The sequence below is a fragment of the Camelus dromedarius genome, chromosome 4, assembly GCF_036321535.1.
Source record: "Camelus dromedarius isolate mCamDro1 chromosome 4, mCamDro1.pat, whole genome shotgun sequence".
NCBI classification, from domain to species: domain Eukaryota; kingdom Metazoa; phylum Chordata; class Mammalia; order Artiodactyla; family Camelidae; genus Camelus; species Camelus dromedarius.
Window position 1 is genome coordinate 34,144,408 of NC_087439.1, and position 288,358 is coordinate 34,432,765.

The 288,358-nt window shown below is 34.8% G+C and overlaps 1 protein-coding gene and 1 long non-coding RNA gene across 2 annotated transcripts; both read right to left on the bottom strand.

Moving 5' to 3' along the window:
* Positions 1-8,418: 8,418 nt before the first annotated feature.
* On the bottom strand, positions 8,419-229,723 carry LOC135321210 (uncharacterized). Its single transcript, XR_010380775.1, has 3 exons — positions 229,644-229,723; positions 218,026-218,212; positions 8,419-8,505 (listed from the first exon to the last, which is right to left on the bottom strand). It is a non-coding gene; the product is annotated as an uncharacterized LOC135321210 (long non-coding RNA).
* A 53,877-nt stretch (positions 229,724-283,600) lies between these two features.
* Positions 283,601-285,351, bottom strand: LOC105093716 (elongation factor 1-alpha 1-like). The gene is given in 3 exon segments (XM_064484787.1): positions 283,601-284,672; positions 284,675-285,076; positions 285,079-285,351. Coding segments are annotated over 3 exon segments (1,239 nt in total). The 5' UTR covers positions 285,149-285,351; the 3' UTR covers positions 283,601-283,905.
* Positions 285,352-288,358: the final 3,007 nt, after the last annotated feature.

Here is a 288,358-nt window from a genome sequence, read left to right on the forward strand (position 1 = left end):
CTCACAGTTTTTATGGTATCCCACATTACTAACTGATGTCTCAACATACATTTTGAGTTCTTAGACACATGAGAAAATAAACTCAAGGCCTATTGTTTGCTCTGGTTATTAGAAGAGTTAAATCAAATATATTTCTCTAACCAAACAAAAGCAAATTCTTTTTAATCATCAAAAAATATTGCTATTTAATATCCTTGAGCATACGGATTCACAGAGCACACTCACTTTTTTTTGAGTAAGGTCTTTAAAAGCTAAAATGATCTACATCAGAAAAAAAGTTGTATTTCAGTCCATTACAGACCTTGAATATACAATTAAAAATCAAAGATTTTATTATAATGACTCATTATGTTTCCCTTTTTCCAACCTCTTCCTATTGCCACGTTTTTGTACTCTATATCCTACCCCCTTCCTCCAGCTTTACCCTAGATGGGATGGCTATACATTCCAACGTGATTGAGAGATTTCCTGTTTATGCCTTTTGCCCCAACACCTCCCTTTCATTCTTATAAATCATCCAGGTTGGACAATAAATTATAGACATCTTATCTACAGTGACCCTGGAGTTTATTGTTCATTCAATTCCATTTATATTCTTGTCAATAAATTAAACTATTTAAATACAGATAAAGATAAGGAAGATATTTCTATCAGATTAAATCTCTTCAAATGTAGGTCTGGCTCTGTAAATTCCAAGTGCAAAAATTACCATTAGCATTCCACTGCCATATAACATAGTTCAATATAAGACTCCCTGTATCTTATCTCAACCTAGAAATACTATATTGTCTCTCTTATCTAATCTATTCACTGCTTCCCCACTTGGCTTTTCATCATACTCTCATCCTTCCCATTCCAGGCAGCTTTAAATGAAATATTGTGCACATTCCAGGCCCACCACGAGAGCCAAATCTTATGAGTTGGCCTATCATGTCAGCATCCTAAGCAGATCTTTCTCTGCCTCCTTCTCTCCCTGCTATGCCACATGGCTTCATTTTTCTCTCCCAACATTAATAACTTGCCTGGTAGGTAGACAGCACAGACATCCATCTACATAGCTATTTCAGAAATTTACTTGAGTCCGAAATGTGTCCTCTTCTACCTCCTGAAATATTGCCAGAGCTTCACTCACTGTAAAGAGGATCAGATAGTGAGGTACTGATTTCCTGTAGTGTTAAGTCATCCTGTAAATACAGTGGGAGATAAATAGCCCTGTATTTCCAGCTTCAGCTCAGATAAGATGAGACTAAAATGGGAGGCAGAAATGTACAACGTGAAGAAAATTATGGGAAATTGAGAGCCTCATTCTTTACTTTCTTCTGGCAACATAAGGAAGACATCCAAGAGGATCTATAGCAATTGTGGTAGACCACAGGAAAAATATTAGTGAGTCCCATATCCAGGAGGACATTTGCCATGGACGAACCTGATGCTGTCATGAGCTAGACAAATGAGTCTGGATCCTTTTCAGTTTGCTAGTCCCATCCTTTGCCTTTATCAAGAGACCTCCGCCCTCATGGAACGCCTCTCCATCTGACTAGCCATCTTGACATTTCCTTGAGATCTAGTCTCAAAACACAGAGTGTTTAGCTTAGTGAACTCACTGAATTGCACTGACTTTCTCCCTGGATGCTTCTGGAAGGATGTTTTGATAGACTGCCACTGGATTTTACAGCCACTTAATCTGTGGTGAATGTAAGAGGAATGCATAATAGAAGTGGACATTGGCTCCCAGGCACCAGAGTCATAAGACTCTGCTGTAGGTAGGTGTGCCATATGAATCCAAGGGTAGCCCAATGGTGGGTGACTTGCTGAATGGGCACCACCATCTGCACATCCAGAGAGATGCTTGACACGTATTGCCCTCGAATTCCTGTGAAGTTGACTGCAGCACAGCAGGTGCCATGGAATAGCTTGTGCTCCTTAAATTCATAGTGTGTTCAATGTTCAAGGAGTTAATTAAAAAATACTCTCCAGATTTACACATTTTCTCAGAGTAGATCAAAAGAGGGTTTGGAAATACAAGTCTAAAGTAAATAAGACCAACTGCTGATTTTTCAATTAGGTTATGTTTCAGGGATACAAAATTACATATTCCTTTCCTATGCACGTCCCCTGCACTTTTTAAACACAGAGCAACCCATTATTAAGCTATTAATCACCTCTTCCAATTAATTGCTAGAAAAATGACCCAGGTTTTAGTAGTAGAGTTGCAATTGAAAAGCTCTTTGATGTTTGGCAAGGTAAAGTTACAGGCAGTTGTAATTTGAGACAGTGAGGCTATTAGCTGCTGTTTAGAATCTCAATTACTCTAAAGATAGATAATTACAAATAAAACAAACTTGTTCTCCTACATTAGTAAGTGCTCCTTTTTGCTTTACAAAATTTATGAGTGATTTTTTTTCAGCCACTAAATATAATTTCCACGTGAAAAATTGACCTTAGCAGTATGAAGTATGGCTACAAGTAAAAGCTGTGTTTTCATCGAAAAGAATAAATGCATTTGCTGAACTCTGGCTGTTAAAGCTAATTGATTTATTGGCTCTCTATATAGTGTACTATTGTCTTTATGCTCTGGGGACACGGAAGCTCTTCAGAAAAGAGCTAAATTCTGCCACATCAATATGACAGTTGAAGCATATCTTCCCTTTTTTCAAGTGCAGGGTTTCTTGGAGCTTAAAAATAAGAAAGAGAAAGAAAATCCTTTTGCAGGATTTGTTGGAGTTAACTGAACGCTGCTGCATCCCTTGGCTTATGGAGTGTGTACTTTTACTGCTTTAATGTTCCTGAGAAGTTAATAGTGTGAGGGTTCTTGTCTTTTTAATCATATTCCTTTCATAGTAAAATATTTATTCAAGCAAATGTAAAGTACTTGTCAAAATATAAGAATATGAAATTCCCATTTTTAGGTTTCTTAAACACAGCAGTGATACAAAATAAAAAGTGATGCATTTTCCCCCAGGGCTAGTTTTTAAATTCATGAAATTACCAAATATGTTTTTGTTTTATTTCCCTTTTACCTTTTGGTTGCTATACAAATTAGTAAATATAACGAGAGAAATTTCTCAGCTGCAGTTGATGTCAACGTTGTACAATCATCTTCGTAAAAACCTATTAAAAAAAGGTGAAAAACCCAAATACTGAAATGATTCTATCTAGATTTTTCCCTTAACATGAGGTACAGTCAACAGATTTGATGATGCCTTTAAGATGAACTTCAGTTCAGAAACCAAAACAAGACAACATTTTACAGCTTGTGTGCACATATCAGACTGACATCAAATGGAAGAGAATATGGATGAAGTTATTCCAGGTTCAAGGTATCTTATGCAGCCTCCAGTTCTTGGATGAGAAATTCTCATCTTTCTTTGTTCCAACCCTACCCTTTATATAGCTGTTGATTTGGGTTGGTTGGAAAGATAGTATGGTGAATTTTATTTTTTTCTTAAAAGTTTCTTTACCTCCAAGAAAATATACACAATAGTATTCTGTATAAAGATATGTGCATAAGGCACATTTTTTCCCTCAAAGTAAGAGCCTTAGTCTGTGATTTGCCAATATCATCTTCCCATTTGGTCCAAGTGTCTGTTAACTTCAGGTGCTGACTGCAGTCAAAAACAGAGAAAGAGGAGCTTAGGTGTTTTGAAAGGAAATTAGTAAGATAAATTTCTCTTGCATATCCAGAAGTTCTGAATAATATCTGGAAAAGAAGGTAGTTGGTGTGAGGAAATAGGATTTCTCCTTTTTCAGACACTTTCGTTGTTCAAGTTATTTTGCTGTTCTCTCTCACCAGAATTTATTACCCCATCAATTTTCCTAGATAAACTCTTCCATATATGTAATTGTTGCCTCTTTCATAGCAGCACACCTTTAAAGCAAAGCAGCAGAATGCTGCTTCCAAGTTTTAAAAAGAGATACTACTAAGTGATTCACAAATTAAAATTGTCTTTCTCAGTACAAAAAAAATCTGTAGTCTTCATGTGAAAACAACAGTTTTGAAATAGAGAAAGTTTGATTTTCCAAGTAAATTTAACTTTGTGAGTTCGAATAATGGCATGACAAAAGTTCATTCTGAAATAGGTAGTTTTCATTAACAGGATCCAAATGTTTTCTGAATGATCACTAGAAAGAGTACAGGCACATGAGGTACCATTTAAGAATGAGCATGTTCCCTATATTCAAAGTGTTTAGGATTTAACACTGAATAATAAACAGAGGAATTGGCAATCTGTAATACCATATATCTATGCAACCACTTCTGAAGAGCATGTCGTGGTGAATGGGTCAGAATTTGACAGAGCAGCTGAACAGGGAAAGCCTACAGGCAGACGTTCTGTACTCACAGATGTTCTGTATTCTCTGCCTATGTTGGGTCACATGAACAAGTAGTCCCATCTCTAAATAGCCGTCGTAATGCTGGCTCAGAAAGTCAGAGACCAAGTGAGAGACCTGCCAGTGATGAGTAATATTCAACTCTGACTTTTCGGTGTTTCCACATTTATTGACCCTACTGTTCTACTGCATCTGATATACCTTTGCATTTGTTTTAATTTGAACGGTGTCCTACACACTGTAGTAACTACGTAAATAGTCAGTGGCTGAGTGAATGGAAGAATGAGTAAGTAAATTTGCATTTCCTTCTGATGAAATGAAGCCCTGAGCACAAACGGGGAGAGATTACAGATATTTCTGAGACTATGCCTTTTGTCCACGAGGGGACTTTCTGCTTCATCCACATTTGAAGATACATCTTCAGAGACTGCAGAGTCTCTCACCCTCTTGACTCTGCATGTGTGTGTGTGTGTGTGTGTGTACGTAAATACACGATAAAGAGCATCAACGTTTGTAGAGAAAAAGCAGCCACTATCCTGGGATTAGAATTCTCTGGGTTTTCCTGGTTCCATAATGTTCATGCTAATTGTCTGACATCAGGGATCTATACACCTTGTATTTACCACATCCTGCGTTCCTAGCACAGGACTTGGCTCTGGATAAAACTCCATATTTCAGTATCTGTCAGATCATTTATTTTTCCGACTTTGAAGCTCTATTTCTGATCTCTCCTAGTCATCTATACACTGTTCCTTCATATCTTGCAGGTCGGTAATTAAGTTTGTCAGTGGAACAAGGTAAACTGATCATAGTTCATCACTATGTTGGGGTTTGTATCAATTAGACTGATTATTTGAACAAAATTATACTACTTTCTCTTTAAATATGCAGTAAACTAATCTGATCACCAGAAGCCTAAGCTTGACTGCCTTCATATCTCCACAAATAATATGAGACATAAACATTTTAAATTATGGTTGGTAGTAGAGTATGTAAACTGTTACCCTCCATTGAGAAATGCATGAGGAGGCATGGAACAAAGGTTCCATGGTGTACCTATGGCAAGCCCAACTTAAACAACTCCACTTCCAATGTTACTTTGCTTTTTTCAGTAACTGTCCATTTTTGGTGGGACAAACACTTCAGAGCATATGCAAATCCAAAATGATAATAGGTACTAAGCAGCACACAGAAGCCTGAAGATTAAGAGAAAAAAAACGATATGGCCAAGCAGATATGAAATCTCCCAAAACAATATTTAACGTTCGTACCTAATCATACATGGCCAAGATTTATGTTAACCTAATAACTGTCAACTGAAGTAAAATCACACAAGGTGAGAGTTGTGAGTTAAGTTTTACTTAGGGCAAATGAAGACTATAGCCCAGGGGGACAGCATTTCAGATGGTTCTGAGCAACTGCTCAGAAGAGGCAGGGGGGAACTCAATATTATATATGATTTTAGTGAAGGGGGTACATGCAGTCAAGCACACATTTAGGCAGAAGCTTGCTGCCAGTCACAAGGAGTAGATGTCACCATTCATGATTTTAGTGCTTTTCTAGATATGAGGAGACTCAAGAATTTGGGGTCATAAAAACTTCTGAAAATATGTATCTGTAGGCCTGTTCAGCCAGTTTTCCCAGAGCACAGGGCACCTCATTGCTGATCTCCACCCTGAACTCCTTTCAGGGAATGTTGGAGGTCAGCGGCTGCAGCAGTTTGTCATTTAATCCACGCAGAGGTAGATGGCAAGTGCCAGTGTGAGTCAATCTTTGTAGAGGCAGGTGGCAAGTGCCAATTTTCAGTTGGCATAACGTATAATAATATGCAAGTTCTTTTGTAAACATACATAATCAAGGCCTCCTCTGATTAAAAAAAAAATTCATTACTCAGGATATGCCTAGACAGTAAGTACAATTTTTGGGAAAATATTGACTAAGGATAAAGAATATTAATTGTACTAGTTTGAGTAATGGTGACTCCTTACTACCCATTTTTGTCAGATTTTTTAAAACAAATCTTAAAAACTGTCATGTAGATACAGGGAGCCTGTTACTTGCCTGCTTCTCCCATCCATCCTCCATTAGCTAGGGAAGGCAGCTTTGCCCATTGGTTCGTAGAGAGTGACCTGTTCAGCAGTGTGAATCTGAAAAGATGTTCCATGAGCCTGAGAAGCTTCAGAATGGGTGTCCCAAAGAAGTGCTTATTTCCTAGTCCCTTAAATGATTTTCACCTTTTTATCTTGTTAGGGAAACTGGAACTTGCGTGAATAGCCACATTTTGTAGAAGAAAAAGAGGAAGAGCCAAGTGCAAAGTATTAGCATCTTACATAGGAAAAGACCACCAATCACCCTGACTGAATAGTGGGTCTGTGCATGTCATCCGTTGTCCTATCCATTCTTCCGCTCAGGCCATGTGGTTTTAAAACCCAACCTTATAACAGTTTTTCAAATGCAAAATTAGAAAACATAGAAATGTCATAAAAATATTTTTTTTTATTTCACCAAGTTTTACATTTTTTAAGAGTGTTGAGTGAGGATGGATAAAAGGGAGTTCTGGCAATTCTATTTCATTTGTCTGCTCCTTCAGTGCAAAGGGAAATAGCAATCTCATGCATAAATGGCTACTCCTGCCTTCCTAGCATTCTTATGTTATAAAGCCCTTTATAATATCGGATGCCCAACTGAGTACTTCCTTTTACCATTAACTCCTCAAACCATGAATATTTAACGAAAACAAAGTTTAAACCCCTGACTCTTTCACAGTTAGTATCTATAATCCTTTTTTCCAGACTAGGTATTTTTAAATCGTGTTAAATCTTTCATCTTCCTTCTGGTCAATTTCAAGGTTTTTATTGAATCAAATGCAATTTTTTTATACCAGCGTTCCTTTTGCTTTTAGACATTTCTACTGGCTTAGCAAGAGCTGTTCAAATTAGGTGATCATCCTATATGTGGTACATTGAATTAAGCATTCCTTACTTTTAGGCAATGACCTCTGAGTGAATCATTTATTTATCTATTTATTTTTAATGCATGGGATAATTAAAATTGGTCCTGAAAAATTGAGGTGATTTTCTTTTTTGTAGACTTTGAAAAAAGTTTGATTTTTTTTTATTTTAACAAACATCCCAATAATCTACTTTCAATAACCCTAAAAGAAATATTAATAAACAAATCTCTGATTAGGTATTACATTTTCTTCCAATAAATTACTAGAGGAATACACTAAAAACAATATGGTTGAACTATAAGTGCAAGTGATTCCATAATAAGGTTTTTTCCCCACCTTAAATGATTATTTCCTGTGAAGTTATAAAAGATTGTCTTTATTATTTATTCCCCTTAAATCATAAAACCAAAGAAAAGGTAAAGAGGGGGAACAGTTAACCTCTGGTGACCAAAGGTGCGCTGGATCTGTTATTTTGTATTCTATACTCTTCAAAAGAGCAATATAAACAGAATTATTTATGCCCAGCAAAATGTTGCTTAATTACTTATGCACCACTGTTTGCTTGTATTTTAAGCTCTCTCTACCACCCACAGGCAGACGTTAAACAGCTGCTAAAAGCTAGCTTTAGTCTTGCCTGTTTGAAATTAGCATTCTTGAGCTTTGAAAAAACTTTGTTACCAATTTACATATGCATAGAGACTGATATTTAGACTCACCATATGATATGTCCCTCAAGAGCTTTTCTTATTGCCTCCATCCTCAGGTCTCAACCTAGAGACTGTAAATCTAGCAGGTGATTAATTCTATACCCTTGAGAAACTAGCAATTAGCACTTGCAACCAGTAAAAAATTGTCATTTCAAAACCCTGTTTACTATGCCCATGTATTTTCTATGAACTCACAGTTAACTCTAAATAGATGTGTATGGCAATAGATCTGCAGACATTTCTGTCTCTTTATGTAAAATATAATATTGCTACCAGCTAATCAACCTATTAAATATATATAATTGACATTCCTTTTTTAATATAAAATAGCAAGATGTAGCAAGCATGGAAACACTCTACATGATGTTTTATGTTACTAAACCTTAATCAGTTCATTTCAACATGATGACTTTGTAGGGTTTACCTGTTCTGTGTCAATTCTTATCTCTGATAGCTGAAATTACCGTACTTCCAGATGTTCTTATGCATTATTGAGGTCTTCTGCAGTAGATGCTGGAAAAGGTAAGATAAGGTTTTATTTCTTTGTAGTAGTCACAACACTGAGATCAAAGACGCTAAAGTGCAGTGCTTAGTATTGAAAACTATGATGAACCTAACATTTATTTTCAAGTCGCAAACCTATCATAAAAATTGCTCATTAATCTTCAGTTAACCATTTTATGTGTAATCTGTGAGTCAAGGAAGGAAATGTTTTGAAAGGTTTAAAAATGCATATTTGACCACACACAATAAACTAGTGCTAATTATGTATGTGCATAGGACAAGGTTTACATGGAAAATATATGTTGGAAGCTCTATCCTGTAAGACAAGTGATGAAAGATGTTAAAATTGTTTTATAGAATAACTTGCATGGAACAATGTATGTTGGTCAGATTTAAGAATCTCTTAAAAAAGAATTTATACATACACACACATACGTATTTTTAAAAAATGGTTTCTGATAAAATCTGCCAGAGCTCTGGAGAGTGCTAACTGACATGAAAACAGAGTAATTCCATTTTCTGAAATGTTTTTCAGTTCAGTTCAAGGGAAAGAAGACAGGTGAACGTAGCTAACATGCACACTACCCACAGTGTGTTAATTTACTATAACCAAAACATTTCATTTTGAATTATATGTTACACATTTTTATGATTACAAGAGTAAAAGAAAAAATGCCATGTAGAGTATCTTGATTCTTAACGTCAATGATCAGTTAACAGACAGCTTACTTTACAAATAGACATTAAAAATCCAGAAAACACACGCAGGAACAATTTAGTTCCCAGTATTAGGAAACCAAGGGCAGCAGATCTCCTTCATTCAGAAATGCAAAGTGAGGAGCAAATACAGATGATCTTGTAGAAAAGTGGACTTTATTTTCTCCAGATGCACAGTCATTAGATGGTCTGCTATAAAAAAGCCTGCTAGACTTTTGACTAATTACATCATCGAATCATCATACTGTTAAAATCAGTTGCAGGGCACTTGTACACAACTAAATCCCTGCTTCTAATTACTATTTTAGTCTCTTTTTCCTTGTGACATGTTGGTGATAGATCATTATTTTTTCAGCAATTTGTTCGCATTTATATGCAATATAATTGGATCTGATTAATTATTATGATTAATTACTGCAGAATTTCCTTGCAAAGCTATTAATACTGGTAGTATCAAATGAAAGACATGGACAAATGAAAGCCAATGGATTCCTGTTGCTCGTACTTGCAGTGTCTGGGCTGAAGTAACCCTTTGCTGTTCCCCAGCAAACAGAAAGGGATTGCAAAAGAGAGTTCTTCAAATGGCTATCAGAAGCTCATAACGTATGAAGTGTTTAGAATGTTTTTTTAGCTTATTTAGGTGCATTGTAAATGAGAAATCTAGCAGGTCTCTGTTGAAAAAGAGCATGTCAAGTTATTGATCTAAAGTAGTAAGGAACGTGTAGCATTCAAAATATGTAGAAAGCTATTAAGAAATAATTGTCTTGAAGGATATTTATAATTTCTCCATTTTCCTCAATAAGCATGATATAAGGCACTTAGTTAACTTCTATTAAATGTCAGATTATGAAATTTCCAAAGGACATATTTATGCAGAGTGTGTTTTGTATTTTAAATTATATTCTGGCTTAGAAGTAGGATATTACATGTAAAAAAAGCAAACAATGACTGAGTAGCTTAGGGGATCGACTTCCTGTTACCTCTGGGACCTGACTTTAAATCTGGCTTTGAGCAAACTGAAGAAAAATCATTTCAATCTAATGGCAGCAGCAAATAAAAAAATCAGATAATTTGAGTTCCTTGAAGGTGGCAGCAAGCTTTTTGCTTTATGAAGTGTCCAGAATTCTGAGCTTTTAAAAAAAGAACTGAATTTGAAGGATGCATGCCTGATTATAAATTGTAAAATACAAAAGATGTTGAGTATAATTTGCATCTGTCATAAACAGTACCAGCCCTGCTCATAGCATGAGTCTTAACAGGGGGGCATGAAGTCTTGAATCTTGCTGAGAAAATGGATTCATCTGTCTCACCCAGAATTGGTAGTGGTGCCTGCATTAATGTCAAGATTCTAAGAAATTATTTTAAAGCTTTTGGGTTAGAAGTGGATGAAGGTATCTGAAAATGTTCAACAGGAAATATGAACAATTAATTTTTTTTAAAAAACGAAACTGCTGCATAACCAAGCCAATGTACAAATAGAAGAGATGAATTTGCTTTATACACAGATGCAATTTTTCTTCGATGGTTCATATTAAATTAAGTTCACCAAAAGGAAAAAGAAGGTAGACTAAAGAAATCATTGTATTCAGGTGAAGAGCAAAACAGTTAAATCACACATGACTCCTAGTCCTTTTAGTTTCAACAGATAGTGAATTCCAGTGAAGCTTTCACATGTTTATTGATATTGGCATGTAAAATTCTTCACAAAATTCATACATTTAACAAGATATTTGGGTCAGGTCTGTATTTCTTATGGAAATGACTGAAACAAATGCAAGAACATCATTAAAAATCTTCTAGCCCCTACCAGAATACGCAATTTGGCCTATCAGACTTCTTAGATAAGCCACCAGCGCCACCCGACTCCCCTGCCAATGGCTTCATATAAATTATTTATATAAGGATAATGCTAGTTTTTCTTCTGAGAGTAAGAAAAATGGGATTAATGTGAGGATCAACACTGAAGCCATTTTCATGGACTCCTTGTATGTATAAACTATGTTCATGGCAATCATGTTAGAAATTAGAACTGGCCTGCACCCCAGGTGACAGTAGGAGTTGTGGTGAAAGGCAGGAAGCCTGCTCAAGGATTTCATTTCTATTCCTAAGTAAGCATCACCGCCCAGGAGACAGAGGGCACTCACATACCCAATAAATAATGTTGGGTGTTCACAGTTGCTAATACGAGAAAGGTAATGAAACAATTAGTAACAGAATGATTAGTGACATTATTAAATACACCGTGTATGAACTGCCATTAAGAAAACTGGTTATGAAGTACATTTTGTTGGGAAATGCAACATAAAGCAAATAAAACCCCACACCATCCAAGGCATAAATAAGAATAGTTATGAGCACAGAGCATTTACAATTAGAGTAGATGACCTATCTGCCACTGCAAGAGAACTTCTTTTAGCTCATGTCTTAGCTCAATTTCAGGCACTCACTTTAGATTCAATGGGAAAAATATCATAATACATTAATAACTGTGCTGCCTTGTAGCAACAGGCATCTAAGCATTTTACACATTTTTTTGAGAATCTTTAGACTTAACATTTTTACTGTCATTACCAAGACACAAAGACCATGGAGTTGTGATATGTGTGACTAAAGGGCTCCCAAAAAGAAGCTCATTTTTATTTTAATCAAAATGAATAACAGAATGATCAAAATCAATTATCCCCATGTTATCATTTTAGAAAACTAACTTAAATTTATCAGTTCTTTCTTTAACTTTTCGACAGAGCCAAAAGTAAATCATCTAGCAAACTAGTAGAAGAAGCCAAATACTAGTAAATACTAGTGTCCTTGAATCAGCCGGTGCCACTGACACATTCTCTAGAAGCTGCTCCTTGGCATGCTACAGTCTAAGCAATTCAATTCTAACGCTAAGGATCTAGAGAGACAAGAATGGCGGTGAGAAAATCTGATCGATCCAAGACCGACCACGATGAGAAACTCTCCCACCCAAAACTGAATTAAGCTGCTGTGTCAGAGAATAGGACAACCCTCCTAGGAATATAGTCTAGATTCTCCCACAGACATCTGTAGTGTAGAGCGCAGGACAAAAACTGGCTAAAATACAGGAATGCAAAGGGGTATAAATTTTGGTTATTCTTCAGTTGATGCACCATTAATCCCATCAGCCTTTTCTACCACAAAATAAGAATCTAAGATGATGGAGGACTGCTTATTTTTCTCTGAAATCCTCACCTCACCTAGTGAGTGATGGGTGCATAACATTTTACAATAGCAACATAGAATCTTCCTTTTCAAGTTCTTAGACTTTTTAATGACCGTGGAGTTCACATTATTTATTTCGAAGACAGGAAAACAAGGCTCACAGAAGTGAGATAGTTTGCCCAATGCCATGCAGTTAGTAAGTGACAGGGTTTGAAAGAGACCAAGATTCCTCCGATCCAAATCGATCAGTCCTTTCCAATATGCTATGCAGTTGCTAACTGACACAAAAATCTAACATTTAGATCACTATTTTTCTATTCTGACTTAGAATTCCTTAGGAGATTAGTATTTCTCATCTGAATAACTAATACTCTGGTTCATACTTGAAGCACATCTTTTGCAACTATTCCCTTAGAAATTGCATTAAAATTGGAAACAACCTAAACATCCACCTGTAGGTACTTAATTCAATAAATGATGACATATTCATACCATAAAATGCTGTTAGGCCACTGAAAGAATTAGGTAACTCTTCATGGACTGGCATGAAAAGATATTCTTAAATATTTAAACAGAAAGCAGTAGAAAAATACTGCTGTGTTGAATGAGGTATGGAATGACCTCACTTCAAAATTCTATATTTGCTTATATGAGGAAAGAAGTCTGACATAATACACACCAAATGTTTACTAGTGGGTATCGCTGGGAATAGATTTAGAGGGACTGGAAGGGACCCTTCCATAATGTGTCATATATTTCTGAGTTACTTGATTTTATTTCAACAACAAGGATATACTTGCCTTTGTAGTTAAATATTAAAAGGTAACATTAAAGTAATTGCATAAAATCAAATCCTAAGTTTTATAGACTTATTGATATTTATGAAAATCAGTTTTAAAAGGGCTTATTTTTTCAAATTCTTATCACATTTCTGAAGTGCAGACAATTTTGGTAAACAAAAGGTTTAGTAATTTTTTTTAGTATCTCATTAAATATTTGCTACTTTTTATTTAATATGGATATAAATAATAAATAGTCATAAAATAAGTTATGGAGTTTTACACTTTTATCAAATAAGAAGACATTACTCTATTTTATTGTAATTAATATAGTGCTATTTTTAAGCAGGAAAACGAGAAGAACCAATTGAGGGCTTTTCTCCCCCACAATTCTTTAATATCACTTCCAAGAATGCTGGTGCACATATCTTGGGTAAAACGATTCAAAAGACAAAGCAATTTAGCTTTTTGGCAACTATCACTCTGCTATGCGATTTCAACATATAATATTTCAGCTCCTCAACTTTCCACATATACAGCATATTCTTGGAGAAAAAAAAAGATGCAACCTCATGTGGAGCTAGTAAAATCATATTTGTTGGGAATTTGGAACTCCTCAAAAGAAGACATTCTATAAATATTACATTTGAAGAACCCCAGAATTGCCTGACTATTTAGCGTGCAAAACAGAGTTTATCAGAGCATCAATTTGTAAACTCCTTTCTCATCCAAACGTCTGTTTTAGCTAAAATTTTTGGAAAATGTTAATATTAGTCATATTACTTTTGCTAAAATCTCTATTTAACAACAAGAGAAGATTCTCAAATTGCAATTCAGAATACACATTACAATTTTAAAACATAAAAATTTTCGAAGTAAAATATATATTTATATATTTCTACATGATGAATACATCACTTCTTTTCTCAATGCTGAATGAAGATGTGTTTACACTTATTCTTGGAAAAAGTGCAACAATTTTTAATTTAACAATTCCATTTTAGCAACTCATTTCTGCTTGAGTATTGAGGTCCTGTATAAGAACTATTTAAACGAAAGGACAGTTTCGTTTCATTTCTGACGAAACAATGTACAAAGAGGGTCAGTTGCTCCCCCAAATCATAAAACAAGAAATAGAAACCTAAGTCAAGAACCAAAGAACAGCCAGTGCTTTGCTGTTCTCCAATACTCATATATTGATGGAAGGGTACATATCTTCTGATCAAATTTTTCACAATAAAATATTTCATAGAAATTGTGAAAAGAACACAGTTGTTCTTTTCAAATATTGATAATGGTACATTACAAAACTATGAATCAGATCAGCAGCAATATTAACAGCCAGAAATGTGTTGCTACATATTCCTGTTTCTCATTTTTTTAATCCCAGAAGTAAGCATATACAGAATAACAAATACACATTAGAAATTGAAGTTTGTAGATCAAATGTAAAGGATTCAAGAATTTGAGCTTCAAAAAAAAAAAAAAGAAAAAGATCAAAAGGCACACTACTGTAAAAGTGTAAAAGAGATCTGCCAACCACTAACTATGTTTAATCACACATTAAGATGTGATCGATGCAGTTCACTAATGGTCATCTCTAGTGGTATTATGGCTTTGCAAGCACCCTGCTTGCATTTATATTCAGGAAAATAACAGTGATTTAACAATTTACTGCCAGGAGTTGCCTTGGATTCCAGTTCTAATGCCGTGGAAATACTTCTTAAAGCTGTTTCACAGTAACAGGAAGGCTACTCATCTTCTATTGTTCAGCTGAGACACTCACATTTGTTCTGTTAGATCGAAAACAGCAGAGATCAGTTTATTTACTAATGCCAGGAAGCATCATTGCAAAGAAATCAGAAAACAAAAAAGAAGGTTAAGTGAAGGAAGCTGTGAAACACAGTGGCTGAGGAAGTAGAGAGTAAGAGTAGGTTAATAATATCTAGCTGAATAAAAAAGAAAATATTTTAATAATAGAAGGTCCAGGAATGAGAATTGTGTGATAACTCAGTGAGAAACAATACAATTTGCTCCTGCAATTGTCAATCCTTGTCAAATGACATCATACAGTTTTTGATCAGGAAGTACATTAACACACGTCCCTTTTTTTTTTCCTAATGATATACATGAAATCTGTAGAATCAGAGGATAAGAATTTTTAAAACATGTCCGTACTTTTTTGGTGAATGATTTACCTATTTGCTAAATCAAGAATCGGGTCATTCTGATCAGAATTCACAGCAAAAATGTCCCCAAAGTTAATGCATGATTAGCTAAGTGCAAAGAAATGCCTGTTATCTTTTAAAGAAGAGTAGAAGAATTAAGACTAAGTGCTGATTTCTAGAGAGATAGAAACTAAGCTTAATATACTCATCTGCTTAGCTGAATCTGTGTATGAAAAACACAGGCTCCTACAACTAAGAGTCATTGGTGAAACAAGGACCAGAAATACACTGGCAAGGTCATGCTGTGACATTCCATGACTGCACTGACTGTCGTTTTGGTGCCAAACTGTTCTTAGGCAAAGACCCTGTATCAGTTTATCACATATATCAGTTTGTTAGGGCTGCCATAACAAAGCACCACAGGCTACGGCCTAAACAACAGTAATTTATTTCTCATGGTTCTGGAGGTTGAAGTCAGTATGAACTGGCTCCAAGCACACCACTGTCAGTTACGTTGGTGGTTTCAAGGGTTCAAACTCACTTTATTAGAACAATGCTCCTTTTTATTTGTTTTATATTTTTGATATTCATTTTTTAAGTGGTTGGATTGACTCCACAAAAAAAGGTTAAAAGTTTCTGATTACCTAGTCTCCGAGATTTTCTAACACTGTAAAACTTTCACCCTTGATTTTAGTATATTGAGTTTCCATTTTATTTTTGATGGATTCTAAAAATCTTTTTTAAAAAATAGAATATTGTTTTTTATTGCCTCCTTGACTTGAGATGTGTGGTTCTTAAAATTCTCCTTGAAATTTTTTTGCAAATTGTTTTTTACAGCCTTTATCTAAAAGATACCAAAACAATTGATCAATGTCCCAAAATTAGTCCATTTAGTTATTAGTCTTTAATTCCTGTAAAGCTGTGATAGCCACTTGTCAGAGGTTGTTCAGGTTTTTTGAAAACATAGCATTTAATGTAAAATAGCTTTGAGAAGAATGAGGCAACTATTAAATAAATTTCTCTCTTCTAATTTAGTAGTCCTTTTCCTATGCTCCTACTAATCTCTGAAGTATCTTCATTAAAGCAACAGTTGTTTTGATCATTAAGTATGATTGCATTTCTATCTTTTCATTAACACTCAGAGAAAGTTTCATATTTTGTCTTTATGTCTGTAATAACTAGAATTTATTACACACATTATAAGTATTAGTTGATTAAAAATTATTAATTAGTAGAAAATTAATAATTTATATTCAGAAAAATGAATTCTTATTCATAATAAATAATACATGATGTGCTACATTCAGGAAAAATAAAGGGTTAAAATGATCTTTTTTTTAATTAAGAGAATTTTCAGACTGGAAGACTTTCTGTATTTATATTAACATGTGCTATTTTTAACTTTTGAAGAAATTTTTAGCAAATCTTCCCTAGGAAAATTCTTACAACAGGTAAATAGTTTATGACTTTAATTAGCTTCCTGAAAATGTTTTAATGAACAAAGACTGCTGGGTAATTTCAAGAAAAGCATGGAATAACTAATGAACAAATTCTAAATTTAACTAGAGAATAATTTGTATTATTAAATATAATAAATTTTGAATAATCATTAAAAAAGGGACTGTAATATTTGCAATAATGTCCCTAAATCTAAATTTATCACTTTTAGAATTTGAAAATATTAGAGTTATTGGCCATTATGATATTTTCTTGGTTCAACAATATTCTATTCTGAGGTCCCAAAATGTATACAGAATATAACTCAGAAATCCTATACAATAATTTAGTCTCAAAAATCAGCCCCTCCTTATGTATTTCTCAAATGTATGCAATAAACCACATATATTAACACTGCTATTCACACTGCCTTATTGATCTCTGAATCTCACTGACTTCAGTGTACAAATACAGAAAAACGACCATAAAGAAACACACACATGCACTTACATTAAATCAAGGAGGCCATATAAAAGACATAGTTTGGATAGCCACCGTGCCCTATAACTTACATGGCCGGATCTAACTATTTCACTCTAAAATTAATCACTAATCATCTGTAATTGATTATCTAAGGTTTTTTTTTCTCTTTTTCCTTATTTTCTAGGTCAAAAGAGCATCTGCTAAAGAGAAGCTACTTTTAAAAAATGTAGTTGGGTGAGCCTATTGTATTTCTAGAAATGTAAAGAGCAAATGTTTAAAATCTCCACAGTCACACAATGTATCTCCAACCACAGGATTCCAGGTAAAGCAAACAAACCAAGCAACATTTAAAAACTATGCAAAAGAATCTTTTTTTTTCCTAATAAGAGGTAGCAAGTTTCCATATTTTTACATTTGTTAGCCGCCTTCAGATACATCACTTGTCAATCAACTTCTGTGTATTTATGTAATTGTCTCATCCTCCCGTCAAATGTATAAAGTATATCTGTGGAAAACTTGATCTGAAATGGCCAAATAGGGTTAAAAAATAAAACTGAAGATCAAACTAACATTTTACATGGCATCAAAAGGTAATCTCCCCCCCAAAATATATGTAAAGCAGTGTTTATTTCTTCCCCTTTTGAATGGGCACACTGTGATACTGCACCTTTCTGTCAATGGGATGGCATATTTCTTTCAGGAGAAAAAAGCAGAGAAGTGTATATTTAAAACTTTGAAATTATGTGGGATTCCATTAATAGCTTAGAGAAAAATAGCATTTTTGGAAACTAAAGTTAAACTGACCCAAAGGAGGTGGTCATTAAACATCATGGCACTAGCATAATAAAGGAATTAGGATGTATGATTTAATAGAAATTGCTTACCAGGTCTAAATTGTATTCAGTATAAATGTTCAATCGGCTTAAAGGTCACCTAACACTTAAGAATAAGAAAATGCCTACCAACCTGTGGGAAACCTAAGAAAATCCACATCACTCTTTTTGAAACAACAGTATGCAAGAATTGTAACCTAAAAGTAGTAAAATGAGTGATACTCTCCTAAAATATTCTACCTTCCTTTGGTGTGACTTTTTATAGGACACCAGTGCATTATATCTGTTCCCTTAAACTAGATTTTCTTCCTCAAATGACTATAAATTTAGGGAAAAAATGTTTGATACTTAAACATATGTATAAATGACTGTGTGTCAGGAGGTGGGAGGGATCCTATATCCTTAAATCAAAGAAGTTTGAAGTACTGTTTTATTTACCTTTCTAAAATTTTTTAATGGAGTTTCTTTATAATTAAGGCAAATTCTGTAAATGAGAGATCAGTGAAGACATCAGTTTGAAAATGTAATTTAAAAGGTACTAGAAGGAAAAGCAAGAATGAGGTTCATAATCTGTTAGTGCCTTGCATTGTATTAGCGAAATACCATATCATCAATCTCCTTTCTTTTTCTGTGTCTGACTCTGCCACCTTCTTGACTTGCACACCCGGAGGAGCATAATTATAGGCATGTAACATATGCATTGTGACTTTGAAGGTATGGAATTTAAATTACTTCAGTACATAAATCACCCTTAGCCTATAAGTCCATATTACTGTGCAAATGAGGGAAACCTAGTGTTTGTTTACCATACTTTGGAAAACTTAAAAAAAAAAAAAACCTAGTACATTGCATAATTATTGGATTTGTAAAAACATGCTTTGATCAAATGAAATGAGCATTTAGGTTGTTCAAAGCTACTTTTCATAATCCATTACACAGCATAAATTTCATATAACTGCTCACATAGCAACTTATAAATATACTCATATATTTTTCTTTACTTTAGCATTAAAGAAAAAAGTGATTAAAGATCTAGCATGCAAATCTCTTTTACTTACAGCTTTTCATTTGAGTTAAAAATCTAAAACTATAATAATTAACCCAATAAGCCTGCAGCAAATACACATATCTGACACTATTTCTCTCCTGTTTTGCAAGTGTTTCATGATAAGAGACAAAACATTTGGGTGGCTGGTAAAAACTACAAATTTAACTACACATAAATATATTATAGCATCCTTCCAAAACCTGAAGTAGACATCCATTTTATTACAAAAATCAAACACAAACAGAAGCCCAAACCTTGATCTTATCCTAAATTAAGATAAGGGAAGCTTGCAGAACATCATTTTGGCTTTAATTATTATTTTCTGAAAAGCAGTGCAGTGTTCTCTGGGGCATGAACAACTAAGGAAGATTAGAGTTCAGTGAGAGGTTCCACTTATTTTTTTTCTACCAATTTAAGACAGAAAAATGTATAAGAGTTCTAAGAAAGGGAAAATAACCCAAACCAATTAATATCTGCTCTTGTTTTTCATACTGTTCTGATGGAGCTAGTCTCAGACATACTTTAGATACCAGATTCTGAAGCCTTTTTATTTTCAATCTCAAGATGACTATGGAAATACTAAGTAGCTGATGCTAAAATGAATTCCTCTATGAAATTCATATTACACTTGAGAATAACACTCCTTCCCTACCCAAAAAGTGTCAGATCTTCTGGTTGAAATGTGAATTCTGCTTCTATAAAATTCTCCCAAAGATCTATAAATTTTTAACTATTTAAAAATTTCTACATATTTCCCAAGAAGAAATAAGATAAAAATGTAATAAAAATAAAATGAAAATAAAAGATCAAGATCATACAGAGTAGCACTGGTCAGCGGAAATATAACAAAAACCACAAATGTAATCTTAAATTTTCTAGGAGCCACATTCGAAAAGTAAATAGACACAGTGAAATTAATTTAAAATATATTGTTTAGCCCAATACATCCAAAATATTATCATTTGATCATATAATGTATATTAAGACACCCTTAATGAGCTATTTTATATTTTTGTACTAAATCTTGTAAATCCATTGTGTATTTTACACCTAGCCATGTCTTGATTTGGACACTAAATTTTCATTGGAAATTCCTGGTCTGTATTTAGATTTCACACAATTTACAGTTGGAAAAAGTAGATTTATATAGCCAAATTTTCCAAACTAACTAAATTCCAAATTTCAAAATTTTCCCAATAACTAAATTAAATATGTTTTCAAATTTAATTAAAAGAAAAGAAAAACTTATTTCTATGGTCAGGTTAGCATAGTTCAATTGTTTCATATCCACACATGTCTAGTGGCTGCCATAATGGACCTTGCATAGTAGAGAAATAATAAGGATAATTAAAACCTTAAGAAAGACTAATGGCTTTATTACCTAATTAAATATCTAATACCACTATCCTATCAATTTCTGACATATTTGAAAGAATATAAGCTATTGTCTGTTAGTGAAATTGCTATATATGTAAACATTATATAAAGTCATTCATATTTTAAGTCTCCAATTGGTAGACACAGTATTTTCTACCCTATATTTAGATGAATGCACTTTAAAGTTTGGGAAAGTGTTTCACATGATTGCCATTGAAAACATCTGAATAAGGTGTCTTGGATGAGATTAGGAAGGATTTTAAGGATGTCATACCATCTTCCAACTATGTATGTTCATGGGTTACATTTATTTTTAATAGTCTTTTATTGAAAGTCTATTTTTAATTCACCAAACATGGCCAGGTTCATGTTTACTACAAAATTATTATGCCAAATAATGAAGTAGCTTTAATCAATTGTGAATATTACATTCTTCATATTTCTTGCTGTCAGCTGGGGATTGCTTTCCACTCCTAAAAGCTTCCTTAGGTCCTAGCCACATGGCTCTCTTGCAGGTAAGCAGCTTATTTCCTCAAGGCCAGCAAGAGAATCTCTCCCCAACCTACTAAAATGAAGTCTTTTGTAAAGTAATACACATATCACTCTTGCTCATATAATGTAACCTCATAAAGGGAATAGATGTCCCACCATATTCATAAGTTCCTTCAACACTCAAGTGAGGGGGTCTTTATGCAGGATATGTAAACCAGGGGCAGGAAACTAGGGAGCTATCTTAGAATTTTGCCTACCAAAAGTAGGTATACTAAATGAATGAAAAAAATTAGAGAGCTATTAATATTAATTCGGAGCAAGTTAAAATTCAAGAAAAATATAGTAGGTCCACCCATGTGGAAAATTTCTATCAATAAAAATTGTAATTTGCATAGAATATAAAAGTCTTGATGATTTATACACTAAAAATCATAGCATCAAAATATTTAAACGGTAACTGTTAGAAATAGGAGAAATTAATGAACTTTTAAACATAGCTTAGATGTTTCCCATAATTTGACAGAAAAGGTAGAAAACATAAAAAAGGAGACGGAAAACTTAAATAGGATAAGTAATGAATTTGTTTGGTGAATACACACTACTTTGTGTTATAACCCAAATTTAAACAGACTTGAATTTCATAGTAAAAAAAATTAAGACCATTTTTAAAATATTCAAAGAATATGAACAAAATCAATCATAAAATGTCAAATTATTTCAAAAGCTTAAAATATTGCAAGCTGTATACTCTAAAGGTAAATTGTCAATTAGCAAACATAAGTTAATGTAAAATATTAAAAATAGGAGAATAATAGCAATAAAGATTAAAGCAGAATACAATACCTTCCCTCCACATACAAATAGTAAAATTAATCAATCAAACCAGAAACTATTTATCAGGGATATTTGCCTGAAGTTTTCTTTTCTTATACCGTTCTTATCTGCCTTTGATATCAGGGTAATGTTGGTCTTGTAAAATGAGTTTGGTAGTATTCTCTCCTCTGTGTATTTCTGGAAGAGTTTGAGAAAGATTGGACTAATTCTAATTCTTTAGATGTTTGGTAGAATTCACCAGTGAAACCATCTGGTCTTGGGCAGTTCTTTGTTAGGAGTTTTTTGATTACTTATTAAATTTCCTTAGTCATTCTTGGTCTGCTTAAATTTGCTTTTTCTTCATCATTCAGATTTGGGAAATTTAATGTTTCCAGGAATTTATCCATTTCTTCTAAGTTGTCCAGTTTGCTAACAGAGTAGATGATAAGTTTTCACCACACGCATGCATGCACGTGCACACACACACACACACATACACACAAAATTAACTATGTGAGGTGCTGGATGTATTAACTAACATTGCGGTAATCATTTTGCAAATATATACATACATCAAATATTACATTGTATTCCTTAAAGTGACACATGTTATACGTCATTTATATCAATAAAGCTGTAAAAATTTTTTTTAAAAAAACCAAAAGCTGGTGTTACTAAAGAAAATTTAAAAAAACAACATAATTTAAAGTTCAGAATACTAAATATTGAAGGTTATAAATGGAAAAAGACACTTAATCACAGATGCAGAGAATTTCAAAAATTTAAAAGATAATTTTATCGTAACTAATAAAATCTAAATGAAAGCGGCTATATTTTCTAGGAAAATTTAAACAACAAAATTGACTTAGGTTGTGATAGAAATTTGAATAATAAATAAACATAAAAGAAATGAAACTTACAAGCTTCCACACAGCAAAGAAAACCATAAGTAAAACAAGAAGAAAACCTACGGAATGGGAGAAAATTTTTGCGAATGATGGAACCAACAAAGGCTTGATCTCCAGAATATATAAGCAGTTCATATGACATAATAAGAAAAAAACAAACAACCCAATCCAAAAATGGGCAGAAGACCTAAACAAGCAATTCTCCAAGGAAGACATACAAATGATCAATAGGCACAAAAAAAATGCTCAGTATCACTAATTATCAGAGAAATGCAAATCAAAACTACGATGAGGTATCACCTCACACCAGTCAGAATGGCCATCATTCAAAAGTCCACAAATGACAAATGATGGAGAGGCTGTGGGGAAAAGGGAACCCTCCTACACTGCTGGTGGGAATGCAGTCTGGTGCAGCCACTGTGGAAAACAGAATGCAAATTCCTCAAAAGACTAGGAATAGACTTACCATATGACTCCAGGAATCCCACGCCTGGGCATATATCCAGAAGGAACCCTATTTCAAAAAGACACCTGCACTCCAGTGTTCATAGCAACACTATTTACAATAGCCAAGATATGGAAACAGCCTAAATGTTCATCAACAGATGACTGGATAAAGAAGGTGTGGCATATTTATACAATGGAATACTATTCAGCTATAAAAAACGACAACATAACGCCATTTGCAGCAACATGGTTGTTCCTGGAGAATGTCATTCTAAGTGAAGTAAGCAAGAAAGAGAAATATCACATGAGATCGCTCATATGTGGAATCTAAAAAAATTTTTTAAAATGAACATAAATACAAACAACTCATAGACACAGAATACAAACATGTGGTTGCCAAGGTGGCTGGGGGTGGGAAGGGACAGACTGGGATTTCAGAATTTGTAGATACTGACAGGCATATGCAGAATAGATAAATACAATTATACTGCATAGCACAGGGAAATATATACAAGATCTTGTGGTAGGTAGTTCACAGCAAAAAAAAATGTGACAATGAAAATATGTATGTTCATATACACTTGAAAAATTGTGCTCTACACTGGAATTTGACACAACATTGTAAAATGACTATAACTCAATAAAAAATGTTTAAAAAAAAGGAATAAACATAAAAGAAATGGAAATGATTGTCAATTATCTAAATTAAAATTTCATTAGCATAGAAGAGTATTTTAGGAGAGTTTTATATAATTTTCTAAGAGCAAATATTTTGGTTTTGTAATCAATTCTAACACTTCTCCCCCATTTCTAAAACCAGATAATGAACTCTGGTTTTCAATCTTGGACTCTCATTAATTCTGCAGCTTCTTTATCTTTCTATTCATCAACACATAGCCTTTTACTCAATTTATTTACTTGCTTTTAGGCATCTCTTTCTCATCTCATTTGTTTTCTGATACAATTTTTTACTTTTTTTGTTTATGTATTTTCTTTTACATATATTTTTATTGAAGTATAGTCATTTTACAATGTGTCAATTTCTGGTGTACAGCATGATGCTTCAGTCATACATGAACATACATATATTCTTTTTCATGATAAGTTACTACAAGATATTGAATATATTTCCCTGTGTTATACAGTATGAACTTGCTGTTTATCTATCCTGCAATCCCACTACTGGGCATATGTCCAGAGGGAATTGTAATTCAAAAAGTTAGATGTACCCCAGTGTTCATAGCAGCACTATTATAATAGCCAAGACATGGAAACAACCTAAATGTCCATCAACAGATGACTGGATAAAGAAGTTGTGGTGTATTTGTACAATGGAATACTACTCAGCCATAAAAAATAATAAAATAATGCCATTTGCAACAACATGGATGGACCTGGAGAATGTCATTCTAAGTGAAGTAAGCCAGAAAGAGAAAGAAAAATACCATATAATACCATTTATATGTGAAATCTTAAAAAAAAAAAAAAGACAAAACTTATTTACAAAACAGAAACAGACTCACAAACTAACTTATGGTTACCAGTGGGGGGAAGTGGGTAGGGAGGGATAAAAATTGGGAGTTCAAAATTTGCAGATACTAATTTATACAAAATAGATAAACAACAAGTTCATATTATTTATGTATTTTCTTTATTTTTTAAATTGAGGTATGACTTGCATACAATTACTCAGTAATTTTAAGTGTGTAGGTCAAAGAGTGTTGACAAATATAGGTTTATATAACTACCACCATAATTATAATGTAAAACATATCCAGCTTCCCAAATAATTCTCTCATGCCCTGTGAAGTTAATCATTTTTCCCATTCTGGTCACTATTAATCACTACTTCATATTTTGTCACTATAATTCTTTCTTTCCTGGAATTTCATGTGAATAGAATCAGGCAATATGTAGTCTTGTGTGTCTACCTTTTTTTATTTAGCATAATCCTTTTGAGACTCATTCCTGTTGTTGTATGAATGTATATTTTGCTCCTTTAAACTGCTGAATAGAATTCCATAGTACACAGGTACCATAATTAGTTTATCCATTCTTCTGCTGACATGCATTTGGGTTATTTCCAGTTTTTAGCTCTTCTGAATAAACTGTGATGAACAACTGCATCAATTTGTGAAAAGTACTTAGTTCTCTTGGATAAACATCAGGGGGTAAGAGTGCTGGGTAGTATGGTAAGTGTATGTTTAATTTATAAGAGATTAACCACTTTCCAAAGTATTGTATTATTTTGCATTCCCACAAGCTATAATGGGCGTTTCAGTTGTCCCACATCCTCACTGATACTGGGTATTGTCACTTTTACTTTTTAGTTTTAGCCATTTTAGTAAGAATGTAGTGATAAATCATTTTGGTTTTAATTTGCATTTCCCCAATGAGTGCTGATGTTGAGCATCTTTCCATGTGCTTTTTTATCATTTTTATTTCTTTAGTGAAGTATGCGTTGAAATATTTTTGGCAATTTTTAATGAAGTTGTTTATCATGTTACATGTTTATCATATTATCTAAAAATGTTATTATTATGCCTTCATTTTTTACAGATTTTTGAGGTAAAATAGATGTAGCAAAAACTTCACACATTTTAAAAATATAACTTGACAAGTTTTTACACGCTTTTATGCATGTGTGTGTATGTGTGTGTGTTTCATGAAGGCGCTCTCTCTCTCTCTCTCTCTCTCTATATATATATATATATCTCATTTTATATATATATGAAAATCAGTAGATCAAGACAATAAGCATTTTTATCACTTCCAAAAGTTTCCTTGTGCTTCCTGTATAGCCCTCCATCCACTCCTGTTCTCAGGCAACCACTGATCTGCTTTCTGCCACTATAGATTAGTTTGCATTTTATAGAATTTTATTATAATTAGAATCACACAATCATCTTTATTTATGAAGGATAACTTCACTGGATTTAGAAATCTTGGTTGCCTTTTTTGTTCCTTCAGAATTTTGAAAATGTCAAGCCAATGTCTTTTGGCTTCCATAATTTTTAATGATAAGCAAGCTGTTAAAGTTATTATCTTCCTTCATTGTTGTTTTCAAAATTTCCTTTTTGTCTAGCAATCTGTATTTTACCTACATGTGTCTCAAACTGGGTTTCTTTATTTTCATTTAGCTTAGGGTCCAGTGAGTATTTGAATCTTTAACTTAATATTTTCTAGCAAATTTGAAAAGTTTTTTTTTCAAATCATTTTTCTGTCACTTTCTTTTGCTTTTCTCCTCCTAGGATTTCAATTACATGCATGTTGGGCTGCTTCATATATAACCACAGATCTCTGAGATTCTGCTCATGTTTCTTCACTCTTTTCCCATCTGGGCTTTGGATTGAGCAATTTATATTGATCTACATTCAAATCACTGCTTCTGTCTTTTGTCATCTCCAACATGCTGTTGTGTTCACCCTCTTATTTCGGAATTGTAATTCTCAATTCTAGAACTTCTATTTTTTTTAATAGTTTGCATTTCCCTGTTGAGATTGCTCATCTCTTCAATTATTGATGTCATATTTGCCTTCAAATATTTGAATATATTCTAATTTAATTCTTTGAACATATTTAGAGTGGCTGCTTTGAAATTTTCCTCTGCTCACTTTAATATCTGACCTATTAGGAATAGGATTCTATTATTGCTTCTTTTAAATTTTTAAATTTTTTTTATCTATGGGCTGCACTTTTTTGTTTCTTTGCATGTCTGGTGGTTTGGTTGTTATTTGCCCATTTTTATAATTTATCCTGGTGACAATGGACAATGTTCTCCTGATGATTATCAAATTTTTGTTCTAGTTGATAGTTAAGCTGCCCAGAATCAAATCACAAACTATTTCTACTCCAAGTTATGCAGCTACGTACATCTGCCTTGTCCTTATGTTTTCCCACTGCTGCATTTTTATTTAAACTAATCCCTGTGGGACTTCCTTTTATGTACAAAATTTGGCAGGTTTCCTTGCTTTTCAGGATATCCTTAATTCCAGCTATTCTCCTGGCTTTTGGCTTTGTAATCTTACCCTTGAGGACTTCTGCACCCAAAGATATTTACAACTGGAGAATGCACTTGTTTAAATTCACATTTCTGGCTCCCTGTTGCTCTGTTTCAAGAGTATTTTTCTCTCTGGTCTCTGCCTTTCTTTTTGGTGTGCCCTTTCTGATGTCTCTTACACATGCATAACATAACTGTCAACCAGGGACTCAGACAATTTATGTTCTGAAGGGGTCTAATCTTTTGCTTTTTTGCAGTTAGGGATTGCCCCTTTGAGTTTCTCAGTGTTTCCAGACCTGAATGCTAATCTCCAGTAACTTTAGTTGATCAGTTTGTTGTTTTTCCACTATAATCTCTGTTTCTCCAGTGCCATCTCTTCAGCAGGAATCTTAGGAAGCTGGGCAGCACACTTGGGCCTGGAAGCTGCAAATTCTTTTCTAGTTTTGTCATTGGCTACTTTCTAGTATCTTTAAATACATAAATATTATTTTATCTGTATTTTATAATTGTTGATATGTTGGAGGTTTATGGGACCATTTCACATCTCTGCCTCATCGGTAGCTGAGTCTCTGAAGCAATTATTTTTTATAATTCATGGAGTTAGACTTAGAGGTTCTAACACTGGTCTCAGTGATCATGAAGTTTAAACTAAAAAACAATGGTGTTCCACAGGTAATGTAAATATTTTTTTAGTATGAGGAATATAAAACATATTTGTGACTTTTTAAAAACTTGTGATGTCTTTGATGTTTAAAAAAAATAATAATCCTTTTATGATAATGTGCTTGTTTGTTTGTTATTGTACTAGAGAGAGTTGTAAGGTGAATGAAACCCACAGAGAAGAGTAAAAAAATTTAAATCAACTTTAGATTTAGTTACTAATCTATACACTCATACATCAACATTTTTAAAGCATTTATTTCCTCTTAGAACCTGTAGAAGCAAAACATCAGGCACAGGGAATCCCCAGAGAACTCAACATTTTGAGGAAAAATTTCACCACTTCTTTGTGGGATTTTGTATTGCAAATCAACATAAAATTCTATGAAAAACTTGCCAAAACAGAAAAATATAACAAAATAAGAAACTATACGTTTTTTCTTAACAGAGACATGGGGCTTCCGCACCGCTGATCATGAATAAGTGGATTGATTCCTATTCTCCCATATGTGAAACATGAGCTCCATGGAAAAGTCACATTTAAGGAGTATTGTGAAATTATATTACGGAGTTCACATAAAGATAAAAAAATATGAATTAGTTTTGTGTTTTAAGTCCAGAGGAAAACAATATAAAATGATTTTTCAGTGCATATAAAGAATTAAAAATGATTTAATTCTCATACCATGATAATAAAAAGATGTTTTTAAATTCTTAAAATATTTTTCTGTAGGCCTGTGTAAGTGACCTTTTTTTTTTTTTTTTTTTTAACTATAGACATGTTCTCCAGGGGTTTGTTTTACATTCAACACTTTTGATATTTTCACACCATTTTAATTTCAAGTTGGCATAAGTAGTGATGCTGTCACACCATTCTATCTTAGAACTGGAAGTTCATAAAATAAAAAAAAATCTACAGACTTCCTGTTTTTCTAAAGTAAAAAAAAAAGACGGTGATGTGGTAAGCAGATGTTAAGACTATGGATGGAAAGGAAACTGTATCCATATATTTAAACAAGATTTAAATAAGATTATTAACTTCTCCCTGGGCATGATAATCTCAATGTATTTCTTAATAAATTCCCATGTATGGAGTGGATAGAAGACTTATGTGCCCATTCACATAATAACAAAACATCATAACTGGTGGCAAACTCAATAGCACATGATGACATCAGGCCTAGGAAGATCCCAGAGTCAGGAAGGCAAAATCACTGTGATTGTAGGTAGAGAAACCATACAATTTATTATCCAAACCAGGACACTTTTAAGAGAGAAACACTATTAATAATTACACTAGCCAAATGAATCCAAGACTCTTACTGTGCCAGGGAAACCATATGTATAGTCTTCTTAGCAATAGGCAATCAGAGAGAAGAAAGATAAATAAAGGAGTCAGAATTGCAATTCACCAAGTTAGAGTACTCAAGAAGAGCTGCTTACAGCAACAAAGAGTATTTCCTTAAAGATAGTGCTCTACTTTGAGATCTGACTAAAATCTCAAATATTCTGTAACTCATCCTTTCAAGTCAGCTAGTAAGGTACTTGCTAGGGCTTAAAGAGCCTGAACCAAAAGTGGCATTGTCATGGGAGAACTAGATATAATTTTTCAATCCGTATTTTGTGTCTTTTAGGTCTAAAAGAAGAATCACATCTTCTAAATGAGCTTTTCCTCAAGTAAATCCTGGGAAACACTAGAAACAAGAGGTATAACATGTTACCATAGAAAAAAAAATTCCATTGTTTAAAAATATTTGGAAAATTATGTTTTAAAGGAAATTAATAATATTTGTGACTGTAGAACATCACAACCTTTAACATGCAAAGTTCACTGACTCTCCAGGAGAAGGCAGTAATAATAAGTAATAAGCAGTTTTTCCCCCAAATGTATTTGTCTTAAGTCAGATTTCTCAGTAGCAGAGAATGAGATAGGCATTCTAACACAAGTAATTTACTGACAAAGTGCTTACAGGAACAAAATACAATTTCAGCTGGAGATTAGCTTCAGTTTCATCCTCCCGGATAGCACAAATTGAACCACAAAATTAGTCCCACTTTGTGTCAAGGTGGCTAGCCCTTTTGTATCCCTTCAGCAGTCAATCACTGGCTATGCATTGCCTGGTTGTGGGTGTAGAGCAGATGCTACTATTAAACAAGAAAATTCAAGGTGACTGGATAAAGAAGATGTGGTATATTTATACAATGGAATACTACTCAGCCATAAAAACCGACAACATAATGCCATTTGCAGCAACATGGATGCTCCTGGAGAATGTCATTCTAAGTGAAGTAAGCCAGAAAGAGAAACAAAAATACCATATGAGATCGCTCATATGTGGAATCTAAAAAACAAAAACAAAAACAAACAAACAAACAAAAACAAAGCGTAAATAAAGGACAGAAATAGACTCACAGACAGAGAATACAGACTTGTGGTTACCAGGGGGGTGGAGGGTGGGAAGGGATAGACTGGGATTTCAAAATTGTAGAATAGACTACACTGTATAGCACAGGGAAATATACACAAAATGTTATGATAACTCACAGAGAAAAAAATGTGACAATGAGTGTGTATATGTCCATGAATAACTGAAAAATTGTGCTGAACACTGGAATTTGACACAACATTGTAAAATGATTATAAATCAATAAAAAATGTTAAAAAAAAAAAAAGAAAATTCAACTGAGTAAATTTAAAGATCTAATTGGCTTTATTCAACAGTTCATGAGTAGAGCAGCATCCCATCAAGCAACCATAAAGGATCTCCAAAGAGTTATAGAAAAGGAAATGTTTATAAGAGTAGAGAATGGAAGGGACAAGGAAGTTGCAAATGAAAAAAAAAGAATTATTTTGAGTAAGATCACCTTCCTTTGGAGAACAAAATGGTCTAATAGGCAGATTACTTCACTGGTGCTGACCAGGAAATTCCAGACTGACTAGTTAAGATTACATTCCTAGGGAAAATTGAAATTGCAGTTGGGTTAGGTTAATCCTGGTTTGGTAAGTGGACTTAGCCCAAGTGACTCCATTTAAGTCCTGTTGTTTCTGTCTTTTGACATTACCTTCTATGTCAGACAGCTGGTTTTAATAAAAGGGTAATTCTCTGGGGAAAAAAAAAGCGTAGTGGTGAGCTATGAATAGCCAGTCTTCATAGCAGCTGGGAGATGACTGCACCTGACACTAAAGGTGATGTGAGCAAGTTAGCCTTCCTCTGACCAGGTAACTGTGGTTTTTCACAAAGTATCTAATGAAAAAAGTGTTCTACTAACACATTGAAAAGAACACCTTTCAGAAGATTATGCATCACCAGTTTCCGTATCTATTTTTCACTCTGTTATGGTAAGCTCTGGGAAATCCACTCACATTCCAGCAGGGGGATCTCAAACTTTTCATCGTCATATAGTCTTCCAATAAATAAAACCACAAGCACCTAGGGCAGAAATCTCAATGTCTGAAATGCCGATGACAAATTCATATTGGAAACTAACATTAATTTGTAAAAGCCAAATTTTCAGGTATTACAGAATCATCAGTATTTGGATTTTTTTTGAAAGAGGATAGAGAAATCTCAAAAATTCTTGGGCAACTTTTCATTTGAAACATTTAAGGAGACACAATGTCTCATAGTTTGAATATATGAGTAATCAGAAGTAGTGTTTGCAAAGAAAATTCATTCTCAAAAAGGAGAATGTGTGTGAGCTGGTCATGAGATGAGTTAAGGCCATGGGACCCAAGGCCATGATCAGAGCATGTTTGTAGTATGCAGTAAATAATTGCTCCACACATGAGTCAATTATACAAGATTTAGAACAAAGAAAATAGAAGCACACATGTGCTAGAGATATTCTGTAAACCTAATGAACAAAGAAACTCAGATTGCACACGTGCTCGCAGAAAACAGATAAAAGCAGGACAGGTGCATTATAGGCGCACCTCCCTGTGGCAATAAAGTGTTGTTAACCCCATTGTGTCTCCGGCTGAAGTCTGTCCGGCGGTATGGCAACTCCTTGTGCATTTTTTTGTTTGGGCCGCTCACCTCCTAGAACCCCACATCAGCCTCCCTCGGCTGACAATGTGTTTATGAAATATTAAGAAATATTTCCAGTTTTAATGCAATTCACAACTTAATAGTATTTTTTTCAACTAAAAAGTTCAAAATAGTATTTCAATTTTTAATTATATCCATAATACCCAGAATTTAAAGACCAGTATTGAACTGCACAATTTCTAGAAGACAGAAGTGATTAATTGTATCAGAGGATCTTAAATTGTCAAATGAAACTCAGGATTTCATTATTATTAAGTCAGTTGTATAAATAGTAATAAAATAATTTTCAGTATATATAAGCACAATTTTATAATTGTTTAAAGTACTACATTCTTCCACACTACCTACCTAGATAAATTCACTTGAGAACATCAAAATTAAGGGTTATCAAAGATACTAAATATTTTCTTCTCTAGTTAAACATAGTGTGTTCCAGTCCATAAAAATTTTTTTGATAAATTGGACTTTAGATTAAGTACTTGAGCTTCAGAAATATATAAGATAAGAAAACAATAAAACAAATTGGGAGAAAATATTTACATATATACCTGATAAAACTGGGAGAAAATATGTTCATATCACATATCTGATAAAATAGATTATTCAGAATATATAAAGAACTCTTAAAAACACAATAGTTTAAAAAACAACTTAATGTACAAATAGGAAAACAATTTGAACAGATATTTTACTGAAATACATAGCACAAACGTATAAAAAGATGCTCAAGATCATCACTCATTCAAGAATTGCCATTTAAAACCATAATGAAATGCCATTCCACATCTATTATAATGGCTAACATTTTAATAATATTAATAGTAATAACAATAATAACTAACAAGACCAAGAGCTGGTGAGAATGTGGACCTGGTGAGAATATGGAGCAACTGGAACTTTCATACATTATTGGTGGGAATGCAAAATGTTACTGCACCTTTGGGGAACAATGGTAATTTTTTACAAAGTTAAATACACTTATGGCAAAACCCAGCCATCTGATTTTTAAGAATTAATCCAGTAAAATAAGAACTTATGTTCACGTAAAAACTCAAATGCAAGTATTTGTAATGGCTTTCCTTATAATCACCAAAAAGTAGGAAGGAAAAACACTCAAAAAGAGAGTAGATGAATAATATATGATGGAATATTATTCAACAATGACAAGGTAAAAATTGCTGATAAACACAGTAACATGGATGAATCTCAAATGCACTATGCTAAGTGAAAAAAAAAACACAATCAAAAGGCTACATACTGTATGATTCCATCTATATGAAATTCTTGAGAAGGCAAAACTTGTGAGATAGAAAACCCATCAATGGTTGAGTGAAAAACTGACTAAATGAAGCATGGAGAAGTTTGTGGGGTGATAAAATTTCTATAGCTTGATGTGTTTATGATTATAAAATTGTACATGTTTATCAACACTCAGAGAATAGTCACTGCAAGGGATGAATTTTACTGTATGTAAATTGTGCCTTAATCAAAAATAGGGAAAGAGTAACGTCAATCTATTTAATAAAGTGATTTTTCTTATCAGAATATCGTGGTGGTCTAATTAATATTATTTTGATGCTCTAGCTTGAATGGAAACTATACACCACTTGCTATACTATTTCATTCATGAGAAAACATACCATCTTCTTCAGATAAGTTAAGGATGACTCTTTCAAACCAATATTGTTTTGGTTAGCCCGTTTGTGAAACTTTAGAAGCTCAGTCAATTTTGAAGAATGTACCTCAATCTAAATGTTTCTACTAATTTGTGAATTTGTTTTTTTTTTTTTAACAAAACCATGATACAGTTGATTCTAATAGCTGAATATAATGTAGAATATCTTGTCATATTTAAATGATTTTCCTTGCTAAAAAGTTTTCTTTTAATTAAAAAAAATGCTGTTGAGCTTTGTTCATTAAGAAATGAATCTGTCTCCATTGGAAGACTCTTAAAAATAATAAATATTTATACCAAGTATTCTTGTACAAATTAACATTAAATCTAAATAAATAGAATCTACTTAATTTTCAGTTTTCATGAAGCTCATCAAGATCTAGTTGCAAAGAAAAAGACCCACGATAATTACTTCTAAAAAATTCAGCTTGAGCAATCACAAACTCCTTTATCAATCAGACTCCATGTGAAGGAGAAAATCTGTATGGTTCATGGCCCTCTAGTATTCTGTTCTAGTTTTATAAATGAGAAATCTTCTCATCTTATCATAGAGTCCCAGAAAATTGTAGCAAACTTTATCTGCTAAGTGAACCTTAATAACCCCAACTTTAACTTCAAGAAAATTACCCTTGGAAACAATTCAGAGTCCTGCAGGTTTCTAAGGATATAAATTATTTTCCCTCTCCAAGAATTATTAACCCTCACAACAGATTCCCTGAGACCTTAACAGTAGCAGTTCAAAAACATTCAATTATAATAATCATATTTTATATTTCTCTTATAAAACTATTTCCTCCAGATTTTACATAGCAAAACAAACTCAGGTCAAAAGCATTAACAATTTATTCACTTTGCAAGCTGCCTGGTTCTTAACATGCAATTGCTACTTTATTGACACTGCAGAGTACACATCAACCCTCAGGAAATATTCTACAGGGTACACTTCAGATTTTTTAAAAATGTAATTCTTAAAATGTTCTCAGAATATCATGAAGTCATACAGAAATAATGGAAGAAATGCTTATCTGGAAGGCTAGAGCTCTTCTTTAAAACCAGTTCCCCTCAAATTGCTTTTATTAGTTGTTTTTTTTTTTATTTTAAGTTTAAAATTTGGGAGTCTATTCTGGAAACCTATATACTAAGAAGGAGCAACAACCAGTCTTGGCAATTACTCCATCTAACTTCCAAAATGCTGAAGCAAATTATATGATTTTAGAAAATTCAGGACATACTCATCCAATATCCACAAGCATAATGAAATTCAGACTGGTAACTCTAATATCAGTTGCACCATTCCAACATTTCTTTCAATGAATTACCTGCAACCAGTAATCCAAGTAACTGAGAAACTTCCCTTTCACACATCTTGCTTTGCCATCTCTATGCCTTTGCTCAGACAATTCATTTACTTTGAATGTCCTCCCTTCTTATCTCAGCATGTCCATACCCTACTCATTCTGCAGAAGTCATGTCAAATGCACATTTCTCCCTGAAGCTTTCCTTGACCACCCAACATTCATTAATCAAATCCCTCCTTCATTAGAACTTCTATACCTAAGGACACTTAATTGCTTTACATTATAATAGACAATTAGTAGCCATGTTATGTATTTATTATTCAGTTGCAATATCTTTAAAGGTCACAAAAATTTTCTAATTTGTTTTTAATTCTCTCCCCCAGTTATGCCATGCTTAGCATATATCAAACTCTCAATAAGTATCTGACCAAATGAAAAAATAACAAATAACATCAGAACATTTCTAGTTCAAACAAAAATCAGCTTGAGAACTATGTATGTTCTGAATAGCTATTTGAAAAATTCTTCCTCCTACCATTTCAAAAAAAAAAAAAAGTATCTATCCTCAAGAGAACAAGGAGATAATTAAAGAAGTGGGACAAAGAAAGTATCATTTCTGATAACACTGACTCTCTCTGTATATTGATGCTCATAAATACTCTAATTTATACAGCACCCCCAACTCCTGTGTTGTTCAAGAGTGAACTGTAGACCATTTTCTTATACCATATACAAAAAATAAATTTAAAATGGATTAATAACTTAAATGTAAAACATGAAACCAAAAAACTCCTACAAGAAAACATAGGCAGTATGCTCCTTGATATCAATCATAGCAATACTTTTTGGATATATCTCCCTAGGCAAGGGAAACAAAAGCAAAAATCAAAAAATGGGACCAATTCAAACTAAAAAGCTTTTGTACAATGAAGAAACTATCCACAAAACAAAAAGGCAACCTCCTGAATGGGAGAAGGTTTTGCAAGTAATATGTTTGATAAGGGTTAACAGCCAAAATATATAAAGAACTCGTATATCTCAATATCAAAAAAACACAACAAACAATCCAATATACAAACAGGTAGAGGACCTGAATAGATCTATTTTTCTGAAGAAGACATAGCGATGGCTAACAGGCACATAAAGATATTCAATGTCATTAATCATCAGGAAAATGCTAATTAACCACGGTATCACCTCACACCTGTCAGAATGGTTATTATCAAAATGATGACAAATAAGTCCTGGTGAAGATGTGGAGAAAAGAGAACTCTTTGCACTGATGGTAGGAATGTAAATTAGTACAGCTCCTATGGAAAACAGTATGGAAGTTACTCAAAAAAATTAAAAATAGAACCATCATATGATTCAGCAATCCTGCTTCTGGGTATTTATTGAAAGAAAATGAAAATGCTAATTTGAGAAGATGTATGTACCCCAATGTTTATTGCAACATTATTTATAACAGTCAACATATGGAAGCAACCTAAGTGTCCATCATCAGATGAATGGATAAAAGATGAATGGATCTTCCATGCAAATGGAAAAGCCAAAAAAGCAGGTGTTGCAGTACTGATTTCAGACAAAATAGACTTTAAAACAAAGGCCATAAAGAAAGATAAAGAAGGACATTTTATAATGATTAAAGGAGTGATACAAGATGAGGATATTACACTCGTTAATATATATGCACCCAATATAGGAGCACCTAAGTACATACAAGAATTACTAACAGAGATAAAGGGGGATATTGATGGGAATACAATCATAGTTGGAGATTTTAACACTGCATTAACATCACTAGACAGATCTTCCAGACAGAAAATAAACAAGGCAACAGAGAAATTAAATACTACAATAGAAAAACTAGATTTGGTGGATATTTTCAGAGCATTACACCCCCAAAAAATTGGATATACATTCTTTTCAAGTGCACATGGAACATTTTCCAGGATTGATCATGTACTTGGGCACAAAAGAAACCTCAACAATTTTAAGAAGATAGAAATTATCTCAAGCATCTTTACTGACCACAATGCCATGAAACTGGAAATCAACAACAGAGAAACAAAGGAGAAAAATAGGAAAGCATGGAGATTAAACAATATGTTACTGAGAAAACAATGGATCAATGAGGAAATCAAAGCTGAAATTAAAAAATACCTTGAGACAAATGATAATGAAAGCACAACCACTCAAAACCTATGGGACACAGCAAAGGCAGTGCTAAGAGGGAAGTTTATAGCGATACAGGCCTTCCTAAAAAAAGAAGAACAATCTCAAATAAACAATTTAACCCACCACCTGAATGAATTAGAAAAAGAAGAACAAAAAGCCCCAAAAAGCAGCAGAAGGAAGGAAATAATAAAGATCAGAGGGGAATTAAATACAATAGAGATTAACAAGACCACAGAAAAAATCAACCAAACCAAAAGCTGGTTTTTTGAAAAAGTAAATAAAATCGACAAACCTCTGGCCAAACTCACAAAGAAGAAAAAAGAGAGAGCACAAATTAGCAAAATAAGAAAGGAAAACGGAGAAATTACAACAAACAAAATAGAAATACAGAATATCATACGAGAATATTATGAAAAACTATATGGAACCAAACTGGATAACCTAGAGGAGATGGACAAGTTTCTGGAAACATACTGTCCACCAAAACTGAATCAAGAAGAATCTGAACACTTGAACAATCCGATCACTAGAAAGGAAATAGAAATAGCAATTAAAAACCTCCCTACAAATAAAAGTCCAGGGCCGGACGGCTTCACCGGGAAATTCTACCAAACATACAAAGAAGAACTCATACCAGTCCTTCTCAAACTCTTCCAGACGATTGAAAAGGAGGGAATACTCCCAAACTCATTCTATGAAGCCACCATCACCCTGATACCAAAACCAGGCAAAGACACTACAAAAAAAGAGAATTATAGGCCAATATCACTGATGAACATAGACGCCAAAATCCTCACCAAAATTTTAGCAAATAGAATCCAACAACACATAAAAAAGATTATACATCATGACCAAGTGGGGTTCATCCCAGGGACACAAGGCTGGTTCAACATATGCAAATCAATCAATGTAATACATCACATCAACAAGAAAAAGGACAAAAACCACATGATCATCTCAATAGATGCAGAAAAAGCATTTGATAAAATTCAACACCCATTTATGATAAAAACTCTCACCACAGTGGGTATAGAGGGAACATATCTCAACATAATAAAAGCTATATATGACAAACCTACAGCCAGCATAGTACTCAATGGTGAAAAACTCAAAAGCTTCCCACTAAAATCTGGGACAAGACAAGGATGCCCACTATCACCACTCCTATTCAACATAGTCCTGGAAGTCCTAGCCACAGCAGTCAGGCAAGAGAAAGAAATAAAAGGGATCCAAATTGGAAAAGAAGAGGTAAAAGTGTCATTATATGCTGATGACATGTTACTATATATAGAAAACCCTAAAAGGTCCACGCAAAAGCTACTAGAGCTGATTGAAGAATTCAGCAAGGTAGCAGATTACAAAATTAACATTCAAAAATCAGTTGCATTTCTTTACACTAACGATAAATCAACAGAAGAAGAAAGTAAAGAAACAATCCCCTTTAAAATAGCACCCAAAGTAATAAAATATCTGGGAATAAATCTAACCAAGGAGGTGAAAGAATTATACACAGAAAACTATAAACCATTGATGAAGGAAATTAAAGAAGACTTTAAAAAATGGAAAGATATTCCACGCTCTTGGATTGGAAGAATCAATATTGTTAAAATGGTCACACTGCCCAAGGCAATCTACAGATTTAATGCAATCCCTATCCAATTACCCAGGACATATTTCACAGAACTAGAACAAATCATAATAAAATTTATATGGAACCATCAAAGACCTAGAATTGCCAAAGCATTACTGAAGAGAAAGAAAGAGGCTGGAGGAATAACTCTCCCAGACTTCAGACTATACTATAGAGCTACAGTCATCAAGACAGCATGGTATTGGTACCAAAACAGACATATAGACCAATGGAACAGAATAGAGAGCCCAGAAATGAACCCACAAACTTTTGGTCAACTCATCTTCGACAAAGGAGGCAAGAATATACAATGGAATAAAGACAGTCTCTTCAGCAAATGGTGTTGGGAAAACTGGACAGCAGCATGTAAAACAATGAAGCTAGAACACTCCCTTACACCATATACAAAAATCAACTCAAAATGGATTAAAGACTTTAACATAAGACAAGATACAATAAACCTCCTAGAGGAAAACATAGGCAAAACATTATCTGACATACATTTCAAAAATTTTCTCCTAGAAGCAATAAAAGCAAGAATAAACAAATGGGACCTAATGAAACTTACAAGCTTCTGCACAGCAAAGGAAACCAGAAGTAAAACAAGAAGAAAACCTACGGAATGGGAGAAAATTTTTGCAAGTGAAACCGACAAAGGCTTGATCTCCAGTATATATAAGCAGCTCATACGACTCAATAAGAAAGAAATAAACAACCCAATCCAAAAATGGGCAGAAGACCTAAACAAGCAATTCTCCAAGGAAGACATACAAATGATCAAAAAGCACATGAAAAAATGCTCAATATCACTAATTATCAGAGAAATGCAAATCAAAACTACAATGAGGTATCACCTCACACCAGTCAGAATGGCCGTCATTCAAACATCCACAAATGACAAATGCTGGAGAGGCTGTGGAGAAAGGGGAACCCTCCTACACTGCTGGTGGGAATGCAGTTTGGTGCAGCCACTATGGAAAACAGTGTGGAGATTCCTCAAAAGACTAGGAATAGACTTACCATATGACCCAGGAATCCCACTCCTGGGCTTGTATCCAGAAGGAAATCTACTTCAGGATGACGCCTGCACCCCAATGTTCATAGCAGCACTATTTACAATAGCCAAGACATGGAAACAGCCTAAATGTCCATCAACAGGTGACTGGATAAAGAAGATGTGGTATATTTATACAATGGAATACTACTCAGCCATAAAAACCGACAACATAATGCCATTTGCAGCAACATGGATGCTCCTGGAGAATGTCATCTTAAGTGAAGTAAGCCAGAAAGAGAAAGAAAAATACCATATGAGATCGCTCATATGTGGAATCTAAAAAACAAAAACAAACAAACAAACAAAAACAAAGTGTAAATACAGGACAGAAACAGACTCACAGAGAATACAGACTTGTGGTTACCAGGGGGGTGGAGGGTGGGAAGGGATAGACTGGGATTTCAAAATTGTAGAATAGATAAACAAGATTACACTGTATAGCACAGGGAAATATACACAAAATGTTATGATAACTCACAGAGAAAAAAATGTGACAATGAGTGTGTATATGTCCATGAATGACTGAAAAATTGTGCTGAACACTGGAATTTGACACAACATTGTAAAATGGTTATAAAGCAATAAAAAATGTTAAAAAAAAGAGTATGTGAGATATATATATTATATATTATGTATAATGGAATTATTACTCAGCCATAAAAAGAATGAAATCTTGCCATTTGTGACAACATAGATAAATCTAGAGGGTATTATGCTAAGTGAAATAAGTCAGACAGCAAAAGAGAGATAATGTATTATTTCACTTATATGTGGAATCTAAAAAACAAATGAACAAACATAACAAAACAGAAACAGACTCACAGATATGGAAAAGAAACCAGTGGTTACCAAAGAGGAAGTGGATGAAGAGACGTGCAAAACAGATGAAGAGGATTAAGAGGTCCAACTGTTCAGTTATAAAATAAATGTCAAAGGGATATAATGCACAGCACATGGACTGTAGTTAATAATATTGTAATAACTTTGGTGACATAGTAACTATATTCATAGTGGTGATTATTTTACAATGTATAAAAATATCAAATCACTATGTTATATACCTGAAACTAACATAATATTATAAGTTAATTCTCTCTAATAAAACAAACAAACAAACAAATAAATAAATAAAGTAGTTTCGGTTCTCAAGACGCTTCTATCCTCAAGACAAGACACAAAATTTATAGATTTGTTAAAACTTGGATGTCAGAAAGTTAATAATAAAATAATATGATATAATAAGAACTATGCTAGGCATAAGCACAAGGTTTTTGAAAACACAGAAGGGTATCACAACTTTGAGTGACAAAGATATCTCCCAACAAAGAGGAAATATAATTCGTGCCCTCAAAATAAGAATACATTTCCCAGGCAAAAACTGAGAGTAAGGACAATGCTATGTAAGTTACAAACATGCAGAAGTGAGATGGAGTATGACTCCTTCAGAGTCTGCAAGTATTTCTGCCTAGAGAGAGGCACTAAAGACAGTGGAGAAATTATCTGAAACAGCCTAGTACCATTTGAAAATTATCTGACCTAGACTTTATGGTATTCAGCTTGTGGTCTATTTTGATGGAAATTCTATATGCTTGTGCATTCTACATGGTTAGATACAGTGTCTATAAATGTTAATTAGTTCAATTTGGTTAATATTGTTCACATTTTCTACAATTTCTGTAACTGATCATTTGTATGCTTATTCTCAAAATTACTGAAAGAGGTGTTATATTTTCAAGTATGATTGTGGATTTTTCTATTTCTCCTTTTGTGTTTATTTTTCCTCTTTTGCTTTCATATATTTTGTAGGTACGTAATTAGTTGCATAAACATTTAGCATTGTTTGGTCTTCCTGCTGAACTGATGCATTTGCCACTTTGAAATGTCCCTCATCATCTCTGATAATTCTCTTTGACTTAAAATCTACTTTGTCCAATATTAATATAGTTGAAATACAGTTTTTTCCATCCATTTACCCTGATGTAGGTAAATAAATATCAGACTTTGGTCTTATTTTATACTGACTGAACTGTGGGTTTCATCAAAACTTGATATTATAACTTGTTGAGTAAATATAGTCTACTATTTTTTTTTTCTGTTTGCCCATTTTTTCTTAGCTTCTTTCTTCTTTCCTTGCTTTCTTTTGGATTAACCAAGAATTTGGGGAGAAATCCATTTCGCATCTTCTTCTGGCTTTTTAGTTATAACTTTTTGCATTTTTAATTGGCTACTCTAGAGATTGCAATATGTATCTTTAATTAGAGTCTACATGAATTTAGTATGTTATCATTTCATGAATAATGTAAGAACCCAGCAACAGAATGTTTCTATTTTTTTTAAATTGAAGTATAGTCAGTTTACAATGTTGTGTCATTTCTGGTGTACAGCATAATGTTTCAGTCACGCATATACATACATATATTCCTTTTCACATTCTCTTCTTTGTAAGTCATTATAAGAGATTGAATATATTTCCTTGTGCTATACAGTAGAAACTTATTGTTTATCTATTTCATATATAGTAGTTAGTATCTGCAAATCTTAAACTCCCAATTTATCCCTTACCATCCCCTTTCCCCCTTGGTAACCATAACTTTGTTTTCTATGTCTGTGAGTCTGAGAATATTTCTGTTTATTTTCTCCTCTTTCATTTTGTGTTGTTGGGTTCTGTATTTTACCTCTGTTAATATTATACACCACACAATACATCATTATTTATGTTGTTCTATATAATTAATTTATTTTAAAAGCTTTAAAAATATTTGTATATTTCCCCAAATATTTACTCTATTTCTTCCTGCAGTCCTATGCTTTTATCTAAAATGTTTCCTTTCAATCTGAAAACTTTCCTTTACTATTTCCTATAATTCGGGTCTTTGGCAATGAGTTCTCTCATTTTAATCTTTTTAAATATGTCTTTATTTGGTTTCACTTTTCAGTGATGTCTTCAATAAACACAGAATTCTAATTTGTAGTTATTTGTCCTGGAAATTTAGAGTTGGTATTCCATTGTTATTTTGGCCTTCATAGTTTGTATTTAGAAATCAGCTTTAAATCTTATGGTTGCTCCCTGAACATATTATGTCTTCTTTCTCTGGCTGCTTTTAAGATTTTCTTTTCATCTCTAATTTTTAGCAATTTGACTGATGTGCCTAGATGTGGCTTCCTTTATGTTTACCTTACTTGGGGTTTACTGAACTTCTTGAAAATGTGTATTGAATTTTTATTATTGGTTTCAAAGAACTCTTGGTAGTAATCTCATCAAAATGTCTCCTGACTTGTTCTTTAATCGCCTCTTTTGAGCCTCTAATTATCCATATGTTTGGTGACTTGACAGTGTTCTCTCACATTCTGTTCTGTTGTTTTTTAGTTCTTTGTTTTCTCTCTATACTTTGGATTGAATACTTTCTGTATTTCACTGAGCATTTCTTCCACTGCTTTCAGTCGTTATAGCCTGACTGATTCATCATTTCAGATGTTGTAGTCATCTCTTCTAGAATATCCACGGTTCTTTTTTTTTAAATTTTGATACTCTGTTGAATTTTTCCATCATTCCTCCATTTTTCCATCTTTTAATTTTCTATAACATCTTTATGATAGTTATTTCAAATTACTTTTCTGCTTATTACATTTGTATCATGCATGTTTCTGTGCCATTAAGTTATTTTTCTCTCCATTATATGGGTTACATTTTTCTGTGACTTTTCATATTTCATAATTTTGAATATATGGCACAAATTCTATATTTTAAAATGTTAGGTAATTTGATATGTATTTTCCCAAGAGAAGGCATGTCTTTTTCTCATGAAACAGGTAGTAGGAGGGGATGATTACTTAGATTTAATTGGGAACTGAGCTGTGTTGAGGCTGTTTTGTGGCTTTGTTTAGCATCTCTTTACTTCATGTTAAAATGTCTTGAGGATAAGAACATTCTTGTGTATATCATTTGTTCTTTTTGCCAGAAGAACTCTTTCCTAAGCATTATGATTCTGTGGGAGAGTTTCATCTGCCTTTCTAGCCTAGGCCCTCAGGTTCTTAAGCCAGCAAAGTACTTAAGGGGATACCGATGGTAAGTCAGGGCATTAGGGAACCTAGGATTCCTGATGTTCCAGTAGGTCAAACTGGCCTGCATGCTCATTAAAAGCTTTCTACATTCTAAACTGAAGTGGATCTAGTTTACTTGCAATCAAAATATAATTTTAATGGTTTAAAATGAATAAACGTATTTAAAGAGTATGTGTATATACATGTATGTGTATGTGTGTGTATGTATTCCTGCCCTAATCTACCCATCTACCTCAGAGACTCATAAAAGATTAATGTTACTTACTTAGAAAATATGACAAAAATAGCAATTAATTGAATGGCTATTGTAAATAAAAATTTGTTCACCAAATCCTAGACAAATCCTTAAAATTTATAAATGTAAATTTCTTTACATTGTTTAGGATGTTCATTACTGTGCCCTTTCTACCTCCTTAAATAATAAAGAAAAATAATAAGTAACAAACTCTTAATGGGTTATAGGAAATAATGTGGTTTCAGCTACATTCCTAACTTTTGAAGTTGTGATCATGGATAACCAGGTTCTCTTACACATGTCTGCTTGGTGCAATGGTCAGAAACAAGACACTGCACTGGACCACAGCTTTCGAGCCAGGAATCAGCATGGCAATACTCTCCCTCCATGCTATGGCACCAAGTAGTATATTTATGTCTCTAGGTCTTTTTCTGGAAAACGGAAATGATCATATTCATCACAAGTCAATGCAGCAGCATTTTCACCACTATAAAAAAATAAAGACCTATTTAAAAAAATTTTTTAAACAATCAAACAACTCTACAGTTTCAAAGTATGGATACCAACATTTTTTTTACTAGGTTGTTCCAAGTAAGTCAAGAATATTTTATCAGATGCACAAAGGGATAAAGGGAAATTTCTAAATCTACTATAGTAAAGAGGACTTCTTGAACAGCTATTGACTTAAGGACACTGACAGATAAAATTTCAGAATTATTTTAAGTAAAATTCTAACTTTCTTTTAAAACTGGAAAAATTGTATTATATTTACTTTCTTCTAGGATTTCTGTGTGTATATGTCTGTGTCTATGTGTACACATGCACATATATTTTCAAGAGAACTCTGTTTCCTCAAAGAACTAACTTAGTGCTGATCACTTTCATTAGAGTCAGACTAGGGCATTTCTTTTCTAAGCACAAGACTTTCATTCTTTGCCCTCAATTCTAAAGAACAAAATCTTTTTCTGTATAACAGAAATTCTATTTTTAATTTTATTTAAAAAGTAAAATTTTCCTTTAAATCTTCATTAAGTTAAATTCAATTTCCAGAAAAGTTAGAGTTAAGGCAGAAGTTTAATATTCCTTCTCTTTTTCAGGGGAGAATTATACAAGTTGCCTTTTTCATTCAGAAATTTTAAATAGCCATTTTCAGCAAAGTTTTTAAAACTCCTCAGTTTGTTTGGATAGGAGCTCTGTACAAAATACAATGCAAAAATAACCCATTTCTAAATGTGCATTAGAGGATCTGGCTAGGGAAAAGATTCCTTTATTTAATTTAACATCCTGGCAACTGAAAAATGAAACATATGACTCAAAACAGAAAAATTCTTCTGAAATACCCTTTGGTTTAAATTCCTATTATTTCCCATGAATCATTTTGGAGAATACAAATATTAACTTAGTACTTGAAAGATAATAAAATAATAATGGTTGGTTGTCAAATATGATACAACAAAATGAGATGAAGAAAAAGTTCACAATTTGATCTGTTGAATAAGTTCACTTTTTGTCACAAATGAGTTCACAATTTGATCTGACTATATTGATTGTCAATATAGTATCTCTGGACTGTATCAAAAATCATATTAAATAATGGCTTGTAAAATATTCACTTTTTACACTGTATTTTTATACTTCATATTTATATATAAACTGACTCTATGAAAATTAACAAGAATACTGACTTGTTGACCAAAAAAAAAGTACATTCCACTCCTGCTTCTTAATCCAAAGGATTAAGGTTGCATTGCAAAAAAAGACATCAAGATATTTCACATTTTAAAGTCTAAGACATGATTCTCAAAATGTAACTACAGTCATTTAATGATGATAATATGCCACTAAGTAGATACTTTAACTCAGAATTTTAAAGGTGATCTTAGAGAGAAATTATGTCTTTTCTTCATAACTCACAGAGAACCTTGGCTTTATTATTTAATGTTTCAAAACTTTTAAATATATGGCACAGTAAGTGAACACTTTTTCTTGTATAAAGTAATCAAAGTGTCATAAGAATCCAAAAATATCATACCACTGGTCAGTACATACAAAATATTTTTCTCTGATGATGATTCAGGAAAAATTCCTTCTTAATGTCTAAATACTTCCCATGATGTTAACCTCCTTAAATAAATTGTGGAACTGTGTTGCCCAAAACTGTGCTGCCAATTATATATAATTTTATACATAATTTGACCTCAGACCTTCTGCACCATATGGTTTAATTCTATACCATTTCTTAACATTACAAGCTTATAATCATCCTATGCATGTAGTAGAGTGGAAATTACACTAACTACACTAACAAGTAACTAGTTATGTCACTTAACTTCCTAATGTGTTTTTCACTATCTGAAAATAAGAAGGCTTCTTGGACTAAAAAAAAATCTTTAAGAATGGGACCTTCTAGCTTTACCTGTAGACATTTGTATGTAATCCTACTATTGGCTGAGGTTTCCATCCAGAAAACAATTTGTTACTTTTGGTCCAACTCCCAGTGCCATGGTTTCTCCCTAGTTAAGTATTTCCATATTTGCATAAACTATTATACATTTGTCTGAAGACAAGCTTTTCACTGAGCCACACTTCAAAATCCTCTCCCACCAAATATTTAGTGATGTTAGTAGGTTCTACTGACTTTGGGAGGAAGGGCCTACAGCATAGTCATCCTGCCCCTCTTTTTAACAATCACATTTTCCCGCTGGCTCCCTCCCCAAAGAAACAAACACATCCTCTCCCTCCCCACTAGTCTCCACCCCTCAACCCTGATAGATATCTCATCAACCATTTCTCCCTTTATCTGAGGCCCTCTGTTTTACTTTCCACTCTAAGGGCTTATATTAAAGCATTTATTTCCAAAAAGAATGCAGCTCCCTACCTAAGAAGAATTATAGCAATAAACATTTTTTCTATTTTATGATTGTTTGTTTTGACATAAAACATCCTTCCAAAAGAACTCTAGTTTTAATTTTCAGGAATTTTGTAAACTAGTAATAATAATAAGCTATTCCTTTTTACACTGATGATTTTGTTAAAATCTGATCATTGCTCCCCTCAAGTCTTAATTTTTCCAACCTCTATGTTTTCCTTATATGATTAAGAAAATGCCTTATTGCTCTTTTTTCAGGATTGAAGTTTTATTAAATCATTTTTGTTATGCAGTTATGAGAACCTAACACAGCATTTGATCACCATGGTTCCTGTTGCTTTAGAGAATATAAACTCCAAAGTCCTTCCTGAATATGATCAATATCAATAAATAAAAATAGGAAGATATCATCTACATTAACCAGGACTTAGAAGAAAATACGACCTAAAAACAGTACCTTTCCAGGTCACTTCTGTGAAGCAAATATTTTACAATATTAAAATCAGGTTACTAATCATTCAAGATTTGCAAACTTAGACTAATAAGATATTTCACAGCCTATCTAGCATATTTTATTTTTGCAAATAATTTTTGAGCACCTAAGACTGGCCAGGAAAAATTATTTAATGAAATGAATTTGTATTTGAAAATAAAACATGCAATAAAGTTCACTTTGAACAGAATATAATCTAGAAAGAATGTATATTGAAATATAAACTATTGGATGGTATTAAGACAACCACAGTTCATTGTGTTGGGCAAAGATGGGTTAAGGTTTGCAATATGCACACTTGAGATTATCATACAAATACAATGCCTCCCCTCTTTTTTTTGCTCAGAAACAAGCAGGTATAAATCCATGGTATGAAGACTGCACAGGCATCTATAAAAGCTTTTAAACTATTCTTTCAAAGCTGTCCTACTAGATATAGATTGAAAGAATTCATTATTAAAAGGGAGATCAAAACAGGCTGCAATTATGCCCAGTTAATCCCCTCAAAACAGTGTGGTATTTCTTTACTAAAGTAATTATTTGCACAGGAGAGAAAATAACAACCATATAGAACAAATTAAAACTTTACCTTCAGATGCTACCTCAATTGTTATGCAGATTTCACTCTGTGCAATCAGTGAACAGCAAGAGAACCAAATAACAAGATTTTTCTTCTCTAAGAAAATTATTTTAATATTATTTATTCCCCAAATAGTTGAAAATGGTTATAAATGTCACATATTTCCTATTTTATATTACCGTATACATTTGAGCACACTCGAAAAGATGTCTTTAAATACCCATGTATTGAAAAGGTGAGCAAATACATCAAGCATTCTTAGAATTTCTGTAGGCTGCACCTGAATGCATGTGCAAACACACATCAAATGACCACTGCCGTGTACAAACTGCTTGTTTAGGCTTTTTAAATACGACGATCACATGTTTAAATGTCATGCTGGGATTTAGTTAACTAAGGTGGCAGGTTCTTAAGATGGAGAATTTATTATGTTGAAATTTTCCTAATGCAAGACTGAAAACGAAAAAAATATGTCAGCTTTTATTTATCTCCTATATAAATACAGGCAATTTAGTTCTTCCCCAAAATACAGGCGGATTAGATGAGTTAGACAGTAGTCAATTCATTTTGCATAGGAATGGCTCATTAAAAAAAAAAAAGGGCCCTGCATTTGTATTAAGCTCTGATTGGACAGAGCACAAAATGAATTTACAGTGTCACTCAGAGATGTAGCAGGACTAATGAGGGAGGAATGGTGCAGTGCAGGGTGGGTAAATCTGCAGTGTGTTCATTCATTCCTTCAGCTGGTACCGCTCATGAAACTGAGGTGTACCTCATTATGCATGTGTCCCAGGGGCATTCTTTAATATTTTAATAAATAACAACATCAGCCCAACAAGAAATTAATGAATAGTATCATTAATAATGAGCTGGAGTCTTGTAGTGATAGGACAGATATTAAATTGAACCACTGTGGTGCTATCTCTAGAGACTTGGGATATTTCCAGTGGCAAACAAGGCGTCTGAATGAAGCAACCACTGCTCTGTGCCAACAGCTTTTACAACAGGTTGGGAGTAATAAAAGAGGATTTTCTGCACGATAAAGTTAAGCCCTAGAAAATCTGCTGGTGTAGATCGGTGTGAAAAGTACTGCCAAACGTGATCCTTAATTAAACTTTAATTAAGATAAAGCTTTTATTTTTTTTCTCTTCCAAGAAAAGTAACAGCCAAATGGGCCCTGGCTATTTTCTACCAAAATCTAACCTAAAATCATTTTGTAATATACCACAAAAATTATGCTCAAATAATATTAAGGTGTTGACTTAAATCCAGCCAAATGAGAATTTTATTAGGAATAGCTGAAATGGCATAATTTCCCACCAGTAAGTAAGAACATATGTGCATATCTGGAGTTGTATGAACAATGAAGGGGTTCCCTGTCTCAATTCCTCACTTTCTATTATTTTCATATTTAAACCAACTTTAAAATTCTTCAGTTTTTTCTCACAACGTTGAGAATATTTTTACATTTAAAACAATATGTATTATATAACTTTTCAATTAATCTTGAGTCTGATTATATTCAGATTATATTAAATTGCTCAAAAATTTAATAATTCTCATCAGTTTAAAAAACTGCTTCTGACACTGAAAAAACTCTTAACTTCAGTTTTTATTCCTCTAATTGTATGACATACTGTTGCTAGTTTTATTCATGTTAATAATTTTCTTCATGTACTTTTGTAAACAGGTTGTATAATTTGGTTCTTGCTTCTCAGCAAAACTGTGCAGAGAGATGTGTTATACTGACAATCAAATATAATATTCTGAAAACCAATAAGTATTTTATTCTAATATTTTACATATAGCATTGAATGTTATTATTGTGAAGTTCCTATTTTCTACCTTCTTAATTTTTCCCACCTTGTAAAATATTAAAACATATGATTTCAAAATTATTTTTAATGGAACTTTAAAATTCCTTTTTAATGCAAAAAATCAACTTTTGATATTTTAAGAGTAGAAAAGGTGGTTGCAAACTGTATACATTGCTGCAACGCTCTATGCTTTTTATTCATATGCAATTATATGCTTTGTTACATGGTGACAGATTTTAAACAGTTTGCCTCTTTAGCAGACAATTTCCAGATTTATAAGAATTCTGATATTAAGTGGTTTGAATATAAAGTATGTTAGTTTTATTATGTCTTTGTAGTTTATCTCTGAATTTTTACACAATATAAAAATGATAGCTACCACTTATTTAAGAAATGTTTTCCAGATATCATAAAGCCCAATCCTATAACTAGGAACAAGACTAATTCTATATAACTAGGATATCAATAAAGGGTATCAAGTATTTAACCACCATATGGGTTCACATAGTCATGGAGCAATCTAAAAACCAATGCCAACCTGCCCCTAAGAAATCTTTGTAAAGCAGATCCATATTTTTGTTTTTATCACCATTTTCATTTTTCTCCTTTTTGGTACTATGTCCAGACAGTTTCTATAGTAAAGTTTAGGAAACAAACAAAATAAACAACCCTCCAGTTCTGAACAGTGGCAATTAGATAGGATAAAGTAACTAATTATCTCTAAGGAGAGCTATAATTTTATGGTAAGTATTATGTCATTAAAAATAGTCTCAGACTGATGGAGCAGTTCTGTCCACTTTTGGACAAGAAAAATGGCTATATGGCTCAAGGTATTAATTAAGTAGAGTACTTTGTTGGTTCTCTCTGATAGGCTTGTAAATAGTGACAAGGTGTTGTTGAGAGGAAGGTGAGTCAATGAGATGAGATGAGATGAAGAGTTAGGGCTCTTACACTCAGCAAAAAAGACTTTTATCCACGGCCCTATGTATCCCACTTTATTTGATTCTGAATCAAGTTAATTATTCCTCCGTTTTACAACATGCATACACAGATCTTAAGTCAGATAAACATTTAAATTAGTTCTACTCTAGACAACTTTGAAACATTTCCAACTCACAAATTATATGATTTCTGCTTGAGGAAGCTTAGCATTTCAAATGGAGTTCCAGCAAATGTTGTGTTGATAAGACTTTTTGACCTCAGAACTAAATTAATCTATAGTTTATTATAGGCAAAAAATTACAACTGCATTGTATTATAAGTCATCATGGTTGCAATAGCATAGCGTCACTGTTGTTATAACAACTGACAAAAGCATATTCGAACTATGCAGTTGAATCAATTATATCACATATACTCATAGAACATAATCTTAGCATATATGTATTATTTGTAGCCTCCATCTTGATTCTAGTCCATATGGATCATAATAGGATCTCCCTACACATGAAAAACTAAGTACAAAGATGTTCACCAGAAAATTATTTATAATAGAAGAAAATTGGGATTATCCACAAATTACAACAACAAGGAGCTATTAAATAAAATATGCAGTAGACTATTGGATAGTAATTTAATTGTAAAAAAATAAAAACTGATTTAATAAGATGATAAATGGATGTGTTACGAGATAAAGTTTTAAAATTAAATTTAAAATTATTAGAAATAAAGACAGAAAAGACATGTGTAAGATCATGGAAGCATTGTTCACAATAGCTTAAACTTAGAAGAAGTCTAAATGTTCATCAGAGAATAGATACATAAATTTGCTTATTCCCATATTAGAATACATATAGAAGTCAAAATGACTTAACTAGAGTGGTATGAAACAATATAGTTGAATCCGAACCCCTATTAAATAAGAAATGAAGGTTTAATTAGGTTTGTATGATTCTAAAAATAGCACAAACATACCACATCACACAAATGCAACAAACATATAAAAAAGGAAAGTAAAGTACTTATAAATATGGGATTCAGGGTAATAGGATGAGGGAGAGCTTATAGGTAAGGATTTTTTTAATTCCAAGCTGGTGATATATTCATGGTTTTTTATTACTTAATGCAGATAGATTGATGATGAAGATAGATAAAAGTAGATAGATGATATATAGATACATACATAGATACATAGATAGAAAAATAGGAGGGCTAAATTAACAGGGTATCATCACTGAAGATTATGATTCATCCATTTCTATGTACCTAAATCTGAGACACAGAGTAAAGGTGAAAACGGTATTGTAGTTCAGTGGTTAGGAGCATAAAAATTTCAACCAGACAGACTTAGGTTTGAGTCTCAACCTAACCACTTACTGGTTTTTGAACAGAAGAAGAATTATATAAACTCTTTAAGCCTCAGACTCCTCATATGTAAACTAACAGTGGCCTTCTCACTGCTGTACAGCATATCATTTATAAAGCCCTTATCAAAATGCCTAGCACATAGTGCATCCTCACAATAAATGTCATGATCATTGAACACACATGTATAATCAAATAATTAAATATATATTATACATAAAGTTTTACATACATATTATATATATTACCTAAAATTATATACATATAACTTAAATAAAACAAGCATAGATGACTACAATAAAATATTTCAAATCTTGACTTTGTCTGTTTCTAAACAGTATGACAATAAATTAGTTTTTTTCCCCTGCTCAATATATGCTCATTTTTCTATAATGAATATGCACTATAGAAGCCTAAAAACAGAGCCTCACTTTCAGGAGGACTACATATAGGACATGAGGACGGAGTAGGGCATTAGAAGGTAGTGATGCCAATAGTCAAATGGGTGGGGAAAACAGTCATACTACAGCCTTCAGAGTGGTGGATGCTGATGTTGTTGATGATGATGATGATGCGGCTGGTGGTAGTACATGAAAATGATGGTGGTCATGGTCAAAGATGATATAATAATAAAAAATAAGAAGAGGAAGAGCTAACATTTATTAAGCAGTGAGAGGATATCTGGTGTTCCACAATTATTAACTCATTTGATTTTTTACAACAATTTTACGGTATTAGTTTCCCTATTTTATGAATAAGGAAACTGGCACAATTTCTTCTAAAATATTCTAAAATGTATCTAAAATTTTAAAGTTATGAAAGAAGCAAAGAAGAATCAAACTCAGATATTCTGACTCTAAATGATAGAATATTATAAAGCAATGAAAAATGAGATTTACAAGGAAATTGTGGTCATGTGAGAAAGCACTTAAAATGTGAAGTGAAACTACATTCTATAAAATTAGGTATACACAAATATGAATTTAAGTTTTAGCAACATTTTGAATTGAGCCTATGTAGGTTTCTCTCCAAGTACAGAGAAACACAGGCTATTTATTAAGAATACCTTAAAAATTAGTAGAAAGAGAAATTCCTGGGTGCCAAAGAGAAAATGAAGCTTAAAGCAGATTGGTACTATTACTGGTCAATGTTGCAAGAGCCTAGGTAAAACTGCTCTAAAGTTTAGGACCTATAAATTAGGGAATGCAGTTTTAATCATCCATAAACTTTGAGAAACAAACAAAAATAGAAGCAAAAACTCTACCAGGTCAGGAAAGACTCAGGCCTTATCTATGTGCAAAACTTCTAGGTAGAAAAATAAAAAGCCATCTATGAGGAGAAATCAAAAACACAAGCTTGCAATAAGTATAAATGTGGTGTTAAAATTCTACCCGCATTTATTCATTCAACAAATATTTATAATGTAAAAAAAGCAATAATAATAATAATAATAATAACAACTCACATTTGGTGGAATTAAAAGTAAGATGAAACTAAAATACAAGACAATAGTATAATATAAATGAAAATGTGAGGGAGAGGTTTTAGTTAAAGTATGCTGATTATTATACAGTATCTAGAGGACAGACATGTCAATGGATTTATTGGGTAAAAGGTATGCTGGTTAAAATGCAAAGGTAACCACTAAAAGGGAAAAAACAGAATGAAATAATAACTTCCAAAACAATGAAGGGAAAAGACTTGGGGGTGGGGTGGCAAAAAAAAGTCAATAATGCAATAAAAGGCAATAGAGGAGAAATATGTAAAGAAAAGATATTACAAATAAAACTCATAAAAACCACAATTCATATATATGAGTTATCCTAATAAACATAAAAAGAAAAAAAATTTCTTTTTAAGGCAAAGTTTCTAAGGTCGGATTTTTAAAAAATCTGTCCACATACTTTTTATAAGAGAGACAACTAAAACCAGGCATACAAACCCAATCAAAGCAGCAGGTATGGCAAAATTAGTATCAGACAAATTAGGCTTTAAGGGAAACGTAATTTAGAGGAAAAGGGAAGTCATTCAACTATAATAAAAAAGAATAGCAATTCATCTGAAGATATAATAATACTAAAACTGTTTGAGCCTAAAAACATAACCTCTTACATAAATACTTGTAGAAAAAAGCATTAAAAGAATTTGAAACACATATAATCAATCATAGTGAGAGATTTTAACTTACTACTTTCAGGAACCCATTGGATGAGCAGAAAAAAATATATGTGAAATTTTGCACATTAGATAAGTTATCACTAAAAAGGAGACTAGTGAGTGTGCCAGAATTCTGGAAATATCACATATTTTTTGACGAGGCATTGGGATAGAGCTCAGAACTTTGCCCTGTCAAAGTAGTAACGTCTCAATGACTGTACCTTCCATGTAGCTAATGCATTTGGTCCTTAGGTTAACTAATAGTTCACCGGATGGCTCTCAGGTAAGTTTATAGACTGGAAGCACATCTGCAGATGTTTCATTAATTTGGGTTGTAAAATATTAAAAATAAGGATAAAGTAATGAAACTTTTATGACTCAATTTAACTTTACTAAGTGTATCATAAATTTCCTTGTTAAAGCAAGAAAAAAATAATATTACATACTATTGCTTTTTAAGTAATCGCGTGTATGTATGCATACACTTTTAAAATAGACACATTTTTTTAAAGCATGTTGATGCATATGGTAGTAAATATAGTGGTGTTTATATGCACTTACATGTGTATGGATTATCTCTAGAATAATATACAAGAAAGCAGCAGGAGCGACTACTCTTGGGAGGACACTAGCTGGCTGGGAGATAGACTTAAGAAGGAGGTTGATGTTCACATCACACCTTGTGTTTATTTTGAACCACATGCATGTTTTATAAAATTTACTTTAAAATATACTTATTAAGATGAAATGTTAGTGACATCAAATAATTTGGGTAGCCTAATATTCTTTTAAAAAATACCAATGCATATACAGCAGGATGTCAATAATGTAAAAATTATACATAAAAAGGAATTTATGCAAACATATTAACAGTAGTATACTTGGTGATAAAATACTGAATTTTATTACTCATTTTTTTTTCTGAATGTTTAAGTATTTCCCATTGAACATGTAATTTATTAAGAATCAAGGATAAGAACTTTTACAATACTATTATAACAATGAGCTTGTGTATTAATAGTGAAACAGGAGAAGAAAAGACACATAGGAAAGTTTTAAAATAAGTCTAAATAGGACTTTTTAACTGATTGGATATTGGCAGGCAAGAAAAAAGAAAAAAAAAAAAAAAGAGTTTGAGGAATCTGAAGTTTGGCCTGACAAAATAGTAGTTATTAACAGATACAGGGAATTTAAAGAGAAGACAGTTGGGCTTAAACTGATGACAAGACATGAAGTAGAAATGTCCAGCAATCTTTACAAAGTTTTAAGAATGAATTTTTAAATAGAACCTCCTAGAAGGTTAATGAGCTGTTGTTTGGATTTCTAAGCCTTTTGTTAACTGGCACTACCCAACTTCTACAGGCTGAAATCCAAGACAACAATAATGTATCAACAGCAAAAATACTGAAATAAATGGCAAGTTACAAACCGATTTATTACATGTTATATCATTCACACTATAAAGAAGAAAAGATAGTTAGTATAAGATCTATTTTACCAATGAGGAAAAAAGACATGCAAATTAAAACCACAATGAGGTATCACCTCACACCTTGGAATGGTTATCATCAAAAAGACCACAAATAGCAAATGCTGGTGAGGATGTGGAGGAAAGGGAACCCTTGTGCACTGTTGGTGAGAATGTAAATTGGTGTAGCTGCTGTGGAAAAGGGTATGGAGGTGCCTCAAAAAATTAAAAATAGAACTACCAGATGATCCAGCAATTCCACTCCTGGGTATATATCCAAAGAAAATGAAAATGCTAATTTGAAAAGATACATGCACCCCTGCTCATTTTTTATTTACAATAGCCAAGATATGGAAGCAACCTAAGTGCCCATCAAAATGGATAAAGAAGATGTGATATATATTATATATATTTTTATATACATATATATATATATATATACTGAAATAAGTCAGACAGAGAAAGACAAGTACTGTATGTAATCACTTACATGTAGAATCTAAAAAATAAAACTAGTAAACATAACAAAAATGAAACAGTCTCTTAGATACAGGGAACAAACTAGTGGTTACCAGTGGGGAAGTGGGGAGGGGCAATAATAGAGTAGAGGATTAAGAGATACAAATTACTATGTATAAAATAAATAAGCTACAAGGTTATATTATACAGTACAGGGAATATAGCCAATATTTTATAATAATTATAAATGGAGTATAATTTATAAAAATTTTGTATCACTATGTGATACACCTGAAACTAATATAATATTATAAATCAACTACACCTCAATTAAAATGAATGAATGAATGAATGAATAAATAAATAAATAAATAAATAAAGTAAAAATATGGGGCATTTAGAAGGCAAACCTCATTATTTTTATGTTTTATTATCTTGTAAATTATTGCCATGAGCATAATATCTACATTCTTGAAATAGAATAATTAACTTACATATGAGTCTTTCACAGTAGCAAAATTGAATTAATGTGGAGTAGGAGGTATATAGTTTTGTGCATATTATATGTTTTCTCTTTCCTCTATTTCTGACATTAGTATTTAACAGTCATGATCTGTTTATAATGCTGCAGAATGCAAACATAAAATGGAGGCCAACACCATTATTTCTAAAAAAGGTTAAGACAAAAAAGTACATTTTATAAACAACAACAAAGCCTCTCAGCATCCTCAATGGACAGGGAGTCTTGTGGCCAGCTCTCCTTGTGTTAACAGATCAGTTGAAGTGGCAACATTCAAAAAGCAACGAATGGTTTTGATTATAGCCCATTGTCACAGGGGTCTCTGAAGTCTCTCCTTAGTTATACAGGTGGTGAAAAGGCAGCAAATACACAAACAAAACACCCAGTTTAGAGAGTTCACAGTCTTATCATTTGAGTGACTATGACATCTTTGAACTTTGTTATAATCTCCTACTTTCTGCTATGGTCTGAATGTTTGTGTTTCCCCACAAAACTCCCACGTTGAAATCTTAACCCTCAGTATGATGGTATTAGGAGATGGAGCCTTTGTGAAGTGACTAAGTCATGAGAGATTGCAATCAGTGCCCTTATAAAAGAGATTCCAGAGAGCTACCTAGTCCCTTCCACCATGTGAGGACACAGTGAGAAAGTGCCATCAAAGAACCAGAGAGTGGGCCCTCACTAGACACAGAACCTGCCAGCACCTTAATCTTAGACTTATCAGTCATTAAAACTATAAGAAATAAATTTCTGTTGTTTATAAATCACCCAGTCTCTGGCATTTGTTACTGCAGCCCAAACAGACTGAGACACCCCTTATAGGCAGGAGTAGCATTAGTTTTGCCTTCTCGAATCAGTTTTTGCTTCTGGGCATGATTATTTGTGCCTTCTGAATTCACAGACTGGCTAAAGAAGAGTTTGTTCGCACAGACAGCTAGATTTTGAAAGAGGTTTCCACGAGACCTTTGACTTGTGCTGTTCGTGCCAAGTTCTGCACCCAGAACTGTGTGTGGGCACTAACTGCACCAAGGATATAGAAATTGTGAGCACTTATAATTTCAAAGTGAGGTCAGATGGCTAATTGTGCTGGCAACCAGTCATCCATTGGCATTACTACCTAACTCCAGCACAGTTATTTGTATTCATGATTTGAAGTTCAAACTAATTGAAGCAGCAACAACTATAGAGATTGGAGAAAGGGGATCATTGCTTTTAGATTTGACTCTCTATCTCTTCTTCTGTCAATTAAACAGCCTCCCTGTCCTCTCGCAAATAGGATGCTTATTTTATTCTGGCAATAACTATTAGGCAAGATATTCAAAATACTGGTAAATTATGGAGAAAAGACATTATTTTTATTGAAGTGTATTATTAATTAGGGCATAATGAAATAGTTAGGTGGCCTTTTCAACTGACAGCTAGGAGTTAAAATTCAAAAGAGCTGTTTATTACAGAGTACAAATGGCATCAAGATTCCAAAGTAGAGTATGAGGAAGGTACGCCTCTACACACTAAGTGCTCTCATTTGTGGTGACTCTATCGTGCAGCTATGATGCACAAGCCACCAGGTGTTTGTTGATAGCTTTCTTTTAGCTTTTCATTTCTGTGTGGGGTAAAGATAGTGGGCATTCTTCCATTTTTCTGATAGAAGTCAGTCTACACTAGAGTCATACAACAAAACTATAGCAGTGATCTATCTAAAAAGTCACACTTTGCCTAAATGATAATAACTTATTTATGCTTCAACCTCAAAAATTAAGCCTAAAAATGGGAATTGATTCACATATTTTTAAATTGTTTAATGAATATATTAAGACAGTATAGCAAGAGGTATATATATAGCATTATATACCATGCTACACCAATATTATACCTATATTTCTGTGCACGTAACTTCTATACCTATATCCACTTAAAGATGTGTGTACCTGAGATTCTGTGTGTATATACACAATGGAGAATGCTGTTTAGGTCTCTAAATGATTTCTCCCTACCCTTAATCTGTATTTAATCAGAAAACCATTCTGTAATGAGAAAACTGTTCATTTTAGTCTTTTATGTTTGCGATCCCAAGGTTCCTCCTTAGTGATTACATTTAGTAACTCCCTTTCGCTGTCTGAAAGCACAGGCAGTTTTTCCATAATAAAAACTGGATTAGCATGTATCAGGAAGAGACACCACCAGCTGTCACTTTGAAATCAGACCACTCAACCCCATTTGAGATGACAATGGATAAAATGGTAAGTGACAAGTAGTTTCCCTATATTTATCCAGTAAGTGGTTAATATAGGCTAACATTTTCTTAATAAAGCTATAAAAAGGGTCAAAGCAAAAGAAAGTTCCATTTAAATATGATAAACATTGTTGCAGAGAAAAATTCACTACAGGGCATTGTTTTATTTCATTTATTCAGCTGAGCTGTTATAATTGTCATTAATATTTCTACTTCTCTTTTTGGATATGTTATCTTTTCATATGATAATATTCAAAGTTATATTTGCCATGCAAAATCATGGATACATATGTTTAAAGACAGAATCCAAAATGATTAAAACTTTAAAAAATACCTTCTTCTCTCCTAGGGATTTCATCAAGTCATGGTATTTCAGAGAATTCTCTGAAACCAAAAGTAGTAGAGGAGTTTTAATTCTCACTATGTTTAGCAAGCAGAATGCTTCAGGCTGACCTCAAATACTGCTTAACACTGTTAGGCTGTTCCTGACTATAGGAAAACTAAGATAAAGGACATATGAGCAATATGTACCAATGAGAGCTCTACAGGAAGCACTTATTATTGGTAATGACTGTCAGTAATCAGGAAGTTAGGAGAGCACGATAGTCTGAATCATAGTTTGGGGGATTTAAACGATTACTGTTGGATTTAGAGCCTTTCAGTTAAATAATTTTGTTTTCAATGTTCTTCATTAATTGCTTAAATAACAAAACAATATAGTCTCTTTTTAAGTATTGGAAAAGTACATATCAAGAAAAAGCCAATAATCTTCTCCATCACCCTCCCTACATTTCAACTCTCTCAGCTAATTTGTATCATCAGATTGGTATCTGTCCTTACATGACTTTCTCCATGGGTTATCATGCCCATTATAGAGACAATGAGATAAGTACAGACAGGTAAAGCAACTTGCAAAAGATACAGAACTAGTAAGTAATAGAGTCAGGATTTCAACAAAAGCAGTCCACATCCAACACCTATGTCAAAATCATCATGCTAAAAGCCTGCTTCTATCAGATTTGATGGTTGCATAAATTTATGGGGTGAGGTAAAAGTTAAAATTTGATTCCTATATTCAGTTTTGGGCAAATGAGTTCTGTTATTAACAGAGTTCTCAAAAGGGAGGAGGTTTGGAGTAGCAGTGATTAAAGTAAAGTTCACTTTGGTGAAGTTAGTTACATTCTAAAGGACATCTGAGCCTCATGTGCTGGTAAGATTTCCAGTTGTGGATGTCCAGCAGGCACAACAGCAAACAAAAGATGCCTGGGCTAAACATATAGAATCAAGGGCATCAGCGTACAGATCGTGCTTATAACCACGTGTATGAGAGAGACAAAAGATCACCTGATGATGCCACACATGTTTTTAAGAACAGAAAACTGAAGAAAAAAAATCTGAAAGAAATCATCAGAAATTTAAGGCCAAAAAAGAAAAAAAATGGAGTCGCAGGTGCCAAGGGAGTTGAGAGTTCCAAAAAGAAGAGAGTAATCAAAAATGTCCATCCCTTCAGACAGGCAAATTAAAGGAAAACTAAAAGGAGAACACTGAATGTGGTAATTGTTAAATCATTCTATCTTTCTGCCAGAACAATTAGTGGAGATGTAAATAAATTGAGATGATGAAAGTAGAAGACATTTTCATAAAGCTAGCTAGGACAAAAACTGGTATTCCCAGGGCATTCCTGGGTCAGTGTAGTTTCCTTTGTATTGTTTTGCATTATTTTGTCTTACTTTAAGTGGAAGTGATCATTGTGCATACAGTCGGCCTTCTGCATCTGCGGGCATCACACCTGCAGATTCAACCAGCTGCAGATGACAATGAAGGGCAGTTGGTTGACCACCACAAATGAGGGGATGGACTATATTCACTGTAATATGTCATTTTATATAAGGTACTTGAGCATCGTGGATTTTGATATCCTGGGACTCCTGGAATCCCCACCAACACCAAGGGACAACTGTATGTATTACAAGCTGCAGGAAAACAGTCAGGGTGTAGGTGGGGAGAGTGGAGAGGACAGAATCTGTCCTACTCATCTTCTTATCCCCAGTGTCTTCCACAGCATCTCTTACTGACTAGGTGCCTGACCTCCCAAACTCTCTGATCTGAAGAATAATAATGCACAAGTTGTTCTTAGAAGGAGATTTTACCCTCTGAAACTTTTAATTAATAGTGAACATATTTTACTCTGAAAACAAAACAAGAAAACTATATATGGCTGGGAATCTGAGAAAGGTTAGAAAGTCACTAACTCCATATGTTCTTGTTAATACCTTTAACCCTCACTTTCCCTCTGTGAGAGTAGAGTATCTGGTTCCTACAATTTCCACCCAGTCCTAAAGGCCCCTTTAAGGGCCCAGGGGCCCTGCCACGCCTTTAGACCCAGAGACCCTGGCCTCAACCCTCCTCTTTTCTTCACTCTGGGATATGATACACGTGTTCATTGGGTTAAAAGACTGAGGCGGTTCAAGAGTCTACCAGCATATACCTTCTCATGTACTTTTTCTGTGCCCATGCTCACCCAGCCTCCAACACTGGCAGACACTGAGCAGATCTGGCGAGTCCACCATCCACTACTTTGCCCCTGCTACCTGTGGCTGAATGTTCCCAGAGACTTCTAACTTCCCAAATGCTAAAAAGTTAATGTATTTTAATATTCAGGACTATTTTTCTAGGTGCCAGTTTATGCTCTGCATGGTGCTTGTTGAGGTTGCAAGATGATTAACACACTCACACATACATATGTACAATAAATATGCTTCCACATCTATTAAAATGTCATATTATATATATGATATCAGAAACTATGATTTTCTATAGTTTCTATCATACAGAAATGTAAGAATTTGCCAGTTGAACACAAAATGGTCTACTTTGTTAATAATGCTATTATACTCTTAACTTTCAAATTTAAAGTTTTAACATTTAAATCTGGAGTGCTATATTAAAGGTTTTGGGAAATAAGATATTTTAGGAAGGAGGGGATTCAATGAATAGGATCACGTACACAAAAATACTGTGCTTTTTAAACAATAATATAGCGAAAGAACTGTCTAAACGCTCACTTCACTGCTCATTTTGAATTTATGTTTAATTAAGTAGGCCTTTTTGGTGTCTCAAGCACTTTCACATATGAATATCTATTTTCAGAGATCAATGAACAATTTTCCAACATTATGCTTTGTTATTTTACATTCTCCTCGTGTGTACTAGTTGGCCAGTTTCTTTTTGGTTACCTTAATGTCTTTCTTTTTTTAAGATTACAGATATACTCTTAGTCATTTTTGCCATTATTTATAACAACCAAAAATAACATGAATAAGGGTTTTTCCTTTCCATTGTTTCACTCAAATAAGATTAAACTTAAGTTTATAAATACGGAAAACTTTACACCGAACAACTTATCAAAGAACAGTAAAGGTTTTTCTAAAATCTTCTGTGTATAATTACTATAGTCCTGTACTTAACTTGCTGTTCCATTAACTAGTCTATTAAGATTTCATTTGGAACTATCATAACTGAATATGGTTAATATCTCATGTTCCTGTTTCATAACACAGATGTAAGTCAAGTTCAAAATAATTATTTTTATCATTCTGTTGCCAAATAATTAAAAGCATGTAAAATCATCCCTAAAATTATCAGCGACCTGAAAAACTCTCTTTTTGATTATCCAATAGCCATTCATTCCCATTCTTCCTCATGAAGAGAATCTGATTTTGTTTTGGCATGGGGTAGTCACATATTTTAGAGGAGCTAGGCATTTCACCAGACCCAGTGGATGATTCTTGATTAGTGAGAGCCAGTCATATATATGGTGAATCTGATTTCCATGACCATGACTGTTAGAGAATGGGTTTGCAATGGATGTGAGATTGCGTGGAAAAGCCTTAGGGAAAGAGAGTATTTGGTAAATCTCTTATAAAGAGGCATCAGAAAAAGCATTTTCTCATCTGGGCTTTCAATTTTGTGTGCCTGCAGGTGAGAATGTGATAGCTGGAGCTTTTGCAGCCACTTTATGACTATGACAAAATAAACCCATGGTCAAAAGCCAACATGATGGCAGTGGCAGAGCTGAGTTATAAATCTAGATCTTTGACCATATTACATAATACTGAATTAGCCAATCTTGAAATCTTCCTACCTCTTCATTCCTTGTTCAATAAAGAAATGAGTTTAGCAAAATCATAAGATATAAACAAGATCAATATATCAATAGTAATCCTATATACTAGTTAACACACAACTGGATTTTTTAAATGTCATTAGATGAAATATTTAAGGATACTTCACTTAGAATGACAATCTCCAGATCCATCTATGTTGCTGCAAATGGCATTATTTTACTATTTTTATGACTGAGTAGTATTCCATTATATTACTCGGGGAAAAGGGGGTGAGAAGGGATAAATTTGGGAGTTCAAGATTTGCAAATATTGTCTACTATATACAAAATTAGATAACAAACAAGTTTATTCTGTATAGCACAGAGAACTGTATTCAATATCTTGTAATAACCTTTAATGAAAAGGAATATGAAAATGAATATATGTATGTATATGTATGACTGGGACATTATGCTGTACACCAGAGATTGATACATTGCAACTGACTACACTTCAATTAAAAAAAATAGGGGATAAATTTAATAATAAATGTGCAATACTTATGCCCTGAAAACTAGAAAATTTTGCTGAAAGAAAAGAAAGAAGACCTAAACAGATTGGTTTATAGATTTCAATACAGTCTCAATCAAAATGCAATTAGGCTTTTAGTAGAAATTACCATCTGAGTCTAAAATCTACATGAAATTCAGAAACAAAAATAATTTTGAAGAAGAAGAACATAGTTGAAGGATTTACTCTACACTATTTAAAGACTTACAGTAAAGCTATAGCATGGTGACACTGGCCAAAGGATAGACATTTAAGTCAGCAGAATAGAATAGAGAGTTGAGAAATAGAATTACACATACAAAGTAAACCGATGTTGACAAACACGTCAAGGTAATTCAAGGAGGAAAAATAGTCTTTTGAAAAACAATTCTGGAATAGTTGGATATTTATTATAAAAATAAATAAATAAAAGTTTAATACACATCATTTGTAAAAATTAACCTGAAATGTCTCATTGATCTAAGTGTAAAAGCTAAACCTATAAAGCTAACAGGAGAAAAACTTTGTGACCTTAGGAGAGTCAAGGTTTCTTAGATATTGTTCCAAAAACTGGATCCATAAAAGAAAAAAAAAATGATACCTTGGACTTTACCCAAAATGAAAAACTTTTATTCTCCTAAAAACCAAAGGAAAACTTAAATCGAGAATATGTGAAGCCTTAAAATTCAGTAATAGACAGATACAATCTCACTTTAAAAATGAGCAAAAGATTTCAACAGAAACTCTACCAATGAATTGCAAATAAGCAATAAAAGTCAACACCATTATTTTTCAGAAAAATGTACATTAAAATCACAATTAGGTACTCCTCCCACTTGAATGGCTAAAATCAAAAACACTGAGCATATCAAGTATTGTTGAGAATGTGGAGCAACTGGAACTCTAATACACTGCTTACAAAATGGTTATAACCATTTTAGGAAGCAACTTGACAATTTCTTATGAAGTTAAATATACATTACTATATGATTCAGCAATCCCACTCCTAAATATCCCCCAAAAAGAAATGAAAACATATTTCCTACATATTTCCTACAAAGGCATGAACTCAAATATTCATGAAGTCTTCATTAACAATGAAGACAATAAGACAAATGAGACAAAAACTCAAGTGCTTATCAATTGTTGAATAAATCCATATAATAGGATACAACTCAAAGATGAAAAGAAAAAATAAGCTACTAATATATAATATATATGACGATATAGATGAAATTCAAAACATTATTTTGCTAAATGAAAAAAAAGACTACATACTTTATGATTCTATTCATATGAAATTCTAAAAAAGGCAAAGACAGAAAACAGATCAGTTGTTGCCAGAGGTTGATGGTGGGCTGGCAACAAAAAGGCCCAAGGGAACGTACCGAGGTGACAAAAAAATCTGATGTCATGATTGTGGTAAGGGTTATCCAACCATATATATTTTCAAAACTCATTGAATTGTGTAATTAAATTTTATGAATTTTATTTCATATAAATTATACATCAATAAAGCTGATTTTTGAAAAGCATCTGCATTCTGCTTGTTTCTGCATCCCTTTTCATCTTCTTTTGTCACCTCTACCCAAGAAAAAGAATACCTAATCTGTGATCCTTTGGAATTCTGATCATTTTGGAGACTCTAAACACTTTGGAAAATGTTTCATCATTTTTTATTAATTCTAACTCTTTGAAAAATATTCTCTATTGCAGGAATTACATTCCCTTGGGATTAAAAGCAAGGAGCATTTTGTTTCTTGTTACAACATGTAAGACATCACTGGAATTCAGACCAAAGAATTAAATAACAAAGAATGGTATATGGTCAGTCTCTCTTCACCTTATGCCCCCTGAGATTATGTAAACTAGAGTGCATAAAATTGAACTAGCACTGGCCCTCATTCTTAATATTAGCCTCATCTCTGAATAGATTTGAAGTGATTGCCAATCGTTTTTGAGTGTGTGCTTTCTCTGTCTCTGTCTTTCTTTCTCTAGCAAGCCAGTTTTTCATATATAAATACCATTTTTACTTCTTACAATCAAGAAAGTTTGCAGCATTTAAAAGTGAATTAACTACAATCTTATTCTAAAATTAAAATTAAAATGCTTTTGAGTTGTGGATATATTTAGTTAACTCTTTATTGCCACTTTTCTTGGCAGGCTATGAAGAAAAACAGTATTTGTACGGCATTTATAATGTTACTACAGCCAAGAAAAGTGAACAATTTTCTGACAAGAACTCCATCCTTATGCCTCAACAAAAGAGACTTAAATAAATCTCAGTTCTTAATCTGAAATCTGAGATGATTAAGCCAAGAAAATCACACTTGGCATTTTAACACTTTCTAGCTTTACTTCTTCTCCCACTTGCATTGTGTATTTTACCCATTTTTTCCTCATGAAATTTTATTTACATGTATTTTTTAATTAATATAACCACAGAAAGCTAAGTGTTCAGCAGCAACAGGCAGGTTTGAGGGATACAAAGGTGTATCCTAAGCCTCTTTCAACTTCGGACACTAACTTTAACAATTCTCTATTTTATTCTTTAGTTTCCTTGCAAATAAAAGGATAAAAATACCTGTAACAGCTAATGTTCACATGGTAAGGACAAATCTTTTAAATATGATAATCACAGATCATCCAACAATTACCCATATTTGTATACATAAAAGAAAATTCAGGCAGTTTATTTATGTTCTGAGTTTTCTATATTTTCTTAGCCATATCTTACTTTTGTAATATACCAATTTATGTTCTCTATTCTTTAGGAAGACAAAGTTCTCTCTCCTGACTACCGGATATCTTTTATTTGCGCACACCAGCCTTGTTTTTAGAAACTCTACAAATACCTCCAAACTATTTCCCTTCATTTCTTTAATTTAAAAATAAAGATAAGTAAACTTAAGGAAGAAGATGAATAAGCAGGAATGTAAATATTGAGAATCACTGTGTCTTTTCAGATGCATATAATTCTGGTCACAATTTCTAACACGCTTTTGATGTCAAACAAAGTGTTTAAGAAAAAAACGAAAATCTAGGAGAATATTAGTAGTTTCTTATTTTTAACTGGCAACTTAAGATTTTTTTTTCTTGTGCTCATGAAAAAAGAAGTTCCATATTTTCTAGAACTGTTTTAAGATCATTTAGTAATAGGCTATAAACACTTTTAGCTGGTGGAAAAGCTTGTCTCACAGTGCAAACAATACTTCTTGGTTTTAGAAGAGGGGGAGCTAAAGGCCAAAGGGTAAATTCCACTTGTAACTTGCTGCATATTTTATGGGCAGAATCAATGCCAGAATGGTCAGCAGCCTTTATACCACCAGGCTAGCTTGTTGCTTATGTGATCGACTTCCCTTAGATATGATAGAAAAAAGTCACTTTGAAAACTAAATGTATTGATAAGTTGTGAAAAATTAACCCTGCCCTATTTCAGTTAGATTTATGATTTCTGCATTTGCTTCATGAAAATCTGCTTCGTGAGGTTTTGTCTTTGTTTTATTCAGAGTGTAGGAAGAGAAGGAGGACGTGAGGAAGAAAAAGCCTGTGAAAGAGTTTGTTTATAACATTTGTTCTTATTGTTTAAAAGAATTTTTAAGCTGTTATGGAAAAGGCCAAAAATAAGGAGAAGGAATAATTATGAAGGCAGTATTTTTAAGATTCCTTTTGAGAATAGGGATAAAGAAAAAATAAGCCAGTTATAAAGAATGTCTCCCCAAACCCAGGTTTCTTGTCTAATTAGATTCTGGCAGAAGTTACATTTTAAAGCATTCTTCAAAACATTTGGGAATTTTTAAAAATCTCTACAGGGGGCTGTATTGGCAAGCACAGGCCCAACAGTGAAGAAAATGAAGGAATCAATAAGACGTCCCAAGTCAAAAGAGGAGCATTCTTGTAGTACACCTCCCCTAGAGATGTCTCTTATGTATTAACGGGAAGAAGTAAAACCTCAAGAGCAAGAGAGGACTACCAAATGTGGTGAAATATACTTCTTTTTATTCAAAGCATTTTTAAATTATTACACTCAGCAGATTTTGATAGCATTTACCTGAGGAGGTAAAATACTTGGGACAAAGAAACATAAGCCTCTGCTGTCAAAGTGTGAAACAAAGAAAATTGGGTAAGAATTATTTACATTAATTTTTTTCTTTTTCTGCTTGATTCAGACTAGTAACTGTTTCAAATGAAAAATTAAATTTAAAAAAATTAGCCTAGAAAGATTAGTTTCCAGTTTACAAGTCAAGAGCTTGGAAGTTGCCACCCACTCCTAACAACAAGTAAAAAAGCTGAACAGACTGAAAAGTAAACAACCCTTCCTGGATCTGTTAGGGAGTAGGGGACTCAGGGAAAACTGCTGTCCTTGAGAATAAGAGACAGACAGGTGAAGACAATGAGTCTCTACTAACTGTGAAGGGAACACGTGCTGGGTAGGAAAACCTGAACTGTAATTGATGAATTGCCGGAGGCTCAGTGTCGACAAATCAGAGAGTGAAAATTTCCATGGGGACCCACTAATATGGGGTCTCCTATAATATTGTGAGATTTACCTCCAGAAGCTCAACGATGTGGCCGCAGTAAATATAAGAGAAAAACTTCCTCTTTCTACCATCAGGAGGAGGAGAAAGGAACCATTCTGAAATCCACCAGAGTACTCTGTTCTTAACAAGGCCTGCCCTCTGGGGACACTAATTAAGCAGAACCTATCCGTCTTGGGTACTATCAGAGGCTAACCTGGGAAAAAGAAATACCCAACTCAAGCCCATTCTAGGCATTCTTCGCTGCCTAAGTTCTATGTAATGCAGTAAGACAAGGAATGGAGATAAAATTTTAGAATACAGATTGGGAAGGAAGAAATAAAACCATCTTAGTGCACAGATGACATGATAGTCTGTGAAGAAAATTTTAAATAATTGACAAAAACACTCTTGTAACTAGTAAGTGATTATAGCAAGATTGCAGAGTACAAGGTTAATACACTAAAGCCAACTGCCTATCTATGTACCAGCAATGAACAAATGGAATTTGAAATTAAAAAACTACCATTTACATTAGTTCCCCCAAAATTAAATACTTAGGTATAAAATCTAACAAGATCTATATGAGGAAAACTACAAAAATCTGATGAAAGAAATCCAACAAGAGCTAATAAATGGAGAGAATATCCGTGTTCATGGACAAAAAGAAAATATTGTCATGATGTCAATTCTTCTCAATTTGATCTATATAAAAATGCAATCTCAATCAAAATCCCAGCAAGTTATTTTGTGGGTACCAACAAATTGATTCTATAGTTTATAGAGAGAGGCAAAAGACCCAGGCCAGCAAACACAATATTGAAAAAGGACAAAGATGGGGAGGGCTGATGCTACCCAAATTCAAGACTAACTATAAATCTACAATAATCATTATATAGTGGTATTGATGAAAGAAAAGGCAAGCTGATCAATTAAACAGAATAGAGATTCCAGAAACAGATCCACATAAATATAACTGACTGACGTTTGACAAAGGAAACAAAGGCAACACAATGTAACCAAGGTAGTCTTCAACACATGGTGCTGGAGCAACTAGACAAACACATGTAAAAAAATGAATCTAGACACAAACCTCATATATGTTACAAAAAATTAACACAAACTGAATCACAGACTTAAAGGTAAAATACATAACTATAAAATTCCTAGAAGATAATACAAGAGAAAACATATGAAATTGGGTATGGTGATGACTTTCTAGATATAATACCAAAGGCACAATCTATAAAAGAAATAACCAATAAACTGGACTTCATAAAAATTAAAAACTCATGCTCTGTAAAGACAAGGTCAAGAAAATAAGACAAACCACAGAGTCAGAGAAAATATTTGCAAAAAACGTACACGATAAAGAGCTGTTATCCAATACATAAAAAACTCTTTTAATACTCAACAATTAAAAAAAAATTAAAGTGAATACATGACAAAAGAAAAACCTGATTTAAATGGACTCAAAACCTAAACAGATAACTCACCAAAGAAGTTATACAGATGACAATTAATTAAATGAAAAGATGCTCTACATCAGAAGTCATTAGGAAATTGCAAATTAAAACAATGAATAAACATGTATTAGAATGGCCAAAATGCAGAACACTGACAACACCAAATGCTGGTGAGGATATAGAACAACAGGAACTTTCACTCACTGCTGGTAGGAATGCAAAATGGTACAACCACTTTGGAATATGGTTTGGTGGTTTCTCACAAAACTAAACATATTCTACCATATGATACAGAAATTGTATGCCTTGATATATTCCCAAAGGAGGTGAAATCTTATGTCTGCACAAAAACCTGCACACAGATGCTCATAGAAACTTTATAATTGGAAAAACTTGTAAGTAACCAAGATGTTCTTCAGTAGGTTAATGGATCAGTAAACTGTGGTAAATCTAGACAATGGAATATTATTCAGCACTAAAAATAAATGAGCTATCAGGCCATGGAAAGACATGGAGAGAGCTTAAATGTGTATAACTCAGTTAAAAAAGCCAATCTGAAAAGGCTATATACTGTATGATTCCAACTATATGACATTCTAGAAAAGGCAAAACTATGGAATAGTTAAAAGTTTAGTAGTTGCCAGAGGTTGAAGGGCAGAGGGTGGAGGGAGAGATGAATAGGTAGAACACAGAGGACTTTTAGCACAGTGAATATATTCTGATACCATAATGATGGACACATGTCCTTGTATATTTGAACAAACTCATAGAATGTACAACACCAAGAGTAAGCCTTAATGTAAACTATGATCAAATATACTATTGGAAGACATAGCTCTGGCTAGGAGCATGGACATTTAATATTTAATAACAGAATAATAGGTAAAGTATATGTGCACAGAAGAAGGTAAGTAACTGGACACAGTAGTTAAATCTTGAGAATATTCTCTTCTAATTGTTTCATTTTAAAAAGTGAGCATTTTCCACTGCAGAGAGTGAGGGTTTGGAGGAGGCAGGGGAGATCTGAGGTGAGTAGAGATGAAAACAGTCATCTAGGAGGGTGGAAGAGTGAATGGATTATGAAAATGTGAGATTCTTGGGCAATACTAAAGATCCACTGGAATTTAAGGATCATAAAATTGAAATGAATATAGTATGATTGTAAGACCTTCATGGAATTCTTAAGATTTGCCTCCAACGACCCTGTAGCTAAAAAACATTTAAATGTAATTGGTTTTCTTTGTAAACCTATGTATTATGATCATATGTATTTGTGTGTGCATGCATTAAAAAAAATTTTTTTTTCTAAGAAAGGTACAAAGAATTCATCAGACTGACAAAGTGGTTCATGCCACAGAAAAAGGTAAGACTCTTTGAACTCTAGGAAGTGACCATAAAAGTAAGGGACAGGGTCAGTTGGAGTACAAGCACATTAAGGAAAAATCTGCATCTTGATCTTTGCTGATAGAGGTATGGCATTCTGCAAAGGGGCTGACTTACTTTGGACAGGATCAATCAATATTTGTGTAATAAATAAATATACTCATCCTAAAATCTGGGCCACCTACTTTCAAGGGTAATCCTTAAAGACCTTCAATTTCTTCTACAAATATTAGTCTATGTGGACTTAAAAAAATCTTTGTTTCAGTCAATTTTTAATTTCATTTTATCTATCCACTTATATTTTATATCTTCCATTTCATCCAGATTATAAAATATATTGCTATAAAGTTGGGTATAGTATTTCCACAAAAATTTTAAACTCTACCCCATATCTGTAATTTTACCCTTTTCTATTCCTAATGTGTATTTTTGAATTTTTAATTTTTTTTCTTTTACTTAATCAAACTTATTGTGGGTTTGGTTGCTTTAGTTGGTCCTTTCAGAGAACAATCTTTAGAATGTAATGATGCAGTTTATCAATCCTAGGTAGAGTCAATGCCAACTTCCCCAACATGCCATGAAGGTGACCTTAGGAAACTTACGTAAGCTTCTTATGCTTCAACTTATTTATGAAATAGTGATAATAACTGCCAACCTCAGAATTGTTTTGCAGTATCAATGAATTTATACGTAAATGGGTTAGAAGTGTGGTTAACACATATAAGCCCTCAAGAAATATTATATTTATGACTTTTTCCTGTTTTCCTTCTATAGAATACATAAGATATTTTCCACCTTTCTTGTTTTCTAATAAATAACTTATGGTGATAAATTGTATTTTCTGAATTTTGCTTTGGCTTTAACTTACAAGTGTTGAGTGTACAAGCACTTACTTTGTCATTCATTTCAAAATTGTTTGCCATCTCAATTGCATTTTCATCTTTATACCCAAGAGTTATGTAGAATGTTTTAAAACATTCCATTAAGTAGTCTATGGGACATTATTTGTGGTTTATTTTAATTTTACCATCGAATGATCTAATGATCAAATTTATAGTTTCTCTTATGTTTTATGTATTAAAATTTTCTAGAGATTTTCTTATGAATTACCCAGGTTTTTTTTAATGAAGTATAAGTTGATATACAATATTACATTAGTTTTAGGTGTACAGCATAGTGATTCATTATTTGTACAGGTTATACTCCATTAAAAATTATTACAAGATAATAGGTATAATTCCCTGTGCTATGCAATATATCCTTGTTGCTTATCTATTTGCCTGTGGCTTTTATTCGACAATCTCTGTGAATGGTTCTTTGAAATTTGAATATAATATATTTTAACTGTTCATTTGGTACAACTTGAATCCCCAGATTCAAGAAGCAGTTACTTGGACCCTACCTATCAATGGGGAAAGGCAGTGTTAAAGAATTTGTGGACTTAAAAAATCTCCACACCTAGAATATACAGAAAAGGGATACAGGACTGATAATTAGAGGACTCGAGGACTCTGATATTTAGAATATTCAAAGAAAGAAAGCTATATGGATATATATGTAACTAAACACATAGAAAAATATTAGATACATAGTTACCATCTGTTAGCAGTAGTAAAGTCTGAGGATAGATACAACTGAGAAAAGGCAAAGGAGAAGATAACTTCTGTAGAGCTTGAAACATTTTTAAAGAAAATGTTTTACTTGAATATTGTTTTTCCAAATAAGTGATCATTAGATTATAAAATCATAACAAATGTTTGTTAAATATGTTTGTTCCTTATTCTGTGACTTGAAGTACATAATTTTTTAAAAACATGTCAACAGTTGCAGATAAAATTCAGAAAATTTTGTAAGAAAGCTGAATGTTTAGGTTTTTTAATGTAAAAAGAAATGAATTTCAAATATTCTCCATAATTCTGATCCCTAGCACTGGGTGTTCAGACTCATTGGAGAAGAAAAAGGAGAAGAGACAGAGATTACATTACATTTTCCCTTTCCATTATCAGCAACTGTTGGGTAATTATCTATACACTCTATTCCTAAAAACAAATAAGAAGAAATTAAACAATATTTTAACTAAGTTTGAAGAGATTTATAACTGTAAACTCAGCTAAATAAAAGTTTTGAAATTTTATAGCTTTCCAGCTTTATTTGGCTTTTAAAACAGAACTCTTGTTCCTAGATAGACAGATAGATACAGAGATACAGAGATAGAGATATGTACTTTGTTCTAAAGAACTGAATTCATCCCAAAGCAAATTGGAATAGGAAATACATATAATCAATGTTTCTCTAAAAAGACTGACTATTCATTCACAGTTCATCAAGCCTCTCCCAGGATAAAGCAGTCAAATTGATCTATTCCTAAGACCTTTACCACAACTAGTTTTATCTGAATAGAAAGGAGGAAAAATACTTCTTTACTCCCAATGTCCAGTCTTAGGCAATGCTTAGCACCAGACTATTCTATCTTCTTCCTCAACCATTGACAAACGGTCTGAAAAACTATGATTATAATCTGTGAAATCACTACACAACAGACAAATGATATCTTTCCATACAACATCCCTTGAAATTTGTAATCAAAATTTCATATCTGGAGCAGCTTGGTTTGACAGAGAGCCCCACCATGAAATGCCAGTGTTTATTCACTCAGCACCTTCCTGCCTTTAAAGGAAGTCTCTTGCTTTGTCCTCATGCAGTGAAGAGTGTGCTTTTACATTTTCAGACAGCATTTGACAAAGTTCCACATCAGAGATCAAGGTCTTGGTAGAGAGATTGAGGTCTACGAAAAGAGGAAAACAGAATGGACATAAATGTACATAAAATGGATTGAATGTTGGCCAAAGGGCAGATGAGGGTACAGTCATAAATAAAAACTTCTCATGGTGGCAAAAGGTAACTGGAGAGATATTATTGGATCAGTGTGAGAATTCCATTTATTTATTAACCGTTCAGGTGAATTTGGCAATCAAATAGAAAGGAAAATATCTGGTTCTCTAAATATAATTATATTGGAAGAATGGAGAATAAAATTGAAATTCTATTTCCTGAAGGAGAAAATATCAGTGAATTGTGTGATAGATGTTTTATAAATAGATACAAATTAACAGGGCTTCAGCTTGAAATGTTAATCTGTATTTTTTTTTTTTTTTGTATATCCTACTTCCTCACTATTATAAAGAGGATCAGGTAGGTAAACTGAAAAGAGAAGGGAAAGTTAAAGTGGAGAGTCCATGCAATGGAAATGGAGAGAAGAATCTTTTTTAAAGAAAACCAGGAAATTATGGACTCAGCACTCAGCTGTCATTGCTTGCGGTCCACTTGCCCCTCTGACATGTCACCCATAGTTGGACTGTCAGATAAAATATAGATTACCACTTACACCTGAATTTCAGATAGACAAATAATAAATATTTGGTATAAGTATGCCTCATGCGATATTTATAGGATATAGTTATACTAAAATTTATTTCTTATTTACCTGAAATTCACTTTAAGTGTGTGTCCTGTTTTCTTGTTGTTATCGTTACTTTCTAAATCTTGCAACCCAAAATCAGAGAGAAGCTACCATCAACAGTTCTGGACATCTGTAAGCCCACTGGGGAGAGAATGGGATACTTGGATGCATTATTGGGGGAAAAAAAGAGAAAAAACCTTGGCTATGATAAAAGTGGAATCAAAAGAACAAATTATCATTATTAAGTTAGATTTCTGTGTAAATGGCCTTTTATCTTCTTTGAAGAATCTTCCCTTCTGCTTTACTTCTGCCCTGCTCACTGTAGATACAATAATTTATACTAAAAAACATTTTGCTGTAGCTAACATCATAATGCATATTTTAGTCTTGAAAATATTTTTGTATTTTACTTTCTTTTTATAGAAGAAAATTATTTTAGATCGCTTCAAACGTATCAGAGCAATTTTAGTCGATTTGAACCTAAATTCAATTCGTCAAAGTTTCTATCAATTCAAGGTAATAAAGAAAAAAGCAGTATAATACTGTCAGGAGGGACAGGAAATTCAGCTTCTGTCTCTTCTGTGAAGTAGTATTATATCTTTGGATAAACCTGTGACTTTATTTGGCCTCAGTTAACTCACATATAAGAAAACAACGTTGAAATAAATAAGTAGATTATGTTCAAAGTATTTTCTCTTAAGACTTTAAAATTACAAAAATGGGAAATGCAACACTTACATGGTAGATTGAAACTTTTATAAAATTAACCTATTTTTCTTTGATGCAATCCTCCATCTTTTCATTTATAGTTACCAGGCCTATACAACCTGAAATGTATGGCATAGTCTAATTCCAAAATTCAGTCCCAGGACTTGCATTCCCAACAATATGACTGACTGGCTATTATGAAAACCCCCCTGCTATGAGAAATTTTTAAAAATATATAAAATATAACATAAGGCCTTTTGTGTGCATAGCTGAGCTCAGGAGACTGTGAGTTCTCGCCAAGGGCAGAAATTGGAGGAAAACTGAAAACCAGAAATGGAAGTGAACACAAGACTTAGCTGTCTTAGTTCTGGGTGTGAACTGAGAGGCAGTGTGTAATTGTTGCTGAATCCGGTAGCCGAGCAGTTGGGATTTAATGGACATTAAGGGACAAATTATAAAAGCCTGGATCCATGTGAGCTGAAGAGTTGGAATTGAGACAGCACAGAAAGCAAAATCCTCTAAAGGATACATCCTCTATGAAAGAGAAGACTTCAACATAAATACTTCCTGTCAAAGAGAGATGAAAAAAGTGTATCTATTGTGACACTGACACTTCACACAAAATTCATTCCCATATAAGAATTATGTTTATCTATCTACATATATACACACATACAGTATATTCATATACATACAGCATGTAGTGTGTGTGTGTGTGTGTGTGTGTGTGTGTGTGTGTGTGTGTGTGTATCCCAGAAAGCAAAATTAGGATTTACTCACAGAACTTCTCACACTCCCAGGGTGGGTCTTGGGAAGGAGATGTGTGATCTATGTTTGAAAAGGGAGAATTCAGTGTATATGATAAGAAAGTAACTCTGGCAGGAGTACCCTATGCTTCCACCAATAACGTTCCTTTTCTTTCTATTTACATGGTTTAACAGCATTTTCCAGCCTCACCTGCAATCAGGTGTGTCCTTATCACAACTTTGGCCAATGGAGTCTGGTGGAAATGAGTATGTATCTACAGCATCTAATACAAAACCTTTAAAATAGTAGGTACTCAATAAAAAAGGGTGAACACCCTCTTCTCATCTCTCACATTTATTTCTGATTCAGTCATTCTATAAATACTAACCGAGGACTCTACTCTTATTCTTTGGCTCCTTGGGATTCCTCCATTTAAGGATTAACCCAAGACATCTCTCTCCAATAACATCTTATGAGCCACAATATCTCACACACCCTCACTGCTATCAGAATTTTCTTTCCCCCATGTCTTCCAAGTTTTCCAGGTTAACAACCAAACTGCTAAACCATTATGAGGGCACTCTTGCCAGTTGCTTTTTGGCTGCAATGCCCTAATGTATAAGAGATACACTTTGGTGGGGATCTCTCCAGTTGTGCATTAGGTTAGTGGGGATTTGCCCTCTCTGATATAGTTTTTCCACAGGGGTTATCCTGTTGCCAGAAGTTGACAATAAACCATCCAGGGAATTTTTTTTATTAAAATGTATCACTTTAAGTATAGTCTCTAGGAGTTGCAGTAGCAGGCCCTTGATATCTTGACAAAAACACAGCTGCAGTGGGAAGCATCTAAAACGCCTCTTTGGAAAGCCAAAAGTTGTGTGGCATATTGCTGGGCCAAATTTAAATTTTCTGTATCTGAGGTATCTTCAGAACAACATTACTATTTATCTTCCCTTTGTGTGATCCAAATTATCTGGGAGCTATCTAAAAAGAATTCTAAAATGGTAAATATATGCGTTCTTTGAAAATAAACAAACAATTTTTAGACATGACCAGTTGCTTAAACACACTATTTATCATTATAATGAAGACCCTGGTCTTTTCCTAACACACAAAGCGTAATCATTTTGGCTTATAAATTTGGCTGTGACAAAGCCCTTCCTCCTCTCATTTTATATGATCTTTGAACATCATCCTCTTACACTTTCATGTATGTAGACTAATTAAAAGAATAATATTACATCTCATTTTCCTATTTTATCAAAAGTTATTATCTTTAACAAATTCTTTAAATTGTTCTGCTTTTGTATCAGTGATTAATGTATTGTGCCTGGTTCTTCTTGCCTGTTAATTGTTTTATACAAGTGGATGCTAATATAAGCAATAAGGTTTTATTAATGTCCTAATCAAATATATTGAAGCATATATGTGTTAAATACATGAGTGCTAAATAGGTGATCTTTCTTAAAAGAACATTAGGTTTTGAACATTGATCCATATTTATTAATTAATGTCTCTTTTGAAGCCTTTCTGCAAGATGATTAAAAATTGTTTATATTTTATCGTATAAAACAGTATATCTATTAACTTACAGATTTGTTCAAAAAGTATAAGTGAAATTCCAATCCTTGAAGATACAAACTTGAATACAGAGAAACTTATAATTCAATTCATATTTATTTAACTGTATCCTCTTTTAATAAGTACTTTAAAATAAATTCTTTCTCTGCCAAGTTATAAAAAATAAATGACCTAGAATTAAATAAAACAAATTCTGAGGGAAATATATACAATATCTTGGGTAGCTCACAGCGAAAAAAAATGTGACAATGAATATATGTATGTTTATGTATAACTGAAAAATTGTGCTCTACACTGGAATTTGACACAACATTGTAAAATGACTATAACTCCATAAAAAATTTTTTTTAAATAAAAAAAAACAAATTCTGTTGAAATCTAAAAAAAAGAAAAAAGTGTTTGTTAATTGTGATAGTTTGATGCTATCAATATGTAGTTTCCATTGTCAAGAAATATCCCAAAATTAGATTTGGTTCAAGCATTAATTATAGAATCTCAGAGACAACACAACAACTTTTTTAAAGTTTTGAAAAAAGGGATTAACAGAGACAGAATAAAATGCTGATGTCAATATAAATGTGATTATATCAAATAGTATTCAATTCTTTCTTTCCTGAACTTTCTCAACTTTCTTGCAGGGTTTCTTTCAGTTACCCTGAAATCTTACCATGATGTTCTTCCTGCTTAGCCTTCAGATTGAGCTGCCATCCATGAGCAAATCAGATCTGATCCTAGACAATCTCCAAAAATGCAGTTATTTAGTTCATTTTTACTCATTTTTCTTTAAATATGATTTTTTAACATTTTTTATTGATTTATAATCATTTTACAATGTTGTGTCAAATTCCAGTGTAGAGCACAATTTTTCAGTCATACATGAACATATATATATTCATTGTCACATTTTTTTCTCTGTGAGCTATCATAAGATCTTGTGTATATTTCCCTGTGAGATACAGTATAATCTTGTTTATCTATTCTACAATTTTGAAATCCCGTCTATCCCTTCCCACCCTCCGCCCCCTTGGCTAAATATATTTTTAATTTCAAAAATAAGATATGAGGAAAGATGGCAGCCTGGTCAAAAAAATTTTCAATAATCAGAACATACAAATGGTTCATAGCCATAATAAGCAAAGAGCAAAAATCAATAGGAAAAAGACAAACCATTTATGGTAGTTTTAAAACATTGGGTTTAAATACTTTGTTGAAAGGTCTTTGCCACCCTCCCGGGAAGAGATCAAATCTATGAATTTTCCCCTAGAATTTGGGCAGCCTTGTGACTGCTTAGTCAATAGAGTATAGCAGAGTAATGCTGTGTAAATTCCAAGGCTGTACCATAAAAGACAAAGCAGCTTCATCAGAATGCTCATTCTTGGGGCTCTAATCCTCTATAACTGTCCACCTGTTCTGAGGATGCTGCATTGAGGAAGCCAAACTTATGAAAAGAACTTAAGAAGGTGTTCTAGTCAGTAGTCCTAGTCTTTGAGTCACCCAACCCAAATGCCAGACGTGAGTGAATGAGTTCATGCACATACTAGTATTAATTGTGTGTATTAACACAGGTAAGTTTTAGTTTCCTTTGCTGCTATAAAAAAAATTACCACAAACTTAGTGGCTTGAAACAACACAAATTTATTATCTTGCATTCAGGAGGTCCAAAGTCCAAAATGGGTTTCACTTCCATTTTTTTCACCAAAGTATTCTAATGCTTGCTAATAGTTCTGATAAAGACCTGAAGTGGATAAAAAGCCTGGTTTATGCAGGGAGCCATGCATTTTTCTTCCCTGAGCTGCATATTCTTGGTTTACCCTTGAGATACACCACCCACTGTCTCCACCCTCTTCTGTGCCATGGGAGATTGATCTGGGATAAAAAACGCCTTGTCCTTTGACTTCCAATAGGCTTCCACCAATGGCAGCCCAGCAAGAAACTGGAGAAAGGGAAAAGAGTGATGGTGGTACCTTGTTGTAAATGAGTCTTAACTGCATTGAAGTTGCCCTATACCCACCTGCACTTTGGTAAAGATCTCTCCTTGCGATGGGCCATCTGTTTCCTAGCCACTTCATTACTAACACACCATCCATGAATGTATAATTGTATTTTTTCCTATATAAAAATATGTTTTATAATAGTTAACATTTTCATCTGAGACTTCTAAGCATCTCTAAAAGCTAGAAAAGGGAGTACACCCCCTTAGAGGCTTCAGAAGGAACACAATCCTGCTGACACTAATTTTAGCCCAGTGAAACCCATGCTCCTAGAGGCTGTCAGCATTCCTTGGCTTATAACACCTTCCTCTATCTTCACAGCCAACAATGGCTAATCAAGTCATTCTCCCATCACATCACTCTCACACTCACTCACTTGCCTCCCTTTTCCACTTACATGACCCTAATAATTACACTGGGTCCAGCAGAATAATTCAGAATAATCTTCCTACCTCAAACTCCTTAACATAATCACATCTGCAAAGTCCCTTTTGCATATTAGGTAACATATTCATAGGTCCTGTAGATTAGGAGGTAGGCAATTTTGAGACCCATTCTGCCTACCACAAGGTGATACAGCCATTACTATCAAAATATATAAAGCAAAAGTCTTAGAAATAAAAATGGGAATGGAGGTACAAACTATTGAGTGTAAATAGGCTCAAGGATGTTTTATACAACATGGGAAAAATAATATTTTGTAATGACTGTAAATGGAAAGTAATCTTATAATAAGTTACACAAAAGAAACTGAATATAATTCAAAACATAAAGAGAATTCTGACTGTATTCTCTTACTCACAGTGCCATAAACTAAAAACAGATAATAAAACTTACAATAATAACAATAATAATATTCTCAAAAAATTGGAAATAAAATTATAATTCTCTTCAATAATTAGTCAAAAAAGAAATGAAAATTATAGTGTGTCAACTGATCCAAAAAATTTGGATCAGTTGACACACTGATCCAAAGAGTAACAAAAATAAAATTCATACAACTCAGCCTGTGGAATTTTGTCAGAATGGTGTTCAATGGTAAATTCACAGCTATATAATGTTTTTATTTCTAAAATTAGGATTAAAAATAAATAAATATGCAGCCCTAGAAGGTAGGGAAAAAGGCAACATTAGCCCAAGGAATGCAAAGAAAAATAAAAATTAAAGACAAAAATTAGTGAATTAACAAAAAATAATTTAATTATTCAGCACATCCAATTCCTGATTCTAATGAAATGATATGCTGTTGAAAATATACACCAATAAAAGAAAGTAATGAAAAAAGTTACTTCAAAAAAAAATACAAAAGTTTTTATTTTAATATTTATTTAAAAATACAAAAACACTATTATATACAGCCATGAGTGGATTTGGGGTTTTGTTTTTTGTTTTTTACTTTTTTGCTTTACATTTTTGCTTTCACCAAAGTAACCTTATTTTGCTGGTGAGTTCTTTCAGTTTTTTAAGAAATAGATCTTTCTATTGCTTTCCCTTAGCTAAGATGAGCTTACTTTTATTATGTTAGTATATCTTCCATTCCAAAACATTGAAGTTTTGTAAAAATAGGAAAACTAAGTGGCTTTTACTTATAAACACAGATAAGTAATGCTAAATAAAATAAGGACAACTAAATTTAAACAGTATTATGAGAATTCACTGCAATCAAGTAGTATTTATATGCAATTATTATTTCATACTAAGAAATAACAAATTATACAAATTTTCAGAAATATAACAACTGTTTCAATAAATATTAACAAGGAGCTTAAAAAAGTACAATACCAATTTCTGATTGGAAATATAAATAAAACTTTCTAAGTAAACCAGCAGGAAGTGTTCTCACCTATATGGTAAACCATTTACTTTACCAAGAAAAGAGGAGGTAAAGAGAAGGTAACATTATCTGCAGATAGTGTAATTGTCTTCTAACAAAACTCAAAATAATTTTTGACAATAATTAGCATGAAGAACAGAGTATATGAAGGTGGCCTGTTACAACAATGAATGGAATCATTCTGTGTTCTCCTTACAAGTTGTTAGTTATATAAACTATGGATTTAATGTTCAGTTCACCATCAGACAAAACATGTCAGTTGCCCAAGGTCAAGTCAAATATTCCTATTATGCTTTTCATCAGTTTGAAGCTTGCTCTCATCTCCTATAACATCAAAATAGAGTTTTATTTTTCATAATACTTAACCTTTGTTTAGTGCAAAAATGGCTCTCAAATTACTAAGAAAATGACAAACACAAATGTATACTTGATTCTTTAGGATTTGTATATACTTTATTAGTTTAGCCTCAGTGTCACCTGTCCTCTTGAATTAGGTCGAACTGACAAAGCCCATGGATTCAGGGAGAAATTCAGGGCTTTCCCCAAGATGCCGGCAATGCCCAAGTAATCCTCCTTGTCACCTCTGCCTCACTCTTTGTTCTTTGCTATTCTCTCTTCTTTCTTATCACTATCTGTAAAAGCATGTTTGGCTTTCCCCATCTCTAAGTTTCTGTTTATTTTTGATGTTGGAGGATGTAGAAACTCTCCTATAGTCTCTTTCTCTTTCTTGAACTTTCTATAGCTAAAAAACATAATTCCTGGTTTCTCTAAACAAACAAGCAAAGTTCCTTCCCTAAGGAGAATTCTGATGTCTCTTAAATCAGTTTAATCTCATTATGGCATATAATCACTTATGCATTTTATCAACACTACCAGTTTGTAAGAGGATTTTGCATAGAGGTTAAAGCATGTCAAAAAAAAAAGAAAAAAAAATGTCTGCTTTAGCCCAAATTCAGAATTCCCCCCTTACCAGCTTTGTGACCACATAAGAACTTCCTTAAGCGTCAATCTCCTCATCTAAAATAGACCACAAAAGCACCAACTTCACAGGTTATTCTGAAGACTAAATGAGATAATCATTAAAAAACATTTATTATAATGCCCCACAGTAAGCCCAAATTGATATTTTATTAATTTTTTTTACCATTTTGCTGGTTAAGCTTATTTTTCAGTTAATGGAAACACTGTAGTTTTTGTAATAAGTATAATGCCGAATGGTGACAAATACATAAGTGTACTTTAAAAAATGATATTTTTTCTCTTATGCTATCAAAAACCAATTGTAAATAATAGAATGAAATATCTCACTCATGAAAGCAAGAAAAATATTGATTAAGGATAATTCTAGCAACAAAAGTGAAGGGTTTCTGAAGGAAAATCTATGTAAAGAATCAACTTGGCATATTTCTCCATAAGAAGACAACATTGACTGATGACCAATCACCTAAGTTTTTAAAGTAGCTCTAATAAAACCTAATAAGTTTCTTTTTCTTGTCAACTTTGGAAAATTATTCTAAATTTCATCTAGAAGAATAAACAGGCTAGTATAGCTGAAAACTCTTAACAATATTGTCTCTCTATTGAGATCAATTTACTGACCATTAGGAAGTATTTAGTATTTAGCTTTTTGTGACTCACACTTAGGAAGTAAAGATGCCATAGGTAAGAACATCACCATTCCTTTTTCAGTGAGCATAGACATCCTGAGTGTTTTGTTGCAAAACTGTTGTGGTTTGTTTGTGTTAAGAGGACAATAAAGGAAATAGGATATGAGGATTCCAGCAAAATGTCCAACACAATTTCTCTACCTACCTCCTTCCTTAGGAGAGTTTTGTTCCCTTTAAAACTCTCTTAACAAGGAATGTTAAGAGCATGGGGGGAAAAGTCTTCTTAGTTGTATGAAGAAATAAATGTATTCTATTCAAATTTTAGCCCTCTTATTTTGATATCAAAAGGCATTTGTGTTTTCTAAAGCAAAAATGAAAAACGATAGGACTCGCTTTTAGCTATTTTCTCCTACTAGACAGAGAGTTCACTCTTGAGGGCACACATATGTTTTTCTTCCTTCGAAGGATGCCGTTTTATTTCTGAATAAACAAGAAGTGAATGTTTTCTGAGTGGAGGAAGACATGGCCTCAGAGCATTCTAATGCTTACCAGGTTGTTTATCTTCTAACTGGAAGTGGATTTATTATTTTCTGAGGCTCTGCTCAACTTATGGTCTAAGTTTCAGAGAGAGAGGCAAACAGAGACAGAGAGAGAGAGACACTGGCTAAGGCAGAAGATGAAACACTTGCCTAAGGGGAAATGAGCGACAACAAGAAGGACAATGTCTTAGGCCACCAGTTCTCAACAGCCATCTTTTATTTTCTACCACATAGAAATCAAAGGAAATGTGTAAAAATTACCAACAAAGTGAACAACCTTTTTATTTAAGAAGCTTGTTCTATTCAGATAGACTGTCTCAAAGAAAATCTGTATATTGTCTACATATGAATATTCACCTATATACAAATAAATGAAGTTAGAAAAGAACATTTAGCCCTGATTAGTTTTCTCCCTCAGTCCTCATCTTCTTTCTTACATCCAAATCTTGGATTATTTTAACTAAGCTTCCCTGAAAATTTCCTCTGTTACAGTCACTGACATAAGTGAGGTTACCTTGGAATGACTTCCTTTTATCCTGTCACCTTGGAAATCTATTTCCCAAACTTCTAACTGTAAGACATTTCTCTTCTCTTTTTACATTCTTCTATTCAGAAAATACAATCATTTCCATTGCCTCAATTATCACACTTACAGAAATGACTCTCAGATAGAAACCTTAATTCCCAACCCTAGTTCCCTAGCTGCAATAACAAACTCAACATTTCTATATATTTTACATCTCAATTGTATTTTCAGTTTCTCAATTCAAAAACGTAGATTAATTTTTTTCTTCTTTTTTACTTTCAATTTTCTTGCTAATTCCCAAATTTCAATGTGCTTTGCATTATACATCCTCCTTCCCATTCTTATTGCTGCCACCCCAGTTCACACCTTTCATATTCCCTGGTTGGACTGTTGTAAGCACCACTCATATCTTGTCTTTTCCTGTTCACATTTATCCATCCCACACACTGTGGTCAGATTATCCTACCTAAAGCATTACTGAGATCCTCTCTGCCAGTAGAAATCCTAAACTCTGCTTTAAGGTCCATTTTAAATATCACTTCTTCCACGGCAATTTTCTTGATATACACACTGTTTGTGACAATCTCCCTCCTTTCATACACCATAACATTTTGTGTATGTGTGTTTTTGTGTCAATTGTATTACCCCTGTATCTATTTATGTGAAAAAGCACATAGAAAAAGAGAAATTCAAAACGTTTCAAAATACCAATAGGACAGAAATGAACCTAGGTCTCCCGTGATTCTAGCTGGCATCCTTTGTTTACATAAATTTTCATCAGGAGTGTTAATTTGATACCTCTGGTTTTCAACATTCTTTGAATTCTGATTCATTTTTTTAAACGTTAGGCATCAAGACTGAACTCCATTAATTATAAACTATGTCATCCAATAAGATTCTCACTATTCCGGAAAATGACAATTTGATACAAAACAACTGTAAGCAGAGAGAGTGAGGGAAGACACAGAACTCAATCTGTGTATCCCATTGCAGTTTCATGGACTTTGAATTTCTGAAGAAAAGCAGCTCACTCCTACGTTATCTGGAACCTGTCCGAAATGAAACCTCGGCAGCCTAAAGGCCACACAAAAGCCCAGCTCTAATGATGAGCACTACAACGCCACTCCTTCTGTTTCTTGGCCTACTGTCACTGATGGCTTTTTAAATGATTGCAAAAGTCACAACTGCCCAACTTCCAGAAAAGAAAAAAAAAAGGACCACTAAAATCAAGGGTGCAGCCAGCTCATTTATAGAGATTAGAAGTATCAATATTTTTAAAGCTATTTCTCATCCCTGTAATGTAGCATCACTGAAAAGCTAACAGTCCAAGAAAATTATATCGTTTCTTAGCATCTTCATAGTACAAAATTGCTCTCATATGGCTGGCAATCTGAAAGATGAGTTATCTATAAAAGGAACTTCAACTGGAAGTCAGCATATTTGGAGTCCACGGTCACAATAATCAACAGCTTGCTTACCCTTATCCCTCACTCCTTTGCTTTCCCTAAGAAGAAGCATGCTAATTTAAATTAAATATTCAAATTAAACACCTTAAGTGAGAAAAATACAGGTTTCACCAGGAAATAGAGAAGGTTAAGTAGAAGGGAGAGAGTACTTATAACTAAATCTTTGTGTGCACTATATTAAAGACAAAAATGTCCAGCAATGCCAAACTCAATGTCCGCCAGCTACATAATAATGGTGTCACCTCCTTTCACTTTTTTAAAAAGAAATCATAGCTACCTTAGTGACTTAAATGCTTACAGGCAAACATTTTATGGCAAAGTAGAGCTTTCTGCTAGAAAAATCTAAAATTCTTTAGATTAGTGGAATATTGAAAATTTTGAAATAATCTAGAAAGTACCGATGCAACATCTCTCAAATGCTTCACTACAGTTTCTTCACTTTCCTAGTAAGAACCACCAGATTTTTTTTTTGAAAATCCCTACTGGCCCCAGGTAAACATCTAAATTAATTCACCTCACCAATTAATATTTTTGTATAATATTTATAATTTATACAGCGATGAAATTCTTGGTAAATGACCCATCAGATACCATCAGATTTAAGTCCTAGAACATGTACTTAAAGCAATAAAGTTGGAAGAAACTGAACTTCACTCCCAGTAGAACTCTCACTTAGAAATAAGAAATGCCTTTTCCTCTTTTTTCTCTCTCTCCTATAAAATCCACTCTTAAAGCCACTTTGCTTTGTTAACTTTCATGGCATGTATTCTCCCTACAGCCTTCAACACCTGAAAAATTAGTGGAAGAATTTGACTGATTATAGAGGCTATTTTCCTTGTTCCACAGCTTGTTCTAAAAGGGATACTCAGCAGAACTTGCATTTTTTTCTTTCATTTTGTGCTGTCTGCATGAGTAATTACCTCCCTGATTTCTGAGATGCAATTGAGTAGCTTCCACATTAGAAAAATCCAAAGATTGATAGAGCCATCGCTCCTAAAGGATTAGTTTGCTGCTGTAATTCCACGGAGTAGGTCATTCAAATAGCAAAATGCTCGAAAGTTTAATTTCTCCTGTTTTTAAAAGTCAGATATTGTTACCAATTTCACAGAAACTGGAAGGGTTCCATGGGTCTTTTAAACAGGTGATGATCTTTAAAATTCCCCTGACGGGCTGTCTCCCGCCTTCATGGAATGTGTCATCCCAGAGAACTGCTTTGAGATAACCAAGGTGTAGAGTTCACTTTCTTGAAAAATGAAGCTTATGACAATTAATTTACTAATCTGTTAATTACAATTTCTAAATATCTGTACTGATAACCTCAAAGCAAGCTGAAATCAACTATGCAACCCCCTTAGCAGTATTTGAACTATGAAGAAGCTTTATAACCTGGTTCAGTGAGGAAGAAGTACTTCTTTTAAAACAGGTGTCATCATTGGCTAAGTCAGCCTGCCTTAGTCGGTTTGGGCTGCCATAGCAACAAAACACCATAGACTAGGTGGCTTACACAACAGAAATGTATTTTTTCACAGTCTGGAGGCTAGAATTCTGAGATCAGGATACCAGCATGGTCTAGTTCTTGTGAGAATTAGTGTCTGACTTGCCAATAGCTGCCTTCTTACTGTGTCCCCACATGGGGGAGAGAGAGCAATCTCTGGTGTCTCTTCCTCTTTTGTAAAGACACCAGTTCTTTCAAATCAGAACTCCACCCTTATGACCTCATTACGCCTCAGTCACCCTTTTAAAGCCCTGTCTTCAGTACTGACACATAAGGGGTTAGGGCTTCAACATGTAAATTTGGAGGAAACACTTGATCCATAGCATAGCCCAAATAAAATAAAGAACTAATGAATTTTCACACATTCAGATGCTCAAAAACTGCCTAATTCCAAATTTGTGTTGTGTGTGGAATTTGGGCTTCTATTTTGGTTCTGCCTTTTTTTCTTTTCCTTTTCTTTTTTAACTAATCCCTTATATCAGACAGTTATCTAGCATGTATACTATAGAGATTGCAAAAACCATTACAAATAAAATTACTTGTAGCTAGCCAAAGAAAACAGAATCAAGTTTTGTTTACTTCCTAGTACTTCTCAAGTTAGCTTATTTATTATATTTACAAGCTTATTTAATTTGTTGCAGATGTTCAGGGGAAGGTTTTGTAAGCATTCACTGTTAGAATGTTTTTTTCATAAAACCCATTTTCCAAATGTCTGAATAATGACAAAAGACCTCCTAACAGAATATTAAGCCAGAAAATTCATCTAAACATCATAACTGTAATCATAAGTGGTATAAGCTGTAGTTGCTGTCTGATTAATTTTGGCTCAGTATATTGTGGTTGGAATGATTACTTTTGACTCAAATTTTTTTCCCTTATATAAAAGTAAACTCTAAAGTGGACAGGACACAGGAAGAAATGGTGACCTCTCAAACTAAATTCTTAATGAAATCAAAGAGTTTAGTTTTCAGGTAATCTTACAAATATGTCCTATTTTCTTCTGTCAGTATTGAAAATAGACATGCTTTCCATGTAGAAAAACAGTATAATTTTATTTAACTATTTATTTTCAGTCTATTTATATAGTCTGGGGTATTTGGTTTTTAAATTTTTTTCTGTTATACTATTTATTCTTAGCTTTTAAAATTAGTTCTGTTCCATAGTCAGTTGAACTGAGAAGCAAGATCTTTGTAAGTTAGCCACACAATTAATTGAAATTCAACCTCCCAAGACAAACCACAGATGCTCTACATATTTAGCACAGTGTCTTCTAACCAGCTGTACTAATCTGGGCAGTAACGCTGCCCTGTAGCTAAACATCTGGACAGAGCTAGAAACCAGAATAATAAATAATTTTAGAATTCTATCAGACAGATGACTACAGGTGACATCACAAAATGCAAAAGCAAAAAAATATATATTTGTTGCCAAATACAGTATTATAACTTAAAAGATGGATCATGCAAATTTCACATTACCACTGTCAACAAATTTGACTTAAAATATTTTCCATTTTATAACTAGCTGTCACATTACATATGCAAAATCTTAGATTTCAAACTAATATGAGGTTGTACAGTTGTAAAAATTATATCACATTTTGAAGAGGCGAAGGTATTGACTCTCTTATCATTCAGTACTTATGTCAGGAATAAAGTTAAATTCCCCAGAGAACATCATGTCAAAAAAATGTTCCCATGCCCTAATCCTACCCACTGCATTAAGACACCATTGAATTCACTACAAGAATTGTGGGGATGAGTTGATTACTTTTCAAGATTCTAACAGGGAGGCATATTTTTCTATCCATACAGAATTTACTATGATAGTTGACATTATTTGTTTCTACTTTAACACAGGTGGAAGTTGAACCTACTTGCACCACCTGCTCCAGGTGCCAGAATTCCAGGATAACCAAATAATTTTAACGTTTATGTTCCCAGAGTAGATTTAGAAATTTTGATGATATAAAAGAAGAATAAAAAATATCTGTGCCTAATGGCAACTTTCCTTTGAAATAGACAGGAGTTTAGAGACTATGGCTATCTGATAAATACATTTCTTCTAGACAGAAATATATATATTTGGGAAAAATCTTCCTCAATTTCAGATTAGAAATTAGGAACAACCACATAAATAAAGTACTCAAATAATTTGAGCCTAAAATTGACTTAACTATTGCATAAAAATTACAATTGAAAAATTTAATTCGATTCTGCAAGAAGACCAACATTCAGAAAACTGTTTTTTTTCCTTCATGCCAACTCAGAAATCACTAATTAAAATCTCTAGACATTCTGAGAAAAAAAATATTAATTTTTTTTTAGATTTGTCATTTCATGATTAGGCATAAACATTTATATTTTGGAGTTCTTTTTTAACATTTTTTATTGATTTATAATCATTTTACAATGTTGTGTCAAATTCCAGTGTTCAGCACAATTTTTCAGTTATACATGAACATATATATATTCATTGTCACATTTTTTTCTCTGTGAGCTACCATAAGATTTTGTGTATATTTCCCTGTGCTATGTATTTTGGAGTTCTTTTTCACTATCTCAATGTTATTTCAAATATATAAGGAAAGTAACTGAGCATTTAAAGCTTTCTTATAGATGTGAATCTCCACAGAGGACAGTATTGTTCTTTAAGCTATTAGGCCAGGATTTATCCCTACTTTAGCTTTAAGAATATTTTATTTCCTTTATATTCAGATGAAAAGAGTGTTTTCATACAAATAAAATTAGAGGGAGGTTTGACATTTTTATTGTCCTTTCCATTGCCGAATAAAGTCATCAAGTTTGTGCAGTTAAGAACTCACACTATCACTGTAGCTGAAATCTATATACCAGAAATTTACCATTTGATAAAGAGGGAGGAAAGAATATTAACACCAGGAGTTCACTGAGCATCATTTTCACAGTAATAAAAAAGTAAATGTTTCTTAAAACTTGTTTGGAAACACATCGAATGAGGAAAAAGCATTTTTTCGTTATAATATTCAGTGTCTCAACTGAAAGACAGCTCAGGATTTGGAAAGTAGAAGAGTTTAAAGAGACGTCTGAAAGATGAAGAAGCAGGAGGACACTGAGCTCAGCTCCCCTCACGGACACATCAAAACTAAAAGTACATAGAGAACAATTCATGTTGAAATCGACCTGAAGATTAGCAGAACAGCTCTTCCGCAATCAAGGCTGTAAAGAAAGATCCACATGAAGTCTGGTAGGAAGAGAGGAGAACTGATACAGTCTGGGCCTGCACCCCCAGCAGGGGACTCAGAAGAGAAAGAGGATATCACAGGCTCAGGTATCCTCCTTGGGAAGTGAGGGGTTTAAGCCACATACTAGGCACCCAGGCCTGGGGTCCAACACTGGGAAAATGAGCCCCCTAGCTGGTTTTAAAACCCATGTGAATTATTGAGAGCTGTAAGAAACAGAGACCCTGCTCTGGAAGAGTCCACATACAAATTTGATGTCTCCCAGTTACACTATGGAGGCAACAGATTGAAAACTGCCTGGTGCTCTGGTCAGCTTGCCATGCCTGCCCCAGCAGGCCCACCAGCCCACACCAGGCTCTTGGTCGAGCACCTCTTGCTCCAGTGCTGCTCCCAACTGAGGCAAAGGCAGTCGTTACCAACAAGGGTGTGTACATTTCAAGAGAACAGAGACAGGTTAGGCCCTAGCACTGCCTCTAACTAGGGTGAAGGCAGTCATTGCCAGCATGAATACATATTTGAGGGAGAAAATTAGTTCAGTAGTATGTCTCCAATCCCTCCAGCTCAGACCCACTCTGTAACCAAGTCACACTCACCAGGAAAAGTAAAATCAGCACAGACATGCAGTCCCAAATCCTTGGGCTCTGGCCACACCCCAAACAAATGCAAAGACTTCCATCGTACTTTGGCGTAACCTAACTTCCTCAAAACTTCTGATCCAGCCCCTCGGGACTTGCACCCAATCCCAATAGGGCAGTGACTGCCACTGAGTATAGGAAAAGCCAGGGCTTGCACCTGGCTCTGGCTCTAGCTCCTCTAACTCCAACCCTACATCCCACCAAGGCAGTGGCTGCCAGTGCACCTTGCTGGAAGACATGGCCTATGCTCAATGCAGATCCAAGTCTCCCACCAAAGCCACTAGGCACATACAGCCAGAATAGGGAAGCTCCCACACAAAGACATGCCTTCAAGAACAGGATAGGTAACTGTTTCATCTAATTTCATAGAGACAGAGAAAGGTAAGCAAAATAAAAAGACAGAAATATGTTCCAAATGAGAGAAAAAGAAAAACCTATAAAAAAAAAAAAACCTAGTGAAATAGAAATAATTTACCTGATAAAGAGTTCAAAGGAATGTTAGTAGAAATGCAAACTGAACTTGGGTAAAATGTAGATGAACACAGTGAGAATTTCAACCAAAAAACTACAAAAAAGATCCAGTCATAGCTGAAGAATATAATAACTAAAATGAAAAATGTTCTAGAAAAAATTAACAGCAGATCAGGTGATACAGAGTGCATAAGAGATATGGAAAATAGAATAATGGAAATTACCCAACCAGAATAGCAAAAAGAAAAGCAAATTACATAAAATGAAGATAGTTTAAGGGACCTCTAAGACAAGATCAAGTGTATTAACATTCATATCACAGAGGTTTCAGGAAACGAAGCAAGAGAGAAGGGGTAGAAAATGTATTTAATGAAATTATGGCTGAAAGCTTCCAAAACCTGAAGAAGGAAACAAATATCCAGATATAGGAAGCACAGAGAGTCCCAAACAAGATGAACCCAAAAAGACCCACACCAAGATGTATCAATTAAAATGGCAAAAGTAAAACATAGAGAATTCTAAAGGCAGTAAGATAAAAACAGAGTCACATACAAGAGAACCCCATATATATAGTATAATCAAAACATTATACACACTTATTTATGTGTACATGTATTTATATATTACATATACTTACATAGTAAATATACCCAAATAATATATTTTACATGTAAAATATAGGTACATATATTGAGATTTAGTAATGGGATGGCTTAGGTAAATTAGAGCTCAGATTTGAATATGATGATGACAGCAAAGAGATTATCAAACAAAGAGAGAGAACAGTAGCTAAGGGTGAGTGTTCCCCACCTTACCTCTCTGCCATGCTTTTCCTTTAGAACATCAGGTATGTTTCTGCCTTGAGCCATTGGACTTGGCTGTTCTGTCTTCCTGAAATGTTCTTATATCATATAGATACAGTTTTCTCCTTTACCTTCTTCAAATTTTGTTTGGTTTTCAACTTGCCAATGAGGACGATCCTGATCATCCTACTTAAAATTACTCTTCTGCACCCCAATTCCTGCGCTTCCAGTCCCCCTTACTAGTTCTAAGTTTTACTGTTGTGTTATTGCTGCTGTTTAATCTACCCCACTTACTCCTTTCTAACATACTATACATACTATACAATCTACTTATGTTTACCAAAGCGCAAGCTCACTGAATATACTTTTAAAGTCCTTATCCCTTTCAAATGTTCTGAAAAATACCTACTATAAAATTCACGATTACAAGAATGTCATCTCTTTTTTCATATCATCTTTCCTTCTTGCTCTGAGCTCCTAAGGTCTCCCTGGTGAAAGGGTTATAATTTAATGGAAGAGAGCATCTTCCAGATGAATTCTAACTTTTGAAATATTCTCACTTGTCTAAGGCTCACATTCTAGGATAGTTCTAATATAACACTCTCAAGCAACCTTCTCTGACATATCCAACTTTGTCTTACTGTCTCACCATTTCATGTCTACTTTTCTATGGGCTAATTACAACTGGATAGGATTCTCCCATAAAAATAGGGCATCCTTATGGTCTGAGGCCTTGAGGGATTTAAGACATAGAGATGGCATATCCAACTTCGTAAAATGTAAATTCATTGCATTCGTTTAATTAAAAAAGTAACACCTCACATTTCTACAGTACTTTATTTCATTAGATCTTCATAAAACAGAGTTAGAGCAGATACCATCAGTCTTCATTTTTGAGATGAGGAAACAAGGTTTTAAATACTTTGTTTTCCAAGGTCAAATTTCTAGTAGGTGAAAGAACTAGCACTATAATATGTCTTCTAGCCTCTAAAACAATGCTGTTTTTCCTAAATCATTCTACTACCTTTACATCAAAGTCCAGGTCACAGCAACTCAAACAGTGGATGTATGAAAATTATACTTTATATCAGAGAAAATCTATCACAATATACCTGTCCACACAGTCAAGTCTTAAGAAGCTAAGCTGAATAGAGGTTAGGTCAAACACCAATTATGAGAACCTCAGCATAAACCAAATTTTTTTCCCTATTATAATATCACAGGAATCAATATTACTAGAGCTGGTGCAGTACCTGTTATGCATTCTAACCCAGATATCAGTGATAGGGAACAACTTCATGGAGACAACCACATCTAGAGCCAGCAAAGTTATTTTGGAGACCCCAGGCTACTCTGAGACCATGATATATTTGTCAGTAGACTCAGACTCAAGAACTTGCATAACGTGTGAGTGTTTATTGGTTTATTAGTAGCACATTGAATTTTTAACATAAATACGGTCAATCTACTAAATATTAAAGGAGTAAAAAGAGGATTGAATAGTAGAATTAGTGGGTAGAAGTCAGTTTAACAATGGCCTCCAAAATAGACATGACCAAGTCCTAACCCCTAGTACCTGTGAATGTCGCCTGATTTGTAAACAACCGTCTTTGAAGATTGATTAAGTTAAGGATCTCAAGATGAGTCTCCCTTAGCATAGGCCCTGAATCCAATGACAAATGCCCCTAAGACAGAAAGATTTGAGAGACAAACACACACAAAGATGAAAGCTATGAGAAGACAGAGGCAGGCAGAGAGTGGTATTATGTAGCTATAAACCAAGGAAAGCCAAGGACTGCCAGCTGCCCCCAGAAGCTAGGAGAGAGGCATGGAACAGATTCTCCCATAGAACCTTGAAAAAGAACCATCCCTGCCTGGCACTAATTTTCAACTTCTGACCTGTAAAACTGTGAAAAACAATTTTCTGTTGTTGTAAGCTACCAAATTTGGGGTAATTGGTTACAGCAGTTCTAGGGAAGTAACATAAAAGTTGAGCATAAAACTGAAGGGAAAGGACAAGATAGGAATCAGAAACAAAGTCTTGTGCAAATGATATGAGTCTACAGTAGCCCATAGACCATTGCTCATTCTAGAACTATTATAAAAAGCACTCAAGGTAAACATGTAGGGTTTAGGACTGGCTGTAATTTTGTAAAGACAAAATAAGACTTTTTTAAGTGCTATCAAATGATATGCTCTTTAGTGTCCATTTTCAAAACAGTGGGATGTGTAGCAGAGAGGATAAGCATATGGACACTTAACGGCTAGACTGTCTAGTTTTAAATCCTCCATTGCTTTGTTCTTTATGCTTTTGTGTTTGCTTCATCTGTAAATGGGGATGATGATCATATCTATCTCATACTGAAAGGATTAGGTGCATTTATGTATAAACTACTTAAAGCATTATAAATTCTGTATGTCTGTTTGCTTTATTATTCAAGATATCATTACTGTCAAAGTTTGCAATTTTTCTAATTTTAGCTCAATGATACCACAGGTCTAATGTATGGATATAATCTGTAAGTGAAAAAGTCATATCACATTACAAAGAAAACAAAAATGAGAGTAGGAACTTCAAGAAGGCAATAAGAGAATACAAAATTTAACTGGGGCTCTTTTGAAAAACGCTGACTGTTGTACTGTGCTCCACAAAAACAGACATCAGCCAAACAGCACTGAGAAGGCTTCCAGAAAGAAGCTGGGGCCATCCAGCATATTGTCACTTCTCAGGTCCTTCTACAAAGAATGTTCTCTCTTCCTATACTTTGGCTCTTTCTCTTTGTATATCCATTTTCCCCATTGTTTTCTATCCAAACTCTTTGTTCTTCCCTTTGCTGAACTCTCTCATTTTGATCCATTATCTCCAGCTTATGAAGTGATTCATTATGCTCTAACTTTTCACTATTCATAGATATCACTCTAAAAATGTGATATCTACCACTAAGTAATTTGGGATAGGGAAAAGAAGATAAGGAAAGAATTAGAAGAAAGGGAAAAAGCACAAAAATAAATTATGTTTGTCTTTTATTTTGTGCCTATGCGAAACTCTAATGCAGAAATTCTAGAAATACTAATAGGTTATGTTCCAAAAGCCTGTTTATAATGTCATTTATTTATGAGTCCTTAGTGACACTATTGTCACCTATTGAAAGCAGGCAGAGCTGAAACATCATTTTTACCCATTGGGTTCATATTTAAGAAAGTACATCAATTTAAAGTTAGAAGAGGAGCCTCTATTTGTGGTCCAGAGGTGTGTGCCATGTCTGGGTCTCACTACAAGAGAATGAGATTGTACCACATGTGTTGGCCTGGGTTTGGAGAATTGACAGCTGCTCCTGAGCCCTGTCACTCCAGCTGGACATTCTTTTTTTTTAATATATTTTTATTGAAGTATAGTCAGTTTATAATGTTGTGTCAATTTCTGGTGTACAGCACAATACTTCAGTCACATAGGAACATACATACATTCATTCTCATATTCTTCTTCACCATAGATTACAAGATATTGAATATAGTTCCCTGTGCTATACAGTATAAACTTATTGTTTATCTATTTTATATATATATTAGTTAGTATCTGCAAATCTCAAACTCCCAATTTACCCCTTCCCACCCCCTTTCCACTCTGGTAACCGTAAGTTTGTTTTCTATGTCTGTGAGTCTGTTTCTGTTTTGTAAATAAGTTCGTTTGTCTTTTTTTTTTTTTTTTTTTTTTTAGATTCCACATATAAATGGTATCATGTGATATTTTTCTTTCTCTTTCTGGCTTATTTCATTTATCAATGTTGCTGCAAATGGCACTGTTTTATTCTTTTTATGTCTGAGTAGTATTCCATTGTATAAATATACCACAGCTTCTTTATCCAGTCATCTGTCAATGGACATTTAGGTTGTTTCCATGTCTTGGCTATTGTAAATAGTGCTGCTATGAACATTAGGGTGCATGTGTCTTTTTGAATTAAGGTCCCCTCTGGATATATGCCCAGCTGGCCATTCTGAGTGCTCTTCTCCCACACTTCCCTGTTCCATGTTCTTCTGAAAATGGAGCTTGCCTTCTAAGGCATATCAAATGTTTCTGTATGATCAAAATTATGATAAATGTTGAGGGACAAAAAACAGTGGGCTCCTGGTAAGGTTAATATGCATATGCATCTTTCTCCTTGCAGATTTTTCTCTTCTTCACATCACAGATAAGCAGTCAGTTTTGTGTGCTGTTGCCTTAGGAATTTTAGCTTGTATGAATGTAGTCAAAGACATGAGGAGATAATGGCAGGTGTTCAAGAATGGGAAATTTGAGGAAGAAGGCTGTTGCAGTCAAAGAGAATCTCTAAGATAGATAAGGGGATATGTTTGTTATCCCTGGTGTAGTGACCATGTGGATACATATAGAACAACTAAGAAGATCAGATCCTAGCCACTGGAGTCCCAAGTTCATAGGGTCCCTATGTTCCATAGATGGCAAAATACCTGAAAACTGAAAGGGGCTTCTCTAAATTTACCAGTGTAAACCAATGGCTGTGGCTCTCAAAGGTCTACTCTACATCTTGATTCTAGATGTGACCTTCATCGAACACTTTATGGAGATTCTTAATTAGAATTAAGGTTAAATTTGCAAACAATCTTGCAGGAAGGGAATTCCAGAGTCAGATTTTGGTGGATTTAAAAAAGATAAAGTGTTATCTCTTGCATACTGAATTTGTGAGCAAAAAAACCCGTTAAGCATTAAAGCAACACTTTCTGAAGAAATTCTGAAGGAAAATAATATCCTGTGATCTTGGAAATCCAAGCAGAGATGGTAAGGGAAAAAAAGTAAGCTACAGGAATAGAATTATAAAAAATGCCCTGGGTAAGACAGAGCAACAGAAAGAACAGAAATTGAGAGAAGAATGACTCTTTTTGAGAAAGATTTCAGGAAGAACATAGTTTTGAGAGTAAACTTGTATACCTTAAATGTATACACAAAGCAAACTATAGTTCTTACATGTGTAAACTGCAAAAATCTATTGCATTACATTATTCTTTTCTACAAAGCTGCCCATTGTAACTGTGATCACATAGACGGAGAAATATTCCATATCTAAGAAAATGTTAAGATAAGAAGAGTAAAGTTACTCTTTAAATGAGATGTAGATATTTTAGTAGATAATTATGATGGTAAAGTATTCTTTGGCCCTATATGATCAGACGTCTATTAGGTAAGAATTGTGGGAATAAAAATAGAGGAAGATATATGTTCTTGCCCTTGGGTATTTCAAACAAAATCTATGAATAAACAATATGAAAACAATACATCTATCCAAATAATAGCATATGTGGTAGATATTATAAACAAGTGCTGTCGATATTCAGAGAAAAATAAAACTGATGTGGCAAACAAATCTTCCCAGAAAATAGGGAAAGAATAGAAAAGAAAAAATTCAGACCATAGAGAGATCCTGCTAAATGTATATTTTTATCAGACTTACTGTAACAATGGTAAGTAGTTTCACTACATTCAGAATCAAAGTAAAATAAAAATAGGTGAAATAGAATCAGCAATCAGATTTATAACAAACACATCAGTATCTGAGAAATCAAGAGAGCTAAAAGTAATTATATCACATGTATGTTATATGTATCCAATGTACATTATTAGCATAGTAAACATGAAAGTTTAAATTTATAAATTTTCATGGGGAGACAAAATGATCAAGTCTCAGTGTCCTAAATTTCTCCTCCATTTTACTCCTTACACATCTTGTCATTCACTAAAATACATGGCATGACTCCTCACAATAAAGCATATGCAAATAACATCGCAGCACAACAGATTCCCCAAACTCTTAAGCTTCAGCTGTGAGCAAAGAGTAACTGAACAGACCTTATACTCAGACCATCATGAGTGTCCTAGGTAAACTCTGAGGGTTTGGTAAATGATAAAAATCCACTCCCCAGTGGGAAGTCCAGTTGACTACAGCAGCTAGACATGGAACTCTGATTATTATTCAGCATGTCTTATAAAAAGGTTCAGAGTCTTTGGAAAACTCTGTTTTATTCCTCATTTAAGTGGCATACAAGGTGGTGAAAACCTACAAAAGCAATGGAACATAGTTCTTATTAACCAACACTAACTGCCTGCTCTGGGAATTGAGTCCTGGTTCTCAAAAGCAAATAATAAAAAGTAAATTTCATCACACAGGGATTTTTTTTTTTTTGGTTGGGTTTATAAATGTAAGAAGGAGATTAAACAAAATGCCCTTAAAGGCCACAAATGTCCAACAGAGAAGGCTTGCTTCCTAGGATTCAAATCTATATTGCAAGAACTACCTATTTTTTCAGAGACAGCTTTCTTCTGATCTCTATAAACTGGCAGTTTTCTCTTATGTTCCCATTGCACACTAACCTTTTATTGGAATTCCAATTAGTTTCATTGTTTATCTAAGTGAAGAAAAATCTTGCCCTTCATTGCAGTTAAATCTCAGAGCATTCATGTTATTTTGATAATTGGTAATGCAATTTTTCAGTATTTATATACAATATATTAAAGAAATTTAGACATCATTATTAGCAGATACATTCTGATGGATTCCCTGTAGTGTCAGTTCACTGATGAAATATCCATTTGGCTCATAATATAATAACAAATATGAGATCTAGTTGGCATTATTAGACTTCAAAAATGGAAGTCCAACAGAATAATTGCTTATATTCTTGCTCCATTATTAACTTAATCAACTAGAGAGAATTAATTGTTTAAGCCAATCAATTATTATGAAACAGTAAAGTGAGCCAACCCATATAATCATCAACTTGGTTGCTTGTAATCATCATACTCAGGAAACAAACCTTTCCAGACCAGACTTCAGTAATCTAGTTCAAGTCTAAAAACGTATATGTTGGTGTGCAATTTCTTTTCATGTTTCCTTCCTACCTTCTTGTTCGATTTGCCATCTAATTACAAATTATGATCCTTAACTGAAATTAACTAATAATATTTTAGACATAAGAAGTTAGACATTTATATAAGGCAGATTAACTCTATTGAATACCTCTGAACACATTCTTTCATCTTGTCCATCCTGGAAAGACCTCTTATAAGTTCTAGATCTCACTACAGAAAAATGTTTCACTTTTTCATAGTCATCATATATCCACGTTGATCTGAAACTAAATTGCTTTATTATGCTTATAAAAATCCTGCAAAGAAAGCTGTCAGTAGTTACATCAGGAATTTCAAACTCAAATGCCTACTCAGGCCAGAAAGTTAATTAAAATGAATAAAGTTGTCCAGGGGTGGACCATTGTAAACTGGACAAGCATGACATCCACCTAACAGAAGCAGGCACCAGTCAGCAACAGCATATTGTCTCCAAAAGGGCACTGAGCCCAGACCAGCCAAATCTTTTGATGTTCCAAGAGAAACCAGAATTCTAGAATTTTATAGGAAAAAAAATCATGATCTTAAAATTTTCACATCAATTTAAACATTTTTAAAACACTATGCAAATTAAAATAAATACATCTGCTATCTGGATTAGCCCAGTTTGGACATCTAAACTAAATGACAATGCCTTTCACCTGGGGTGGGGGGGAGGCCATATCTGACTCTTGAATGCCATTGTAGATATTATCATTCTTATCCTTTTTCCTTTTAGAAATTTATCTTGATTTTATTTCTCTCATATCTTTTTTTTTAATTTTATGTATTGTTTCCTCATTTAATTCACAAGGAAACATAAGCAAATTAAGTTAAGGATAATAGTAGGGAATGCTCATATGCACAACAATAAGAGTAGTTAAATGCTTTTTCAACCAAATTATCTTCATAACCTAAGTTTAGATTTTCTACCCTGACCCTAAGGTAAACCTTCATGGAAAGTCTAGATTGTTACTGTCTCTTGTTAACTGAACAGAACTAAAGTTCAGTGTTCCATCCCTACAACAAGGAAGGCAATTCAAAACCCCTAGTATATCTCAATAAAACTAGAAACAGACAAAAAAAATGAAGGAAACAAATACATATGTATTACATACATACATACATACATACATACATACATACATACATACATACCCCAGGATATCAGTTGGAAAACTTTTGAATACTTATTTCTACTATCATTCAGAATCTATACATAGACATTCACAAATCTGATCAATGGTTTCACTATATAAGACACTCAGATGTCAATCCAGCTTTGTCAGCAGCCCTTTCTGTCTGACAATACATTAGGTGGTAGGAGAGAGGGTTCTTCAATAAATGTTCAGAATTTTGATTACAAAGCATGAGGATATTTTTGTGATAATAAAGGGTCAAACACAGTGGAAGAATTAATTTTTATCATAATGGAAGAATTAGTAAATAATTTGGGTCACACTGGTCACACTGTGATTTCTCCCTAACACATATGATCAAGCTGATTCACTTAAGAAAAACCTTTTTTTTTTTAAATTGAAGTATAGTCAGTTACAATGTGTCAATCATGGTGTACAGCATAATGTCCCAGTCATACATATATATACATTACATTTGTTTTCATAATTTTTATCTTTTTTTATATACAGTAGTTAATATTTGCAAATCTCAAACTCCCAGATTTATCCCTTCCCACCCCCTTTCCCCCCAGTAACCATAAGATTGTTTACTATGTCTGCAAGTCTGTTTCTGTTTTATAAATGAGTTCATTAATGTCTTCTTTTTTTCTTTTTTAGATTCCACATATGAGTGATAATCATATGATATTTTTCTTTTTCTTTCTGGCTTCCTTCATGACGATCTCCAAGTCCAATCATGTTGCTGCAAATGGCATTATTTTATTCCTTTTTATGGCTGATTGGTGTTCCATTGTATAAATATACCACAACTTCTTTATCCAGTAATTTGTCGATGGACATTTAGGTTGTTTCCATGTCTTGGCTATTGTAAATAGTGCTGCTATGAACATTGTGGTGCAAGTGTCTTTTTGAATTAGAGTTCCCTCCAGACATACGTCCAGGAGTGGTATTGCTGGATCATATGATAAGTCTATTTTTAATTTTTTGAGAAATCTCCATATTGTTTTCCATAATGGTTGCACCAAACTACATTCCCACCAGCAGTGTAGGAGGGTTCCCTTTTCTCCACACCCTCTCCAGCATTTATCATATGTGGACTTTTGAATGATGGTCATTCTGACTGGTGTGAGGTGATACCTCATTGTACTTTTGATTTGCATTTCTCTGATAATTAGCAATACTGAGAATCTTTTCATACGCCTATTGGCCATTCATATATCTTCACTGGAGAATTGCTCGTTTAGGTCTTCTGCCCATTTTTGGATTGGGTTGTTTGTTTTTTCTTATTAAGTCATATGAGCTGCTTATATATTCTGGAAATCAAGCCCTTGTCAGTCTCATCTTTTGCAAAAATTTTCTCCCATTCCATAGGTTGTCATTTTGTTTTGCTTATGGTTTCCTTTGCTGTGCAAAAGTTCATAAGTTTAATTAGGTCCCATTTGTTTATTTTTGCTTTCATTTCTGTTGCCTGGAGGGACTGCCCTAGGAGAATATTGCTAAAATGTATGTCAGAGGATGTTTTGCCTATGTTTTCTTCTAGGAGGTTTATTGTGTCTTGTCTTATATTTAAGTTTTGGGGCCATTTTGAGTATATTTTTGTGTATGGTGTGAGGGAGTGCTCCACTTCATTGATTTACATGCTGCTGTCCAAATCAATGAATTCAGGTTAGAGAGCCCAGAAATAAACCCACAGACATATGGTCAATTAATCTTTGACAAAGGAAGCAAGAACATACAATGGAAGAAAAACAGTCTCTTCAGCAAGTGGTGTTGAGAAGAAAAACCTTTTAATCTTTGGGGAGTCCTGGGAACCATGGCATTATCAAGAATTAGGAGACACAAGAGCTGAAATCATTCACTAACCAAGAGACAGAGGTGATTGTGCTGCTGCCAGGTCACTGCCTGTTATAATTAAGAGAAAACATACAACATTCTCTGGTCAGCCTGACAAAGTGTTAGAACTCAGTGAAGAATCATTGATTTATAGGAACAGAAAATTCCACACTAATAGCCTTCATAAACATAGATGCAAAAATTCTTGGCAAATTTTTAACAAATCGAATTCAATAATCCCTAAAAAGACTAATATATCATGACAAAGTACAATTTATCCCAGGAATGCAACATTTGTTTAATATTGGAAAATCAGTGTAATTCACCATATTAACAGAAAAAAAAGAAAAACAGAAATGACATCTCAAGAAATATAGATAACGTAGTTGATAAAGCTCAACACTTTTCCTGTTAATAATTCTCAGCATGTGAAGAATAGAAGAAACCTTCTTCAACATGATAAAAGGCATCTATTATGATTTAATATTTATAATTTATATTATAATTTGATATTGGAAACAACCTAAATGCTTATCAATGGAGCACTGATTGAATAAATTATGGTACATTCAAAAAAGTGACTAATATACAGAAGTTAAGGTAGAGAATAAGGAGGATATGATGTAGAATGGTTTGAGATTTTTAAATGTTAGTCATTATATATGAAAATAGATTTAAAAAACCAAGTTTCTTCTATATAGCACAGGGAACTATATTCAGTATCTTGCAATAACCTTTAATGAAAAGGAATATGAAAAAAAATATATGTATGTATACGCATGACTGGGACATTGTGTTGTAAACCAGAAACTGACACACTGTAATTGACTATACCTCAATAAAAAAAAGAATAAAAGGAAAGAAAAAGAAAAAAAAGATGCACTGGCAAGTGAAAAGGTTAAGTGCTACACTCCTTCCAGAAAGTGGAGCTTAATCTACTACTCCCCTTTGAACATCAGCTGGACATAGTGACTTGCTTCCAAAGGACAGAATAGGGGAAGGGGAAAAGTGACTGGCAAGCACTACCTTAATCAAGTAATCAAGGTTAACATCACTAGCGGTGAGTCGAGTTGATAACGTGCCCCTGTGGTATGATGTGATGAGAGGGGCACCTCATCTCTATGGTGTTCTTCCCCAAAACCCATAACCTCAGTCTAATCATGAGAAAAACATCAGATAAACCCAACTTGATGGGTATTCCACAAAGTATCTACCCAGTACGTATCAAAAGTGCCAAAGTCAAGAAAAAAGGGAAAACTAAGAAACTGTCAGAGACCAGATGAGACAAAAGAGACACTATGACTAAATGGAATGTGGGATCTTTCATGGGATCCTGAAACATAAAAGGACATTAGTGGAAAAACTAGTGAAATTCTAGTAAAGTCTGGAGTTAACAGTAATGCACCAATGTTGGTTTTGACAAATGCACCATAGTAATGTAAGATTTTAACCTTAGGGGAAACTGAATGCTGAGTACATGGGGACCCTGTACTATTTTTGCAAGCTTTCTATAAATCTGATTTTTTTCAAAATGAAAATTTATTTTTTTAAGTGAGGTGGAAAATAGTGTATGTAATATAATAACTTTGTGAGAAAAATAAGAACATAAATACATTTTTTATTAAAATAAAAGGCCCAGGAAAGAAAAACTAGAGGTTGATAACAATAGCTTCCTATAGAAAAGGGGTAGAACTGGAGTGGATGGGATATGAAAGGGAGCAAGATTTCCCTGAATATATCACTTTCTGTAGTTTTAATTTTTGAAGCATGTAAATGTCTTACATATCTAAAATATAAAATTAAACCAAAAAGAATAGAAACATTTTATACAAACAGAAACAAAAGATCCTAAAGGTATCCTTGCTGGATCTCTTTCCATGAAGCCCTGGAGAATCAGAAGAATTCAGAACGTAGGGCATCCTGCTGGACAATGGAGCTGATCTCTTGAAAGGATCTGAAGTCAAGAAGAACTGAGTGACACAGTTGGGTGGTCGGGGATAGGGTGACTACTCTAAGGGACACCAGAGAGACATAACAATCAACTACAATGTGTAAACTCTAAAGGATCCTCAATTAAAGGGAAAAAATCGACTATATGGAACATTTTGGAGGAATAGGAAAATTTAGTATTTAGTGCGGACTGCATACTGCATGGAGTTCTATAAGTAATGGTGATGTTCTTGGGTGTGATGATGGTGCTGTGTTTGTCAGAGGATGTCCCTGTTCTTGGCAGATACATGCTGAAGTTTTTAGGCATGAGGTATCATGATGGCTGAAATCTACTTCCATGTGATTTGGCAAAAGGTAATTGTATGTCTATTTATAGAGAGAGAGGGATCAGACTTGGCAAGATGCTATCAGTTGGTAAAACTAGGTGTGGGATACACTGGTATTCATTGTACTGTTTTTTTTTAAAACTTTGTAATTTTTCAATAGAAATTAGATTTCAAAATCAGCTTACTGTCTTTTATCTTTCCTTTTTATGAGCACTCTCCATGAGGCTAGGCACTTTGCAGCAGTCAATTTTGTCATCTATTTTTTTTTAATGTTCATTTTACCTATAGTTATTGGCCTATTCATGTTTTTCATTTTTCTTATTAATTTTGCTAATTTGTATCCTTAGGAGACCATCCATGTTAGCCATATTTCCAAATTCTTTAGCACCTCTCACATATTAAAAGTACATACATGGAGTGTTCTATAAGTTATGGACATCCCACCCAAAGAAGGCTTCAGTTCCTTCCATATTTCTCATTTTATTGTTTGACTTCTCACATGGAAGCTAACTACAGAAATGGCCATGAGCAATGCAGGCCAACATATTCCATTCCAGTTAATGTGCTATATATGCCCCCTTTGATTTGACTATGCCAGTACTAGATAGCGAGGAAAACGTATTAGTCATAACCTGCTGATGTCAACTAGGAAAAGTGGAGTCTAATACCATTAACCATTAAACATACTCATGTAGACTTATGATTTTAACCTCTCTGTTTCCTACATGCCTTCCTCTCTCATATATTCGAAAGGACAGGATACAGAGAGCCAAAGCCACACAAATTGGTCTCAGGCCAGTGATACTGCTGGGATACCTGGCAGAAGCAAAGGCTAATCACACAGCAGGAAGAGATTTCCTCAAATGTAAGATGTTTTCCTAAGTACAGCATGGCATTTTGGGAGACTTTTTCTAATCGTGTCTTTTTCTTCTCTTCAAGTTCATTCTCTATACTGTAAATATCGAAGACTTGCTACCTGAGTTACAAAGAAGTTGAAGACAATATTTTTTATTTCCCAGTCTTAAAATATTAAAACCTAAAAACCCCTGCCAAATATGCACTTTAATATCAGCTCATGCTTCCACAAATAATACAAAATGAATATTCACCCAGAATTTTTAATGTCCTTAATATGATTCCCTAAAAAAAATCATCTCAAGGTTATTCAAGAATTTAGAGAGCTGAGTTGTAATAACAAGTAGACGTTTCTCTCATATTTTAGCTCTTTTTATTTTTAATAGATAAGGATGATCATTTAAAGTGTCCTAAAGGTGGAAATGGGGAACCAAAATCTTACACTAGGGTTAGTGGCTAAGTGCACGGACTTTCTGCACTCAACTCACGGCTCTACTCCTCCACAGCCATGAGGTGCTGGGAATGTCATTTTACCTCTTGGCCTTGGGCTCCCCATCTCTAGGACAGGGTGAGCAAATACCTGCAACATGGGATTATAACAAAAGTAAACTGAAAGCCGGGAACAAGGTGGGTTAAGGAGAAAACAAACAAGGCCAATAGGGATCAGAACCTCCGCTCCTCAGTAACAGTGTCATGCCCTCCAGATGCCCAGCTCTGCAATGAAGCTAAACAGTATCGTGCTGCTGGTACCTGAAGCCAAAGTGAAGGCAGGTCAATCACCTGCCCCAAACAGTCTTTGTGATCAACCTATTGTTGGTGGGGGTTAAGTCTGCAGAAGAGACTCTGACTTACCCACCTGGTTTTATTATCAAATCGAGTTGCGAGCAGAACCGAAGGTAGAAGAAGAGAGTGGTGACCTTCTGACATGATTGTGCTTACCGTGTAGAAAGAGGAAGTAGAGAAGAGACCAATTCCCTTGGTACCAATTCTTGAAGCAGATAAAAATGAGAGAGGGAGGGAAGGGGGTGGGGAGAGAAGGCAAAGGAGAGAAGAGAGAGAGAACAATAGAGTGTAAGAACACATGAAGGAGGATCCAGGTTCCATTTTTGAAGCTAGATAAGAGCACCCACCAGAAAAGAAAAAAGTTGGTCAGCAAAAATGTTAAGGTTGCCTCAATTTTACCAGTATATTAGGTACTCCTTCTTGTTTAGAGAGACACAAGCTAGAGGAGGAGATTCTCTCCATAGCTGCCCCATCCCTAATAGAGAGGAGAGCAGAAGTCCCCACCAAAAGAAGTTTACAAATCTTCCCAATGGATGAGACAAGGTATAGGTCATCTGCACGTACATCCATGGTCATCCATGGGGCAGGTACAGTTACTGCTTAAAGAACATTAAGTCTGTGTATTTGCAGATTTCATCAACATGTCTAAGATGTTTTATTCTCCAGACTGTAATTCTAGACCAACCATTTCCAAGTCTTTCAGTAGATCAGAACCCTAAAATAAATGGTTTCCTTGGCCTCCCTTATGCCCTTCTTTCCCCAGCAATGGTCACTGCCTCACAAGGATCCTCTGAGACACATAAAGTTGACAATGCCTAATTGTTTACTGTGGTTCGCATCTAAGAATGTCAGTATTGTTCATATCCACACTTAAATTACTAATCCACCACATTATCATAAACATCTTATATTTTTGGAAGTTTCAAGCTGTGTAAGTTACACACATACCATTCTTTTTTCAAAGAAGTTAAATTCTCTAATTGAAATAAAACAGTTGTGATTGTTTTTCCACATTATCTGTCTATTTAGAATGTATAATAAAAGATTCTTATCCCAATGCATCTATTACAGTATCATAAAGGAGGTTTTAAATTCTATTGCCTGTTCATACTGAGTCTCCATCTCAACTACTCTACCATCTGGCATCTATCCCAGTTACACAAATTTGCCTTTCAACTGCCTGATCCGTTTTTGTGTTGCCTACAAAGGCTATCACTTTTCCACTGGCAGGTTCTTGCCTCTTCATCTATTACCAACCTCTAGCCTTCTCTCCTAAACATGACCCACAGCCTAGTGAGATAAAACTGGGAAATTGCACATGCTTTGGATTGGACTCAAACAAAACAAATCATTCAAATCCTGGTTCTACCAGCCACCAGAAATATAACCATGTCTAAAACATCTAAATATTCTATCTTTTATTCTCCCTCACTATTAAATGCATACAATAAAACTGCTATCATATGCTTGTATAGAATAAATGAGATAATGTATGCAAATACTAAAATATCCAAAAGTGCCCGACATGAAGTAGACATTGAGTAAATGTTAGTTCCTTTGCAACAAAATGTGTATAACATTTTCGAAAAACTGGCAACTCCTGTCACATCTGAAAGTCACTCCATGCTGGCCTTGCCAGTTATTTTGCTTTTTGCACAGAAAATATATTACCTATACTTTCACTGCAAACCACACTTTCCAGGTTCCACTGCCAGCTTGACAGCTAAATTCAGCCTATAGGAGGCACTGACCAGACATACGAGGACAGGAGGAAAGGAGAAGCTAGGGTTTAGTTCACCTTCTCTCTTCTCCTCACAGCCTTTCCAGTAGCAGCAGCTTCCACTGGATAAGCTCTCTCTCCCTGTCCCAGCTTCTTCTTATAAGGGCTGTTCATGCCTTTCATAGCTGTTGGCAGCCTGGTGACAACCTTTAGCACGCTTTGACTGGTGGAAGCATCACCCCAGTTTCTGCTTTTCTCTTCACATTACGTTCGCCCTGTCTTCATGTCAATGTCTGAATTTCCCCCTGTTTATGAGGACACCAGTCTTTAGGTTAGAGGCCCACACTACTCCAGTACGATTTCATGTTAACTTAACTGGTTGCATCTGCAATGACCCTATTTCCAAAAAAAGTCACATTCTTAGATACTGGGGGTAATGACTTCAATATAATAATCTTTTGAGGTGGACACAATTCAACCCACAACACAGGCTAAGGTGCACAATTGAGAGAACGTACTTTTTTAAAGGCTGCTTTCAAAATCTAGGCAACTCTTTGAACATAATCTTCATTCTATAAAAATAGAAAATCTGCAAGCATCTTCCTTTCTTTGAAGATCATTTTGAAGAGAAAAAGGAGATAATTCAAATGTAATTAGGTCTTTCCTTTATTCATAACCCTAGGTACTAAGTGATTTGTGAAGATATCAGTTTATGTTTCACTTATATTATGGTACTGAATGACGTAACTGCATATAATTTATGATGGCTCTCCCAATTAGTTGTGTTCCTTAAAAGTCAGGTCACCCAGAGAGGGTCTAGAGGCATATTAATTAGAATCAAAGAAGACAGATTGGCATTACATATCACCACTATAAAAGGCACAGGAGAATCAGAACAAGAGGAGATTTGCTATAAGCTGTTACAGAAAGAGGAGACACCAGATCAGGCGAAGAAAACAGGACAGAAATAAACTAAAACTGATGCCCTGCAATCCAAGAAAGAAGCAGAACAAAATATTGTTTAAGACAGCCTAGTAAGTAGAAACAGATAAAATGCTATTAACAGAAAAATAAAGCTTAAACCAAATGGGAATGAGCTGTTATGAAAACTTTTAAAGCAAAGTTATTACAAAAAAGTATTTTTAATTTGTGCTTGCATTTTGCTTGAAGCAAAGAAAGCGCTGGCATTATATATGAGAAGGAGAAGGCAGGTTGTCTTTACCATCCTTTTAACACTAAGCTCCTATTTATGGTATTGGCACTTGGAAGAAATAATTTTATGGATAAGATTGCTTGGGGAGAAGAAGTACAAATATCTTGAGCTCTAACCAAATTTCCTCCCAAATCTTTGAATTTTGAATGGAGACATTGGAAGTTAGAAATAACCATTTTCAAAGGCTCACAGTAGCTCTAGCTTTGAAAGGAGACGAGACTTGAATTCACCTCTGGAGCACATGCTTCCTTTGACTTTAAAGACCACTGTGATAAGAATTTCTAGTCAAGGAAATGCAAAGCAAGAGTTCCTCTTCTGAAATGAGTGAGTTTGCTATGCTCCAAGAAGGTAATCTGCTCTGTATGATTACGTGAAATAGTGGCTTTGGGAAACACTGCATCACTAGATCCAGTATCCTTCTGAGAAATACTTAGAATGAAGACTCTGAAATGTTTGTTTGTGTGTGTGTGCATGTGTGTGTGTGTGTGTGTGTGTGTGCTTGCACTCTTTTTAAAATTGACATCAAGAGACTAGGAATTAAGACCCTGATGACTACAAAATCTCATATAATCTTTAAGCTAGAGGACCATCTATAAGAAGAAATAGGTCTTCACTTGATGAAGCTCAACTTAACCTGGACAGTTTGTGGTCCAATGAAGCTTATGCCAAACAAAATAACTCAGATCAATGGCAATACACTAATGTCAGACGAGGGGGTATAGCTCAGGGGTAGAGCATTTGACTGCACTAATGTCAGACTATGCATTCTAATATGAGTGTACTGTTGGAGACAAAAGATAAAGGCAACTTCTATGCATAGGGGATGGATAGTGAGTGAATATCTTGAAATGCAGATGATTTGGGATCAGAAACTGAGAACTTGGACTTAGACTGGCATTGAGAAAGAACTCTCCCTATTTGGGGGCTTTAGATGTGTGCAGAGGGCTGGCACTACTCAATGCATGGATATATGGAAGTTTTCTCAGAGTGGTGGTGAAACACTTCTCTTTAAGATGCTCACAAGCGCTTAAGGCATCATACCTAAAATTTAATCCAGTTTGAGGTGTCCCTGTATAGGGTACTCTTCTGTTATCCCTAGGTCTTAAGAACAATTTGTTAAATGCTACACTCTGGTCTCATTTGTGTTTTGAAGAATTAGGAGCAGAATCTATGTCCATGCTCAGGACCAAGGAGTAAAGAGGAGAGCATTCTTATTCTTTCTACTAAAGGTTGAATATTGACAACATCTTCCCAAGAATGGTCAGCTTTTCCAGAACTGCAAAAAATGATGAACGGCAAAGCAAACAGGATGTCCTACTAGGTGGTGACCAGAGTAAAATCAGGCATAGAAAGAATTTTATTAGAAAGTAACAGAAGCTAATTCCCCTAATGTCTAGAAGGAAAAGAAGATCTAAGAAAGATGGGAGTTTGGGTATCAAGGACCCATTATTACTTGCAGGGTGGTAACTGAGCAAACGACAGGGATTTCAGTTACGTGCACTTAGGAGTTTCTCTGCTTTGTATTTTGTTTTCTGAATAGTATTATTTGACTCATCTTTGCTAAATAAACTAATGTATGCTGTTCTCATAAAAATACATTTTAAAAAAATTAAGTTAACAGTACATTCATCTTTCCTTTGCACTTGAGATGAAATCCCTGAGTAATAAAAAAAAAAAAAATCTCATTTTAGCTAATAGTTTTCCTTTCCTCTCTCCCCAAGAAGACTCCCACACTTAAAACTTCTAACCAGTCCTGGAAAATGGTAGAAAATGCTGATTTTCACCTCCTCTCCCTGCCCACTCTTTGATAAGCTTGTTAGTGAGTAATGAAACAACCAAAAGGTGAGGAGAAGGAAAAAGAAGAGAGGTTAAGGGGCCTGAATAATCAGCACACTAATTAATCTCTGACTAATCCTTGATTCATAGAGGAACATGGAAAATATCCCCAAATATTAACAGTATTCTGACTAGATAGACTATTGACAGTCTCACAAGTGGAAGAAGGAAAAAATACCTTTGCTGTAATTATTAGGAGAAAATAAGCAAGAAACATATTTTAGTCATGAAAGGTAAAAATAGTTTAAATTTCTTTCAGGCATCATCTAGCAGTAACATAAATAGAAATAAATTTGGCAAGGGTAGGTAAAGGGTCATTTATTTAGACCATGGTTCTGTCTCCTAACAGAACAAGATTTACATTTTCAGCCTCGTAATTGGCAATTCTATCCAAAAAAAAAAAAAAAAAAAAAGTGCTACTTTGCTTAGTAAAACAAGTAGGTCCCACATTTTTTCCAATAAATATACTCTTTTATATCTTGTCTAAAGGGATTGTGTAGTTTTTTGTAAAAGTAAATGTTATTTTAAATAATTAAGTAATTGCCTCATGATGTTTTCTTGAAATTTAGCCATGTCGGTGGTTTAACAAATAAGTTAATGTGAAATATTTGTTCTATCTATATCCCCATAAATAAAAGAAAAACCAAATTAGAAACTTTGTGGGCTGATCAGTTTGTGGTATTTCCTGACAAGGTAGTTTACCATCTTGGACAGAGAATTTCAGCCTCCCTCAATCACTTGTGCATCCCAGGCTTTACTAAAAGAAAATACTTTATGTGACTTAAATGCTCCTCCTTGTCAAAGGTCACAGCTAGATTAGTGGCAGGGCCAGTTGCCTTTGGTTCCTTGTCCAATGTTTTTTCCAACCATATTACACTATTTGTGTTCAACACTGCTCTGTGTTGAACCCTGAGTTCTGAGTACTCCCTGGATTCAAACATTCCCCTCAGCCTGTCCATTCCTTTGTTTTCTACCTTCTACTCTGGTTCTCCACATCCCCCCATTTGCCATTACCCATGATGCAGCCTGATAATGCCTTCTCAACAGCAACATTCAAGAGAATTAGTTAAGGTTATACAAAAAAAAAATACCAGTGACCCATCCTAGGATCTCATTTCTTAATGAAACAAGTATACAGCCCTTTATGATCGATAGGTCCAGCTGTTCAGGAGTAACAACACTGTCATAAGTCCCAGAGGCCAGCAGCCCCAGGAAGAAAAATCTTTCCTGAAGAAAAACTCAAAATTAACTAAAAATGGATATGATACAGACGTGAAACTTTTTTTTCTTTTCTATGTCTTTTGTCGGTTTGCATTTTCGTAGATCAAGTGGAGAAATTCAGATTAAATTACGTGCACCCACTAAGACCTGACCTGATTAGTTGATGCATTATAGAAAGAAATTATTTTCAAATGAGTAAAAATCTTTTGTGGTTAACTCTGCTTTCTTCATCAGGAGAAAAAGAAACAGTGAGGGGAAGGAAGGAGAGAAGCAGGGAGGGAGAAAAAGAAGAAAGAGGGAAGGAAAGAAGGATGAAAAGAAGGGAGGTAGGGAGGAAGAAAAACTGATAGATGATACCAAATAGAGATCTCAGAATTTATAGGGACTTTACTATTAAAAAGTGGGAGGTTATATATAGCTTTATGATGAAACCTCATTATTAGACTTTTATTGCATTTTAATTTTTTATATACCCTTATATGTCTGAGAGAATAAAAATATTCAGATAACAAGATAAGGTGTGAGTACCAACTTAAGGTTAAAACAGATTCCATTTGACTAAAGAGAACCAGATGATCTGGTTCTTTTATGGAAAAACATATTCAATTCCCCCAAACCAATCAAGAAGCCAAATTACTTCTCTGTTAAGAGGAATGGAAGAACTGAAGGGAAGGAGAAAACATTTGTCATGCAAGCCCTATTCTAATGCTTTCTGGGACCTATTTATCTCTTGCTTATTATGTATTTGATATAGAAGATACGTTCTCTTAAAGCTGTCTTGCAGCTCTGGGGAATAGCAAAAAGTTGTATTCCATGGACCTCACAGAGAGAACGGTCTCCCCCTTGGAATCAGGTGTGGCTCCCCATGGCTGCTCAACCTCTGAAATTTGTGAAGTGTCTACGGTCCAGGAACTACCAAGGTAATTTCGCTCTGGATAGAGCTCAGAGAGGAGCTGTTCTTCACATGCTATTGATCACAGATGGAAATATATCTTCCTTAACTGGGTATGCTGCCCTTTAAAGTCTCCCACTTCAATGTAATGGGACAGATTGAATATTTTTCCATGTTAGTGGGTGGAAGTTTTTCCGATGCCACCCAGTTGCTCTTTTCTTACAGAAAGCAAAATACAGATTTTCTTTGGGTGAAACAGACATCAAGAAATAAAAAATAGCTGTCTCACATGCAATGCAAAATGACATCCAAAGAAATCACACATCAGAAATCACACATGGCAGAAGTAAGCTTCCTTTTTGAAATATTTTGGCACCTGACACAAGAGTAAAAGAACTGCACAGACCACCTGAAAAAAAAATTCTGTTATAAAAAAATAAATTAAATAATACACTCCTTACAGGCTTGTCATGAAAATACAGATTGCGGGCTAACTGTTCAAGCACAATACTTTGGGAAATATGTTTATCAAACTAAGAAATAGCAGTTAGACCTGTAAGAACAAATCGTAGCTGTTTCAAGTGCCTACATCATACACATTGTGCTTTAGTTGCTATAACCTAAGCAAATCAGGGACAAGTGGATTAAAACCGTTATTAAAGTTTTCTGGTTGAAACAGTCAAATTAGTTCACAAAACTTTTTTTTTAAATCTTCTAAACAGAGAAAGACTCCCCTAAGTTCTAATTCAAATGCATTCTAATTCATTTTATTAGATATAAATCCCCACATAGAATTTCAACAGATTAATCATTTTTATCTTAAAAGCCATCAGTTCCTTTTGAAAATTTCTCAATACTTTTCCAGAGATAATGGAATTCTTCCCAAAATAACTTAGAAAGTAACGCCTGGAAGCAGATTACAGGGAAGCATGTGTCTCATTCCTTGAAAAGGTGCACTTTTGTATGTCTGCAAACACTAAATACCAGAGAACTTAAGAACTGAACGTCATATAGTACACCTGTGTGAAATATTAATGAGACAAGTTCCCAACCTGTGTCTAACTCAATGAAAAGTTACCTACACAGGGAAATTAACTCAGGAACATCTGCTATATTGGTTGAAATGTTAGAGGTGATGTTTGAAGTTTGTAGCCTGTCAATGCAAGTAAGAATATGAGCTGGTTCACTTGCTGCAATAGCTTACATCTTTTTCTGGATTTTTCTTGATAGCTGGACAACTAAAATAATTTTAGCACATAAAGTTCTCTAAATTATACACCTGGTGTCATTGTATGCTTCTTGGTCTTTCTCCTAAGGTGAGAGAACTATTTGCAAAGAATGAACAAAATGTTCAAATTTTCCTTCTGATTCTTTGTTTTTATTCTGACTACAGTATGACCAGAGTCCTACGCTTTTATGTAATCCATTGTTACGTACACTAATGTGAATTTTTAAATTCCATACTAAAATTTTTAACTGGATATTAATGTGAGTTTTAAAATACCACAGTACAAAGGAGAAAGCATAATTCTGCCCGGAGAGGTTTAGAAGAATTCACTAAAGAGATGACATTTGAGTTCTGAAGCCTGCATAGGAATTTTCCAGGTTCAAAAAAAAAAGAAAAGAATTTCAAATTTGAGAAATACCATGTGGTCCTAACAAGAGTCTAGTGTAGTCCAGAAATGACAAGTCTTTCTGATCAGCTATGAAATAGAATACATGAGGGGAAATGATGGATAGGGTCAGCATAATTACAAGCCAATGTGTTTTTAGCTTCCAAATAACAGCATTATGAGGATCCGCATTTTTAAGGTAGTTCTGCATATGCTTGGCTCTACTCTGCCTTACAATCTTGCTCAGAATGGCACAAAACATATGCTGTGCGAACCTGCCAGCTGAATTGACAAAGAAAATTGATAGAATACACTTTCTTGAGCAGAGGCACTCTAAATACCTTAGTAAGAAAGGAATAGGAAGCAAAATTCTGGAAATAGAATGAGAAGATAAAATAAATCTTATATCCACAAAAAGATAGATAACATTATAGAGAAAATGTACATAGATGAAAAAATATTATTACCTGAAATAAGCACTGGATAGATTAAGTTGAGTTGATTAAACTATGTGCAAATAAGAAGATAAATACAATAGCAGGTATTGAAAATGGAGAGGTAAGAATATAAATTAAAATTTTCTTCTGTTTCTTGGGCTTAAACATAAAGTCTGTTGGCCGTTTTTTCCCATTATTTGGAGGGAGCTGATATAAAAACATATCATACCTATAGTAGACTCCAAGGGTTTTATTCTAATTCTACTTAAGTCACTTACTCAGCTAGGCCCAGTCATTGGGTCATTTCTCTGCAGATGGGAGATTTCCACACTAAATAAGACATCACGGAAGCTTTGAAACAAGGGAGTAGTGTGGCCAGATTTGTTTCTTAGAAAATAAACACTGGTGACAATTTAAAGAAAGGCCTGTGGAGGAGAGAATCACTAGACCCTGATACACAGAGAGTAAATGAAAACTAGCATGATTTGGATGGTGGTTTGTACAAGAAGCAAAATCATGAATGAGAAAGTAATAACGGGTTCTGCTACAAGTTTGACCAGAGCCAACAGGAATGGAAAAGTGAGCTAGCAACAGCCAATACGAGCTACTCTCTGTTTGAACCACTTCTTTCAACACCCCTGCCAGGATATGGTAGAGTTTATGAGAGGTCCCAAAGGAAGTTGAGTTTGGTCAAAAGAAGGTTTAATTGTGCAATTTTTATGGAAAGAGAGATGGACTTCAAATAGCCCTTGAAAAATTAACACCTGTTCTGGAGTAAATACTTACAGACATAATAGAATGCCATTTAGAAAGTTGTATCAGGAGAAAAACAAAAGGAGTTTGGATATATTCTTTTGCGGATAGAGAAAGTATTTGAGGAAACATCACATTGGCTTGGCTATTAGCCTTTCAATTTCTTCCTCGGTTGGTAATGATTAACAATTACAGCAAAAATCAAGATCATTAAGGACTTCTAAAATCACCTACTTAGACCTATGCCTTATATAACAGGTTTGCTTTTTAGATATTTCTTGAACATCATAAATTTTAAATCTAGTATTTTTAAATGTCCTAAAAGGAAGCTAGTTATTTAAAGATATCCTGTGTTAGATGTTTGGTAAAGGAAGGATCCTTTGGTAACATGAATAATTCCCCCATATTTATAGGTTAGTCACTTTGAATTTTTATGTACTGAATTATGCTTTCTCGTAGGGAGTATATCCTGACTGGCAATGATTTTATGTTACAAAGTGTATAAGTTATACTTATTTCAAATTTCAGTGCAAAATAAATGCAAATATTATTCCAATCACCTTTACACTATAAATATGCCAAAATATCTTAGCCAATGAAAAACTTCCTACTGCTAAATACATGTTTTCATGAAAAACAAATTAGATACATTTTCCTAAGGAAAAAAATTTAAATGTATTCTTTGAATCGTGCTCTAAATTTTTTTCCAACGCAGCTTATGCTGTTCCTTACAAAGTCAATGTTTACCAGTATATTTATATGATTTTCTTTCTTTTGTTTTCCCTCTGTTTGGCAGAACACGCAGTACTATATAGGCATGTGTCTGAATATTTAGCCATACTATGCCAGGAGTCCACACAATGCTTAGGACTGTTTAGTTTAACAAAGAATGTGTGGCTTTTGCATGTGCTGGCACATTTATATGAATGGCTCCAAAAACTCTATTAATGGCAGAACATACTTGTCATTTAAAATTTACAAAAGTGCAGTGAGTTTAAACAAACCACCACCAACTTTATAAATATTTCTTTTCTAAACTTGATGCTAAAAAAAAAAAAAAGAGAAAAGAAACAAATAGACTGAAAAAAAAAAAAAAAAAAAAACCCTGATGAGTATTGTAAGCACAGGGCCGTACACCAGAACTTAGGGAAATAAACTCTAGGGCCACGTCTTTGTGGTTGCCTTTTGAATGTTCCCATGTTCTGCTTCTAAAAAAAGAAAGAACATAAAGCTCAAAATATAACTTATAACCCTTCCATATAAATCATTTACAAATGCTAGAACAACCAAATATTTAAGAGTCAGTCAATCTGCCCATAGTTTATATCTAATTTGTGATCTTTGGGTTCAGACATCGTGCAGTTAAATTAGTTAAACATTATTAAAATTAGGGGATTGCTGGATTTAAATTTAGTAAACTATTTTCTTTTACATGAAGGAGAGCTGATGGAAAACTACCTTTTCTGTCTTTGGATTTTTACAGATAACAAGGAGAATTTCTAATATTGAGGCAGCTGTTTGAACCACACACTGGTAGAAAGTTTTGTAAATGCCAAACAAGATATTTTACCTGTACTGAAAGATTTGCTTTCTCATCTATATTAGTGCTTCTTAATCTTTAATGGAACATCTGAGATGTTGTTAAAGATACAAATTCTGATTTAGCAAGTCTATTTTTGTGGTCAAAGATTCTGCATTTCAAACAAGCTCCCAAGTGATATTATTTTTGTCTGTCTGTGAACTGCACTTTGGAAGCAAGGATACAGATGGGGACTGAAATATGAATCTAGTCTGTATCTTATATTTGATGATGAGTCAGTTATCTTTTCTAAACTTCATTTTTACCCAGTTTACTCAGTATTCTTTGCAGAAGTGCAAGGATAGAGCATAAAGACAACATAGTAGTACGTACATAACATAAGATATATTCCAAAGACCTGAATTTCATACAGTTCCTCTATATAGAGCTGCACAGCATGCTCAGTTACATCAGCTCTCCAAGCCATAGTTTCCTCTGAAATTGGGGAATATGCCCTAGCCACTTCATAAGGATGCTGGATAAACAAGTGAGATAATGTAAGTAAAAACTCTAGATACTTTAAAGTACTATAAACATTGTAATTGTTAAATTTATTACTGGTATACCACTGAGTTCTTCAACATCAACTATCAACATTAATTATTATTCTGGGTTTTACACAGTGTTGTGATGTACTTTGTATTCTCCTAATCACCATTCTGAGCCTTCTACCTTTCTTTAAAGTATTAAAGTATTTAAAATTGCAGTGTTTCTAATGTATATTTAATGATCCCTCTCCATGTACAGGAGGCAGTGTTGTTTAGGAGTAGAAAAAAAAATGGATTCTGGAATCACCAGTTTGTGTTCCTGAGATTTTTAGAAGCAGGCAGATATATTTTAAGAAAGAATGCATGATAAGAATCTGAAATTCTGTTTCTCTAAAAATACCCATACCTGAGTATCTCCTGCAAATTATTTGTGCACCCTTAAGAGGGCCCAAAGACCTCCATTTTTGAAGGGAAAAGAATTACCCTTCTCCCTTAATTCATTTTCACAGGTAGTTCCTACCCAATTTGCAAGATTCAAATCCAAAAATATCACTTTCACAAAGTTTTCCTGATCCATGTCCTACCCACCTTTCCCACCACACGAGCACACAGCTAGATGTGAACGTTTCCTCTTCTGAAATCTTAAATTGTATTTTCTTTGAAAGATCCTTTTTTACAGAACAAGTCTGTGGTATAGATACACACTTCATTTTCTAATTCCCCAAATAGTAAGCTACCTAAGCACAAGATATATCTTAATATGCTGCGACCCTAAAATATTTAGCATATTAATTTGTACATGCCAGGCACTCATATAGTATTAAGCTTCCATTCTCAATACATATTTATTTATTTATATATACACTTGCTGTTGTGTTAATATAACATGCACATATAAAATATGCCCCAAATTTAAAAGTTTAAAAGCTATTATTTGAATAAAAATAGGTAGAAATGTTACCCCATATGCTCTCACTGAAGTTTGGAATTCTTTTTCTCAGAAAATATAAAACAGACAGAAGTCGACTTTTATGCTATATGACTACATAGTTGTCTCTCAATATCCGTGGGGAATTGCTACCAGGACCGGCTGCAGATATCCAAATCCGCAAATGGTCAAGTCCCACTGTCACCCCTCCTTATCAAAGGATATGGAGGGCTGACTATGTACATCTAATGTCAGAATAGTTTGTTGAGATACTATTCTGTGCATGTTCTCAGCAAAATTTCTTCTGAGTTTAGGAAGCAGAAAGAGGGAAGGAACCTGAATTGGAGCTCTTTTCATTTTCTGTAAACCTGAGGTTCATGGAGAAGATGATATTTGGTGCTTGGAGGAAGATAGGCGAGAAAGTGGGGAAGGATAGAAAAGGAAGAGAGGGGAGGAGAAATCAAGCAGTACAGATAGAGAGAGAACAAGAGGGTGCACTGACAAATTCCTTATGTGGGAAGAATGGGAAAGTCCGCTGGTCCCAGGATTACTAAGGAACTGAGCCCCACTCTCACTATATGTCAGCTAGATGAGTTAGCAATTTCTAGAAATACCTGAATAGTGAAACCAGTGTTCTCCAATCTGGCAAAGATCTTCCCAACCCTTGGGGTGGCATCAAAGCAGGAGCCCTAATAACGACTGAAATGAAATGTCATGCCATCCAGGATGGATGGGATTGCAGAATCAAAATCAAAAAAGGGCATAATCATTCTTGCATACCTGAGTATATATGTTCTGATATTTATACCTATGCTTGTACCATCTTGAATCTACTACTGCTTTGAATTGTTGTTTTGCTATCTCTTTTGATGGTACTTCCTAATTCTCCCATTTCTGGTATTGTCCTTTATATGTATTACCTCCTAAGTAAAAATGTTTAAGGAATTAATTCATTTTTACAGTGTTATTGGTGTTACAAATGATTAGTGTTTATTTGTGATTTTACTTTTTGTAATTAGACAACACTTAATTGTTTTTGTATCACAGCTACTAGCAACCCAACAATCAAAGGCAATGAAACCTATGAGAGGTGGTAATATCTTTAGCAAAATTTAAAGTAAATTAGTTGAAAAATTTACCATCAAAATGAATAACTGATGGTAAAGCCAACTCATGGTAACCATAAGTGGCAGGTACTATCACATAAAGGTTAATTGCCAAGTGGTTAAAGTAATTCCTATACAAGTAATTACCAAGGAAATAGAATCCTATTCAATAATTACAAGGTTTTTTTTTTCCTTCTAGAGAAGTTCTGATGTGCTGTCCATGCTACCAAAACATCTTTGCTAATAATAAAACTGAATGTGTCTCTCAGTTTATCATTAAATAACATCATCTTTCTAAGTAAGACTAACACTAAAGAAGCTAATTATTATTTTAACAGGAAGTGAGGGTAGTTACGGGACACTTTGGAAACTTTGAAAACAAATTGATTCTTGAATAATTGCTCTCTATGTAAAGTTTTGGTCATTCACAGGTAACTCCAATCTAATCCAGTAATTAAATCCTTCAACACAACTTGAATCTGAATCCACTCATTAGTAGCTTTTTTAATATGTTCCACTGCTCCAGAATGCTCAACACAATTAAATCTTCCCATGTGGAATCTAGTTCTTCTATTCCACAGGACAGTAAAGTACTACCTGGAATATCTTTATCTCTGATAAAACTCAATTACCTTTTCCTGTCTGCTTCTACCAGCCAATAGTCATTCTAATCCTGCTTAATACTTAATAGAAATGAAATGGTACAAACCTACACCTTGCATATATATCTATTAAAATCTACTTGAGTTTTTGAACACTCAGCAAGCCAGACACATTTTATAAAAGTATCTTATAGGAAAATATGTAGAAACCACAGGCATGGAAGATAGATACCAGTTGTCGCAGAAAGTAGTGGGAAGAGAGCTCACAGATTGCAGAGAAGAATAGGAACAACTGAAACAGGTATCCTCTCTTCCTTTTTTATCACCAACCTTCTAGGGCCAATAGTTCTGGTAGATCTGCTCTTTCTCTTCCCCTCCAATGTTTCCCCCTTCTTGTTGACAAAATCTTAATTATTAAAAGAGTAAGAGAGAAGCATTAGGACAGTTCTTTCTGAAAAAAGATCTTTGTAACTATTGTTTTCCTACACGTTGAGAATATTTGAATTTGTATGAAGTCATTTTTTATAACGTAGGCCTAGGAAATAAAGAAAACTAAGTCAATCTTAGGAGAAGATTAATAGCCCATAATCCCTCTCTATGTCTCACCAGGAATTGGGTGATAATTTAATATTCTAATTTATTAGGAAAGTACATCATTTCCTGCCACAGGGGTTTACTGGGTCATGAAACTGTTCATTTTTTGAGTCTTTATTAGAAACCCAATATATGAAGAAATTGTTTATCACATGTGTTTCCTAAAGTCAGATTTTGTCCAGCCAATTAAATTTTAGGGGAAAAAATAATCTCTCATGTCCTTGATCATCTTTTTTCTCTATTGGAAGCCAGCACATTTTACTCACAGCACATCTAGGAATCACAATGAGAAAATTTTAGTCAAATATGGAAAAATTAGTCATGTTAAGGTTAAAGTGGGACAAAAAACAAGCTCCCAGAAGAATGTTGGACTCAACCTAATACAGACATTTCATTCATGGACTGCCTGAACCTGCAACACAGGAGGCTATAACCTAAAGAGAAGACAGTTTCTTTGCCCTGGTGGAGTATGTGAAAAACAGCTCCATTCTGATCCGTGTGGGTGGAGGGATTACCACCTGGCTCACTCCATGGTTAACGTGGTTGACTACCAACTGCTGTCATTGAGAAGGATAACATACAAATCTTTCAAAGAGTTGACTGTCTGGGTTTCATACATTGGAGTTTCACTCTGTTTGCAGAATCTTGGAGGCTTAGAACCTGGATGATCTACAACTAAGCTTGCATCAAATAATATGACCAAAATCTATGTGGATAATGTGGAGAGTTAAATGGTTCTGTATGTTGAGTAAAAATCTCTTTTTTCACCTATATTCCACCCTAAGAATTAAACTGTGACCCCATATTATTAGCCAGTTATAATGATTAAAATTACATTGCTCACTTCATTTGTTGCCTGAAACTCTTGTAAATAACAACTATATCTCCTTTAGAATATTATACATGATTAAATAACACTTAGAGAAATAATAGTATTTACTGTATTTATTAAAAGTTCCAAAAAATTTTTGAGTAAGATACAGGAAATATAACTTCCAGAGACTGTGCATCCTTAAAAGGATGCTTGCAATTTTCTAAAACTTCATATAGAAATAATACTTTTATGTAAAAATAATACAGCATTATTATGAGAAATGATCAGTCTAAGATACTTTTTGAGGGCCCAGTAATCAGCATTGTACATTGATATCTTGGTACCTGTCTTCATGAATTTTTTTTAAGTTTTGTTGAGAAATAATTGACATATATCACTGCAAAAGTTTTAGACACAGCATGATGGTTTGCTTTGTATATTTTGAGAAATGATTACTGCAGTAGGTTCAGCTAACATTCATCTTCTCATATAGGTACAATAAAAAGAAAATGAGATTATAGGAAAAAAATGTTCTCCTTGTAATGAGAACTCATAGGATTTACTCTCTTAATAACCTTCCTATATATCATACAGCAGTGTTAGCTATAGTCATCATGTTTTACATTAAATCCTTAGTACTCACTTATCTTATAACTAGAAGTTTGTGCCTTTTGACTCCCTTTCTCCAACTTCCTGTCCACCCACCCTTTGCCTCTGATGACCACAAGTCTGATCTCTTTATCCATAAATTTTGTTTTGTTATTTAGATTACATGTATAAGTGAGATAATACAGTATTAGTCTTTGTCTGCCTTATTCTACTTAACATAATGCCTTCAGGTCCATCGACGTTGCTGGAAGTGGTAGGATTTCTTCATTTTATAGCTGAATGACATTCCATTACATATGTGGTATGTATGTGTATATACATCTCACAACTTCTTTATCCATTTATCCATCAATGGACACTTAGGTTGTTTCCATTCCTTGACTGTAGATAATGCTGAACATGAGGGTGCAGATATCTTTTTAAGTCAGTGTTTTCACTTCCTTTGACTATATTCCCAAAAGTGAAATTGCCAAACTACACGGTAATTCTATTTTTAATTTTTTGAGGATCCTCCATACTGTTTCACATAATGGCTGTACCAACTCACAATCCCACAAACAGTGCACAAAAGTTCCCTTTCCTCAACATTTATACCAGCATTTGTTATCTCTTATCTTTTTGATGATGGCCAGTCTAACAGACTTGAGGTGGTATCTCATTGTGGGTTTGGTTTGCATTTCCCTAATGACTAGTGATGTTGAGCATCCTTTAATTTACTTGTTGGCCTTTCATATGTCTTCTGTGGAGAAATGTCTATTCATGTCCTTTGCCTATTTTTCAATTGAGTTGTGAGTTTTTTGCTATTGAACTTATTGGGGGGAATTAAACCCTCATCAAATATGTGGTGCAATATTTTTCCTGTTCCATAGGTTGTCTTTTCACTTGGTTGATGATTTCTTTTGCTGTGCAGAAGCTTTTTAGTTTGAAGTAGTCCCACTTGTTTATTTTTTATTTTGTTGCTTATGCTTTAGGTGTCATACAAAAAATCATTACGAAGACTCTTATCAAAGAGTTTTATTCCTATGTTTTCTTCTAGAAGTTGCATGGTTTCATGTCTTAAATTTAAGTTCGTAATCCATTTTGAGTTAATTTTTGTGAGTGGTGTAAGATATGGGTCCAATTTCATTCCTTTATGTGAGTATCCAGTTATCTCAGCACCACTTATTGAAAAGACAATCTTTTTTTCCATTGACTATTCTTGGCTCCCTTGTCAAATACTAGTTGACTGCATATGCTTTAGTTTATTCCTAGCATCTTGGTTCTGTTCCATTGTCTCTTTTTATGCCAGTACTATACCATTTTGATGACCATAGCTTTACAGTATAACTTGAAATCAGGAAGTTTGACGTCTCCTGCTCCCTTCTTTTCTTTTTTTCTTTTTTTTTCCGAGATTAGTTTGGTTATTCTAGGGTTTTTTTAGGAGTGTTTTTTCTACTTCTGTAAAAAAAAAAAAATGCCATTGGAATTTTGATAGGGATTACATTGAATCTAAAGATGACTTTTGGTAGTATTGACAAACAATATTAATTCTTCCAATCCATGAACATGGATGACCTTTCCATTTACTTGTGTTTTCTTCCATTTCTTTTACCAAAGTCTTGAGTTTTAGAGGAGAGCTCTTCCACCTCCTTAGTTAAATTTATTCTAAAGTATCTTATTGTTTTTTATTATTGTAAATGGAATCAATTTATTTCTTTTTCAGAAAATGTATTGTTAGTGTATACAAATGATGCTGATTTTTGTATGTTAATTTGTATCCTGCAACTTTACTCAATTAATTGATTAAATCTAATAGTTTTTTTGGTTGAGTCTTTAGAACTTTCTATACATAAAATCGTGTCATCTGCAAAAAGAGACAATTTTACTTCTTCCTTTTTAATTCTGATTCCTTTTATTTCCTCTTCTTGCCTGACTGCTCTAGCTAGGACTTCTAGTACTGTGTTGAATAGGAATAGTAAGAATGGGCCCACCTGTCTTGTTCCTTATCTTAAAGGAAAAACTTTCAATCTTTCACCATTGTATGATGTTTGCTCTGGTTTTGTCATATATGGCTTTTATTATGTTATGACATGTTCCTTCTTTGCCTAATTGGTTGAGCTTTTGCCATAAATAAATGTTGGATTTTGTCAAATGATTTTTCTACTTTTATTGGGATGATGATAGGATTCTATTGTTTCATTCTCTTAATGTAATTATCACATTTATTGATATGCATATGCTGAACCATTCTTGCATTTCAGGGATAAACCCCACTTGATCACAGAGTATGATCCTTTTAATGCTGCTGAATTTGGTTTGTTGGTATTTTATTGAAAAGCTTCTATTAAAAAATCTGCCGACAGTCTTATGAGTGTTCCCTTGTATGTGGCTTCTCCCTTTCTTCTTGCTGATCTTGGATTCTTTGTATTTGACTCTTGACAATTGAATTATAATGTGTCCCACTGTAGCTCTATTAGGCTCCTTTGTGCCTCAGAGATCTGGATATCCATTTCTCTCCCCAGGTTCAGGAAATTTAGCCATTATTGCTTTAAATATATTTCTATCCCTTTCTCTTTCTCTTATCCTTTTGGAATTCCTTTAATGTGAATATTGTTTCTTTTCAATGTATTCTATAATTCCAAAATGCTTTCTTCACTCTTTTTATTCTTTTTTTTCTCCTCTGACTGGGTAATTTCCAATGTCCTATCCTCCAGGTTGCTGATTCTTCTTTATGCTGCACAGTCAAGTTGATTTTTGAAACTCTGTTGAACTCGTCAGTTCAGTTATTGAATTTTTAACTCAAAAATTTCTTTGCTTGTTTTTTAAATTGGTGTGTCTGCTGGTAATGTTCTTGGGTAGGTGGGGCCCTGCTATTATGGTCTATTTGGGGGCAAGATAACTGTTTGAGCCCTGAGGACAGAAATGGGGAGATTTGCCATTGGCTGAGAACAGTTGGATAGGACAACTGACTTGGTTCTCTACCAAGTCAGGCTGAAGGACGAACCCTGGGATTGCCTGGGTTCTCTGGTCAGACTTAGTAGGTGATTAGGACCGGGTACTATATGTAGTAGTAGATGGGGCTATGAATTGGCCTCCCTGCCCTGACAGGTCAGCAGGATAGGGGCCAGGGCCTGTATAGCTCATTGTTTGGGTGTCTGAATCAGGCCTGAGTGTGCACTGAATTTTCTGAGCAGGTAGGGATACTGGTTTTGCTATATAGGCAGGGGAAGCTACAGGCTGTGCCCTTGACACAAGTGCCACTGTTCATAGGGCTGTTGAATTGACTATGCAGTTTGCTGTGTTCTCTGGTAGGTTCCTGGCTTGGACAGGCTGAAGGCTGTACTGAGCAATGAGCAGCACTATGAATTAAATTGCCTGCCTAGGCACAGCGGCAGAACTGACTCTCAAGTTGATAAAGCTCTTTATTGCCTTAAGCTGACCTGAACCAAAGTTCCCTGAATAAACAGGGCCACTGGCTTTGTTCAACAAACTATCATCTCTGCATATCTGCCTCTCAGCTTGAGTGCCATTGTGCCGCATAGCCTCCAGAAGTTCCTGCCAGCCCTCCTGGGCAGATGAGGCCAGAAGACAATCTTCCTATCTGGTAAAGCGGTGATTAGGCTACTTGCCTGGGTAGGAGTGGGAGGGGCCACTTCAGGCTACTCTCAATTTCTCAGGCTCTCAGGCTGGGCGGGGCTAAGAACTATCCTCAGCTTTGTCTATGAATTAATTCCACTGCCTGTGCAAAGCACAGGGAGGCTCCACCCCCAGTACTGGCTTTGATCTAGAGGCGATCAGCTCTACCTGCCTTCCTCTTGGCTTGAGCACTGCTGGGCCACACAGCTTCTAGAAGTTGTCACCAGCGCTTCTGGTCAGATGGGGCTGGAAAACACTCTCCACGGCAGGTGGGGCTGTGATTCAGCTTCTTACCTGGACTTGGGCAAACTGGGTTCCAGGACTGGCAAAATTCCTTGTTTGAGGATTCAAATTAGGCAATCAGTACCCTGCTGAGTTTCTTGATCAGAGTGGGCCCCCAACTTGGTTCTTCTGCCGATAAGCAAAGCTGCTAGTTGGAATTACTACTTGGGCACTGCAGGTATGAACTCAGTCTGCCAAGATCCATGTGCTAGTTGTCGCAAGCCCCTCCCCTTCTCTCTTACAGTCAGATTCACAGTGGTTGAGCCCCAAAGATTCCCCTGCAATCCCCATAGTGTGAGATTAGAGTAAGGGCTACTGCATAGCAACCCACAATACTGAGGCAGTAGGGCTGGTTATCCCACTAGGTTCTCTTCCCCCTGGAGGAACCAGAGGCTCAAGGGAGTCCTCTCCTTGTGGTGCTGCACTGGCCTGGAGGCAGGGCAATGTGGTCAATGTGCAGTCACTTCTCTTACTTTTCTAATGCAGTCTGTCTTGGTCTCTGTGATGCAGGGGAGTGCTTCAGCCACATTGCCAAGTTCTACGATTCTCTAGGTTGCATAGTTGTTAGTTGTTCTTCTTGTGAGAGAGAGAGAAATCAGGAGCAACCTACATTGTCATCTTTGTGATGCAGTCCTTCATAAAATTTTTACAAAGTTGAGTAATATTTTAGATGCACAATTATGTGCAAAAGTGGATGGAAAAAACCACAGATGTCTTTGGAATCTTGAATGTGGTGGTGAAAGGAAACTGGCCCAATTAAAGAAGGATTCAAGGAGTAAAATTTAACCTGGGCCTCAAAGATTGGTTAAGATTTGAATAGGTAAAGGAAATTGTCAAGATAATGCTCATTTAAAAGAACTGGCTTTTATAATTCCTACTTACTATCTAGACAAAAGAGCCTCACCAGGAAGCCCTAAAATGCCAGAAGAGGGAACGAAAATGACATTCTCTCTCCAGAAAGGAACTGTGTCTTTTAATACTTTGTTTAGCAAGAAAGAAAGACTAGATGAATTTCATTAAAAATAAAAGTAAAAAGACATGCCTATATCAAAGGCATAATCCAGCATGGATCAAAAACATATTGACTCTGTTTAAAACAAGTATGGAACAGCAACTTACTTCTATAAAAAGGTTAAAAATCCCAGTCAACAGGTATCATTATATGTGTCAGCCAACAGCGAAAACAGCAATACAAAACAATGGTTTTAAAATGCCAACAAAGCTTGAAGAGCTATAAAAGTTATTTTTTAAAATGGATCTTCTACTTCCTTCTACAATTTATTTTTATTAATTTTATGCTGTTTGAATAAGACTTATGAAAGCCATCACTTGTTGGAATTATGATCCAGGTGTTTTAGATGTTCCTGACAAGTTGCATATCGTAACTCTATCATTCAGTTCTTTTCACTGTTTGGAGTACATTCTTAAATAAAGCAAAGAATATTTTTTCTTTTTTATGACTCAAATGCTCAATGTGTAGTTCAGTTTTTTTTTTTTTTTGGTTTGGAGTCTTCGATGATGCCAAGTTGTATCAAAGTTTAATATGACACAGCGTTCCCTTTAACCATTTCTTTTTCTCTCCATTACTATAAACCAATAGCATTAATCATAAATGGTATTTGTCAAACTCTAATAACTGAAAGACACTATGCCTTTTTGAAACAGTCTCCCACATTATAGCCATTGGATATATGTGAAATACTTCGCACTCTTTGGTAGGCCTTTCAAAAATATCTGCCACATTAAAAGAAAGAGAAAAAAATGATGTCATAGATATGCAATAAAATCTGACTAAAAAAGACCCTCTCCTCACCCTCAAAATAAGTTGGTGTTTTCTTGCATTTCTTCTCGCAGCACATTTCAGCAAGTCTCATTTCTCTTCTCTCTCCCTCAGCAATAAGAACTACTCATTTTGCTTTTTTTTAAGTGAATTAATTTGAAGATTTCAGCTGAGTGCTTTACCTAAATCCCACAGATGGATGCCATATAATTGTTGCCACATTCTTGATTATCATCAAGATACATTGCCATGATAACTCGAAATCCTTGACAAATTTAATGGACATTTTATATAGTGCATCTTGGCTTGAAAATGTCAAGCAAAAATAAAAGTCAAAGCTGCACACGACACAGTCTATAGAAGCTCTCCACCTAGTGTAAAGGGCTGCTTGAGGCATGGAGCTCCGGCTGCCCAGCTTCTAGTCACAAAAGCTAAGTGACTCTGGTGTTACCAAACTGATTTCTCCCAAGTACTCAAGTCCTAAAATGACAAATCATAGGGGTGGCTGTTAGCCTGAAGACACTTCTGTTCTATTATTTAAAGTCTGTTTTTTTTTTTTAATGTCTGAGATTTCTATGTGGAAAAAATAATGAACTTTAAAAAATGTCACTTTTACTAACAGAAATTATGGCTTGAACACCTGAATATGAATATTAAATACAAAAAAGTACATTTAAATAATGTTAAGGTTGTGACACAAACTGACAAAAGCAGCAAAATTCAAAGTTAAGGATGACACTCTACCTTAACTCACCCCCTTATGAGGGGGAAAAGGGCACCAGAGTGTACAGCGGGAAATGCTACTTTGGCCTTCATTCTCTGTCGCCTGATTGTGTCAGATAAATGTTTTACTCTTCATATTATTTAATTGGTTTTTGGCATTTGATTCCTTCTCTTTTGCTTAAGAGAATTTTTGGTGCCCATTTATAAAATGTCACTTGGAAATCTGCAAAAATTGGACACTGTATATTTTGGGGTCACTCTTGGGAAGAATATCATTTGAGTTATTTAGAGAATATGTTTGCATGTGTATATGTTGGGAGAGAAGCATTTATCAGACAATGTTAGTACTTGATATAAGACAGAAGAACAGCAAAAACTAACAATTTTTGGGTGTTGACTCTGTGCCAAACATTAAGTGTTTACAGTTATTAACTTCTTCAATTGTCACACACACACACACAAATCTATGAGACAATTACCACTGTCATCACCATCATCACCATTATTCATTTTACAGATGAGGAAACTGAGTGAGACACAATCATTCTGGCTAAGATCATAGTTAATAGCTGCCAAAGTCAGGATTCAAACCTGGACTCCAAGCAGTCAAGCTCTTAATCACCATGGCCAACAGATATAAAAGTGACAAGAGCGTCACAAATATTTCTTCTACAGCAACTTGTACATGGTTATAGTCAATTCAGAATTCCCAGGTCCCACCAAGCAAGCATCTGTCATATATAAAGCACCTATTATATGCAAAGCATTGGAGTATATGCTTTGGATAAACAGAAAGAGGCAAGAGAAACTAGCATTTATAAGGAATCTGCTACATGCCAGATGCTTCCTGAGAAACATGCATATGATATCTCTCCTAATTGTTTCAAAATCACTCTAATTGTATTACAATCCTGGTTTCAAAGATGAGTAAACTGAGGCTCAAAAAGATTAAATAATTTGGGAAAGACCACTCACAAATTCTAGTGTTGCTGCATACTAGCTATGCATACTTTTTCAACTTAACTTCTATGACCCTTGCTTTTCCTTTTTATTTTTTAATTGAAGTATAGTCAGTTTACAATGTCAATTTCTGGTGTACAACATTATGTTTCAGTCATACATATATGTACATATACCAGTTTTCATATTCTTTTTCATTATATGTTACTACAAGATATTGAATATAGTTCCCTGTGCTACACGGTATAAACTTGTTGTTTATCTATTTTATATATAGTAGTTAGTATCTGCAAATCTCAGACTCCCAATTTATCCCTTACCGCCTCCTTCCCCACCTGGCAACCACAAGTTTGTTTTCTATGCCTGTGAATCTCTTTCTGTTTTGTAAATAAGCTCACAGATAAACAGCCCTCATAGGGTTATTATGGTTCACTCCATCTTGCATTTTCCAAGGGAATCCTATTGCCAATCTATCAATCAACAAATATTTGCTTGAAGCCAATAATACATCAACTAAGTCTTCTTGGGATTGAAATATTAAGGATAAATTAACACTGGTTATAGTATAACATGTGGACTTTGTTGGAGAAACATGGTAATTAGCAGCAGCCAACTCTATCTTGCTTCTAATTCTATCAATATCCATCTAATAATAAGGCAAATATGACATAAAAGCATTGTGTTGTATTACTAAAAAAATTCTAGAGGAGATCTCAACCAAATTTATTTTTATTGATGCATAAATTGAGTTCTCCTCACAATTGTATAGCCTGCCTACAGCAGACCAAAGGTTAGAAGGTCCCTGACTCCAACGTGAATGTATTTTTACTTCACCATTCTTTACTTTGTCATCAATTGTAGAAGCACCTTTGCTTTAGAAATTGTTCACTGTCTTCTGATCATTTTTATCCAAATCTATTGAGGCAAAGTTGTCTGACACTGATGATAACGGTACCAAATGATATTATGGTGATTAAGAAATAAACACTCATCTTATTCAATGTAATTAGAATTATATTTAACTCAGCAGGATATCAAGTTTTTATGAAGTGGGATGTACAATGTAAAGATAAAAACTTTTCATACATGGTCAGTTCTCATTCCTGTGCACACACTAATGAAGGGAAATGAGGGTGCAGACGATTAAATAGCATATAAATCAAAAGTCATTAATGATAATTACTTGTGAACTGGTAGTTCTGTCTGCTGCCAACCCCAGATCCAGGATTTACATGTGCCTGCCCTGTTTGGGCCACAGTAGAATGACCTGTGTAGACACAGGAAGAGTGTGGAGGCCTCTGTTTCTGGGCCTTTTTTAAGCAATGGCTATCCTTCTCCATATTCCCTCTCGTGCTGGGCAGCCCTCCTCCATGGATCCAGGCTGTCCTGGTGTCCAGTAACTCTATTACTTTTTTCATGACTTCTTCTGGCCTGGAAGTGGTGATATAGATGGTATTATTTTTCACCCATATCCACAGCATCTCACTGTATGTGAACTATACATCCTGACTTGTTAAATTTGAGCATGACAACACAACCAAATCTGGCCTATAAAAAGCAAAATACTTATGTCACTTCTCAGCCAGACTCTTATTATGTTCTCATTCCCTCTGCCATGGTGACAAGCAATATTGTCAACAGGAGTTGCATCATCAGCCTGGCTCCTAAAAGGAAGACAAAGAAAAGACCTTTAACTCGCCCACAATAAACATGTCCAAAATGGACATGCAGCGTGAGCAGGAAATATATGTTTCTGGAATCATTTATTTGGAGTCATTTATTACCTTAGCATAACCTAGCTCAGTGATTGTCTATTTTCAGCATCTATCAGAATCACCTAGTCCCACACCCAGAGTTTCCCATTCAGTGGGTCTGGGGTAAAACCTGAGAATTTGCATTTCCAACAGATGGTACTAATGCTGCTAGTTCAGGGACCAGACATTGAGAATCATTGACACAGAGATAATGGTTTCATGCCATTGTTCATCTCTTGTAGCCTCCGTCATCTTTTTTTTGCTTCTTTAACCTTGCCTTTACCTCTTTACACACTGATTTGATTAAATTCTCTTCTTAAATGAAACCATTTAAATGGAAATTCTCCTTCATGCTAGGACCCTGACTGAAATCCCTGTATAAAACTGTTCTTGACGTTATCCCAAAACTGTCAACATATGTTTTCTCTTACTGTCCACACATCTACCTTGAAAGTTGATAGGGGAAATGAAACTTAGCAAATGAGGAAACTGAGTTTCAGACACAGTAAGACTAGTCCTTTCTTGATGGCTAATTTATTTCAGATCTTGGATTAATTTAGATAGTTCCTACTTCATATATTTAACATGATGATATGTTACAGTGTTGGAATATATCCTATGATCTTCTTTTTGGTTTTCCTCATAGTAGTTTACTGCATTCCTAATTACATTTACTGCAAATGACAGGAACTAGTTTCAATTTCCAAAGAAGACAACAACCACATTATAAACTTTCTGAGAGAGGCACAAAATAACACATATTTTGGGAATAAAATTAACCTGAACAAAAGTGATTCAGCAAAGAAGGGAAAGGCACTTGGTCATGGGATTTAACTATACCTGAACTGGTTTTCAGTCTAATCATTATAAACTAGGCACTGGGAAAATGCAGTAAGGTGCTTAACATTGAATTAAACATTTCTATTATTAGTATAATAATCCTGGATTTCTCCCATCAGAACCACTATTCACATATAGAAAAACAGTAAATTATGAACTTGAAAAGGAAGTTTGGAAACATTTCACTTTTATGGGAGAATATGTAACAAAGTTATATAAGCTACTGGATTGCTTATACTGTATTTTTGCTAAAATTTCATATCAAACACTAGAGATTATTATACAAATATAAAAAGTGTATGTAAAAGAATATCCATTGCAACGAAAAACTGGAGATAATCTAAATGCTTGTCAATAATACAGTAAGTAAATTATGGGACACCCATTCAATGGCTATGCATACTATAAATTTAAATAGTAGAATATATTGCAAAACAGTGTGCAAATCACATCTCCGTTTTTTTCAAATGTATGTGTCTATAGGATGTGTGTATGTATACAATTATATAGTAAATTTTGGGAGAGAATTTTAGTATATATAGCAAAATGTAAATAATGGTAATCAGGTTTGGGTAATTATAGACTACATTCATTTTCTATATTATATTTATATTTTTTCTGAATTTATAAATTTTATATTTACACATTTTCTGAATTTCGGGTAATAAGCATTACTTTTATAATATTTATATAACAGTGTTTACAGAAATATAATAGTGCTATTTCACAATAAAAAACAATACAAGAGAGGTAAATACCATAATAAGGTGCTAAAAGTATGAGTATAAAATTGATTCAGGGCCTACAAATTTAAAGAGTAGCCTAAAATAAGAAAAAAATTGTAATAATAACGCAAATAACTTTTAGTTAAATTTATGATGTATGTTTTTAATTATCTTGCAATACTCACTGTGAAAACTGAAAATTATATAAAAGCTAAAGAAAAAAATTAAAATCATTAATAAAATCTTTTATTTTTAGGAGTATACTTTAAATTAATATTTTAAAATTAATCTACCAGATTAAAATATATAATTATAGATTTCATGTTTCTATAGTTGAAGAAATGTTCTTTCTGTCAAAGTTAAAAAGAACACATTGAAAAAGAAAGATACTACTATCAGTGTAGTTGATGAGCAAGAATTGGACTAAAATACTGGAAGCATAGAGAATTACATCTTCAGATTGCCAGGGAAGAAGTGACTTGGGCATCCCTTGAGCTTTTTCATTATCCACAAACTGTATTTTTAAATGTAAAAGCAAGAGAAATGAATCAATACGTAAAAAAAATTGTTTTTTACTTAGAATTTGGTTTGACTGCTTTAATAAGGCCAAAAGCTTCCATCACCCAATCAACAAAGAAAACAGAGAGGTATCATTCAGAGGGACAAAAGTAAAGCAATAAGTAGAGAACTTCTAAATAAGACTCTGACTTTTCTGTTTTTTCCTGTGTAATAAGGCCCCTTCCAGGATACTCTAGGAAGTATCTGGCTTCTGCCTACGGAAGGATTATCAGTGGTGGACACAGCTGTGCAGATCTGGCACACAGTGTGTTTTTTTTTTTCCCCAGATTTGCCAGCTCTCTAACTTCCCTCACCCCGTATTTGATGCTCAGAGTCTTCTAATCCTCCTCTGAGAATACATGATTTAAGCCTGGAGCCTGACTCTCCCACCCTGACCTCCACGGGGAATCTGTTATTAGAGGCAGTAAGACTGTTTTCTCCTTGCTGTTTTCAAACAACATTTGGGGAAAAAATGTAGAAATTATATAGTAGTAAAACTTCTATCATCTTCACTTTTATGAACCCATGTCCCTTGCTGCCTTTTGAAATCCTAGTTTTCATTATGACTCATGCAGGATAATGCAACGTTTAAGAAAATATCTGCAGCCCATCAAGAAGGAACAATGTTGATTTCAAAATTCTACAGCATTTATCTAGATGAGATTCAAGAGTACCACTCAAAACCAACAATGAATACCCAAATAATGTTTAACTTCACAAGGACTTAAATCGTGAGGAAGTTCATAACCCTTCTATCTGTCTAAAGAAAAACTAATGAAACAAACAGCCAGGTTAAAGCTAGGTTTTTCTATCTTGTAAACCATATTTGTTTATATTTTTAAAAGGGTCCAGGTTGATGAATTTTTTTCATCAAACAAGTGGGAAATCTTCGCCTTTGGTTATCTTATCCATTCATTTACTCATTCGGTCAATAAATATTTCTTGACCATCTGCTATGTGTCAGCAATGTTCTAGGTGCTCAGAATACAACATGAACAAACGATGCCAAACTCAAAACAAACATATAAAACCCCTTGGCCTCGCTGAGTTTAAATTCTAGCAGAGGAGACAGATGATAAACAAGAGACATAATAAATACACAAATTTTGCAGTATTTTAGAAAATGATACATGCTCTGCACAAAAATAAAGCAGAATAAGAGGACTGGAAGTTCTCAGGGAAGCCGCGACTTTAAATAGCTGGTCAGTGTAGGTCTTAGTGAGAAACAAATATCTGAGCAATGACTGTAAAGAGGTGTGGAAGCTACCCATGTTTTATTTTGGAGGAAGACCGTTTCATTTGGAGAGACTATGAAACAGGAAAGCCAGTGTGACTGGATAAGGATGAGTAATGGAGAGAAAGGTATAAAATGAGACGGAACGAAGATTTCAGGCTGCATAGGGCCTCATTGAACATTATGAGGACTATGGCCTTCTGTGAAATGAGAAGCTGTGTGAGGGTTGTGAATAGAGGAGTAAGTGATTGCACTTCTTTCGTAAGGGTCCCTTTAGCTGTGAAACCCCTTTGGGGGTGGGAGTGTTAGGTGGTTAGCTAAGTGGGGGCACCAGGCAGATAGGTGGAAGAGAGGGAGGATGGTCCAGCTTCCCATTTCACAGAAAAAGGCCTCCAGCCTACAGGGACTCTACTTTTCCTAAATGAGTGTCAGCAAGAAACTGGTTAGTACCCGACAGCTACATCTTATTACAATTAACACTGTGGTTTAGGCTCCCCCTCCATGGGTTTTTCTGTATACACCGTGGGTAAGGACATGCGCAAAAGGGGCCAAACATGACTAAGCACTCCAGGGACAAAGCCATCAGTCAATCAAAACACCACCTCTAACTGAGGGTGTAAGAGAAAGGGGAGACAAAAAAACACAGCTTTTTCTCCCTCAGATCAGCCCGCCTCCCGTTCTTAGAGGTGTACTTTTCCTTTTCTAAATAAATCTTAAAATCTTTTGCTACGAAACACGCCATCTCCTGACTGTAATCTTTCAAGTATGACAAGAACTGGCCTCTTTACCTTTTGTGGGTAACAGGAGTACAGATGGAAATACGGAAACCAGTTATGAGACTTTTGTAGTAATCTGAATGACAGATAATGGTTACTCTACCACCCAGGATAAAAAAACAGTTTAAATATTTTTGCCGAAAGAAAAATGTTTGCTCTATTTTACAAGTCAGCTTGATAACAAGATTGCTAATTAAAAATTCTACAGTCATGGCCTTCAAAGCAGGGTAAAGTGATGATTTAGGCTAAATTGTGAACTATATATGCATGTTGGTATCGGGGTTCTGAAATGCCTCTTTCTCCTCCAAATCTCTAATAGTTTATCATGGTGACATGGTGACCCTACAAGGGCACTCTGAATATGCTCAGTACCTGGGAGGGAAGATGGAACTTACTAATAATTTAAATCCCATCAGTACATTTGATAAAGTTTCAAACTGTATAGTCAGAGTCTTCTAAATTAGAAATCTGAGAAAAAACAATGCAAGCCCACCCTCTTTGGTTACAAGAAGGTAAGTAAACAAAATTCCCCACCCCAATCATTAGCTGTGGCTGTTGTTGTGTAGTTCACGGAGCTCCTGCCTCGAGGCACCTCTGTAACTAGGACTGGACACAGGGGATGGAGGTGTGGCAGTCTTAACTAAAGCAAAGATGCTACTGCAGCCTAGGATTTCCCAAAGTCTGCTTGTCAAATAGGGGCTCCTGAAGAAATTAAGAGTTGTTTTTTTTTTTCTTTTACGAAAGAAGAGTCCTTGGGAAATAGTATCTTCATGTTAAATAGATACATTTCTATCAGAACCTTTAATATGCTAACTTTCATCACAAATCTCCAAGGGTGTAATATGGTATGCTCAGTTTCCCAATGTTATTTGAGACTGTGCCACAGTAAAATTTTTTCCATTCTTCTTTGTATCTTTTGCCATCCTAACACCTAGCACAGTGCTTTGAGTAGAAAATTTTAAAAGTAAATAAATTCACCTTCCTAATTGTCCAAATAACTTATGTTTGATAAAGGCTACAAAGATGCATGGCTTTACCTTAATATATAAGATATCAGAGAAAGACAGCATTCTCAAAAAGAAGAGACATAGGATGTGGCTCTAATCATTCTGCTTCCTTCTTCTTTACACACTCTGGATTGTGTAATATACAAAATAATTCTCAGCAGTTAGTCCATGAGCTCTAAATACTAACATATATACATATATATGTATACATATATACACGCACCCACACACACACGTGTATACATACACACACATTCCTAGAATTATAATGTACCTTTTAGAAATGTGCTCTTAACTTCAAGGTCTACCATATATATCATGATGATTGCTTTAATATGTCCTTCTTCTGAATAATAGGTAATTGAAGCAATTAGCATACTTGTTCTCTGTCATCCACTATGCAAGATAAAATGAGTAAGAATTTAACCCAGCACGTGCTAAGTCGAAGTCTATGTTTTATCTACTTCTAAAAAGTAAGACAGAATATGAAATGGCTAGGTATTAAATTAAACTATTTTTATAGCACACTTATAACAACTGACCTTAAACTCGTATTACCACACATACTTAGTCCATTAAGTAGTTTTGTTTCAAATAACTGAATAACTATAGATATCATTAAAAATATTTGAGCCAAGCATTTAGAAGCTTCTATACACCAGTAATTCTATTCTTCAAGAATACACATATGGGCTTGCCATTGTAAATAATGAATTTATATCTGCGATGAGTGTTAAGTCCTTGTATACACACATACACACACACACCACAAAGGTAGAGTTTTCTTCCTGAATATCCTATTTCCAGTTTGAAGATTGAAATAAATACATAGAAAATCTTTTTCTTTCTATAAAATAACAGCAAACAGCAAACTTTCCCTTTGTATAAAATAAGAGCCAAAATTCTTCCACCTTTTATGTCATGTAAATTCTAAAACAAACAGTAAATGAATAGCAAAACATCTTTTGCTATGTAATTAGAAACAGATTCTTCGAACAGGTAAAATAATTTTTAAATCAAAAACACTGACCAAAAGCATGGCTTCTTAGGAGAGAAAGAACTCTTGAAAGTTTCTGAAAACTAAGGCAGCCATCTGGTCAATATACTGATCACAGGAGAACTCAAAAAAGTATATATGGCTCTACCCAGGAAGGGTCCTGGAAAACTTCTCCTGAAAGTCTGCCCCTCCCCCAATGGGGCAGTAGCATCTTCCTCTAATACAAAGGATCATGCAATACGGCATCAATGGGAGAGGTACTCAATCAGATAGGTTTGAATGTGCACCCAGAAAAAACAATGACTTTTGATACTGAATGACCCTTTTTATTAATACAGTTGACAGCATTTGGTACATTGTGGGTACAGCTTATGGAATTTAAGAATTTATGAGTCACCTGTAGTAATTCCCCAAACTCCTTAAGGCAAAAAACAAATTTTAGTGTAAAGAAAAGAAAATGAAAGCCTTTATTTTCTTTTCTTCTTATTTTGAACAGATGCATTTTGGGAAAATGGTGGTGTCCTTCCAGTAAATCAGAATGTCAGCTGAGTAAAAAAAAAAAAAAAAACTCCTGGACTTTCTCTGTAAGTTAAAATGGTTTAAGTAAATTTAGCCAAAGTACATGACATCTAGTGAGGAATAGAAGAAAACTGTATTTACCTATAAATGCATTCACTTAAAATCTAAACAAGTAGTTCACCAAGCTATAAATTTAAGAAATTGTGATGTGATTTTGACAAAGAATGTCAAGAATTTTAAATGGTAAAGAGGTGTTGGGTGGGTAAAAGAATATAGGTTGATAAAAAGATTAATCTCAAGCATCTTAATGTTACAATCTGTGGTTATGAGTAATCATTCGGAAACAAAAACTCCTCTAAGTGGCTCTTGTCCTTTTCCTGCCCTCACAGTACCTAATCAGCTGTAGCTGACATCAGTTTAGGAATAAACCACTTTTCTACAAATCAGAGGCTGTAAAAAGAGATATACATTGTCAGCCAATCAACTAGATTCTGATGGAGTACTGAGATGCCAGCATTATAACCTAATACAGACCAAAGGTTAGTTTAGTTGTGGTTTTAAATAATTACTTTACTTGGAAGATCTTTAAATTTAACCAAATAAACATAAAATTAATGTGAAATGCAAAGTGGAAAAATAACAATGTAAATAGGCTATTGAGAATTAAAACTAAGGGAGGAGGGTACAGCTCAAGTGGTAGAGCTCATGCTTAGAATGCACAAGGTCCTGGATTCAATCCCCAGTACCTCCTCTAAAAATAAATAAACCTAATTACCTCCTCCTTCCAAAATATAATAATAATAATAATAATAATAATAATAATAATAATAATAATAATAATACCATAATAAATAAATTCAATATTTTAAAAAATAATTAAAACTAAAAGCACCCAAACCAGCTTGTTCCCAAATCAGCCTGACATCAGAGTTTACCAAGATTAATTGGTGGTCATGGATTTCAATGCCACAGATAGGGGAAGTCTGATCTGGTACAGAACAAATAACTTATAACTAATCATCATTTTGCTTGATTTCTTGCTTATATTTCTTACCGAAAGACCCTTTGCCTTTGAATATCATCTCAACAATACTAACAATACTCAAGTTCAGATATTCAGGATACTTGGAACTCTGTGTGTTGTTTAAAAAAAAAAAAAAAAGGTTGTTCTTTCACATCTTTGTAGTCCTTTACGAACACCAGAGTCACTTCCTTCACTCTTTAAACACTTGAACATCAGGCTTATTGTCACTCTCCCCGGCATTACTTCCATGGGTTGAGTAATGTTGATATCCACACTGATGGCTCTTTCAATACTCAGGTTCTTCATTCCTTGATTTTCTTTCCTTCAGTAGTCTTGTATTCCATCCTACTCCAGCAACTCAGGCTCATGGTATACCATAGACTACAGGATGGCAAATTATGCCCATGAGCCAGTCACTTGTTTTTATTTTTTTAATACATTTTACTTTTAAAAGCAGTTTTATGTTCACAGAAAAACTGAGCAAAAGTTACAGAGATTTTTTCATATATTCACCTCCTTTTTCCCACACATGCAGAGATTCCCCTATCAACATTCCTCACCAGAGTGGTACATTTGTTACAATCGGTGAACCTCACTGACATGTCATTATCATCCAAAGTTCATAGTTTACATTAGAGTTTACTCTTCGTGTTGTGCATTATATGAGTTTTAACAAATGTATAGTGACATACATTCACCATAGCAGAGTTATTTCACTGCTTTAAAAATCCTCTGTGTTCTGCCTATCCATACTTCCCTCCCACCTAATTCTTGGCAATCACTAGTCTTTTTATCCTGTTCATAATTTTGCTTTTTCCAGAATGTCATATAGTTGGCATCATACAGTACCTAGCCCCTTCAGATTGGCTTCTTCCACTTAGTAATATGCATTTAGGTTCCCTCTATGTCTTTTCATCGTTTGATAACTCATTTTTCTTTCACTACAGAATAACAGTCCATTATTTGGATGTACCACAGTTTATTTATCCACTCACCTATTTGAAGGGCATCTTGTTTGCTTCTAAATTTTGGCAATTATGAAAAAACTGCTATAAACATGTATGTGCAGGTATTTCTGTAGACATAGCTTCAACTTACTTGAGTAAATGCCAAAGAGTGTGATTGCTGTATATCATATGGTAAGAGCATAATTAATTATGTAAAAAAAAAAAAAAACTGCCAAACTGTCTCTGAAAGTGGCTGTACCATTTTGCATCCCCACTTGATAAATGAAAGTTCTTGTTGTTCCACATCTTTGCCAGGATTTGGTGTTGTCAGTGTTCTGCATTTTTGCCATTCTAATAGGAATGTCTTGATATCTCAGTGTTGTCCTAATTTGCAATTCCCTAGTGCCATATGATGTTGAACATCTTTACATATGATTACTTGTCATGTGTATATCTTGGGTTGCTTATTTTCTTATTACTGAGTTTTAAGAATTCTTTTTATATTTTGGATAATGATCTTTATTAGATACATCTTTTGCAAATATTTTCTCCCAGTCTGTGGTTTGTCTTCTCATTCTCTTAACATCATCTTTCACAGAGAAGTTTTTATTTTTAATGAAGTCCAGATAATCATTTATTTCTTTCATGGCTCATACTTTGGAGCAGTAGCTAAAAAGTCTTGGCCAAATCTGAGGTCATCTAGGTTTTCTCCTATGTTAACCTCTAGGATTTTTATAGTTTTGTGTTTTGTATTTAGGTCTATGTCCCATTTTAAGCTAATTTTTATAAAGGGTGTAAAGTCTGTTTTTAGATTCATTTTTTTGCATGTGGATGTCCAGTTGCTCTAGCATCATGTGTCGAAAAGACAATTTTTGTTTCATTGTATTGTCTTTTCCCTCTGTCAAAGATCAATTAACTAGGTTTATGTTGACTGGGCCCTGTATTCTGCTCCATGTATCTGTTTTTCCTTTCTTTTGCCAATACCACACTGTCTTAATAACACTGGAGCTTCACAGTAAGTCTTAAGATTGGGTAGTGGCAGTCCTCCAGTTTTGTTCTTCGTCAATACTGTATTGGCTATTCTGGGTCTTTTGCATCTCCATATAAACCTCAGAATTAGTTTGTTGATATCTACAAACTTGCTAAGATTTTCACTGGGATTACATTGAATCGAACTGACTTCTTGACAATGTTGTCTTCTTATTCATGAACATGGAGTATCTCTCCATTTATTTAGTTCTTCTTTGCTTTCATCAGAGTTTTGTATTTTTCTTCACATAGATCTTGTATATATTTTATTAGATTTATACCTAAATATTATATTTGGGGGGTTGCCAATGTTAATGGCATTTGTTTCTTATTTCAAATTCTACTTGTTCTTTGCTGGTATATAGTAAAGCAATTGACTTTTCCTTATTAATCTTGGATTCTGCAACCATGTATACTGTACTTTTTTAATAAATAAGTTTTACTGGAACACAACCATGCCCACTAATTTACATATTGTCTGTGACTGCCTCCCAGCCACAACAGCAGAGATGAGTAAATTTGACAGAGACTCTATGGCCTGAAAGCCTAAAAAATGTATGTTACTGACAATAATTGTACTCTCTCCCCATAATCTCAATTGCAGGCATCTCATTCTTCTGACCCCTGCCTTCCATCTTTTCAGCTCACTTCCTCTAGACTTCGGTCTCAAACAATTTTATGACTTTGGAGGCTTTCAATCCATTGATCCAACACATCATTTTTTTCTTTTATTCTTTACCCTCCTTATGTTCCATAACCCATCTTTTTAATCATTCCTTTTCATACTTCTTTCTTTTCAACATGTTTACTTGGAAAAATGTCAAGCCTGAATAAAAGTAATTCTCCATCTGCTTTGTGCCTGTAACTTTGCAGTTGAATATAAGTGACCAAAAAACCATAGAACCATGTCCACTGGTTTCTCTTTCACTTCATAACCACAATACTTAAAACAGACCTCAAAACTTTAAAAAAAAAAGGAACTATTTTATTTTCTTAGACAATTCATTCTTCTTGCTGCCTATTTCCTACTTTCTCCAGCTTCCTCCAACTATTACACCTCCTCTCCTATCTCGCAACTAATGAATGAAAACAGAAGTAATCAGAAAAGAAATTTCACATACTCCTACCACATCTACCCACTTATCCAAATCTGCATCCTTGTACTGTTTTTCCTTTGTTTTTCCTAGATGACAGTCCATGCTCCTGACAACTTATGCACTCAATCTCTTCTCTTCTAGAATACACAAGAGTATTATTCCAGAAACTATCTCTTCTTTTTCATACACCATTATTTTATTCTGTCTGCTGGATCAGTCTGATCAACACACAAACATGCTCTAGTTCCCCTCAAAATAAAATAAAACAAAAAACTCTCTTGACTCTATATTACCTTCCAACTATTTTCTGCTTCCATTTACCATAAAACTCCCTAAAAAAGTAAAGTATAATTGATATCTGTACTTCATTTTCTTCTCTTTCTTCTTGAAGGAAATCTAGTAAGACTTTCACCCTAAACTTTCCACTGAAACCACTCTTCTCAAGGCCACTAATGTTAACTCTAAGGATCAAACATTGTTCTCAACTTACTTTTCAGCAGCGTTAGTTTGGGTTTTTTCCTGATGCAGATCTTGAGACAAAGGTTCAAATGAAAGTATTTATTGAGAAATTGCAAGAACACTAATAGGTGAGTGAAAAGTGGAACTGGAAAGGAAAGCCAGCCAATGAAGTGTATATTATTAAAACAGCTGCCACTGGAATTTAGTCCATTGAGGAAATTTATAAAAAACATTATAAATATTCATTTCAGCATTATTTCCACCTACAAATCTAGAACTAGAGTATTTATACACTGACTCCCCCTATTCATTGATTAAGGATTCCTGAATAGGAGGATTGTATTAATTTCCCAGCATTTCTGGCTCATGCTTGTGCAGAGTGAATTTTCCTTTGTTTTGGAAACAATCCTCAGATGTGAAGATGTGAATTTTGATAGCTGAAAGTTGGCAGGAAAACTCAGAACAGCAAGGTCCAAATGATGTGAATGAGGCACCAATAGTTGTTAAAGCAAAATACATTCTCCTTCTTACAATACTTCTTCAATTGACTTTAGAAATAGCATAGACTCTCGGTTTCCCTTTTACCTTTCTGATCTCTCTTTTCAGGCTCCTTTACCTCTTGTTCTCATCCCTAACCACTAAATGTTCTCCTTGTTAGCTACACACACTACCAAGACAATCTTAACCAGTTTCTATATGTTAATATCTTCAAAATATATAACTTTTACCTAGATTTTTTTTCTTGAAATTCAGACTTATATATCAAACCATCTAGTTGACATCACCACTTACTTGTCCAAAAAAGCATCTCAAATATATTGTGGGTAGGAAAAAAAAAAAAACATATTGTGGGTAGGACCTGATCTCCTTGTAGTCTTCCTTCTCTTAATGAAATTCCCATTTTCAAATTCCTCAAGCCCAAACCTGGGGAACAAGTTTAACTTCTTTCTTTACCTCAAATCCATATCCAATCCATCAGTAAATTCTATGAAATCAGCATTCAAAGTTTATCTAGAATCCAACTACTTCTCACCACCTACTCTATTAATAACCTGGTCCCACATTTTGTCAACAAATTAATTACAATAGCCTTTTAATGTATCTCCCTGTTTTCATCCTTACCACTCTTCCTCCACACACATTTGCAAACACACAGTCCATTCTCAGTACAGCAGCTGGAGTGAACTTTTAAAAACATTAGCTCATATGACTCCTCTCTTTAAACTCTAATGGTTTTCTATCTCAGTCAGAGCAAAATCATTTTACATGAACTGTCCTCCACTACTCTAGTGATCTCATCTGCTACCATATCTCTTTCATTCACTTTGCTCTGTCAACGCTGACCCCTCACTTTTCCTCAAACAACTAATCACACTTTCATGTCACAACCTAGTAAATTGTTGGTCTCTCTGCCTAAAAGTCCTTTCCTCCAGTACCAGCATGGCTCATATCTTCACCATATTCACGCTGCTTTACAAATGTCTCTGTAACAATGAGACTGCCCTGACCAACCTATTAAAAAGAAACAAACCTACCCCTCCCCAATAGTTCTCCTCCTCTTTCCCTGCTTTAATCATTATTTCACATATTATACATCTTACTTGTTTATCTGTCTCTCCTCACCTGAAGGTAAGCTCCATAGGGCTAGGATTTTTCTCTATTATTCACCACCCTATTTTCAGACACTGAAATAGTACATGTCACACAAGGTTGGTACTCAATTAATGCATGGAAAATGTATAAAGGAATTCATGAAGAATCAAAATTTAACAATTAGCATTATGTCATGAAACTTACTCAAATTACCTAATTATAAACAAATCCAGATGAAAGGAAAAAGTGCAATCCTGTTACAATTTCTTTTTTTTCTTTTTATATAATATCTTTTTAGCAGAAAGTTCACTTTTATTAAAAAAAATGGATCTAACCAAAATATAAGATGTGAATGTTTATAAGCATTTTATTTTTCACTGAATTTATTTTTTTTATAATTTATTATAAATTGAGGGAAAAAAGATGAGCAGATGATATGCTGTATAGCTGGTAATTATTTAAGTAGAAATGTTTTTAAAAAGTTCCTAGGGCTTTTTGCTCACTACTGTTTCATAAATTTTCCAAATTCTGATTATTGTGAGTATCATACTTTGATATGTGATACACATGTAATTTCTATTCTTCAAATCAAACCTTTTTCCCCTCATTTACACTGTTTTGCAAACAATATTGGCTAGAGTTAAATTAACAGAAGGCAATATGACAAAATTAAACAGTAACTATTTCTTTAAAATGCTCCATTCTTTCTTTTTTTGTGTTTTGCATGTGTCATAACTTGTTCATGACTACAAGCACATATATGTTTTAGTTTGACACTTATCACCTCTTCCATATACACTCTGATATCTACCCTCTGTGTGTTCCAACCCCCAAACATATCTGCACCAATGTGTAACCTTTCTCTATGGCACTTTGCTTAATCTCACTGTTTTACTGTTTCCATTAAATTAATGCATAACTGTGACAATCTATAGAATATCTGTCACTTCCTTATTTTATGCTTATTTATTTATCCTAAAGTGAATTAATAAGTTGGGAGATATTTCCAAATAATTATTTGTAGAGCAATCTATTCTTACATTATTCCATGAAAATAAAATTTTATTAAATTTACTTCAGAATGTTGACAAAGGTAAAAAAAATAATAATAAAGTAGAAGGAAATCACTTTTATGTAATGGCCAGTGCTATAGACTGAATGTGTCCCCCCGAAATTCATATTTTTAAACCTAATCCTCAATGTGATCGTGTTTGGAAGTGGGGCCTTTAAGAAGTGATTAGGTCTTGAGGGCAGAGCTGTCATGAATGGGATTAGTGTCTTTATAAAAGAGACCCCAGAGATATCATATGGTGTTTTCTCCTGGAGATTGTCATGTTAAGTGAAGTAAGCCAGAAAGAAAGAAAAATACCAGATGATATCACTTATATGTGGAATCTAAAAAAAAAAATAACACAAATGAACTCATCTACAAAATAGAAACAGACTCACAGACATAGAAAACAAATTTATGGTTACCAGAGGGGAAAGGGAGGAGGGTGGAGGGATAAATTAGGAGTTTGAGATTTGCAGACAGTAACTACAGATATAAAGTAGATAAACCACAAGGTCCTACTGTATGGCACAGGGAACTATATTCAATACCTTGTAATAGCCTATAATGAAAAAGAATATGAGAAAGAATATATATATATATATATACAGATATATACACATTTGTATAACTGAATCACTGTGCTGTACACCAGAAATTAACACAACATTGTAAACTGACTATACTTTAATAAAAATAGATAAATAAGTGAGAGACCCCAGGGAGATCCCGTCTCCTTTCCTCATCGAGAACACAGGGAAAAGACGACCATCTATGAACCAGGAAGTGATCCCTTACCAGAAACTGAATCTGCCAGCACCTTGAGTATGGACCTCCAAACCTCCAGAACTATGAGAAATAAAGTTCTGATGTTTATAAGCCGGCTAGCGTATGATATCTTGTTATAGCAGCCCAAATAGACTAAGACAGCCTAATTTATAAAAATATAATCTTCAGTAGCATATAATGAGTGATATCTTCTCAGAATTATTGTGAGAAGTAAATGATATAATATATAAAAAAGACATCAGGTTCAGCATTAACTCATCAGAGATGCTTCATAAAATGTGAATCTAGTGCGAGATCTTTCATAATCAGTGTCCACATTAACCAGGCAGACGTCATGACTTTGCTCAGAATGTCTAAGAAGTTGATAATCTGAGCACAGCTGAGCACTATTTAATAAAGTCTAAAGAACTTAATAAAGAAGCTCCAAGAATATTAAACCTATTCATTAATACCAAGTAAGTGTGCCCTTTTGAAAGTGATTGAAATAAGAAGCACAATAGCCTCATCAGGATGACAAAACTATTACACTATAGTGTAACTATTTTATATTATACTATTCTATAGCTACCTATTATACTACCTTTAATAATTAAGATGTATTTTTAACCAGACAAAATAAAAGCATGCACCATTTTTTTAAATGCATACATCAATAAAACTTCTGAAATCAAACTACCACTCATCAAGTCTTGAAATTTCCTTTCAGGAGTAATGAGTCCAAAAATAAACAAAAATGAAATATTTGAGGACTTCAAATTGTCCCTAAATAATCAAAAATTGTAAATACAGTATTGATGATGAAGAACTGCTTAATACATAATCTATATTTCCTCTTTCTAGTAGATATCAGAAAACAAAGTCTTAAAACTCATTTTAGCATAATGTTCAAGTCTTTGATATACATTTTAAAATCTTTTGTTAAAATGTACCAATTCTCATTTTTAGACCATAAAAGTTAATTTAATGATTTACTAATTAAATCACCTGGAAAAAATGCTTTGTATACTTCAAGTTGTTTTGTAAATTTTGGTAGAGTTATTTCTAATAAAGATAATATTTATTCAGTATCTTCTGTTGTTTTTATATTCCTCCTAGTACTTTAGTTCAAAACTTCAAAATGTAGTTAAACAATAATTCTGCTCAATTTTATTAACTGGAAGTATGATGAAGCACTAACATAATTTTACAAAGAAACAATTTAAGATATACAGATTTTTCTTTTTTGAAAACAGTGTATAATCAACTTGGTTCAAAGTTTATCAAAGTATTTATTGGACCATCTCTATCCTCACTAAGAAATTGATCTAAATATAATAAGGCCATTTGTGGAGTCTCAAGTATATTTAGTATATCTGGAGGATGAAAGATGTTTTCTCACTGAGAAAACAGAATCAATGGAGAAATAAGATATACTTTATGATAACCCTTAAAGAGTATCTCTAAAAACAAGGGTAACTTCCAGCAGAAACCTTTGTATTAGTGGAGAATTTGTTGCTAATTCTCATATACACAAAACATCAGAAAAATTACATTACTCAGTAGTCATAAAAATCATGAATAAACACCAAGGAGTAGCTTATAGTCGTTAGAAAGAGAAACAATTTAAAATTCATCCCACTTTTATTTATACATTATTTACTATGCAAAACTTATAGCACATTCAAAATGGACCAAGCACTATTCTAGGGTGTTTTCCAGTACTATGTTTTTTATTCTTATAACAACTCTATGAGATTGGAACTTGTAAAGTCCTCACTATACAGAAAGGGAACTAAGGCACAGAGTTTAAGTAACTTTCCCAAGATCACATGGCTTAGCCACTCTGTCATACAGCCTTTCTCATGACCTCTTTTTATACATCTATTCTTATCTTTTTATTAAGGTCTTCCATCTTTATCAGATTCTTCCATAATTATGTCATCCATTGCAAACATAATAAAATTCAGACACTCTATCATCACCTCTCAAATAAACACATCACAAAAGTAGATATATGGATGACCAGTAATCACATGAAAGGGTGTTCAAAACCCTTAGTTATCAATGAAATTAAAATTCAAATGAGAAGACACTATTTCACTCCCACTACCATGGCTAAAATCAAAACAGATGACAATATCAAGTGTTGATGGTCCAATCATATAAACTATACTCATAAAACTGGTAGGTGTGTAAAATGTTTCAATTACACTGCAGAAGTGTTTAGCAATTTTTAAATAAAGATAGACATAAGCCATTCTCACAATTTTTCAGTGGTGCTATCCCCAGGTATACTTTCTCAGATACCCTGCCCATGCCTAGATAATTGCCTGCTGGGAAAAGGGATCCTCTTCCTCACTTTGTGCATTGCAAACTGAAGTGTTTTAAACTAAGCTCCAGTTTTCAGATTATTTTACTGCATATACTTTTTACTTCTGTGAACATCTTTAACAAGTTCCAGTACCAATCAAGGGGAAGTAAGTATCTTCCACTGTTTCTCTCCCACTGGCTATAACTAAACATAGTAGATAGAATGCATGGAGCATTTTGAGGATTCTAAAAAGAAAATGGTGGCTGAAAGAATAAGAGAATAGCACTGAACTAGTAGTGAGTTTAACATATATTTTTTCCACCAGTATCTCATGATCTGGACTCAATAGCATCATAAAACCTAAACCCATGTACCAAACATGATTAAAAACTGTTCCAAGAGAAACTAGCTATTTCTAGTTCACACAGTAGGAAAGGAGTCTTCTATGGGTCAGAGACAGTGTGGGGTATCTCATGGGGTTTTTTGTTTGTTTTTGCAGTTCTCTCTTCCCCTGGTCCCCAGGAAATCTTGTAGCTGTAATGGGGGTGATGGCAGCAATAGGTGGGTAGGTTCCTAAAACTCTAAGGGAGGGAATCTTTCTCATTGACCAGAGAAACTGTGTTTTTAAGAGTATGAGAGGAAATCCTACTGTGCTTCTCTCTCCCTCCAACTTCTCCACTCCTCTACCATTTTTTCCTCTCTCTCTCTCTTTACTGCTTAGTCCCAGAAACAGGCATAATCACAAATGAGGCATGTCAAAGCAAGGAAACTAAAACTCAAGATTTCTAGCTGAAGAAAAGAGAAACATGTCGGGGAGATCACAAAGAGGTGGGAGTCCAAGAAAGTGATTTCATAAAGTTGTGTATGAACTACTGGACTCATCATTAAGCTAAGCGTGCATAGATCTGACCTTGCTAAATCAAGCAAAACAAGTGATATTCTCCACGGGCTTCACTAAGACCTAGAGTCATATAACATAATATTAAAATGTCTAAGATATAATCCAAAATAACCTGACATATAAGTGTTGAAAATTTTTAACTTCTCACATTTAAGATAATCAACAGATGCCAAATTTAAGATGACACCAGTATTGGAATTATCAGACAAAAAATTTAAATCAGCTATTAAAACCATGCTACAAGATGAAGCATGTGAAAGAATTGTCTTCCAAGCAAATGTTTTTCACTGTTGATTTCTACCAAACATTTAAAGAAAAAATGTTATCAATTCTAAACAATTTCTTCAGGAAAATATAAGAGGATAGCTTATAATCCAACTCATTGTGTGTAGCCAGCATTACCTACAAAATAGACCAGAACAGAAGAAACTTAACTACTAATCAATATCCCTTATGAATATTTACAAACAAAAGTTATCAACAAAATATATGAAATCCAGCAATAAATTTTTAAAATAATTCATCATGACCAAGTAGGGTTTATCTCAGGAATGCAAGGTTAGTTCAATATTGAGAATCAATTTTTATAATCCATCATATTAACAGATTAAAGACAATACACTATGTGATTACATTAATCCATGCAGAGAAAAATCTGGCAAAATTTACATCCATTCATGATTTTTAAAAAAGACTCTCAGCAAATAAGTAATAGAATTAAACTTGCTCAGCCTGATAAATGAAATTTTAAAACAAAAATAAAGCAAAACAAATACACACATAGCAATTATTCTTAATGATGAAGAGTAATTGTTTTCATCTTAGAATCAGGCATAGGACAAGAGCATCATTTTCATCACTCCTATCCAACATTTTATTAGAAATTCTAGCCAGTGCACTAAGTAAGAAAAAATAAAGTAAAATGGACACAGTTTAGAAAAGGAGAAATAAAACTACTCCTAATGGTTAATAACATGGCTGTCTATGTAGAAATTCCAAAGGATGAAAAATAAATCCCTATAACTACTAAATAAGCTTAGCAAGTTCACAGGAGGATAAAACATCAACTTTAAATGCTCACACATTTTATGTTCACACAAAAACCTGTATCTGAATATTTATAGAAACTCAGTATTTTCTCAAAATTAATAAAACAGTTCCAATGTCCTTCAATGGATGTGTTAAAAAACAAACTGTGGTAGAGCCATACAATTATAATACAGCCATACAGCATCAACAAAGAGTACTTTGTAAGCCTGTATAACAAGTGACAGACAATACCACAGAGGGCACTGGCCAGTGGACATCTCCTGTGGAGGTATACTCAGTGGCTTTTCTTCCCAGCTGAATTGCTCAAACCCTGCCTGCCACACACTGCAGCTCAGAAACAGATCTGGAAACCTCTATTCCAACAACAGGGAAGCAGACCTGGCCCCTGTCAGGGGTGTGAAAACCACAGAACAAAAAAGGAGGCCCCACTCAACAACAACAATCAGGACAGGCTCTGATCACCACAACACCAACCACACCCCCAATCAAAGGGATAACAGCCAACACACTCAGAAAAAAGACGTAGCAACCATCCATACTAAGAAAAGCCCTCATGACAAAACTGTTAGATGCACACAGTCTACAGAGGAATTCTCCCACTTTAAGTTAAAAAAAAAAAAACCCTTCAAGACCACAGTAGGTAATTGATTTCCCTAAATCCATAGAGCCAGAGAGATATAAGTAAAATGAAGAAACAGAGTAACCACTCTCAATTAAAAGAAAAGGAGAAGTCCCCTGAAAGAATGAACAATGAGATAGACTTTGACAGTCTAGATCATGACTTCAAAAAAGAGGTGATGAAAGAACTGAAGGAAATAAGACTATGAATAGAGACAGAGAATACTATAAAAAGGTAATAGAAACTATAAAGAGGAGTCAATTAAAAACAGAAAATTCAATGGCTAAGAGCCAAGCTAAGGCAATCAAAAGCAGACTAGGTAATGCAGAGGGATGAGTAAGTGACTTAGAAGATAGGATAACAGAAGTCACTCAATCAGAGTAACAGACAGAAAAGCAAGTAAAAACCAATGAAAGCAATATAAGAGACCTATGGGATAATATAATATAAAGAATGCCAATCTATGCATAATAGGGGTCCCAGGAGGAGAAGGAAGAGAAAAGGGATTGAAAAGGTATTTGAAGAAATCATGACTGAAAATTTTCCAAATCTAAAGAAGGAAACAGATATCCAAGTACAGGAAGCATAGAGGCAATAAAGTAACAGAGATACTAAATGAATTTTAGGACATTACATCCCCCCGAAAATGGAATACATATTCTTTTCAAGTGCTCATGGAACATTCTCTAGGATAGACCACATACTCAGGCACAAAAGAAGCCTCAAAAAATTTAAGAGGATAGAATTTATTTCAAGCATCTTCTCTGACCACAATGGCATGAAACTAGAAATCAAACACATAAAAACAAATGAGAAAAAAATGACTGCATGGAGACTAAACAACATGCTACTAAAAAACCAATGGGTCAACAATGAAATCAAAGAAGAAATTTAAAAACACTTTGAGACAAATGGCAATGAAAACACAACCACACAAAATCTATGGAATGCAGCAAAAGCAGCCCGAAGAGGGAAGTTCATAGTGATACAGGTCTTCCTCAAAAAACAAGTAGAATCTCAAACAAACAACCTAACCTACCACTTAAAAGAATTAGAAAAAGAAAAACAAACAAAACCTGAAGTCAGCAGAAAGAAAGAAAGAATAAAGATCAGGGAAGAAATGAATAAAATAGAGATTTTAAAAACAATAGAAAAATCAATCAAATCAAGAGCTGGTTTTTTGAAAGAGTGAACAAAATTGACAAACCGCTGGCCAGGCTCACCAAGAGGAAAAGAGAGAGGACACAAATAAACAAAATAAGAAATGAAAATGGAGAAATTACAATCAACACCACAGATAATACAGCCATATAATGAAATACTATTCAGCAATAAAAATGAACAGCATATAGTGGCACATAACAACTTGGATGAATCTCAAAGGCAGTATGCTGAGTGAAAGAAGCCAGTCTCAAAAGGTTATAAACTATATAATTCTATTTGTATGACAGTCTATAAAAGGCAAAACCACAAGGATGGAGACTATCAGTGAATACAGAGGTTAGAGGAATGGGAAGTGTTTGACAACAAATATGTATCACAAAGAAGTTTTTGGAGCAATGAAGCTATTATTTATTCTGAATGTTGTGGTGATTACGCAAACCTATGTATGTGTGGAAATTCACAGAACTGTACACCAGAAAATAAAAGTTAGTTTATGTATGTACACTTTCAAATAACTTTCTTAAAACAAACCATACATCTAACCTATGACCCAGCAATTTCACTCATAGTTATTTACCGAGATAAATGAAAACACGTGTCCAAAAAAGGCTTGTACTTAATTGCCTTACTTATAGTAACCAGAAACTGGAAACAGCCCAAATACCTTATAATAGAATAAATAAACAAATTGTGGTATTTTTATAATACTACTCAGAAATAAAAAGAACAACATGAAGGAATCTCAAAAAATACTATTTTGAGTGAGAGAAGCCAGATACAAAACAGAACAAATGCATGCATGCTATATGATTTCATTTATAAGAAGTTCAAAATAGGTACACATACACATCTACACACATAAACAAAAAATATATATAGGGGTGTTATGAGTGCCATTAGAAATCAAAACATTGATTGCCTATGGACAAGGATGGAAGAATCTGGAATTAGTTAATTAAAAGAACACTGAAGGAACTTTCAGAAGTGATAGATATGGTCTATGTCTTGTTTAGGTTATGGTAACATGGGTGTTTACAATTCTCAAAACTCATCAAACTGAACATGTAAAGTTTACTTCAAAATAAAATAAAATAAAAATAAAGAGAAAAACTACATAAAATTAGAAATTAAACTAGGGTACCATAACTGCTTCATTCCCACAATAACCACAAACTTAAAATGGAGCACATGTGGGAAAATGTGGATCAAAAAGACAGCATTAGACATAAATTCCCTGAAAAGTCATTCATTCCTTAAATGTAGTTTATTAAAATAATGTTAAGCTTAATTAGTTTCAATATCTATGCTAATAAGAGATGAATTATGTTTTGGATATCTGATAGTACCTTATAAATTATATCTCAGACAAAGCAAGAGAACAATCCTGTATGGATTCTAAACAAAATATTTTCTTTTTTTCTCTCTCTCTCCAAAACTTAAAGGTATAAAAAGTTTACATCCTTAGGCATGAGATTTTATTTTCCTTTATGTTAACCACAGCTTTTCAAGGTACATTTAATTCCTTGGGTCATAAAGGAAATGAAAAATATTTGGAAATTAAATGAATCTTTGTAATGTCAGTGCCTTCAGTAAACAGGCACCTGCTCCATAGTACCACCAACCTGCTTCTTCCCAGTGAGTTTAACTTGCCAACACTACTGCTGTGCCAGTGGAGTAATTGCAGACCCTGGCACCCTTAGCAATCACATGGTCTCAATACCACTTCCCTTGCCCATCAGAAGTTCCCCTAACTATGGAAATTTCTGGTGAGACAACCACATGTAGAAGAGAAAAGTCAGAGAATAGCAAAGATAAGAGTTACAGAAAAAATAAATGTAACAAATAAGTATGATTTACATCTCTTTGGAAAAAAGGGTAGTGAAACTGGTCATGTACCATGACTTCCCCATCCTGCATTTAAGGCAATTCTCATTGTTTTTGTTCCTGCAAAGACGAAACCTCAAAAATCCTCGTCATCTCACCATATCAGGAAAACATTATCAACTGGTCACAAATAGCATACAAGGAAAAATCTATCTGCCATTCCACGACAGTTTTATGTTACCTTTACGAGAAGTATTTCTGAAAGTTATTTAATACTGGTATTATCATTGAGGAAAACTCTAGAAGGCATTTCAAAAATTGGTCCTCACATATATGGGTTATATAAGAAATTACTCTTCCTGAAAAAACCAGATCACCTCCATTTGAAACCTAAGAGTGTTATGAAAGGAATTTCCAAATGTCCTTATAGTAATAAAACCACTCCTCATCTTCCACCCCACAACCACACCACAAACCTTACCTACATTCCTCCAGAATTTCTAACTCAGTATTGTTCAGGTCAACACATGAAATAATGTGGAGTACAATGTCTCTAAAATTCCAAAAAGTGACTATTAATGAAACCGTTCATTTAAAAGCAAACCTCTGCTCGTATAAGTTGCTCCCAATTGCCTATGGGAGTCAGTAATGAAAGCTTTATATATAATTAAAGAGCAATGAGCATCCTTAGGTATGAATAGCTTTAAATACAGTCCCATTAAGTCAACATTTAAAATTTAAGACTCTTCTTCTTCTACAAATGAAACATCCACTCTGGCTTATGCATTTAGGTTTCTCAGGAAAATTCAGATTGATATAATTTGTAAATGTACAAATACTCTAATTTCATGAAAACATGGAAGATATCCATTGGCATATGATGTGAGAAAGCAAAGGTTCAATGAAAGATACACAAATTACAGTTTTAATTTCCAAACTACCACAAATCCATCATGCAGCATTTTCATCTCAAATACACCAAGAAATCAAAGATTATTTGACTTGCAGCAATTAAACAAAAGCACAGCCATTATGGAGGCATTGCTTTTCATGCACGTAGACTAGTTTTAAAGATTTGTTTATTTTGTTTTGTTTTTAAAGCAAAGGCATTATCTGCTCAATTGCCCAGCAAGGTTTTACAAATTTCTCTCAAGTTTCCATAGAAATGCATTGATTAGAGCGTAATTTTCGTTAATATTTTCTTCTTCTTCAGACTCCTTCACTCGCTTAAACTAACAGTGCACCCTTGCAGTCGTTTTCATCTTTTGTTCGGCTCAGTAGGTTACCTAACTGGTGGATTTTATTGAGTTAAATCAAGCTGTCACTTCATCTGCCTGAAGGATGACTCAAATACTACACATAATAATAAAAGAAAAGTAGGATAAAATAATCTTGTCAAGCCAGAAAAACTGATTGCTTGAAGTTGTAGCCTTCAATCAATACACTAATTCCACAATTTATACCTTTTTCAATTGAAGAGGAAAGAAACTCTGATATGGTATTTCTTGGCTCACTGACCAACTCTGACCTTCTATCTATGTGAATGTACGATTAACAAGGGCTTCTGCTTGGTGAAATCATCTATGAAAATAAGAAAACAAATGTGGGCATTTGTGGCTCCAAGTAACTATTAATTTCAGAAATGCAGGAAGCACGTAGTATTTATTTAGTATGTGTGCTAAAATGAAGATTTTATTTAGCTTGAGGTAGATGGTCTTTCCTATTCAGAAATAATTTGAGGCCAGAATTTGCAGCACAAAATGTTTTAGCATTTGGCACAGTGTAATCCCCTAAGGATTTTTTTTTTTCTGTTTGAGCTACTCATTAAAAGCTTATGCAAAAGAATAGGTAACTAACCAACATACCAGTAGTTATTTCAAATTGTATACTTACTCAGCTTCTTACAAAATCTATCATCTATGATAAGATAGAGTTACACTCCTCTATTGAGCGAGAGGTATGATTTCATATAGAGTATAATGAACTATTTTTTCACCTGTTATTATTTTTTAAATAATCTATCATTTTCAAACGCTTAGGTTTGTTTGTAAATTGTAATTAATTTGCATACCTTTTTAAATCAATAAAAACACTTCATTTCAAAACTCTAGACTCTCTTTGTCTTTCAGATTTCTGCTTTCCTTTCATAATTTCTCCCCTGCGGGTACCAACCAGGAAATAAAATTCTTTGTTTAGCAATCCTTTTATATTTCACTAGACCACCTGCTTACCTTGAACTGTGGCATGCAATCAAGCAGGGTCCCCAAAACCAGTAGTTTTTCTCCTACCCCATATCTTAAATGTGTGTGTTTGTATATACTACAAAGCAACCTATAAATTTGGTCATTAAGATTTTGGGTAAAAACACTTCCAATTATAAAAACTAAGATGTATTTGTTCAAATCATTTTGGCTTTAAATAAATTATCTTCTTACATTATCAAGCAGTAATATTTTCATCAAAATGAGAGCTATTATTATATGTATAATATATCTATAATCATATATATTTCTGAACTAAGCTTCTTTAAACTCTGGTGGCTGTGGAAACACAAGACTACCTTTGTCCTTCTGATATGCTTAATCACATCTTGCTTCCAGCTTCAGTTTCTTAAGCCCAAATTTGAACTTTTGATAAAACTGAGTGAGACCATTCTGTCAGATAAACCATCTGAACAGGCTGAGATCATTGAATGAAGTAGAACACAGATCTCCAAATGCTGCTAGCCTTTAAAAGCAATGAATCAGAGTTTGAGATGGGTGAACAAAAATGGGTGTTATTTTTCTTCACAGCAAGCATACACTTACCCCTCAAATGAAACCAGGGCCTCCTACTTCTATTCCATTTGGATTTGTTATAAGAGGGAAGAAGAGAGGAAAAGAAGTTTAAAATCTTAAGTGCTTCTCCTCCCTACAGTCACCTATCCACATACACACATCACAAGTACACACACACACAGATCACTTCTTACCTTCAGTAAGAATTAAGCCAAATCACCTATTAGAATTGACATTTATACATACAGAAATATATGTTCATTTCTAAATGGTGAAGAAGCACATTCAAACCAGTACCAAAATACCTAGCAAGTAAATTCCAGGATGCAATTAAAGGTCATCAATGGCTTCCTGTTTGCACAATCCAATAAGCTTGACTCACTCTTTATTCTCTATGATATTTCTGTAGAATTTCACTCAGTTGACTAATCTCTTCTTCATGAAAATATTTATTCTCCTTTACACTCTTCCACCTTTTCTGTGTCGTTTATTCCCTTTTTATTCTCTTCTTCCTTTCCTCTACTTTGAGCATTTCAAAAGGTTTGACCCAGAGACCTGTATTTATATTAATATATATTCTCCTTTCTTGATAATTCATTTATTCTAAAGGCTTCCATCTTCTGGCTGAACTGTGGACAGCAGTCAATCTGGGGTTCAGGCTTTAGTTCCTAAGAGTCATAGAGAGGTCAGGCATTAAGCACAGGGTCAGGCCAAGCAGACAGTCTGGAACCAAGAAGAGTACAGAAGTCAGCAGTCAAAGGCCAATTGGAAGATCAAGGTTGAGTGAAATAAAAAGAAAGGGATCATGCCTCAGCCAGATGTCAAGCTAGTAGAATGGGTTTTAAACTGGGACAGGTAGGAGAGACCAGGAACATGCATAGTTTAGTATACTAAACACCTTAAGGAAGGAAATCCTACCTCCTCTACTCTTCACTCAAGGCACAAATCAGAGACGAGTTCTCCCAGAGATTCAACACCCAGAATCTGGATGTCCTCACTTTTGTCTTCAAGTCATCTGAAACAATGAAAACTTTCCCAATAATTTTCTCCTCTGTACAAATATCTCCCAAATCTCTATTTCTTATCTGATCTCTCCACAGTCACATATTTTCAAATGCCAGCTCTCCCTGGAGACTCTACTGTCACTTCAGTTTGACAGAAGCCAATTACCTCTTCACTTGAGTTCTCTATTTCTGTCCATTCATTTGTTTATTTAACAACATGTATCCAGTGACTACATTATAATAGCATTCTGGAAAACTGTGGAATATTCTGGGAAACAGTAGAGAACAAAAGTGACAAAAATCTCATCCCTTGTGGAGCTTGCATCCTAGGGGTTGAGGGAAACAGACAATAAACAAAATAAGTGGGCAAATCATATAATATGTTCCATTAGAATATGACGCATAAAGAAGACAGTGTGGATAGAGCATCAAGATAGACAAGCAGATCTGTGGCACAGAATAGAAAATCCAGAGGTAGATCCACACACATATATAGGCAACTGATTTTTGGCAAAGAGGAGAACACAGTTTAGTGGGAAAATAGTGGTGTTCTCAACAAATGGAACTGGAATAATTGAATATACATATGCAAAAAATGAATATTAATTCATACCTCATGCCATGTAAAAATTAACTCAAAAAGGATCACAGACCTAAGTGTGAGCCCTAACGTTATAAGATTTCTGAAAGAAAATGTTGGAAAAAATCTTTGTGATTTTACTTTGGCAAAGATTTCTTAGATACAAGATCAAAAACAGAATCCTCAAAAAAGAAATTGATAAATTGCATTTCATCAAAAGTTAATACTTCTGTTTTTCAAGCGATACTGTCAAAACAATGAAAATACAAGCCACAAACCAGGAGAAAATATTTGCAAATAATATATCTGATAACAATACCTGTATCTAAAATATGTTCTTTAAAAGTTCTCAAAACTCAGCAATATAAGAATAACCTGATAAGAAAATAGGCAAAAGATTTAACCAAAATAGGCAAAACACTTTATCAAAGAAGATAGTGGGGTGGCAAATAAGCATATGAAGAGATGCAAATTAAAATCACACTGATATTCCACCACAGACAGATTAGAATGACTAAAATGACTGGCCACATCAGGTGTTAGTAAGAATATGAATGAACTGGAACTCTCGTAAGCCTCTGATAGTATAAACACTTTGGAAAATAGTTTGGCAGTTACTAAAAAAGTAAAGCATCTATCTGCCATATGATCTGGCCATTCCACTAATGGGTGTTTACCCCCCAAAAAAATGGAAGCCTATATCCATGAAAAGACTTGCACATGAATGTTCACTGCAGCTTTATTTATCAATATCAAAAATTGTAAAGAACTCAAATGTTTATCAACAGAGAATGGAAAAACAAACCACAGTATATTCATATAATGGAATAGTACACAGCAATAAAAAGGAGTGGACAATTGATACATAGAATAACATGGATGAACCTCAAAATAATTATGCTGTATAATTAGGACAAAAAAAGAATACATACTGTATTATTCCATATATAAAATTCTGGAAAATTCAAACATACAGTGAAAAAAGCATCAGTGGTTTCCAGGGACATGGGGGTAGGTAAAGGAAGAACAAGAGGTGAGGAATACAAAGGAGCAGGAGGAAACTTCAGGGGTGATGAATGTCTTCAGTATCTTGATTGTGGTGATTGTTTCATAGCTGTACACATGTCAAAACTAATCAAAATGAACACCTTAAATATATACAGATTATACCTCAATTACACCTCAATAATGATGCTAAAAATAAACGTGATAAGAACTGGAGAACAATTAAAACAGATATTAAGTATGTGAAGTGAAAGAACAGTGACACATTCCTGACTTTTTAAAGGACTCTTCTGAGAATAAACTACAGAGACACAAGAGCAGAAGGAAAATGTAATTTAGGAGGTTAATGCAATAATCTAGGCATACTATAACTGTTGCTTGCATCAGGATTATAGAAGTGTGGTGGACAGAAGTCACTGAATTCCAGATGTATTTCAGGGATGGAATCAACAAATTTAGCTCAAGGATTAAATATGTAAGGTGAGAGAAAAAGAAGACTCAAGAATGACTTCAAGATTTTTGGCCTTAAGAACTTAAAGCATTGTATTGATAAGACTCTGAAGAAAGTGAGTGTAAATGAAGAGTAAGTTCAAACACTGAGCTCTAGGACACACCACATCAACAGTTGAAAAAGAACTAGCAAAGGACATTGAGAATGAGCAGCAAGTATGTTAGGAAGAAAATCAGGAGAGTTTGTTTCCCTAGAAGAAAAGTAAAAAGTGTGTTTTAAGAAAGAAATACAGTTGACTCTTGAACAACACAGGTTGAACTGCATGGATCCACTCATATGCAGATATTTTTCAATAAATATATTGGGAAAAATTTTTTTGGAAATTTGTAACTAATTGAAAAAACTCTCAGTTAAACTGCACAGCCTAGAAATATCAAAAAAGTTAAGAAAAAGGTATGTCATGAATGAAGAAAATATATGTAGACAAAATATATCTTTATATAGGCATAAGGTAAATGATATTTAAGATAAAATCAATAATATATGAGTTTATTTACTGTTTTATAACTTTGCTTGTAAAGAATTACATTATTATATAGTGTGCCGTTCTTATAATAAACCTTTGTTTAGTACTGAAATGTCAGGCATTGTGCTATGTCTTGGATGATACAAAAAATATATAGCAGGAAAGGTCCCTGAAATTGGAAACTGGAGATTTCAATGGGTAGGGAAAGAAAAGGGTGAAGAACAAAGAGGGAAAAAAAAATACAAAACTGTCATAGACCTCAAATTGCTGGGAAAAAAATGGTTAAAATAATAATAAAGAAATAAAGACTTAAAGGCAGGTGTGGTTCCAAGAGGTAAATGTGCACACAATATGGCAGATTCAGTGAAAGTACGTTTCTTCAAACTGGAGAACATGGCAGGGATGAACTGGAAAGCAAGGCAGAATTCCACTCATTATTCACTTACAAAGAATATATTAAGCAGATAATAGATGCTGAGAACTAAGGATACAAATATACATCTGGGTTCTGTCATGCCATATCAACATACCACCTTCCCTATATTTTCTTCTTTTGTTCTTCAGCTCATTTAAAAAATATTTTTTCTTAAACTTTACAGCATTGAAATAAATTAAACCAGTAACACTTGCCAGTATATGTTGTGGGAAGGGAGTGTTGGAAGGAGAACTAATGGTCTGTAGCAATGAAAAGGGAAAGAAGCCTCCTGCTCTGCCTCATTCCACCACACCCTACTCCCTCACTGCTGAATTTCCCTTTCCACCCCTCCTCTTCTCCCAAGGACTTTCCAAGCCAACTCTACATGTCTTTCCACTTCTTCTTTAGATATTGTACTAATTTAAAGAATCTCCAGTCCTGCACAGCTTTGAGTAATAAGTCACGCATTGTGCTATGTCCTGAATGATAAATCTATCAGACTTAAGCAACAATGCACCAAGCATTAATACATTTTAAAAACTAATAACCATTAGTGATAAATCTAAGGATTTATCTAAGGATTGTAGAAGATAAACAAAAAGAAAATGTAAACAAAAAGACATGGAGAAACCATCCAGGAAAGTATTCTGGGGTTGGGATGGTTTGGCAGTAGGTAGGGCTGACATGCTAGCATGCATGCTTTAACATGTTTTATGTAAAAACGTCAAATCCGTATTCTAAGATTTTGTTCCCACAGTTGAGGAATAGTGGCTATTAGGTTTTATTTTGAAGAAGAAAAAGCCTATAACTTTTCAAGATTTAATTTGTTTAGCTGGTGATTCAGCTTACCCTCACCTTGTGATGTTAGGTCTTAACTTACATACAAAGAGTCAATCCAGGTTGAATTTCAGCAAAAACTTCAATCCACAATCTGTTCTGCTTAACCTAACTCTCTTCTCATGATTTTAAGGAAACTTTCTTTGGGAAACTTTATTCTTGAAGTTGAGGGTATGTATACTCTAACATAAATCTAATACGAAACAAAATTTATCATTTGAAAGTTAACAAACACAGAAAAAAATTTTGTTTTCTACACAATACACACTCACTAAGAGTCTGAAAGCATGTTGCCAGTGTTCAGTTAGCTGAGCTTTTTTTGTAACAGTTTCACTGAGATATAGTTCACATACCATACAATTCACCCTTTTAAAGTATATGATTTAAGGGTTTTCCGTATATTTACACAAATGTGCAACCTCAACCACAATCAATTGTAGAATATTTTCATCATCTCAAAAAGAAACCCTGTACCTTTTAGTTATCACTTCCCAATCCTCCCACCCACTCCTGCTCAAGCCCTATGCGTCATGTAAAATGAATCACATAATATGTGGTCTTTTCTGTCTAGTTTCTCTCACTTAGCATAATATTTTCAAGGGTTATTCATACTGCTGTATGTATTGGTACTTCATTACTTCTTATGGCAAATAATATTCCATTGTGTGCACATACCATATTGTGTTTTCCATTCGTTGAATGATAAACATTTGGACTGTTTCTGCCTGCAGGATATTATGAATAATTCTACTATAAACATTCATGTACAAATTTCTGTATGGACATATGTTTTAATTTCTCTTTGGTATATGCCTAATAGTATATACCATAGTATAGTAGAATTCCTGCATCAAATGATATCTCTATATTTAACTTTTTGAGAAGCTGCCAGATTATTTCCCAAAGTGACTGCACCATTTTACACTCTCACCAACAGTGCATAAGGGTTCTTATTTCTCCACATCCTTGTCAACACTTGTTATTAGCTGACATTTTGATTGCAGCTATCCTAGCGTGTGTGAAGTGCTATCTCATAGGGGTTTTGATTTGTATTTCCCTGATGACTAGCAATAAGTACTTTTTCTTTGGATATTGGCCATTTACATATCTTATTTGGGGAAATATCTATCCAAATCCTTTCTAATTGGGTTGTCTTTTGATTATTGACTTTTAAGACTTCTTGATATATTCTAGATAAAAGTATCTTATCAGATATATGATTTGCAAATATTTTTTCCCCACTACATTGGTTGTCTTTTCACTTTCAGACAGTGTTCTTTGATGCACATTTTACTTTTTGAGTAATTATAATTTATTTTTTCTTTTTTGGTTTTGCTTATATTTTAGTTTTCTGTTATTAGGTGCATATATGTTTATAATCATTTCATCTTCCTGGCAGATTTACCATTTAGTCATTACAAAATGTCCTTCTTTATTTCTAGTAACATTTTTTAAAGTCTATTTTGTCTCCAATTTTCTTATTGTTCAGTTAGTTTTTGCTGCTGAGGAAGGATTCACTCTGGATAGTGAATACATCAGTTATAGTTTAAAAAGTAATTATTCATCCCTACCCTAAATAATAAAGGCCTAAGTCTTTAATGCCCCTTTAGAACTTTTTAAAAAGTGTTAGTCCTTTGTCCCCCAGGTCAACAAATTTAGATTTTGCAGGAATAGGATCTACATATCTGCATAATAACAGACTGTCTGAATAATTTTATTTTTGATGGCATTTGGCAGCTACTATGCTGAAGATTTAATTACACAAATATCTTTATTTTTTATTGACTTACATCTTGTCATTTTCTGTTTGATATCATTCAGTCAACTCCTCCTCTGGATTATAAATTCCCTTCAAGAACAAGCCTACATTCAGCAATTAAAGAGTATGAATGATTCTGCACCCACAGCAAGTTATACAACAAATGTTGAGCGAGAGATAAACAACATTCTAGGCAAAGGCCTATTAGAAGTGTGACATAGGCTAGCTTGATTGGACACCTGTAATCAGTTAGATTATCAGATGATCCTGGCAGGTACAAAATACATTATTATAGAGATAACCAAGGGCCAGGTCATTGTGTGACAAGCAAAAGAGTTTAGATAATATCCTGTAAGTCATGCCTTTTAAAAAGTTTATTTCACTGGCACACTGAAGTCTTAAATTTCACAATATTCCATAGAACATAACAAGGGCTTGACTATAGAAGGAACTGAAATACAGGTAGAGGGTGGGTAATAAGGATGTTAAAGGCATAAAATCAACCTGATTTGGATGAGGATAAAAGAAAAGGAAGTTTACAAGCATAATTCCTTAGTTCCCTTAAATGACTTGCATATGGTTGATGCATTAACTAAAATTTACAAAGAAAAGTGTTATGGCACCCAAATATTAGTTACAGTTATACAAGATGAATAAATTCTAGAGATTTGCTATACAACATAGTGTTATAGTTAACAGTATGGTGTTGTGTACCTTAAAACTTGTTTAACAGGAGTGGGTGGGTATAGCTCAGTGGTAGGGCACATGCTTAGCATGCACAAGGTCCTGAGTTCAATCCTCAGTACCTCCACTAAGAAAAAAAAAAAAAAAAGGAATAAAAGAATAATCATTTAAAAAAAACACACACACAACATTGTAAACTGACTATATAACTCAATTAAAAAAAAAAAAACTTGCTTAACAGGATAAATCTTATACTAAGTGTTCTTACGACCAAGAAAAGAACAAGGAGACTCAGGAAATCTTTTGGAGATGAAGGATATGTTTACTATCTTGTTTGTGATTATGGTATCATGGGTATATGGAGAGGTCCAAACTCAAAATGCATATATTAATATATATACATTAAATATGTACAAATTTTTGCATATTAAATATACTTTTAAAAGTTGAAAATTAAAATATTTTTTATTTCAAAAAAAAAAGAAAGGCTTTGTAACTGTTGAAAATTAAAAAGCATTAAAGAGATATGATACCTAACTAATATGTAGTCAATGTGCTTCCTAAAAGGAGATGATTGCAACATTTCCCACAATTTGAATAAGGTCTACTGATTAGACGATAATATTGTATCAGGTAAAATATTTAAAACGTGTGTGGGTCTACATTTGGACTCAAGTGAAAAGTTGAAACTAACTTCCCTTGATCAGCTGTTGTACCAAAACTTGATGGATTTATAAGCTTTAAGAAGTACTGTCTAAATTTTACCCTTTTCTGATTATGTGTAACAGTTATCTATTGCTGTGAAACAAATTATTCCAAAACTTGGTAGCTTAAAAAAACAAGAAATATTTTAAACCTCAGACTTTCTCAAGGTTAAAAATTCAAGAGCAGCTGAGCTGGATGGTTCTGCATTAAGTTCTTCATTATGTTGCAGTCAAGAAGTCGGCTTTGGCTGTGTGGTCTTGGACTTGGACTGGAGAATCCTCCTCCAAGGTATTTCATTCACATGGCTGATAAGTTGGTGCTGACTAATGGTAGGAAACAGTTACTGGGCAGGTGGGCCTTTCTGGAAGGACTGCTTTATTGTCCTCATGTTTGCTAAACCCCTTCAGAATAAATGATCCAAGGGAAAGAGAACCAAGCAGAAATTCTACCCTTTCAATGGCCTAGCCTCAGAAGTCACTTGGCATCCCTTCCACTACCAACTACTCATTAGAAGCAGATCACTAAGTCTGGCCTTTTTCAATTGAATAAGAGGCATGTGGCACTTCATACAGAGGCCTAGTAAACACTCTAACTTGATAGGAAAACTAGTTAGTTAGAATATGGGTTCCACCTTTTAAAGGGAGGGGGGAGTCAAAGATGTGATAGACATTTTAAAGCAACACATTATGTTTAGCTTCCAAGTTGAAATACTTTATTTGAACAACCAAAAACTCTTGATACTAAGTGTAGTCACATTCCTCAAAGTATCTGTATATAAATTGAATGGCTCTAATCATCCTTATTTGGATTATGGACAAAATGAGATGGAAGATGCACAAGAAGGTGTTTGCAGGAATCTAAATATAAAGTGACCAGGATTTGCAGATGGTTTGGTGATGAAAATGAAGCAGAAAAATGTCCTTGCAAAATAACTGGACAAAATCACCAAATCTCACTGGCTTTTGAGGCTTTCTATCCTGGCCTCACCCTTGTATAATTTCTCTACTCATTATGCCACATATCATATTTTACAGTTGCATTTTAATTATATAAACATTTAGATCATTGTGTATCCATTAGCCTTTCCTTGCGACTTAAAACAAAAACAACTTATTATTCCTCATATTTCTGGTGGGGGCTTAGAAGTTCTGGTCTAGGGTGGTTAAGCTGAGGGCTGGCTGGTCAGTTTGGCTTTACTCAAATGTCTGAGGCTGTGGCAGGGATGGCTGGAATGTTTGAGCCTTTCTCTACACATTGTTTAGAAAGGTTAGAACGTTTGAACCTCTCCTTCTGGTCTCTTTCCTGGACACTAGCCCAGGCTTTTTCACTTGGTGCTCTCGGGGTTCTCAGCAGTGAGAGAAAGCCCCCCGTATTAGTCAGGATTCTTCAGATAAACAGAACCAATAGGATATGTATAGATTTACATAAAAGGAAATTTATTATAGGAATTGACTCACGCAGTTATGGAGGCTAAGTCCCACAATCTGTCCTCTGCAAGCTGGAAAATTAAGAGAGCTAATAGTGTGGTTCAGTCAGACTGAAAAGGCCTGAGAAGGGAGGATTGAGGGAGGGGTTGATGGTGTAACTTTCAATAAGCCTGAGAACCAGAAGTAGGACAAGATGGATGTCTCAGCTTAAGCATGGAGGTGCGGGGGAGAAGGAGGGAGGGAGAGAGTCCGACCTTCCTCCCCCTTCTTTTTGTTCTATTCAGTCCTTCAAGGGATTGGATGATGCTAACACACACTGGGGAGGCCATTTGCCCTCACCCATTCAAATGCTAATCTCTTCTGGAAACACTCTCACAGACACACCCAGAAATAATGTTTCAATGTTTCGCTAGCTATCTGGGCATCCCTTAGCCCAGTCAAGTTGCTCATAAAATTAAACACCACAGGCCCCAATGTACGAAGGGTTTTCAAGCCTCTGTTTGAGTTATGTTTGCTAATGTTCCATTGACCAAAGAAAGTTATATGAGCAAGCCCAGACACAGCCAGTGGGTGGAGAAATAAAGTTCAGCACTTGAGAGGACCAGCAAAGTCACTTTTCAAATGAATGTACATACAAGAATGAGAAGAATGTTTAATTATCTACTACACATTGTTTCTGACTTAGTGATTATTACAATTTTCTATTTCTGCATATTTTCTTGACTTTTAGCACTCTAAAGTTTAGTGAATATCTTCAGCAGTCAACATGTGACTGAAACACTACATAGTGGGCTTCAAAAAATATCACTTACTTGGTAACCTCCACAATTTTGCCCTGAGTTTTTTATGAGGATATATATTTATTATTCCTAGTAGCATCCTTTAATATATATCTCTTTTTTTATCACACAACAAGCAGAAAGGTGAGCTAACTATAGGCTTACTTGGTTATTTTCCACCAAGTGATCCATGCTTCTTGGTTTCATTTACCTACTTGAACTAATCAGTTAACACATTTCCTCCCTTTGGGGATGTAACATATAACATGTATGCCCATTTTTCACTTTCATGATGATGTGGTAATACTGGCAAGCACATAACCACGCTAGTTAAGTGTTTTGTAGCTTATTAATGAGATTGTACTGGGTTCCATTTAGGATTCTAATTGTTATTTTTTCCTTTTGCTTCAGGCTTGTTTTGGTTAATAAAATTACTCAGAGCTGCTTCAGACTGGCCAATTCTTCCCAGGAGGAAAACCATATGGAATGCTTAGAACAGGTGCTTGGGACTTGACCAGCTTCATCAGGTTAAATGAGTTTGACCCATGGCACCTAATGTTGGAGCATCAACCTACAGATGTGTTTGCAAGAATTGGAAAATTGCTTCTCTTATATTACAAGGACAATGCTAAAAACTTTTGCTTTCATATAAGAATTTTCTCAGTCGATGTGAGACCCCAGTGTAGTAAACTTGGAAATGTTGATAGTATTTAAACTGGCAACTGAATAGAGTTCCTCGGCCCTCATATTACCATAGCACTGGCATGTTCCCATCAACCAAAGAGCAAAGAACAGAATTGTTATTGTCAATGAAAGCCTGCAGTAATGAATTTTCATACCCTTTAAAGTGGCACTTGGAGGAACTGGAGACTATACAGAGAAAGGTAACTAGGGAAAAATTAATGCTGGGGGTTTTCCGAGAAGTTAGGGCTACTTAACCTAGAGAGGAAAATAAGCCTGAGAGGTTTCTACATTAATGAATTAAAATTAAAAAGGTGCTGAGCAGCTGTTCTCTGACTCTATAGAGCACTGAACTAAAGAAAAAATAGTCTTGACAGTCAACAATAGATGTATCATGCAAAATGTAATTCTAAAAATCTTGATTCTAAGGGTTGTCAGTCAGTGAATGGTACCAAATCCACTCAGGAAGTCCCAAAGAATACAAAAATTATAGCATATAATTCTGCCCCAAGGATGGTGACTGGACTACTTCTTCATTTATTGATCAAAATAGAGATTGTTGAGCCTCTGCTACGTGTCAGACCCTGTGTATGTGAGCATATAAAGAAGGCTTAGTCCCGTTCCTCATGCTTCATGCTAGAGCTAGGATAACTCCTGCACCCCAGTTCTGTGCTCTGCAGTCAGTGATTTCTAATGTCCTTCTGGGTCAAACACATCTCTGACTTCTAAGCTTTTGTTTTCATCTCCCTGAAATACTAATGAACCACAATAGACTACCTTATATCTTTGGCTTCTCATTTCAATTAATTTAAAACCCTGAGCTTTGGTGATCAAAACTGCCGATTTCTTGCCCAGCAAGGTCATTTGGTTTCTAACTCTGGATAGCAGACCTATAGGTATTCCTGGTACTAGCAAGACTGAGTGAGAGAGAATGAATGAACTTTCATTTAACCCAAATTTCCTAGGCAGAAATACAAGCCAAAATATAACTATGTTGATAGCAAATCATTAAAATTACATTAATCTACAAAAGCCAAAAACACATCATGCCTTCTGTTAAACTAGTAGAACCACCCTGTATTTTTTAAATCGATGCACACCAAAGGAGAACTCAAATCAAAGTTATATATTCAAATAGAGATATTTCAATAATTTTTCTCATGCTTTTGATAAAGGGCCAAATTTTATCAAACTCTTTTACAGACTCTTATCCAAAATTCTAACATGATTAATGTATTATTATAGAACATAGTATAAAATGTTAGTGAAAATATGTTTTGAAGTGGTTGAAGTTTACCCTTTAAAAGAACACTGAAAAGTGGACATACTGCAAATATTTTGTTCAGGAACATCAATACATTTCTTCAAAATATTATGCAGGAAACTCTACTTCTGACTTTCAAATAAAAACAGATCATCTCATTTTAATTCAACAACTGTTTATCAAATGTTTACCAAGTGACTATAGGAAATCAGTGGGCCAATACTACGTGAAATGTAAAGACGAGTGTAAGGCACAGTCTTTACCCTCAGATAACTTACAGTCCAACAGAGGAGATAAAAATTTTCCAAATCTATGATACACTGCACAAATTAGAGTATAATAAAAGCCATGTATGAGAACTTAACATTGCAAATGACTAAAACTGGCTTAAGGGGAAAAAAAGTATTGGGAAAGGAGGAAAATATTGCTTCACAAACTGCAAATTCCATAAGCATTAGTAAATCCAGACCCAGCTGGATCGAGGCATTCAAATCATGTTGATAGAAATCTGTCTTTGGTTAATTCTTAGCTCCTTTTGGTCCAGGACTGGCTTAATACTCAGCCAGGCTCTCCTATGTGTTGGTAAAATAACTACTAATTGTTCCATGCTTATGTTCTACCAGATTGTCAAACCCAGAGATAGGCAAATCTTTTTCCTAATAGTTCTTACAGTAAACTTGGGCTGGTACCATGGATTTATTCAGTCTTTTAACAAATATTAAGCACATACTAAGTACTAGGCAGTGTTCCAGGTTTAAAGACTTGGGTGGTGAACAAAATAGACAAAGTCCCTGCCTTCATGAAGCTCATATCCTAGTGGGGAAAATGTACATTAGACAAATACAGATATAAACATGTAAAATTATTTATGATAAGAGCTATAATGAAAAATAAAGCAGGGTAAGAGATAGAAAGTGATTGACCTGCCCAGTTTGTGTTGTCTGTCCATCCCTGAAACATTTAAGGGGCAGTTTAGGCAGGCCTGAAACCTGTGACCACCTCTGTATCAAGAGGAATGCCCTCAATACCTCCCAAATTATCCAAGAGAAGAATATGGAATAAATAGCTCCCCCAAGAGAAATTCAACATGTTAACTAGAAGGAGGCATAGCTTCTCAACTGACAAAACTAACCAAACCCCACTGGGTTATACAAAAATTCTACAGAAAGTCTTCTCAAGGGCATGAGCTAGTTCATGTGGACAGAAGATTAATAAAAGTTGTATGGTCCAGTTTTTAGTGCCACGTGTGAAATGGGCCTGGAAAGATGGCTAAGATTTAGACAAAGATTATGGAGGAAGATAGAGTCACAGTAAAGGAACAAGGAATAGAAAATTTTAGTGTTTGCAGAAGTGTATGTATGCGGCAGTGAGCACTAGATTGTAAATCAGGATGTGGCTACATTTGGAAAGGCCTTGCAATGTTCATTTGGTAGGCAAAGGGGAGGAGTTTGAGTGGAGAATAGCATTAATGAGATCTGCTTTAGGAAAGTTAAACTTACAACAGTGCACAGGATTGGTTCAAACAGAGAGCTAGAGGAAGCAGAGAGATAGTTTGGAAATTTATTTTAACGATCTAGGTGAAAGTCTGAGTTGTGATGTTGTCATGATCAAAGGAGAAGGAACCATATGTGTTTTTGATGTTTCAAGCCTGGGTCACTGAGGGAATGGTGCTGCCACTGCCAGCATACCAAAGGTAGCAGTGAAGACTAAACTGAACAAAGGGGTTGAAAGAGAATTAGCACCATAGTATACTGAGTTAGATGTTCTGTCAGAACCATGGTATAGTGTTAAAATGACAGTTAAAAAAGGCAATCTAGGGCTTAGGGAGAGGTTGGCGCTGGTGATGTAGATTTAGTAATTACCTGAATAAAAATAATAATTAAAGCCATCAGAATGAGATGAAATCCACATTTGCTTCTTCTCAGACTCCTTTGCAGCCTCTCATCTCCCCAACCTCTAAAGGTTGAAATGGCCAGCACTCAAGTCTTTGTAATTCTTCTCATGTCTAAGCACACTCTGGTGATCTCATTCAAGTCTCAGGGTTTTAAATATTATCTTTTTTTTGGTGAGTCCAAACCACTCTCATGAATATCAGACTAGTATACTCAGCTACTTACCTAACACCTTCCCTTTGGGTGTCAAATAGGTCTTTTGAACTTATCTTCAAAACCAAGGTCTTGATTTTTTTCCCTTCTAACAATCTTTATGTCAGCAAATTGCAAATCCATTTTTCCAGTTGTTCAGACCAAAACTTTGGAAGTCATTCCTCACTATTCTTTCTCTAGTATAGTACACATAATCCAATGTCAAATTCTAATACCTATTCTATGACCTGTTCTGGATATTTCATATAAATTGAATTATACAATATGTGATCTTTTATATTCAGTTTCTTTCATTTAGCATAATGTTTTCACAGTTTATCCATATTGTAGCATATATCAGTACTTTATCCCATTTTGTGGCAATATTCCATTGCACTGATATACCACATTCACCACATTTTATTTACCTTACCCATTTATCCCTTGATGGACATTTGTGTTACTTCTGCCTTTTGGCTAGTGTAAATAATGATGCTATGAACATTCATGGGCAAGTTTTGTTTGAATATCTGTTTTTAATTCTTTTGCATATCACCTAGGAATAGAGTTGCTGGATCATATGGTAATAATATGTTTAACTTTTTGAGAAACTGCCAACCTTTACCCACAGTAGCTACATAATTTTACATTCCCACCAGCAGTATATACAAGGGTATCAGTTTCTCCCCATCCTTGCCGACACTTGTTATTTTCTGTTGTTTTTTTTTAAAGCATCCCTAGTGGGTGTAAAGTGGTATCTTGTGGTTTTTATTCGCATTTCCCTGATGACTAATGATGTTGACCATCTTTTCATATGCTTGCTGGTCATTTGTACAACGTCTTTGGAAAAATGTCTATTGAAGTCCTTTGCCCATTTTCTGAATGGGATATTTGTGTTTTTGTTGTTAGTTGTAAAAGTTTTTAACATATTCTGGATATTAGACCTTATCGGATATGTGATTTACAAATATTTCTCCCATCTTTTGATTGTCTTTTCAGTTTCTTGATGGTGTCCTTTGATGTGTGAAAAGTTTTAATTTTGATGAAATCTAATTTCTCTACTTTTTTTTAATCCCTTGTACTTTTGGTGTCATATATAAAAATCTCTTGCCTAATCCAAGTTTCTGAAACTTTAATCCTGTGATTTCTTTTAACAGTTTTATAGTTTTAACCCTCACATTTTATTTCTTTGATCCATTCTGAGTTAATGTTTGTGTAGAGAGTGTCAGGTAGGAGTAACATACTATATTTTGTAATTTACATATTTACTCAGTTTGTTTTCTGTGCTTCCCACTAGAATGTAAGCTCCATCAGGGCAGGAAAACTTTTGTTCACTACTCTGTTGTTAGCCTGGCTAATAGTAACTTGCACATAGTAGAGGCACATTATTTGTGAAATGAAGAAATTAATTGACCAAAAGTGTTCCAAAGGGAAAGATATTAAAATGATCTTATGTCAATATATTATATTTAAAAGGTTATCGTTAATGGAAAAAAAGTTCAATAAATTTTACCACAGTCCTATAACAACCTACTATAAACACAATAGCTCATTTGATTTTTATTCTGTGATAAACTATGTCACTTGAAATTTGTTCGTTTCTTTTCCTTTATAATTTGAAAACCCTATACAACATTTGGAGTTTGCTTTTAAAGAGACTTGCATCAAATTACAAATACAAATTACATTTTGATCATCTTGATCACCTTGGATTATAAAGTTCCCTAGAGGGATCAACTGGCCAATAACTAAATAAAAATCTGATATTCAGAGTCATAAAGAACAAATATGTAATTTTGGAATTTCACCCACAATAATTTGTTCATTTATCGAGAATGTGTCAGATACTGTGCTAGGTGCTGGTAGAAAAACAAAATTGTAACATATTCCTCAAACTTTTTATCATAGGGAAATGAAACACACACAGAAATATTAAGCTATGTCTTAATATTAGAAAGAGTAAAAACGCACAGTTCATTACACAAAAGCACTGCTACTGGACAAACGAGCCAGCAAATTGTCCAAGAACTGATGGAAAAATATCTATTTGTGTCAGCAGTTGCCTGTCAGTCAAATTGAGTCTGTGTCCTATGGACATTAAAGGTCACTTTCTCTCTGACCTCTCCTCTCCACGTCCTCCAAAATCTCCTTGCACTTTATTTCCTCTGAGCTCCAACAAGTTTCTGAGTTTTTCTCCACTATGCTTTGGCCCATGTAGTCCACCCTCTAGCAAGTTGAGGGAAAGGGAGTAGACTTCCAGATTCTGGGAAGGAGAGAAAGGAAAATTGTCCTTCCCAGTTTAGCCTCCATGAAAATAATTTGTAACAGAAGTCAAGCCCTTCCTGCTGACATTGACTGTCCCCATTGTGTAACTCCTATTATTATGCTATGAAATATCTTTCTCTTTTGTCTGCATTCCCAAACTAAACACAGAACAAACAAAATAACTCTTTTATCCTAGTTGTGTATGGCTCAGAGCTTTAGAAATGGGGTGGATATATGCTTTTTTTCCCCCAAGAGTGAGGAGAAACAGTATTAGAAAACTCCATTTTTCATAATAATATCAACTTTTAGTACTACTAGTACAACCCTAAGAAATGATAAATCAAGTGGAAGTTATTTAGCCCAAACCAGGACTGGCAATCTGTTGGCCCTGGTCTGGAGAGCCATACTGATTGGCCCCAGTCTGTGATGGTCCTGACTGGTTGGTGATAAGACACACCAGTTGATAAATATTTTAAATATCCCTTGTAGCTAACACAACTGTTGGAGGGGATTCCTCAAAAGAGTTAACGGGAAACAAAAGATCAAACCAAAACCTTACCAGAGTGAACTAACTTTTTAAATTATTGCTAGAAATTTAATTTGGGCTTACTATAGACACCCATAAAAGTTCTCATTTACCCCAACATCATTTTCTACAGAAAACCCCAAAGCAAATTTATTGGCACTAGGTAATGAACCCACCAAGTCAATGAAAAACCATCCAGGCCTCTACTTTCTGTACACAGTGGAGAAATCTAATGCAATTGGAAAACAAAATAGACTCCAACTCTTAGTAATAAAACTAATCCCTCTTTAATTATTGAGAGCACTGTGTATTCAGAATCCAAATGGATCTTGAAAGTTGATCAATAAAGCATCGAAAGCTCCAACTACACAAATTAATTGAACATCCATTGTTGGTAGTCTTCTTTTAGACTTAAGAAAACAAAAGCAGCACACAGGATTTAATAAAACTAGATTACTTCCAGTTATAAAGAATCTGGTTCTCTTCTGAACTCAAATCCACTTTTTTGAAACTTTGTCATACATATAGATTTGTATTTAGTCTCATATATGTATATGGAGGTGGGAGGAAAAACATTATATTTATTTACTGTAAGATAGATCCAGGGGAAAAAAATGAATAAAACCTTTCATTTTATCAAATACTAATATTAATTCTGGTTGAGAACCATCCATTTCTGGTAATTCTGAAGACAATTCAAAGTTCGACTCCCTTTCAAGGCACCTCTTTCCTTCCCAAGATAGCATCTGGGTGTGAACAGAAGCTGGCCCCACATCTTGGCATCGAGGAAGGGATCTAGCACTCTACTTCTCTTTTGGTTTTCATCCCACTAGCCTGTGGGAGCAAGCAGCCTCTGTCCTCAATGGTCAGTGCTAAAGTGGCTGCAGGTTTAATTTGTCTATTCTATTCTCTCCTTAGAGAAAGGAATTGTGATTTCTTCTGGGAAACTTGCCTGCCCACCCACCTGTTGTACAGGACCTCTTCTTTTCTCATTGGAGTTACAAATCTGTAGTCTAGCCATAATTCCCACTTAATCCCCAACATTAATATCCTCCTTCTGCACTCATCAATTGGAGATACTCGGGAATTTTTCAAATCCCTTCCATCACACATGGAAAGAAGGAGACTCATGGGAATTATTTCAGGTCCCTCTTTGCCTAAACATCCCATGCAGCCATTTCTGTGCAAAGATGAGAGGCAGTCAAAGAGCTACACTCAGAATTACAGTTAAACAACACACAACTCCGGTGGCACAATTGACGTAGAGTATAATTTGACTAGCAGACCCTAAATTTGTGTTGTGCTCACAATTATATGGCTGCATATTGTGACAGTCTTCCCCCCAGTTCCTAAGATAAAAGGAGGTATGAAACCTCATAGCTTTTAGCTTCTACCTCAATTATATATTGTTTTTATCTCTTCTATCTTTCTATAACCACCTTATAGGACCAAGGCCAAAAAGAGCCTGAGCTGAGGAATGCCTTTCTTTCCCACAGTTCTTTAATGTTTCTATAATTTTATAGCCCCAGGACAACAAGAAAAAAATTTCCCCTGTGTCTTGGATAAGAATTTTTCTTACATCATGTCTTATAATCTCCATACTTTATACTTTATAGTAAGACGCTAAGATCTCCAAGTTTTGTTCCTATGATCTTTCGGATCTTTGAATGCCATTTTCTTTCTCAACAAAGTTTGGTTTTTAATACTCTTGTCTCTTTAACTTAAAAATCACTTTTGAAACTTAAGCCTGAATAATAACTTTTTTATTTTCTCTGAGTAGTCCATGGGCTCCAAGGATGGTGGAATCACAATGCAAAAAGATTGATGGGGGTACGAAAAATAAACAAGGTAAATATTTTAAATACTATATATACTTTAAAAATAGATTTATATTGGACTTTAAACTTCTTAAGGACAATGTTCCTGACAAATTCATCTTGATAGTACCCTAATTATATATAGTAGGCCCTCAACTAGAGTTTGAGTGAATTAAAGGAACATGTTTTGTCTTCATCAAGACCAGACTCCAATCTTAATAAAGACTGAATATAGAAAGAAGTTGCTTCTCAGTTAAATGCTGTGGAGCCTTACTGTGTACACCAGTAAGAGTATTTGGATAAGAAAGTTGAGAGAACGAGATTCAATGTGAAATCCAAAAAAAAAAAGAGAGAGAGAGAGAAGACACTCCTGTACCCAAGGCATGCTGATTCTGCAGAGAATGAACAAAATTGAACAGAACTTAAAAAAAAACTACTTGTTCTTCCTCTGATCTTGCTAGATCTCTAAATAGAATAGGCTTTTGCAGGAGGACTATTTGAGACATAGCTAACAGGGGTTCCCTTTTCTTTTCATCAAACATACTAAGCTTCTTTCTGCTTTAGGAAGTTTGCACTAGTGTTTGCATAGCTCACTGCTACTCATCCTACAGGTCTTCTCTCAAATGTCACCTCCTCCCCAAATCCTTCCCTAACCACCTGATTGACACATTATAATCCCTATCCTCCTGCATCCAAACCCCATCACTCTGTCATATCACACATTTTGATTGTTTTTTTTACATGTACTAGTTTTTCATTTACTTGTTATTTGTTCACTGTGCTTCAACCCTCCTAAACTCCTACACATATCATTTCCTAGCTATGTGACCTTGCTGATTAGTGTCTATGCTAGTCTTTTCATTCTGTAAAATGTGAATAATAACAGTACCTATATTGGGGGTAGTTTAGAAGACTTAAAGGAGATAATGCATGTAATAAAATTAGGACAACATCTGGTATGAAGTAAACTTAAAAGGCAGCTTTTGTTACATGAAAGAATAATATATGAAAAAGAACCTTTGAAACAAAGAATCGTATCTTCCAAATTGTACTAAATATTATATAAATCTTTATATCTCAAGCAAATTTATTAATATCTCATTTACAGTCTACTCTACACAAAACAATGAAGAAGGAAAAACTGTGAAATTACTTCTTTTTCAGAAATTAAACAGGCTTTTCTTCTGCATACCATAGGGGCTTGAGACCCTATCCTTTGCCAATTTCCTCTCCAGCCCCCATACCTTTTCTGGCTTCAAATGTTAATGGCTCTGTTAATGACCATATATGTTATCCTCACAGGGCTTTCTAGGAATAATGAGTTAATGATAAGGTAGCTCATTTGATAGGAATTACGGTACTTGTTTCAAGAGACTCTGTGATAAAGGAAGTTTTAGTAGGTCCAGAGGGCTTTTTGGCTGCCCCTCAACTACAGCATACAGATGCCTGATCATAAAGTCAGCCCAGATTAAACTGCACAGGAAATGTGAAAACAATTCATGATAAACTGAAATATAATACCTTATCTAAAACTTAACACTAATCTTGTAATATCATCCTAATTCCATATATAAAATTGCTCCAAAAATATATAAATTTTGACCATAGATATTTTAGGACATGGTTAAAAAGTGCAATAGGCTATTAGGTTTGAAACAGTTAAGTACAACTTAATGACTTGCTGAAGAGAAATACTGCCTATTTGTAATGGTATATCAAGAAGGAATTATGGAGAATCATTTACAAACAGATGTATAATCCTGAGTCTATTCAGTTATACCAAGATCACAGGGAATTAATGGTTGTCCTAAAATCTAGAATTTTGAAATTCTAGTAAAATAGTGCTTAAAACTGTGATAGAACATCTTCTTTTGCTAGAAACAATAGAATATAAATATAAAGAATAATGTCTTCTCTCAGTAGTAGGTGCCAAAGGACAGAGCAAAGTTGCATAAGACAAAAGTTCTAAAGTACAAAGTATAAAACAAAAGATTTTATTCACAAATTATATTAAATTTAAATTAATTTATTCTAGACTCCAAAACTTTCAGATATTATATTTTACTTAATCCATTAAGTCATGTTAAGAGTCTGGAATAAAATGCTGCTTAATGTTGTTGATGAGATCTTATACCTGAATATTATTTTAGCTAATCTACTGAAATTCATCAAGGTGATCATTTTTCTCCTCTTTCCATTCTCATTCAATAATGTAATTTTATTCCTGATGTTAAAAATAATGTCCTCTAGGGGCACTGGAAGTCAGTGTGGTGTGACCAGTCAGCTTATGCCGCCAGCTAGAGTCTCTTCGGTGGGGAAAATGTGCCCCTTCCTCTCATCCCCAGCTTTGACTCTCAGTTGCCTTCAAAATGAAAGTCCAAATTAGATTAAAAATAGGGAAGTCTCTATATGCTGGTTTCTCTTCTAGTCTAATCAATATTAGAAATAATGTATTCATCATACTTCTCAACTACAGAATTAAATATATTCCAAAATATTTTGGAAGACTGGATTTTTAGTAATGCTCTACAGTTTTTACCACAGTAGTTGGATTTAGCCTTTGAGAAAACTTCAGTCATTTAGTAAATGTGACTTCAGAGCTTTCATAGCTTTTCATTCTTTATAATCCTTTTTCTAATATTTCCATTTTTGTCTACATTTCTTGCAATTTAATCTATTGTTCCTGTTACCCCAAGATCCATTCTTTCTTCTGGAAATGTATCTTTCTATTTCCTACCGAGCCATCTTTCTTCCCACTCAGTTCTTATGATTCATCTTATACTAATCCTACTCCTGAGTCCAAGCATTAGATCTAGGCCCCAAGACAGAGCATCACATTGCACCAGCAACACAAATTGAATTAGGACAGGGCATATGATCTAGACACTACAAATGCATATTCCATTTGTCTGGTAAGAGTGTTTGAGTCAAAGATGGGCACAGGACCCAAGCAAGTCAGTGAAGCTCCAACTTCAGAACTTTTGGTAAGAATATTGGAATGGAGATTCTCTTTCAATTAAATTGAGTTTAGTAATAAAGCAGTTTGAGTTGCTGAGGGCCATCTAACATTCCTATGGGAAGAGCTACTTGAGTAGGAAGTCAACACAGAGGAAATCATAGCCAAGAGATAAGAAAGTCTGAATTCTGATGACATTATTTGAGCTCCTATACCTAGCTGTGCCTGAAGATCTCCTGACAAGTTTTCAGTTATATTAGTTTATATAAACTAGTATTTTTTCTTCAGTCTGTTTCAGTTGGGTTTTATATAACCTAGAACTGAAACATTTCTCTCAATATATTGTTCCATTACTTTTCTAGAATGTAAGACTCTCTTGTCATAATAGTCAAGCAGATAAAAACAAAGATCACCAAATTATTTCAACAGAAAGTAGATCAGAAATTTTATCTGTTAATCCAGAGTTTATTGAGGAAAACAAGTACATTAAATCAGTGTCTCATGGCTCCAGAGGAAGGCTATCACAATCTTTCTAGTTATTATGATGTATATTAGTGACATTAATACAATTAAAGAAATGGTCATATATGATTAAGTCATGTGGCTGTTGTTTAAGACAGGCTTTCTGCAAAGCAAACTAAAATAATGCAGCAAATTTTGAGCATTATAATAATTTCCAGATTTTAAAAATGCACAGTTGAATCAACTCACAATTCAGTTATATTTTCAATTCTCTGTTTATTCATTCACAGAAATATTTGTTAGGTACCAACTCTGGGCCAGTCATTTTGTTTCTTGCTGAGTACACAATGTCTACATAGACTAACAAGGACTTATCTTGCCTTTTGACCCCAATGGGTTATTTTAGTATTCATCAGTACTTTCTTTACCTGATGGATAAGAGGGGGAAAAAAAAGAGATGAAAATCTTTTCAGTTAAGTGTCATCACTTGTAAGTGATTTTACTGGTGGCTGAGTGGAAAAGCACTTTTAAATGAATGAACAATGGGAAATTTGGAGATTTTTTGTCATTTCCATTTTCCTCTAACTTCCTTTTCACCTATTCTAATAAATCATTGATAATTTGCCATATTCCAAGTGAAGAGATTTGTCAGAAACCCCAGGTTATGATTTTCATTATAACTATTTCAAAAATTGTCATCTCTCAAATATTTTTGTCTACACAGGAATTGGAAAGTGGACAACTTTATAAGACTATCTGCATAATTCAAGTGTTCTAATTACTGATGCAAAGTGAGGTTTTTGATGATCACAACATCATAACAAGTTTAACTTTGGGAAATTCAATAAGATCAAGCATTTGAACATTATACTATGAACCATGGTTCCAGGAATTCAAAATTTGAATATCCATAACTTTGCTCCCAACCATTTGAAAGAGGGAGTTATTTAGTACTAATAGTTGCAATCATTATGTTTAAAGGCAAAGGGAAAATACTGTAAACAAAGCAGGAAAATATTTTTGGTGTGTAGCATAAATACACAAATAATTATCTTAAAATGTAATCTTCATGTGACTTATTAAAGTAGATTACATTTTAATGTGCATTGCAATTTGCACATTATAGACAGCATGCTACATGCAGCGTTAACTGTGTGACCAGCCTGACAACCTGCACAACTGAAGATATAAAAAAAGAAAAAAACCTCTGCTATCTTTCTCTAAATGGATGTATTTGGTGTTGATAGTCAGATACAGTTTTCACCTTTATCCCAGCTTGTTTCTGACCCAGTGGGTTAGTGTTAATCACCACTGTAGGCACCAATAATTTCCCCATATGTGGAATTTGATAAGTTAGAGCACCCACTTCAATTCAAGAAGATTCCAGCTGACTATCCAGTTATCGCTATGGACAGCTTCAAGCACATCCATGGCTGGCCTTGTATTCTTAGCTTTATCAAGCGCTTTGCACTTTTTGTCTTTTATCTCTTAATTGAGACCTGACTGCAAGAAGTGCCTATCTCTTCAACTGGGTTGCATTAAGTATTAACTTTAACTGCTTTTGGTACTTGAGGTACAGAAGAAGAGAAAAAAAAAAAAAAAAAGCCTTAAGAAGCTGTGTAGAGTGGAAAATCTTCCCAAATCTCTATTTATAAATTGTGTAAATGCTACAGCATTTTTTAAAAAGTAAATAAATCTTTATCTCTTTTCCAGATTTTAAAAAAAAAGGTGTTTATATTACCAACTGGAGGAAAGTTTATGAATCTTCTATCATATTTGGCAGTAATAATAATCCTACAATTCTGGCCAAAAGAGATAATATTTAGGAAAAGTAAATAATTCAATAATAATAGATGAGAAATGACTTTGTATTTTATGTCTCTGGAATGTCTATGGACTAACTCTTTTCTAAAGGATGTGGAAATAGGTTTTTATCTGAGCCTACAGCGTACCAATCCAAAGATTCAGGATAGCCTGTATAGGCTCCAAGCCTTGCAATTTCCTTTTCTAAATACTTCCTATTTCTAAATATTACCCATTTTACTATTTTATGCATTCCTTGAAAGCCCTGTCTGTGCTCTTCTCATCTTTTCATCCTAGTTTCCTATATATAGTAGACATTCAACTAACAGTCACTGACTTAAATGATACTTACATGGAGTCTTGCTCAGTATTTATAAAATCTCCCTATGACTCCTCTTTGTTTTGCTCCATAAGAGATGTCTAATTCCGCCAGCACAGTAGCACCTATGACAGATGTCCCTCCAAGAATAATACAGAAGCAATACTTGGGAAATACATGTCATGAACAAATTAATAGCTTTACATAACAGCACTGAAAAACCAAAACTCTAGAAAAATAGCAATTTGCTAGTGGAAGTGGGGCTTGATTATCACTAGTTGAAATGGCACTGCTCAATTTTTATATCAACACCTAAAAACTCAGAATAAATGCTATGTGCTAGTGTTTAGATACCCCTCCAGTCAAAATGTCTCCAACCAAATCCAAGTATAGACAAGAAATATCTCTCTAAGAATCAGATTAAAGATAAAGCTCTAAAATAAATTTACAGCCAGGAAGATTTTAAAAAACACAGAATAACAAATAAGACCGTCAAAAAACTCATTAACAGTTATTATAAGACAAATTAATGTACTAATAATGAAAGTAAATTTTCTATGCTGTATGTAATTTAAACTAAAAATCTGGTGATGAACCATAAATTGAAGGCTGCATAATGAAAAGCATCTATACTAGCAAACTTCACATTTGAGATTTTGATACGTAGCAATCCGTACTCAAGTCCATGTTCTACCTAGAAGTGTTGGTTACCAGAGAGCTATCTAGATCTGAGAAGGGGATGAAAAAGAAGAGAATAATAATTCTCAAGACAAATAGAATATTAAGTTCAAATGGAAAGAAATTCTATCCCCTACAGCTCATGTGGTACCAGAGAACCATGGGATGAATTAATGTTTCATTCACTCATTCACTCATTTCACCAGTTCCTGAGGACATTCTAAATGGAGGCACCAGCATAGCAAAACAAACATGCTCTTCATACAGTCCTCTAGGCGTGGATGGCAGAGCACACTGCTTCTGTTTAAAACTGTGAATCACACTAAGCTTGAATCTATTCATCACCTATACTATCTACAATGGAATCTGGATTTTCCTTCAAGATTCCTAATTCACTGGTCAGGTGCACTCATCTTCCCTGTACCTACACCAACAATCTCTGCAAAAATCACAGTGTAACAACATTAACGTTCACTAGTAAAACCTTGTCTTGTTATGAGGAAAAACAATACTATTAGTAAGTGTTTAATACTCTGCTTTTCTGTAGTCATGGAGAATATGCTAAAAGAATGTTTTCTTTTATGCTTTTAACTTCAACTTTTTAAAAAACCCCTCCCCACTAAAAAGGAAAGACAAAATACCCTCATTTTATTGTTTTCTTATGGGCTCATAAAATTTTAGCTTTGTGTTACTTTTTCAAAGACTCTATTAAACTTGATACATGGGACTGGTAGGCTGCCACAAACTCATAAAAATCTTTTCAAAGAATTGCTGCCTAGCAGTGGAAATTGAATGGCAATTTCTAAGAATCAAGCGAATGGCTTAAACTATAGAAAATGTGAAGCCTACTAATAGATAATTTAGGATTTCCCCTTGCCCCCCACCACTGGAGAGAACAGAACATGAGCATGAATAAAATTGCACCATGATTTTATTAATCTTCTGTCTGTAAAAGCTCAATTTTCCTAAGCAATGGGCTGTGGTACACATACCACATTAAAATCTATGTTTAAATCTAGCTCATATATTGGAGCTAAAAGTTGTACACCTTTTGACTATGTGGACACTTGTATTATTGTCAGTTTCAAGAGTTAAATATTCCAGCAGGAATTTGTTACTACACAGCGGTACATAATGCCTGAAAACCCCCTGCACCAATATTGCTCTCAAATTGGCAGCAAGTGAACAAGGGACATGAAGGATGCTTCAGCACAGTAACCTATCCTTCCTTCTCTCCTGGGAGCCACTTGGCCAGCTTTCATCCTCATAATTATAATAAATTTGACATTTCATAGATAATATTGATTTCTGTATTTTAGCATTTCACCATAGGTGACAGTCTAGCGTCAAGAATGAAATTTCTATTGATCTCCTGCGCATTAATCTCTCATGTGTATGTGATCATTTTTATAAGACCTTTTACTGCACATAAATCAATATTTCATATTTCCAGCTATGCCAGAGGAGATGTCATATTTGTAAACTGTGAGTTGACACCTGCAATTCCTTCCTGTTCAGCTTCAACTGTTCAGTAACAGTCGATTCAGGGTTGGGAAAGGATCAAGCTCAAGAAACAAGGTAGATGAAAGGCGTGAATGTAGACTAGAGTAATTAGCTTAATGAACAAAGAAACCAAGTAAGTGAAATAAAGTGAAATAACATTTCTTCTATAAAAACTGCTTCTGTGGGCACAAGCATCTGTAAAACAGTTTGGCTTTCTGTGCTTGCTAGGGACCTGGTACTAGATTTAAATGTCTATGTTAATAAGAAACACTGAAATACTTTTAAATAATTGCTTAAAAAGAACTAACAAATCTTGTTGGATAATAAAGTCACTATAATTTCAAAAATGTTCAACATATGAGTATGCGATCTTACCCACAACTCCAACTGGGTGTCAATACTGATGAAATAGTTTTCAGGATTGTGATCTCTTTGCTTATTTAGCAAGCATTTTAGAAAATAAGTAAACCTTTTTTTCGAGTTTAATACTTAATGATTTTCATATTTCAATAATAAGATCTTGGAATTATAAGTGAATATTCTGATGAATCGAAATATAATAGTAGTATGAATGGAATGTGAGGTACTCTTTGTATACAGTTAATGCAGAGTGGGAACTAGCAAGTATTTTTAGAAAGTGAATTCTTCACTGAAGAGATACTACTCTCATAGCTACTTGGGGATCCACTAAAGTATTCATTTTGCCAATTTCAATGACATGTAAAAAATTAGTGTGCATTTGTATATAATCTTGTTGGACTTTTCTATGCTTTATCATTTTCAAAAATGTTTCCTACCTATTAAATAATTGGATTTTATCCATGACATATTTCAAAAGAGCTTTTGGAATAAACCATTAGACAAAAACTGATCTATGTGTATGTTTATGTTTCCATCTATAAATTTTCCCTGACTATTCTTACACTTTTTGATAGAGGTTATTAAACACCAAAGTCAATTTGGACATGGTATAATATAAATGAAAAGGTATTGAGATTAGAATGCTACCTTGTACAGCATTAACATTTATCCTTTACAAAATTGCTATTCCACATATTTATAGAGAAGTTCAGAACTTCAAACCTTGTGCAATAAACATTTTCCAAATCTGACAAAGATGCTTTTAATTCAATAAAATGTTTGCTGGTTTAGAAAGAATTACTTTTTCCCAGATAAAAGCGGACTTGGAAATGTCCACTTTCTAGCAATTTCCTATAGTCACTATTGACACACTATTACTTCAAATTATATGTCGTTTCACTAGAGGGAAATGTTACTCTTGCTTATTTTTTAAAGGCCAATCCTTTTTGCTGGTTTCTGAAACATGTTCATGGCCATAAAATATGTCAGCAAATGACTGTTTTAACATGATGACAGACACATTATCAGAGTGTGACTGACTAGTATATGAGTGACTGTATTTCGACAGATGTGTCAGCTTTTGACTGAAGGAGCACAATTAAAAAAAAAAAAAAAACTAGACCAATAGTAATACTGAAGACAAGTCAGCAGGTGAAATGTATCTTTACAAATACTTTAGTTTTCTGAAGAATCAAAAAAATAGTAGTGAGCTTTAAGTACTATAAAATTTATTTTGTTTGAGAACAAATTAACATTACAGGGAACTGGGCAGCAGGACTTTGTGTACTCAAAACTTGAGAACTTTGACATTTAATTACCAAGTGTACTGGATCTAATGCTATCATTTCGACTTAGTTAACTTTCATTGTACATTTCAGCATTTTGTTTCTTGAAGATGAAATTTTCAGAGCCCTGAAATCCCAAAGCTTAAATGACCACCTACATTCCTAACTAATATCTATTTTTTAAGCAAGTTGAATAAAGAACTAGAAATTCAGTCTCTTAGGGAAGAAATATTTCTCTCATTTTGTGAGCAGAAACTTTCAGCAATAACAGGTTATATGAGGCAATGTTCCTAAAATTATGGCGGGCATTTTTAAATGGTGTTCTAATTTGCATTTGATAATTTTGCCATTTCTTTGTGTTCCTTTCCCTCCTTACAATTGTTAGTTGCCTTCTCTATTCCAGAATTCGTAGAGGTTTCTCCAGGACACAAAATATCATTACTTCCACTCTCATGCTCTCCCTTCCATTGCCTGGATATAATACTTAGTATTCTTGGTAAAGCTGGATTGTACATCTCCTTGGTTCTTATGGCTCTCATGGGTACTTTTGTCATGGCATTCAATTATACTATTATTTTAAGCCTCCATTTCTTTCTTTTCAACAAGTTGAGAAATTTTTTTTCCTGTCAAAATTCTCATTGTCTTGTATATAGTATACGTTTTAGTAACCATTAGATAAATAAGCAAACCATTGTGGAATAAATGGATGAGTGAATAACAACTGGTGGTGCATTTAAAATATGATGTTTTACAATGAGAGGAGTCATTAATTCAATGATGTGGATGGTACAAAGGATCCACTTCCTTATCGTAACAATACTATATATTTAAGCCCCTTAACACCATTTTTCTTTATTAAAAGGTACTTAGCACCTGGTGTGGACTCAGGAAATAATCAAATAATGTAATTCAAAGAACATACATAAATAACATTAGTTCATACATAAGTAACATTTCAATTTTAAGCGCACAAAAATGTTGCCCCATAGTCTCAGTGTTTTAAAAATAAGCACACTATTAGTGTTTTAATATGGGAAGAAATATTCTGATGATTACATTTGGTGTTATTTCTAATATCTTTATAATTCTAAAAGAGAAATAATTTTTCTAGATAAGATATCAAAAAAATCTCTTTTTTTCATGTTAATTGCTTAAATTATGTTGACTGAACATTATACATTTTTAGAAAAAATTGGTTTAATTTTTCAAATTAATTTTCCATTATTTAAAATTTTATAGTATATAAATCAAAATTTCAAGTTCTAACTCAAAAATTTAGGAAGGAAATGCATACAGAAATTATTTGAAGTCATGTAAAATCTCAAATTATGGTAAAATTTAGAAATGTCTATAAAGTAAGCATAGATTACAGACTTTTAGGACTAGAATAATTTTGGTTACTTGGAACCAATTAGTTGCCTCTGTATAAATTATAATTTGTAATAACTGATAACAGATCATAAAATCCAACTTTTAGAATAAATTTGATGTCTTAAAATTAAGAGATTGTCAGTGACAACATGAACACTGAGTGAAAAAATATTTTCTAGAATGAAACTAGGAAGGATGAAATTATTATTATGGTAGGCTTTATAATATATAAAAACAATTAAAGTATTTCAATGAAATTCAAAAAGTTGATAAGCTGCAGCAATAAAAATTCCCAGGATTAATATTACATGATAGATTATCAGGAATTTCTTCATTCACATAAAAAAGAGTTTACCAAATATATATAAATTAAAATAGATATAAGATACATAAGCATTTTTAGTAAAGGATTCTTATGTGTACATTTAACAAAAAAATTATCATTAAGTAATTAATAACACTCACACATAAAAAATTAAATTCAAATTTCCATAGGATTTTTTAAGTGTTTTAAAATTAAAATGTTGAAGCATGTTAGGATTAAAAAGAATTGATTTAAGAGACAACTATATAAATTAAGGTTTCAATGAATACATTTTTGTTGTTTTTATCAAGAATAATATGGAAATTTTTATAGTGCAGAGAAATGGAGAAAAAGGAAATGATTCAGTTGCTTCAGTTGCTTACGCAGAGCTAAAATTATAAGTAAAAGGAAGAACACTTATTTTAATTATAATCAGAGCTCAGTATGGAATATTTTTGCTCACGTCTTACAGAATCTTTCAAGAAATTCTCTCATTGATTTGGGTTTCCCAAAATTTAAAAGTTCTCTCTCCAGAGAGAACATGACAAAGTATGCATTACCATACAAATCTATGTGCCAAAATATGATTAAAAGTGACAGTCAAACCTAAAGAATAGAAGACTACCAAAAAGAATTACCACGTGATAAGACCTCCTTTCTTCAGTCAGTTCAACTTGTGTCTTTTGTACTTAAACTGTATTTTCTTAGGAGCATGCCACCTATCAGTCCCTTTGTAAAGTCCTTTCTGGTAAACTTTTGAGCAAAATTTTCTATGAGGAATTAGAAATACCCTTCTCTATCCCATTTTACAGACCTACTTAACAAAGTTCCTTATCGTAAGGCCAAAGTTATAACCAAGAATGTTTTGTAAAAGGAAAGCATTTAGGGAAAAAGTGACAGAATGATCAGGGAAATCAGTAAGATAATACAATGAAAATGCAAAAAAGAAGTTTACAGTGTGAGAAAAATAATAAACTTATGAGATGTTCAAATGCATTCACAATTAGATAATTAAAATCGGATACTAATTTTTGTCCATCAAATAGGTAGTTTATAAGTTTGTTGATAATTAGAATGGGGGAAATGGAGATTCCCATATTCTGTCAGTGAGCACATAAATTAGTGTTACCTTCTAAGAGTAATTTGGCAATTAATTTGGCAATATCTCTCAAAATTAAAAATTTATATACTACTAGACTGAGGAAATCTATGACAAGAATTTACAGCATATTTATACAAAAATATACATACCGAGGCACATATAACAAGAGTTATAACACTGTAGTTAATTTTGTAAAATCAAACAATCAAAAACAACCCAAAATTCAATCAATGAAAGGCTGAATAACTAATATGTGATATATCCATACAACAAAACACTCTGTTCTCTGAAGAGTAAAATTTAAAAATACATTCATGTAAATTTGTATCTATTATAGTAATCCTTTCCTGATAAATTTTAAATTTTATTTAAGAAAAGCTCTCCTGTTTACAAAAAAAAATTGATAGCACTTGGTTAAACTGAGTAAACAAGTCTTTTTAGGGAGTATGAATGTGGGGTGTGTGGTGAGGAAAAAGAAGGTTTTCAATTTTTATTTTTTCTTTCTGAATTGTTTTAATTTTCTGAACATATTCAGTTACTTTATAATTTTAATAAAACAACTGATTATCTAGACAGGGTGATTATATTTTTTCCTTTCCTTTAAAATCTGTGCCTAAAAGCTTTTTTAAAAATTAGTAAATATTATACACAAATACAGACACACACATACACACAAAGAATAAATGAGAATCAAAAGGCTCATATATATAGTCAAACATTTAATTGATAAAAGCATATATATATATATATGTGTATATATATGCATAATATCTATGTGGGTAAGTATGCATGTGTGTATATACATGTCCAGATCAATGTGCATGTTAATAATGAAACAGCATCATCACAAAGTTATCTGGTTTTTCTTATTTAAAAATGCCTGTAACTGACAAGTCCCTCTTTATCCTGGGGCTCAAAATATTTCCAAACACCCATTCCTCAAACTCACAATAGCACAGTGAATTAAGAATGTAGATTTTAAGAAAAAAAAAAAGAATGCAGATTTTAGAGCCCATTTCTGCCCCTTACTAGATATTGGACCTTGGGCAAGTTACCTAGTTCCTTTGTGTTTTGGTTTCTCCTCTGTAAAGTGGAGAACATTTCCTACCTCTAGTTTCGGGTGTTGTAAGGATGATGTATGTTAATATAAGTAAAGCCTTTAGAAGAATAAATTGCTATACAAACATTAGCTAAGATTAGCATTCTCCTTTCAGATGTTCCCAAAGATTCCCAGGGTTGCTTATTCAGTCCAGTTCAACCAGATTGTAAATAGACAGTCTGGTCACTCAGCTAAAAAATCTCATCTTCCCAGTTTTTCTGCTGTCACTGTCTCACAGTATTGCAAACAAATATGGGCAGTCTGGGTAATAGAAGAAAAATGCATTCGTTCAATAAATACATGTTGAGCGCTTTCTATGTACCAAGGATTCTCTTAAGCAATGGTGAGCAAAACCAAGCCCCTGCTCTGGGGGCGTTTCTATGTATTTTATTGACCAAGCTTACATTCAAATCTCCACAATTTAGCAGTCTAAAATAGAAATCACCAAGTTCGTTTTCCCAAACTATTCTTAATTTTGAATGATGTTGTAATGGGAAGCAAGAGAAAGAAGCACTAAACAGTTTTCTGACAGCCCTTCCCCAAAGGAATGCCTTAAATTACCTTAATTTAAATTGAATATGTTTCATGTTACAAAAACAAGAAAAGAACATTGAATATGTTTCATGTTACAAAACCAAGAATAAGAATGTATATCTCTGTGTTATGTATTCATGAGAAAACATAGGGTCAGCAGTATGTGTTAAATGAAACTGCACCTGCAAGCAACAAAGTGAAAGACCATTCATTTAATTTTTCTTTTATTTAGAATTTAAACTTAAATCCTCTAATTCCAAATTTCTAGTCACAAGAAACACCTTGAGAAACAAAAAACACTTAAATGCAATCAGGTGACAATGGAAATTTTTAATCAAAGTATTTTGTAATTGATGCTAGAACAATAAACGTAAGCACAAAGTACGCATATATAGGGTATTTCCCCCAGGAAATGTAAACATATTGTACTCTTTGTCCATGACAGCTATCCTTGAAAAACTGATTCTACATGCCAGTGATGTAATTTCACAGAATTCAAGGAACAATGCAAAACCACCAGCAAAACACTAGCCAGGCCAAGTTGCTGCATAATTCCATCACCATAGAAAAATGAAGAATACAAAATGTCAGTGCATAGCTATCCCTAATCAAATTTGCATTCCTTGGAAAGAAATTTTCAGTTCTATGAGAAAATACCAAGCAATGGAAAAAGGATGTCTACCTATTTGCTAAATTGAAAATTCTCTATGAGCACAACCAGACTGAGATTACTCACATGCTTATAGACTCTTGCAATATTTTCCCAAGTGGGATTACATTTCCCATTTGAAAAAGGGAGAAACACAGAACTGCATTCATCTGGAAAACAGTACGTAGTACATCCTAGAGCCTCAAATGGGAGTTACCTCAATATGTATTTGTTTATTTCAAAACAAGTGTTTTTCATGCTCTAAATTTTAGGAATTTTTTTCTTATAATGAGAAATATTATCACCTGAAACCCCAAATCATGCAAAGTTCACAGTTTTAAACTCCAAATTTGCATGTCCATCTAATATATTTTCTTTTATTCAAAATATTACTGAACATATCATGCGGTAGACATGATACTACATATAGCAGTGTATAAAACACATGTGAGCCTTACCCTCATGTAGTGTGAAGTATTATAGGGTGGAAAGTAAATACACTAATAAATATCTAATTACAAATCCTGATGAATGTGATGTAAATAATAAAGAGCCATGAGGGAGGAAAGCCACTGCAGACTGTGTAGTCAGGGAAAGTCTCTAAGAGGCAGAGTGTTTGAAAATGAGACCAGAAAGATGAGCACCTTTTTAGCAAACAGGAAGACAAGAATTTGCGTGAAGGTCTTGCTGAGAGATTATCTAACTTATTTCTGGAACTAAAAGATCAATAGTTGAAGCTTGGTGAGAAACGAGGAGAACAAGTCCAGGAGAAAATGAGAAGAGAAGTAGGAGCCATATGGAGATCCTTGAGGCTAAGAGTTTTAATTAGGGGAATGACATTTTCAAACTTACGATATGAAACAGTCGCATCAGAGAACGTTTTGAGGAAGGCAAGGGTAGAAGAATAGAATGGAAACAATAGCAGCTATGTACAAAATGCTATAAAAGTCTTGTTTTTGTACTAATGACTTTAGACATCTGTCTTGGATTCATTCATTTCAATATAATTAGTAGAAATAAAAATTCATTTTCTTTGGAGAACTTGTTCTGAATTGTTGTCAACAGTTACCAAAAACCACTGTCTTCCATATTTCAAGTATCTTTTGGGTTTATATGGGTTGTCCTGGGACACTAAGTGACATTATAACATATTCATACGGGAGATATGTCTCATGTGAAGTTGGGGGTCATGGCTAACCAAGGACATGTACTCCATCTAAAACAGAAATCCACTCCTCGTTTTTGTTTTGAAGGAATGAGGTTTCAGTGCTGATAAATTTCTAGTTTTCCAGGATAAGCTGGAAATCTGGATTTTGATGTGAAATCATCCAATGTTTTATGTTGGCTTGATTTTTTTAAATACCCTTATATTAACTTTCAGGCCTTGTCAGCAATTAGACTCTTGACCATTATAAGGCTTGTCTGGCTTATGTGGTGAGTAAATAATGATTATTTCATAATATAAGAGGAGAAATTTGATTAAGCAACAATATAATACACAAGTACCTTTCTAATTCTAAATTAGTCTAAGAAATCCTCAACATTTAACAGTCTGCCTCAAATCCAAAAATATGTGTTTTCTACAAACGAATTCTATGAAAAATTTTGACATTTTCAAAAATGCCCACTGTATCCAACCTCTCAGAGCAGACATTAAATTATTTTAGGATTCATTCATTCAGCAAATACATCAGATCAAGCATTGTGTTTGGCATTGGCACAAGCAGGATACATGATAAAATTTTTGTCCTCATGAGGCTTGCAGTCAGTGGGTGAGGAAGGTAAGTCAATAGGTAGCTATATTATAGTGTGTTAAATGCCTTGCAGTGGGGAGTACAAGGTGTGATGGAACTACATGGAAGGAGCACATGATCCCCAAGTGGGGGATGGGAGAATGGGCCAGCAATATTCCTTGCCAAAGTGCCTCACAGCAGAAGGATAAGTATGAATTGCCCAGGTGCGTGTGTGAAGAATGAGCATGTTTAAAGAAACAATAACTACAAAGAGTATAATGCTTTCAACAGATCATTGATGGCAAACAGGAATGGACCAACTATAAGAAAGAGGAAGGCAGAGCATGAGCCACACACAAAAGTATTATCTTCAAAAAACAAGGCATTTGGTGAACTTTTGGAACAAAAAGCAGCCCTAAGACCCTCAAGATAAGCAGCCAGGAGAGAGAAAAGGGGAAGCTTTTTTCAAATCAGCACAGCACTCCAGGTTATCACATATTTTAGAGTTAAGAGAGTACAAAACAGCAGTCTTCAAAGACTCCTTCAAAGAAACCAAGAACCAGTTCCTCATGAATGCAGTCTAGTAAGAAAACCTCCTTTTCAGTGACATCTTGCACAGAAAAGCACAGCATCTTTATTGGAAATAGATGAGAATTTATATCAACGAGGAAGGGCCTTTGGGTAATCACTACCACCCCAAAGATACTCAGCCCTAATAAACCAGCATCCATCTTTTACTGAAACTCTGGAGAACCCAAATCTCCCCAGCAGGAACTCCCATAACTTCTGCGACTGGTTATACACTGTTTTGCAATTTCTGCCTCCAAACATTCCATGAAATCCTCTTCTCAGCACTTAGGCAGGCAATACTTGATTTCAGAGGAAAGAAATGGCAGAGATAAATAAAAAATGTACTCATCCTTCGCTTATTCTATTGGAGAGAATGATGTCATAAAGGAAGAGATGCCGTGGGACTTAGAGAATGATGCAGTGGAATACTGGGAGACAACTGCAAAAATGTTCTGGTGAGGCAGGGAGTAAAGGAATCATTAGCTAGATCCTGGGGAAGACAGCCCAGAAAAGTAGTAAGTGAAAAGAAATGAAGAGTGAGTCTAGATGGAGCTGTGACACGTAGTTGCTATACACAAAATGATTTAGATACCTACCAGGATGTATCCATTTAAGAGTTTTTTTAATTTAGAAAACCCAATTTAAACCGGATTACACAAAAATTATATATTGGTTCACATAACTGGAAGATCCAATGAGTATACTGAGCTTCAGACTCAGCAGAAGTTCAGAAGTTCAAATGATGTCATTGAAACAAGTTTCTTCTCTTTTCTCCACCTTCTAGTTTGCTGGCTTCATTAACTATGCACAGCTTGTTGACTTTTGACAACTTAAGAACTGCCCTTGTGATTCCAAGATATTTAACTTGTATTTCAGTTTTATGACTTTATTGCTGTACTTTATCTTATATTCTCATTTGACCTTTTTTTTTCCTTTTTTTGTGATAAAATACACGTAACATAAAATTTACCATCTTTACCATTTTAAGCATACAAGCTTAGTGGCGTTAAATATATTCAAAATGTTGTGCTACCATCACCACCATCCATCTCCAGAATTATTTTTCATCTTTAAAAACTGGAATTCTATACCCATTAAATAGTAATTCCCCATTCCTCCCTTTTCCCCAGCCCCTGGCAACCAGTATTCTAATCTCAGTCTCTATGATTTTAAATACTCAAAGTACCTCATGTAAGTGGAGTAATACAATATTTATCTTCTTGTATCTGGCTTATACTTAACATAATGTCCTTAATATTTACTCATGCTGTAGCATATATCAGAACTGTTTTCCTTTTTAAGGCTAAATAATATTCCATTGTGTGTGTGTATGTATGTGTGTGTGTGTGTGTGTGTGTGTATAATATATACCACATTTAGCTTATCCATTCATCCATGGACGAATACTTGTGTTGCTTCCATATTTCACTTACTGTGAATAATGCTGCTGTGAACATAAGTATACAAATATCACTTCAAGACCTTGGTTTCAATCCTTTTTGGGTATATACCCAGAAGTGGAGTTGCTGGGTCATACGGTAATTCTATTTTTTTTATTTTTTGAGGAACTGCCATACTGTTTTCCATGGTAGCTGTATCATTTTACAATTTTATATTCCCACTAATAGTGTACAAGCATTCCAGTTCCTCCACATTCTTACCACAATTGTCTTCTGGTTTTATTTGTTTTTGACAACAGCCATCCTAAAGGGTGTTACTTCATATCTTGATTTGATCTGCATTTCCCTAATGATTAGTGATGTTGAGCATCTTTTCATATGCTTGTTGGTCATTTGTATATCTTCCTTGAATAAATGTGTATTGAAGTCCTTTGCCCATTTTTGAATCAGGCTGGTTGTATGTTGTTTTTGTTATTGAGTTTAAGACGTTCTCTTTGTATTCTGGATATTAATCCCTTATCAGTAAGTAATTTGCAAGTATTTTCTCCCATTCTGTGAGTTGCCTTTTTACCACTGATAGTGTCTTTTAATACACAAAATTTTTAAATATCCATAAAGTCCTATTTGTCTATTTTCTTCTTCTGTTGTCTGTTGTCTGTGCCTTTGGTGTCGTGTTTAATTTTTATAGAAAAAGAACAAAGGACTCTTTTCCCAGGATGTTCAAAAAAGGATTCATTGTCTCCCTGGTTCTGATTAGGTGTCACGCATATATCTAGAGCAATCACTTGGCCAGATCTATACTTGGAATGTATACAGAAATAAGAAGCATTAGAAAGTGAAAAAGAAAGATTTGGGGAGATGTCTTTTATCTGAAAAGTTCTGAAATGATAATGCGTAGTACAACCCACACTGCTTCACAGGGTTATATCAAACCAGGACTTCAGCCTATTTTTTTGTATAAGACCTGTAAACATTTTACCAAAGAGATACCCCAACAATGAAGCCTTTCTCTCCTGCTACAACCTGAAAATACTCCACTGTGTTACACTTTGATTAACAAGTCAGTAGGTATCAAAAGGTACCTAAACAAAACACAAATAAAATGTTATACTGAAAATTCTTCTATAACACTATCTTTTTACCTCAAGAATGATGCTGTGGAACCAGAATAGTTTCAAAGACCAATTGAAAACACAAATTGAAGTGGGGGAAAGAAATATGGTTTAGTCTGTTCAGATGGCTATAACAAAATACCATAGACTGGGTGGCTTATATACAACAAAAATTTATTGTCACAGTTCTAGAGGCTGGGAAGTCCAAGATCAAGGTGCCAGGAGGTTAGGTGTGTGGAGAGGTTCACTTCCTGGTTCACAGATGACTATCTTCTCACTGTGTCCTCACATGGCAAAAGGAGCAAGGAGGTTCTCTTGGGTCTTTCTTATAAGGGCACTAATTCCATTCATGAGGGCCCCATCTTTATGACCTAATCACCTGCCAAAGGCCCCACCTCCAAACACCATCAGTTTCAACATGAGAATTTGGGGTGGAGGGCAGGGTGTACAAACATTGTCTATAAAAGAATTTATATATTTTGTTTAGGTAAGTGATGACTGAAAGAATGCATTAGTAAGACCTATTAACTCATAAAGGATATAAAGATAAAAATAAAGTAAATATAGACTTAATAAGTAGAAACCATAGGACTTATTGAAAAATAGTGTGCATAACCTAAGAAAGGAGAAGTTACAAACAATTCTAATTTAAGACATTAGTTGGTAATAAGGACTTTTATATAATTCAGCAATAACAGGGCAAGGGATATTCACTGAAACCCCAGCCCATTAAATTTAGAGTAAACTAAAAAGAAATTGCACTTACTCCAGTAAAAACCAAATATAAAGAACTTATTAGAAGCTCAAGAAGTGGTTAAATCTGAAAATCTAAATGGATCAGAAAGTATTTTCTTTAATTATGAATTACAGAAACTTTTTTTAAATTACAGAACCTTTAAATGAAACTGGCATGGATAGAACTTTAAGGACTTCATAGACAGTAATCACATGCCTCTTAATTTCATGCCCACCAATATCTGTCATTATTTCACAAAGCAGCATATTATATTATAGAACAACTCTTAAGGTTAGAAAGTTCTTGCATTTGAACTAAAACAACTGGTTACTTCCATCTACCTTAGAATGACTCAGGAAAAAAAATTTTTAAAGAGTTATACTCAGAATTAAAACCACTGATCTCTATGTGCTCCAACCAAAAGAGATGAAAATAGAAATATGGCTTCCTTCTTCAGGACACATATCTCCTATTAGTGCCCAAATATCAAAATCCATTAACTTCATGGATAATTTAGCATTAGTGAATTCTGTGCTGGATATTGATTGTTTTATAGCCAGCATTCAATTTCATTTCTTTGTATGCTCTCCCCTATACTGCTGAATAGTACCACTCCTTCCACCTCCTATCCCCCTCACCTCCAGATATCCAGCTCCTAATTCCTGGGACCTGTGAGTGTTACCTTGTATCACAACAGGGACTTTTCAGAAGTTATTAAATTAAGAATATTGAGATGTGGAGATTATCCAGGTTGACCCTAAATGTAATTGCACTCATCCTTATAAGAGGGAAAAAGAGAGGGAGATTTGAAACACAAGATGAAGGCAATGTGATGGAAAGAAACAGGAAGACGAAAAAGGTGGTACGATGCAGTGATCCAAGGAATAGGGATGTTCTCCAGAAACTGGAAAATTCAAGAATATGGATTTGCCCCTAGAATCCCTGAAAGTGTGGCTCTGACAACACATTGATGTCAGCCCAGTGAAACCTGTTTTAGACTTCCAGCCTCAAACTATGAATGAATAATGTATGCTGTTTTAAGCCACCACATGTTTGGTAATTTGGTACAGCAGCCACAGGAAACTAAGACAACTAAGATGCCTTCTCTTTGTGAGGGGCACTCACATGAAATTTGGAAGATGGAAGAGAACCCAAATTATTATTATCCTTCCAGCAGTAATGTACAGGCATAGGTAATTTGGAAGTGGCTTCTAGGATTTCTCCTATATCTCATCCCCTTTCACACTGAAGACAACTAAGTCCATTGGCAGTGGGTATCTACAAATTTCTGATCTCCTGAAACCTAGCAACAGCTTTCCATGACTGCCACCACATTCTCAGTTCTTCCATCTGATTTTAAACTCTTAAATTTAAACTTTTCCTTAAAAAAAGTTTAATAAATAAATAAACCCTTCCTGTTCGAAATACCTAGAGTGCTTTGTTTTCATGACCAAACTTTGACTAATAACATACCAAGCTCTGAATGTCCAGCAACTTATTTAGAATGAATACAAAATATTTGTTTCCAAAAACTTCACAAGGAAGGTTTTCATTTCTACAATTAGGAGTCATGCGAAGAGTTAAAAATTTTCCAAAGCAATATAAATAAATGTACATTAAAAGTATAACATTTAATATTTACTTATTCCCTCATTCATTCAATAAATATTTATTGAGCACCAACTCAGTTATAAATGCCATATACAATATTAGAGATGCAATGATAAGCAGGCTGGACATGATTCCTAGCAACACAGAGTTGAGAGTAAGAGAAGAAAGGCAAATACATAGGCAATTAAATAGAGTATAACATTCTGTGAAAGGGTAAGTACAAGGTGCTACAGAAGTATTCAAACATCGCAGGATCAAGGAATCCTTCTTGGAGGAAGTTATATCTAAGCCAAGATCAAAAGCATAATAGGACTGGACAGCAGCATGTAAATCAATGAAGTTAGAACACTACCTCACACCATACACAAATAAATCATACAAAAATAAACTCAAACAGCTTAAAGACTTAAATATAAGACAAGACACTATAAACCTCCTAGAAGAAAACATAGGCAAAACATTCTCTGACATAAATCTTAGCAATTTTTTTCCTAGGGCAGTCCATCTAGGCCATAGATATAAAAGCAAAAATAAACAAACGGGACCTAATTAAACTTATAAGCTTTTGCACAGCAAAGGAAACCAAAAGCAAAACAAAATGACAACCTATGGAATGGAAGAAAATTTTTGCAAATGATGCAACTGACAAAGGCTTAATATCCAGAATATATAAATAGCTCATACAACTTAATAACAAAAACAAACAAACCCAATACAAAAATGGGCAGAAGACTTAAACAAGCAGTTCTCCAGTGAAAACATGCAAATGGCTGAAAAAAAAATGCTCCATATCACTAATTATCAGAGAAATGCAAATCAAAACTACAATGAGGTATCACCTCACACTAGTCAGAATGACCATCATTAAAAAATCCACAAACAATAAATGCTGGAGAGGGTGTGGAGAAAAGGGAACCCTCCTGCACTGCTGGTGGGAATGTAGTTTGGTGCAGCCATTAAGCCATTATGGAAAACAGTATGGAGATTCCTCAAAAAACTAAAAATAGACTTACCATATGATCCAGCAATCCCACTCTTGGGCATATATCTGGAGGAAACTCTAAATTGAAAAGACACAAGCACCCCAATGTTCACAGCAGCTCTATATACAATAGCCTACACATGGAAACAACCTAAATGTCCATCAACAGATGACTGGATAAGTAAGCTGTGGTATATTTATACAATGGAATACTACTCAGATGTAAAGAAGAATAAAATAATGCCATTTGCAGCAACATGGATGGACCTGGAGATTGTCGTTCTAAGTGAAGTAAGCCAGAAAGAGAAAGAAAAACATTACTCATATGTGGAATCCAAAAAAAAAAGAAAGAAAGAAAAAAAAAAAAAGAGGACACTAATTAACTCATCTACAGAAGAAACAGACTCACAGACATAGTAAACAATCTTATGGTTAGCGGGGAAAGGAGGTAGGAAGGGATAAATTTGGAAGTTTGAGATTTGTAAATGTTAGCCACTATATATAAAAATAGATAAAAAAACAAATTTCTTCTGTTATAGCACAGGGAACTATATTCAATATCTTGTAAAACCTTTCATGAAAAGCAATATAAAAATGATATATGTATATATATGCATGATTGGGACATTATGCTGTATACCAGAAACTGACACATTGTAACTAACTATACTTCAAATTAAAAAAAAAAAATTTAAAAAGCATTATAGGCATTACTAAGGCATTATGTAAATGGAAGAAGAAATAATCTTTCTCTCCTCAATTTGCCACATCTGCCATTTGTCCCTCCTCCTACACCAGTGAGTTCCTGCATGACTCAAGCCATCTCCCTCTTCCTTCCAACTGCGCTTACACATAAAAAATTATATGGCAAGCAAAATAAAATATTATTAAAAGACAATGAGTATTTCCTCTAGTTTTGAGTTCCCAAGATAAAGATCTAGAAAACTGTAGCAGAAAGTAGGGGATACCCCAAATGTAGGAAATGCATCCCACAACTGCTTTTTGTCTTGCTGCTGCTGCTTTTGTTATCATTGTCATTTGCATTTTGTTATTGGCCAGTACAGGATTAAACACTTCTGAAACTGAGTATCTTTATTCAGAATTCTGCAATTTACCACTCTCCTATAATTTGGATTGAGTACTTCACACATCTGCTTCATTTACCAGGCCTCTCAAAGCATTTACTCATGAATCCCAGTTCCAATTGTATAAAAGAAAGAGTATGTAGACTAAAGTCAGACAAGCCTCGTTTAGAGCTGATTCAGCACTTACTGCAGTAGTGTAATCTGGGGCAAGTACTTAAAATTATCTAGTTTGCCTTTTTTCATCTGCAAAGTGAATATAATAATATCTACCTTGCATAGAAACAATGTCTGTGAAATGCCCAGCTGGGTGTCTGCCTTGCTCTTCCTTCCCCACTTCCTTCCCTCCTTCTTTCCTTCCTTTTCTCCTTTCCTTCTTTTAGAACAGTGCAGTATTCAGTTTACACTTTCATTTGTATGCTGGGCTGAATTAAGCTTTGTTGTGACTGTGACCAATATTTAGGCCACATGAGCATTGTTTTATGACATGGCCAATTAGTTATAATAAATGTTCAATGTACACCAAAAAATAAATAAACAAAGTAAAATAAGATAAATAAGGCAGTATATAATCATATTATAATAATATGTGCTAGCATCTTAGATATAGGTTAAAATATTTTTTTCTATCTTGAATATGAGCTATAATCAGCAAGGTCTCCAGACTTTAGATTTGAAACGGTCTGTCACATGGATCCGTGAAGTGGGAACACCGGGTCCCCCTACTTGTCCTTCTTCTACCCTCAGAGAAGTGTCTTCTCATTTAACATGGTCCTCTTTTTTGAATTATTAATGGTGACAGGAAATAATTCTTCCTGGTTAGATCAGTTAGCCCAATTTTCTATTTCTCATGTCAAGTGTTAGGTCAAGCTCCAAATAATAATAGCATTATATCAAAGTAATGGGCAAAATAGTCTATATCATGCAAAATTTAAATGTGAATTAATTTCCAAAGGAAAAAATATTTTATTGACTACTGGGAATGAAAAGAACTGCTCTCAAATCATCTACATTTTTATAACCTGCCTTGTTTTGGAAGTTCTTTTCTTTATCACTCACTAGATTATGAGAACCCAGTAGGAAAAAACTAACCCTTTCACAATTTTGCAACCTAACAGATTTCCTAGCAAAATGTTTTAAACAAAGCAAATGCATGTCAATGTAATGGAATCAAAAAACAGAGACAATTGCGTGACTCCTAGTACATCACTGAGTGACAAAAGTTTTGTCAATTGTCCATGTATTTGGACAATCTTTGGACAATGTATTTCTCCAGGGAATTTTTTTTAATGTTTGAGAAATATTGATTTTCTTTAAACAAGGTCTTAAATAACAAAGAAACAAAGTAGGTCCCAGACTCTAGATCCTGCAGCAGGAAGCCGTTGGGTGAAAATTGGAGGGTGTGATGTATCTCCTAAGACAATCACAGAAAAGATGGGCTTCAGAAGACGGCCCCTTCCTGCTCTTGGAAGTGGTGTGCTTGGGCAGCAAAGGCAGGGGAGACCCCAGGGTCACGACGAGCAGCTGAAAGAGGACAAAGATCGAGGGCACTGGCTGTACTGTTTCTATGAAGAGTCACATAGACACAAATGGCAAATGATACAATGAAAACAAATTATAACCACAGCTATTCAGTATTAGGATAATTTTTCTCCAATATGAGGCTAAAGAAAATAGCGTCTGGTTGGATTCTTCAGACGCAATTGTTTCTACTCAAGTTACCATGAGATAGTCATTTCCCAAAATCAGCTAAAAATCCTGGACAAACAATCAACACCCTTTTCTCCCCGTTAGTATCATTCAGTCCTTCAGGTTTTGGAAGAGGTATATGCACCAGATTTTCAGACAACTTTGACTCTTTAGTCTACCAAAAAGACACAAAAGTTTTTTAAGTACATAGGAATATATCTTTACTTGGGGCAGGGCCATTGGTTTGTGTGTTGTTTTTTTTTTTTTATGTGACTATCTCCTTCATTATAGAAAGAATTACTTGAGAGTTTGCAACTTCGATACAGTCATCTTTGCTTTCATAACTCTTGACGTGGTGCCTGGCATATGGAGGATATTTGACAGATGTTTCATGGATGGATGGGTAGGAAAATGAATGGATAGGTTGATATTCATGGAGGAGCTACGGCAATAACAGGTACTTAGAAATAGCCTACAGTTAAGAAAAATGACTTATGTTTTTAAGTTCCCAGGCAAACTTTCTTCCTTAAAGCATGAAAATTCATAAGAGATTTTCCTTATTGGAGGATGGAGAGTTTTCTGATGTCCAGACTAACCCACAAAATATCTTAGAGCCAGAGTATAAACTTAAATACCAGAATTTAAAGCATCAAAATGAAGAAACTAAAATATAGTGAGAGTATACAGTCTGTGAAAATGAGCTAAAAAGAAGCAGAGCAGTTTTATCAAGGTTAAGTGCAAAGTAATGCAGTTAAAAATTTAAAATACATAAAAACATAAAGACCTCTGATTTGGGACCCCAATGCTCTTGCCTTTGTCAAGAATCAATCATCTCTCTCATGAGATGAACAGGGCATTTAGGTTTACTAATTGTCCTTATATGGAAGATACATGGTTTAGGTTTCCTATCTGAAAAGGTTTAGTCTCATTTCAGCTTGGAAAAAGTTAAAGGAAACTAAATGCTCAATATCTTATGTGAAAAGAAAACATGTAAATGCACTGGCCCTTCAAGTCTGATGAATTGAAATGGGAACAGCATTAAACTTTAGGCTTTTTAAAGCACAAAATTATCAAATTTTACTAAAGGAGTGACTGTGTGGGTCTTCACACACGTTTAAATATTCACTGTCACGTGGTTACCGCCCCTAACCATGGTGGATGTGTCACTTAGATCCATCCTGCTTAATCTTGCTAATTATAGTTACATGCCAGAGACAATGAAGGAAGGAAATTATTCTAAAGAGCTAATCAAAATATAAAAGCCACATGTCATTAAAAATGCAAAATTAACACATAAATAGCTATTCTCAGAGTTGGAAAAAAATTGTTCTAAACATAGTCATTTGCTTTCATTTCAAAGAAATATTGCCATGACCATAGGAATGTCAGTAAGGAGAGATCTGTGTGACTCTAACACTAAGAGCCAGAACATGCTTTTCTTCCTTAGGCGTAATAAATTGCAGATTAATCTATAAGATAACTATTTGAATGGATTTATTTCTTATCCACCCTAAGTGGGTTTTTCTTCCTTGAGAATACTACTGTTTCATCCTGAAACTTTTCCCGGAGCTCACTGTTGTTTGGGGTTTTTGTTTGTTACAGAGACACATTTTGAAGAATTATTTTCTCTTAATCGTGAACATAATCACTTTTCCTTTCATTTCAGTGGTTGAAATATGTTCTCCTCTTGGTAAATGTGGCTGAGGAAAATGACTGACCTTTTCAAACAAAATTTGTAATTTTAGAAATGTAAAACTTAACATTCTTTAGTAATCCAATATTAAAATACATTTAGGTTGATCTATAAAATGCTATGATTTCAACTATTCTTTTTTGAGTGTGCAATAGAGAAACATTAACAATGCGTGTGGTTTAGAAAAATTCATTTATATAGCCGTTTGCCATGTCATGATGTATTTTAAACAAAAGAGGTACAGACAAAGGTATTGATTTTAGGGACTTAACTAAATAAACAGTATGTAAATTGTGTCTTTTTCTATAAAATTAGATCAGGACACACATATTACACTGCCTTTTTCTATAAGAATGACAGCTATTGAATTTGGCAGACATTGGAATTTGGTTAAAGAGTTACAGACCTTTGATCTTTGGATTACAATTAAATGAAACCATTGTAAAAGGACAGTAGTGGGCAAGCCAATTTCTCAAGCACGCCACAGCAGCCAGGAGGCGTTATCGCTTAGTGCTGTCAAGAAATCGACTCTGCATTCGGTTCTAGTCCCGTGTCTTCTAGTAGACGATGAGGATGGTGATGATATCCTCATTAGAATACACAGTAACACCTTGAGAACACAGCTTGGTGTTTTTTTTTTTCCCCTCCCTTTTGGTTTTGACCAGCTATTCATGCTGATTTATTATACTTCCAAGTAATAATATAACACCCTAGGGAATAGTTGGCTCATTTATATATCTTTTTTCTTAAGATTCTATACAGGGTTATTTTTAAAGGGAGTGGAGAGAAACGCTAAATCTCATGTTCAAATCCATTGGAGTTTCAAGGAAAACAAATGCAGGACAGGAATTTAAGATTAATGTTACTCTAGTTACTTCCTTATTTGTGGAAATTGTTGTTTTGTGTTTTTTTTTCCTTTTTTTTTTTTTCTTTTGATAACACCTTCTTAATCAACCTGGCTGCTAATAAATTAACTTTCAGAGTCATACCCAAGGGAGTCATTCCTTTTAAGTCTTTGCTTTTTAACCTAAATTCTCTAAGTTACAAATAATACCATTACACCACAAAGACAACATTTGACCACTATTTTTAAAAAGATACTTATTGAAAATCTTTTGAATAAGAGGAATGCTTGATCCACACATTTCCTATTAATTCACATTCTTCTAATATAATTATGACTAATTTTAGCAAGAAGTACCCTAATAAACTGATAATAAACAGTGACTTGGCAAGTTTTCTTAATCTAAAATTAGATATTCATAGCAACAAATAGGCAAGTTAGATCTCTCTTAAGTCTTTTTATACAGCCCACCAGTTCTGTGTTCTTTTTTTTTTTTTTTTAAACCTTCTTTGTTATGTCATTCCGCAGACAGAGCTCAGGCTGTTTCCTGTCACCCACTGGAGCAAACTGCTCAACAGAAAGCACAGTTGGACAGCCCTTAATTAGTGCTAGTTGGGATAGTCAGCGTGTGAGCTTGTGTCAGCATCTCACTTAAACAGGAATAGAGCGGTGAGAATCAGCTGACAGTTTGAAATGCAAGGCACCAGGTCTTCCACTTCCACCTGCAGTCACACATTGCATGCTGCATGCCTGTGAATGTTACGGAAAATGTTGGAAATAATGTTCTGTATGTAAATTGGAGTCAAATTATTCCATCACCTTTTACAGGGTGTTTATTTCTTTAACTTATCCAGGTACAAGTTCTCCAATCAAAATCTGATGTGCAAAAATAAATAAAATAAATCTTGAAATCACTTTCCTGACAATTTTTAAAAATTAACTAGACCTGGCATAATTTTTAATATTAAAAAAGCAGAGAATAGCCATTAGCAGTTAGTTAAAAAGAGCAATAGAATGCAATTAACTTAAAATCAAGTGAACAATAGCCTTAAAATTAGCCTTAGAATTTTATTTTGCATTGGCATTAAATGTGCTAAAATGATCGTTGATTACTATGACATCAAAACCATATATGCAACTTTAAAAACAGAAAACAAATTATATCCAGGTAGACTACATAACTAACATACATCTTAGCCAAAATCTGAGTTGGGGGTAATGCCTTACAAACAAACTTTTCATGTCCATGAACATAAAGGACGATTCACAGCTTGACATATCTCTTGTGGGATGAAAACCTGAACATGGAACTCTATCCCCTACTTACACCCCTCAAGTTAAGGTGACTAGCTATTCTGATATTTTATTGTAACTCCATCTCTACAGCTAAAACCAAAATTCTATACAGAATTTGGTTCAGCTTTGTGATAGTGGAATTTTCTTTGTTATTGAGCAGACACTGTTTTTAGTCTGGGTGAAAAATGAGATCAATATATTCTAAACCTATAACTTACTATAAACATAACCTCCCCTCAAAGTGTTTTAGATTAATATTTTTCTAGTGGCTAATAGAGTCCCTTTAGGTTAAATGTAAAAGGAATCTACCACATACGCTTTCAGAAGGTAAACAGCCACCACTACATTTTTTTTTAATCCTCTGGAAAATTTTACTTTATATGGTAGACATTTTTAAAAACTGCTTTTGCTATTTGTTGTTGCAGTTCAGAGGAAGGGTGGCGTTTCAGCGCTGGTGGCAGTACAGCCTTCTTTATAAGGATGAATGAAGATGAAAAGCAAGACAAATAGAAGCGAATGAGACACTGCTTTATGTGATTCATGATAGCTTGCCGTAAGCCTGTTAGCCTCTGCCTGGCTCTCCTCTCTGAGAAAATAATGGATAGTTACAATGTGTATAGTGACATTGTCAAACCATCAGGAATTGCTGATTATAGTGCTAAATATTGATCCCTGCTTCACATGTGTCAAAATTCTTTCTTCCCTTAATTAGAACTTCCCTAAGCACCATACAAGAACAAACTGAATACATCAGATCTCTGTGAAAGGGAGTGTGATACTAGAATATAATTGTGACCTCTTGTCTTCTCCTTTTCTCTTGAGTTCTGAGATGACTTAGGCTGTCTCTCCTGCCCTTCCCAGCACATGTGATCATCATGCTCATTTTTCCCAATCTAACCATAGGAAGATTTCTCCCAGCCTCTGCTTTTCATCATTCTGAACCACTAGGGTAGTAGTCAGATGGCAGTGAGACTTAAAGTGCCAGAAGGTGCCTTTTTCTATTTGTTTGTTTCATGGTACACCGCACCAGGCAATGACCTGTGGCAACAATGTCATACAAAACGGAGACAGGTTCACCCAATCAAAGGGAGGTTTAAAATTAAAACAGATCCCTTCATTTCTTCATGCGAGATCTGGGAAGGGCAATTTCAGGGTGCCACAGTCTTCCTGATCATCAGCCCCATTCACTTAAAAAATATCTTTAAGAAACTTTTGTTATGGAAATAATCCCCCTTTAGTTCCAAATTCCACCATCAGCTGAAGCAGGGTAAAGCTCCCTGCTAATTTGATATTACCATTCAATCAGCTTCCATATTTTGTATTCTAGCAGTAATGTAATGTAATGAAAGGTTGTGATATATGGTTTCAATTTGCACTGCAAACTGAGCACTTAACTCATTTATCTTAGTTTACCTGTAATATATTGTTATTTTTTAATCATGACACCATGGTGCATTTGCCTTTAGTTTGATGTGCTTGATAAAATCAATATTTCATTAAAAGATTTTCAAAAATTGTTTGTTTCAAATATAGAGCCAGACCAATTTGGCAACCATTTCTTAGAAGCAACATCTTGACTGAGACTGCAAGTAAATGTCTCCATGAGTACCACTCGCCCCACAAATACTTTGTGTAGAGGATCTTGGTCTGCAGTTACCTCTCTGGTAAATAAACTGGCAAGATCTTTACTAATAATATGTGATTCAGAGGGGCTATAAATAGCAAATTCCAATTCTGACCTTTTCATAATAAATCTAGAAGAGGATGATGAAGGGCAGGTTATTAAGCCTCCCCACTTTTTCTTAACAATTCAGACAGGAATCTTTGTCCCCATACAGAGAAAGCTCCAAGTGTCCTGCATGAATGCAGGTCTCTTCCCCTTGCTGCCAAGTCACCTGGCTATATTGCACTATAGGTGATCTGCGTCAGTGGTAATGATCAGGTTAGCACAGTGCAAAGAACTGAAGTTTAAACTGGGCTGAAAAGCCTCCGACTGCAATGGAGAGGTGCCAGTGTTTCAAACATCCTGGTGCACAGTGATGACACTGAATGCTTGTTTCAATGTGGCATAGTTTGCAAGTAGAGCGTCTTAACATGAGAAATGTTAACTAATGGCAACCGTCGACTTTTTCTTCCCTAGCTCAAGGGTATAGGAAGAAAAATGATCATTGGGCTGCCTGGTTAAAACACACATTACCCATTTTCTGGAAGCTATTCAGCTAACAGAAATAACACTTTTGCCTGTTTTTCCCTCCATGTTACACATAAAATATATATTTATCATTATAAATCAATACCTATCTATCTTCACAGGCTACATTTACGCCCTTTGGAGATAAATGTAGAATATGATAACTGAAGCCATTATAACATCTCTGAATAGATACTTAGCTATTATATAAATACAAAGAATGTGATGAAATATAAGCTTATGTTTGTAAATTTAAGTAAGTTTGTTCTATAACATAATAAAAGAAGAAAACGGTCACTGAAAAAATTACACATCATTATTGAAATCCTATTCATTCTACTTTAAGGTGACAGCAATTCTGTAAATACCGAAAAATTGATGACTAGGATGAGTACATTGACAATTACATATAGAGCTTTCCATCAAAAACAATTACAGGTTGAAATGATTAACTCGCCCTCTCCTTTAGTTATAACTGGATGGAGCAGGATTTGCAAGGGCAGGTGTGCATAATATTTTACTAGCCAAAAGCATCTAAGGACTCCTAGCTTTTCTTTAATATCATCACAACTGTGTATCACCCAAAATCTGGAATGAATTAGTCATTCCTCTGTAAGAACTATTCATGACAATTCACAGCTGAGGCAGATAGGATATGATCAATAAAAAGCCCACTAGTCTTTAGTACTTGTGTCCTGCCAAGAATCTTAATCAAAAGAAGTAATAAATAAGCGGCACATATGAATAGTACCTTTAAATAAGCAAGTGAGCCTTCCCCAGCAACAAGCAACATTCTCTGAATATCAAAAATAATAACTGGTTTTGCAGCAATGCAGCATGGAAACACGAGGGTATAAGATATACTGTACTTTAAGCTCTGTTTGATGAATCTGAGCACAGTTCCTGGGGGATAGATTACTTTAAACCATGCTCTTTTACTTTCTAATCCTGACTTGATTTGATTTGTACTTTAATACAGCTGCCTGGCAATTCAACAGCAAATAGAGACTATTTATGTAATCAGATTGTAAGTAGTGGGACAAGAAGAAACTCTCTAGAACCTTTTTGGAAAATAGTTTGTTGTACTTTTTATTTATTGAACAGCAGGGCTCCAGGCTTTCCAGTGCTCATTATAATTGGTTTTCTGCTTGAACTTTCAAAAACTGTCATGTCAATACTCAAACAGAATTTTTTTTTTGCTTACTATATGGCTCTGGGCTCTATTTTCTCATGTGCAGCTTGACAAAGTTCTTGTAATACCTTGGAGGCAAAGTTCTAGAGTTTTCTTTTGCTATTTAAGAAAACTGGGCATCAGAGGTCTTTAGTGTTTTGCACACTTGTGTTCTCATTTTGCGATTAAATGTCTTAGACTAAGATACTGTTTCCTTTTCTGCCCACCCCTGCCTGTTCATGTGTCTCTGTTGTTCTGTGGGAGGCGCTCCTCTGCTTTTGTTTTACCATCCAACCATATGCTCTTAATTCTACCACCTTGACGCACCTCCACTTGTAAGTAAAGTCATTTTTCCACTAATGTGTTCATAATCACACTTCATATTCTAGTTACCATTTGATAAAGAATTTGCCCTTTCCCTAAAGTTCCAGTTCCTGTATCACTACCAAGAGTGTAAATGTGAATTCTATATTCCCCAGCCCCTTTTTTCAGAAATCCTAAAAACCCATCCAACCACTTATACACAAGAACCGCATGAATTTAAGACAAAGAAAAACATGCATCTAAATTTGGAAATAAATGTTTAAACTCCACCCCTGGAAATAACTTATTTTGACTAATATATTTTCAAAGTGGTTAGCCCTATCATATTCTGTTTTTTTTTTTACTAGAGTGAGATCGCTCATGTATATAGTAAGATTATTTATTTATAATAATTTTCTATGTGGCCAGAACAGAAATAATTGAAGACAAAGGATTTTTGCTAGAAATTAGTACTCTATACTTCATTTTATTTCCTATTCTTTTTCATTTCATCCTACTTAAAGCAATCTCTTTAAGGAACCATGCAATGAATGGATATTTTCTGTTTATGATAAAAACACGGTACTAAAAATAAATAAAAGAAGGCCATTAAACATAGCATTAAATTTTGGATAACTTTTAAGGTATTAAAACAGGCTGTGCTTCAACTAGACAATAGAACACATAGATTCCATAGCATTTCAGATGGAAATTGACTGTCAATTATTTGGTGATCTTCTTTAAAGATTACTTAAGAGAGACACTGTGCTATTAAACTAAAACTTTGCATTTGATTGGGTTCAATTTCATCCTCATTTTGTTATCGTGGTGGTTAGATGTGTTTATGAAGCTGAAACCATTTTTTTCTCTCAAAACCAACCCAGGTGCTGTATTTTCAAAATCCAAATGTTCACTGACAAAGCAGCCATCCACAAACACAAGCTTGACTTTAAACTCAACCAAAGAAATGCATCTGCAAGGAGAAATACATCATTGAAATGCCGTAGCTGCTGATCAAATCCGCAGCCATATTCTCAAGCATGATCCTTATGAAACAGTGACGCAAGCTGCAGGTTACTTTAGAAGGCATCTCTGTGCTTTTAACACTTCTATGGGGAAAAAATGGGCACCTCTGGGGCTAGGAGAATCCTTGCGCAGTATGGAAAATATCAATTCCTCTAATACCATGCATTCAGAACTTTTCATATTCAGTACCCAGAAAAAGACTTCTAAAACATGGTGGGAACTACGTTGTAACTAAGAATAGAAGGGATAGTTGAACATAATGATAGTGTGACTAGGAATGAATTTTTTTTAGAAATTCAAGAAATGGAAAAACTCCTGACAATGCTTACTTGAAACAATAATAGACATAGAGGCTCTTGCTGGACTCTATTATTTATTTCAAATATCTAACTGGAGTGGATTTGTATATTTATACCATCATATCTATGAGGGTAGTAGTTATGTTTAACCACAGTATGACTTGCAGCCTGATTCTGGAGATGGAAGTTTGCCGTGCTATACTACAGGTTTAAGGTGACCACTGGAATCAAATAAAAATATGAAATCCATTAAATTCTTAAGAGTAAAAGTCATTCCCTGGATCTCACATAAAAAATTGCCTGTGTGTGGCAGCTTTTTACTTTCATTATTTTATGTCTATGCTATTCCCTGTGTGAGTGAATATGTAATTTGTTATATGCAAACTGAAAAAAACTATTACAATTTTTTGAAAAAATATACTGAAAGACAGACACATTTATCATATATATATACGTCTATACATATGTATAAACCAACAAATGTGGTTTGCTGCTTATTAGTAAAGAATTCATTTTATATTTTCCTTATAGAATATGCTCAGCTCTTTTAAGAACCTGTATGACCGTATTATCTATTCTATTATCTATTTTACTGTCAGACAGAGAGGATGGACTAGTGTATTTGTTTCATCACACAGAACTGGCTGAGATTTGCTGTTCTTGTACACTAAACTCAGAAGACAGATCTGATTCTGTGTCTTTAGCTCCCAAAACTACATCAAGGCTACTCTTTTAGTCAACTTGGAAATTTATATACTATACACTAACCCTCCTTTAATATCCTCTCTCTCTTTCCTCTGGGCATTTATTGCTGTTCTTTCTAGTTCAGTAACCAGTGAGCAGAAGGTTCATTAAAACTAATTGAATTGGAAACTTGTCTGCCCTGGGAAATATTAACTCTTTGTTGTTATCTGTAGGAAATTCCTTTTGTTATATTCCTTTGAATTGAATTATGGATCTCAATGTTACAAACACTGTGTTAAAAGCAATTTCCATCTTTTTGATGCTCTAGACAGCAAGTTTCAGGAAAATGTCCTTACATTGGATTGGATTTTATAAAATAAAGCAGCATTTTATCCAATGATGTAAACAGCAATATTGCACACTGTTCAAAAACTGGAACGATGCCCTGTTAACTCTTATAGTTCTTCTAGTCGCTGCTACACTGACTGGATTTTTTTTTTAATAAAGAGGTTCCTTTTATGGTTCATTCTCACTTGGTAAAACAAACAACACAACTGCAGGTTAGCAAGTTAATGGTAGTGGGATATAGATTATCAGAGAACATTAATCCCACAATAGCTGCCACTCTATCCATTTGAACAGATGTCAAAATGAAAAGATTATAATTATTTTTAATGATATAGGAAACCTCACTTTAATTGTCATTTATAATCATTTGGAAATTGTGCTGAAAAAATGCATTTGAAATAAGGGTTTAGAAGGCTGTGTGTGTTCTGGAATTGTTTAGAGCAGAGAGATATTGACAAAATTGGGAACATTTGATAATATTCACAGTGGTAGATTTTTGCCAGCTTTAAAAATCAATTGAAAATAACAGGCAACCCACTGTTGCTAATAAAAGTAAATATTTATGACTGATTTGACTGTGCTTCAATACCAGTCAATCACTTTCTAAAGGATCTTTGCAATTCATTAACCTCTTTTTACTGGTCTTGTCCCTGTTGGTATTAGCCATTAAAAAAGAATAAGGGAGGGGGTTTTGATTTTTCTGTTCTCATCATTCATAGCTTATTTGTTCCTTCTCTTCATTCCCATACATTGCTGCTAAATTGATTGTCTGTTTAGTCACATGAATGATAAAGTAGCAGTGCCAGCAAGATTGAAAGCTTCCATTAATTTCTGAGGAAGGTGAGTTCCTCTGCTTCAACCACAACTGAAAACAAACCTACTTCTCATAATATCTTCTATCACTAGTAATTCTTGTTGTGATAGAGTCCACATAACTGTCAGAGTTCCTTTTTGGACTTCTCCCTGGGGAAACTTTAAAAAAATAGATATTTATTAATATTATCTCAAAACTTCCTATTCTTCTGTGCTTTCAACCTGGCCATAATCTTTGTGTACAAAAACCCAACACCTGCAAAATTTTTATTTAAACAACATTGAAAACAATGCTTAATATGTATTTTTTTTAAACGTTACAAAACTACATTCATTCAGTCATCAGGGTACTCAAAAGTAAATCTTTCATGCAGTGAGAGACATTTTCCATTATTAAAAGAGCTTTATAGAGCCCTTCCATGACACAGCTTTAGATTTCTGAGGTCTGTGTTTAAAAATAATAGCACTACACTTTACTGCTGTTTTCTCCTTTTTAAAATATTCATAAAATCATAACCATCTAAAATTATCTTCAGCAACTGTGTTTCCTTACAAAGGTATTCTGTGATGTATTACAGTGGTACTTTAAGTTGCTTTAATTGCCGTTGTAAGTACGTATTTTGTCACTGAATCACAGACTGAGCAGACGTGTAAAACCTGCATAACTTACCAGTATGTGCAAGTTAAAACCACCTCTAGGTAGCCTTAAATTATAATTCTCTATGGAGACAGATTTATTTTACTCTTTCAATGGTACATGTGTCTTATCACCCTCACATTCCCGTTAGACTTTGATTATAATGAGAGCTAACACTTATTGAGTATAAGGTTTGTTGTGTAGCTGGCACTATGTTTTTTAAAAAGAAACTTTAACTTAAATTATTGTAATAATTTACAATAGCCAAGATATGGAAGCTACCTAAGTGCACATCGGTAGATGAGTAAATAGAGAAGATGTGGTATATAAATACAATGGAATATTACCCAGCCATAAAAAAATAAATCTTATCATTTGCAACAACATGGATGGATCCAGAGGGTGTCATACTAAGTAAAATAAGTCAGACAGAGAAAGATAAATACCATATGATCTCACTAAAAGTGGAATCTACAAAGCAAAACAAACAAAATAAAACAAAAACAGACTCATAGATAGAACAAAGGAGTGGTTGCCACAGAGGAGGAAGTTGAGAGGATGGGTGAAATCGGTGAAAGAGATTAAGAGATGTAAACTTCCAGTTATAAAAAACGTCACAGGGGTGTAATATACAGCATAAGGAATACAATAAATAATACTGTCATAACTTTGTATGGGGACAGATGATTACTAGACTCACTGTAGTGACCATTTCATAATGTATGTAAATGTCAAATTGCTATGTAGTACACTTAAAACTAACATAATACTGTACATCCATCATATTTCAATAAAAGTAAAATAATAAATAAAAAAGGAATTTTACCATAAATTGCCATATTTAATTCTCTCAACAACTCCATGAGGTAGGTTCCATTTTAAATGCAATTTCTCAGATGAGGATACTGAGGCTGCCAGAGATTAATTTTCCCAAGATTACATGCATGTTAAGTTATAAGAACTGAATTTGCATGACAGTGGGAAGCCAGAGCCCGTGTCCTCAATACTCTACCTCACCTCTACTGGACCATTCAGCCTGGTCTACCCTGCAAAAGAAATGCTTGTAGATTTGCTTGTTCCACCATCCCAGTTTATAATATCCCACAAGGGCTGGGGTAACATTCCACTCTGAACCTCACATATGTCTTAGCTTGGCATTTTGCACATAGTGAGTACTTTTGCATTGCCAGAGTGTGTATACTATATAAAGACAAGTTCTAATTATTTACAATTTTTAGTTTTCTTTCTTTGTAATGGTTCCAAGCACTATACATAAAATAACACTACAAAGGCTAATTTCAGAGAAAGGAATAAAAACACACACACACACACCAGCACACAAGAGGTGGGTGATGAGTGTGGCACAGCCAGCAGTAGAGCAATACAGCAGGATTTTGAAGCTCTGTCCCTGAGCCTACCCGTCTACCTTCATATTTAGAGTTCTGAGTGTGGCCTGTGGCATAAGAGCTTATCTAAAAGTACCACTGTTTCTGCATAAAAATGAACAAGCCTAAGTTATTGGTTCTATCCACACTGGCATCTTGGCCTCCCATATGAATAGATATCTGAAAGCCTTATCACCAGCCTTTCAATGCAGAATCAGCACCACTGAAGTTAATTAGAAATGAGAGCATGTTCATCTTAGATGACAGCATTTGGTCCTTGATAGTACCAAGTTTGGAAACCTCCTTTCTGTGGATTGGCAATTAAATTCAGTTTGGTAGACAAGACTAATCTTCTGTTGTTCTCAACAATGGATGCACGTAGGACAATGTCTTCATGCTACCAGCAGTGCACAGCAAGATGTTTATGCAGCAGCTATTCCACAGCAGTAGACCTAGCACAGTTCCACACACTTTATGGGATACTGAAGGAAAAAAATGACTTTAAGAAGAGTAATACAAATTCCAGTAACAGAAGCACAGCCCACTACTGGCAAGAATGGAAAGAGGCAAGAGTCCTTCTCAGATATGCACCTTAAGCAGAAAGTCCATGACCTTATTTGACAGGCTTTAAAATTTTTTATTCTCATTGTATGCATTTGTCTTTTCACATATTATCCTTTCCATAAAAAAGAAATATTACTTCCTTAGAGAAGACTTCTGAAAATGAGTGCCTGACTATTCAAAGGATGTAAATGGCAGATAGGGGCACAGCAAGTAGAAGAGGTTCTTCTGTGAAGCTACATCTGCTAAACCACTGTGTTTGGGAAGAGAAAAGTGCACTCAGAGCAAATATGCAAAGCCAAGAGGCCTGAGTGGTCTGATTCTCCTTAAGGACTTTAACAGTAACCAACAATTTATATGCTGGTTTTTAAAGAAGGAATATTAAAAATGAGTATAAAATATTCATTAAATGTATTAAAAAAATCACATACCCTGTTGACATTTAATATTTCCTTTACTGTTAAATCATTATTTCTCATTATGTTAAGAACATGTTTTAAATTACTTATAGAAAATGTTTTAATGTTTATTTTAATAAAATTAATAACATTTGGTATCTAGGAGGAGATAATAATAACTTCGCAAAAATTATACCATTTTATTTATTTTAGCACTAAAATATTTTATTGGGAAATATATTCAAAGCCGAATAATTTACCAAAAAGACTAAGAATTTCTTTTCCAAACTAAAGATCTATCATAACTCTCTATACAAAGTTAACAAAATAAACTTGAGAAGAACAACTCAGCAAATAGTGAAACCTTTACATTGGGAACAAGGACGAGGTGATGCCAATATGTTAATGATAAAAGATTCCACTGAGGTTGCCTGTTTGTAAGATTTCCCATGTCAGTGGTTCTCAGAAAAGCTGAAGTTCATTTGGCAGTAGAAGCCTCCTGGGAACCGTTTTGCATCAAGCAGGGTTACAAAAAATGTTGAGGAGATGCTAATAGCTGTCTTGAGCAAGATTGATAGCACTTTAGGATTCCTAGGCCAGATGCCTCTGCCTTCCAGTCTATTCATCCTTGCATGCTGGCCCAAAGAAGACTTACCTACACACTTTCCCCAAGAAGCAAGTAACCTTGATTTTTACAGAAGTCCACCTGACACTTGTGTTCATACTCTACAGTATTTAAATTGCTAAAGTCTCATTAATGTTGGCTCACAAACTCATTTTGTATTTATTCCTTCTTTTTAGATCTAAACTCTTTATACAGAAGCCAATTTTTATTTTCATAGTTTAAAATTGTTTTCAAAATAGTAACAAATAACTCATATCCCAAAAGCTTTTTGCTAAAAAGTTTAAAAATAAATGATAGGAAATGAGTCGTATATTTAAAGATATTTAAACTATCTTAAAACATATCTGCCTTGACACTCGAATATCTGGAAATGATAGACGGTACGAAATTAAAATTTTTGTGACCTACATGCAAAACCAATTAATAATAATTCCCCCAACATCAGTAACTAACTCAGATGACTTAAACTGAAATTATCAGGAGGATTTAAAAGCATATCTTTAGGGAAGTCATCTAAGCTCTTTAGATCTTAGTTTTCTCTTCTAAGAATGAAAAGATTGAATGACTTGATCTCTTTAAATCCTTAACAATCCCAAACACTTTGACAGAGAAGGAAGGAGGAGGACTTGAGCTACCAAGTGGGCAGGTAAAAAGGGAAGATTGGAAAGGTCACTGATGACAAAATTCATAATTTGGTGCTAAGACTTGGCCTGGTAAGCAGTACTGAGAACTGGTAAATGTTCTGAGCTTATCTTCAAGATAAGGAGACAGAGTCAATCAAAAGAATTAATTTTTGTAAGTTTGAAGGCCCCTGAAGAGAGGCAGGAAATTCAACCCACTGATCTTAAGACCCCCTGTTGCCCTGTGATGGTATCTGTCTCAGATGAGGGGCCAACTCCGACCTTTTGTGGAGGAATCTTCCCTGCATGCTTCTCTCCTATAGCCAGACCTATGAATTTTGGGAGAAAAGGGACCTCTGGCCTTAAATAGGCCATCTTGAGAGCCCAGCCACGGATTTCTGCCGCATGCAGCAACTTCTCACACAAAGAGTAAGCCTTCACCTAATGCCTCTTTGTACATGTGGAAGCAAACTTGGTTTGAAAATTTTACAAAAGAGTAAATGGGAATCTTGCTTTTTCTTAATCCCTCTTACCCCTTTTGACTCACATAATATGGAAGTAAAGAACCCGGAGCTTGCGAGGTTCACTCAGGGAGTAATAGAAATACGGTAATACATCAATCCATTCACAGATATATTGGAGAAATTCGTGTGACCTTTAATGCCTGGGAAGATTTTTGCCAAAGCCAAGGTCATCTAGAATTTCTCTCTTAAATGTGTTTCATAAAGGTAATCTTGTTCTTCCACCCTTTCCCCTAACCTGCCAGAGACTGCTATTTGGATCATCTTTCTCAAGTGTTTGGTGCCTCCTTCAATTTCCTAGAGAGGAAAGATGGACATTTCAATAAAAATTCATGTTCAGGAGGTTTCTTCTTTAATATATTTTGGTGAGTTCTAGATAAATTTTTCTCTCCCTTTTTAATGTATTTATTACCCAAAGCCTATCCTTCTCGTAAATAGAATTATTACATCATTATAAAAGAGAATTTTCAAAGTTTATTCTTCTATATTCTCCATTATTGGGAATAATTATCTATATTTATTCAATGTTAAGGTTGGAAAAGGCCTAATATCTCATGAATTATAACAATTAATTTTCAGAGGAAGAAACTGAAATTTGGAGAGATTAACCAACATCCAAGATTACAAAACATCCGATCTTTTCACTCCTAGTTCAGTGCTCTTTCGTTCCAATAAAATGCCTCATTTTAGATGAAACCGTGGATTGCCAAAGCTAATAGGAAACTTGGAAATAAACTATATCATGCTCCTTCTCTCCCAGGAAAAGCACTAATGACTCCCCAGTGCCCTTCGGACCCCCTTTTGTATTCACCAAGCAAGACTTACCTGACTGGAAAAGGAGATATAGAGCTAGATTAGAAGATGACAGATATGTGAACCCAAAACAACCAAAGGAGAGCTGCTTCATAATCCGTATTAGTCTTTATAACCACAGAATGCATCTCTCCTTTGTGTACCTTCACTTTCAAAGGAGTATTTAATATGGGAATTTTGGCACAGTATGGACTAATGGGGTAGAGATCTTTAAGTTAAGTGATGGATGCATTAAGATTCTTCAGACCATCTCATGTAAACCTCACCTAGCTCCATCTCTGTGAAGGCCTACCTGGGTACAACCACAACTACTTTCCCAACCCTGAGCCATGCCAAAAATAATAAAACAATCAAAATCAATATTGTCAGTGTTAATAAGTGAATCGTGACTGCCTGTGGGTAAATGGCTAGAGACAAAATTGACTTTTTATTAAGCCACAGTAATGTTTCCAAAGTGCAAATGGTCTATAGTACACAACTGATTGATATGTACAATACGAATCTGCTTTTCTCATTCTTCCTTTTGTGGAGTTACTTTCCTTTATCTGTTCAGACAAGGAATATACATTAATTACCCATACTCCATTAAGATTAGTGGTAGGTCCTGGAGTACAGTTTTGAATAAGACAGGTATGATTCCTGACATATTTGTTAGAAGGGAGAATTTCAGAATAAGAAAGCACATTACAGGAGGACAAAACTACTGGGGATTCAGGGAAGACTTCCCTAAAGGAACAACACAAAACTGAAACTTTGAAAGAATTAATAGTCAATGAGTCACTGAGCAGGAAGAAAAGTGTTCTCAGGAAATGGAACCCAGAAACAAAAGGGAATACGGCATGATTAAAGAACTAGAGAAGATCAGAACAATTGGAACAGTAGGAGTGATGATGAAATATCCATGGTTATGATTACCTAGGAGAAATATTTTTAAAAGAAAAAAGAACCTAGATGTGCAATTGGAATCAACTCTGCTGATTTTGCTACACGAAGCCTTCTGAGTGGCCCATGCACAAATGTTAGTGCTCCCCGGGACACAGGTGAGTACCTTGAGGTAGCTGGGGTGCAGTTCATCTCCACTTCAACTCATGCCTGATGTAGAAGTCTTGCCCTGGCTCAGCTTCTTCTAATGCACTGGGTAGGCTTCCTTCTTGCTTCTTGGGGCCGGATCGCTCATGCAGGCCTCTTAGGTGGGTCTTCAGCCAATTGGATCAGGTTTGGCCACTCTGTACAGACTGCAGGGACCCAAAAGAACAAACCACATCAGTGCCACACCAAGCAGTCAGTTTGTGGGCTTCTCTTGCCTGACATTTCTCTCCACTCTCTTCTCCTGCCCAGGCACAGAGTCACAGAGATCAGATTAGTAGAAGTCTAAAAAAGGACCAGGATGCCAGTCTTTGTTTCCTGTAGGCACCTCCAATTTCTACAAGTAACTATACTGAAGATCCCTCACTTAACCTGGATGAAGAATACTTCCCTCACCTCTCCTATGGGAAGAAAAAGGGAATAAAACCCTCAACTGTCTCTCCTCCCCAGATCAACAAATGACTCCACTTCCACATAATTCCCTCTCCCCTGAGCATTTTCTCCTCTCTTCTCTGTCTTCCTGTGCCTCGTCACCCGAGTCTTCTGCTTATATATTAGGAAAGGGGAAGATGAGTTATGCATATATAATCCATAGAAGTGTAAGGAAAGTTCTGATTACAGAAATAGATTTCTTTCCTATCACCATTTCCTATTGGCCTATTACCACAAGGTGAATTTATCAAAGGTATATCCTTAAATCCTTAAACTTTGAAGAAAGCAACAATTGACAATAGGCTATTCCTTTAAAATCTCTTGCCTCAGGGACCACAGAGATCCATGCTCAGCCATTTTAAAGCAATCTTGATTCCAAAAGATGTTGACCCGTGGAATTAGTTTCCTTTTTAACTCTCCTTCTTCTGCCCCCTCATTTGCCTCTGATGTTTCCTGACTCTGATGTGTCTTCAGGATTCCAATTCTGGTATCCAGGCCATTCTGCTCCTAGTGTCTTTTGTCCTGACACCCTGTAATTGAACTTGGCTTAACCCTCCAAGTCTTCTTCTGCCTCCCAAGCTTCCTGTTGATCTTTTCTTTCCCAGATACTGGCCCCCAGGATATCTCTGGTTTATATCTTAGCCTTGCAGATTCTTGATATTAACCTTCAGAATTAGGAATTCTGAACTCTCTGAAATTCCCAAAATCAAAGCATTCTATGTGTTTTTAAATAAAAAATGAATGACCATAATAATAAATAGCAAATCATTTTTCTGTTAGAGGTTTTCTATTAAACTTTCACAGGTTTTCTGGTTAAAAAAAAGTTAATAATAAATAACAAATTCATGATTTGTTAATATTATGAAGCAATATAGATCATAAAATTCACTAACGTAAAATGATCTCTACATGATATAAACATTCGATCACTGAAAACATTAGAAGGAATCATTAGTACAAAATGCCAATTAAAAAATTTTTTTAATTAAAAGGCAGTACTATTAAGATTTAATATTTAAAAGCTGTTACTCTTAAAATGAAATTTTAAACACATAAAGCATTAATGACCCTATCAAATAGTCTTGACCTTTGTTCCATGACAAATATTCCAAATGTAGAAAAGCTCCTTTCACTTTGCATTGTCCAGGATGCATCCAAAAGTACATTTAAGCTGGGTGTTTGGGTGCAAATTACTTCATATGAACTAATTCCTTTATTTATTTTTTTTTATTGAAGTGTAGTTAATTTACAACGTTAGTTTCAGGTGTATAGCAAAGCGACTCAGTTATACATATACAGATTTTTTTTTTCAGATTCTTTTCCATAATATGTTTTTTAACTAATTATTTTTTAAATGATGAAATGTTTTGTCTCCTTGCTCTGATTTTCATTTTGCTCTTGAAATTGATATTATTTTTACTAATGCAGATTTTAGATTGGTTTTTGACTCATCTAATTATTAAATTCACTTCTCTTCTTCCTTGTATTTTTTCTGTTAAAGTGCTTACAAAGAACGGTAGCCTCCAGTAAATATTCAAGCACTAGAAAGCTCCAGGAACATTACTGGGTAGTATTCAAATAAGGTACCTTTTGAATCACTCGGCAAAGTTAACTCACAAGTCGAAATTTCCAGTTTAAAAAGTTATTTTCTTTCTTCAGCAAATGGTGTTGGGAAAACTGGACAGCAGCATGTAAATCAATGAAGCTAGAACACTCCCCTACACTATACACAAAAACAAACTCAAAATGGATCAAAGACTTAAACATAAGACAAGATACAATAAACCTCCTAAAAGAAAATATAGGCAAAACATTATCTGACATACATCTCAAAAATGTTCTCCTAGGACAGTCTACCCAAGCAATAGAAATAAAAGCAAGAATAAACAAATGGGACCTAATGAAACTTACAAGCATCTGCACAGCAAAGGAAACGATAAGTAAAACAAAAAGACAACCTATGGAATGGGAGAAAATTTTTGCAAATGAAACCGACAAAGGTTTGATCTCCAGAATATATAAGCAGCTCATACGACTTAATAAGAAAAAAACAAACAACCCAATCCAAAAATGGGCAGAAGACCTAAACAAGCAATTCTCCAAAGAAGAAATACAAATGATCAATAGGCACATGAAAAAATGTTCAATATCACTAATTATCAGAGAAATACAAATCAAAACTACAATGAGGTATCACCTCACACCAGTCAGAAGGGCCATCATTCAAAAGTCCACAAATGACAAATGCTGGAGAGGCTGTGAAGAAAAGGGAACCCTCCTACACTGCTGGTGGGAATGCAGTCTGGTGCAGTCACCGTGGAAAACAGAACACAAATTCCTCAAAAGACTAGGAATAGACTTACCATATGACCCAGGAATCCTGCTCCTGGGCATATATACAGAAGGAACCCTACTTCAGGATGACACCTGCACCCCAATGTTCATAGCAGCACTATTTACAATAGCCAAGACATGGAAAGAGCCTAAATGTCCATCAACATATGACTGGATGAAGAAGATGTGGTATATTTATACAACGGAATACTATTCAGCCATAAAAAACCGACAACATAACGCCATTTGCAGCAACATGGATGTTCCTGGAGAATGTCATTCTATGTGAAGTAAGCCAGAAAGAGAAAGAAAAATACCATATGAGATCACTCATATGTGGAATCTAAAAAAAAAAAAAATATATAATATATATATATATATATATACACACAAAACAGAAACAGACTCATAGACACAGAATACAAACTTGTGGTTGCCAAGGGTGTGGGGGGTGGGAAGGGACAGACTGGGATTTCAAAATGTAGAATAGATAAACAAGATTATACTGTATAGCACAAGGAAATATATACAAGATCTTACGGTAGCTCACAGAGAAAAAAATGTGATAATGAATATGTTGCCTGACAATGACTATGTTGCCGATAGATGCTACCGGTGTTCCGGGTTCTTGTCCCAACCCAGAAAGAATTCAGAGACAAGACTTAGAGGTTAAAAAAAGGTAAAGTGAGGATTTATTAAAGGATGGATAGTACACTCTCAGGGGAGAGCGGGCAGGCTCAGGTGAGCAGCTGCCCTGAGTTTCTTTGGCAAGTTAGTTACATAGGGTGTAAAACTAAATGGGCGGAATATTCATTAGGGAGGGAAGGGTTTGGGGTCGTATTCCCTGATTATCATCCCATTTCGGACACTAGAAATTCCTGCCTTTTCTCACCTTTCTTTGTTCTTCTCCAGGCCACTTGTCATCCCAAAAGGCATGATCCCTTATCAGCCCCAAGGTTCCTGCTTTTCTTTCTCTGCCCAAGGATCCCTGCTGCTCACATGATGTGTGGTTTTCTGCATCTGGCCTGTGCCCCTCCTTTCTGCCCAATTCCTGCCATTTGGTCTGTATCCCCCTTCCTCTGCTCATATCTAGCTATCTGCCTGCTCTAACAAATATATATACATATATATATACACACATATATATATGTATGTTCATGTATAACTGAAAAATTGTGCTCTACACTGGAATTTGACACATTGTAAAATAATTATAACTCAATTAAAAAAACCTTAAAAAAATAAAATAAAAAGTTATCTTCTTCCAAAACATCTCATGGAATAGCACTCAAAGACTCAAAGAACTTATATAAAATACACTATGTGCATAAACTTACTAACAATCGTTTTATTTGCATAAATGGCTTTGTCAGCAATAGGGCCACAAACACACAGATAACTGGGCAACAACCGCAAGCAAGACTGACTGATGAAATGGTGACCACTGCTCTCCCCCTTGTTCCAGTTCCAGTATCTGGAGCCCTCCAACAGCCTTGTCAGTGTTTCCCTGCCCTTGCTTTTGACTTAACATCAGTGGATTCCCTCAAACCAAGAACTTCTTGATTATAAAGCTTTCATTCTCTTGGGAAGAATTATAATGCTTTTTTTTCTCATCTTCTTGAATTCTGAACTGATTTTTTTCTGAGGATTTGTCACCAGCAAAAGCCCATTAACAATTCCCGGGAAATAAAAATAGAATCTGGGTAATAAAGTGTAACCTTTTTTTTCCTTTGTGCTTCATCCAACTGCCCTTGCTCACAGCAGGCCACGGCAGCGGCCTTGCAGGCAGCCCTTCAGACCAGAGTTCCTTGCGCAAAACCGCTGAGTCCGACACCTCAGCTCACTGGTCCGCGTGCAGCGACCGACGCCTCAGCTCAAGATGGCGGCAGCGGGCTGTGTGCAGGGCGGCTGCGCCTGGCACTGCGTGCGATCTGGAGGCTGGAGCGGCACAGCTGCGCTTGCGCTGGATCAGCAAGCGCTCCCCTCTCCCTGCTGACGAGAACCCTATAAAGAACCCGGGGCCAGTGGGGAGAGCACCTATGTAGTCGAGCTCACGTCTATCCATTCTGTAATCAAAGAATAAAACTTTCCTTCGCTTCTGAACTGAACTCAGTCTCATTCTATTAGTGAGAGCAACACTGGGCAGAAGGACCTTTGTTGGGGCCCAACTCAAAAGGGTTGGCAGATTTAGGATTCGAAAAACAAACTTCCTGAGAAATGTTGGAAAGGATGCCTTCATGGAAATCAAGTCTCATTACTGCCCAACATGTAATCACTGCATGACAAGGTTTAAATGACAAAATATAGAGTTTTGTTTTCTAGTAAGTGGAATTTACTAAGTAGAAAAATAATCCAGTTTTGACATGAAAACATATACCTCCCAAACTTTTTCATGTTGTAGAACACAGAAAGTGATCATGTTTGCAGTACACACTGAGGTCCCAGAGGAGGCTGTCCTCTGGCAGTCTGCCACCCCAAGGCCACCCATCCTTCCTGGGAGCTGAGATCAAAATCTCAGCCTATCAGTCAGCCACGTCTGCCTTGTGACCTGGTGTTTGCCTTTGAGGGGAAGGGCATGACACTGACAGGTCCCAGTGACCAGACCAAGACAGGCCAGCCCAATAGGCTCAGAACCAAGCTCCAGCCCTGAGGAAGGAATCAACAGCGTGGGCAGAGGGGAAGCAGTGACTTACAGGGAGTGATTCTGATACAGGCCAGCCATCTGTTTATTCATCCAAATGTATATTACTCAGGTGTTAATGGATTTGCAGACATTTTGCTTTTGTTTTGTTTGTTTTCAGTTTCTTATTTTTTGCATGTCAATGTATTATATTGTTGTTAATAATTTCTGTTGGCATACCATACCTGTCAGTTCAACTGGCAGGAGGTGTTAGTCAGAATTAACTGCCAGAGGGGGCCCTTGAGAAATAGATGAGTGGTCTGAACCCTGGGGTTATAGAAAGAAGTATCTGCAGGTATGTGAAAGAAGAGGAGGAGCTGACCCGTGGAGTCTTTTCTCTTGACTTTCGTTCCTAAACTAAAGCTTGTGGGAGTCCAAACTGATTTCACTCCACTCCTGGGAACCTGAAGCTCAGGGAACAGTTCCCTTGGGGTAATCACAGACTTCTGTTTGCCTTAACAACTGGTCAGGTCAGCTCTCTGGCAGCACACACAAAGGTGGTTTCATACCCCAAGGTGTGCTTTGTGGAATTAAAGTCCCAGGAGCCCATAGCAATTCCTCAGGAGAGGACCTTCAAGCAGAGAAATCCAACTATTCAGCACCAACTTATAAAGAAAATTGTTAGAAATTAGTTGATATTTCTCTAACTAGTGGTTCTCAGCTCTGGCTGTGTATTAGAGTTTCTGAGGAGTTTTAATGCTGATGCCTGGGCCCCATATCACCTCACTCCTCAGAGATTCTGATTTAATTAGTTTGGGGTGACACCAGGACATCACAATTCTTTCAAAGCACTCCAAGTGATTCTATTATACACCCAAGACTAAGAACTGCCATGCTAACAGGTCTTTACAAAAAGATGCTAGCCTTTCCTGTTACCCAGGTAGCTACATAGGTAACAGGAATATTCTACCTTTTATTTGGTTCACACCAATGTATTTAATAGAAATACTAATATTATTCACATGTTTAATGCATGTCAATCTGTCACACAGTCATGTGAAGATACCTCCTCTTTCCTCATGAAGCTAAGAATCTAAATAATGTCATTTGATCAATGGCTAATTAGGGTCAACAATAGGTTCCAAAACAGGATGTTCAGATTAGATGTTAGAATTCCCAGTCAGCAGGTTTTCTAAGATGTTGGAATATATTACAAAAAGAGCCCACAGAAACTTCTCACCCAAAATTATAGAGAAGAGGCTATGGACAAATTTTTCTGATCAGGGTTTGAGGGCAGATTCACCTGAAGAACAAAGACCTGAAGAGTTCAAATATGCAATGAGATGCTGGGAACTTCAAAGTTGGATATAAGAGCCCCAGAAGAAATATATACAAAAGTTCTAGAATGATGCCACAGGCTTAAGGAATAAGGGACACAATTTCGTACTAGAATTAGGCTGATAGTACCTAGGCTGATAAGTGTATTTCTGATTTTATACATTCATTGAAGAAAAAAAAAAACCTTTATGGACATATTTAAGAAGAACTCAAGTTTACACAAATGGTTTGTTGAGAGGAAGGTTCTTCAAGTCCTAAACATCAGTGCTATGCTGGGTAGGGTCAACCTGTAGAGACTTTACATAACAGCATGGTCAGCAGAAGCAAAAGGACGACTTGGGAGGTATGCAACTTTAATATTTAGTGCAGAAAAAAGTTTGGATACTGTGAAGGAGCCCAAGTAGAGTCTACAAAGATAGTAAGCGTAGACAGAAGGAGGCAGGGAGTCTCGGGCCATAGGTTTTGGTGGAGTCCGGTCAGAAGGGAATGCGCTGGGGAGGGTAAGTCTGAAATATACTCAAGTCTCTGACTCAACAGTCCCGATGCTCCTCAGTAGCCAAAGCACTCAGAGCAATCTCAGAGTTAATGTACAATGTTACCTTGGAGTTGCAGAGAAAGATAGGGAAGTTATGAAGATTGGAAACTTTCTGCCTCAAATATGAACTTACTAAAAGTCTACTTATGAACTTTGGGGCTAAAAACAACCATTGCTGATTGAAATAACTGAGCTATTTTACACCATGGATGATAATTCTCATTAATCCCTCCTTTTGGTATGTGTATCACACAGTCAAGCTACTAAGGCCCTTCTCTGGTATACAGAATTGTGATGAAAGGCAAAAATTCAAGATATTTGGACTTGTTAACACAATTTTCTTCAATTACAGGAAATATCTGTTGAGTCAAATGGGAACTGGAAATCAGCATGTATCAGATCTATTTCTGAAGCTGAAAAAGCCAGGGAAATTTGGGCTTCTTAAAATCCTAATCTATAAAATTATAATAGTAACATATGCTTCCCTCTTATATTGCTTGGGAGAGTGAAAATTAATGTTATGTCTCCAGTGCTCTATAAGGTTTTAAAAAATAATTATTAAAAATTAAAATACCACAGTTGGACCTATAGATTATCATACTGAGTCAAGTAAGTCAAACAATAAAAGACAAATATTACACGATATCACTTATATGTGGAACCTAAAAAATAATACAAATAAACTTATTTTCAGAAACAGATTCACAGACAAAGAAAACAAACATGGTTACCAAAAGAAGGGAAGGAATAAATTAGTAGGAGTATGGGATTAACAGATCACATCGCTATATATATAAAACAGATAAACATCAAGGATCTTCTTTATAGTACAGAGAACTACAGTCAATATCTTGTAATAACCTATAATGGAAAGTAATCTGAAAATACATATACATATACATATTTATATGTATAACTGAATCACTTTGCTTTACACCTGAAACTAATACAATATTGTAAATCAACTACACTTCAGTTAAAAAAAAAATTAAAACATCACCAAAGTTTAAGAGAAATATGTAATGATTCTTTTCTATCAAACTAAAAGCAAAATTTTCACAAAACATACACACACACACACACATATATATATATCTTTGCTTCTTGAGAGCCAGTAAGCAGAGGAAGAGGAAAGATGATTTTCCTTCCAGAAACTCCTCTCCAAAGTTTAGCAATGGGGATGCTCAAATCAGTTATGGAAGCTTTAATAAAATGGGTTTTTTTTTATTTTTTAATGGAGGTATTGGGGATTGAACCCAAGACTTGTACATCCTAAGCATGCACTCTACCACTGAGCTATACCCACCTCCCCCTCAAAATGAGATATCTTGATATCTTAATCATCACCCTATCAATCTATCAGAAGGAACTATTGAATTCAGAAGTTCAGAGTATGGGTCTTTTTGTTCATCTAGTTCATCTAGTTCAAACTCATCTTGACAAATAAGAAACATAAGGACCCCTAGGCCCATCCATGTTGCTGCAAATGGCATTATTTTATTCTTTTGTATGACTGAATAGTATTCCATTGTACAAGAGATTGTCATTCTAAGTGAAGTAAGCCAAAAGAGAAAGAAAAATACCATATGATACCACTCATACGTGGAATCTAAAAAAAAAAGAAGAAAAAAGGACACTATGAACTCATCTACAAAACAGAAACAGACTCGCAGACATAGTAAACAATCTTATGGTTACCTGGGAAAGGGGGTGGGAAGGGATAAACTTGGAAGTTTGATATTTGTAAATGTTAACTACTATATATAAAAATACATTTTTAAAAAACAAGTTTCTTCTGTATAGCACAGGCAACTATATTCAATATCTTGCAATAACCTATAATGAAAAAGAATATGAAAATGAATATATGTATGTCTATGCATGACTGGGACATTGTGCTGTACACTAGAAATTGACACACTGTAACTGACTGTATTTCAATTTAAAAAAAAAAAGAAATATAAGGATCCTATAGGGGACCCAAGGTCACAGTAAATAGGAGAAGTCAGTTTAATCCAAGCCTCTTTCTCTTTCCACTACCAACCTTCTCATAGTTCTGATAGAACTATGATTATCAAAATACATAGCATATTTTAGAGTAAATTAAGCCCATATTGTAAATCCCTCATTGAAAATTTCTTTCACAAACATTTGCCTGAGGAATTATGCTAGAGCATATTTATATTAGGAAAGTAGAAATGCACTCGTGTCACATTTCTAAATGACATTATTTTAAAAGGTGCCCTTTAATTTTATTTTGTCCATCATTAATTTTTATGGCACTTTTCATCAAAGGGGTAAAAGTTTTCAATGTTGTATCTTTTAGCCTTAAGAAACCATGTGTCTGTATCATTCTCCCACTTCTTTGAAATGATGAAATATGTTTAATTCAGCTTTGTATCCTGCCCTGAGCCCAAGAAAATGCTTTGCACATACTAGGTAATAAAAACAATCTTTGAAAAAACTATCATTAATGAGCATTTGTATTAGTGTGGGTCCTCCAAGAAGCAGACATCAAGATGCAAGGATTTTATTCAGAGAAACATCTGTGACAGAACATGAGGAGGGAGCCAGAAGAGGCCAGGAGAGCCTTCATACCACAGTGCAAGTGAAAGAGAAGGAAGCAAGGTTGGGTGGAAGTGTCCTACACTGCCCTGCTGTGAAAGGAAGGCTCAGCAAGGTCAAAGCCATGATGGTATCCTTGAGCCAAAGCAATCATGCTAAAGAGGCCCTTGTCTTCCAGGAATGAGCCTTCCTTATTCTCACTGATACACCCAATCACTGGCTAGACGCAGCCTACACATGGCTTCATTGCCAATGTTCTGGTGGATTTCAAATCACAGAAGTTGATGTTCTTGTTCGGTCATGCTCCCTATAACTGGAGGTCTGCAAGTTGCCTTCTAATGGCCACTCTGGCACCTATCATGAGCCAGGCCTTGGATCAAGTCATTTATTACATATATCCTTCCACATCACAGAAACCTTGTAAAGGTAGCATAATCATCCCATCTTCACCCATGAAGAAATTCATATTCAGCAAGGTTCACTAACTTTCCCAAATGCAAGCTAGTATGGAATGCAACTAGGATTCAGCTCCAGGACTATCTAGATCCAAAGTCCATATATTTATTGCATGAATGAATTAATATATAAATAAAGGAAAGTAGTCTAGACATAAGGAAGGCTTAAAAAGACAAGTGCGTTAAGAGACTTAAAGCTGATGCACCAAAAAGTCATTCAGCTAGTAGGTAATAGAATATATTTTTTAAAAAAGAGATTTCCTATCTGATTTTTCTCTCTACTAAGTTCTACTGTTTTGTGCAGCTTGAGTTTTTATTATATCTATATATACATATTTTATTAGGGAAAGTGAAGGTCTACTTCACAAGAAACTCAACTTTGTTCACGGTTTCAGTCCTACTTATAAAACTGAATAATTAAAATTATATGCAAATTCACCTGTGTACTTCAAGAGAGGAAGAGTTCCTTACACTATGACCTATGTTTGTTCAGCTCCATGGAAACCATTTCATCCCATTATCCACACACAATTTACATAAAACTAAGGAGGGGAAAGGTAAGGGATGTGAAGTGTCACAACCTGAAAGGAAAGAATAAGACAGCCTTCATTACTGAGAAGTGGAGAAGGACCCAGAGGTATTACTGAGCCTGTGCCTGTAAAAGACCTATCCATTTGTAACCATGAATCTGTCTTTAATAGCATAAGATAGAGGGAAAGGAACCTCCATTACAAAACAGGCAGGGGGACAATTCAAGTCTTCTTTATCACATTGCTGAATCTTGTTTACACAAAAACAAGCTGTGCTGAACTGCAATATAATCATAGGAGCAATACTATCAATACGTATATATACACACACCCAAAAAAAGCACATCATTTAACTGCTACTTGTTCCACCAAAAGAAAATAGAAAAGGAAGGAAAAATCCAAATGACTCAATCCTCAACCGTACCACTGCTTGAAACACTATAATTGAAAGAAAGTCATGGAATATTGCTTGAATTATATAGTTACTTGCTTCAATTGTTCAATTCCTTATGCCATAGAAATCTGGCCATCCCACAAATAGACTGCCAACCATGTGCTCAGGAAGGTAAACCTGGGCTGCCACCCCCCGTATTTGATTGTTCCAGAAACACTGATTGCATAACATCTTCTCTTTAAAAAAGGAGTGGTTCTTTGAACATTTTTTTTTTTCCCATGGAGTTTACTGTTCTGAAGCATGAATGAGTGCTATGCCTCTTTCTGAACAAGAAGGATGATTCTCACAGTGGAAAAACAAAGAACACGTATACTGACCTTGAGAATGTTTGCTCTGTGTGTGTATTCCACTTGAAGTAAAATGGCCTTGGATTTGGGTTGGGAAACACAGGCTGAAGCTGATTTAGCACTGACACTTCCCTATTTGCCAAGCCAAAGCTGTTGCGCAGATCACACACTCTACAAAAGGAAGGGGGAAAAAACTGCTTTGTCCAGTTTTTCTGCCTCAAGGCTGAATCAGATACACCTCTGCTTCAACTGTAAACCTCTCCCAGGATGTGGACTCCTAACCGTGACATCAGCAATCATCTCTGGGGCAAGTACATTTTCAAGAAGTGACAGTTTGAGGCATATATTCCAACCCATTTACCAAAAAGCATAGTGAATTAAATACTTCATATAAAATGATTTAGAAAGGGATTCCTTTCCAGGTTATAGCTCTAGTTTTGTCTGGTTAGGAAATTTAGTGGGTAAGAGCATGCGAAAGCTGTTGAAGTGATGATGATTGTTGTCTTTTCTAAATGACCTCCATAAGCACCTGTTTCCTAAATAAGCAGGGAATGAAGGTTGTATGTGTCTATAAATGCTTTTGAGTTTTTGGATTAATGGATTTTTAAAAACTGGTATGGCAGTTACCAAAACCATGATTTATTCTAACTGGTAGAAAAATTATCTGATTATAATCTGAATATCATATATTACTTTCATCATTGTTAATACTCCTGGAAAGACAATTATCATTTCAGCTGTGGTTTTCATTTCAAATGAAGACAACCATCCTACTAGAGCAAAGAATATTTTGCTTTTATACTTCAAAAGGAATTTAAATAGTTAACTCTAGCAACAAAGGACAACTGTGATTGAGGGCAAATAATAAGAAAACTTGTCAGTCTAAACTGATAAACAATGATGATCGCTACCAAACTGACATCAATTCCAAATGAAATTCTATAACCGATGGTTTTAATAAAGTATTTCAAAGCAGAATTATGACAACCATGGCACATAAGTGAGGGAAACATGTAGTCCCAGTCAACTCTTTTTGTTTTCCTGATTTCATGGTGGGTCAGTTAATCTCCTAAGGACATTTAGGAAGTATTATTATCTCCCACTGCAGCAAGAAAGGACAACTTTAAGAAATTGACACAACATTATAAACTGACTATAACTCAGTTACAAAAAAAGAGAGAGAGAAAGGACAACTTCAATGCCAAACTAAGGAGTTTTCAATTACACTCAGTGCATAACAACGGTCCATCAAAACTTTTAAGTAAAACAATAATTTAGGGATCTAATTTGATGAGAGTAAAAAAAATAATAAATTGGAAGGAAAAGAATACAGAAGGCAGAAAGATTATTTAGAAAATGAGTAAAATAGTACCAATTTTAATTAAGAATGCACCAAGAGGTGAAGAGAGTGATGAGAGAGAGGCAGTGAAAGGAAACTGTTGAGAACTTAGCAAGAATTTAGCAGAAACTGAGGGAGTCAGGAATATGAGAAAGTCTGGGGAAGTGGTTAGAGAAGAAATTGTGTTTTTGTTTAGAACATGCTGCCTTTAGAGATTTGCAGCAGGCAGTTGACAGCATGGAGTAGAACTCCAGTAAAATATAGTGTGGCAATAACATCATCACTAATTATCCACCTTGAGATAAGAGTTGAGTGTCCCTGATATTGCCAGTATGAAGAATCCGGGAGACCGATGATGATCAAGGACTGAACCTTGGAAAACACCTACTTTTGCAAGATTGGAAGAGGAAAATATATGAAACAGAATGGCTTGCAGGTGTGTGAAAAAACTGGGATGCTACCATATAGAACTTTATTTGCCAAAGACTAAAGAATTATTGAGTGATGGGGTAATAGAGATTGCAAATTTCAAGAAGGGAATGAGAAAAAAAGTCCAAGACCACTGAAAAATGAAGTTAAAGGTACCAGTGTCCTGGAAGATGTATGAAATACGACATTGAAGTTACAAATAAAGGAGGGAAGGGGAGAACACTTGTTCCTCAGAACCAAGAAAGAGCAGGAGGAAAGAATAAGATGAATTTCAAGGGTGTAAAATTGAAGGAGCTTGAGGTGGAATGTCTAAGGTAAACTGCAGAGGAAACAGAGCTGGGGAATACAGAGAACATAGGCTGAGGTCTTGAAATAAGTGAGCAAGTTTGGAACATGCACTGTGGGAAATAAGGATGTTATAAACAATCATTTTAACGGTGTACTCTTTCATATACTCCCACCATTAGGAAGACATTTTTCCCATGTGCTTCCTTTCTTCATTAAGATCCTGGTTTGCTTTCAGAATCATTGCATAATTAATATCCTGGGTAAAAAGCTAACCCACTGAAATGTATTCTCTGCAACTATGGACTACCCTGTGTCCATTCTTCTACAAATTAAGCAATCAAAAATTCTAACCAGTTGCTACCTTTTAAAAATAAAGAAAAAAATTAAGTCTTCATTTCTTGCTTGAGTTAAACATTTTACCAGTGTATCAGGAAAATCAGTGCCGACTCCTTACAGGACAAGTGCCTTGGCAAATTACATTTGGCTCCTTCAAATTGCTTCTAGCATGTCAAACTCTATTGTAGTACAATATATACCTTTGTTTTTTGTCCTAAATTGTCACATCCTGTTGCTCTGCATGAGCCTGTAAGTGCCAAGTTACGCCCTAAAGAGGGATGTTTTCCAATGGTGGGTCTGTAGGACAGTTTCTTAATAAGAATCTTAGTTCCATATGAAAGAGCAGATCTGGGAAGTAGGCTTCTAGCCCACACATTTTGCCAAAGAGAACATATTAAGTTAAAAATGGAATGGAGGTGGATTTTGAAGTTCCGGCACATGATTATACGAACATGTGTGATACGAAGCCTTTCCTTGGAAATGTACAATGAAATCATTTTAGTCAGAGTGTAAGTCTTTAATATTAAAAATACACCCACTGTTTAACTAAAAGTGTGTTCTATAACTACCTGACAAAAATACCCAGAATGACAAGATTTCATTAATGCAAAAAAAAAATCATTTCTGGACAGGAATAAGAAGCCTAGTTCCAAGTAATCTCACTGAAAAGAGCAGGAACTACACTAAATCCCTCAGGATAGCCAGGGCTATCCAACACCTCTTCTCTCAAAGGAATCAACTTTCTGGAATGATCACAAGGGCCAGAATGAAGATGTTCACTTAACTCAGGTTCAAGTCAATATGTGGGCTGTATTCATACTGGGAAGGCAGAAGGGAGGACTGAAGAGTAATCTGTCTGACTCAGTCCTGCCTGCATGAATAGCTGAACATACCATTAAGGAGACACTCCTGCTCCTCCTCTTCCTTCTTTTTCCTCTTCTCTTCTGCTTGCTTTCTCTCTTCAAGAACATCCCTCTACTTTGTACTGCCACAATATTTAAATTCTTAATTCACACTTAATAAAAAAAATGCATCCACTCTAATAGTTGTGTAAGTGTTACACTTTAGTTTTCCATGGGAAATAATTTTACAGCTTCACCTTTAAAAAACATACAACCCCTTTATATAGCCAAAGATATTTACCATCTCAATACCCAAAGACCTTTCATCTGCTTTTTTCTGTAATAGTTCTTGTTGTTTTCCTCTAGGCTAGTAGTGTTTTCTCCATGTACCTTTAAAATGCAGTAGTTAAAACCAGACATATTCAAAGTAAAACTGTAATCAATGTGAAAGTGCCTCAGTACAGGCTTTTGAGAGCTTTCTCGGGATTGCAGTGACTTTCACTAGGCCCATAGCCTACAGCTGACTCTGAACTAAACACTGGGAAGAAAACAGGAGCAGAAGCTGATCCAAGGACAAAGCCGTTCTTTCACCACGTATAACACAAATATTCCACAGGTACAACAAGCTGACCACGAGAGTTCACTGATTCTCAAACTATAAGAAAATTATAGTTTTCAATTCCTTGAAATGTGTGGCAGAGGCCACTATTGGTCAATCAAAATCTGGGGGTTTTCCCTTCCGTAAGAACAAGACTGTAGCTGGGCGTGTGATTAGATCTGATTTCCCAGCTCCCCTTGAGTTAGATGTGGCTACATGACTTAGGCCTTTCTATTAAAGGAATATGAGTGGAAGGGATACCTCTCATTTCCAGACCTGAGCTTGAAAGAGAATGGCTATGCCTCTTCTTTGCTGTCTTTCACTTCGCCTGCAAAGGACAAATGACAGTGAGGCCCCAGAGCAATGAATATTTTGTCCACTCAAGGATATCTAGCAATGGCTAGAGACATTTTGGATTGTCTCAAGGTAGGACAGGGAAAGTGCTACTGGTTTCTAGTGGTTAGAGATCAAGGATACTACTAAACATCCTTCAACACACAAGACAAATAGTGTCAAGGTTGAGAAACTCCATTCCAGGGTACGACAGAGCTATGGTGTTGAACAAGCCAGGGGCCTCTGAGTAGCTGCATAGAGCAGAGTTACCCTGCCAGCCTGAATACTGCCCCGGCCCGTTAGTAGAGCGGATGCCAGTTTCTACTGTGTTAAGCCTAAGACATTTTGAGTCCATTTACCACAAATCAGTATACCCTAATAAGGAAGTTAAATAACATATGGCTTTCAATATATAAAAGATCTTGAGCACCAACACCTATAGGTCTCTATTAACCTTTATCTCTTTTTTGGTTCCTTCATAGATATATTGGCATTTTAAATTATTTTTTATGTCATGTGTTTACTTCTGCAGGGTGCTGTATTGTTTGTTTTCAGTTTTGTTTGAGTGCATTGCTCCTAGTGAACATAAATTCAATTGGGGTAGGAGCCATGCCTTTTGTGCATCAAGGTATATACAAATATATATATATATGTGTGTGTGTGCATCTTAGTATTGTGCCTGCTATTGAGTTGGACTTACTAAATATCTGTTAAGTAAATAAATAGATCATAGAAAAGAAGACTTGAATAAAGGAAAACAGGCTACAAGTTCAGTTTGAGATAAGATATTTCTAGTAAATTAGTTGAAGGTGATCAAGGGTTGATCTAAACACAAAAAATATATAGTTGAATAAATCATTCTAGAATTTTGCTTAGAAGTAACCTCATAGTCATCAGATTATAATCTGTAGGACCTGCCTTCTTGTTTTTGAAAAATTAGACACTGGGTAATGAAATCATCTGGTCCCTGCCATTAGAAAAGCACAGCTTCTCCTGTCTTAAAGAGATCTATTGCCAAGCCCTTACAAAAGGAATTGTAATCCTGAGCAACACTGACAATTCTTGACTCTTTCTAATGGGGAGACAACTTTAAAAAGAATGTAATAGTCCATAGTCAGCATCCTTTTCTAGCTGTGAACAAGGATTTTCACCTGTGAAAAAAAGAGAGCCAGAATATATGTAAGTCACTTTCAGAAGACCTTTAAATGGTAATTAAGAGACACACCTAGAACTGGTGATTGATGGCAGGTGTAATGTGCAGCTATCTGTGGGTTAAAACAAACATCTCAACCAGCACTGTGTATACAAGAGACCTTGGTGAATGGAGTGGTGTGTTTAGACAACGATTGCTGGAGAACAGCATACCCATGGCTGGCTCATTCCTGGGAAGGATATGCTATCAGTTGTTTTAGCTTAGGAAAAAGTAATTTCATTGTTGTTTCTTGCTGACATGGAATCCTAACTTCATTTAACTGAGCGATTTTTGTACATTCTCTGGGCCTACATTCCAATACCAGAAGGAGACATTGACATGCATAAGGTTACCGAAAGAACACAAGGAGGCATAGGAAATTTGAATAATCCTCAGTGGCTCCGAATTGAATAGAAGCTAAATGCAAACTCCTTAGTTTGTCATTCAAGGTCATCGATAGTCAGAATCCAACCTACTTGGGCTGAATTAGCTTCACAAATTTATCACCACAATTGAACTCCTTTCTTCACTGTCCTCCAACCACACAGCACAATGTCATTTTTTTTGAGCTGTTCTAAAATAGAAAGGCCTCTCTTCTCTACTTCACCTATTGAGAGCCCACACACTCTTCAAACGAAAACTTAAATCCTGCCTCCTCACGCCAATAAAATCTCCACCGTTGCCTGAAGTGCACTCTCTCTGTCCCTGAAACCTATCGCAATTAAACATGTCTTACTTTGTCACATTTTTTGCATTGTCATCTTAAAAACTATTATCTTAAATAGTACAGTAACATGCTTCTTTATCTAGTTTTTCATGGTGTATATTTTATCCCCCCAACTACTTTGTAAGTTGTGAGAGAGCAAATTTCACATGCTACATGGTCTATGTAGTATGTAGACAGAGAGAAAGAGTGAGCACTCAATAAATACTTAAAGAATTTTTTGAAATTAAAACATTAAAGAAGAGAAGATTCCTTAGATTGGTGTAGCTTAAGAATAATACAATTTGAAAGAGTATATTCTTTGTTACAACATATTGTATTAACAGTTATTGGTATACTACTTTCACTGATGTAAATTATGTCAAAAGGGCATGTTCTGACCTTAAGTAGATAATTGGACGTGGTTGCCGTTGTGTTTGTTTAACCAACTTGGTGCGATGCCCAGTAGAGCAACCAGGATGACGTTGGAGCTTAGTACCTGTTACCTAATGCTGATGCAGCTAAAACCCTAATTAGCTTTGCTCCCAAATGAATGCTTCCACACTTGCAAAAGTTGGATTGAGTTATCTCCAGAGCTCCACCGTTCTCCTAAGCTAAAGTCATTTTTAAACACAAGGGTCTCCTCATAGTTTACCCAAGACATAACATATTCTGAACCATGGCCCCTATAAGCAAAAAAGTTTTAAGATTTTTTTTTTTTGAAGACACTTAAGTTAAAAAGAAAGATTGCATCAGAGTTGTCATACTGATGATCCACATTTAACTCTCAGTTTCATGTTAGACCGTTATATGACATGGTATTTGATCTTCCAATATCCTCAGAAGAAATTTCCTTAATAAGAGATTGAGGAAAATATAGTGCTATACTAATACGATCATTTAAGATTTATATTCATCAATTTCTGCATAGATTAAACATTATAAATCCATGATTTACAATCAGGAACTAATATAAAGAAAAAATTCTCTGAGCATAGCACTGAATAAGTACTTCCAATCCACAATGAATACGTCTCATAGTAGAATGCATCCATTTCAAAATAGATTTATTTAGGGCCTTTCCATAGTCAGTTTGTTTTAAAATAAGGTTGACACCTTTTATTATTCTGATGATCGGAGTTTACCTATTTATGAGTCTAGGAGTCCTCACTGAATTGTGACTATACAAACTTAAATCACATAATCCTCTCTCAAGAACACAGAAATGTCGAGGGTAGGAAAACATTATATTAATAACATAGCAGTCCCTTCTGCCTTGCCCAACCCCCATCGAAAGCAGTCTAGAGAACTGCACTGCTCAAACTGCACAAGAATAGAGAGTCAGGCACAACTGGCAACTTCTAAAGAAGGGGAAATTGAGGATTAGCGTGTGTCCGGCTCTTGCATAATTTTGTCATGGGAGAAAGCAAATTTGCATGTTTCCAAAGTAAACTGCAAGAGCTACTGTTGCCCTCCCCCTCGGTTCCACCTACAGGCTGATGACAGATAGAGATGGCAGTGCCCCTGGAAAGAGACCAGCTTTAATCCTTTAAAGAGCATATAAGTGAGCCTTCAAGGTAATCAAGACCAGACCTGCATTCCCTCACGGAGAGAAGACACATGAAGCTGCACTGTTATCCTTTTTATTATGTACAAATTTCCCTCATATTTATCCCCAAACTACATTATACCCCATATAAAAAAAGATATGTGTAATTTAAATGAGGTTATTTTAAGGCTAAAAAAAATCAAACAAAGGCAGAGTCAGATGAATCAAGAGTTACAACTCATTTTTGGCAAACAAGAGAAAGTGAAAATCTGAATGTCATCTCTCAGTGTAGAGATTATGACCCTCAGGGCCCATTTGTGTAGCTTAAGAATGAAAGGGCAAAGCAAACTTTATGTCCCAGGCACCCCACACCAGGTCTACAAAGCAGACTGTTGCAAGGGACCCCACCAGAGGTTAAGCAGCTCCCTGTTAATCACACTACACCAACTACTAAAGTCACGTAAACGTCAAAAACCTGACAAGGACACATGCATTTCCTAAAGAACCGTCTCAAACTTTTTGCAGTCACGATCCTTGCAAAATTCTGATGAAGCTGTGAACCCCTCTAATCGAAAAATTCTTATATTCGCATACAGAACAATCTTGTCTACATTTCCAGTGATTCAGAAACCCTCTGAAATTCTACATGTGGATATGCAGGTCCATGAAACCAGGTCAAGAGCTGACGTTTTAAAGGGTGATGGGAGTGGATACTGAAGGACCACAAAAGAACTACTGATCATGAACAGAATAAATGATTCTCCTGAAAGAGACTGAAGTTTTCAGAGCCCCTTCAATTTTCTCAGTTTTGTTTCCTTAGTTTCCTCATTCCTTCCACTGAAGGTCAAAAACTCAGACACTGAACTTTCTAGAAACCACCTGGAGAAACCACTGCACCTTTCATCTGCCAGAGGGGGTCACTATGCAGCTAACTTCACTTATAAAAGTTAAGCATACCTTTGTTCTTTTCCGTAACTGCACCCAGAAGAATAACTTTAAAATGCATTTTCCACATTGTAAAGTGCGTCCTAGCAAAACACAATAAACTCAACAGCAATGTGATTACTGAGCTTGTAAAACAGTTGGTGTTTAAGCAATATGCCCTTAAAAAAAAGTATGCTTGGAAAAATGGATTCTGTTTCAACATTAAAAGGACATAATTATTTTTCTGCTGCATAACAATTTTTAAATGTTAATGAGTTAAAATACAGCACCAAAACAGCTCCCATGCAATAATACTGTGTATCATTTGGCTGCCCGGTTCCCTTGTTTGGTTGTTCCTTTAATGGTCAGGTAATATGCAACAGTCAGAGAAGAACACAGGCATCAAGCAACTAAGCACGACCATCACACGAGACAGCTCGCTCTTCAGGAACTTTCTCTGGTTTGGTATAGACTAGGGCCTTTCAACCTCAGCCCCATAGGTATTTTGAGCCTGGTAAGTCTTTGCTGTGCGGGCTGCAAGGTGCAACGTTGACTAGTGAGCAGGAATCCTGGCCTCTAGCCACTAGAAAACAGAAGCATCCCCAAGTCCAGCCCGAAGTCGTGACAATCAAAATGTCTCCAAATATTGCCAAATGTCCCCTGGGGGTGTAAAACTGTCCCCAGTTGAGAATCACTGATACAGACCATGGTTATAGGAAAAGAATCACTGGTAAGGCCAAATGTACTGGATGACTGTACCTAAACAATCCACCTACTAGACGGAGGGCTGATTTTCTGGAATTACGTTTGTCTAATATTATGAGCAGTGTCAGTGGCATGACATGTCTATTAAAAGTGTTAGCAGCTTTATTGAGTAAAAAGTAATTGATTTGCAACCTCAAAATTTCATATAGCAAATGAAGGAAACCCTAAAAATCTCACGTCATTTATTCAACGTGCCCATTAAGAGCCTTCAGGCGCTGTGTTAGAAGCTGGGTTCCAGGGTAAAAATGGCAGGAACATTCCAGACTTCACAGACCAATGGGAATGTCAGTTAAGGAAATAGGCAACTAACTATGGCATAAAGTAAGTGTCCTGGGGCAAGTGGCTGGGGCACCTTCATTAGAGTTAAGGGATTTAAAGAGATTCCTAAAAGACATTCTATCTAAGCTGAGAACTATAGGATGGACAGAAATGAGACAAAGGAAAGACAGTGAGAGTGACTAAGAAGCTGGAACAGCGTAAGAGATGGCCCAGAGTGGAGACAAAGCCAGGAGAGTTCAAGGAAATAGAAATATGACAATACGGAGAGACTGTAGGAAATGAGGGAGGTGTGTAAAGAAGTGAGACTGGAGAGGAAAACAAGGGCTAACTCATGAAGATGTTAAGTAGTCTGAGGTTTACTGCAAAGCAGTGGGAACTCACTAAATAATTTCGAGAGAAAGCAGAATTACTAGATTTTTGCAGAGATCACTCTAGCTATAGTAGTTGTATTAGTCAGGGTTCTCCAGAGAAACAGAACCAATAGGATATAGATATAAACATATATGTCTCTTAGATAGAGAAACAAAGACAAATAAAGACAGAGGAACAGAGAAAGACAGAGACAAAGACAGATTTATCATAAGGACTTGGCTCATGGGATTACTGAGTCTGAGAAGTCCCACAATCTGTTGCCTGCAAACTGGAGACCCAGGAAAGCTGGTGATGTAGTTCTAGTTCATGTTCAGGAGCCTGAGACCCAGGAGAGCCAGGGCTGCCGTTCCAGGCCAAAGGCAGTTAGGCCGGAGAAATTCTCTCTCATTTGGAGGCAGGGGGAGAGGAGCCTCAGCCTCACTTGTTCTGATCACGCCTTCAGCTGATTGGATGAGGCTGACCCACCTAGGAAGAGCCATCCTCTCTACTTACTCTACTGATTTAAATGTTAAGCTCATCCAAAAACACCCTCACAGAAACACCAGAATAATATTTGACCAAATCTCTGGGCATCCTATGGCTGAGTCAAGTTGACACATAGAATTAACCATCATAGTGGTAAAGTGAAAAGGAAACACTGGATCCAGGGAGAACATGAGAAAAGCTGATGCAGTTAACTAGCTTAAGACATTACAGTGACCTGAACATGAAAATTTTACCACCAATTGTTTCAATAGAGGTCACAGCCTGGCACATAGAAGGAGCTTATCAAATACAAAGGTAATATTTGTCAAATTAGTGAATGAATGTGAGTGAAATCAAAAGCATTTTTTAATATTTTATTTGTTTATTGTTGTAGTATTTAATTATTAACTTTTATTTTGGTGGGGGGAGGAGGGAGGTAATTGGATTTATTTCTTTATTTTTAGAGGAGGTACTGGGGATTGAATCCAGGACCTTCTACATGCTAAGTATGCACTCTACCACTTGAGCTATACCCTCCCCACTTCAAAGGCATTTTTTAAATAATTTATTTAGTTTAAGAGCTTGGGAGGTAGTCCCATATGCCCACAATAACATGTCTACATATGAATAATCTCCTCAGTCCTATTCTAATCAGAAACCATTTAATGATATTCCAAACCTTGAGCACTGTTAACAGTCAATACTGGTTACAGTACAATGAAAAAGATATTCATACACTTCGGATGGAATTTCTGGATAGCAATCTGGTGGCATTACAAGCATTAAAAATGTTCTTACCCTTTGGCTTAGTAACTCTCCTTCTAAGTTTCTATTCTAAGGACCATACATTGCAGTGAAAAAATGAAAGTAACTTAATTTCTACCATGGAGAAAAGCACTAATTAGTATCCACCGAGTAAAAATCTTATTTTCAATGTCAGTTTGCTGAAACAGACAATGCTTTAAAAAATGTTAACAAATTAGAATACAAAACTCTCTATATAATAGAATTCAAAATGCTTATCCATTTCTTTCCAGGCTTATGTATATTAACTGAGATGGAGAGCTCAGCTGTGTACAAATGAGGGCAATGATCTTACTTTATTATATCTGTATATACATAATTGCACATACTTGGAAATTTTTAGTTATTCTTTTCTTTACTGAAATTAGTCAGACTATCTATCACTTAGTCACTCCAAAAATGTTTAAAAAAAAATGAATGAAAGAATGGATGAGTGAATTGTTGCTCTTAATTGCAAATGACCAGATGTCTGCCGATGAGCTGTAAACTCAGTATTTGGCTCACAATAGAGGAAAGTAACAGGCCTCTGAAGACTATCTTTCCAGTGATACTTGCATATCCTGACTATTTTGAAAGGACTTTAAGACCTTGGGTTTGGAAAGGCAGAATAATTTGCCAGAATTTTTTGTTCTCAGAGTCACATAATTCAATTCCGTTAGTTTTCAAATTTCTATAAAACTGTGAAGGGCCTCAAAAGGTCTTGCAGCCTGGTCTCCGTCAACTGGGAATAACAGCTGAGCATGTATGTGTGTCTGAAGGGACAAGGACAGACCCTCCTTTCATAGGAGTTTCCAGTACTGAAGAACCTCCTTTGTCAATTCTTACTTCAAGTTCAGTTCATTCCTTCTTGTCTGGCCTTCATTAAGTATAGAACAGCTGGGTTCCATACTTTCTATATAATCCTTCAAACTCTGTCAGGAAGTTAGTTGTTAATCTATTAGTTCTCAACTCTCCTCAACCCCATGCCCTGCAGAGTTATTTTACCCTCATCAGCCTAATACCGTGCTTTTCCAGCAATAAGGTATAAGCCTTACACCTCCAATCCCATCTTTCTTAGAAGCTTTTCCCAATTATAAGGCTGATATAGAATTCACTGCTATACTAAGCATTACTTTTCAAAAGTCAGCCCTTGGAGGTTGACAGTAGAACGAGTAGACACAGCCTTAGTATTTCTGATATTTGTTCCCTAGGGTACTCTCCCAAAGGGAAGGGATAAAAAATCTTTAGTATGCTTGGTCATTTGTCTCTTGTAGAGAGTCTCCACAAGAAGGTGTTCTGAAGTTGTGTTCATTTTGTTCATGGAATCCTGCTTCATTACCCTAAACAAGGCTTGTTCATAAACTTAAAAAATTACCACAGCTTACAGAAGTGCCCACTTTTCTCTCAGGAATGGATCATCCATTAAAAGGATCAGGCTTACTGAGTGGCCTCATTCAATGAATAAATTTGTTGAGGGGCACACCTTACTCACCATAAAAACCATTTAGTGGTAGTCTTTTATTTCACTATTTTAAAGTATGTTTAATACTTACAGCTTATTCAGTTACAAAAAAAATTGAGGAATGAGCTCTGGAGACTGAGGACACCCCATTATATGGCTATAATATGTATTACTAAAGCACCTAGGTAGTCTTAGAGATACAAATAAGAAACCATCTCTGTTAACTACTTAGTAGTTCTATGTTGTTGCAGTACTTATTCATAAAAATAAGAAACATTTCTTCCTCCTTTGGCATTCTATGATTTGTGTGTGTTTTTTTTTTAACTCTGTCAGTACTGATTGCTAGAATAAAGTGCTATTCAAACAGCAACCGATAGAAACAGCTTCATATTTCTCTCTCTCTCTCACATACACACACATAAATACAAACACACACACAATTCCAAGACAAAATTACTGTAGTATTGCTCTTTGAACCAAACAGAAATCAGTTAAAAACTTCACCATCATTGCCAGCATAGCTTATCTTTGAAACTGCAGCAAACAAAGAATTAAAGTGAAAGTATAAAGACTTTCTATTATTAGTGGGGAATGATTAAAATAAAAGACCCCTTAATAGTTCAATTCTAATCTATGGGATTGATTTGTTTGTTAAATATGTGTTTATAATCAACTGTCAAGAAGTTCTCCAGATAAATAGACACTAGCCTAGGTGGTCTTTTACATTATTAATAAAAATGTTTTTAAAATAGTTATTTATAAACAATTAGGTAGACCTCTGCTTTCCAAATGAATCCAAGTACTGAATCCATTTTTTACATTAGATATTAAAACAGTGCTCTTTCAACATCACTGTATATTAATTATAGCTCATATACAAAGTGCATTTAATTCTGGCTAATTGTGAAACTACGTGAGCTAACTATATAAAATTTTCAGACTTTCATTTTTTTACTTTGTCAATATAGTGTCATCTAAGAAGCACAAATTTTTGTAAAACTAAAATATTTTACCTGTGAGAGAACACTCCAAAATATTCTTTGAGAACTGGAAAGCTAGGAGAGCTGGCAAGAAGCTCTCTGGGGCTACTAGCAGGACTAAATCTGTAGATGGGAGACAGGAAGAATGTAGGAGTCGATGGTTTTCCATGAAATGTGACTATCCGAAAGCTCTCAGTCCACTGCACTCATAAGGAGTGATCAATACAGACTTGTTAATCATAGAATGCCTGGCGACCACTCCAACAGTATGTTTTACTGAATGTGGTTGACTAAAAAAGGAAAAAGCGCTCATATTTTTTAACCAAGATTTATAAAATTTTCTTTAAAACCTGGGCTAAACAGACATTTCTGTAGTTCCCTTTGGATAAAGATTTTCTTTTTTTCAGCTTGTCTATTTTTTTTTTCCTTTTGACAGCTACAGTCCCCAAAGGAACAAATGAGAATAGCATTTCATAGATGAGAAATCATACTCCCTTCATCAAACATCTCACCTCTTGACATTACTTGCAGTTGGATAAACATGGGGGTTAGTCCTATTGAACTGATTCCAAAGTTGACTGTACAATTACAATTCACCTGCTACATTTCTGATGCAAAATGATTCTGCTGCCAGTAGAGTCTTTAAAATGCTGATCATGGTAGAGAGAAACTCTTATCAAACAGGACATGACAGTTCAATAAATATTTATTAAAGCCTATGCTCTTCACAGGGTAATATTTCCTTTCTTTGAGCAAATGGTTTTAACTTAAAGGAGGGTGACACAACATGTTAATCAGCTTAATTACATTAAATTTTTTCCAGTTCTTTTATTTATTCTAAATGAGACATGCACCAACACCTTAGTTAATTTTTCACCAATTATCAGGTTTTTGACTGAGTCTTGGGCAAAATATCTTTGTCCAAACCATTTCTTTGTATACGCTAGTGACTATAAAACAAATTCCACTACTACTGAAAATTAAAAGGTTAATGCTGCTTCAAGTATATTATATTTTCATCATTTTATTTACTGAATATTGTAATGGTTAAAAAAATCAAATACCACGTTGTGGTTTTATTTTAAAAGGCTAAATGAATACGTAGTCCTATGTAAGGCAGAGAAAGAAATGCCTGGTTGTGTTTCTAGCACATTCCAACCAAGATGCTATGGCCACATTTCTAACTACACTTCTCACTCAAGGAGGTTGCCCCCAGGGAAAGAAGCAAGTTTTAACTTTTTAAAACTTAAGGAAATCTCCTTGCACCAGTAGGAGAAGGTGAAGTGTGAGAAACAGAGCATTTCCTCTCTGCTCAGGTTGTATGGGGTGAGCCGAGGTGCAGCTATGCTCAGGCTATCTCAGCAGCCACCGTGTGTTAAAGCCATCTTGCCACGGCTATAACAACAGGTACAGCAGAAGGTCAGAGTCCTGCTGAAGTTATCTCAACATTTTAAATATAAGACTCTGGCTAGAACACAGCATCATAGCAAATGAATTCTTCTTCATGACTCACGAATTCACTTGTCTTCCACTTCATCTGATTTGGGAAGTACTCAAATCATATTCATAAATCATACTTATAACATGACATTTTATTAGGTAGGGTCTGAGTAAGGAAAAATTGCTTATAAGCAAATTGCAATGACTGGCATGAGGAAAGAAAATCCCTCTTAGCAGTTCTTAGAGGACTTCATTCCACATCAGTAAGCAAAGTCAAATCCATACTTCCATATGCATAATGTAGTAGGTATAGGACCCAGTGCCAAGAACACAAACAGAACCTCTTGACCCATTTCTTCCACTTTGGTAGCCATTAGAACGCCATCAATGGATCTTGCCTTTTAAAAGTTTATACTTCAAAGGTGTAATTTGAAATGCATAAATGTCTTTTAAGTGAAAATTCTAATATATGATGTGATAATTCACCATATTCTTTAACTGTTCTCCTAGCATTTCCATATTCTAGCTCTCACCCTTACCATAGTCCTCTCCCATAATAATACCCCTGAACTTCTCAAAAGGTCAACTATATTCAATTGTGCATTGTCTTCAGTGATTATTTATTGTAAATTGAATGGACTTGCTCAAAATATATGAAAATGGTTATCCATCCCAAATGCACATACAAAATACCCATTGTACATACTTGAATATCTTGCCAATCCCTTCCTTAATATTGTGGCCTGAGTGTGCAAGAGCCTTCAAAGACGATAATACTGAGAAATACGATGGACAATTCATCTCTAGCTAATTTGGTACAGAACAAGACCAAGCCTCGCTCATAAAGCTATCTGATCCTACAGGATTACCAAATAACCTGTTCCTTTTTTAATCACAAATTTGATCTAAAGCCAACAGGGCCTAAGGAGTTAATTAGTGTAAATGCAAGGGTACACCCTGGGACTTCTTCTCTGGGGTTGGTTCTATGCTGAGAGAAACCAAAATCACTCACACCCATTATTCAAGAATACGCCTCTCTTCCATTCAACTTGAAAGGTTCCTATTTTGAAACTACACAGGGCTGACTAATTACATATTTGGGCTTCTCAGATACGCAGGACAAAAGGATTGTTTACGTTCTAAAGAAATTCATTTAGTGAGTTTCATAGTAATCATATATCTAAAAATTACATTTTGTTAAATGACTCTAAACCCACAAGGAACAATAATATTTTATGCTCAACTTTTTTCTTACTTTATTACTTTTCATTCTAGAAACTATGGAATTAAAGCAGAGAAGCCAGTTTGTAATAGAAAAGAAATAATCATACTGCTACATAGCTCCTCAGTCACCTGAAAACTTATTTTGGTCTTAAAAAAAATAGTTTGTGGGACAGTAATCATTAACGATAGCTGGGAAATAAGTAGATTTCAACATAAATGGACATATTATGTCCACAGTCCTTTTTTAGCTGATTTAAGTCCAAAAAAATACTTGTTGAGCTACACAGAAAGGCAATCTTTGCCCAAGATCTAAAGCAGCAATTGGAAAAATGGTGTTGTCTCTTTTCTCTTAGAAGGAAGGGAGGGAGGGAGGGTAAGAAAGAAAATGATAGCTGTTCACTGTCATTGTATACATTACTCAACTAGAAATGCTTTGTGGGTAATGTAATTTTAAAAGAATAATTGGCCTTGTGAGAGGTGTATGTGCATGTGTGTTTCTTATTCCCTTTTTTCTTTTAGCCCACAGAAGGATCTGCTTCACTCAGGGCAAAGGGTGACCTCCACCCAACCCTGAATCCCAAGGTCAAGATTTGACTTTCCTTTTCATATATTACAGAACCCTGAAGCTATTAAATCTGTATGTGAAAAGTATCTACAGCTAAACTTTCCATGATAATCTGATGAATGAAATAGCTGCCTGCAGCTGGCTAACAAATTCCATGAGAAGAATTTCTCTGATCATTAGTGCTGAACATCCCTCTCAGCAGAACCCAAGTATCCCCAGCCACTTATCTTTTAGGTGACCCAAAATATAAGTGCTAAGTCTGTGGTTTGGAACTCAAAACTTATTTAGCCAAAAAAACTGATGTTTGCATGACAGCTAGGTCCACAGTCTCTCCATAATAACCTACCTAGCCAATTATATAATTTAATGTGTAAAACCTTGGAATCTTAAGTTCAGAGAGGAGAAGATAGGTATGAAAATACAAGAGCTCCAAAAAGGAATGGAAAAGAAGCTTCCTTTTAATTTGGATGAAGGGCCCATGCCAGGCAATAAATTGAAATAAGCAAAATTCTTCTGGCTTAAATCTCTTGGTGCTTCTTTCCAACTCCTAATTTCCCTGATCCAGTCCCTTCTTTGCTTAGTGTCGTATTCAACCTTCACTAAGCACCCTACCCCACAGCTCCCTGCAAGCCGGTCCTGTGTCTCCAAGTGGCCTCAGCTCCCAACTGGCCTATTGCATTTTCCTCTTCAGATCAAATACTCACTTGTTCTATACAACATCCTTCAACTGGATTTTAGGAAGAAAGCAAATAACTGACTGACCATTTCCGCTCGTGTGAATAATTTTTATCTTCTCAAATGTTCCTTGAATAATTTTCAGTAGCTTTCTTTGTTCGTTTGTTTTGTGTTTGAACCTTTTTTTTTAGCATTCTATCTTGATTTATCTACAGTCTTCTGGGGGTGTATTTCTATTTTCAGCCTTTTGGTAGTTGCCCTAGGTATTACATTCTTTAAAATATGTAACTTTCACAGTCTTTCAGTGTTGGCATGTAGAAATCTTAAGTTTCTTTAAGTCCCTTTGCTCTCCCCTTTCATAATGTAATCGTCTTAAATATTTCTTCTACATACTTTGAGAGCCACGTCAGACATTGAGAACCATCAAATATATTTTAGAAAACTCCAGAGAAGAAGGAATATCCATTGCATTGACCTATATTTTTACTCTTTCCATTGTCCTTTCTTCCTTCCTGATGTTCTAAGGTAGCTTCTTGTATCCTTTCCCTTCTAATTCAAAAATTTCTTTTAGCCATTATTTTAGGGGAGTCTTACTCACAACAAATTCTCTCGGGTTTTCCTTCATCTGAAAATGGCATTATTTTCCTTCATTCCTGGAGGATATTTTCAAAAAATATAAAATTCTGAGTTGACAATTATTTTCTCTCACTACTTGAAAAATACCACACTTCCTTCTCGCCTCTGTGGTCCCTGAGAAATCCTCTGTCCTTGAATTCTTTTCCCCTATAGGTAAGGTGTCATTTCTCTCTTACTGCTTTTACATTTTTTTCCTTGGTCTTTAGTTTTCAGGAGTTTGATCATGATGTGTCTTGGCCAAGATTTCTTTGGGTTACACTGTTTCAGTTTTGTTCAGCTTCTTGAATCTCTAGGTTTGTATCTTTTCCCAAATTTGGGTGATTTTCAGCCACTCTTTCTTCTAATAATTTTCTAGCCCTGCATTCTTTCTCTTCTCTGGGATTCTGGCAACACAGATGTTAGATCTTTTTTGTAGTCTCAAGCAGACCTGAGGCTCTATTCAATTTTTTCCATTGATTTTCTCTCTGATACTCAGATGGGTAAGTTCTATTGCTTTTATCTTCAAGTTCACTAATTCTTGCTTCTGTTCTCTTGAAGCTACAGTTGAGCCATTCCCATAAGTTTTTTGTTTTGTTTTGCTTTGGTTTGGGTTTTTGGTTACTATAATTTTCAGTTTTAAAATTTCAATTTGTCTCTATAGCTTTTATTTCTCTACTGAGACCTTCTATTTTTTCCTTTGTATCAAGTCTGTTTGCAATTGCTCCTCGAAGCATTTTTAGAGTGGGCATTTTAAAATCCTCATCAAATAATTCCAACATTTGTGTCATCTCAGTGTTGGCATCTGTTGATTATCTTCTCTCATGCAAGTGGAGGTTTTTCTGGTTCTTGGTGTGATGAGTAACCTTCTCATAGCTGGGAGCTGGTAGAACTCCTGGCTTCTCACCAGGCAAAGAGGAAGAGGTTTGCTCCTTACAGCTCAGTGGGGCCGCAAGTCCAGGATCCTGCTCAGCCTTCTCTAATGCAACACCCCTATCTGCCCCATCCTGAGGGGTAATCATCCATGCTTTTCCTCTTTCCAGATTTTTTTTCTCTTCCTTACCTTCTGAATCCACAGATTTTTCTTAAGTTCTAAGTATTCCACAAAGAATAACAGAATCAGATGAGGGGAAGCTGGTGATCAGCTTAGGTCATTGGTGTTTCTTTGTGCACATGGAATATTTTTAAGATAAGCAACTTCCCATACATATAAAGTATCTATGCAGCAGACTAGGGAAGTAAGTCTGCTAGTTTTTTTCTTTCTTTCTTTCTGAAGGCAGATTCCCATTTAGGAGAGATCAAGGAGAAAATACATATGTATGTGTGTGTATATATATATAAGCTCAAATAAAGCAACAGAAAGGACACCAAAAAGGATAAGGAAAAAGAGAAAAAAAGGAAATATTTTCTACTTATTATTCTTGTACTCTTTATCTCTAATTTGGGTTTCTGGGTGTGTTGGGCTTTTATTTATTTGACTCTTAGACTTTTATTGTCTCCACCTATAATTTCTTCAATGACCTGAATTTATTCAGAGTCCAAAAATTAAGGAAATTAAATCAACAGAAAAAATAAACTTACTTGCACAGTAGGTATGTAAAGTGTCTCGTGAATCTAAACAAATGACCCACCTTTTTTTAACCCCTGATTTTTTTCCTAAATAGGAAACAATTCTTTATTTGTGAAAATAAATAAATAAACAAACAAGTAAAGAGATAAAAAGGGTCTACTGTCAAAAAAAAAAACAAACTACAATATTAACTTAAGTCTGTAAAACCCACACAGTTACTTCACTTCACATTATTGGAAGGGAGGGAAAGTGAAATGATTAGCTTTGAGAATCTTTTCTGCAAATGCTTCTCATAAATAGAGTTTCAAAATTAAGAAGACCAAGCAAAAGAGAATCATTTCTGACCTTTAGTTTCACTTCTCTTCCAAAACCAGTACTTATTTTTAAACCCTAATTTGAAAAAATAAAATAAAATAAAATTGGGCATAGGACAATGAACATGGAAGCAGTATTTGCAAAATCTGTAGAAGTGTGGCTGTATTTTGCAGAACTCAGTTTGTAACCCTTTCCTGGAATATGCAAGAGAACTAATCATACAATTATCAGCATGCTTTTTTAAAGCACACATGCCATGACAATTAAATGCCACCACCATAAATGTGTATCACTTAGAGCAACATCATGGGAAGCATGCCATGATACCCAGCCAATCCATACAGCCAAATACCCTCTTCTCTCTAAATTACCCTCTCAGATGTGCTGCCTAGTATGAGGAGATATGACACTAACAGAAAAGAATTACACTGAATTTTCAAGAAAGAGAAAAATGAAATGGCTTACCAAATCTGGAAGGTGTGTAGTCACTATTCCTTCCTGTGTTAAACCAAAAAAATAGGGGAAGGTGTTTTTTAAAAAAACTTTAAAATTTTTCATTCAGTGCTTAATTTGTGGAAAGATCACACTCCATCATGTTAACTGACCTATTTATATTTAAAATATAACCCTCAGAGATAATTTAGTCCAATCTTTCATTTTACAGATGAGGAGGCAGAGATGATCTTCCACAGTTAATCTCCAGGCATTTTTTCTTTTTGTGTTTTAACATCAATAAAATATATATTCACATATGCTTTCTCTGTACACTTAAGGAATAGAGAGGAAGGGACAGAATCTTCTTTAACATAGTAAAACATCACAGCTCAGGGATGGTCCTTGAGTTGCCTTCTGTCTTCCATCAAGTCTCACAACTTTATGGTTCTCTTGCATCTTTCAGAGAAAGAGAAGCCATTTGGAAGTGCTTCTGACTCAGGAGCTTGAGGGGTTTGGGGCAAGACATTAACTAGCCCAAGTCACAATTTCTTCATCTTATCTTTAAAAAATAGTACATGCTTTATAAAAGAGCTGTGACAATAAAATTACAATAATAATTATAACTTACAGCATACATTTTGTATGAGGTCTACATTGCAGGTAGCACTGTTATCAGTATAACCTCTGTGAAGATCAATTCAGCAAACCCAACAATTCCACTTCTAGAATTTATTCTACCAATATACTTGCACATATATAATTGAAATATGTGAATGAATATTCACTGCAGTGTTGTTTGTCATAGCCAAAGATTGGAAACAAATCAAGTGCCCATCAGGAGTGGACTGGTTAAATAAATTTAACAGAACAATACAATGGAATTTTTGGAACAACTTTTTAAAGTTTGCCTTTGGAAAGTTTTACAAGATATATAGGTGATAGGTAGACAGAAAAGTAAATAAGAAGTTAGATTAGATAGATAGGTAGATAGATCTGAGACAGGAAGGGGGCAGAGCACAGCCATTCAAGGACTGCTACAGCAATTAACATCAAAATGGTGAAAGATTCAATCCCCAGTAGGCCTTGAGGCTCAAGATGATGGGAGATTTAACTTCTTGTAGACCTTGAGCTTCATTATATGCTTATTGTAATATATTAGCATGGTGAATAATATGCCTACAGGTGCCATGACAGTCCCAAGGCTAGCCACAAAAGGTCAAAAAGTTGGAAATGGCCAACTTCCTGGGAATCTCATCCCCTTCTCCAGGCTAGTTAGACTAGTCCTTCCACTTACTCGCATATGAAGCTACCAAAGCCCATAAAAATGGACAACACTGCCCTTCATGGTCTCTCTCTCTCCCAGTTAGGAGACAGCCCACACTCCGTCTATGGAGTGTGTACCTACTTTTATTCTAATCTGAGCACCCAACCCCCACACCTCTTGGCCTTTCTCTTGCCTTTCAATGTATCTCTCTAAATAAATCTACCTTTACTCAACTGTGGCTCCCTCCTAAATTCTTTCCTGTGCAAAGCCAAGGACCCACACTTGGCGGGGCACATCCCAGAGGCTCAACTGAAGCCTGGGACATGGCCCTTCTCACGCTTCACATCCTTTTTCCTGCATAAGGTCAATTGATAGATGGATGTTTATGCTTGTCTATGTACAGAAAATTTACAGAAGAAAAGGAACTAAAACAATTGTTCTTTTGAGGAAGGGAACTGAGTAGCTGCACAAAAATGGAAGGAAAAGTGACTTCTTACTTATACCTTCTTATATTTTTTACTTTGTTCTGTATTCATTATCCATATATTCAAAAATAAATAAATAAAATTTTAAAATATAATTATTGGGGAAGCTGATAGAGTGTTAAGATTGCTTAGTTGGCTTCTTTGTGTCTTTGCTTTTGTTTGTTTCTTAGACTTTCTAACAGATTTAAAGAATAGGAATGGTCAATTAAGGGCATGCTTTCAAATAATAATTCAAGACATTAAAACCAGCACCAACAGTAATATCAATAGTTCTCACCAAAATAGCCAAATTGATTGGAATGGAAGAAAAGACTGCCTAGTTAAGCAATGGTGCAGTGTGTGACTAGTGATGTCAATAACTGTGAGAAGGGAATGGCAGATTCCCCTGTGACATTTTATGCTCACATATTTGTAACAGACAGGGTTAAAAATAAAACTAACTGAAATCACTTATACCTCCAAAGAATAAGCATTATCTCTCTCTGGAGTAGATGGCCTTTTGTTTAGCAAAACACCTTGATAGGCCACTTGGCTTTCAATGCTGAGGCCCCCAGGGCTTAGTTTGGAAAAGGACAAAGAAACTAAGACCCATCTGAGTTGTTCTACAAAAAAGAAAAAAAAAAAAGAAAGAAAGAAAGAAAGGAATGGAGTGACTCGTTCTCAGCAGCATGAGTGGAAAGAGAGTCTTAACAGAAATAAATGGGAAATGGCAACTATCAACCTAAAGACCAGAGAACAAGGAGAGAGGCCCACGCACCAGGGAGTGTATAGAAAATTCTCTACAGCCAAATTTTCAACAGGTCCTTGAAAAACTGATACTTAAAGAAAGAAAAGGCCAGATGATTAGAGGCCTACAGAAGAGATGAGGGGAGCACAAAGAACCTGCAATACAGTTAATCCTCTGGGTGTGGACACGAGATAGTGGCCTTTCTCTTTGATTATGCTAGAGAGAGTTGAATGTTGGTGGGTTTGGAGGGGTACATGGAAAGAATGGGAAAAAATAACATTTGAATAAAAAACACACTATAATTACCAGTAAAATTTCACTACTGTCACCTACCCCAAAAATTGCCTCTTCCGTTCTCCATCTCTTTGATCATCAGTAAAATCAAATATAGGAAGTTTTATGCATATTTGAATGCTCTAGATGCATTAAAGCAAAATCAGTCTTTGAAGACCCCATCTGGGTAGTAGTTTGATTCCGGAATTTTGTTTTGCCTGAATATGTACATCACAAATGAGTTTCTTTAATTACCACCTGTATCACTTTTTTAATGGTTACACAAAAATCATCATATTTAAAATTACACCAGGCTATTACTTCTATCTAGATAAATAAACCTGGTCTGTAAATCTAACAACCTTACCTAATATTTAAAATTATTTTTTTAAATGCACATTTATGCATCTCATATTATTCTCATAAACCGTTTTACCAAAGGAAAGACAAAACCAAGGGCATACCAGTCTAGTGGCAGTGACAGATACTAGATATTAGAAAGGCATATAGAAAATCTCTTTCATTGCAAACACTCTGAATGACATCCAAATCAAGATAAATATCAGATGGATCTGAATTTTTTTAAAAGGTCTGAAATCCATTAAGTGAACAGAAATGTGTTCTTGCAGTAGCTAAAAACAGAGAAAGAGAGAGAAAAAATATAGAACAATGAGGATAAAGAATAATCTAATAATACTAGTTAGAAATTCTTGGGCTCAGTATTTCATTACAAGCAAAATTAATTCTTCTACTTAATAGAAATATTAATTGAGAAATCTCTCCAACAATAAGTTATAGATAAATAATTCTCAATTACACATACTCATAAAGAGTGGCTCAAGGGTGTGCTATAATGTTGAGGTTGCTTACACTTGACTTGTATTAATTAATTTCTAACTAAGATTTTATTTGACCAATCTAAACCTGCTTATGTTCCTTAAGTATACCTCACCTAAGGGTTAAGGAATGGCCAGGAGTATATTTTGTATAGGTGGGCAGATCAAAGGAATTGTAAGTCTGAGAAGTTTCTATTAGAAAGGAAAAACACACTTGAGATTACATTTCTTATTAAAGTATAGTCTGTAAAAGTGCTCAGATCACAAGTGTACAGCTTCATGATTGTTCACAAGTTAAACACAACTAGTAACATTAACCCAGGTCAAAAAATGGAATGTTTCTAGCACCTCATTGGACTCTGGCTTCTTTCACTCAATTTTATGTTTATGAGACACACCCACATTGTTGGCTTGTAGTTGCAGTACACTCATTCTCATTGTTGTACAGTGTTAATACATCACTATTTATTCATCTTTTCTATGACTGATAGGCATCTGGGTAGTTTTATCCTTGCGTAATTATAATAACATTGCTATGAACATTCTAGTCCATGTCTTTTGATAAACTGATGTACACATATCTTTTGGGCATATGCCTAGGACTGGAACTATTTGTGTCATATTTTCAGCTTTAGTAAATACTGACACAAAATTTTTCAAAACAGTCAGGCCACTTTACATTTTCACCATCAGTGTATGACAGTTCTGAATACATCATGTCATTGTTAATAGTTGTTGTTAGGTATGGGCTATCTCTTTGTCAGTTTGTTTGCCTGGTTTTGAATTTAGCCATTCTGCTGGGTGCAAAGTGGTATATCATTGTGCTCTATTCTCTATTTCCTGAAAGTCAAAGAGTAAGGCTAGTCTTTTGGACATCATCATTTTTGAAGAAACTATTCAAATCTTTTATCCATTATTCTGTTGCATTCATCTTTTACTTACTCATGTACAGATGTTCAGCATGTATTTTCTTTAGGTCCTTTGTCAGATAGATTCATTGCATTATCTACATTCACTTTCTGGCTCATTTTCTAACTATCTTCAAAATCTGAGATTTTTAAATTGAAATTTTAATGCCACATGGATAACCAAGAATTTATTTTTCCAAGAAAATGGAGAAAGATAAGGAAGAGGAAATACAGCCTTGGCTTATTCAAAAGACTAAAACAACAAACTTAGTAGATTTGTTAGAAATTGTAATACTCCATTTAATTTTACTGTTTCTCAGTTTTTTCATAGGATGGAAATAAGTATTTGTTTTATACAAAATCTTTCATAACATTAAGCTGCCTAGGATAGCAAAAGAAAAAAGAAGTGGGAGAAAGTAATAAAAGTTAATTTGTGATGCCAAGTTTTACTTGTCAAAATGTACTAGAGTTGGTCTTTTAATCAGATGCACCTTGATATATCTTTCTAAAGAACTATTCTTTGTGAAGTAGAAATTGTGTTAAAATCCACTGGGGGAAACAATTACCCTCAACATACGATGGCAGTATATAGAACAAAAAGGAAAGAGCTCTGTGAATAATCTGAGCGAGTCACCCAACCTTCACATTCTTTCAGGAGCAAATCATGTCTGGTGAATGTTTGATTAATCACACTGTCGGCAACATCAGCTTCAAAAGCAAAATATGCAAAGAAAATATAATAGCACCATAGTTTTTGTACAGTTTAGTAGAAAGATGTGGTGTGTAATAGGAAAAAGAAGGGTGACTTTGACATCAGGCAGACTTGAATTTAAATCTCAAAAAATCATTTAGTAGCTAGAAAATCTAGGAAAAATTGTTTAACTTCCCTAACCTCATTTTTCTATCCTAAATGTGGCTAATATCTTACTGTTGTATGAGAATTTAAAATAACTAATTGACAGTTCTTGGCATGTAGTGGGTGCCCAGTAAACAGTAATGATCATATTTATCTAGCATTTTTCAAAGGACAGTTAACAGCATTTGATTGACTGTGATTGTGGTTACATAAAAAATGATTTAAATGATCGATAAGAGGTCATGGATAGGGATTAGCTATTTTAGTATTGGGGAACATTTCCTTAAATGGTAAATTTACAACATATTTACTAGCTACCAAGCATTTTAATGTCCTTTAGCTGTGGAACATTGTCATGTAGGTAGAAAACGACTGATTGATTTGGCTGGAAAATTCAGACACAACTAGAGAATGTTAATTCTAATCACTCCAAAGACCAGTCATTTAATTAGATCAATATATTTGTTACTTTCTTTGACTACTGTCTTTTGAGCTAAACTTGAACTGAATTACCTAGATCCAGAGGTCTAGTTTCTGAGCCTATTAACTAACTCCATCCCTCTCAAGACTCAGACCAAAATATGACTCCCACTTCCCCACAAGCTCACCATTTTTGGTAACAGGTAGTCGTCCAATTCAGCCAATTTGTCTCCCCCTTGAAAAACTCTTTTGCAAATTTATATCAGTGAATTTGTGTTATTTCCATACCACCAAACATTCCTTAGGGTCAAGATTTGTCTGTGCCAAGGCTGTGGGAAGCTATGTTATCATTCACAATTATTTGGTTTCTCTTCCTGGGGGAGATTTATACCTCCCTGTCTTGTTGAACTCAGATGTGGCCTTGTGGCTTGCTTTGGCAAATAAGATGTGAAGTGACACGTGTCTCTTCTGGGATGAATCTGTAAGAGCACACCCTCTTTCCCTCGCCCCTGAGATTGTGGAAGTGCAGTTAGGTTGGAGCCTCCATCAGCCTGGGTCCCTGAGTGACTACTGAGCTGAGCCCACCACCAGCTTCCACTGAACATGGAACAGGACTATAAAGTAAACTCTGTTGTTTGAACCCGTTAATATTATGAATTGTTTGTTTCCACAGCATAACCTCACCCATCCTGGCTGATAGAACACACGAGACCAAAAAAACAAAACAAAACAAAACTGTAGGACACAAAACCATGCTCTGTAAATCATCAAGTTTTGTAAAGGAGATGATTAAAGACAGGAAAGTCTAGAGTTCAATAAGGAATGGAAAGAAAGCTATGTCAACCAACATTGATAAAGATATTATAGATCTCCAGTTTCCTTAATAATGATTACCTCCCTAATAACAAATATTCTACCAATTAGTGGTAGGAACGTTTTAAAAGGAAAATTATACATAAAGTGAAAATTTTAGAAAATATCCATGATTGTCACTTTATCTAGAAAATGTTTTTTAACGAAGTTGACAATGGAGTTTTTTGAAACTTGAGAAATAACTTTCTTTAGAGTAACAGTAGGATAATAATGATGGACAAAGCAACGAATATTTACTATGCAAGTTACTATTAAGAATTGCCTATCACTACAGCAAATAACCATTCTGACAGTGAAAAGCAATCATTTCCTAGGAATAGTGTAAGAATCTTTCTCTAGTGCAATCTAGGCAACATACACAACAAAACAAACTATAGAATTGATATAATTTGCTTTGAAGAATTATAAATGAAACAGAAAACATTCTTCTGAAAGCAAGTTCTTTTTACTTTAAAATTACCATGGTCAACAGTGCTCCACTGCATACAAATCACTCACCAGAACAATAATAAATCAGGCATTTTTACATTCTAGGAAATAGCTTTGTCTGTAACTACAGCTCAGAGTAGACCATAATTATTCAGAGAAAAAAGTTCTTTTAGTGAATTTTGCCCAGTTTCTGCAGAAAGATAAAACGTTTTCCCTCTCTCCTGAAGGGGTTATGTCCAGGCATAAAAATTGAGCAGAAATTGAGATGAAAAACACCAAGATGTAGGAAATAAAAGGTAATCCAGGTTAGCAGATGCTTAGGGAACTTGTGTAACTTAGCAGGGTATCAAAAAGCTAAAAAATACTGTAGCAGAGGCTGATAGTTTTCCTACGATATGCATTTTCCTCAGTAACAGAACATCCCCCTCAAATAAAAACTATACATCCCAGACTTCCTTGCATCTAGATGTGGCCATGTGTCGAAGTTCTGGGCAATGACTCACTGCTGGAAGTGCTGTGAACAACTTCCTGAAGTGTCTCTAAAGGGAGTAAGCAGACTCTTCCGGAGGCTAGAGGGGCAGCAGAATGGCAAGAGCCTGGGTCCCTGACACTGAGGAGGGTCATATCATCTCAGAACTGCGTATGTTCATACAAGAGAGAAAGAAATTTCTGTCTTTTTTAAGCCACTGTTATTTGGGGGTTTTCCATCACTTTCACCTGAGCCTAATCCTAAATAGTACATATTATGGACAGAACTGTAACCCTCAAAAAATCGTATGTTGAAACTCTAACCCACAGAATGATGGTATTTAGAAATAGGTCCCATAGGAGAAAATTAAGGTTAAATGGAGTCATAAGGGTAGGATCCTAATCCAATAGGACTAATTTTCTTAATAGAAGAGGAAAAGACACTAGAGATACCTCTGTCTGTCTCTCCCTCTCTCTCCCTCTTTCTCCCTCTCTCTCCCTCTGAGGAAAGGCTGTATGAGGATGTAATGTGAAGGCAGCTGTCTGCAAGCCAGGAAGAGAGATCACAGCAGAAACCTAACTCTGACAGCATTGTAATTTTGGACTTCCCAGCCTCCAGAATTGTGAGAAAATAAATTTCTGTTGTATAAGCCACCCCATCCGCGGTGTTTTGTTGTGGCAGCCTTGACTAAGACAGTACAGATAGTACAGAACCACAGCATCCAAGGCTTTGTATGCCTTATTAAAAAATTTAGATGTTACTAAACAGAGGTGTTGGGCAGCAGAGGTGAAAATATCAAGGTAGTGTATTCAGAAAATGAATATCATAACAGTGACCAAAGGAAAGGCTGAAGCAGTAAGAATGCTATGAGGTGAGGACCCATGTTATATGAAATTTCATTTAAGAGATGAGGAACTAAATGGGACTTGGAACATTTCCTTTTTCAAATCCAAGACACTCTTCTAAAAAGTCCTGCTATGATATTTGATAGTTTTCAACATAAAGTCTGAAAGAATTAAAGAATTTCAATTGAAACAGATAATTCAACAATAAGAATTAGAGACTTAAATGCCCTATCTACAATAATTGATAGAACCAATAGGCAGAAAGTGAAGAAGGAAATAGCAGACTTGAACAACACTGTAAACCAACAAGACCTAAACAGACATTTATAAAACACACACACACCACCCATTTTTTTTCTCATATGCCAAACTATTTTATAACCTTTTCTCTCAATATTTGTACAACATAGAAATTTGTTCATTAATGTTCTTTGAGGGATATCTGCCCATGAGCAAACTCTGACCAATAAAACTTTATGGACGTAAATCCAGGAGAAAGTATTTTGATTGTATTTACCTACATAATCAATTTTGTATTACAGGTTATTCACAGTGTTTGTTTTCAGTACGCTTCTCAAGATACTTGGCTTGTTTCACAGTATTTGTATCTTGCTGCCTAGTGATATGCATGAATAAAAAGCAGAATCATTTTAATATTAGCTCCAATCAGACATAATGAGAAAGACAAAACTGTTGTAAATAAAAATAATCCTAAATCTCAGTATATGTGAAAATTGGTTTGCCCACTGCTCAGGATTTAGCATACTATTGATCTTTCCATTTGTGAGCACAGCTGAGACTCAAGGTACAGGTTCCTCCAAAAGAACCACAAAGAGATGTTTCATCACTTGTGTTAAACATTCTAAAACAGCAATGTAGACATCAGACATGTTTTGGTATGCTTGACTTTTATTAAGTTGATACATTCCTAATATTTTTTATTATTTCTTCTAAGAAGAAAACATCTATTGATTGTAACCAAGCTGTCAAGTATTTACAAATTGTATCCTGTTTAATCCTCACACTAATACTATGAGGTATTATTATAACCATTTAATGGATTAGAAATTCAAGTTCAAAAGAGTTAGGTCAACGTCTTCCTAGGTCACACAGCCAGGATATATCTCAGAGCTAACTCCAACACTGTTTGATTTTTCCTTATAAAACATTGTATAAAGCACCACAAATATACAAACAATAATTGTTGGATATAAAAATAACACCTTTCTATTTTTTATTTTAGAGTGTAAAGCAAGACTGAGAGTGACTATAATTATCCAGATAATTGAGTTGCTTAAAATTAGTCATCAAATTTAGATAGTATTTCTAATTATTTGATTCTGCTTTACTTTGCCTACATGGACTGAGCCTAATTTACAGGCTAACACTTCTTGTGTTATGTTATGCTTTTTTTTAAATGTATATTTGTAATTACAAAGAGTTGACTATAGAGGTCAACTTTAGAAGGGTTCCACTTCCCTTAGGGTTTTGCTACTCACAAATTAATGGTCTGATGTCTCCTCTTTTGAAGAGGTAAGCAAAATATCCCAATTAATTATTTTAAAAGAATCTCAAACCTTATGGTCATAAGAGTGTCCCAAGTGTTCTATGCCTTTTAAAAGTACCAAAAACTTTAAATAAATGCTTTATATTATGTTTATGTACACTTTATATCAAACTAATTCATTCTGATATAGTTGACATGAAGATAAATGACTTACATATTGGTACACAAATAATAGGTACCCAAATAATATCAACTAGTTCCTTCACTCACATTGTTCTGAAAAACTAGGTAGGGGAATAAAAACTATACCATATTGCTATGAAATTGCATATAGCTCTTTCATTGGCTATTAAAATTCCCTCCATTGGCTGTTTATTTTTCTCCTTTTTATTTTCACAAATAATACATATAAATGTAGTGTAATACTTTTTAATCTGACATATAATTAACATTTAGAAAATCCTCTCACAATTGGTGATTTGATAGATACATTAATCAACATTTTCAATTATTTTTATTGCTTAGTCATTTATATTAATCCTTTAGTTCTCCTATGACTTACTTTACTCCCCTTTTAAAAGATAATTTTGTATTGTTTTCTCATTTGGCTCTTCTGTTGGTCAGGGTTCTTAGCTGCAAAGAACAGACTCCTTTGGCTAACTAAAGTAGAAAAAGAATTTTCTGAATATAAGGTAGTTCACAGAATTGTTGAGAGGGCTGGAAAAAGAGACTTGAGTCTAAACTGAGCCAAAATCAAGAAACTGTCACCAATACCATTTCTGCCACCACCACTACCAAGCACCACACCTAGAATTTGACTTATGGCCATCATTAGTACTTCTAGAATTGATGCCACTTCTGTAATAGGAAAATGATCTTGCAACCAGTACCAGAAACCAGAAAAACAGAAGCTCCTTGCAATGTATGTTTCCTCCAAATCAAAGCCTCATGTGCATGCATCTGATTTGCCCAACTAGGTCTCCATCTATGAGAATGCCTGAGATTTGAGTTCTGGCTTTCACATGAGGGGACAGAGCTCATAATTTCAAAATTTTCTCCAAAATATACAAAGGAAAGGCAATCACATATAGAACAAATGTCCACAAGTTAATTTTGGTAAAGTAATCCAATATTTCTTCCAAATTTTCATGCTTATTTTAAATTACTAAAACTGTATCTAGGTTAAGAGCCCTAGAGGGCATAAAATTGGGAAATATGATTCAAATATTGCAATTTTATCTGAGTCTAAAGATAAAGAACAAGAACTCTAGAGTAAGACTGCCTGGGCTCAAATTCCAGATTTACCTCTTACAAGGTGTGTAACTTATGCAAGGTAATTGCCTTAGTGACTTCATGTATAAAATGGAGATAGTTAATTACCTACTCCACAGAATTATCTTGAGCATCAAATGAGTTAATATATATAAAGTTTTTAAAACAGTGCTAGACATAAAATAAACACTATGTGTTAGTGATTTTTTTTCAGTCTTCTTCCCTAAGGTATTCCTTGTCCTGCTTGAAATTTTTCCATTTACTTCTACCCTTAACTTCTGCCCTTAGCCAGTTTTCAGTCTAAGCTGTCAACTTCTGTTCTATTTCACAACTCTGCACCTTTAGACATTTGCTTCTGATGCGTAACTCTGTTAAATGCTATCTGAAACGATTTGTAAACTGTGGCTCGATTGTCCAGTACAGCAGGACACATCAGCAGTGCATAGGTAAAAATTATCTCCAAGAATTTCAGGGAGATATTAAAGAAAGTGATTCTGAGCCGCTTTCCAAAGGACATGAAAAGCTGCATAAAAGTAACTGTACTAACTGAACATTTCATATTTGCCTAGCCCTGTGCCAAATACATCAAATACATTATATCATGTAAATTTTGAAATAAGATTTTGAGGTTGTTGTTTTAGAGGCAAGTATTATAACCCTCTTTTTAGACTGAAGGAAAATAAAGCTCAGAGAATATTGACTTTTATGGTTTGGGTATCTTGTTACTGCCATAAAAAATTACCACTAACCCACTTGACCCAAATTTATTATCTTACAGTGCTGGAGGTCAGAAGTCTGAAATGGGTCACACCAAGCTAAAATTAAAGTGTGGGCAAGACTACCTTCCTTCTGGAAGCTCTAAGGAAGAATCTGTTCCTTAGGAAGCCTTTTTCAGCTTCTAGAGTCTACCCATATTACTAGGTGTACATACAGCCCCTTTCTTCCATCTTCAAAGCCAGCAACAGCAGATCGAGTCCTTCTCATGCTGCCATCCCTTTGGTTATCACACTTCATTTTCCTCTTCCACTTTTAAGCATCCTTATGACACACTGGGCCCACCCAGATAATTTAGGGTAGTCTCCCCATCTCGAGATCATCTGATTAGCAACCTATCCGCAACTTTAATTCCCTTTTGCCATGTCAAGTAACATATTCACAGATTCCAGATATTAGGACTTGGACATCTTCAGAAAACCGTTACTCTGCCTACAACAGTTTCTTAACTTTTGTTATTCCTTGGCTTTAATAATCTGGCCAGACTTCTCTCTCTCTCTCTTTCTCCATCCACTTGTCTAGCCAAAGTACTTCACAGCATTTAAACTTATCTTCATATACAGGACCATTCCAAACTTTAAATCTGGTTCTAGTTTGTTACAATATAAAAATATCTTCAATAATTCTCTAGCTCAGAATGGAACTAATCCTTCTGGTGGCCATTCTCTCCTTCTGATGACTCACTGTCCCAGGAGACTTGTACCTTCCTGTGACCTCCATCTCCATCCTAATACCTCAATAGTTGCCCTATGCCTCTGAGAGCTAGTCTATCCAGTTTGGGTCTTCGGTAACTCAACCTGTTTTACCACTACCTTTGACCTAAAAGTAATTATTCTCAGAATAATTATACTACAGAAAATACTACATCATTCTTGCAAATACCAAATCTAATTCAACTATGTACCCTCTTAACAGCTGGTATAGAGTTTTGTATAGATTAGGTACTCAAAAAAGTTTATTAAATGAATGAAGAAATGTTTTTTTAGATAAGTCAAAAATTTTAAATATTTCCTTAGCCTCCTTGTTTGGAGAAGCTTTCAGTCTTTACAGTTTATTTTTTATGCCCAAATATTTGCATAAACTTCATGGCATGTCTCAGGTACAAAATAGAAAGGAATTATTAGCACATTTATTTAAATGTTTTTAAAGTAAGATGTCATACAAGACCCCTAATGCGAAAGACAGATGAAAGTTCACAAAATTTGGCTGTGAACTTCATTTTTAATTCCTATTCCATTCTAACCCAGACCAAAAGAGATCTTAAACAAAATCTACCAATAATAAATACAAACTTTTAAAATGTAATATACTCAAATTTTTAATTACCTAATTCCTAGGAGAATATCTGCACATATTATAATTCCAGGCTGTCTGAGGAATACACTGTGGTCCTTGGGTTTATAACCAAGAGATTGTAACTCAAGGATATTTTCTTAACCAAACCTTGTGATGCCTCCCTCATTCAATCATGATCCTAAGTTCTATGATCCAAAAAATACTGAAGTCGTGATTCTACTGATTAATAATAGAATAATTTCTGTACCTCTCCCCCTTATGATTAATTTAGATTTATGAGAATAAATCTCAATATGCTGTCATTCATGGATTGCCTCAGAACATGCTAAGCCTTAAAACCACAATTTTTGATAACCTAGCATAGCATAGAAGGAACACTAAGTTTTACAAAAAAAAATAGATAAAGTATATCTTTACTATAGTGGAATATTCTCACTGTCGCCTATCTATAACTACAAAATCTGGACAAGGGCTATCTAAAGATAGAGCTACTCCTTGGCCATTTGTTATCTCCGTTAGAATGATCTCCCACTCCTTGGTTCATGGCTTCGTGCCCCCAAGCAATGAGCCCTTTGTGTTTTTCAAAGCTTCTTTAAATTATCTTCTGCTCTGAACGCGTTTCTCTCCCTTTCCTCCATTAAAGCTTACTTGTTTCTGCCTGTGTCTTTTAGCTAGGTGGTTAGCTGATCTGATAAGGGGTGCCGGTGTGATAATAATGGTTATGGTTTAAGGATTAGGTTTCACATAGAATGCAGTTATACTACTTAAGCATAAATAGTAGAGTGTCATAACCCCAATACGTTATTAATTATGTATTTTTCAGAGATTGGGTAAGATCAGTAGTGAAGGCAAGCAGGACTTTGTCATATCATCGTGCAGTGAGCTCCTTACTCAAGGCCAGCTGTAATTACAAAATTATCATCCCATTCTTGCATGACCATTGAATAGAAATCTTAGAAGCATACCAGAAGCATTCCACTTGTTCCTATTGTAAGGATCCTTAGAAAAATACAATGTTGTACAATACATTAGCTAGGACACTTAAATCCTCTTATTAACCAACAGCAAATGAATTAATTCTGAATTACTCTATTTCTTGCTTTACATTAAAGCCCTCTATTTATTATTATGTAAATGTTTGCATTCCATTTCCTTCTTTAGTGTATCTTTTGGATGAAAATTTAAATAATACCCTCCATAATTCATTAATTGGTTAAATTCTTCTTCTACAACAAAATACTTAGTAATTCATAACAGATAAATCTAGAAAGCCACCACCCTTGGACTTAAACCTAAATGAAGATGACATAGACAGAAAGAGTAAGCAAACAAAGGTGAGTACTCTGTTCTTTGTACCAGAAGTTGGAGATTTTAATTTCTGAAATTACAAGTTTTTCTATGGTCTTGGAAAACTTATTAAACAGCTTTATCCAATTTTGTGTATAAAGATTGTTTTAAGTTCAGGGTCCAGCTAGATACCTTTGAAAAAGTAAGCATATGCAAAAGAAGAGTGGCAACATTATAAGAATGATAGGAAAATAAACTACACGCAGTAAAATTAACCATTATTTTTTCCTTGATTTCAAAACCCCAGTAGGTCTTTAAGAAACAAAATTAGTAAAATGTTGACAATTACTGAAATTAGATGATAGGCACATAGGACTCACTAAACTAGTCTCTAATTTTGTGTGTGTTTAAAATTTTTATAACAAAAACTTTAAACAAAGAGAAAAAGAGTAAAAACATACTAGATTACAGTGATTAAAATAATGTCTCAGAAGCGGGCCTTTCAGTAGGAATCAACGGCAGTTCAGTGACTCCCCTCTGAATTAGTAGGCAAATTTTTATCTACTTAGTTTACAGGATACTCATCTTTGGTAAGAGAATTGGTGGGTAACAAGAGGAAATATCAGTCCAACCTGGGAAAGCCAACCAAGAAGTGATTTGAACTGAAATAACATAACTGAAATTCTCTTGCTATCATACAATTCTGATAATATATTTTCAAGGGTAGTGAAATGATTGGCCAGCTCCCATTATTGTAGGGTTAAATAAGACAAGTATAATTCTATAGTAGAAACAAAGAAGACAGTGAGACAAAAGAAGGAAATTTCGAGATTTAGAAAAGAAATCAGTATCAGGAAGCTGAAAGAACACGAAGGCTGTGATGCAGTTTAAAAGCCCATCTCCCACATGGACATAGGCGTTGAGGATGGTGAAGGAAGTATAAAAGGCCCTGGGATAGGCATCAATGTTGAAAGAAGCATTTGTGTCTGGCACCCCATCTCCAGCAACCCTCCTATTTCCCTCTGCAAGTAGATAGGAATGCATTATTAAGACTGTTCAAGTTCCTTACACCAGGGACCTCAGGATACTTTGATCATGCACTGACTGTGGAGCCAGATGCACTCACTAGCTATATGACCTTTCCTTACTATAAAACAGAGATACGAGCATTAATAGTAGTAGCATTATCAGTTTACACTGTTCAATGAAATGATAATGTGATAGTTGAAAAGTTCTTAGCCACTCAGATTACATGGAAAACTTCAAAGGAGAGAATAGCCCTGATTTGGAACCTCCCGGCATTCAAAATTTACCCGTAACTCTTAATAGTCTTAAATCCAGATAATCATTATATGCCAAAGAAAAGTTCGGACATGGAAGTTGTTTACTTCCATCGCCACTTTTCTATACAGCTTTAGCCTCAGGGAAGTGAAACAATCATACATGAAAAAGACAGAGAAAGTTAATCAGCCATTTAGCTGAGAAATAAAGAACAGAGGGATGGTGTGATGTGGTGGAAGTGTCACTGGAAAAGGTGATGAATGTGTCGGAGATTCCAGCTGTCTTTAAGGACAAGACCCTACAAAGTCACCCAACTGTTCAAAGCTGTTATCTGTCTCTTGTTGGGATCAGATTAAATTAACTCCAAGGTCCCAGTGCTAAAATTATGCAACTCAGGTCCCCACTATTCTCGTTTAATAAGCTAGATACTTCTGTAGAGTCCCTCTACTCTTCAATCATTTTTTTTGCTTCAGACCACATCCTAGGTCTAATATTTTATTAACACCTCAGAGGAATGTCACAAATAGACTAAGTTTTTAAATTTTTTTCATGAAGTCTACCACTGTATCCTTGGGAATAAAACAGACATGCAAAACAATGGAAAATGATATAGCGAGATAAGATTTATATCTTTCCTAGCAAATACACTGAAGAATGAAGACTGATTCATTAATTACTTCATCAGTTACTTAGCAATTAATAGATTTCAGTCTCTCTAAATGGCAGTTTATAGTAGTATTTCATAGCATTTCTGATCTTGTCTCTATTCTACCCAACATTTTATTATTAAACTTCACATAGATAAGCTGGTATATTCAACAAATATGGTAATTTTCTAGAATAGGAAGGTTCAACGAAGATATTTCACAAAGTAAATTTAAAACACATATCCACAGAGTAAATCAGAGTGAAATTTAAGAGTTAAATATAAAGTCTTTTAAATTCCAGATTTAAATCCTATGAAGTTATAGCTTTGAAACCCAAAACAGGATGGGAAAAGAATGGTTTTCAAAAAGTTAATGTGAAGAAAGCTTACTTATTTTCACTGGCTGCCTGCTCAGCTTGAGACAAACTGGTGATGAGGTGATTTGGTGACTAAGCAGACAACACCCCTTCAGGCTGTGCTGACACAAGTACAGGGACTAAAAGCAGACAGACAATGGGCTTATCATACTCTGTGCTGCTTATACTTCAACTAAAGCATCACTATCAATTCTTGGTGTCATACTCTAATAGGGATATTGACCATCAAAAGATACTCAGAAAAGAAAGCAAAGGGGTAGGAAAGAATTTGAAAAGTATTAATTATTAGAAACAGCTGAAAGAACTAAAGTTGTTAATGCCAGGTAAGAGGAAAATATTTAACTATTTTAAATATTTGCTAGATGTGAAGAGGAAGAGAAACAGAGAGGGAAGAAAGAGGATGAAACCTAAGATTTGGTAAAAACACACCAACTTGTCCATTTATTTAAGTATTTATTGAGGACCTACTATGTGCCAAACCTTATACAAGTTGCTAAAGATTCTGAAAGACTAGATACAGTCTCTACTGTCAAAGTCTTATAGGAGAAACACAAGTTAAGTGACCGCGGTAAGCTTGATGTAGTGCTATGAGAGGACGCAAGAGACGTGCCTGATCTAGCGCTGGACGGACCTAAGAAGATTTCCCAGATGAGTTGTCTGAGTCTGGCACTGAGCCACTTATATCTCATTTATTCATCTCACTTCATGTGGCTATAATAAATAGGATTAAAACCCTTGGTTACAGATTATATGGAGATATTTTTCACTAATGTAAAAGAAATATTTTCAAATTTGTAGTTGTCCAAGAATAGAATGGTTGCCATAAGGTGAGTATGTCTCTTATGATTAGGAGAGTTTAAAAAGGGAATTTGTTAATTCTCTTTATTATTCCATTTAGTAGGCTGCATTATATGCTATTTCTCCTGGCTCTAACTCCTTACTTACGTCTAAGTTAACACTTTGCACTGCACTACAAGCTGTCTTCACTGAATTCTAAATTCCTTCTATACCTAAAAAAATCACTAGGCTGGTAAATTGGCAGGATAATAAATTCTGACTTATTTACCTTGATATCCCCAAATGTTTGCTGAATTACTTGATGTAGCTGTAAGGTGAATTAATGTTTTAAGTAGACAGTTAGACTTAGCAGTGGACCACAAGTACTTGTCATTCACAGCAGAATCACCTAAGGAACTCTTTTTAAAATATAGAATATCAAGAATACCATTAGAAAATCTAATTTGATAAACCTGAGGTGAAATAAAGGAATCTATTTTTAAAAAGCTCCCCAAAGTTGTTTATGGTCAGGTTTGAGAATCACTGGACTCAATGACTTCTAAGATCTTTTCAAGATTCTATTAGCTCCTCAATTCTCATTGCCATTAAAACATACTTTGATGCAATTTACTTCTTCAGCAGATCTATTATACTTATCCTGGTATCCAGGCAGTCTGATCTCTGGTAATGAATATTTCCCAATTGCATTTTTAAGGCGCTACTTTTCTTACTTAGATTCTGCAACATGGGTTCTACCACTAATTCTTTGGACTATACGTAAGACACTTTGGTCAATTACGAAAAGAAACATGGACCCCGACTGCTTTGGGACTCCAGAAAAATCAACCAAGTTGGTCAGTCAAAACCAGATTATGGTCTTAGGTTTATGCTACCTCTTATTTTCATGTTCTTTTTGTTTGTTGTTCATGGAAATGTATCAGCAGGGGAACTATGACCTCATCTATACATGTATGTATAAAGAGGCAGATATTTCCACTACATAGTTTGGGCCACAGTGAGACTGCAAAGTGTATGGTTGAATGCAGTTCTGGCCTGACAAAAAGTGTTAATGGCTGTATTAGTTTCCCACTTCACTGAAACAAATTACCACAAACATAATGATGTAAAACAATGCAGATGGATTATCTTACAGTCTGTAGATTGGGAGTCTAACATAGGTCTCACTGGGATAAAATCAAGGTGTCAGCAGGGCTACAATCCTTTCTAGAGGGTCTTGGGCAGATCCCTTTCCTTTTCTTTTCAATTTCTAGAAGCCACCCCAGTTTCTTGGCTGTTGGCATCCCTCCTCCACCTTCAAAGCCAGCAACATTTCATCTCGCTGACAGCTCTTCCTTAGTCTCCTTCTGACCACACTTAGCAAAGTCTCTCCACTTCCAAGGAACTACGTGATTAGGTTGGACCCACCCAGATAATCCAGAATAATGTTGCCATTTCAAGGTCCTTAACCTTAATCACATTGTCAAAGTCCCTTTTGCCATTTAAGGTAATATATTCAAAGTTTCTGGGGAGTAGGACACCGACATCTTTAGTTAGTCATTATTCTGTCTGCCACAATGTCCAAACAGGCGGCATTTTCCTACAGGTTTCTCTACGTGCAAACTGTATCACTCATACCATATATTCTTGGATGAAATAATTTAGACTGGTATAAACTATATATGGGAGTTATTGCATGAATTTTCCAATGCTTGGTTTGGCTAATCAAAGTCTTCATTTTACTTATTTTTATATTCTGGACCATACTATTAAATGACTGATCAACGAGTTAGTATTTGACAAAACAGTGCCCTGCTTTCAAGCATCTTAACAAGTTAGCTTTAAGTATGTGGATACTTAGAGTTGGGTGAACATTGCAGTGTATACAAATCACACAAACATTGTAAGGAGATACATCCCATTTTTTAAGATTCATACTTATTCTACACTGTATTCCCAAAACTAAATTGGAATCATTAATTAGTATAGCATATAGCCCAAAAATAGACTGAAATTTATGCTGAAATTTTTATTTTCCCTGTACAAAGAAAGATCATGAGAGGACTTTCATATATCTACTTTTCACTCAGTGTGGTAGCATATTAGAAACATAAAATAACAAATCCTTATAGATGTAAATAAAGTATAAGTCCAGATTATCCATCTGCTGAAATATGAATTATTATATTATGTTTTAGCTACTGTCTAGCACAAAATAAAACAATATTCTGGATATTTGTTGAGACTCCTTCTGCCTCTAATCACTCACAGCTAAGAGATGTAATTTTCTCCAATAGTAATTGTATAGAAATTACCTAGTTGATTCTGTTAAGTAATTAATTGATTTGTTAAAATGTCAGAAAATTCGAATTGGTTTAAAGAAACCAGGAATTGTTTGGCTTACACATTTTAAAGTCTAGTATAGAATTTTAGGCAAAGGCACAATAGAAGGCAAGGGTTCAGATGATGTTATTAGAATGGGTTCAGGTTCTTTTCCTCTGCTTTATCTATGTTGGTCCAGTGCTCAAGCAGGTTCTTCTTTTCAGGTGTCCACAGGACTACTGGCAGCTTCAAGCTTACATTCTATACTCCCAGCCACCTCAGAGAATAGAATGTAACTTTTTCCCTGCCATTTCAGGCAAAATCCCTAGGTTAGCCCTGACTGGAAGATTTGGGCCTTTCTCTGAACCAAGCACTGAAGCCATGATTGTAAATTACACTGCTGGCTCTGGTCTGAGTCAGGTGTCACCCTGTAGCAGGAAGTAGGTCAGCAGAAACACGAGTAGAGAGTGGTGGGGCGGGGAGTGGTACACCAGAGAAAAACTGGGATGCTGTCTCTGGGACAAGCAGATCCTAGATGAGCCAAATTAATATTTGCATGTCACTGTGGAAAGAGAGTGCACTCTGTTAATTCTGGTGCCTCTGATCTGTTCATTAATTTATTCAACACATATTACTATATGCCAAGTGCTGTGCTGTGTAGACTGGACTCTGGAACTTCTGGTTTCTCTTAATTTCTCCCTAAAATTTTAGCCAGCTACTTTCCTTTTCCTATGACAAGAATTAAAAAGGATATCAGAAATCCCTGAGCTCTGATATTCATTACCTAATTTTGATTTAGCTTCTCTGTTTCTGATTTCCTGTATCTGCATATACCTATAGGAACTAATTCTGGGTCCTCCTAAGCCCCTCTTGACTTTCTTGCCATGCGTGAGTTCCTACAATATAGCTGTGGAGCCATAGGACATTAATTTTCTAACTCATATCATTATGAATTGGAATATTTTCTTAATTTGAAAAAAATCTACAGCATAATGCCAAGATAATTCTTTTCCCCACTCCCCTTCTCTAGCTACTCTTGAGGAGAACCATTTTCAATCAAAATGTCTTTTAAGGAAAACTGCATCTGGTCTAAGAAACAGCTGCCAGTTTCCAACCTGTTGTGAATTCTAAGAACTAAACTTGAAAACCTCTTAAAATCAAAGGATAGAATGGAAAGGTTGCCAGACATTTCTCTGAATAACAGCTCTGGCCCTTTTCTCAAGCTCACTAATAACCATGGCCTATTCGCCCCTGATTGGCCCACCTTTATTCAAATCTACACCCACACACCTCTGAGGGTTTACACTCACGTTAGCCTGACATTATGCAAGGTCAGTCAACAACCTTAAAAAGCCGGACAGGGAAAAGAGCTAATGTTAATATTGTCTCATGAACTCAAACAGCCCCCCAAGAAAGGGTCTGTCTGCTCAGTCTATGTTTAACTGTGGCACCAATTCTGAATCATCCTTCATTTGAGAGAACTCCACTTTACATAATAAATTCCACTCATCCCCTCACTGAACCCCAGCCCCTGCATTTCTCCACTCCCTCCCTGTCCCTCTGTCTTTCTGTTTCCACCTGATTCCTCTCTTCCTCTTCCTTTTTCTGATTTATTGCTCACTTTCCTCCCTCAATTTCACCCCTCCTACTGGGGGGTCCACTGTTCTCTTCAGTGATTTATAAAACATGAGCAAGAGAATATTTATCAAGAATCTATTACTTGCCACAGAAAGAAATAGGGTCTAAATCCAAGTCTGTCTGAGTTCTTATCTAGTGAAGAGACCAGAGTTTGAACCCAGATCTGTCTGATTCCAGAATCCACGATCTTCTGTCACCCCACTCTATCTTTAATCTAAAAATTCTTTATTCACTCAGTCCACTGGTTTCACAACCAAAGTACATCAGACCTCCCCAGCCACTATCATACAGCCTGTTTCATTTTTTTCAGAGTATATGTTACTATATGAAATTATCTTTTTCCTTGGGGTGGGTATAGTTCAGTGGCAGAGTGCAGGCTTAGCATGCATGAGGTCCTGGGTTCAATCCCCAGTACCTCCATTAAAAAAAAAAAAAAAAGCTAATTACCTCCCCTCTACAACAACAACAAAAAAAAAGACTATCTTTTTTCCTTTACTAGTTTTCTTATTTATTGACCATCCCCCTTCACTTCACTTAAAATTCACTTCCTTAGAAGTAGAGCCTTTGCCTCATTCACCACCATAACACCACTACTCAGAAGTGTATCTGTCTCATGGTGGCTTATCAATAACTATTTCTTCAATGGGTAAATTAATGTGTAAATTCTTTAGATATTTAAGCTCCACAAGTTAACATCATAGACTCTGAGAGCTCCACTGATGTAAAGAAAAACCCCAAATTTTTAATATAGGTTTTTTTCAAACATACAGTAGGAAAAATGGCAGGATGAAATCCATGTAAACTCCAAATGGATTCACTAACAGTTAATGTTCTGCTATATTTGTTCTCTCCCACCTTCCTTCTCTCTCTTTAATTCCCACTTTATTTTATAAAATAAACACTTCAAAAATGACTATCAATTTATATTTAGAAGATAGAAGGAACTCTTTCATCAACAAGTAAAAATGAGAAACCCAAGAGTACCCAATTGAAAAATAATTATAGGAAGAGATGAACAACTACTGTAGCTTTCACATAGATGCAAATTAAAACATGAGGCGTCGCTTTATACCCACGACTCTGGCAGAAAATTAGAAATGTTAGTGAGAATCTGGAGAAATAGGACTCTTGTGGATCACTGACAGGCATGAAGAGCAATAGGGCCCATCTGCCAGCAGTGCCCAGTGTGCTGGGGGAAGGGTATACCCTGGGACCCAACATCCTTTGCCTAAGTACATGCCCTGAAGAAATATGTGCAGAAATACAGAAGGAGGGGTGTATGACTGTGCTCATCACAGCATTGTTTGTGGTAAAAGGAAGTTGGAAGCAACTCAGCTGCACTTTGCTAGGGAAATAAATAAAGTATGGTAGATGTGTACTATGGAATATTATGCTTAGAGCAGAAGGACACAGAACAATATGCACATCTTAAAAATATAGTGCAGAATAAGAAAGTCAGAAAAAGAATGAGAATGTAATATACTGTCACTTATATAAATTTAAAACATACAAATACAAGCAACATTCTATATTTCTCAGATACACACATATTCAAATGCAACAGAGTGGGTTGCTATTTTGGGGAGAGAGGGAAAATGAAAATAAAAAGAAGAAATAAAATGAGAGGGGCCTTGCAGGGATGGAAGATAATAGCATACCAGGAGCAGAGGAATGTGACTGGCCTCATTTTCCACACATGATTTAAAAAAATAATAAAATAAAGTACAAGGAGGAATGACATAAAACTCTTCATTCATTTGCAGACATTTTCCTCTTACTACATTACTCCCATCAACAATGCACACGGTTCATAGTGATTGATCATCTTTCCATATAATTGTTTTTCTATTGGGAAACCTTTGGTTTGTCAGTATAAATTCTAGTGTTTATAGGCACTCTGTATATGGACATGGTCAGATCAATAAGAACATCCCATTTTATACTCACAAAACTAAATTAAAGAAAGGAAGGGAGCATCCCAAGTAACAGGATGAAATGATATTGTGTACACCTCTCAATGTGTGATGCACTGAGAAAGATAAACAACATCTATGTGTGTTCTTGCAAAACTAACTAACCTGTGTACTTAACGGTGAAGAAATAGAATAATCTGATTTTGACATTCAACAAGACAACAGGCATGGACTTTTCAAAAAAGTCAATGTCATTAAAGATAATAAAAAGATGAGAAGATTGTTTTAGATTAGTGATTGGCAAGCTATAGGCCAATGGACAAACCCAACCTGCTTCTGGTTTTTGTACAACTCACAAGCAGACTGTGGTTATATTTTTTAATTGTTGTGGGAAAAAATCAAAAGAAGAATAATATTTCATGAACCATGAAATTCAAATTTCATACTCTGTAAATGAAGTTTTATTGGTGCACAGCCACACTCATCAGGTTGTCCACGGCTCTTTTTACACTGCAATAGCAGAGCTAAGTTGTTACAACAGAGACTATGTGTGGCTCACAAAGCCTAAAATATTTACCTGCACCTTCACAGAACACATTTGCCAATCCCTTCTCCAGATTAAAGAAGACTAAAGAAACATAACTTTAGACAATGAATGACCCTTGATTGACTCAAGGATTTAAAAAAAAAAAACCATCAATTGGACAACTGAGAAAATTTCAAAATGGGCTGCATATTAGATTAATAGCATTGTATCAATGTTAAATGCCTCTGGTCTTGTGTTTGTGTAAGAGAGTTTCCTTGTTCTCAGTAAATATGTGCTGAAATATTAGGGGGCAGTCTCCTGTCTGCAACATATTTTCAAATGCATCAGAGGGAAAACTGTGTGTGTTTGTGTGTTTATATATGGAGAGGGAGAGATACCAAATGTTATCAATTATTAACAATTAATGGATGTAAGTGAAGGGTATGTAGTTGTCCATTGTACTATTTTTTCATCTTCTTGTTTGACATTTTTCAAAATAAAAAATATTAAAAGAAAAAAATGTAGACTGTTTAAAAAAAATAATAATAACTGTTTTCTTTTGAGTCTTCAGGAAACCAGAATAAATATTTTCCTGAAATGCATCAGCTCACTCTCTTCCCTGAGGAAACACTTATGTTTTTCCAGCTCAGCTGAGGAACCTAGGGCTCCTCCTTAATTCCTCTCTTTCCCTTGCTCACATTGAATTCACCAACAAAAACCTTACTTTCGTAATATATCCAGAAACTGAGTTCCACTCCACTGCTACCATTCCAGTTTAATCCACCATTATCCTTCACTTGATGCTACAATAGCCTCCTTGCCGGTCTCTTCACCAAATGGCCTTTTACTCAGTGATCTTTTAATCCCATAAATGAGATCATGTGATTTTCCTGTTCCAAACTCTCCCATGGCTTCCAAATCATATTTAAATAAAATTCAAAATCCTTAGCATAACCTCTAAGACCCACACAATGTGGCTCATCTCCCTGACATCATCTTTCCACCCCTCTCTCCCTCAAATGCACAAAACATGTTCCCGTCTCAGGACCTTTCTCCTTTCAGTTACTCTTGCGTACTCCCAAATCTTTTCATGTCCAAAATCTTCACATCACTCAATACTTTGCCCAAATTTGCCTTCCAAAAGAGGACTGCTCTGATCACTTTATCTAAAATAACCCAAACACCCTCTACCAGTCACTTTCTATTTCCTTAGCTTGATTTATTTTCCCCATAGTACAATGACAGTCTGAAACTCTTATTTGTTTACATTTTTATTGGCTGGTAAGTTTTGCCTTTTCCAACACTCACATACACGTTAGAATGTAAACTCCATTTTCCTTCCATGAGAGAAAGAGAATTTTATAATCATTCATTGTTATCTTAACCATATAACCATATATTTGTTGAAGAATACATCATTCAACTAATAGTTATTGAATACGTACTCTGTGAGAGGCACCATTTTGGTTACTTGGTCCACATTAGTGAATAAACAAAAGTCTGCGCCCTCATAGAGCTTACACGCTATCAGGGAAGAACATTTTAGGGAGTGTGGAAGTTGAGGGACCATGCAGAGGATGAATGCATGCTTGTAATACTGCACACATGTCTAAGTGACTCTCCAAACTCGTCAGTAGGCAAAATGTGCACATTTCAGCTCCATTATGACTAACATCAGCATTGAAGACATGGGAGTTATTTACAGTGGAATGGGACCTGCAGTTGGAAGGAAAGTTTGTAGAGAGAGAGGAAACGGGGGTTCGAAGGCCCAGAGCAAAGAGCACTGGGATTGGGAGGCATGAGAGGTTACATTTTCTGGCAGTGTCAAAAGTAACAGGAATACAGTGGAATTAGCTAGTCTCTGGATTCCACCTGGGCCACTGATATGCTGCTGCTTCCATTCCAACGTAGACAACCCTGGTGTGGGAAGCTGAATTTCATCAATGATTTGTGGTGCACCCTGAGTGGTCTTTGTACAAGTGTCTAGTAAAATGGTTGAAGAAGTGTTGTGCCTCGTCAAAAAATCAAACCCACTGAGAATTTTATTATATGTAAATTATACCTCAATAAACCTCTTAGTTTTAGAAAATCTGCCCATAGTCGAGAGAGAAATCACAGTTGGGACAGAGTTCCAGAAACCTTTTGGCTTTCTTATCTATCTCCTATGTATTAAAATAAAAACAAATTAGTTATTCATTTCTGTTTATTTGCATTTTAAAGCCTTTATCTCCGCCATTTTGCTTTCAGTGTAAAGAAGTTCCAGCCTCTATAAGCCAGTGTTTGAGAGATTTCTGTGTGCCTGAGTGGGAGTTGCTTGGGACAGGGGGTTCAGTTCTGAATTAGAAAAGATATAAAGACAATCCTGACTTAGGATGGTTCCACCTACGATTTTTTGACTTCAGTTAGGATCGTGCCAAAGCAATGCACCTTCAGGAGAAATTGTACTTTTAATTACGATTTTTGATCTTTTCCCAGGTGGCAGTACATAGTACGACACTCTCACAAAGCAGCAGCCACAGCTCCCAGCCAGCCACACGATCACAAGAGTGAACAACTGATATATTTACCAGCATTCTGTACCCAGACAACCATTCCCTTTTGCTTTCAGTATAGTATCCAGTAAGTTACATGAGATATTCAACACTTTATTATGAAATAGGCTTTGCATTAGATGATTTTGCCCAACTCTAGGCTGATGAAATTGTTTTGAGCCCTTTTAAGGTAGGCTAGGCTCAGCTGTGATGTTCACTTGGTTAAGTGTATGTAGTAAATGCATTTTTGACTTAATGGTATTTTTAGCTTATGATAGGTCTATAAGGACATATTGCCACTGTTAAGTTGAAGAAGATGTATTGTTAGTCTCTCCTTCCCTAAAGTCTAACCTCCTCTTGTCCTGGGAAATAAGTTCAGGCTGAAGCTGCTCAAGACCAAGGCATGTACACTGTTGGATGTTAAAACTGTTCAGCTGACATCACTGTCCTGATTCAGTTATAAATGGTATATCTGGACTTTGAGCAAAGATACCAACCTACCCCTTCCTGTTTCAATAGTACTACCTCCTCTCTTACATGTGGGACCCCGGACTCTCAGATCTTACTCTACCTCCCACACCTTCTGTCCTCTTGACATGGGACTTTACCCCACTTCTCTGGCCGCCTCAGTGGTGACAATCCCATCAATTTGTACCCTACTCCAAATCCTTACCCTACTCTCACTCCCTAGACAATTACAGTCAGCCGAGAGTTTCTCCTGGCCCCAAACCTGCACCACCACTAGAGGCAAAAAAGTATAGAGAAGCTGAACAGACGGCTGAAGGACTACTCTTGTGGGTGCTTGAAATTGGACGTATAGAGTAACAACAATAATAACAACAATGATAATAACATAATTTATGCCAAATACTAGCCACATTTTTAATGCTTAGTCTTCACACTTGCTTGCTTATGGGATGGAATAGTCTCCTCATACGATTAAAAACAAAACAAAGAAAACATTATTGAAGTTTAAATGCTAATGTTGAATTCTGAAAATTGGGGGCTAGCAAAATTATAGAACTCTGACAGAACTGATACCTTGTAAGCACTTAGAAAATGGTGATCATCAAATGCCAACATAGATTCACTAATAAAACATTATTGTCTATCTTTAGAAGTTATAATTGAATGAATGAATAAATAAATGAATGGATATCCAACTAGCCAAGTTTCCAATTTAATAGAATTACTAAACTAGTAGATATGGAGAATAACAAATTATAGTTTATTTGCTTTAGCAAGAGATTGGACAGACACCATTCTTTGGACCAGATGGAAAAATGTAAACCAGATGATAACACAGTTTCATGCATATTCAGCTGATTTCCTAGACAGATCTAAAAAAAAATGTGGATTTCTAGAAAACAAAACTTTTAATCTCATTATGTGTTTATCTATCTTTGATGTACATAGTTTCCAGTGATCCTGGATCCATACTTAATCCACTACAAATAATAGGACATTTAATAATTGACTTTTGAGAGGTCAATTATTTTCACATATTTTAAGAAAATGATATGTTGTACAACATACAATTGAAAAGTATACAATAGACTTCCTAATCCCTTTCAGTAGAGTAGAAAGCACCATATAGAATGGCCAAAACAAGTATCTTGTCAACTAACCCAAGAAATTAGCCATACACAATGGAAATTTTAGCTAACAGTTGTATTTATTTGGATAAGGCCAATTCATCAAGTTAAAAATATGAATTTTTCATATTCAGCTCTACCTTTGTAAAGTCTTTAGTATGTTTATCACTCAGTATCACCCATAAGAGCACTTCTAGTAGTATAAGCATTCAATTCCCCAATTCTCTTAATAATTTGTTTAATAATATTTACTTTTTTAAAAGATGTACTATATGGCTGGTATTGTCCTAAGTGCTTCCTATATATTTCCTTACTTAATCCACACACAACAATATAAAGTGAAGATTTTTATACCCATTTCATAGATAAGGAAACTGCATCTGTGAAGTCAGTTCTTAAGGTAGAATAAGAAGCTTTCAATGGTAGGCAGTATTATACAGAGTTGATAAATTTTTTAATTTCTTTTTAATTACCATTTTAAAGCTCAGAATTTTGGTTTTATGTTAGGAAAAAATATTAGCATGCACACACTATATCTGCATTTTATTTTTGTGTGTGATTGTGAGTGTATTCTTATGTAAATCAGAAAATCTGTGTGGACTAATTTTATATTTTATAAATGTGGCCAAAGTTTCTCCCCAAGTATGAGCACATAATTGGCTTGCATTTGCAATAAAGAGTCCCCTTTCCTTTGCCTGTTTCTACTAAAAATAGTAACATATTCTTGAGAATGTTTTTAGGATGAAGGAATTTTTGTGAAATTCATTTAATCAACATATATTCACATTCTCAAGTCTATTTTATCAAGATGAACTCTTATTTCTTCTATATTGTGAACTTTGAGCCTTTTCATAAACACTAATATTGTCTACACTTTTTGACTTTTCTCAATTCTCATCTCTCAACAGATCTAATTTAGATTTGTCAAATGTCTATTTTCTTGACATTTATAGTTTTATATTTGATAGTTACTATAATACCTTTAGTGCCTAGCTCTGTGTTCTGAATCTTTTTGTAGTTTTGAGTCCTTATTTTTTGTTTTGTTCTTAAAATTATGCCTAACTTTTCATAATTTTAATAATTTTATAGTATGTTGAGAGTTTCAGTGAATCTTTGATTAGCTAATGATGCTGTCTCAACACCAAAACTGAAAATTGCTGCTCTAATTATTATAAATCAGAACTACTTCACAAGATCAGCCTGGTCAATCACAATTTTCCATTTTTTTCTGTATATGTAAATGTCCTCTGCTTGTTGATCTATCTATGTTGTTTAATTTGGGAGAATCCTAAGACCCTCGGTGCCCTTCAAAACAAAAGTAGACTGAACTCCACGGGTATAGGTTTTTTGCATTGATGATCCACTGGTGCTATAGTAAAATCAGTTGTGTACACAGCATATTTAATTTTTTTTCTAGTTACCTGTTCATCTTAAGCTTTTCTAATTTACCTAATTCTTTAATTTTCCAAATTATCTCTTCTTTGTGATCTTCAGGGACAGGTTTAATATAGTTTTAAATTAGTATATCTGACTAAATAAAAGAATGAATGCATTCATTTATTTTTGAATGATGTACAAATCTTGCTTTTCTCCTGCACTAACTAGTGAATATTTTCTCCTAAGAATAGTCCGTGAAATAAGAACAAAAATAAGAGCAACCTGCCTATGTGTAGACTATAAGATATTTGAAAAATCAAAGGTCAAAAGTTAGCCAAAGAAAGGTGGAAAGTAGAAACATATTTTCTTGTCAATACTGTATGAGTCAAAGGAAACTGATCCCAAAATAATTTATATGAGAAACTGAACCCTGACAGTATTTTTATTGAAATGAAAATCTTACCCTATTTTTGATTATCATGTCAGTATCTCTTGAATTTCAGGAAGAGATTTTTGGATTAATTGATTACAATCAACTTTTTTCAATTTATTCCACACTCTTCAAAGTCAGCTAATCCTTTCAAGATACTACTCTTGATACACACCCTCAGGTGATTTCAGATCTTATGATATGATGACGAGACATTCAATATTCACCAGCTTTCATCTTATTTATCATACTTGGTTCATTTCCAAGGACTAAAGGCCTGAGTCATTAAAAATTATATGCTCCATTTAAGCAGGTTTTCTGCACACTTTACTCAGGGGAAAATGTTGAATGCATTTTCTCCCTTATAAAAGTAAGCCTTTTATGATTAATCAACATTTAAACCTAGTATATAAGTAGATGCCTCTCAGCCTCACACCCTCATGGTGCATAATTCTGAAGAAAAGCAAACTTAAGTAATAAAGCCATCCTTGCATAAGTCCCCTCCCCATCCCCAGGTAATTATTCTTGGGGGAAAAAAAAAAAATCCCAGAGCTATAAATTCCCTTTACCAGCCTATGTATTTTAACATGCTTTCATTTAATATAGAGACTGGAACACTCCTCCCTTAGGGTAAATGTAACCAACAAGTTGTTTCAAAATAACAAAACATGTATACTCTTTATCTTACTGCTTCTTTTTCAAATGTGCATTTTTATCAAAATATATGGCTTCTAGTATGATTTAAGTGAATGTTTATAATAAAATTAAAGTTTCTGAGAGCTATGATTATTCCAGAGAAGAAAAGATCAACTATACCAATAGTATTCCAACAAGTGAAATGATAGCTATGAAAGATAATAAATACAATTAACATTTATGGTAACTCCTTTAATCCATACAATGATCTTATGAGGCAAGTTACTATTAATAGTATCCCCATTTTACAGATGACAAAGCCAAGACATGGAAAGGTTGATAACTGTATCGAAGCTCCCACAGTAGTGCTAGTTTTAGTAACTTGTGGATGCAGCGTTCCAAGCATTGACGCTTAGGGCATCCTCACTATACTATTGCCAATCCATTCCCTATTGCTCCATTTTGGAAACTTCCATGTTTTTATTTCTTTATCACCACACTAACAACCTTGACATGGTCTTTAAGATAATCACTTAAAAATTTTGCTTACTTACTCTTTGTAATTATTTACATGTTCCTCAAGCGTAGGAATTTTTCTTTTACTAGAAGGGACATTCTGTGTTTTTAATTCTTAACCTGGGGCATATGCAATTTGAGAATGTGGTTTCTGGTATAACCCTCTGCTCAGTATCTACATCTCCCGTACGCATCTTGTCCCTCAGTTAAAACAACTCTTAAACCTGTTCATATATTGTAGTGTATAATGAGGTTTGTGATCATATGTTATTGGTATATTTATTCCAATCAGAAACAATCTACTAGAAGAAATTATCACTATCACTGTGTATAGAAGGCTTCAAGTTAGAAAGAGAAATTTGGGCAAGGGAGCGTGCTTATTAAAACTCATCCTTATCCCCTTCAAAAGTACCAAATAACTAAGCACTCAACACAATATTCTAAAACTAAAAGGAACAGAACGAGTGAAGATGGTGTCAGGTTGCACCTTAACCTACCACCAGGTCTCAGGGCATGGCACTGCAGAGTCAGGTCTTCTCCCTCTGGGAATAGGTGGCTACTGAGAGATGTGTTGTTTTGTTAGATTGCCATCTATGAGCACCATGTCAACAGACATATACTCCGACTCCTCACAAGGGTTTTATCCTCATATAATACCTCCATCCTAGAAACTCATACTCATCCAGCAAAGTAGGATCCAGTCTTCCCTCAAACGTTTACCCGAAGGCTATAGCATCAGAAGTAGAGCCTTGGCTCTCATCAGCTTGTTTCTCCTGAAGACCCACTCAGAAGAGCAGAGAAGTTAATCACTATTGGCCTGACTACTTCAGCTTCTACGAAAGTTTAAATACTTAGCAATTGAAGTACTATTACATCAAGCTTCATTGCCCAATACAATGTTATTTTCAGTTAATGCACTCCAAACAATGTATTTTAAAACAAAACATTCAGTAAAAAGTGTACTTTCCTTCCTCCTCAAGATGAGGGGAGGAGGTTTTCACATGTAGGAAAATCCACATTTACAGTCTGATCCCTGCTCATCTTTCTTTCTTCAACTTACAAGAAATGTGTATTTAGAGAACTTCAAGAAATCCATTAAATGGCATATGATTAAAAAATGTACCACAATAAATGTGTTCAAAATAAGTTTTTTTAAAAAATTAAATAAAAATAAAAATTAAATAAAATAAAAATGAGCAGAGCACATGTACAAATATATTCATAAAACATACAATATACACAAGAAACATACAAATTATCAACTGTTTCTAAGGTTTCTCATTAATATTTACTTGCTATTTCCTCATTGGTTTGGTTTTCTACTATCAATCACTGGTAGACATAAGAAATGGTGAAAAGAGAAGAATATACAATGGAATAAAGACAGTCTCAGAGAATCAACACACACTGAGCTCCTCCAAGGTAGCAGACACTCAGTTTCATATACAATACTTCATTTCAACTTGAAAACAACCTGATAGGATATGTAGGTAGGTGTTGGCCTCATTTTTTTCAGATCATGGGGTTGTCTACAAGGCCATATTTCTTCCACAGCATAGTGATGACAACAAAAATTTTAATACATCAGCCAAAAATTTTAAATGAAAAGAATCATATAACCTGTTTTCTTTTTTACTGAAGTATAATTGATTTACAAGGTGTACAGCATAGTGATTCAGTATTTTCACAGAAAATTCTCCATTAAAAGTTATTACAAGTTATTTCCCTCTTCTTAAAAAGGACTGCACAGAGAGGTGACAAATATTACCAAGGAACAGGCTGTTAAAAAGAAAACAAAGAGGTTCTTGGATAAATCCATGGGGAACACTGGTGTTTAAAGTGTCTTCATAGTTCAACATCATAATTTAGCTTTATGAGAACAAAGATCATGATTCCTAAATTATCATTCTGGCTCATGAATATACACTGGTGCCTCAATGCCCCCTGAATCAAGCCCAAACTTCTCTTACTGACATAGAAATTCCTTTACAACATAAGTTTATGCAACCTTATTTCACCCTAGCTTCCAACCCAACTTTTAGTGTCTGTCCTCAACACGTGCCTAGTTCATTCTCACTTCCCTGACCTTATCATAGAAATAACTTCACCTTCCTCTCTACGACTTCAAATCTACACCTTGTTCAATCCACCTGTTCAAACCCATTCTTCACCCGTGGAACTTTCCCTGATAACTCTTCCATAACTTATTTCTTTTAACTTTCATATTGTTAACCCTAGGTCATAAAGAATCTTTTATTGTGCCTTAACCCATTAATTTCTGTATATTTTTTTTCTCATCAATAAAATTGGGAACTAAGGCCACATACTTTCCTCCACTCAGACCTTTTCTTCACTCAGTAATCTACCATGCACTTGAATGAATTCAATAAATTCATATTGACTTATCTATTGACTTCTTTTTTTGCTTGTTTTATTTTTTTTTTTTCTCATTAAACTTTGTTTTAATGGGTCTCAAAATTCTGTGACAGATTTTTGGTCAAGTTGTTTCCATTAAAAAGTACTGATTTTAAAAACTAATAACTTAAAACTGCTACACACACAAAAGAAACAAATGGTCCACAAAACATTCCTTCCTTCTGAAGATTTTACGATGCATTGTTACCATTAACCAGTCTTTTACTATTAAACTTAAATGGCCAATTGAGACAAACAGTTCTGAGACCGTTCTTCCACCACTGATTAAGACTGAGGTGGCAGGTATTGGGGATAATATTCATTTAGCCTTCTGAGCTTTCTGGGCAGACTTGGTGACCTTGCCAGCTCCAGCTGCCTTCTTGTCCATTGCCTTGATGACACCCACAGCAACCGTCTGTCTCATGTCACAGACAGCAAAATGGCTCAGAGGAGGATAGTCAGAGACGCTCTCAACACACATGGGCTTGCCAGGAACCATGTCAACAATGGCAGCATCACCAGATTTCAAGAACTTGGGACCATCTTCCAGCTTTTTCCCAGAATGACGGTCAATCTTCTCCTTCAGTTCAGCAAACTTGCAAGCAATGTGAGCTGTGTGACAATCCAGTACAGGTGCATATCCAGCACTGATCTGGCCTGGATGGTTCAAGATAATCACTTGAGCTGTGAAGCCAGCTGCTTCCATTGGTGGATCATTTTTGCTGTTACCAGCCACATTGCCACGATGAACATCCTTGACAGGCACGTTCTTGACGTTGAAGCCCACGTTGTCCCCAGGTAGGGCTTCACTCAAAGCTTCATGGTGCATCTCAATGGACTTGACTTCAGTTGTAACGTTGACTGGAGCAAAGGTGACCACCACGCCAGGTGTGAGAACACCAGTCTCCACTCGACCCACAGGAACAGTACCAGTACCACCAATCTTGTAGACATCCTGGAGGGGCAGACGCAAGGGCTTGTCAGTTGGCTGAGTTGGTGGCAGGATGCAATCCAGAGCTTCAAGCAGCATGGTTCCACTGGCATTGCCATCTTTATGGGTGACTTTCCATCCCTTGAACCAGGCGTGTTAGCACTCGGCTCCAGCATGTTGTCACCATTCCAGCCAGAAATTGGCACAAATGCTATGGTGTCAAGGTTGTAGCCAATTTTCTTAATGTAGGTGCTGACTTCCTTAACAATTTCCTCGTATCTCTTCTGGCTGTAGGGTGGCTCAGTGGAATCCATCTTATTAACGCCAACGATTAGTTGTTTCACACCCAGAGTGTAAGCCAGAAGGGCATGCTCACGGGTCTGCCCATTCTTGGAGATACCTGCTTCAAATTCACCAACACCAGCAGCCACAATCAGGACAGCACAGTCAGCCTGAGATGTGCCTGTAATCATGTTTTTGATAAAGTCTCTGTGTCCTGGGGCATCAATAATGGTCACGTAGTACTTGCTGGTCTCGAATTTCCACAGGGAGATATCATGATGATACCATGCTCACGTTCTGCCTTCAGCTTGTCCAAGACCCAGGCATACTTGAAGGAGCCCTTTCCCATCTTGGCAGCCTCCTTCTCGAACTTTTCGATGGTTCTCTTGTTGATGCCATCACATTTGTAGATCAGATGGCCGGTGGTGGTAGACTTGCCTGAATCTACGTGTCCGATGACCACAATGTTGATGTGAGTCTTCTTTCCCTTTTTGGCTTAGATTTAGCGGTGGTTTTCACGACACCTGTGTCCTGGCGGCAAACCCATTGCGAAAAAGCTGCTTGTTTTATTTTTGTTTTTTGTTTTTTATTTGTTTTAGAGGGAGGTAATTAGGTTTATTTATTTATTTTAATGGAGGGACAGGGTATTGAACTCAGGACCTTGTGCATGCATGCTAAGCATGCGCTGTACCACTGAGCTATACCTTCCCCCCAACAACGTACTGGGGATTGAACCCAGGACACCTCATGCTTGCTAGGCACACATTCTACCTCTTAGCTATACCCTCACCCCCTAATGACTTCTGATATGAATATCATACAAAAACCCTGAATGCCAAATTATCACTTCTAGAGAACCCAGTAACAAATGCCAAAATAAAGATATGTGGTTGAATTTTTATAGTTTTTAGGTTATGTTTCTGAATATTAGGGATTTGAAATAGCAATAATGTGCAGAAATTATATATCTAACTGGACATCTCAGTAATGAGTATTTTACCAACTAAACAATCCCTTGATGTGTGGAAGCAGTGCAGAGTAGGAGAAATGCTTGCCTCAGTTTACAGTTGCCTCAGTTGAGTCAACCACCAATCAGAATCATTATTTTGAGCAAGTTACTTAACATCTGTTTTCTCACTGGTGAAATGGGAATGACAATTAAACCGACAACATAAAGTTGTGATGTGACTTAAATAAAAGAACATAAATGAAACATGTCATGCCTGGCACATGTTAAATAGCCAATAAATAAGAAAAATAGTCTGTATCTTGATTGTGGTGGTGGTTATGAAACTATACTATTTGACAAAACTCATCAAGCAATGTATTTGTTTCTTACTGTATGTAAACACCGTAACAAACCTGAATTTTAAAATAGTGGTATTTTTAAATGAATAAACGGGGACTAGGCAGCCAAAATTACAACCAAAATCATATCACAGTTTCCATCTGTTGAAAACACCACCACCAAGGAAGCTAAGCATAGGACATTAGGTGCTGACAGTACTTGAGTTGCCACATTACCACTACCACATTACTGTTTTTTTACATCACTAGCTCCCGATCTAAAGTCCCAGATGGATGCAGCTGATTGGCTGCACTAGATCACATGAACACCATAAGTGCAAATGACCTTGGGAAGCAGAGTATCCTCTCCTCTTGGCTTTAGTAGAAAACTTTCCAGAACTCAAATGAAGGAGAATTCGCAAACATAGAAAAGAAAAATTATCAACTACACTACAATGCTGAAAAATCTTTAAGATCAATAAGAAAAAGACAAATACATCAATACAACATTGGAGAAAGTATATAAAATTGATGGTATATCTCCCCCAAAAAATAAGCATTTGAAAATATTTCATATTTAATAAGTTTATTTCTAGGTATTTTGTTGTTTTTGATGTAATAGAAATGTCTCTGCCAGTTATAAAATTCTGCTTTTTGAAGTGAAAAAAAAAAGTGAATGAAGGGCCGCAAATAGCAAAATATCCTTCTCTTTCATGGGTGAGTTGTATTCCATTTTATATATATATATACTGCATCTCCATTATCTATTCAACTGTTGATGTGCACTTAGGATGCTTCCATATCTTGGCAATTATAAATAATGTTGCTGTTAATAGCAGGGTGTATGTATCTTTTTCAGTTAATTCTTGTTTGTGGTTAGCTTTATTCCCTTGATAACTATGTAAGTTTAAAAAGCTAAAGCTCTAAACGTTCTTAGAAACAATGAACAGTACATATATGTAAATCTAAAAATATATGTGCAGTTAAAAAAAAATGATCTATCAAGCCATGAAAGACACAGAAGAAACTTAAAAGACATATTACTAAATGAAAGAAGCCAGTCTGAAAAGGCTAAAAACTGTACGATTCCAACCAAATGACATTCTGGGAAAGGTAATGCTACAGAAACAATAAAAAGATCGTAGTTTCCAGGGGCTTGGGGAGAGGGAGGGAGGGAGGAATGAACAGATGGAGCACAAGGGATTTTTAAGGCAATGAAATTATACTGTATGAAATTATTCTATAGTGGTGGCTATATGTCATCATGCATTTGTCAAAACCCATAGAATGTACAACATCAAGAGTGAATCCTAATGTAAACTATGGACTTTGGTTGATAATAATGTGCCCATGTTGGTTCATCAACTGTACCAAATACGCCACAGTGATGAGGAATGTTGAGGGTAGGGGAATATACATGTGTGGGTGGGGAGGGCTATGCGCAAACTCTGTATTTTCTGCTCAATTCTGTTGTGAACCTGTAACTGCTCCAGAAGAATAAACTCTATTTTAAAAAAAGAAAATATTTCATATTTAATTTCACTAGTAATCAAAGTAAATTACAAGTATAACATATTTTTAAATAAATTTGTTAAGTTTTTTTAATATACCCGGATTGGGAGAGGGTTTGAGAAATGAGTATTTTATAAACCAAGATGAGCATACACGTTGCTATTATAATATTTCTAGAGGGCATTTGGCAATATCTATTAACAGTTTCAAAAATGTTCATTCTCTTTGACCAAGCAATTTCACTTCTAGGAATTCAACCTAATAACATATTTTCAGAAATACCCAAAGACAGATACACAGATGTTGGTTCTAACAGCAAAAGCTTGGAGAAATTATCAAGGCCCAGCTATAGGCAATTGATTACATGATTTATATGATACTGTTCTCACTTTGGAAGATTAGTCACATAAAACTGTGTTTACACAATTTTAACAATATGAATGATGCTCATTTTGTTAAGAGAAATAGAATTTATCATTTATGTACACCTGATGAAGTGTCTTCATTTACATGGAAAAGTATTGTAACTATATATGTAAAATTTTGAATGATATTACTAAATGGTGATATCATAAGTGATTTGGGGGTTTTGTTCATCTATTTCTCTGAAAAATATTTAACAAATGTGTCTTTTATAATAAGAAAAACAACAAACTTATTTTTTGAAGTTAGAAATTGTCCCTTCAGCCTACAAAGACTCATTTCCCTTAACTAATCACTATGTATCTATCATGTCTTGATTTATCCAAGTCTATTTTGA